The sequence below is a fragment of the Mobula birostris genome, chromosome 7, assembly GCF_030028105.1.
Source record: "Mobula birostris isolate sMobBir1 chromosome 7, sMobBir1.hap1, whole genome shotgun sequence".
Taxonomy (NCBI): Eukaryota; Metazoa; Chordata; class Chondrichthyes; order Myliobatiformes; family Myliobatidae; genus Mobula; species Mobula birostris.
In genome coordinates, this window is record NC_092376.1 from 59,926,302 (window position 1) to 60,170,094 (window position 243,793).

Consider the following 243,793-nt stretch of genomic DNA (forward strand, 5'->3'; position numbering starts at 1 on the left):
ATTTTGGATCTATATTTTCAGATCCTTTTGTTCTACTGCACTCCTCGGTGCACAACCCTTCACTATGTAAGACCTACCCTGGTTGGTCCTAACGAAGTGCAACATCTTGCACTTGTCTGCATTAAATTCCATCTGTCATTTTTCACCCATTTTTCCAGCTGGTCCAGATCCCGCTGCAAGCTCAGATAATCGTCCCTCCTGACCAGTGCACCCCAATCTTGGTGTCATCCACAAAGATGAACTATGTAAACCAAAGGCATTAAGCAAATAGCATGTCAGGTCACAGAGCAGTCCTAGTTTGCATATATTTTTTACAACATAGACGATAACCATTCAGCCCATCAAGTCTAACCTGCTTTTCAAAGCATCAGTCTCTTTGCCCCACTTAAAGCAGCAAAGATCTTTTTAAGTGCAAATAGCAATTTTGTTTATTTTTGCTTAATTATGTTCCTACCAGCTGGGGTTTTATAAATAGCTTGAGTTAAAACTCCTGTGTAGTTTACTGTATTTTGAGAGGATGATGGCATTTTGAGAATTATAAAAGACCATATGAAATTGTGAAGAAGCAAAATTGGTATCATACTTACTTTAAAAATGTATTTGTTCCTTTCTGGTTTCCTTGCATATTTTCATTTTGCTGGCAGTTGTGCACCTGTGTCCTCTATTTCTCCACCAGTAAGGGGAGTGAGATTGTTAGGTTCTACCTTGACATCGTCCAACAGCAAATCAAAAATGGAATTCAAGAAACGGACAGCAGATTTCCTCTCTGTGTTAAGCGCTATCGAGACTGATATGCTAATTTTCTCATTCCTTTGTGAGATTTTTGTTGCTGCTGATTCACAGCGGCCAGTGATCTTGCTGGTGCACTCTGTTTTATCCCTTGTGGGGTGTCACTGACAATTATGTTATGTGGATAATGCATGGTGTTCATTTTTTGAGTGGTGTTTGATCTGGTTTCTGCTTTACCCCAGAGATCTCTTCCTGCTGAAATCATGCCAGATGTGTACCTGGATCTGACACTTCCATATGCTATTCACATTAGTGCTCCTGGGATTTTCCCAGTCTCACGCGCATGCCAAACAATGTCATTATTCAATCAACAACAAAAAACATAAATAAGAAAAAAAGTAGGCGGCCCAACACTTGGAGGCTGCTCCATTGTCATTAAGATCACAGTTGATCATCTGCCTTAGTGCCATTTTCCAGACATTCCCTCATCTCTCGATGCCTCTGATATCCTAAAACCTACAACTTTCTCTTTTGAATCCACACAATGACCAAGCCTCTGAGATAGAGAATTCAGAAGGTTCACCACCCTCTGAGTGAAGAGATTTCATCTCATCACAGTCCTTAGTAGCCTGACCCCATGTTCTGGACTTTTGTCCTGTTGTTCTCCATGTCTCTGGAGGGGAAACATGTTCCCTGCATCTTGCCCACCAAGCTCTTTCATCTGTTTAAATGAGACTGCATCTTATCTTTTATACTTAGTCTCAATCTATGCAATCTGTCATGATGGCAAATACATCAAACAAATAAATTTTCACTGCACTCTCTTTATGGCATCTTCCTTGGGTAAGGAGACCAAAATTGTACACAATACTCTTGACATGGTCTCATGCAGGCCTATATTGTTGCATTAAGATATCCTCTTCCTTGTATTCAAATTCTCTCATAATAATTTCAGCAACTTGTGACACTTTGAACATCAGCACTACCAAATCTACACTGATTAACACACAGTTCACTTTTCTTTCATGTGTGCCAGTGTAGATAATCTTCTAGTTTTCCACATTATATTCAATCTGTCATGTTCTCCACCACTCAGGCAGCTTGCCCATGACTCTGCGTACTCATTATTCTACCTAGATTAGCATCTTAAGTAAATTCTGAAATATGACATTTGGTCCCCTCAATCAAAGGTGCTTGACTCCCTGAGATTCTGAAGCAAACTGTTTGATACACCAGATTCCAGTATCTGCAGTCCCTTGTGTCTCCATACCACCACTCCAAGACAAAATCTCTCTGTGGCGAGCAAACTTTGAAGAAGTTTTCCTCCTTTCTTTGGCAGGAATTATGTAAGAGCCTCCCTCATCAATCCGCCTCCGTAGTTTCTACCATTCTACTGCTATCTTCCTCGCTGACACCATTCTTGCGAAGACTGACTACTACAGCCTTGTATTCTTTCTCAGACGATGCAGTCCTGATGCAGATTTTCAACCTGAAATGTCAAGATTCCTCCCACCCTCCCACAGGTACTAGCCAACCCGCTGAGTTCCTACAGCAGATTGTTTGCTGCTCCAGATTTTAACAACTGCATAAGAACATAAGAAATGGGAGCAGGAGTAAGCCATCTGGCCCATCGTGCCTGCTCTGCCATTCAATAAGATCATGTCTGATCTGGCCTGCAGTGTCTTTTGCACTCCGTAGATTGTGAATACCTGGGACTTAAGCCTGGATTCTTGCCGTGCCCTACCAGTCACAACCTGTCAGCCTGAGAACTATTATTTAAGTCCCACTGTTTACTTACTGTCAGTTTCCATTTCTCGATTCCTTCTCAACATCAATATATATCCCCATCTCCATATGTTCCAATCTTGTTAATATGCTTCCAACTACGTCCACTGCTTCCCCAATATCTATTCTACTAATCACATCCAAATTCAAATGTTGGTTCCATTATTACTTCTTTCATTATTGCTTCCAGAATTTTCCCTTCCACAGATGTCAGGTTGTTTTTTCTCCATTTACTCTCTTCCACCTTTCTTAACTAATGCAGTCACATTTGCTACCCTCCAGTCAGTAAAACTTTGCAAGACAATAACACCATCTCCAAAAGCAAGTCCTTCAAAATTCTGGAAGGTAAGTCATCAGGTCCTTGGAATTATTCAGCTTTCAACCTCATTAACTTCAGTAAGACTATTTTTTGATTCATTCTCACTTTTGTTTTTCAGTCCCTCATTCTCAGTAGGTAGTTGATCTTCTGATAGATCTGGCAGGCTTTGTATGACATCTTCCCTTTCCTCCCACATTAACAAAAATTGGAGGAAAGCACCACATATAATTGCCATGCATCAGTCTCAGTAGAACTAGGAGCACATTGTAGTTTTTGTGGTTTTTTTAAAAGGACAGTCTGCTGACATTGGGAGTCTGGCTGCTGACTACTCAAACATGTTCCAAAATCCGCAGAGTGTTCTGCAATGAACAGAAAGTGTATTTTTTTAGCACTTTCTTGTGAAGCTTCTTTTTCATTAGCTATCTTAGTGATGATAAGTTTTCAGCACTTAATTAACAGAGGTGTAGCATTGCCCATGCATAGCCACTCGGGATGAGTTGGGAACCTCGGTGAAGGAGGTCAAGGCCTGTCCATTGGTAAAGAGCCTACTCCCTTAGGATGTTCCCACCACATCCTCTCTGGAATTCTGTCCTCAGGACACATTGCTTTCACTGGTGGATAGGGTCATAAAGAGACCGTTAAGCATATTGGCCTGCTGAGTGCAGCAGTTGGGATGTTATGTTGAAGTTGTATAAGACTTTGGTGAGGCTTAACTTGTAGTATTGTGTGCAGTTCTGGTCACCGGCCTACAGGAAAGTTATCAATAAGATTAAAAAAGTGCAGAGAAAATTTACAAGGATGTTGCTGCAACTTGTGGACCTGAGTTACTGGGAAAAGTTGAACAGGTTAGGATTTTATTCCTTAGAGTGTAGGAGAATGAGGGGATACTTGATAGAGGCAGACTAAATGATGAGGGGCATAGATAGGATAAATGCAAACAGGCATTCTGAGGTTGGGTGTTTCTTAATTTACTGCTCGCTGCTACATCATAAGAATAATTATACTAGACCCAGATCTCGAAATTTCCTTAACAGCTGAAAATCTAACAAAAACTCTCACACTAGACCCGTAAATCGAGATTTCCATAATAGCTGAAAAAACTCTTACACTAGACCCGTAAATCAAGATTTCCTTAATAGCTGAAACGTACTCATCGACTGAGTTTCTACGGTCCTCTTGAGCAGAGAATTCCAACTATCTTCTCATCTTAGTCCTGAATGGTTTATTCTTTATTTTAAGGTGGTAACCAGTGATTCTAGGCACCCATCCAGGGGAATCATTATTGCAACAAGCCCCTTAAGAATTATGCATGTTTCACATAAAACTCTTCTAAGATTAGCCTCTTCTTGTGTGAGAAACCACCTTTCAGAGGATCAATCTGCAAAATCTTTCTTGGAATTCCTCTATTGCACGTGCATATGACCAGACCTGTGAATAAAATTCCAGATGGAATCTCCCCTGTATTTTACAAAGTTTGTAGACTATGTTTTTACTCTTGTACTCAAATTCTCATGCAATAAATCTCTTCCTAATTGCTTGCTGTACTGCCCATTTATGTTAAGTGATCTGTATATGAGGACCCCCGAGTCATTTTGAACTTAGTCTTTTCAACTTTCTACATTTTTTTTTCTACCAAAGTGAATGACCTCAAATCTATACACATTATGTAGCTTTGGTCATGTCCTTGTCTGTTCACTCTGCATGACACTAACCCCCTGAAGCCGCTCTGTGTCTTCCCCACAAACTACATTGCCACCTGGCTTAAAGATCAACTCATACCTTGCCATTTTAGGTCACTATCTGCAGTTATTAAATATAAGATGATATAATAAAAGCTAAATACTTAAACCCAAATTCTAAAAAGCTAGAGAATTACAGTAATTTTTGGATAACGTGGGCGGTCAGAGTAATAAATGGCTTGACTGTTTGTTCTATAAATAATATGCATGCAAAGGAAAACACTTTATCCACTGTAAGGAAAAGATCATACAGATCTAAGCAATAAGTCATGGTAACTTCTGAGCCCTCCGTTGGTCAGAGTTGACCATGGATATTGCATCCTAGCTGTCTAGATACGCAAGCCTGGGCAGTACGATATGGAGAGCAAGCTGTTGCCCATGTAGCAAGCTCCCCCTCTCCACGCATCTGATGAACCCAAAGGAACAGCAGAGACCGAAACATTTTGATACCAGCGGCTTTGCAGGAGTTGCCAGTCAGCATTGAACTTAACGTAGGGCTGCCTGAGGGACTCCAGCTTTGGATTTTTCTCTCAGGATTTACTCCTGAATCCTTCCCCATGAGTGGGTATAGTCACAAGGCAGTGGAGGTTAGAGATGAGAGTTTTCCATCTCTGAGATGAGCTGGCAACCATGGCTGATGAGCCCCATCTGCCCGAAGTGACTGGTTTTAAGGCACCAGTAACCCACCTTTTCCCCTTCTCCTGTCAGTAGAGACGGTTCCGCTGGGCTTAGTAGCTAAGCCACACGTGAAGACCAGGAGCTCATGGTAATCAGTCATGGTTAGATTCATAAACATGGTTAAATTAAATTGTGTAAAAGATCACATATCCAAAGTGTAGCCACATATCTACATGGGGCGAAAAATAAAATTATTTTATCACAGAATATCAAACCAATTCAAAAGTGTTCTGACAGAAGAAAAGATTGGTTAAAATATGGTAACAAAATGAAAGAGTAATCTGAGAAAATGGTTTATTTTGTGGAAGAGATTTAGTCTGGATATTTTATTAAAAATGTAACAAAACTCAAGATAAAAGATAGCACAAGAGGCATCAACATTGAATTAGAATAGTCAATTTACTGTATTTAAAGACAGAATTTATCAACTGACCAAAGATAGCAATGTATTCTGGATGCAGCATCAAGTCAATAGGAAAATATGATACAGTTCTTGGCAACTAAAATAAAAGTCAAACCACATTTCAAATTCTGTAAAATCATTTAACATGAGAGACAAGTACTGATGCAAATATTAACAATAAGCACAGTGAGGAGAAATTAGCCATTATACGTAATGGTTTGTTGTTCATTGCAGCAAAGGGCAACATACAATTAGAGATTTTCAAAGAAAAGGTCAACTGCATTTTTGTGATTAAAGACAGAAAAATAGTTCTTAAGAAGAAGGAGATACCCGAGGTGATAAAGAACCAAACCTTCAGATTAATTGTATGTCATGATTGGTTAAATTGATCAATGATAAAAAGGAGTTCAACCCTAAGATTTAATATGACTACAGAGGAAATCCTTATCTTATGCCGAGCAGCAGAGGAAATGGTGCAGTTGGTATCAATGCTGAAATCTTTAAATTTTACTGACAAGACAGAACAATTTAATCAAAATTCTTTTTAGATTATGAAGACACGTAGTCCTCTTTTACTGTCATTTAGTAATGCATGAATTAAGAAATGACGCAATATTTCCTCTGGTGTGATATCACAAAACACAGGACAGACCAAGACTGAAAAGACTGACAAAACCACATAATTATAACATATAGTTACAATAGTGTAACAATACCATAACTTGATGAAGAAGTCCATGAGCACAGTAAAAGTTCAAAGTCTCTCAAATGTCCCACATCTCACGCAGACGGGAGAAGGAAGAAAAACTCTCCCTGCCATGCCGACCACGGTCCGACTCTGAGTCATCCAAAAACTTCGAGCTCTGATCAGCTCTCCGACACTGAGTACTGAGCGCCATCTCTGTCCAAACGATTCGACCTCAACCTCGGTCACCAACAGCAGGCAAAGCCGGGGATTTTGAGGCCTACCCTCCGAAAGATTCCCCACCATGCAGTAACGACAGCAGCAAACGAGCGTTTCAATAATTTCTCCAGATGTTCCTCTGTGCTTTCATGTCCATTCTCCATCAAATCAGAATTGTCCACAGCCCCTATTTAATAGATACGATATCATTTTTCACCAGAGGGCTGTACATGCGCAGGCGCGCTGCTCTCTCTCTTCCCGCCGCTTTAAAGTTCTAGATGTTTAATGGTGGCTTTAGTGGTTACAGTATATGTTAACGGGTGGTCTTTTTGTATGATTTCAACACTATCAATGTTACAACTTAAATGTCACATGTTCTGGATAGTAAGCAGAAGCACACTTTCTACTTATCCTCATTTAGGAGACAGCAACTAAGAATTTAGGCAAAGGCTGTGAAAAATATAATGCATAGGTGAAGATATACATTACGAAGCTGACTGTGAATAGTTGCAAATTCAAATATAACTGGCCAGGAGTACATCAAACATATTCATTGCAGAAGGATTAAATTGAAATTACGTTCTTGAAATGAATGGCAAAAATGTTCAAGGTTTTCCATGTTGTTTCCTGAGGTTACAAGCCAGAATTTGTCAATTGGTAAACCAAACTATGAAAGACCTTTCCTTAAAAAAAGTAGAAAACCCTGGTGTTTCGAGGATTCTTAAAACTGATTCTGAGATACATAAACATTGAGATTTCATGTATTAGCAAAAGAGAGACTACATGGTTTCCAGATCCTTATACTTCCTTTTCCATTGCATATGCTAAATCAATGTTAATCGCTACCAAGATTAATTGACCAGGAATCGCTTCACATTGTTTCATGGTACTAAAATAACATAATGGGTTACATTAATGTTGGATGTGAGCATTGCAAAAAGAATGAGAACACCTATTGGCAGTTTCACAAAAATGACACACTGCACAATACATGCGACAGAGAAATGTTGCTTCTGGCTGAATTACTGGTGCACCGATGACAGGGTCAAATGAGCTAGGACTGCTGGTGAAGAAAGTGCCCAAAGAGGGCATATTCTTTGTACCCACATTGGAGTCATGGAGACCTTCCGGGCAGCTGCCAGGGCAGTCTCTATAATAAAATAGAGTGCAGTCTCTGAACCATGGGATAGCCTGCAAAACACTAAAATCCCCATGCATACTCTGCCTTCAGTGGCTGATGGAAAGTAGGTGAAGTCTCATCTGCTTTTACTATTGAATTTAGGTGATTTCACTAATGCAGCAGTGTAAAATATGCCAGAGGTCAGAAACAGCAACTGGGAATGATCCTAAAGTCAGTTACAGACTTGACCCCCAGGGACAAAACTTCCAAGGCTCTCTTGTAAGATTGCATTCATGGTTGTAAGAAGTCGGAGACCTCGGTGAGGACAAAGAGTGCAAACTGAACGATAGTCTTTTGGATCTTATGGTTTCGTATGCAACAAGGTTAATAAAATCTGGTTGTTTCATGAATAATAAGAACTATCATGTCCAGACCCATGAGCTTGAAAATTCTGCTGCAGAAGGATTTTGCATGTTGCACTTATGTTGCACTCAGAAATATGCATAAAATTATTGCACTCATTTTACTTGTAGTTTTGGAGTTGTATGAACAGGTTTCTAGCATATCACATAGTAATAGATATGAGTAAAGCATTTTAAATAATTATTTACATTACTAAATGGTTATCATCCCATTTTAGACAAAGAATTTATGTCATCCACATGGTGCAGGTTAGAGTCATTTCAAGGAATCCATTAAGTATTTGCAACACAGCAATGGACTACCTTTGCAATTTATTGAATTTCGGAAGTGTGTGAGCGGTGCACATGCACCTGTTTACATCAAAATCCTGAGGTCAAGAGGATTGAGAGATTCAGTGCTTTAGAAGTGAACATCCTTGTGCAACCACAATGAAGCTGTGGCCTTAGAAAGTGCACGGTTGCCTCTACTTCTTCAGGAGGTTAAAGAATTCCGGCATGCCCCTTCAGGCTCAACATACTTTTAGAGATGCAGCGCAGGGAGCATCCTATCCAGATGCATCTTGGCTTGGTATGGCAACTGCCCTGCCTGTGACTACAAGGAACTACAGAGAGCTGTGAACGCAGCTCAGCTCGTTATGTAGACTCGTCTCCCCTCCAAAGACTCTGTCTACATTTTTTTGTTGCTTCATAAAAACAGACAACATAATCAAAAACCCCACCCACCCTTAATGTCCTTTCTTCTACCCCCTCCCTTTCATTAGGCAGATGATACAAAAGCATGAAAGTACATACCATCAGGCTCATGCATAGCTTCTACTCCTCTGTTATAAGACAGAGGAACGGTCTCCTAGTATGAGAAGATGGAATTTAACCTCACAATCTTCCTTGTTATAATCTTGCAACACAGTGCCTTTCTTTGCTGCACTTTGTAACTGTAACACTGTATTCTGTTATTATTTTCCCCTATACTATCTCAATGTATTGATATAATGAACTTATTTGTATGGACGGAATGCAAAACAAAGACTTTCACTGTACCTTACTAGATGTGTCACTAATACACTGATTTACAAATTTTCCTAATCTAATGGAGTAAAGCTGAGCACAGAGAGGGACATGTAAGCTGGAGTTTGAAGCTGTGAACGTGCCTGTTACAATGACCTCAATAGGTATTATTTATTTTTTATTTGCACAGTTTGTCTCTTTTGCACATTGGTTGTTTGTCAGTCTTTGTTTACGTGTAGGTTTCACCTGTCACCTTATTTCTTCCTCCCTTCCCCTCACCTTCTTACTCTGACTCCTCATTTTTTTCTCTCCAGTCTTGATGAAGGGTCTGGGCCCAAGATATCGACTGCACTCTTTTCCATAGATGCTGCCTGGCCTACTGAGTTCCTCCAGCACTTTGTGTGTGTTGCCCAGGCTTCCAACGTCTGCAGATTATTTCTTTGTTCGTCTATGTATAGCTTTTCATAAATTCTATTGTTTCTTTATTTTCCTGTAAATGCCTGCAAGAAAATGAATCTCAAAATAGTACATGGTAACATGTATGTACTTTGACAATAAATTTACTTTAGCTACTGACTTTGGTAGTTCATATTTCTTTCTGTGGTTTCCCAACTGTTCAATTTTGGACATGACTCCAGGGCTGCCTCACTCTCCTCTGGGAGGAAGACGTAGGTGTTGCTCATTTCCTTTGGATTCCTGCTCTTCTGTTTTATTTCCATAAGCCTTCACAACAGAAATACTTTCAACTATTTCCTTACTTTTGAGACCTGAAGTTGATTGCATCTTGAGGACATATTTTAGGTATGTTGTTGTACACAATTAAGGAAGAGGACAATAGATCTCAAGAAAATATTTGAAAGCCTGTGAACCAATAAAAAAATTAAAGCAATGCAACGACAAACTAAATTGGAGATTTGGAAGAGAAATCCAAGCAAGGTCAGAAAGCCACCTGACTTTGTCTATTTTAGTAATATAAACACTGATAGTAAACACACCACCTCCAGATTTTATTTTGAATTTTCAATTTAGTAGTTTCAAGAAAAAGGAGATTTGTGATGTTTGCCTAGAAATTCTAGTGTACCCTAAAGGTGTGATAATTGGACACATAACGTAACACTCAGAAATGTTTTATGGATGTTAATACCTTGGCAATTCTTTATTAAGCTTTATATTGCCATCTAGAGGTCACACAAAGAGCAACTTTTAGGATTTTCTGCATATTATTTAAATGCAAACAGTGAGAGCAGATAAGGAAATAGCACATCTTTGCCCCACTGAAAAAGCATAGAAAGAATGGAAAAACAGGCTGGGGTGCAATTTCCTGAGAGTGTTCAGTAAAATTATATCTTATAACTTTAAAGAGGAAAGCAGGTATTTTGACACCATGTTGCAGACAATCTTCTCTGGACAGGTGTTAAATTAATTTCACCGAAGTTTAACAATAAATTGCCAGTTTCATCTATACAACAGTATTGTTGTCCCACAAATTATGTCAGCAATGCTTAACATTGTGCTAATTCATATTCACTCAATCAAGAGTGCCGCAATTGTTAAAGATATACGCGTGTGCATGATGTAGTGGGGGTACAAATGTCCCAAGAGCTTCCTTACAAATGTACAGCATATGTGTGTTGAGGCCATTTGTCCAAAGTGCTACTGAACAAATAAGATCTTGAAAATCCATGCAAGTTTTAATCAGCTGATTAACATTAGTTAAAGTGTTTGTCACCAGTTGTTAGCAGGCTCAGTGAAATAAATTTCACTTCCAGTCGGTAAGTAGCTGCTTTAACCTTTAGTGTTTAGAGATCTTTTCCCACCCACCCACTTCCTATTGCTCCAGATGCCTCCTTTCCTCCAGCATCTGCCCACATTCCACCCAACTCAGATCATACCCTCAAAAGCCCACCCCCTGAAACTGATTACTCAGTCTTCTTTCCGACTCTTCGCCAGGGCTTAATCCTTTCCCCAGTCTCCACTGAATAAAATTAAAAGTCACAATGAGTCAATACATAATTAAAACCTCACAAATTCACTTTACACAGCCTACACAAGCTTAACAAATGCACATGTATACTTACCATATTTGGAAGTTTTGCAAGTGTCAAAACAAAGCACTTTAATTTATACATTTATACATTTGTTAAATATATTTATTTTGACAGCCAACCAATAAAATATAAGTCATCTTTAATAGAGGTTTTGTTTAAAGTATAAGACTGAAAATTCATGCATTCAAGCAGGGAACCAAAAAATGGCCCAGTGTGGAATTGCATGAAAGTAGTTAAATCTCTTTTCACAAAGACTTCTGTTATTAAATGACAACATCCTTCAATAGCTACTTTGGTACTGGTCTGCAAAATATTTCTATCACATAGGAAATGACTTAAGAATATTTTGTATCTTACATCTAACTACACATTTATAAATATTTAATTTTAAAAATCAAATCAGCCTGTTTATGGCTGTAAATTGGCTAAAGGTGCATTAAGGGGACATTAGCTAACCATAGAGTGATGATATATAAGCTGATTTCAAAGCTTCTTCCCTCTACATAATGTTTTTGTGTTGCCCTTAAGGTATTTGCTTGACTTTGTTGGGTCTATGCTTTAGATGATTTGTTTGTAACTATTTTCTAGTTAAAGTTAAAGGTTGATAATTAAATTACAGTATAACGAACGTAAATTCATTGTCTATGGTCTATGATGACATCGCCTCCGGTTTCGTCGCGTCTTGTGTGTAACCTCCGGTTCGGAGAAGGTGTGAAGGTGGGTGCCATGCGTACAGCATGATCGTGAAGAGCTCCGTTTCTACCCACAAAGAAACGTTATAGAAGCAACACTGTAAGTTCCTATGAAAGTATTTGAAGTGAAAATATTAACGCGGTTTCTGTTAAGGAAGCAGCGGTTTGGGTGGTGCATGTATCGGCTTTTCATTTTCAAACGCGGGGTGGGCTTGGGCCTGGCGGTGGTTTGATGGGACCTCCCCTCGCTCGCTACTCAGGACGGCTGGAGACACTTGCTAAAAGAAGAGAGCACGCGTGGTCTCCAGAATGAAACAGACTCTGTATATATTTGTATTTTTTTATCAACAGTTTTCACCATACGATATTAATGTGGAAGAGTGAACAGTAAATGGTTAACCTTACTACGACTCTGTCTTCATTGGCTCCGGTTTATCTTGGTGTTTGTCGGAGTTTCAACATACTGCACGAGAACACTACAGTTTTCATTTTCGCTGAATGCCACTATGATTGAGCAGAAACCACAAGGTAAAAATAGAGAGAAGTAAAACTAGAGAACAACTAAAGCCCCGTCAACTTTCAAGAACAGCTGTGACAAAGATTCAGGAGCAGTTCCCATTGTTTCACAAGTACAAAATGTAGGAGCTCAAAACGTAACAAAAATAGGAGCAAAGGTTTGGCAATTCCTCCCTGTGACCTTGTGTTTCCATTCAATAAGATCATCACTGACCTTGAGGTGACATTTGTTATCCTACAATATGGGAAGATGATATTCAGAGTATCCTTTCCTCTGCTACTTTTTATATATCTCTGGGATATAAATCCTCAGCTTTATGGGATGGATCAGGTCTCAGGCAAATTAACATCCCCAGTAGTTTTCTTCCAGCAATGATTGCTACCTTGATTTTTTCATTGGAATCTTAGTTCACCATGTTCCTAAGAGGATTATTTTGTATCTTCATTGACAAAGACGGAAATAAAGTCTTTGCTTAATTGATAAAAACAAGAAAGGGAAACAAATATAACGATTAAGGCATTTTTCCTACAATGATTAATGAATCATTATCCAAAACCTAAATAAATATATTTTGAATTGACGTTCATTAACAAATTATTTCCACTAGAGCAAGTTTAATCATACACCCATATTCCACATTTACAAGTGGAAAGTAAAAATTCAGATATTGAGTCATGAGGCTGTACTGAGATAACATGTTGGCAGAAATTACTAGTTGAAACTAGATAAATATCCTGTGCAAAATATAGGAATTTTAAAGATCTAGATGTTAGCTGTATACTAAGAACATCCCAACATGCAGAAGTGGTAGCTAGCAAAATTTAAGGAAAAAATTTACAAAGTGGAATAAGTATTCATATCAATTTGACCCTTTATCATATTTTCTCCCACTTGATTTTTGTGATGGTTGGAATACATTACATTTTATTTCTTTCTGTTTCAAAAGTACTGGTTGCCTCTGGTAAATGTGTTTCTTTATAGCATTCAGCAGTGAACCAGTGGAGTTTAACATCCAATAATACACCTGTGACTTGAATTGAAGATGATATGTTTCCCTAATCCTTTGTCTACACTCCAACAATGCTTCACTCAGCAAAATCACATAGCAGGTGAAAGCACTGAGTGACAGTCATAATCTGCGTTTTAATTTATTTGAACCCTACGCTAGCATAAAGTAACCCATATTAGTGCACCAATTAAAATTTCCTTGGTTGTTTTCTTGTCCTGACACAGTGAAATTTTTCACTAGACATTTTCCTCTTAAAAGATGTAACTGATTGCCCCTGTTCATTTTCTTTCTTTCATTGTTGTTACTCTGAATAAAGATTAGGCAATCTCTTCAATTTCAAAGTTCAAAATAAATTTTATTATTGAAGTTCGTATACGTCACCATATACAACCCTGGGGTTTATTTTCTCGTGGGCATACTCAGCAAATCTATAGAATTGTGACTATAACAGGATCAATGAATGATCAACGAGAGTGCAGAAGACAACAAACTGTGCAAATACAAAGATAAATAACTAGGAATAAATAACAAAAACATGAGAAAATGAGATAAGAAGTCCTTGAAAGTAAGACCATTGGTTGTCGGAACCCTGTTCTATGCTTCTTGTCAAAAAGGTAAACAAAAATGCTTCTTTCCATAATGTCTGCCCAACCTTAGTGCCCCAACCACATGTGCAAAAGATTGCAATCTTGGCATGTATGTGCTAAATTGACACCAATTGGTTTTCATAGGAGATATATCAATCAATGTGGAAACTAACAGTTCATGAGTGCAAAAATTAGCTCCATCTTAGTGGCTGCAGCACATTGCAATGAGCAGATTACTAAATCTGAGTGAATCTGCTTTTATTTAAAACTTTGGACTTGTATGTGATTTATTTTCAAATCCTTTCTATTTGATTTGATTGGGAGAAGTGTGCAGATGCAGTAGCTCGATGAGAGGACTTTAGAAGAGAGGAGATTCTTTTTAGTGGGAGACTTGATTGGGAGAAGTGCACAGACTCAGTAGCTCGTCATCGCACAAGACCGCAGAGAAAATTTAAAAGGCTAGGGGTTCCTTTCAGCAGGCGATTCAATTGGGAGATGTGTGCAGACACAGTAGCTTGTCATCGTGCAAGGTCGCTGAGAAGGTTCCAGAATAAAAGGGAGACATTGCCAAGCGGAGTGGTCGTCAAAGTAGCGTGAGTCAGAGGAGCAGGGCTTCGGCTCATTGTAATTTCAGCGAGGATGGGCCTCAGCGAGGTAAGGAGGTAATTTATTTTCATATCTCTTTTTTTCTCTAACATAAGAATAGTGGATATGACTGCAAGGCCAGATTTCTGCTTTGGCTATCAGATGTGGAATATCCAGGAGACTTCCAGCCTCCTGATGGCCACATCTGCGCCAGGTGCATCAAGCTGCAGCTCCTTAGAGACCGAGTTAGGGAACTGGAGCAGCAGCACGATGACCTTCGGTCTACTAGGGAAAGTGAGGAAGTGATCGATAGGAGCTACAGGCAGATAGTCACAGGAGACAGACAAGTGAGTGACTATCAGGAGAGGGCAGGGAGAGCATCAGGTAGTGGAGAGCACCCCTGTGGCCGTCCCCCTTAACAATAAGTACTCCATTTTGAGCACTGCTGTGGGGGACAACCTAACTGGAGAAAGCAACAGTGGCCATGCCTCTGACACTGAGTCTGGCCCTGTGACTCAGAAGGGTTGGGAACTGAAGGGAATAGCAGCAGTAATAGGGGACTCTATAGTGCGGGGGACAGATAGGCAATTCTGTGGGTGCAAAAAAGAAACACAGATGGTAGTTTGCCTCCCATGTGCCAGGGTCCGTGATGTTTCTGAACACATCCACAATGCCCTGAAATGGGAGGGTGAGCAGCCAGAGGTTGTGGTATATATTGGTGTCAACGATATAGGTAGACAAAGGGAGGAGGTCCAGAAAGCAGAATACAGGGAGTTACAAAGGAAGCTGAGAAGCAGGACCTCAAAGGTAGTAATCTCGGGATTGCTGCCTGTGCTACACGACAGTGAGGATTGGAATAGAATGAGCTGGCAGATAAATGTGTGGTTGAGGGATTGGAGCAGGGGGCAGGAATTCAGATTTCTGGATCATTGGGACCTCTTCTGGGGCAGGTGTGGCCTGTACAAAAAGGACAGGTCGCACTTGAATCCAAGGGGGACCAATATCCTGGCAGGGAGGTTTGCTAATGCTAATTGGGAGGGCTTAGACTAGATTTGCAGGGGCATTGGAACCAAAGTGAAGAGGCAGAGGATGGGAAGGTTGGAGCACAAGTAGAGACAGCTTGTAGGGAGTTTGCAAGGAAGGATAATCAGATGATAGAGCAAAGATGCACTCAGTCTGATGGTTTGAGATGTGTCTATTTTAATGCAAGGAGTATCATAAACAAAGCAGATGAACTTAGAGTGTGGATCAATATATGGAACTATGACGTTGTGAGCATTACTGAGACTTGGATATCTCCGGGGCAGGAATGGCTGCTGAGTGTGCCTGGCTTTAGATGTTCGAAAAAGGACAAGGACGGAGACAAAAGAGGTGGGGGCATGGCATTGCTAATCAGGGATAATGTCATGGCTGCAGAAAAGGAGGAAGTCATGGAGCAATTATCTACTGAGTCAGTGTGGGTGGAGGTCAGAAACAGGAAGGGGGCAATAACTCTATGGTGTAGACCCCACCCCCCAATAGCAACAAGGACATTGAGGAGTAGATAAGGAGGCAAATTTTGGAATGGTGCAATAATAATAGGGTTGTTGTGATGGGAGATTTTAACTTTCGTAATATTTACTGGGATCTCTTTAGACCAAGGGATTTAGATGGGGTGGAGTTTGGTAGGTGCGTTCAGGAAGGTTTCCTGGCACAATATATAGATAAGCCAACCAGAGGAGAGGCTGTACTTGATCTGGTATTGGGAAATAAACCTGCTTAGGTGTCAGATCTCCCGGTGGAGAACATTTTGGAGGCAGTGATCACAACTCTCTGTCCTTTACCATAGCGCTGGAGAGGGATAGGAGCAGACAATTTGGGAAAACATTTAATTGGGGTAGGGGGAAATATGATGCTATTAGGCAGGAACTTGGGAACATAAACTGGGAGCAGATGTTCTCAGGGAAATGCATAGCAGAAATATGGCAAATGTTCAGGGAGCATTTGCATGGTGCTCTGCATAGGTATGTTCCATTGAGGCAGGGAAAGGATGGTAGTGTTAAAGAACCAGGGTGTACAGAAGATTCAGTATTCACCAGGGAAAAGGACCTTGGCAATTGTGGGGATGACTTACAGCATTCTGAAACACTTGAGCATATAGACATTAAGGAAGAGAATGTGCTGGAGCTTTTGAAAAAGCATTAAATTAGATAAGTTGCTGGGACCAGACGAGATATACCCCAGGCTGCTGTGGTAAGTGAGGGAGGAGATTGCTGAGCCTCTGCTGATGAGTTTGCATTATCAATGGGGACTAAAGAAGTACCGGAGGATTGGAGGTTTACAAATGTTGTTCCCTTGTTTAAGAAGGGGAGTGGAGATAATTCAGGAAAACATAGACCAGTGAGTCATACTTCAGTGGTGGGCAAGTTGTTGGAGAAGATCCTGAGAGGCAGGATTTATGAGCATTTGGAGAGACATAATTTGATTCGGGATAGTTAACATGGCTTTGTTAAAGGCAGGTTGTGCCTTACGAGCCTGATTGAATTCTTTGAGGATGTAACAAAGCTCATTGATGAAGATAGAGTAGTGGATGTAGTGTATATGGATTTCAGTAAGGCATTTGATAATGTTCCCCATGCAAGGCTCCTTCAGAGAGTAATGAGGCATCGGGTCCATAGAGACCTTTACTTTGTGGATTCAGAAATGGCTTGACCTCAGAAGGCAAAGTGTAGTTGTAGATGGTTCATATTCTGCATGAAGGTCGGTGATGGTTGTAGATGGTTCATATCCTGCATGGAGGTCAGGTGCTTGAGGAGTATAAGAAGTGCAAGAAAATACTTAAGAAAGAAATCAGGAGTGCTAAAAGAAGACATGAGATTGCATTAGCAGTCAAAGTGAAGGATAATCCAAAGAGCTCTTACAGGTATATTAAGAGCAAAAGGATTGTAAGGGATAAAACTGGTCCTCTTGAAGATCAGAGTGGTCACCTATGTGCGGAACCAAAGGAAATGGGGGAGATCTTAAATAGGTTTTTTGCATCTGTATTTACTAAGGAAACTGGCATGAAGTCTATGGAATTAGGGGAAACAAGTAGTGAGATCATGGAAACTGAACAGATCGATTGCTGTCTTGAGGAAAATTAAAGTGGATAAATCCCCGGGACCTGACAGGATGTTCCCTCGGACCTTGAAGGAGACTGGTGTTGAAATTGCAGGGGCCCTGGCAGAAATATTTAAAATGTCGCTGTCTACAGATGAGGTGCCGGAGGATTGGAGAGTGGCTCATGTTGTTCTGTTTAAAAAAGGATCGAAAAGTAATCCGGGAAATTATAGGCCGGTAAATTTAACGTCGGTAGTAGGTAAGTTATTGGAGGGAGTACTAAGAGACAGAATCTACAAGCATTTGGATAGACAGAGACTTATTAGGGAGAGTCAACGTGGCTTTGTGCGTGGCAGGTCATGTTAGACCAATCTATTGGAGTTTTTCGAGGAGGTTACCAGGAAAGTGGATGAAGGGAAGGCAGTGGATATTCTCTACATGGACTTCAGTAAGGCCTTTGACAAGGTCCCGCATGGGAGGTTAGTTAGGAAAATTCAGTCGCTAGGTATACATGGAGAGGTGGTAAATTGGATTAGGCATTGGCTCGATGGAAGAAGCCAGAGAGTGGTAGTAGAGAATTGCTTCTCTGAGTGGAGGCCTGTGACTAGTGGTGTGCTGCAGGGATCAGTGCTGGGTCCATTGCTATTTGTCATCTATATCAATGATCTGGGTGATAATGTGGTAAATTGGATCAGCAAATTTGCTGATGATACAAAGATTGGAGGTGTAGTAGACAGCGAGGAAGGTTTTCAGAGCCTACAGAGGGACTTGGACCAGCTGGAAAAATGGGCTGAAAAATGGTAGATGGAGCTTAATGCAGACAAGTGTGAGGTATTGCACGTTGGAAGGACAAACCAAAGTAGAACATACAGGGTTAATGGTAAGGCACTGAGGAGTGCAGTGGAACAGAGGGATCTGGGAATACAGATACAAAATTCCCTAAAAGTGACGTCACAGGTAGATAGGGTCATAAAGAGAGCTTTTGGTACATTGGCCTTTATTAATCAAAGTATTGAGTATAAGAGCTGGAATGTTATGATGAGGTTGTATAAGGCATTGGTGAGGCCGAATCTGGAGTATTGTGTTCAGTTTTGGTCACCAAATTACAGGAAGGATATAAATAAGGCTGAAAGAGTGCAGAGAAGGTTTACAAGGTTGTTGCCGGGACTTGAGAAACTCAGTTACCGAGGAAGGTTGAATAAGTTAGGACTTTATTCCCTGGAGCGTAGAAAAATGAGGGGAGATTTGATAGAGGTATATAAAATTATGACGGGTATAGATAGAGTGAATGCAAGCAGGCTTTTTCCACTGAGGCAAGGGGAGAAAAAAACCAGAGGACATGGGTTAAGGGTGAGGGGGGAAAAGTTTAAAGGGAACATTAGGGGGGGCTTCTTCACACAGAGAGTGGTGGGAGTATGGAATGAGCTGCCAGATGAGGTGGTAAATGCGGGTTCTTTTTTAACATTTAAGAATAAATTGGACAGTTACATGGATGGGAGGTGTATGGAGGGATATGGTCCATGTGCAGGTCAGTGGGACTAGGCAGAAAATGGTTCGGCACAGCCAAGAAGGGCCAAAAGGCCTGTTTCTGTGCTGTAGTTTCTATGGTTCTATGGTTCCACAGGGATCTGTTCTGGGACCCCTCCTCTTTGTGATTTTTATACATGACCTGGATGAAGAGGTAGAAGGGTGGGTTAGTAAGTTTGCTGATGACACAAAAGGTTCGGGGTGTTGTGGATATTCTGGAGGATTGTCAGAGGTTACCATGGGACATCGATAGGATGCAGAACTGGGCTGAGAAGTGGCAGATGGAGTTCAACCCAGACAGGTGTGAAGTGGTTGATTTTGGTAGGTCAAATTTGAAGACAGAATATAGAATTCATGGTAAGACTCTAGGCAGTGTGGATGATCAGAGAGATCTTGGGGTCTGTTCCATAGGACACTCAAAGCTGCTGCACAAGTTGAAAGTGTTGTTAAGAAGGCCTATGGTGTGTTGGCATTCATCAACCATAGGATTGAGTTCAAGAGCTGTTAGGTAATGTTACAGCTATATAAGACCTGGTCAGACCCCACTTGGAGTACTGTGTTGGGTTCTGGCCACCTCACAATAGGAAGGATGTGGATACTATAGAAAGAGTGCAGGGGAGATTTACAAGGAAGTTGCTGGGATTGGAGAGTGTGTCTTAAGAGAATAGGCTGAGTGAACTTGGCCTTTTCTCCTTGGAGCGACGGAGGATGAGAGGTGACCTGATATTGGTCTATAAGATAATGAGAGGCATTGATCGTGTGGATAGCCAGAAGCTTTTTCCCAGGGCTGAAATGACTAACATGAGGGGGCATAGTTTTAAAGTGCTTGGAAGTAAGTACAGAGGAGATGTCAGGGGTAGGTTTTTCACACAGAGAGTGGTGGGTGCGTGGAATGCACTGCCAGCGATGGTGATGGAAGCAGATACAATAGGGTCTTTAAGAGACTCTTACCTGGGTACATGGAGCTTAGAAAAATAGAGGGATATGCGCTAGGGAAATTCTAGGCAGTTTCTAGAGTAGGTTACATTGTCAGCACAACATTGTGGGCCAAAGGGCCAGTAATGTGCTTTAGGTTTCTATGTTCTATGTTTCTATGGAAATGGCCATAATAATACAACTGTACAATTATGTACTATATAATCTTTTCTTTTTAAATTGTGTTTATAATGGGCTTTGTGAAAGCAGAGGTAACATTAATCCTGATCTTACCCTTGACATCAAATAAAAACCTTTTCACTTTCATCAGTTGACCAGAGACTTTTCATAGGGTCATCAACATAAGATCATTTGGTGAAGTGTGGTACTGTATATAGCATCATATACAGGCAAACACCTTCAAGCCTCTTCAAACCATTGCATTCCAGATTTGCCGGCTGTAAATCAAGAAGAGAACATCAAAAGCATAAATTCATATTTAAATCATTGCAAAAATAGCAAAATTAAGAATACCTGTCAGAGATGGGACAAAAAGTAGAGATATACAGTAAAAGGAGCAAACATTGTTCGATTGTTTTTATAAAGTAGCGTAAACTTTCTTATAAGGTAGTGATATAGTTAGACAACTGTGAATATCATCTTGTAACATAGGCCTGCCTGTAAATCTCAGCAAAGTTTTTGACATGTTTTGTTTTTCCCTTTACAGTTACAGATGCATGACTCTCCTTCACTGGAGGATGTTCAGACTTAAGAGGGAAAATGCTATTAACTATTCTACACCCCATCCAACTATTTGACAAATTTTCTGGATCTCCAGCTAAAAATCCATTGTGAGAAAATAATAGGTGTTATTGGGCCAGTGGTAAGTTCCTCAGCCAACCGCCTTCATACGTGCGATATGGAAAAACAGTCTTTCCATTCTGAAATGTCAGGACTGTTCACGGTTGGGGAGCTTTGTTTGATGCAATACTGCCCTGGGCCAGAACAAGTCGTGCCTATGAAAAGGCTGAAAAGTACTTTGACATTTCATTAAACTTGTCAACTACTTTTAATCCTTCTGAATGTACTTAACATTTAGAAACAATCAAAAACTTTCCAAACTCAATGAAATGATTGAAAATGTCTTAAAAATGATACCATTTAAATTTAAATGATCACCTAAACACATTCAAAACTAGTTTTGAAAAATTTAAAACCTTACATCTACCTTTGTATCCCTGCGCCATTCTACTCTTTCCACTGAATGAACTGCTCCTGCCTCAGATCCAGTCTGGTACAGGTGCAGTGGGAAAATTTCCTTGTACTGTAACTTTTGGGGAATTGCAGCAAGATCATACTCCATCTCCAGATCCAGAACTTTGGGAAATTCTGCAATTTCAGGAGAAGACCAACATGGAAGCACTTACTATGAATCCCTGACCCAATGAATATTGGTTTCAAAGGATTTTTATAAAAAAAATAGTTACTTATTTTTTGCTACAGTTCAAATCTGGCATTTTCTAATGAAGCATTCCCTAGTACATTGTCGCTAATAATTCTTTGTTCTTAATAAGGGAACTATTCAGAGTGAAACACAAATATGTTTTAAGTTTTGTGCAAACATGGGCATGTATCTAAAGCTGTCAAAAGACTTCACAGACAATACTACTACATTCCCATTACTCTGTTGAAGATAAGTAATGGTTTTGTATTGATGAAGCAAATAAAATAGAACCTTCCAGTAAAGAAGTTATCATTTGGTAGAGAAAAATGAACAATGTATCATTACAGATTAGCTTTATAAAAAAATGAAAAAAATCAGTAATGCTGATTTCCTTCAAAAGCTAGCTTTGAGCTTCTGCTTATAGCAATAAATATTAAGAAAGTGGATGTTGCCAATAATGAAAGCACTTATTTTCTATATTAACCTCATGTTCTTCCATTCAATCATTAATAGGGTACTTTGATAACAAATAAATTATTTTCCTATGCTCTTTAAGCTCAGCTCAGTGCAACAAAAATGAAGTGAAAAAGAATGGCCTTGCATATTGCAGCAGTTTAGAAAGACTTCTGCATCCAACATCCGTACTGTAATCAACCAGTCAAGATCAAAACACAGTCATTCCAATTTCTGCAGTTTTAGACAAAGAAAGATATTGATCAGTTAAAATATTATTTTGGCAGATGTTCAGTAAAACTATTTTCCATAGCAAATAGAATTTTCAAGGAGATTATGAGGCACCATAGCACTTTATGCCAAAGAATGTGCTTTGATGGGCTTCCATTTGAATAAAGTCATAAATTGTTATAGATGATAATTGATAAATTCATAATTTCATGTGCACAACTATACAGTTTATTTCTGATTTTAGCTTTGTAAGATTAGATCCAAGACTGCAAAGATTAAAGGAATATTCACAACTAAATATTGTTGTTACTTTCAGGAAAAGTACATATTTTTGAAAAGTCAGAAATTTTGTAAAGTTACTATTTTGATTTCTTCTTTGTTTTCAATCTAAAGTGGTACTAAAACTTGATTTTGTTGACTTTGATGCGAGGGGGCCTCTCAGAACCAGAGGCACCATTTGCAACTAAGCACCAACTACCACTGGGAAGTTGACCAACTGTGCCTCATTCACTTCCAGTTTAGTCATCTGACTGCTGAATCACCCAAGGCATTTTAAATGGATCAATGATACTCTGGCTGAATACCTTATGCCATGTTTCAAAATTTTCCATCGTGAAAAGCAAAACTCTCAAAAGTTAACAAAAAACAAAGGAACCCAAAAAGCAATTTAAAAAAACTCTCAGAACTGCTTCTATGTATTTTTTATTTCATATTTATGGTATCTGCCAAATGGAAATCAGACATGGAAAATAATTGTTTCTTTGAAGCTGTAACCTCTTTAAAGATCGTTTCATCAGACAAACTGCTTTTAGTTGTAGCAACAGAGTTAAATTTCTAGAAGGAGGCTGTTGGAAAGCTATTAGGATCCAGCTAACTCTATAGGTAATTGAAAGTCAGTGAGTTAAACTGGCTTTGTTGATGGTTTGAGTTACTGAATGCATCTGGGATAATGGAGAATAAATAAGAGAGATGCTGAAACATTGAATGGAAGATATTTCTCCTATTTGATTTTAAGATAATACTTTTGTAGTGTAGCTTCAAATTGCCTAAGGACACATCGGGTCACAGTGGGGAGGCAGGGGAGAGATGTAACTGATTTCCCAAGCATGAGGATGAATCCATCTCATTGACCAAATAAAGATGGAAATATCTGCCGGTGGCACACAGGGAGATTGGCTGTGTCCAGCATCAAAAAGCATCAGGCATTTGGCAGGAGGCCTTCAGAAGAAGCTCTAAGAGGGATGTGCACTGGAGCACATTTCTTGGTCAGCCCAGCCACCAGAACTGAAGAAGTCCTTGGGCCAGTTTAAGGTAGCATAGTTTGGCCAAACCTTCGCTACAAGTTGAAGGACAGTAACATTTTCTCAGGGAGGAGATTGAGGAAGTGGGGAAGGGAAGCAACAAGGGCAGATTAGAAAAGGAGCAAAACACAGACGGAAGGATTGGAGAAGGAGAAGGTTGTGGGATACTGGAGGACAGAGAGAAGGACAAATGCCTGGAGAAAAGAAGGAAGGGAGAATGATAGGAGGAGGCTGCTTGAAAGAGTTTTGAGGACAGGATATGGAGAGTACGATTAGGAGAGTAGAAGGACTGTAGGAGATCGGAAAAGAACTGAAGAGGGATGAAGAAGATTGAGAGAAAGGAGACTAGGAGAGGAAGAGCAAGGAGGCATGAACAGAGAAGAAGGCACTGAGCAAAAGCCTTTTTGTGAATTTAGAGGGAGTGCCGGAATGAGCTTTTGGTAAGTTTAAATGGAGCATGGGGAAGAGAAACAGGTGAGATAGGAACCAACGTACTGGGTTTTCTAAAAAATCCAATAGCAAATTATCAAAGTTCTTTGGTAGATTCATTTAGTTATGGACAGGAATCAGAAATCATAATTATGATGAATGAGTTGAAGTCTAGAGTTCATGTGTGAGAGCTAATAAGATTAATAACTACTATCATCATCTCAGTCACCTCACAATAGTAAGTTGCTATGCTAAGCTAAATCAGAACACAAATTAAATTGAGATAATGAACTAGAGCTTATTAACTTTTGAAGAAGTTTTATTTGTTTGAAAGAGTTGAACATGGAACAAGGAGAGAACTAGCTGGGACCTAACAGGAAATGTTGAGAATTGCCCAAATGACTGCCTATATTAGTAACTGTTGCATTCCATCATGCAGAGTAGTGAGAAAGTCTTAAGCCAGTTCTGCATGGACGTGAACCAATGTGTATCCCCATTGATAGGAAGGAGACATATCAGACATAAGTGATGAAGATAAATTTAAATAAGTTTAGATATTTTTTATGTTTTTAAAAAATTCTTCATAACCTGTAAAAATGAAAGTTATTTATCCTTTTTGGGTTGATTTCGAAGTTTAGAAACAGAGCTAAATTTCATCTCCAATTGATAGCACTGAATTAGCTTTAAAGTAACCTTCTTCTCCTCCTATGTAATTCATACCACACACAGTCCTCATTTTTCACAAGGGAAAGGAGAATGGCTTTCCTGCAGATAAAAACATACTGCAAATACATCTGTGGCCTCTGGCAATGACAGTAAGGTTGCAGAGACCTACAGCAGTCAGCTCCTTTATAGAAGTAACAACTTCTATGCCAGTTTCAGTTTTTAAGTTTTAGCTTGTGTTTACCCAATCCCATCCTACCACACAAGCCATCTCATGCTAATCTGGATTCACCAGACTTACAGGAAAAGACTCTAGAGGAATACATTATATTTACCAACAGTCCCAGTAATATTTGCCTGACCTGGAAAGTATCTGGATCATAAATCAGCAGATAACAAGGACTTAATCTATGTACATGAACACTGCCAGTTCAGCAACCATGGAACTTGGTGTCCATTCTGTCCCATTGTCAGACTCTGTAGTTCATTGCACAACACACAATGATTTTACCACCTCTTCTACTATTGCTCTATAATGAAAATATTGACAATAAATAGACAATCTACACTTACGTCATTTAATTTTCACACCCATATAAGCAACTGATTTCTTATGCTCAATAATGGACAAGTAGATTTTTTTCATGGATCTATTAATTTCAGCTGTAAAATATATACCATATAGAGGAGGTATATATCTGAATATATATATACCATATAACTAATATATAACTGACTATATAACCATATAACTTTGATACAACATAAATTTCAATGGGTTCTTTCAGATTTTACAGGGAAGATTTATAGTTTAAGATCAAGTTTGATCACGATAATCTAAGCTGAATCTAAGTATACTTTTCCACTCCATGGCAACACTGATTAAAGAAATCAAACACAGCTTTGTATTTTTCCTGTCATGGATTTTTAATGAAAGATTTTGTTCAAACTAAATAGATGTTTCCGTGCTACTGCAGATAACAGCTCTATTGATTGTCGAGAGCATCCAATCCATTTACATTACTGCTTCTCATGGTTTTTTTTATTCATTGTTCCATCACAATAAAAATTGACTTTTGTTTCGACTCTTTCAAGACTTCTGTATGGAACCTATAAGACTGCAGAGCAGTTTGACACATCTTGTTTGATATAGTAAGGAAGAACAGTTTTGGATATGTACTAGTACGAGGGGTGATTGATAAGTTCGTGGCCTAAGGTAGAAGGAGTCAATTTTAGAAAACCTAACACATTTATTTTTCAACATAGTCCCCTCCTACATTTACACACTTAGTCCAGCAGTCGTGGAGCATACGGATCTTGGACCTCCAGAATGTGTCCACAGCAGGGGTGATTGATAAGGTCATGGCCTAAGGCAGAAGGAGATGAGTTATACAGCTCTCATTACATGCACATGCAGTTCAACTCTTTGAGTGATTATGCAGAAAGTTTGAAGTTAATAACTCATTTCCTTCTACCTTAGGCCACAAACTTATCAATCACCCCTGCTGTGGACACTTTCTGGAGGTCCAAGATCCGTATATTCCACAACCGCTGGACTAAGTATGTACATGTAGGAGGGGACTATGTTGAAAAATAAATGTGCTAGGTTTTTTAAAATTGACTCCTTCTATCTTAGGCCACGAACTTATCAATCACCCCTCATAATTGCATGTTATACTCAGATTTTCCATTTCAGTTTTAAAGTTCTGAACTAATCTCCTCATAATGGCTTTTGAGCACATCAAAAGAAAACTTTGCATTGCTTTTGAACCTCAAGTCTTATACGTAGTTTATTTTCCTTGACATCATGGAGGATTAGGCTTCAGAATAGTAAGGAAAGATGAAACTTCAATTTCTGAATGTCAAGAAATCGAAGAACCAATGGAACATTTGAGCAATACAAAAATACTGTAGTACTCAACTGGCCAAACAGTCTTTCTCCCCCTCTTTTGGTTTCTTCTGGCAAACTGCCTTGCCTTTGAGCCCCTTGCTCATGGTTATGCTGCAGATCAGCAAGGGAAGTAACCACAGCAGAGAGAGGATAAGTGTAAAACACTTGCAAGAGTACTCACCAACACTACAGAAAGCGGGAGCATCACCCCTCTTGCTGCCCCAATAAAGAATCTGAGGTGATCACAGCATTTTCTTTGCATTAATAATCTGCAGATAGGAATGATTTTAAAACCTCATTTTTTAAGAATCCCAATTCATTTTTAAAATCGGGAAATGTACAGGTAAGCATTTGTGTTTCACATGCTCCGTATGCTACAGAACCATTGGGATGGATATGTTAGAAAATATCTTCAGGATCCACAATACTGTACAGTATTTTGCCACATTGCACTATGTAACTCTTCAGCTCTAATGAAGGGCAAATATTACATGATGGTCAATTTTAGCTCATCTAATATTCCCACAAAGTTTTATACCTACATTTTCTATTTTACTGCTGTATATTTTAAATTATACGTTAAAGATGAGAATAATAAATATATAATAAAATCAGATAATATATTGTCATCATCAGAGTGTTCAGCAAACTATGAATAGTATAGAGAGCTTATATTAATTGGATCAAATATTTAAAACTTTCAGGGGCAAAACAATATTGTTGACACCAATTCATCTGAAGATATTCTCTATATTTCATAATGATAACTCTTAATATTTGGTAGCTTTTACCAACAGTATTTTGGAGGATTAATTTCTTTTGTATTCTGTAACAGCAAAATATAGTGATTTACTGAGCCTTGCATCTGCTCTATCTCCAACTGTTTGTATTTCTGATGTTGGAAATAATGAATATTGTGTAAAATGTTTTACTTAATTATTAATAGTCCAAATGAACAGCATCTGTTTATCTCTTTGTTAAATATCTTTCACATAGTCCTGCTTGAAGTAATTCAGTTTTTACTTCTTCAACTTGCCAAGTTGGCTACTTATAACTCATGTCTTTCTGCTTATCACCATATTGCAGCTTTACATCATAGGTTGCAGAGCGCGCATTGATACCTTAGCACAGCCAGTTTGTAGAAAGCAGTATCCAAGCAGCTGAAAACGCAAGAAAATTGTAACAATAATTGTAACAAAATTGTAACATGATAGAAATGATCCCCTGCATGATGGGAATCCCAAATGAATCCATCAGAAAGACTTAGACCTAGTTTCTGATTGACAGAAAACCAATGCTAACTTTCTGATACGAGTTGTCAAGTTGGTGAGGTGTTCTGATTTGTAAGGAAATAGGTGCAACAGCTGTTCGCACAAGTGCATTTTGTGCTATACTTTACAGATGTAAAGAGGATTCAGGGGATACAGATAAACAAGCTAGGCAGGCAACAGATGGAGTATGACGTAAAAAAATGTGAAATTATCCATTTCAGAATCAAAAAATGGAAATATTGAGTATTCTAAAAAAGTGCAATATTGGGAAGTGGCTCTGAAAACTAATGTGCAGCTGAACAGGCAGTTAAGAAGGCAGATGGCATGTTGACCTTCACTCGAGTTCAAGAGTAATGATATCTGATGATTATTATGTCTGTCTGACTAGGTACATATCCGATGCGGACTTTGATGACCATGGTTTTCCATATAGATCTATCCTTCGTTTTTTGGATGACTTCCATTTCCTTGATGTGTAGCCACCTGGCTATGCTTTTGATGTACATAAGTCGAGGTCTTCCTCTAGGTTTACTCCCCTCAATCTTCCCAGAGAGTATGAGTTTTTCCAGTTCATCTTTCTGCATGATGTGTCTGAGGAATCTGAGTTGTCTTTCTCTTATTGTTGGTATGAGTGATCGAACTGCTTGAGCTCTTCTGAGAACTTCTTCATTTGATGTGTGTGTGGTCCATGATATTTTTAACATTCTCCTGTAGAACCATAATTCAGCTGCTTCTAGTCTCTTTTCCATTGCTGGAGAAATGGTCCAGCATTCACTTCCATAAATCAAGACAGAATAAATGTAGCACTGCAGTATTCTGTTTTTAGTGTACATGCTCATCTTTCTGTCTGTTAATATGGTCTTCATTTTTTGGAAAGCTTCTTTCGCCATTTTTATTCTGTATTTGATATCTGTGTCGCACCTGCCATTACTTGTTATTAGACTGCCAAGATATCTGAATTTGTTGACTTGTTTGATGTTTGTATTTCCGATCTTGATCACACATTGTGGGATATTTGTCTTTCTGGAGATGACCATGCTTTCTGTCTTCTTGGTGTTGATTGAGAGGCTTCTGCGATTACTTTCTGCTGCCACTATAGTGAGTAGTTCTTGAAGTTTTGCTTCTGAGTCAGCTATTAGTACGATGTTATCAGCATATCTGATATTATTTATATTATGGCCTCCAACTGTGAATCCTTTGATGTCTTTGATGATTATTATAAAGAGGCATAACAAGACCACACATAATTTTCATCCCTCTTACTTAGGAAGGATATACTGTACTAACTGCAGGGAGAATGCAGCAAAGATTTTGGCTCATGAATGGCAGACCTGCTATCTGATGAGTAGGCAAGGCCTCTGTCTCTAGAATTTGGAAGAATGAGAAGGCACCTCGTTGAAATAAGTAGCCATTCTTTAAGTTTTATAATTGATAAAACCCCACATCCAAGCCCTCGCTGCCAATGTCCTCAAAACCAATCATCTTTCTAGCTACCATTTAATCATGCAGACTCCTCTAATCCAGGGGTTTCCAACCTGGGGTCCACAGATCCCTTGCTTGGGGAGGGACGTCGACTCAGACCATGAGAGGCCTGTGTCGGGCATTTTCATGTCTTACAAGGTGCAGATTGGAAGTCTGTGTGGGGCACCACTCCTCGCACAGACACGAGAGCCATGTGTGGTTAAGTGCCTTGCTCAAGGACAGAAACACGCTGCCACAGCTGAGGTTCGAACTAGCGACCTTTGGATCACTAGACGAACACCTTAACCACTTGGCCACGTGCTTAATGACATGAGAAGTCAAGTCGAGTCAAGTCAAGTCAAGTTTATTGTCATTTTGACCATAAGCTGCTGGTACAGTACACAGTAAAAATGAAACAATGTTCCTCCAGGACCCTGATGCTACATGAAACAACACAAAACTACACTAGACCATGTGAGACAGCACAAGGCTACACTAGACTACATAAAACAAACATAAAAACTGCACTAGACTACAGGCCTGCACAGGACTACATAAAGTGCACAAAACAGTTCAGGGCAGTACAATAATTAATAAACAAGACAATAGGCACAGTGGAGGACAAATTACAATGTAATAATAAATGATGTAGATGTCAGTCTAGACTCTGAGTATCGAGGAGTTTGATGGCTTGGGAGAAGAAGCTGTCGCACAGTCTGGTCGTGAGAGCCCGAATGCTTCGGTACCTTTTGCCAGAAGGCAGGAGGGAGAAGAGTTTGTATGAGGGGTGCGTGGGGTCCTTCACAATGCTGTTAGCTTTGCGAGTGCAGTGTGTGGTGTAAATGTCTGTAATAGCAGGAAGAGAGACCCCGATGATCTTCTCAGCTGATCTCACTATCCGCTGCAGGGTCTTGCGATATGAGATGGTGCAATTCCCGAACCAGGCAGTGATGCAGCTGCTCAGGATGCTCTCGATACATCCTCTGTAGAATGTGGTGAGGATGGGGGGTGGGAGATGGAATTTTCTCTGCCTTTGCAGAAAGTAGAGACGCTGCTGGGCTTTCTTGGCTATGGAGCTGGTGCTGAGGGAACAGGTGAGATTCTCCACCAAGTGAACACCAAGAAAGTTGGTGCTCTTAATGATCTCAACAGAGAAGCCATCAATGTTCGGTGGAGATTGGTCGTTCCGTGCTCTCCTGAAGTCAACAACCATCTCTTTTGTTTTCTTCACATTCAGAGACAGGTTGTTGGCTCTGCACCAGTCTGTTAGCCGCTGCACCTCCTCTCTGTATGCTGACTGGTCATTCTTACTGATGAGACCCACCACGGTCGTGTCATCGGCAAACTTGATGATGTGATCCGAGCTGTGCACACAGCCCTGGGGGCACCCCCCCCCGTGCTCAGTGTGATGGTGTTGGAGATGCTGCTCCCAATCCGGACTAACTGAGGTCTCCCAGTCAGGAAGTCTAGGATCCAGTTGCAGAGGGAGGTGTTCAGGCCCAGCAGTTTCAGCTTTCCAATCAGGTGCTGAGGAATGATTGTGTTGAATGCTGAACTGAAATCTATGAACAGCATTCGAACGTATGTGTCTTTTTTGTCCAGGTGGGTGAGGGCCAGGTGGAGGGTGGTGGCGATGGCGTTGTCTGTTGAGCGGTTGGGAGGATATGTGAACTGCAGGGGGTCCAGTGAGGGAGGCAGCAGGGTCTTGATGTTCCTCATGACAAGCCTCTCCAAACACTTCATGATGATGGATTTGAGAGCAACGCGACGGTAGTCATTGAGGCAGGACACTGAAGACTTCTTCAGCATGGGGGCGATGGTGGCAGCCTTGAAGCACATTGGAATGGCAGCGCTGCCCAGGGAGATGTTGAAGATGTCAGTGAGAACATTTGCCAGCTGGTCTGCACATCCTCTGAGAACTCTGCCAGGAATATTGTCCGGTCCAGCAGCCTTCCGTGGGTTGACCTTGCACAGGGTTCTCCTCACATCGGCCACGGTAAGACACAGCACCTGGTCATTGGGAGGAGGAGTGGTCTTCCTTGCCACCACGTCACTTTCTGCCTTGAAACGGGCATAGAAGTTGTTGAACGCATCTGGGAGGGAGACATCACCAGCACAGGCAGGTGATTTTGTCCTGTAGTTGGTGATGTCCTGAATGCCCTTCCACATGCACCGTGTGTCACCGCTGTCCTCGAAGTGGCTGTGGATTCGCTGGGCATGTGCACGCTTTGTCTCTCTGATGGCCCAGGACAGTTTGGCCTTCGCTGTTGTTAGGGCTACCTTGTCGCCTGCTCTGAAGGTGGAGTCACGAGTCCTCAGCAGCGCACGCACCTCCGTGGTCATCTATGGCTTCTGGTTAGAGCATGTAGTGATAGTCTTGGCCACAGTGACGTCATCAATGCACTTGCTGATGTAGCTAGTCACTGATGCCGTGTACTGCTCTAAGTTGGCAGAGTCGCCATCGGTTGCAGCCTCCCTGAACATGTGTCTGTCAGTGTGCTCAAAGCAGTCTTGGAGAGCAGAGATGACTCCTGCTGGCCAGGTTGAGAAAAGGGTTGAGAACCCCTGCTGTAATTATTGGTTGTTTATCCTCAGACATTTTTGACCTGATTGGAAGATGAGATCATCATTTTCCAACCTCCCCACTCCCCTAGTCAAGTCTGAAGTTGTGCAACCTCTCCAACAGTCTCACAGCAAACACCCTCACACCCATGTTTCCTCTATAACCAAACACTCCATTGCCCAAATCATCTCCACATCTGCAAACAATTCCACCCCACTGGTCCATCAACATCTGGATCAGCTTTCTTCAGCACCAGCGTGGTACCCAAACCACATCCCCTGTGATAGTCACTGACCACGATGTTCACAGTCAAAGGGCATTGGGGAAGATCAGAGAAAGAAATATCCTTGTTGCATTAAAATCTTGAGCCTTGTGTTTAACATATAACATAGAATAGAATAATACAGCACAGTACAGGCCCTTCGGCCCACAATGTTGTGCCGACCCTTAAACCCTGCCTCCCATATAACCCCCCACCTTAAATTCCTCCATATACCTGTCTAGTAGTCTCTTAAATTTTACTAGTGTATCTGCCTCCACCACTGACTCAGGCAGAGCATTCCACGCACCAACCACTCTCTGAGTAAAAAACCTTCCTGTGGTAAACCATGTATATAGGTTGTAACCGGGTTACCTGTCTGGACATGTCTGGACACGCCCCTCTGCTGACTGCTCCTGTGGCTCCTCCCACAGACACCTGAATAAAGGCGATTGTATCACTGCTCCTCCCTCAGTCCAGGACAGACATACAGAATGGACGTGGATCCATTTTACTGTTAATAAAAGCCTTTCAGTACTTACTCTACTTCCAGTCTTCTGGAGTAATTGATAGTGCATCAATTTTATTAACAGTAATTTAAGGCATGGAACACGTCCTGAGACCCGACAAGTTAGACATCAACCTGCAAACACCTGAAGCCGGACGCTTTTGAACTCTGGCTAGCCTGCTTCGAATCATACCTGGAGGAGATTGAAGTGACCAAGTCCGCCATGAAGCACAGAGTTCTCTTCTCCAGGGTCAGTCCACGGGTCTTCTCAATGATTAGAGACCAGCCGAGCTACGACGGCATGATGAGCGCCCTCTGAAGACAATACCTGTGACCGGTAAACACCGTCTATGCGCAACATCGCTTAGCGATGCAGCAGCGGCCCAGAGAGTCGAGTGCTGAGTTCGTCCGGGCTCTACAGACACTCGTGCGGACCTGCGATTGCCAGGGGCTGATGGCCGAACAGCATGCGGAGCTCCTAGTAAGAGACACCTTCATCACGGGGACCAGGTCAGTGCACGTGCGCCAGCGGCTGCTGGAACACACCAATCTTACCTTACACTCGGCGATTGAGCTGGCTGACACGCTGGAGGCGGCTCTGCACAACTCTGGTGCTCTCCAGGCACCTGATCTCCCGACGGCCTCGTGGATGCCGCAGACCCCGAAACCCACCGGCGAATCGACCACGGCTGCTGCCAGTCACGAGTCCACAAAGTGCTACTTCTGCGGACTCGAGAAGCACCCCAGGAAATGCTGCCTGGCCCAAGAAGCTACCTGCTCCAGCTGCGGAAAGAAGGGCCACTTTGCCAAGGCCTGTAAGTCCAAACCGCGAGCGGGATTGAGCAGCACCACGTGCAAGGCATGGGGGTCGCCATCTTGTCTGCACGCCGCCACCATGTGCGAGACATGGGGATGGCCATCTTGGTCGGCGCCACCTCGCACTGCGTACGACCCATGTGTGCTCACCAGGCAACCCATCGCGCCGGACCAAGACCGCAACTCAACTCTGGCCTCCATGACCCTCGACCAAAGTGCTCCCCACCAGCTCGCAAGGTCAATGACGGACATCCTGGTGGAGGGGCACAGGACAAGCTGCCTGTTTGACACAGGCAGCACGGAGAGTTTTATCCACCCAGACACGGTGCAGCATTGCGGACTTGCGACACGGCCAGTAAGCCAGAGGGTCGCCATGGCTTCCAGGTTGCACACAACAGACATCCGGGGGAGTTGTGTAGTGACGCTAGTGGTGCACGGCACAGAATATCGAGACTTTACATTACTGGTCATGCCTCAACTTGTGTGTCCCTGTGCTATTGGGGCTCGACTTCCAGAGTCATCTGAAAAGCGCGACAATGGGGTATGACGGACCTCTTCCACCAATCACTGTCGGAAATCCTCAGTTTTGTAGGAATATGTCACACACCCCGCTACTGACCACACACACACACCGACCCGCACATCCCACCCAACATCATGCCAACAGCCGCATGACGGACACCACTGACTCCACCCTCAGGATCCCTCCCCCACCGCTGTTCGCCAACCTGACCCCCGACTGTAAACCTGTGGCAACTAAAAGCAGGAGGTACAGCGCGGGGGACAGAGCTTTCATTAAGTCGGAGGTGCAGCGGCTGCTCAGGGAGGGGGTCACTGAGGCAAGCACAAGTCCTTGGAGGGCCCAGGTGGTCATTGTTCAGAACGGGGAGAAAAATAGGATGGTCGTGGACTATAGCCAGACCATCAATAGGTTCACACAGCTCGACGCGTACCCTCTACCCCGCATCGCGGATATGGTCAATCAGAGAGCACAGCATAAGGTGTACTCAACCATAGACCTAAAATCCGCTTACCATCAGCTCCCCATCCACCGGGAGGACCGCCCTTACACTGTCTTCAAGGCAGATGGCAGGTTTTATCAATTCCTGCGCGTCCCCTTCGGTGTCACAAATGGTGTATCTGTCTTCCAGAGGGCATTGGACCGAATGGTGGACCAGTGCCAACTGAAGGCAACGTTCCCATATCTGGATAACATCACCATCTGCGGTCACAACCAGCAGGATCACGACAACAACCTCCAAAAATTTCTCCAAGCGGCCAAAGCTTTCAATCTCACCTTTAACAAGGACAAGTGTGTGTTCAGAACCACCCGACTTGCTATCCTTGGGTGTGTTGTGGAGAACGGAGTCATTGGCCCTGACCCCAACCGTATGTATCCCCTGTTGGAACTCCTCTTCCCAACACCCTCAGAGCCCTCAAAAGATGCCTGGGCTTCTTTTCATATTACGCCCAATGGGTCTCTAACTATGCAGACAAGGCCCACCCCCTGGTCAAGTCCACCACATTCCCCCTCCCAGCCGAGGTCCACGCGGCCTTCAGCTGTATAAAAGTGGACATTGCCAAAGCAGCAATGCATGCGGTGGATGAGGCCATTCCCTTCCAAGTAGGGAGTGACGCCTCCGACTTCGCGCTGGCTGCTACCCTCAACCAGGCAGGAAGACCAGTGGCGTTCTTCTCCCTTACCCTTCAAGGCCCTGAAATTCGGCCTCCGCGGTGGAGAAAGAGGCCCAGGCCATAGTGGAAGCTATTAGGCACTGGAGGCACTATCTCACTGGAAAAAAGTTCACCCTGCTGACTGACCAGTGCTCAGTCGCATTCATGTTTAATAATCAACAGCGGGGCAAAATCAAAAATGATAAAATTCTGAGGTGGAGAATTGAACTCTCCACCTACAACTATGACATCATGTACAGGCCTGGGAAGCTCAACGAGCCCTCCGATGCCCTATCCCGGGGAACGTGCGCTAGCGCGCAGATCGACCGGCTATACGCCCTACATGTAGATCTTTGCCACCCGGGGGTCACCCCGCTTTTCCACTTCGTGAAAGCCCGGAACCTGCCTTACTCCCTTGAGGAGATCAGGGTGCTGATCAGGGACTGCCAAGTCTGTGCAGAGTGCAAATCGCACTTCTACCGACCCGAAAAGGCACAACTCATCAAGGCCATCCGCCCCTTTGAGCGACTGAGTGTTGACTTTAAGGGCCCCCTTCCCTCCACCGACTGCAATGTGTACTTTCTTAACGTAATTGACGAGTACTCACGGTTCCCCTTCGCCATCCCCTGCCCCGATACCACCACCACGTCAGTCATAAAAGCCCTGCACAAGCTCTTCACTCTGTTCGGATACCCATGCTATATCCACAGTGACAGAGGGTCCTCGTTTATGAGTGTCGAGCTGCGCCAATACCTACTGGCTAGGGGTATTGCAACTAGTAGGACCACGAGCTATAATCCCTGGGGGAATGGACAGGTGGAGAAGGAGAATGGCACGGTGTGGAAAGCCACACTCTTAGCCCTCAGGTCAAAGGGACTGCCGGTTTCCTGCTGGCAGGAGGTCCTTCCCGAGGCACTCCACTCCATCCGCTCCCTGTTATGCACGTCCACCAATGCCACCCCTCATGAGCGACTCTTTTCTTTTCCCAGAAAGTTGACCACTGGGACCACCCTACCAACTTGGCTGACGTCCCCGGGGCCAGTGCTGCACCGGAAACATGTGAGGAACAATAAATACTCCCCAATGGTCGAGAGGGTTCACTTACTTCATGCGAACCCCCAGTATGCCTACGTGGTTTTACCTGCTGGGCGGGAGGTCACGGTCTCCATCCGCGACCTGGCGCCCACAAGAGTACCGGGCCCCTACCCTGAACACTCCGTGGTGACTATTAACCCCCTACCCACCGATATATATACCCACGAGACACTGCGCACTCCAAGCCCTACACAGACACCCCACGACACTCCCATACCGGGTGTGATGCACACGCACGAGGGATTACCGACGCCTAACGTGCTGGCATCTCAAGTCAGGCCGGAGCCAGCACAACCACCGTCACCGGTGCAATCACCGTCGCCAGTGCAATTACCACCGGTGCTACGTAGATCACAGCAACGGACTCGACCGCGTGATAAACTTGACCTGTAAATATACTTGTTTTAAATATTGTCAGTCACTTCACCCCGCAGGACTCTCTTTAAAAAGGAGGAGTGAATGTGGTAAACCATATATATATGTTATAACTGGGTTACCTGTCTGGACATGCCCCTCTGCTGACTGCTCCTGTGGCTCCTCCCACAGACCCCTGAATAAAGGCGATTGTGTCACTGCTCCTCCCTCAGTCCAAGACAGACATACAGCATGGACATGGATCCATTTTACTGTTAATAAAGGCCTTTCAGTATTCACCCTACTTCCAGTCTTTTGGAGTAATTGATAGTGCATCACTTCCTCAAATATCCCCCTTGAACTTCCCACCCCTTACCTTAAAGCCATGTCTTCTTGTACTGAGCAGTGTTGCCCTGGGGAAGAGACACTGGCTGTCCACTCTATCTATTCCTCTTAATATAGAATATCTGAGTATGGATTTTGCCCCGTCATATAGCTGATAAGAGTTCCATCTTTAAATGATGTTTTAAATGATATTACAGTCTCTACACCATCATCAGTGCCTCTTGGCGACAGGTTAGCCTACCAATGCTCTCCATGCAGTGATTTGCAAAAAAAAGGCCCAAGACAATAAGAGTAAGATCAGGATGAAATTTGCATATCATGACATAACCAGATTCAGATTTTTTATTCCTGACATATGTGACAAGAAGTTTGTTATTTTGAGGCAGTGCTACAAACCCTATTCAGTTTGGACTGGCAGCAACGCCTCCTCCACGATCTCCATCAGTACAGGTGCAACACAAAGCTGTGTGATTAGCCCCCGGCTAAATCTATAAATTTCAAAAAATAAATAAATAGTGCAGGAATGGATTAACGAGGTGGAGATTATAGGTTCACGGACCATTCAGAAATCTGGTGGCAGAGAGGAAGAGGTTGATCCTATGTTGTTGAGTGTGGGCCTTCAGGCTGCTGTACCACCTCCCTGATGGTGGTGATGAGAAGATAGCGTATCCTGGATGGTGAAGGTCCGTCATGATATAGGCCATATTCCCAAGGCACCATCTCCTAAAGGTGTCCTTGATCGTTGGCGAGGGTCATGGCCATGATACAGCTGTTGGAGTCTGTAATCTTCTGTAGCCAAATGTGATTCTGAAGCCTCCATACCAGGCTGTGAAGAAACCAGTCAGAATACACTCCAATGTACATTTGTTAACCTTTGGTGACATATTGAATCCCCTGAAACTCCTAACAAAGGAGCCACTGTCCTACCTTCCTTGTGATTGCATTGCTCTGTTGGGCCCAGGAACTTGAAGCTGTTCTCCTTTTCCATCGCTGACCCCTCAATAACAATTGCTGTGTGTTACATAAGAACATAAGAAATAGGAGCAGGAGCCGGCCATCTGGCCCATCAAGTCTGCTCCCCCATTCAATAAGATCATGGCTGATCTGGCCATGGACGCATCTCCACCTACCTGCCTTTTCCCCATAACCTTTAATTCCCCTACTATGCAAAAATCTATCCAACCTTGTCTTAAATATATTTACTGAGGTCACCTCCACTGTTTCTTTGGGCAGAGAATTCCACAGATTCACCACTCTCTGGGAAAAGCAATTCCTCCTCATCTTCGTCCTAAATCTACTCCCCCAAATCTTGAAGCTATGTCCCCTAGTTTTAGTCTCACCTACCAGTGGAACCAGCTTTCCTGCCTCTATCATATCTATCCCTTATATGATTTTACATGTTTCTATAAGATCTCCTCTCATTCTTCTGAATTCCAGTGAGTACAGTCCCAGGTGACCCAATCTCTCCTCATAGTCTAATACCCTCATCTCTGGAATCAACTCGGTGAACCTCCTCTGCACCGCTTCCAAAGTCAGTATATCCTTCTTCAAATAAGGAGACCAGAACTGCATGTAGTACTCCAGGTGTGGCCTCACCATTACCTTGTGCAGTTGCAGCATAACCTCTCTGCTCTTAAATTCGATCCCTCTAGCAATGAAGGCCAACATTTCATTTTGCCTTCTTGATAGCCTGCTGCACCTGCAAACCAACCTTTTGTGATTCACGCACAAGACCTCCCAAGTCCCTCTGCACAGCAGCATGCTGCAGTTTTTTGCCACTTAAATGATAATCTGCTCTTTCATTTTACCTTCTAAAGTGGATGACCTCACATTTACCAACATTGTACTCCATCTGCCAGACCCTTGCCCACTCACTTAACCTATCTATATCTCACTGCATACTCTCCGTATCTTCTGCACAATTTGCTTTTCCACTCAATTTAGTAACGTCAGCAAACTTAGATACAGTATACTCAGTCCCCTCTTCCAGATCGTTAATGTATATTATGAACAGTTGCAGGCCCAGCACCGACTTCTGCGGCACACGATTCACCACTGATTGCCAACCAGAGTAACACCCATGTATCCCCACTCTCCACTTTCTAGTAGTTAACCAATCCTCTATCCATGCTAATATATCACCCCAACTCTAAGTATCCTTATCTTATGGATAAGTCTTTTATGTGGCACCTTATCGAATGCCTTCTGGAAATCCAAGTAAATAATGTCCATTTGTTCCCCTTTATCCACTGTGCTCCTTATATCCTCAAAGAACTCCAGTAAGTTTGCTGCATCCATGTTGCATCTGCTTGATGGATCCATTTCTTTCCAGATGCCTCACTATTTCTTCTTTAATGATAGTTTCAGGTATTTTCCCAACTACAGATGTTAAACTAACTGGCCTATAGTTACCTGCCTTTTGCTTATGTCCTTTTTTGAACAGTGGCGTGACAATCACCATCTTCCAATCTGCTGGGACCTGTCCAGAGTCCAGAGAATTTTGGTAACTCATCACCAAAGCCTCTACTATAACTTCTGCCATTGCTTTCAGTACCCTGGGATGCATTCTATCAGGACCAGGGGACCTGTCTATCTTCAGGACCACAAGTTTGCTCAGCACCACCTCTTTAGTGATAGCTATTGTATCGAGGTCCTCACCTCCCATCACATCCATAACATTTCCCTTTGGCATGTTAGATGTGTCCTCCACCGTGAAGACCGACACAAAATAGTCGTTCAGAGCTTTGGCCATTTCCTCATTACCCAATATCAATTTCCCCTTCTTGTCCTCCAAGGGACCTGCGTTCACTTTAGCCACCCTTTTCTGCTTTATATAATTATAAAAACTTTTACTATCCATTTTTATATTATGTGCCAGTTTATTTTCATCATTTAGATTCCCTTTCTTTATTGCTCGCTTAATGGTACTTTGTTACTTTGTAAAGTTTTCCCAGTCTTCCAGTTTCCTACTACTCTTGGCAACTTTGTGTGCACAAGCTTTTAGTTTGATGCCTTCTTTTATTTCTTTAGCTATCCAAGGCTGGCTCTCCCCACCCTTAATGTCCTTGCTTTTAACTGGAATATAGTTATGTTGAGCACCGTGAAAAATCTCTTTGAAAGTCTTCCACTGTTCCTCAACTGTCCCACCATATAGCCTGTGTTCCCAGTCTACACTAGCCAAATCCTCCCTCATGCCATTGTAGTCTCCATTGTTTAGGCATAATACATTGGTTTTAGATTGAACTCTAGCACCCTCCATTTGTATGAGAAATTCAATCATACTGTGATTACTCTTTCCAAGAGGATCCCTAACTGCAAGATCACTAATTTTACCTGTCTCATTGCACAGGACCAGATCTAAGATAACACATTCCCTTGTAGGTTCAGTAACATGCTGTTCAAGAAAGCCATCACAGATGTACTCTATGAAGTCCTCCTCAACTCTATGAAGTCCGCCTTGATCAACTTAGTTCACCCAATCTACGTGCAAGTTAAAGTCCCCATGATAACTGCTGTTCCATTCTTACATGCCTCAGATATTTCTCTGCTTATTGCCTGTGCCAGTGTAATGTTATTATTCAGTGGCCAATAGACAACTCCCAGCAGTGATTTTTTCCCTTTGCTATTCCCAATTTCTATCCAGATGGATTCAACATTCTGCTCCTTAGATCTTACATTGTCTCTCACTATCACCCTGATCTCATCTTTAATTAAGAACACTACCCCACCTCTCTTATCTTCCTGCCTATCCTCCCAAAATACCTGCTATCCTTGGATATTTAATTCTCAATCCTCTCCACCCTGCAACCACGTCTCTGTAATGGCCACTAAATCATACCTCTTTGTACTGATTTGAGCCACAATTTCGCTGACCTTGGTTCGAATATTACGGGCATTCAAATAAAGTACCTTTACAATCATTGTGCTTTAAAATCTTGTAATCTTTTACTCTTTTGCAATTGACTTTTCTTCAATTCACTCTTACTTTTCTCTTTTTTATCTTTTGTCACTTTATCTTTATCCACACTTTTCTTTTTTACTTTGTCCGTACTTCTCTAATCTGTTTAAACCCACCCCCCCACTACGAGGGGTGATTGATAAGTTCGTGGCCTAAGGTAGAAGGAGATAAATTATTAACTTCAAACTCTCTGCATAATCACTCAAAGAGTTGAACTGCATGTGCATGTAACAAAAGCTGTATAACTCATCTCCTTCTACCTTAGGCCACAAACTTATCAATCACCCCCACTGTGGACCACTTTCTGGAGGTCCAAGACACAGATTTCTACAAAGAAGAGATCCGTATGCTCCACGACCACTGGACTAAGTGTGTAAATGTAGGAGGGGACTATGATGAAAACTAAATGTGCTAGGTTTTCTAAAATTGACTCCTTCTACCTTAGGCCACGAACTTATCAATCACCCCTCATATTTAGTTTAAAGCCCTATCCACAGCCCTAGTTATGCGATTTGCTAGGATCCAGGTCCCATCCTTGTTCAGGTGGAGCCCATCCCATTGGTACAGCACCCTCCTTCCCCAATACTGGTGCCAATTTCCCATGAATTCAAACCTACTTTTCCCATACCAGTCCTTAAGCCATGCATCTCTAGTCCTCTTGACCCTATGCCAATTTGCACGTAGTGATCCAGAGATTACTACCTTTTTGGTTCTGCTTTTTAATTTAGTCCCTAGCAACTCAAATTCCCTCAGCAGAACCTCCTTCCTCATTCTACCTATGCCGTTGGTGCCTACATGGACCACGACAACTGGATCTTTTCTCTTCCTCTGCAGGTCAGTTAAGATATCCCGAACCCGGGCGCCAGGCAGGCAACACAGTCTTCGGGACACTCTATCCTCACGACAGAGAACTCTGTCTATTCCTCTGACAATACAATCCCCAATTACCACTACATTTCTCTTCTCTCTCCCCTCTTGAATGGCTCCCTGAACCATAGTTAGGTTGCCCATCGTTCCTATAGCCCCCACTCTCATCCACACAAGGAGCAAGAATCTCAGACCTGTTGGACAGCCTCAAGGGCTGAGGCTCCTCCAGCACTGACTCTTGGATCCCATTACCCACCTCACTCGCAGTCACACCCTCTTGTTCCTGAACACAGACTGAATTTGAGGCAGCTAATCTAACGGGTGTGACTACCTCCTGAAACAGAGAATCCAGGTAACTCTCCCCCTTCCTGATGTGCCGAAGTGTTTGAAACTCAGATTTCAGGCCATCAACTTTGAGCTTGAGTTCCTTAAGCAGCCAACACTTGCTGCAGGTGTGGTCACTAGGGACCACAATGGGGTCGACCAGCTCCCATATCATGCAGCTACAGCACATCACCTGATCCTGTATCATCCCTTTATTTAATTAGCTGTAATTTAGTGACCCTTTTATTCAACCACTACAAAAGTCTTACTTGCTACTTACCTGTGCCTCCTTGCCAAAGCCTCAAGTTCCCTCTCCTACACTACTCCCCTCCCACAATGGCCACTCTGCTTTGACCCTGATTTACTTTTATTTGCTCCTGCTAATAAATTGCAAATCGATTGGTCTGACACGAATGCGCCAATCCCCCTGAAGCGCTCCTTTTTTAAACTCTTCTTCCCAACATGTGCGAAGCTCTCTCTCTCTTCAGATCGATTGGTCTGCTGCTGGTGCTCTCCAGACTTCCCTTTCCTGAAGTCCACAATGAGTTCATTGGTCTTGCTAATGTGGAGTACAAGGTTTTTTTTGCAACACCACTCAACCTGTCAATCTATCTCACTCCTGCATGCCTCCTCATCAACATCTGAGATTCCACCGGCAACAGTGGAATCATCAACAAATTTACAAATCAGTGGTTCCAAAAGTGGGTGGGGACGGTGGGAGTTTCTAAGGGGGTGACAAATATAAAGGGAGCAGTGAGGGGTCACTCAATAGCAAGAGGGGCGTCTGAGGGATTACAGGCTTAATTTAATAAATGAATTATTTATTATAATCATTTGGTCCTGAGTGCTTCATAATTGATTACAGTGATTGTGTAATCGCCTCATCTCTTGCTAATTCACCATTCTCTTAGACTTTGCTCAAAGCATCTTAGAGTTGTTGAAAAGCGATGTGACACTTTTGGCATATCATGAGAAATCTGGACTGCAGAAATCATGTTATTATTGCTGTTCAATGCTGTAGTGCAGTGTTAGCTAGTACAATTCCCATACTCTAAAGATGCAATGATACAGTTCCTGTGAATTAGGGTATGGTGTTCAGTGGGGTAAAGTTCAGAAATTACCCTTTTGAATGATCTTGACCGCATTTCTCGAGTTCAGAATCGACCCTTTCAAATAGTTTTGAATGCACTTCTCTAGCCCATAGCACAGCTGAGATATCATTGCCCCACTTTATGCACCTTTAGGCACAGGTTTCACTCAGCCAGATTTTCAATCTCCCTCCAATATGCTGATTCATCACCACCTTTGACTTAGCATACGACAGTGGTGTTATTAGCAAACCTGAATGTGGCATTAGAGCTGTTCTTAGCCACACAGTCATAAATGTGAAGCGAGTAGAGTAGGGGGCCAGCACACAGCCCTGTGGTGCACCTGAGCTGATGGAGGTCCTGGAGGAGATTTTGCTGCCAATCCAAACTGAACGGGGTATGTAAGTCAGGAAATCGAGGAACCAATTGTACAGGGAGGTATTGAGGCCAAGGTCTTGGAGCTTATTGATTAGTCTTGAGGGGATGATGCTGAGCTATAGTCTATAAAGAGCATCCTGATGTATGCATCTTTGCTGTCCAGATGTTCCTGGGTTGAGTGTAGAGCCAATGTGATGGCATCTGCTGTGGACCTGTTGCTTCAGGAGGCAAATTGGGGCGGATCCAAGTAATTTCTCTGACAGGAGCTGTTATGTTTCATCATCAACCTCTCAAAAGTCTAAGTACTTCTGGGCCATAATCACTGAGGCAGGTCACTGCGCTCTTCTTGGGTACTGGTATAATAGAAGCCTGCCTGAAGCAGGTGGGTACATCAGACTGACAAAATGAGAGGTTAAAGATCTCAGTGAACTCTCCACCCAGTTGGTCAGCACAGGACTTTAGGACTTGGCCAGGCATCCCATCTGGGCTGAATGCTTTTTGGGAGTTCACCTTCCTGAATGCTGCTCGCATGTCACCCTCAGAGACTGAAATCATAGGATCATCGTGGGGATACGTGTGTTTGTGATGTTGACTGTCCTCCATGTTTTGACAGTCAAAGCGAACATAGAAGGCATTGAGCTCATCTGAAAGTGAAGCCCTGCTGTTGCCTGTGTAACTTGATCGAACTTAATAACAGGTGATAGTATTCAAGCCCTGCCACAATTGTCAAGCCTCCTTCATTAATTCATGTTTAGTTTGGAATTGCCATGGCACCTTTGGCTTTCCAGAGGTTGTACCTGGACCTCATGTAACTTTCCAGAGGTTGTACCAGGACCTCATGTAACTTTCCAGAGGTTGTACCTGGACTTCATGTAACTTTCCAGAGGTTGTACCAGGACCTCATGTAACTTTCCAGAGGTTGTACCAGCCCCCCATGTAACTTTCCAGAGGTTGTACCTGGACTTCATGCAACTTTCCAGAGGTTGTACCAGGACCTCATGTAACTTTCCAGAGGTTGTACCAGCCCCTCATGTAACTTTCCAGAGGTTGTACCTGGACTTCATGTAACTTTCCAGAGGTTGTACCAGGACCTCATGTAACTTTCTAGAGGTTGTACCTGGACTTCATGTAACTTTCCAGAGGTTGTACCAGGACCTCATGTAACTTTCCAGAGGTTGTACCAGCCCCCCATGTAACTTTCCAGAGGTTGTACCTGGACTTCATGTAACTTTCCAGAGGTTGTACCTGGACTTCATGTAACTTTCCAGAGGTTGTACCAGGACCTCATGTAACTTTCCAGAGGTTGTACCAGCCCCCCATGTAACTTTCCAGAGGTTGTACCTGGACTTCATGTAACTTTCCAGAGGTTGTACCTGGACCTCATGTAACTTTCCAGAGGTTGTACCAGGACCTCATGTATCACCAGACTTGAATGCCTCTGATCAGGCTCTCAGTAGATGGTGTTCATCAAGAGCATTCACCCTGATGTCACTGCACCAAGCCCGTCCATCCCATTGAAAGGTGAAAAAGCAATGAAGTGGTGAAAAGTTGGATGACTAATGTATGCTCTAAGATTGTTGATGAAAATTGTTTTTACTGTAACTAAATAATAATTTTATTTGTGCCTTTAAATAGATCTGAATAATTTTTGCAATTATTCGTCACTGCTTTGAATTTGCAGTTCCTACTTCTTTCACTGTGCATCGTAAATCAAAAAATTATTTCTTGTTTTTATGTAATGGCTGGAAAGAGAGGGGGGCACTGGGGATGTGGTCTGGACACCAAGGTGGTGGTAACCCAAATAAGGTTTGGGAACCACTGTGTAATGCCCTGGTTCATATTTTTTTTACTGTTATGCTGTTCTGTATTTCATTTGTGCTGTTCTGTCCAAGCTGCTTGTTTGGGTTACTGTTGAAGATAAGTGATAGGAGATTGTGTGCCATCCAATCAGGATGACTGGATTAAGGGGAGGTTTCTCTGGTGAGGGACACTAAGGTTGGGCTTGGGGCTTTTGTTAAGGAGAGATGAAGAGAGAAGATGCAGGAGAGAAGAGGTCATAGGATTCGACCCGGAGCGGGGCTGTGATTTGACAAAGCCCGGGGTGATCGAAGGAAGATCGGAGAAGGGGAAATCATGAGCTCCAACTTGCGCACATTAGACTGTTTCACTAAAATGGGCCCTTTTCTTGTTTTGTTCTTTCTTTACTAACCCTTTGGTCAAATTAAGAATTATAAAGCTAAATCTTTTAATCATACGTGGTGTACTGTCTGCTGTTTTGTGGCACTTATTTGTAACAGGGTAACGAATGACACAGCATCCACTCAAGGGGGGTTTTGGGGTGGGCTCGTGCCTCAATCTCACATGTTTGGCAGAGCTGGAGATTGACTTCCCTAGACTTACGCAGCCAACGGGACCGGAGTGTTTCAACTGTTCTAGACGATGTTTGAGTTGTGCTTATTCACACAGTCATGAGTGTAGGGAGTAGAGCAGTGTGCTGAGCATGCATGCTTGAGTTGTGTCATTGATAGTGAGGGAGGAGGAGATATTATTAGCTATCCGGACAGAATGTGGTTTTCCAATAAGGACATTTGAGGATCCAGTTGCAGACGGAGGTACAGTGGCCAAGACTTTGAAGCTTGATTATTAGTTATGAGGAAATAATGGTGTTAAACACCAAGCTGTAATCAATAGACAGTATTCTGACATAAGTTTTGCAATTGTCTAGGTGCTCCAAAGTAGAATGGAAAGCCATTCAGATTGCATCCACTGTAGACACGTCGTGATGGTAGGTGGATTACACTGGGTCCAGATCCTTACTTAGTCCTTGCCCATGAGTTAATTCTAGTCATAACAAACTTTTTGAAGCACGTCATTACGATAGATGTGAGTGCTACTGGGCAATAGTCATTGAAGCAGTTCTCACTGTTCTTTTCTAACACAATGCTAGAGGCCTGACAAATAATTACTTTTAATTGTTGTTCAATGACATTGCAAAGTCATGGTCCCCATACAGTATAATCTTCTCAAAACTTTATATTTCACCTATTCTATCTATGTGGTGAAACAAATACAGCCAAGGGGAATATGGTTTATTGAAGTCATCTATCAGTTTCGTTCTGACTAAACCTACCTCTCAGGAGTTGCATTTTTTTTTACTCAAAGATATTCACTATTTATTATCAAATTGTTCCTAATCTTTTGTGACCACCTACTGACAGACAAGGAACTGACGTATTTTCATTTATTAAATATTCCTAAATAAAACGCAAATACCAGTGGGATAAGTTCAAAGCTAATTTTCTTTCTCAGTCAAGTACCACTTATAATGGCTAGGCTTATATATATAAGTTATGCTTAATATTCACTTCTAGCTTCAACTTAGAAATCATGACAAATTCATAAAACAGAGTGTGAATTTCCTGCTGTTGAGGTTTACTGTCACCAATTGCAAATGAAGGTAATTTCAGTTATTCCCAAATGTGCGGGCTTTAATATTTTTGTTTTGGTTTCTTCCCTACAGGAATGCTAAATAGCATTGCATTGCTTTAATTATGGATTTGCTCATTGACTCTCCCCCACCCTATCTCATCACAGGAGTAAACTCATAAATGTTTTCGGAAATTGATATGATAAAGAAGGGAGTGATGTTGTAAAAAAATGAAAAGGATGTTACAAAGCAGCCAAAATGTTCCATCTGCAAGTCCTCTGATGCTGATGCTACTCTAATTGCTTCCATTTTCATTCACCTCAAATATACCAAATAGCAAGGCCTAAAAATTGTTTTATAACAATTAATGTTTCACCCATAAACAGCAAGATCTTAATTTGTAAGATAGTACAGAACAGAATTAGTGGATTTTGCTGTATAAAGCAATTGTGTTTTAGTTTCACAGTTGCACCTCATTCTTGACTGTCAAAACTGCAAACAAGAGAAAATCTGAAGATGTTGGAAATCCGAACAACACACACAAGATGCTTGGAGGAACTCGGCAGGCCAAGCAGTATCTATGGAAAAAAGTACCGTCGGCGGAAATGTCGACTGTATTTTTTTTCCATAGATGTTGCCTGGCCTGCTGAGTTCCTCCAGCACTTTGCGTGTGTTGTCACAACTGCAAGTTTGGCAGCAATCCTAAAAGAACATATGACAAAGCAAGCCGCACACTTTCAGCCAATGGGGAGTATTGTTGCACAAAGAATGGTTGCTGTCGTAATGAGAGAGGATGGAAAAGTGCACATGGGGGTCAGGGACTTGGACAGGACAATGAAGAATAGCTTTCACAAGGAGATTTGTTCTTTTTGCAAAGGGGCTACAGGGACCCTCTTGCATCTCTGGCTGGATTTGCAAGTGATGAAGAGCAAACTACATGAGTACAGCACGGAGAAGCCTGCAACTCCACCAAATCTAGGAACCTGCTCTCGTTTGTCTCCTTGAGTTACAGTTTGTTGACCTCTGCATTGCATCAAACTGTGAGGTGTGACAGGAGCAGACTGGGATTAATGTGAGGCTGCATTTTCTGGCAAAGCAGACTTGACACATACAAGCCTGCTGTTAGAGGTTGCAGAAGGTCCCAGAGCAGAAAAGGGAAATAATAGTAGAGCATCATCTAGGTAATAATGATTATAATGCAATGTGCTTTATGATTATTATAGAGATGAATATAAATCTGATACAAATACAATTGTTGAAAAGTTGACTGTGGGATTGAGGAAAGAATTATGGAAGATAAAGTGGGGAATAGAATTGCCAAGCAACAATGGAGAGCAATAATGGAAAAGAGGACAGGAAGATATATTCTCCTGAAACAGAATATAAACCAACTAAACAATCATGAAACTCTGTGGATGATCATGGACAGAACACAATAGTTGAGTGTAAGGAAAGAGGCATATGTAGAGTACCCTAGAAAGCAAAAAAAAAGTGCAGGATTGGAGGGAATACAAAGAGATTAGGAAAGAACTCACACAGGTAATCAGAAAAACAAAGAGCCGCTGTGAAATTAAGTTATCGAGGAACATAAAATAGTAAAATGTTGAATGGAAATATCAATAAAAACATGGAATTTGAATCAGGCAAATAAAATATATTAACATAAGAAATTCTGCAGATGCTAGAAATCCAAAGACCATAAGATAGAGGAGCAAAATTTAGCCATTTGGCCCATCGAGTCTGTTCTGCCATTTCATCATGTTGATCCAATCTTCCTCTCAGCCCCAGTCTCCTGCCTTCTCCCTGTATCCCTTCATGCCCTGACCAATCAAAAATGTATCAAACTCTGCCTTAAATATACATAAAGTCAGCCTCCACAGCTGCCTGTGGCAAAGAATTTCATAGATTCACCACTCTCTGGATAAAGAAATTCCTCCTCATTTCTAAGGCTGTGTTCTCTGATCCTGCACTTTCCCATCATAGGAATCAACCTCTCCACATCCACTCCATCAAGTCCTTTCACCATTTGATAGGATTCAATGGGGTCACCCCTCATACTTCTGAAATCCAGTGAATACAGGCCCAGAGCCATCTAATGCTCTTCATAGGACAAGCCATTCATATGACAAGCAACATACGCAAAAGGCTGGAGGAACTCAGGAGGTCAGGCAGCATCTATGGAAATGAACAAAGAGTTGACATTTCGGCCGAGACCATGTGACAGGATGGCATATTATGAAATAAAGAAGTATCAAGTCATTGTCTACCAGGGAGATGGAACAGAATATGCAATGAAGAGGCGAAAAATAAGATAAGCACCTTTAAAATAATAAATGGGAAAAGATAAAAATAAGGTTGGAGAATGGAGCATCGGGGAACAAGTATCAGTTCCTGCTGAAAGGTCCCCAATCAGAGAGAATTTCTCTTGTTCTCTCCACAGATGCAGCCTGAACTGAGTATTTCCAGTACTCACTGCTTTTATTCTTCATCTCAAAAGTACTGCACACTTTAAAGCAACGGTCACTTATTTTAATACATATATGTTAGCCTGTGTATATTCTCAGTTTGATATTACTGTGTTTTATTTATTTACTTATTCAAAGATGCAGCCCACAAGGGGTGTCTGTTAAGTTCATGGCCTAAGGTAGAAGGAGACAATTTTAGAAAACCTAGCACATTTATTTTTCCTACATTTACACACTTAGTCCAGCGATCGTGGAGCATACCAATCCCTTCTTTGTAGAAGTCAGCATCTTGGACCTCTAGAAAGTGGTCCACAGCAGGGGTGATTGATAAGTTCGTGGCCTAAGGTAGAAGGAGATGAGCTATTAACTTCAAACTTTCTGCATTTTCAATCAAAGAGTTGAACTGCGCATGCATGTAAGGATAACTCATCTCTTTCCACCTTAGGCCACGAACTTATCAATCACTCCTGCTGTGGACCACCTGGAGGTCCAAGACGCTCTCGTTACATGCACGTGCAGTTCAACTCTTTGAGTGATAATGCAGAAAGTTTGAAGTTAAAGACTCATCTCCTACCTTAGGCCACGAACTTATCAATGACACCTGCTGTGGACCACTTCTACAAAGAAGGGATCCGTATGCTCCACGACCGCTGGACTAAGTGTGTACATGTAGGAGGGGACTATGTTGAAAAATAAATGTGCTAGGTTTTCTAAAATTGACTCCTTCTACCTTAGACCACGAACTGATCAATCACCCCTCGTATAACAGGTCCTTCCAGTACTTTCAGCCACACTGCCTAGCAATCCCCGATTTACCCTAATCTAATCACAGGACAATTAACAATGACTAACTGATTTACTGTTGTGTATTTAATATTTCAGTAATATTTAAGTAATTTTGTAAATATAGTGTTTGATCAAACGTTCTTTGTTGTTGTATAATTCGTAACGGGTTACATGTAAAAGTACATGAATGGCATGCGGCATTATGCCATCACGTTATGAGTGTGCACCTCACTAAAGTAAAAACGAAGAGTACACGTTTATCTTGGTCTCCTGTGTTTTCTTCCGGTTAGTTCATGGAGTCACAAAGCATAACAGTATTGTAAGAGATACTTTCAAGAAAGAGATGGATAGAGCTCTTAAAGATAGCGGAATCAAAGGTTATGGGGATAAGGCAGGAACTGGATACTGATTGTGAATGATCAGCCATGATCACAGTGAATGGCGGTGCTGGCTCGAAGGGCCGAATGGCCTACTCCTGCACCTATTATCTATTGTAATATGTATTGCACTGTACTGCTGCCGCAGGAAGAAAAACAAATTTCGTGGCATTGGTGATTGATGATAAATCTGACTCTGAGATGGGTCTCTTGTGGACTGAGAGTGAGGGGTCTCTGCAACACATAAACAAGATGGAAGAGTGGAGATCGCTGCTTCATTCCAGACTTGACGGGGCAAAGTATCTATTTCCCTACCCACTGATCTAGACTGTACTACTGTACAGACTAGTTAGATCCAAATTCTTATTTCCTTCAAAACCCATATTGGAGAACTAGTCCAATATGTATGTGTATGGCATCGTGTTGAAGGCTTCTCCTTGTCCAAGCAGACCAGGTAGGCATCTCTCCCTCTGTCCTGCACATAGGTGACAGTATCCCTAAGTCATGCAAGTCTGTAGAGCTACCCCTGCCTAGGACAGCGCAGGTTTGGTCCAAGTGCATCACCTGTCCCAGGCTGGTAATGGCTTTGGAAACAATCTTGTATTCCACATTCAACAGTGAAATTCCATCTCTAATTCATGATGTCCTCCCTCCACCCCCCCTCAACTTGTTGATGAGGAGAATGATGCCTTTCCTCATGAAGTCTTACATGTTGCAAGCCAGAGGCATAGTGTAACACACTTCCAGCGAGTCTGGGCCTATCCAGCCCCACCCAGCTGAGTATAACCTCCGGGAATTATACTCATGTCAAGGGAATGTGTAGAGCCAGTCAGCTCCTCCTGGGACAGTGACTGATTTAGTCTCTCCTATTTGCTATAGTCTATGATAAAGGACAGGAAGTTCTGAGTTGTCTGTGGCCTTTCTGTCATCTAGAGCAGCATTGCAGATCCTCAATATGTCAGCCTTTGAGGATATTACTGAACCATCCTGTTCCTTGAGGCTGCGGATCACAAAGCTCTACCCGTGAATCTTCTGGAAGAAGAAGTGTGAGGATGTCTCATCCTGCTCCACAAAGTGGAGTCCGGATTTGAAAATGATCTGGGAAGATTCTGAGGCAGAGGGTGCGGCTTGCTGGCTCTTCACATCGTAGAGTTCCTCTCTCGCATCCAAACCCCCACTTCCTTTTCTGCAGAAGAAGCTGCTGCAAGTCTGTCTGGAGCTGGCACAATTCTCTCTGACTCCCTCTCGCTTTATGAACCCCTTTGAGGATGAAGAGCCTCTTGATATTCTTCCTGGTTGTTCACAACAATAAATCAGAGAGTCAAAGAGGTGCCTCATGGTTCTTCAATCTGCGTAATCTATCTTTAGTTCCTCGACGTTCTCTTCCATGTTTCACTGCCTGCATTCTGGTCCTTCTGCAGATGACAGGAGGCTTGAAGTGGTCAGAAAACAACGCTGCCATGACATCAATGGATCTGACTCTAGATGAGGTCCATCTAGAACTGTCCTGAGCTGCCTGTTCCAGATCAAGCATGTTGCGGCTGTGTTCTGCCTGTGGGGATGCCGAAAGTGTTGAACAACTTTGCATCCCTAACTATTACTATACCATGGACGATATGGAAGTACAGTGGTTAGTAAAATGCTATAACAGTGCTCAGTGACCCAGGATCTGAGTTTGCACATTTTTCCCGTGATCCCGCGAGCTTCGTCTGGGTGATCTGGTTTTCTCCAACAGTCTGGAGAATTGTAACATTAATTGGTCATGTGAGTGTAATTGCGCAGGTTCACTGGGCTGTTGGGCCTGTTACTGTACTGTATATCTAGATAAATAATAAATAAACTTCCAACAGGAGCCTGTCTGGTCTCCTGACGGCATGGCCAGGGTGTCCAGCCACTGGCCAGAACGACTGGAAGAGATGTCACCAGCAGCGGAGGGATCTGCTGAAAGACAGCCAGGCACTTGCCTGGCATGGGCGAGGTGCACACGTTGATTAGTAGAGAGGGTGTCAATGTACGTTACGTCTGCGACAAGGAACGCCTACCCACCACCTCTTTGACTTTAGTGGCACCCTGCAGCAGCATCTCCAGGACAAACGTACGATTATCATTCACCCGCCCCCCTCCCCACCAACACCCCCATGGCCATGTGGACAATCCCTGGGACCACCACTTTGATTATCTGTGAAAGTTGTGAAGGTCTAGCAGCCCACGCTCCTGCAGCAACTGTTTACATTTTCAAAACCAGACAAACTATACACAGCCCAAGGTGCAGGAACACATGCTGAGGGATGCACTGAAGCTGGGTGCAGCCAAGGCTCTGTGTGGAAAGACCACAGTATAGGCTTCCTTCGCAGCATATATTTTTTATTTCAAAAATAGACTTTATTCATAATAAAACATATTTACAAAGGAATAAAAAGTACAAAAAAACTTACATTCATGGTTATTACATTCAGTGTTATAGACCAATAACAAATACCTATAACCTATAGAAAAGCAAACAGGTTTAAGCAGCTCCCTGGGGGTAGAGGTGGTACAGTAGCGTAGTGGTTAGCACAACGCTTTACAGTACAGGCAACCCGTGTTCAATTCCTACCACTGCCTGTAAGGATTTATACATTCTCCCCGTGACTGTCTGGTACCCTTGTTTTCTCCCACAGTCCAAAGACGTCCCTGGTAATTGGTCATTGTAGTTTGTCCCGTGATTAGTCCAGGATTAAATCAGGGGATTGCCTGGCAGCGCAGCTGGAAGGCCCTATTCTATGCTGTATCTCAATAAATAAATAAATAAGCCCCATTCATTGTTTCGGCTCTGCCTCCATGTGCAGCAGTGGTAGTAGCCTAGAATGTGGTCTTTGCATTGGCTGCACTGAGTTTCAGCACTTCCCTCAGACTTTGCTCAGTCTGTGGCATTCCGTAACAGACATTTCACAGTGCAGGAAGACCAACAAGATTCAGGCCGACCAAAGGGCATCTTTAACCAAGTTAATGACCTTCGAACTGCACTAGGTATCTGTCTCAGAGTGCCTGCAGATCAGTGAGACCTCTTGTACACACCTGCTGGATATGGACCCTGGAATCTGTCTCCAAAATCCAAGATCTGCAAAGAGGTGGCCCACTGTCCCTTCCCAACCACGGCCATTTCGAGTGCAGTGTACGGTACATTGGGGAATGCAACTCTTCCACAAAGGACCTAACATGCAGCAATGTCTACTTGACTCTGGCATTAAGCAGGTACAGGGCCAGGCCTACCTTTCCCAACACCAGGGACGGGTAAAACCTCAGCACATGGTGATCCTTGGTGCCCATGTGCTTGAGGCCACACACCGCTAGATACAGAACCACCCAGAGGTGGTCATCAGGATGAGAGCGATGTTGCGTACATTCTTGCTCCCATCCTCTGGGGACTTGTGCATCATGGCCCATTAGTATTAGGAGATGCCCAGGTGATTACCGAGGCAAAGGAGCAAGGACAGACTGCACCCATGGCGACTACAATAGCCCTGAGAATACATCGCTCTTGATGACCAAGTTCTTCCCAGTTATTGACAGAGAATACCATTTCCACAGGCCCTATCTTTGTTTTACCTTCCCAATCCATTCCGGCCGATTCTTGTTCTACACCTGAGCCCCACTGAACCAGAGCCCCAGAAACTTCAGGAAGTCAGACCTGATGGCGAAGGGGAAGTTGGATCGATCAGGCCAGTTGGCGAAGAACATGGTCTTGCTCTTCCTGCAGTTGACTCTGGCCCCCGATTGTAGATGCTGATGTAAATCCGTACATCATCTACGTAGAGGAAAGTTTTAACTTGTGTGCTTCCACTGCCTGGCAATATCACCCCTCTTAGACTTAAACAACAGGAATTCTGCAGATGCTGGAAATTCAAGCAACACACATCAAAGTTGCTGGTGAACGCAGCAGGCCAGGCAGCATCTGTAGGAAGAGGTGCAGTCGACGTTTCAGGCCGAGACCCTTCGTCAGGACTAACTGAAGGAAGAGCGAGTAAGGGATTTGAAAGTTGGAGGGGGAGGGGGAGATCCAAAATGATAGGAGAAGACAGGAGGGGGAGAGATGGAGCCAAGAGCTGGACAGGTGATAGGCAAAAGGGGATACGAGACGATCATGGGACAGGAGGTCCGGGAAGAAAGACAAGGGGGGGGGGGACCCAGAGGATGGGCAAGAGGTATATTCAGAGGGACAGAGGGAGAAAAAGGAGAGTGAGAGAAAGAATGTGTGTATAAAAATAAGTAACAGATGGGGTACGAGGGGGAGGTGGGGCCTTAGCGGAAGTTAGAGAAGTCGATGTTCATGCCATCAGGTTGGAGGCTACCCAGACGGAATATAAGGTGTTGTTCCTCCAACCTGAGTGTGGCTTCATCTTTACAGTAGAGGAGGCCGTGGATAGACATGTCAGAATGGGAATGGGATGTGAAATTAAAATGTGTGGCCACTGGGAGATCCTGCTTTCTCTAGTGGACAGAGTGTAGATGTTCAGCAAAGCGGTCTCCCAGTCTGCGTCAGGTCTCGCCAATATATAAAAGGCCACATCGGGAGCACCGGACGCAGTATATCACCCCAGTCGACTCACAGGTGAAGTGTTGCCTCACCTGGAAGGACCTCTTAGACTTAACTTGGTTGTATTTATTATTTCCAGCTGCCACCTGAGATTACAAACACACATTGCCAGAATTGTGACAGGTAAAACAATGTAGTTCCTGGAACCTATAGCTCAGAGTTCCACCAGTATGGTTTCCATCCACTGCCTCCATTTGCTTACACCATCTACAAAGAGATGAATTGCTGTTTACAAGTTTCAACAGTCTCCCCTGAGCAAAACCAACTTGAGTCACTAACCCTATGGTAGATATTCCTTTTTGATCTCTCCACCCCACTTTCTTCTCTACATGTTTTTTTAAAAAAGTCTGTGTTCAAAAATTTTCAAGTTCTGAAGAAAACTGAACAACCTGAAATAGTAGCACTGTTTTTTTTCTCCACAGATGCTGACTGCTATCCTTGGTATTTCTAGCATCTTCTGTTTTTATTTCAGATTTCCAGAACCTGCAGGTTTTTTTCTGCTTGTCTCTCTCCAAAGATGTTGGCTGACCTGTTTAATATCTCCATTTTCTGAGTTAAATGGAAATCATGCCAGTGGTTGCTGGATTTTACTTCCTGGATCAACTTTGGTGGACGCAAATGAGGATTTTGCCTGAGGAGTTGGAGGAATAGCCCAAACAGGCAATACCTCGTTGTTGTGAGGGTGTAGGGAAAAACACTTTTGGAAAACATTATAAATGCAGCAAAACTCTGATAATCTGTTGTCCAATCATTCAGAAATCCCAATGGTTTGGTAACTGGCTCACCGGGTGATTTTTGTAATTTTCACTTACGTGGGAGGGTTCATTTGCTCCCTCCCACTGAGACCTAATCCTGTGTTCCCTTGCCCGTATGGGACCCCAGTTCCCATGCATCCTGACCACTTATTGTGCTCCCTTTGAACTAACCTGGTTCTGCTGGCAGTATTCCTTTTTATCTTGTCTGGTTCCGTTTCCTCTGCTCCCTTTAAACTTACTGAGTTCAAAGTGAATAAAACTGTATTAGAAAATTTGCTAATCTGGCACCGCTTGCCCTAATCATGCGGGGTTGTTGTTAAGTGCCATCAGCCGTCGTCGACTCATGGCGACCCTATGGATAGCTGCCATAAATGAGTTTCAATCCTCACAAAGGCAGTTCATTGTTGATAACATTGCATTCATAGCTGTCCTTGTTGTGTACATTCATCTGATTGGTGGCCTTCCTCTTGAGCATTGTCCTTTTACCTTGCAGAGCATGATGTCCTTTTCTAGAGAGCTGTTTCTTCATATGATGTGCCCAACAGGCGGAGTCTTGTCATTGAGCCTCCAGAGAGAGACTTGGTTTGGTCTCATAGAGAACTGATTTGTTTGTTCTGTGAGAGGTCCACAAGGTGTATAGTATTTTTCTCCAGCACCACAGTTTAAAGGTTTCCTATCCTTCCTCTTTACTGTCCAGCTTTTGCATCCATATAATGTCGCAGAGAACACCATCACCTGCACCAGTCGAATCTTAGTATGTAGAGCTAGATTCCTGTTCTGGAGCATCTTCTCTAAATCCTTCATGTGCAGGATTCCTTTTAACAGGTTCCTTTTAAATTTTGTGGGAATCATAGACTGTTTAGGTGCAGTGGCTGCATTTTGCCACCAGGCGGCACTGCGGGGAGATGCAGCCTGCTGAGTTCCTCCAGCATTTTGTGTGTGTTGCTCGGATTTCTCATGTTTGGGTAATTTCCAGGTACAGCCGCCGGGTGGCGCTGCGGCGGGTGCAGTTGCGGGGTGTGGCCACGGGCGGCGCTGCGGCGGGCTGCGCGCGGAGCCGTGGAGACGAGCCGGCGGGTGGAGCGAGCGCCGGAGCCGGGAATAGAGAAAGCGCAGCGTTGGGGATCGAATTGAGAGGCAGGGCCGGGCGACAGTGGGAGCGAACGAGTGCCGGCGGCAGTGGCATCAACGAGTGGACCGTTGGGAGGGCCGCCGGTAGCCAGGACAGGGGATGAGTGCGGAGCCGTGAGGTGAGTGTTCGCCGGTTACGTGACAGAGACTGGTCGGTGCTTCGGCTGAGAGGGACCGCGGGCGCTCGCTCCCCGTCTGCCTGGCCCGGCAATCGGCTTCCGCCAGCCCCTGCGTCGCGCCCTGGCTCTGGGTTGACAGGCCTTGGCTGTCATCGGGAGCTCGGACGCAGACACAACAGAGCGGCGCCTCCCCCGTGGGATCTCCCGGGGGCGGGGGAGGGCAAGCCTGAGCTCGGCTCCCGCCATTCGCAGCCTTCACACCGGCCAGAGGACCGCCGTTGCTAAGCTGTGCAGAGGAGCCTGGCTGCTGGCGCCGAGGTCCCGCCTCCCGCCTGCGTCTGGCTGCTCGGGCGGATCTGTGAGGTGGCGAGACAGCCGGGTAAGGGGCGGGGATCTCAGGTCACAGCCCGGCCTGAAGCGGCGCCGACTGCACCTTCCCGCTCGATCACATCCATCAACCCGGCCACAAACTTTCTCCCGAGTTTCTCTTCCATCACCTAGTAATTTTACCTTCTCGCCAATGTAAATCTCCTTCATTAAGGTGAGAATAATGTATACATTTGTGAAGCGCTTTTATTGATGCCACGGCTGGAGAAATGCCTTCAATTCTGGTCACATCACTTTAAGGAGGTGGGTGCAGAAGAAATTTCCGAGGACTGTACCAGCAGCAGTTGGTTTCATTTATAACATTGGAGCCGAGAAGCTGTGGCGTTTGTTCCTGGGACAGAGAGATTAGATTGACGGGTGATTTTGTGTATGGTCCTGGTCACCACATTGCAGGAGAGACGTGATTGTACTGGAGACAGCGCAGAGGAAATTATAGATTTGCTAAAATTGCAACTCTGGGGTAAGATTGGATGTTCGGTGTGTTCATTTTGAAACAGAGGAAGCTCAGAGACGACATAATTAAGATGTATAAAATTATGAGGGGCTGAATTGCTGTAAATGGGAAACATCGTTTCCCTTAGCAAAGGGGTCAGAAACAAGAAGCATTAATTTTGATTGAGGGATTAGCAATGAGATAGAGCACATTTTTCATCCCGATATTGAGAGGAGACCTGTACTTGATGTCTGAAAGGACAATGAAAGCATTAATCCTCATTTTTTAATCTTTGGATGTGTTGGTGAAAAGCCATAAATTGTAGCGGTGTAAACCTGGTGCTACAAAGTTGGTTTGGATGAACCTAGGCTCTAATTGTAGGAGACTGCAATAGACACTATGGCTTACTGTGGTGTTAATATTCCATGATAGAATTTCAGAGTGGGTTTAGGTTGTGAAGCAGAAAGAAGACGGCGCTATTAAGTTCAAAGGGAAAACATTCTAAGTGAGTGAAAGGTAACGGGATGGGAGGAAATATATGGAGAATAGATATGATGTAGAATTCACTATGTTTTCACTGCTCCTGCAGACTCAGTTAAGTCTTTCTAAAGGGAATTAGAGAAGCATTTGAAAGGAAACTATTTGCAGGCCCAGTGGCAAATAGTGGGGAAATGGATCAAAGTGGGTGGCTGCTCAAAGAACCAGTGCAGGCTTGAAGACTTGAACCCTCATGTGCCAAAACAATTCTGAGATCATTTTAATTCCATTGTAAGTGTGATTTCTTGTTAATTAGTGAATCTCATCTGGCATCTTTTGGCATAAGAGTTCTACTCTTTAGTGCAAGCCCCAACGTATCCAAATCTTGCTGCATGCAAGCACAAATTATTTCATAATCTGATGAGTTGCGAATGGAACTGAGCAATTCACATTTATATGCCAAAGTACCTACTTGTTATTTTATGGAAGTAGGAATCAGAATCAGGTTTATTATCACCGGCATGTGATGTGAAATTTGTTAACTTAGCAGCAGCAGTTCAATTGAATACATAATCTAGCGAGAGAGAAAAAATAAGTAAAATAAAACATAATATATGAATTACATATATTGAATAGATTAAAAAATGTGCAAAAAGAGATGTATATTAATGTGTATATTAAAAAAAAGTGAGGTAGTGTCCAAAGCTTCAATGTCCATTTAGGAACCGGATGGCAGAGGGGAAGAAGCTGTTCCTGAATCGCTGAGTGTGTGCCTTCAGGCTTCTGTACCTCATACCTGATGATAACAGTGAGAAAAGGGCATGCCCTGGGTGCTGGAGGTCCTATATAAAGGACACTGTCTTTTTGAGACACCGCTCCCTAAGGATGTCCTGGGTGCTTTGTAGGCTAGTACCCAAGATGGAGCTGACTAGATGTACAACCCTCTGCAGCTTCTTTCAGTCCTGTGCAGTAGGACTGATATACTTGTGGGCTGATATACTTGCGTATTCATTTCCCCCATTGACCAGCTTTGTTTCTTATTTTGACAAATATTACCTCAATGTTATCTCACTCAGCCTCTGGAATTCAGCTTTTTTTGTGAGGCTGCATTGGGTCTGATTAGTTTTGTCTGAACCCAAACCAAGGTTATGGTGAGTGGATGCTGCTTGACAGCTCTTGGTGACAACTTCCATAAATCTCCCAATGATTGAGTGGGCTGATTGGATGGCAACTGGCCAGATATTTGTAAACATGACCTACTTGGGTAATTTATCATATTGTCAGGTAGATGCTGTTGTATCTGTACAGTTTGATTACAGGGTTGGTGAATTCTGCATTATACCATAGATTGAGCAGAATTGACTAAAAATGGGATTCATTGACAATGCTGACAACCAGTATTCACCCCCAAGTGTCCTATCATTTGCATCTTTGTGAAGCTGTCTTCTCTTCCTCCTAGTAACTGTTGAATTTAATGCTTGTGGCTGGGGTGTCAAGGTTTGTTCTGAATGGGCATATAGGAGGGAGATTGAACATTTCAGGAGGCGGAAACGGAAACCAGAGGTCAATGAGCCAGTCCACATTAGAGAATCAGAGGTGGAGAAGATCAGCTTTTTTAAACTCGTAGTGTTATTATTTTGGAGGACCTGTTCTGGGCCCTACTTCCTTTGGAATTTGCAGAGGTTTGCCATGACATCTAAAACTTTGACAAGCTTCTGTAGATGTGTAGTGGAGAATACACAGCCTGGTATAGAAACATCAGTGCCATTGAATGGATACAGCCTAGTTCATCATGGGTAAAGCCCTCCCAACCGTTGAGCACATCTACATGAAACATTGTCACAGGAAAGCAGCATCTGTCATCTGGGACCCCCGTCATCCAGAGCATGCTCTCTTCTTGCAGGTGCCATCATGAAGAAGGTGCAGGAGACTCAGGACTCATACGACCAAGTTCAGGAACAGTTATTACCCCTCAACCAACAGAGGGGATAACTTCACCCACCCCATCACTGAACTGTTCCCACAACCTATGGACTTATTTTCAAGGGCTCATCATCTCATTTTCTAGATAGTTATAGTTTATTATTGTTATTATTTCTTTCATTTTGTATTTGCGCAGTTTGTTGTCTTTTCACACTGAGTGGATACCCAAGTTGTTGTTGTCTTTCATTCAGTCTATTATGGTTATTATTCTATAGATTTATTGAGTATGCCCACAAAAATGTATCTCAGTATTGTATATGGTAATATATATGTACTTTGATAATAAGTTTACTCTGAATGTTGTTATACTGAAGGATGTACACTCAGTGGCCAGTTTATAAGGTACGGTCACCCTGTTTCTATTAATGTAGCCACTGAGTGTATGTTCATGGTCTTCTGCCCTTCCACTTCAAGGTTTGATATGTTGTGCATTCAGGGATGCTCTTCTGCACACCGCTGTTGTAACACATGGTTATTTGAGTTACTGTCATTTTCCTGTCAGCTTGAACCTGTCTGGCCATTCTCTTCTGTTTTCTCTCATTAACAAGACATTCTGCCCATAGAACTGCCATTCACTGGATTTTTTTTTGTGCTTTTCACACTATTCTGTGTGAACTCTGGACTATTGTGTATAAAAATCCCAGGAGGTCAGCAGTTTCTGAGATACTCAAACCACCTTGTCTGGCACCAACAATCATTCCATGGCCAAGGTTACTTGAATCACATTTCTTACCCTTACTGATGTTTGGTCTGAACAACAACTGAATCTCTTGACCATATCTGATGCTTTTATGCATTGAGTGTCAGACACATAATTGGCTGATTAGTTATTTGTATTAATGAGCAGGTGTACCTTATAAAGTAGCCACTGAGTTTATTATTCTATTGGGTTACAGATTGCATGGAGTAAAAGCCTGCTGTTGGTTTATGAGTAATAGTCTTGCAGCATGAAAACAGGTCCGTTGGTCCAACTTGCCCAGCAAGCTAATCTCATTCGCCTACGTTTGGCCCATGGTCCTCTAGAGTAGTGGTCCCCAACCTTTGGGCCACGGACCGATACCAGGCCGCAAAGCATGCAGCGGTAACCAGAACGCACCCAGCACACCTTTAAGAAAAAAGCCGAAATAAACAAGCTAATTAATTAGGTAAATACTAGGAAATCTGCAGATGCTGGAAATTCAAGCAACACACACAAAAAATACTGGTGAATGCAGCAGGCCAGGCAACATCTATAGGAAGAGGTTCAGTCGACATTACGGGTCGAGACCCTTTGTCCTGATGCAATCAGCAATCGCCTCTGATCTGGGCCAACATTTACGTGCCGGGCGGCACCTAATTAATTAGCTTGTTTATTTTGGCTTTTTTCTTAAAGATGTGCTGGGTGTGTCCTGGCTACCGCTGCACCCCTGCATGCTTCGTGGCCTGGAGGTTGGGGACCACTGCTCTAGACCTCTCCTATCCATGTACTTAGCTAGATGACTTTTAAACTTTGCTAATGTGCAACTCTCAACCACTCTAGCAATTCATTTCAAATACACAACACTCTTTATTGTGAAGAAGTTGCCCCTGATGCGCAAATCTCTACACAATATTCCAAGTGAGGCCTCACCAGTACCTTATATAACTGAAACGGAACCTCACAATTTCTAAACACAGTACCTTAACTGATGAAGGCCAGTGTGCCAAATGCCTTCTTCACCACCCTGTCTACCTAAGACACTGCTTTCAGTAAACTGTGCTCTTGCACTCCTAGATCCCTCTGTTCCTAAATACTAACTAGGAAATGCAATACCTCACATTTATCTGGGCTGAAAGTCATTTGCCAATCCTTAGCCTACTTCCACAGCTGATCAAGATTCCCCTGTAATTTTTATACCCTTCTATACTCTGTATAAAACTTATTTTAGTATCATCCACAAACTTACTAAGCATGGAACGTATATTCACATACCTAATCCAAGAGATTTACAGACGCAAAGCTGAACGTGACCCTCCCAAATGTGACCCTGTCACTCCTAATGTTGGTAAATCCTGTCCCTCAAAGTCCCCTTCAGCAATTTATCCACCACTGATATCAGACTCACCAGCACTTTAAGGCCTCCAGGACCACCTCCTTGCTCATCCATAAGTGGTGGTTCAAGACATGCCCACTCATTACCCTCATTTACTTTGCTTCCATTTTCTTCACAGTAAAAAGAGAGCAGAAATATTCATTAAAACACTCTCCCATTTCATTGGGTTCCTCATACAGCTACGTGGACCTACTCTTTCCTTAGCCAACTTTTTGCTCCTAATATACCTATACAATCTCTTGGGATTTTGCCTCATCTTACCTGCCAGATCCTTTTTGTATCCATTTTACTCTCCTGACTTCTCGCAAATGCATTCCTCCTCTACTTGTAGTCATCAAGAGATACTAGTTCCTAATTGCTTATGTGTAGTGTATGCTTCTCTCTTTTTGTTTCCTAACCAGTGCCACAACATCTCTTGTCAACCAATGTTCCTGAAACCTGCCAACTGTGCCCTTCACCCTAATGGGAATATACCAACTCTTTACTCTTGATGTCACAGTTTAAAAACCTCCCATTTCACAAATGCATCTTTTCCTGCTAACAATCTCAATCAATCAATGTATGATTGATCATGGATGCCATTTTTCAGCTGCTTGATATTATGTGAACTTATGCCACTTTGTGATGGAGGATATCCCCAGTAAGAAGATAGAGCTTTGTCTCCATGTTAATTATCACTCCTGCTGTTCACTGTTATGGTCCGAGACTACTTCACCTGAAGGAATGCAGTGCTTTAAGAAGGTCACGTGCTATCACATTCTCAAAGGCAATTGGGAATAGGCGCAAAGGCTCATCTCAATGATGCAGTCAATGTGATTTCACTGAATGTGATCGTCTACTTCTTGATGACGTGCAAGGTGTGATTCTAATCAGTGGATCTCCATGGGTCCGATCTTTGTGCAGGCAAAGGAATGCCATGTCATCAGTCCTCTTCTTAGTCTTTCTTATGGCAATGTTGCACCTTGCATTCCACAGTCTTCCCTTTGAGATAGAGTTAAACTTCAAAACTAAAAGGAATCTGTAGAACCTCAATGACTTGCAGTTCTGAACCAAGGTCACTATAACCTTGATCATTGAGTTGCTTACAGTTGATGCCAGTTTACTTGCTCATTCAAATAATGAGTTCCGGATCTTTGACTTTTTTATTGAAACAAATATGAAAATGGGTCTTGTACCAACCATCTGCAAAACAAATATACTGAGTTCCTTCAGCATTTTGTTTGTGTTACTTCAGGTTTCCAGTGTTTGGTGTCTCTTGTGTCCCTAAAAGAGTAATTGGTTCCATTATCATGAGGCCAGCACTTAATGAAGATGGTCATCGGTTATCAAATTAACTATTGTCGGTAGAGTGCCAGTGCAATCTTTGGCCTTCTGAAGAAGAGTGCTCAGAGATCAAGATGCAAACTCAAGCCCAGGGTCCACCAATCAGCATTTCTCCCTCTTGTATACCAAACATAGGCTACCAATATCAGGTGCCTCAAGACTACCAATATTACCTGCAAAAGATCCACCAAATCCAGTGATAGGATTATTATCCCAAAATTAGTGTTCCCTCCTAAGCCAGTCTCCCCAATATCAAGCCATGTTTTTGTTTTTCCAGCTCTGAAGGGTAAGCCACACCATTCACATGCTTGCCAGAGATTCCCAAGACAGGTAGTCAACATTGAGCTCTATTAGGGCAAGAAGGACAGTGCAAATGCTACAAAGATGCTGTCAAAGCCTTGAAAAGATTAAGCGTCCTTAAAGATTCACGGGAATTTCTGGCCTGCAACCAAATCAAAAATGAGAAAAATCAACCAGGATGACAGTGAGAATCTCTTTGTTGGGAGCATGCAGAAGCTTACTTGTCCCATTAAACACCTGCAGTAGAGCTTGTGGTTTTCAGTGGGTCTCATCAGCCGCTTCAGAACTAATGTGCAGAGGCAAGAAATCCTCATCTCTAAAGAGCATGTTTATGAAGAAATTTTTTTTTTGAAGGAAAATCTCTGCTACCCAATTAAACTCCCTTGATTCAAATCTTGTTTTAAAAAAAAAATTTATTTTTCACCATTTTAAAATAAGGTCAGGAAAAGTCTGTATGCAAGGATGTAGTGACGTGCATCAGCTTGAAGTAATTGGATCATCCACACAACCTGTGTAAGGTTGTTATAGCCAGCGGGGGTGGGGGTAGTGGTAATGGGGATAAGCTCCCAGTACCTAGTAAATGCTCCCAGTGACGTGCATCTCAAATAGCTTCTGACAACCGAATCGAGCTTCTGGCCTTCACATGTGGCTTAGCTACTAAGCCCACAGAACTTTCTATTGACAGGAGAAAGGGCAAAAGCGGGTTACTGGTGCCGTAAAACCAGTCACTTCATGCAGATGCGGCTCATCGGCCATGGTTGGCAGCTCATCTAGAAGGAAAACTCTCAAAACTCTCCTGCCTTGTGGCTATACCCACTCATGGGGAAACTTTGAGAGTAATCCCTGAGGAAAAATCTGGAGCACATGTCCCTAAGGCAGTCCTTTGTTGAGTTCAATGTTACTTGCAACTCCTGAGGCTCCACTGAGGTCAAACTGTCTCTGTCTCTGCCGTTCCTTTGGATTCATCAGCTGCATGGAGAGGGGAGCCTACCTCATGGGCAAAAGCCTGCTCTCCAGACTGCATTGCTGTGGCTTGCCTACTGGCTCGTGTATCATGTAGACAGCTGGGTTGCAACATTCATGGTCGACCCCAAATGATGGAGGGCCTAACTCAACCTGCTCACCCCTGCAAAGTGAAAGACTGATGGTTCTTAAGACATCTCTGATAATCTCTAGGATTCTGTATTTTAGTTAATTTAAACTAAGCACCAAATTAATACAATAAGGTAGTCATGCCTTTATTAATTTTAGTTTCCAAACCTTAGTCTTAAAATTGGTGCGATAGGCAAATTGATGGGGGTTCAGGGTAGTGGGCAGACAGGATTCCAGATGTGATAGAACCAATCTCTCAAAGCAATTTGCAATGATGGGGGTGAGTGCAACTGGGCGGAAGTCACTCAGGCCCGTGGCAGTAGAATGCTTCGGCACTGGCATGATGGTGGCGATCTTGAAGCTTGTGGGGAGAACTGCCTGGGCCAGGGACAGATTAAAAATGTCCATGAAGACCCCGGCCAACTGCCCTGCACAGGCTCTGAGCACACGGCCAGGTATTCCATCCGGATCAGCTGCCTTCTGTACATTCACCCTGCTCAGGGTGGCGCAAACATCGGAGGTGGAAAGTGAAGGAGGCAGTTCATCAGGTGGGAGATCTGCTTTGAGGGTGACCTCCTTGTTCTCTCGGTCAAAACAAGCGTAGAAGTAATTGAGCTTATCAAGGAGGGAAGCGGAGCTGGAAGGGGGCACAGTACTAGATGGTTTGAAGTCTGTAATGACCTGTACGCCATGCCACATGCACTGGGGGTCCTCGATTCTCTGTTTGTATATGTGTCTAGCCTGAGAGATCCCCCTCCTCAGGTTGGCCCTGGCTGAGCTGTAAGTCTCCCAGTCTCCAGACCTGAAGGCCGAATCTCTGGCTTTGAGCAGGAGGCGAACTTCTAAACTTCGAAAATTTGAAACTGATTACAAGATCTGGAAAGATCAGGCTCATGAACTGGCTTGAATAACTCACTCACTACAATCCATAGATTCACTTTCAACAACTCTACAACTGTTGTTCTCATTATTTATTGTTTAATTGCACAATTTGTCTTGCACATTGGTTGTTTGACAGTCTTTGACATATAGTTTTTATAAGTTCTATTGTATTTGTTTCTTGTAAATGCTTGCAAGAGAATGAATCTCAATGTAGTATATGGTAATATATTTTGATAATAAATTTATTTTGACTTAGATTTTTGAAAAACATGGTCATTCCAACTTCCCCTAAACTTCTGTGTTCATAGTTAAAGTGCTGACATTATTGGATGTTAACATTTGAAGGGAAATTATTTTTTTAAAAATTAATCCAGGCATTAATCTTGTCAGGAATGTATGTATAACTGCACCATTTTGATTTGCTTTAGATGCAGGTCCATGTTATTTTGAAAGTTGTTTTTTCGTGAAGGATACAAGTATTAGAGTAGGGAGGGGAAGTGTATTGGTGGGTTGATAGTGAGGGCAATGAAGAACAAGCCTTGTTACTTTATAGCAAAGTATTTGTATGTGCTAAAACTTGTTTTATCGCATAAGGTTGTATTTAACTTTTGAAGTATTTAGTGAAGCGTTGCTAGTTGTATGGGAGAAAGGAATCACCTGCAAAACTAAATGCTAAGGTTCATATACACGCAAACACGAGGAAATCTGCAGATGCTGGAATTTCAAGCAATGCAGTTAAAAGTTGCTGGTGAACGCAGCAGGCCAGGCAGCATCTCTAGGAAGAGGTACTGTCAGCGTTTCGGGCCGAGACCCTTCGTCAGGACTAACTGAAAGAAGAGAATTTTACTAGCTCTTCTTTCAGTTAGTCCTGACGAAGGGTCTTGGCCCGAAATGTCAACTGTACCTCTTCCTAGAGATGCTGCCCGGCCTGCTGCGTTCACTAGCAACTTTTATGTGTGTTGCTCGTATACACGTGCAGGTTTACCCTGTTTAGGGGTTGATTAATCATATCCATTCTGGCCAAATGTGAAGAACTAAGTGTACATTTAAGTGTAACTTTTAGCAAGTAAACATTTCTTGGAATAAATCTGTGTTTTATCTGCAAGCTTGTAAATGCACACAACATTGTGTTTTAAGAGAAAGATGCAAAAAAAATCAGAAATCTATGTAACAACTTCATTATGTTGCACACCATAAAAGGAAATAGCCTTCCCTGAATTCAGAGGTCCTTGCAAACATCAGTAAGAGGCAGTGCGAGTTAGCAGTCTTAGAATGAGTGGTAAAACTCTTTATCCAGCCTGAACTCTTAATATCTTGCATATGCATGAAATGTCTGTTGTAATTTTTCAGTAAAAGCTAGAAACTTGTGGTTCTGCTGTCTGGCTGAGAGATGGGATAATATGGATGGTAATGATAAGTCAGTGCAGCTTGAAGAGGAGGATTAGGAGAAAGGGGATATTACAGAGCTGTGATGTACATTGGCTGGCCCTGGAACTGGATCCAATCCAGGAGACAGTCTTTGACACGCACTTACCACTCCCCTAACAGCAGAGTTACATATTATAATTTGAATTCTGCCACAATTACACATTTGAAAGTGACAGTAAGGCCAATTATTTTGTTGTTGCATTGCTGGCTTTCTTTATCACTGGATTTCGGCGCATGGTAGGTTAAGCCTCCCAAATTTTGCCAGCAAGCAGATGCATGTCTCAGATGAAATTAATTGGGTTTCAGAAGTAATCTGTTAATTTGCTGCTTCCTATTACTATTTCTTTAATTGCTATGGGTTATGGAAGGTGTAGTATGATCCAATAACATGTTTCTGTAGACTCTGCACTCATGACAGCTCAAACACCATCTATAAATTCACGGACAACACAGCTGCTGTTGGCAGAATCTTGTTAGGAGTTTGAGGAAATTTATGTCACCAAATACTAGCAAATATCTACATGTGCATCATGGAGAGGATTCTGGCTGGTTGCGTCATTGTCTGGTATGGAGGCACCAATGCACAATGCACTGGATCAGAAAAAGCTGCAGATGGTTATAAACTCAGCCAGTTCCATGGGCATTAGCCTCCTCAAGAAGGTGGCATCTGTCATTAAGGACTCTCACCATCCAGGACTTGCCCTCTTCTCATTACTACCATCAGAGAAAAGATACAAGAGCCTGATGTTTTAGGAACAGCTTCTTCTTTGTTATCATTTTCTGAATGGACCATGAACAGTACCTCACTTTTTATTCTCTTTTGTACTACTTAAATGTTTTTTTCCAATATATTTCTTCTTGTAGCCTATAGTAATTTTTTATATATTGCACTATACTGCTGCCACTAAACAAGATTTCATGAGCTATGTCAATGATAATAAACCTGATTCTGATTCTAGATCAAAGATTGGTCTAAGGAAAGAATAAAGGCTGGTAACTTCCCTTTCACCCATTGGTTTGTTGTCCTTTCTTTCCCCTGCATAATTGCATAGGTAGACCCTGCCCAACTTCGAAAGCAAGTTCAAGATCCCTCCATGCGTTTTAGCAAGGAAAGTGCTCCATCTCTGGTCTCCATGAGGGTATCCAGTGTCAGGGTGCAATTAACAGTCATCAGGACATTCCAATAAATAAGAAATTTCCTGAATTTGTGTGAGTGGCCCTCTAGAGTGTCTCAAATTATTTGAGTAGCTCAGTTGACAAAGAAGAGTTGTACATCTCTCTATTAGTCATTTATGTGTACTAGGTTGTTGAAATATCTGTGAGGCACATAAAACACTACATGTATTCAGATGGTCAGCCCTGATTAAAAAGAACATAGAACTTGTGTCTTCTGGCAGGTGAGTCAATAACGGGAGTGTTCTTAAGTGGGTTGAATTGAATTGAATTGACTTTATTACTTACATCCTTCATATACATGAGGAGTAAAAAATCTTTATGTTATGTCTCTGTCTAAATGTGCAATTTATAATAAATAGTATGTACAACAGGACAGTCAATATAACATAGAAATACAGTTGCATCAACATGAATTAAGCATTATGATAGCCTGGTGGAAGAAGCTATCCCGGAACCTGTTGGTCCTGGCTTTTATGCTGTGGTACCATTTCCCAGATGGTAGCAGCTGGAACAGTTTGTGGTTGGGGTGATGCGGGTCCCTAGTGATCCTTAGGGCCCCTTTTACACACCTGTTTTTGTAAATGTCCTGAATAGTGGGAACTTCACATCTACAGATGTGCTGGGCTGTCTGCACCACTTCCTGCAGAATCCTGTGATTGAGGGAAGTACAGTTCCCATACCAGGCAGTGATGCAGCCAGTCAAGAATTGTGCCCCTATAGAAAGTTCTTAGGATTTGGGGGCCCATACCAAACTTATTCAACTGTCTGAGGTGAAAGAGGCACTGTAGTGCCTTTTTCAACGCACAGCTGGTTTGTACAGACCACGTGAGATTTTCGGTGATGTTTATGCTGAGGAACTTAAATCTGTTCACCCTCTCAACCCCACATCCATTAATGTTGATAGGGGCTAGCCTGTCTCCATTCCTCCTGTAGTCCACAGCTAGCTCCTTTGTTCTTGCAACATTGAGGGAGAGGTTGTTTTCTTGACATCACTGTGTCAGGGTGATGACTTCTTCTCTGTAGGCTGCCTTATTAGTATTTGAGATCAGGCCAATCAGTGTAGTGTCGTCAGCAAATTTAATTAGCAGATTGGAAATGTGGGTGATGACCCTCTTATGGGTATACAGAGAGTAAAGGAGGGGGCTTAGGACACAGCCCTGAGGGACACCTGTGTTGAGGGTCAAAGGGGCAGAGGTGAGGGAGCCCACTCTTACCACCTGCCGGCGATCTGACAGGAAGACCAGGATCCAGTTACACAAGGCAGGGTGAAGGCAGAGGCTTCTGAGCTTGTTGAGCCTAGAGGGAATTATGGTGTTGTATGCTGAACTGTAGTCGGAGAACAGCATTCTCACATAAGCAACCTTCTTTTCCAGATGTGTAAGGGCGGTGTGTAGAGCTAAGGCTATTATGTCATTTGTCGATTGGGGTTGTCTTGGCAAATTGGGGTCCAATATGGGTGGCAGCGTACTGCAGATGTAGTCCTTGACCAGCCTCTCAAAGCATTTGCTTATTATTGAGGTGAGTGTGACAGGACACCAGTCATTCAGACATGTTACCTTGGTCTTTTTAGGTACAGGAACAATGGTGGATGTTTTGAAGCAGGAGGGCACCCTACACTGGGAGAGGGAGTGATTAAAAATGTCTGTAAACACACCTGCGAGTTGTGCCTCACACACTCTGAGTACCCGCCCTGGGATGATGTCTGGTCCCACAGCCTTGCGGCTGTCCACTCATTGGAAACATCTGCGTACTTCAGCCTCAGAGATGACCAAGATGCAGGTCTCTTCGGCGGCTCTCTTCACGGGCTCAGTGTTGGCAACATTGAATCGAGCATAAAAATGATTTAGCTCATCTGGGAGAGAGGCAGCCATATTGGAAACACCACTGCGTTTAGCTCTGATGTCTGCAATGGTGTGCCATAAGCTGTGTATGTTGTTGGTGAAGAATTGTGTCTGGATCTTGTCCCTGAATTGTCGTTCTGCTGCCTTGATGACCTTGCACAGATCATAGCTGTATTTCTTGAGTTCCTGTTGGTTATCGGCAAAGTACAACTTTTCATGATCTAGACCCAGTGCTGTCTGCATGGAGTTTGCGCACTCTCCCTGTGACACAGACATTTCCTTCTGGTCCTCTGGTTTTGTTCCACACTATAGATTGGTTAATTGGCAGTTTTAAATTCTCCTATTGTTGGTAAATGGGTAGAATTTTAAGGGAGCGGATTAGATTTTGGGGAGAACAAAATTTGAATAGTATAGATTGGTTCTTCATTGGTAAGCATTAATATAGTGGGCTGAAGGACTCTGTTTCCATATTGATTCCACGCTGCTGTTCTCAAATTTTGCAGTTATCTGACTGGAAATATTGATGTTGTTGTATAGCGGCTCCCCTTCTCTCTTCCCTACTTAGCTAGACCTCTACTAAAGAACACAATGCTCTTCTGTTAGCATTGCAGGACCATCTACTTTAATTAATTTGGAGTTTAGAAGAATTGCTAAGATTGTGTTGACTCACATTTTGCTAATATGCTAATAAATGGAATCTGTATTTCCCTATTTAAATGCATGTCTGGACTTCCATATATGCACAGTCAAATATTGTAATCCTGAACTTAATAGAAAAGAGTGTCATATTAGTCAGGATGTGATATGCAGAGATATTTGGGTAACCTGCTCTATGATTTGCAAAAGGTTGATTTATAAGTACAGCAAGTAATTTGGAAAGCTACAAGAATGTCGTTTATCCTTGATACTTAAAGACAGGAGCATTGTGTTCAGCTTTGGTATTTTTATTCAGGGAGGATGTTAATTATTGGAAGTAGGTCAGATAAATTTATTATGGCTGGTGTTGTCTTGTGAGGAAAGATTAGACAGACTAGAACAGGAGTCCCCAACCTTTTTTGCACCGCGGACTGGTTTATTATTGGCAGGTTCTTGCGGACCTGCCGACCAGCGGGGCGGGGGGGGGAGGGGTTGCCAACGGACAAGAGTAGCAATCAAATACCCCAAGAAAGACTACCATGACCATGAAGACTTGCGCAAGCACCTGTCTGTGCATGTGTGTACGTGCCGATTTTTTTCTACAAATCATTTTTGGCGATTCAGTTCAGGGGGAGTGTTAATCATGACTGGAATATAGGTGATAAGTGGCTAATACACTCAGTTTCGTTTCTAAGAGGGTTTATCTATCGAATTTAATATTAAGCACGCAGCGCATATTTTCCTCGCATGAGTATAGTGATAAGTCAATTATCAGGGGAGGACAGGGGAGCTTGAAGTAAGTGTTGAATGAACTTCCAGTAGAAGTGGTAGAGGCAGGTTCGATATTATCATTTAAAGAAAAATTGGATAGGTATATGGACGGGAAAGGAATGGAGGGTTATGGGCTGAGTGCAGGTTGGTGGGACTAGGTAAGAGTAGCATTCAGCACGGACTAGAAAGGCCGAGATTGCCTGTTTATGTGCTGTACTTTTCATATGGTTATATAATCACTTATAATTCAATAGCATCATAACATTTTAAGTAATGTTTGGTTATTAAACACACAGCACATATTTTCCAAGTATGAACATAAAATCATTGCAACACACCAATATTGCTGAATCAGTGGGAGCCCTGAGCTTGTTTCCCTGCAACAAGACGGTGCCATCGAGGGGTGATGGGAGACAGTGATACTCGAAGGGGTTCCTTATGCCCAGTCTATTCCGCAATTTAGTTTTCGTTGTGTTCATTGCAGAGATATGTTGGAAATGGAAGCAACGTTTTCAGTGTTTTCATGGCTAACTCAGGATACTTAGCCTTGACTTTGATCCAGAATGCCGGCAGAGATGTTATATTAAACATGCTTTTCAGCCCGCTGTCATTTGCAAGCTCGAGGAGTTGATCTCCTTCCTGCGCTGACATGGATATCGCACAGATAATGACCTCGCATGCGTAATGTCCTCGCGTGCGTTCAAGCTCAACAGTGCGTGACAGGGAATGAGGAAAGGTGCAGCTGACTCATATTGCCAAATCATATCGTTTCCTCATGGCCCGGTAGCACATGCTTTGCAGCCTGGTGGTTGAGGACCGCTGGACTAGAAGACTGAGAGGAACTTGGTAGAAACATAAAATCCTGAGACTTCTTGATAGGCTGGTCGTAGAGAGTATACTTCTTCTTATGGAAAATTCTGGCACTGGGGCTCACCTAAAATTAAGAGGTCATTCATTTAAGGCAGTGAGGGTTTTTTTTTCTCTGAAGATCGTGAGTCATTGGAATGCTTTGCCTCCAACGTAGGTGAAACTTGAGCTTTTGATCAATATCTTATTAAACAAGAGAAAGTTTAACGGGTAGGCAGGAATATGGTATGGGATTAAATCCAATCAGCAATTACTTTACTAGATTACTGAATGGGCATTGCAGTAGGGATTGTAAGACTAAAGAAAAGTAGAAGGTATATTCCCTTTGCATTTATTTAATTTTGCTTAATATCTGTTTGTTTTTAAGTGTAGTATTTACTTTTATTTATTTAATTTTAAAACTATTTTTAGGCTTTTATGAAGATCAGAGTTATGTAAAAACACATTATTTTGCAGTCGGCAAAGCCAGTATGGAGCTTTACCATCACGGGAGATTTTGGGTCAGGGCTTTGGGCCATATTACTAGAATCTAGAATGTTACAAAGTAAAAAAAAAAATCACCCTTTATATTCTGACCAGGCATGTTGTAGTGAAGTGTGTCTGCTGGTGACAATTTTGCAAACAGAATTGTGCCAGTAAGGACTGGTTCATGTGTGCAGAAGTGGAAAAAAAATTGTGGCAGCAGTTAGGCTGGGTATGTGTATGCATTGTTGCAAAGGAAAGACTAAGTGATCTTGGGGGATAAATAATGAGATATCTTATAAAACCTTTAATAAAAACCTTTCCCCTCCTTCTGTCATATGCCTTCTTTGTTCCTCTTTCTTAAGCCTCAATATTATTTTGATGGTTTCAGTTGTTAATTATTTCTGCAAAACAGTTCTCCAAATTTGTCCTGTGACATTGTCGATAATATTTAGTTTTGGTATGCTTCTAATTGTTGGAAGAATAGGTATGTTTATTAAATTAGATGACTCGGATAGAACCTTTGCTATACTAAGCTGATCTGCATGCAATAAAATATGCAGCCTCTCAATTTTCTTTTGGTGTTGTTGGAACAATTTTTCTTTGGCACGTCCTTTATTTTCTACTTGAATGACTGTAGCTTTTACCATTCAACAAGTGTAAATACAGCTCACAAATAAAGCCTTGTACAGAAGATTGAAAGCACATCCTGATGTTCCACTCTAGACAAAGGTTTCTTATTTGCAGAGTTGAATGAAAGTACAGAATCTGGAAAATACAAAATTTTCAATTGCAACATTGTTAATTTAATAACAAATCCACCTACTGTGCTGATGTGATGAATGCTGTAAAAGCGTTCTTAATGAGGTTTACATGCAACAGAGCACTGGAATTGACTGCAAAATACAGCACCACCACTGATAGGGTCCATGAAGCAGAGCATGTAGCGGTGAGGAACACTGTGGAATCGGATGTTTCTGTGGGAAGGATAATGTTAAGCGCAGGATTATTAAAATTCTGCAAAGGAGTGCTTTGCTATCAGTAAAGCCTCTCATCTTTTTTCCTGATCCTAATGTATTACCGTACTATTACAGAAATACTTCACTATTGTTGTGTGGCTGAGCAGTTATAATAATGGCGATAACAAAAATGGAGCCTTTTGCATTCCCTAAAAGGTAAATTAAGAGAGGGTAAATATCACAATTATTTGCATTTTGAGAAATAGATACGAGTACTTTCAAAGCTGAATCATACTTTTGAAGTTCCATTTCTAAATTGTTGCTTCCTGTTTAATTCATTGACCAAATCCTTGGAGTATTCCTGCCTGCCACACAATTCTTGCAGATATATTGCTCCCTGCAGAGCCTGCTGATTAATTCTGCTTACTGTGTATTGTATAGGTACTATTCGGAGCTGAAAATGATTTATACTAAATAAAAGTCTCTCGAAATTTGAACTGATTATGTCTCAAGAATGTGTTCACAGTTGTAATATATTTCTGGCACTGGGAGAGGAGGTTATTGCCAAAACAACTGTTTTTTTCCACCTTGGATGTTGATATTTTGATGCAAATTTTGAAGATTTCTATTTTCAGTAGAAATTTTTATTTACTTTTAGGGAATAACTTCTTGCCATGATTGTGCAATGAATGCTGGAATTATCTTTTAGAATTAATTAATGTTTTTTTATTTGTGTGAATTAACAACTTCACAGCTTGGACCGGTTATTTGTTACTTTAGTTATCGCTTTTTAATCAGAATAAATCTGTTTGCTCTTCCATTAAAGTTTGTCACAACGTTCTAAAGCTAGCAATTTGAATTTAATCTCAGAGAACCTACTATGAGCCGTGCAGGATGGAGGAAACGTGTCAGTGAAGATGATGGCTGGAGAGATTGGGTATGTTCAGCACAAATTGCCAGTAATGTTCTGAACTTCTGTTTGTAAATTTATTTGAATACTAATCATTAATCAAACAAGTATTGTAGTTCAACTGGCAGATTTGTTCAGATCCACTTTAGGACTTTATACTTAAACATAAAAGGAATGAGGTAGCGGTGAAGATTTCATCTTCTGAACGAGATTCTAATACAATCCTTCATTACTCCTAACGAAGGGATGGAGATTTAAAAACCCAATCATGATGCTCAAAGAATGTCAAGATTTCAAGAATACGTTCTTTCCTCAGCTGGTGCAAAAGAAGTTTATTTCATTGCTGTGTATAGGATCTTACAAGGCATCTTCGCTTTCCTTTTTAGTGATCTCATTGTGTAAGACGCTTCAAAGTATTCTTAAATTTGTAAGACCTGTTTGCCAATTAACCCTACATTCTGAAATAATTGACTGTTGACTTTAAGATCATGCCTTAATCTTACAAGACTTGATACATTTGATGTAAGTAGTAATTTTCAGAACAGCCAAGAGATTTGTATTATCATGTTATGATTTTAGTAGGGGTATCTGTGATGTCTAGCTCTTGCTTTTTGTTTTTCTGGTTCATCTGTGCAACCTTGCTGTCATCCCTTTTTATGTACTCACTATCAACTAAATTCTAAGGAATTCTGCTAAATCAAATATGCATAATCTTTGGTTAACTAATTTAATGAGGCAAGCCTTTACTAGCTCAGACTGTAACTTTGTAATTCCTTAACCTGTATCATTTGTTTCCTTTTAACTCATGAACTATTACTAAATGTTAATATCATCATATATTGAAATCCTAACTGACAAATGAATTGTTGCCTCATAGCTCTGGGGACTCAGGTTCAACCATGACTTTGAGCTGTCTCTTAATGGAGCTTGCACGTTCTCCCTGACATTGGGAGGATGTTCTAAAATTGTACTGGTATGTTAGTTGGCTATTGTAAATTTACCTTTATTGTAGGTAAATGGCAGAAAAATCAGAGGGGAGTTAATGGGCATATAAGAGAAAATAAATTTTATAGGCAAAAGGGAAATGAGAAGAGAAAGGAGACTTATGCTTACAGGGAATGGGCGTAACTCAATGGGTCATATGGCCTTCTGTGTCAAAATAACTAAATTTTCTAAGCAAATACATTGTTCTCGAGATTTAATAATTCACATAAGAAGGACATGCTCTGTACAAGCACCATCTCCCCGTTCCTGTTTATATGCTGCAGGTGAGCTGGAATTGCTTTGGTTCTCTTGTATTGGTTTTCCTTTTTACATAAGATAAGTAAGTTGAGAAAGTAAGAATTAAGATTGGATTTAAACTGTACTGTTACTTCCTCTTCATATCTGTCCTCCAGCATTTCAACATGATGATAACCTTTCTAAAGTTTGCAAGCGCAGAAGTAAGCAAAGTGTTGAAAATAGTATATCACAAAAATATATGTATAATTTTATGAAGCATTTTTTCTACGTAATAGAAAATTGGAACAACAGAATAATAAAGCATTTTCAGGACCTTGCAAATTAAAAATATTTTGATATTAATTCATGTTTTAATTACAGTGTCAATTAAAATTATTGCCAGTAAAGGTTTATAAAATCTCCTAAATTGCTCCTAGGGTGATTACATGGCAGCAAAGATTGACAAGCTGGAAAGGCAATTCAAATCAGATTCTTCACTTCAACAACAAAATGAAGGGACAGCATCTTGCATTTTCAAAGGTGTTGCAATTTATGTCAATGGTTACACAGGTATGTGTGATTTTGAAAATGAGACTTAAGCAATTGTTAGATCTTCAAAAAACTGGAAGCAACCTGAACATAGCATGTTATGTTAGAGAGCTTGCAAGTTGATTGATAATCATTTAAATAAAAGAAGTTTAAATACATTTCAACCAAATATTTGTGACAAAAAATGTAAGTATAAGAAATTACATCATTAGAAATTCCACAGATGTCAAGACACAGTGGGCCCTGATTTTCTCCATCTTTTTTCTCCATGTTTTGTTTTAGAGCCAACAGCTGATGAGCTGAGAAAGCTTATGATGCTGCATGGAGGCCAGTATCATATGTACTACTCAAGGTCTAAAACTACACACATTATCGCCACTAACTTGCCAAATTCAAAAATAAAAGAACTAAAGGAAGAAAAAGTTGTTGGACCTAATTGGATTACAGACAGGTCAGTAAATATACAAATTATTACTATTACATTTTGAATGAGAAGGAAATGGTACTGAATGCACTAAACTCCTACTACTGATTATTCTCTCCAGGATATTTTTTGTGAAATTGGCTGCATTATAACTCCAATCTAAGTATATTCAAGTTCCCAATCTTAAGTGTTAAAATTCAATGCAAAAGTTTTTAATGCAAAGAAATTGAAATTCAACAAGTACTTCTCAACCTGTGATCAAATCCCCTTCCAAATTTTATGTATCTTATGAGTCTCATATTACAGGTGTCCCTCGCTTTTCGAACGTTCGCTTTACGAAACCTCACTGTTACGAAAGACCTACATTAGTACCCTGTTTTCGCTAACAGGAGGTGTTTTCACTGTTAAGAAAAAAACAGCACACAAAAAAAGCAGTGCGCGCCCCAAGCAGCCGCTCTCCCCGGGATTCGGAACTGCAATCTCGCCGGCATTGCTTAAACACGTGCCTGTGAGCAGCCGTTTGCAAGATGAGTTCTATGGTATCGGAAGAGCCTGAAAGAGCTCGTAAGGGTGTTAGACTTAGCGTAAAACTAGACATAATTAAGTGTTTTGATCGTGGTGAACGAAGTAAGGACTAAGTGAGTTTGGCTTGTGGAAGCTGACGAAGATGATGTTGAAGAGGTTTTGGCATCCCGTGACCAAGAACTGATAGATGAAGAGCTGATGCAATTGGAGAGGAAAGGATAACAATGGAAACTGAATGAGTAATGATAAAGTATGACTTTAATTTTGAAAGGGTACGTCTGTTTAGGGGATATTTGCAGGATGGTTTGAGTGCTTACAAAGAACTGTATGATAGAAAAATGTGCGAGGCTCAACAGTCAAGCAAGCCTTCCACATCAGCCACAGCAGACGACGAACCTCGACCTTCGACATCGAGGCGGGCAGTCATAGGAGAAGATGAGCTGCCTGCTCTAATGGAAACAGACCACGAGGTGACACCCCAGTGTCCCACCACCCCAACACCCAGGCTGCGGACAGATACCGATTCGTGGAGAATGCAGCAGTAGCCAGGAGACGCACAGCACATCTTTAAGAAAAAAGCCGAAATAAACATGCTAATTAATTAGGTGCCGCCCGACATGTAATTGCCGGCCCAGATCAGAGGCGATGCAATCAGCACTGATCTGGACTGACAATACGTGCCGGGTGGCACCTAATTAATTAGCATGTTTATTTCGGTTTTTTTCTAAAAGATGTACTGGATGCCTCCTGGCTACCGCTGTACCCCTGCATGCTTCGCGGATCGGTATCTGTTCACTGCCTGGAGGGTGGGGGCTACTGCACCACCCAAACTCCGACGACTCACCCTAACACACCACCATCAGTGTGCTCCGCGCCTTCCCAATTCCGGTAAGTGATACTACACTGTACATACATTATTTCTACTTTATATCGGCTGTGTATTTTTACGTGTTATTTGGTATGATTTGGCAGCTTCATAGCTTAAAGGTTACTGGAGAGCGCTTGCGCCGTGTTTCTGCTGAGAGCGCTTGTGTGAGATTTTCGCTATGGAGAACAGTGCAGGCAATCGCTGTAGCGAAGTATTTCTAATTTATATAGGCTGTGTATTTATCATATCATTCCTGCTTTTACTATATGTTACTGTTATTTTAGGTTTTATGTGTTATTTGGCATGATTTGGTAGGTTATTTTTGGGTCTGCGAATGCTCACAAAATTTTCCCATATAAATGATAATTGCTTCTTCGCTTTACTACATTCCAGCTTACGAACCATTTCATAGGAATGCTCTACCTTCGGATGGCGGGGGAAATCTGTATTATTATTGCACTATATTTTTGTTGTTTTATCCATAATTTTTGTTGTCTGTGTATTTTAGAATTTATGGTAGGATGTTTTGGTGATATTTAGGTTTTGGTGGCACAAGTACCAAATTGTGTATTAAGATATTTTGATTATCATTTTGAAAATTCAGCATTAATTTGTGACCACAATCTAATATCCCAGTTAAAAAACATTGATATTTCTGTGAATTATGAAACATTTGTATTATTTTCATCTGTACTAAATGGGTTTGTATTGAAATTGCATTAGAAACAAAATAATTTAAGCTTGTTTTAAGGCTTTTTGGCATCAGTGACATTTCAGAACAGTTCCTTTTGTTTTGGTGCTGTAATAATGAATGTATTGGCTACTTTTCCAGTGCAATAGTTCTCACAGCAATTTTTGTTCATCTTGGCTTAATTTGTTTTATACAGGTCCATCCCAGATTACTTGTGGATAGCCCATACCCTGTACATGGAAACAGGCATTTGGGAGACCAGCAGCATGGATTTGCAGGTTGTTGCGGGGCTGCAGGTATCTTCTGCCGCCTCGTAACTCAGTTCACTGCTGCATTTCCAACTGACAAACTGTTTCTCTCCTTTCACAAAATGTTTGTCTAGTCAGATATTTGCTCACAAGTTAAATATAAGGGATAAAGAGAGCCATAGAAGTATTAAGTAAAGTTATGACTGAATGCAGGAACTGTTTTAATTGGATAGCTGGGTTCTCTAGTCCTTAGTTTGTATATTACTGCTGAAATAAAATGTAGTTAACAAATGTCAGATGAAATTTTAATTGTTAATTTAACAAACACAGGATTGAAATTAAGAGATATCAGTGAAAGAGAACAAACGGAATGGGAGCTAGCACCTAGAGTGAGCATGATGGAGGCCAGAGACCCTGGGAATAGGTTTAAGCAATCCCAGCCTATTGCAGCTGATGTTGGTTAAAGCAGACAGTACCATTTCTACAGTGTCCCTGTTTAAGTAGGATTTTTCAAATTGGTTACAATTGACAATGTTAAATGTCAATTGCGAGTCAGACTGGTTCAAGTGATAGATGCCTTATGTTCATCATCAATATTTTCCTATTCTATACCTTTGTCAGTTTTACTCAGTCTACTTTATAACTTGTTATGATAGATTTTGAAAATGATCCTTGCATTGCTGGTTTGATGTTGTAACCTCTATTACTCGATGGGCCTGGTCTTTCTGGCTTAGTCTCGTTCACAAAATCACCAGGCGCAGTCGTCCAGCCCACAGTCAGTCCTTGTTCATAGCTGGAGGTCAAACCACTCTCCTTCATGATGTCCAGTAAGAAGGCCTTGGCAATACAGGAAATTCAAAGACATTTTAAAATCTACCAAAATTAAAATACACTGTAAGCTTAAAAATTCTTTAAACTTTAAAAGTTAACTTATGCATAAAACCTAGAAAGATAAAATTAAAAACAACCTTTTTAAAATACTTGCCTCTTCCTTTACTCAGTCATTAGGATATGCCCTCTTCTCAATGCTACCGTCGAGGAGATTCTCAACATTTTAGCAACTCAATTTCTTCCCCCTCCACCATCAGATTTCTGAATGGACAGTGAACCAACCCGTGAATACTATTTCAGTAATTGTTCTAATTTTTTTTTGCTCTCTTTTTGCACTATTCATTTAGTTTAATTTAAAAAATAATTCATATTGTAATTTATAGTTTTAAAATTATGTATTGCAATGTACTGCTGCTGCAAAACAACAGATTTCACAACATTTGCCAGTAATATTAAATCTGATTCTGAGCTTTGAAATCAATAGGATCTTGTATCTACAAGCTGCATAATCCTAGAGAATCTGAAGAAGACTAGTGTTTGCTGCTCTCCTATGTCTGCATGTAAATCCTGGGCTTCCACATTTGGCATCTTGTTGTGGAACTTCTAGATTACTGTAGTTTATACAACCCAACTTTGATCCGATTTTGAGCCACCAGTAATACTTCTAATGATTTTCTAAAGTATCGGAAATTATGGTGACCAATATGCTAGCTTAGTTTTTGGATATCCTCGATATACCAAGGACGTGGCCTAGAAGACTAGCACACCTTTAAGGTTCTGCAATTTCGTGGCTCTGGAGGCGGGTGGACTCGAGGTCGGTGCCTCCGCAGGAAATCGGTGTGTCGTGGGAGAAGGAAGATTGAAAGTAGCAAGCTGGCTACTGGCTGTGTGCCCAGAGTCCCGAGTTCTTTCGGCAGAAAGCTCAGAAAAAGCAACACAATAGACTTTTAACATAGGAAATCAGCGATTTGTTTGTTATGCCTCCCCTCTCGCTGTGAAACAGGGACACCTCTTTTTCCCTTATTAGGGGGAGAGAGAGAGAGGGAGCCTGTGGTATGTTGAATTACAGGGTGAACAAGTAGTCTTTGGGGTACTGCAAGTCTGTGTCTTTATTGATGCTTTGCTACACACTTGAGTGCTCGGTAGGGTTGCTGATGCATTTTTGCTGGTGGGGGAGGGGGATCTTTGCTGCTGCTTATGTGTGGGCCGGGGAGCTGGGGGGGGGGTGCTTTGGGGTTCTAACATTTCTCTGACATTAAATGTACCCTTGAAACCTTTGAAATTTAAAAAGTTATAAGAGTGACTTTCTTTAGTAATTCTGTTCATTGAAACTACCGTAATGTAGTGTTAGTTTGAAGAATCCCTTATTATTATGTGGGATAAGTTTGTTTTAGTTTTATTTTAAAGTTCGCATCCATTAACCTAACTTATCAAGTAGCATTGAGGTTCTTAAAAGTTCAATTTAATCACAAACTTCCAGATGGGGCACAAATTGCTTTTTAATGAGCCTTATCTTATGTTTGTTCATTCAGTCGTTCACCTACCTAATGGTTAATGTTCATTGCGTCCCAAGGTGCTGTTGTTAATAGACCAGTTTCCTATTCAGTAATCCTTGCTCTTTAATATTAGAGTTACAAGTGATTAAAATAAACTTTTGTAAAAATCAACATCAAGCTAATAAATATTGTTATTGCCTGCACAACAATCTTTAGTAATAGCTAATGGTTCCCATACCTCAAGCACCGTATGTTTGATTAAACTTGTAAAGCAAGGACAAGTTATATTTCCGTATTAATCTTGCATTTGTATCTTGATTTTTTTTACACAAAAAATACTGTCATGTGATCTCACTTCCTAATGCTCTTTTCATTGATACTGATTCATTCATCTCAAAAATAAAAATTTGAGGTATTATTCTTAATCCTTGTTCCTCTAAACAGCCTCAATGGTGTTCCTGAATTTTTTTTTTGGCGTGTGCCTGCATGCGTGCGAGTCTGTGCGTCTGTGTGTGTGCACGTGTCCGTGATGATGTCTTTTTCATGGCTTTTACAGGGTGCAGAGCGAGAGAGAGACTGTGTGGCGTGCCACTCCTCACACAGACATTTTTGCAGTATTTTTTCCCTTTTATTTCACGAGGTCGAGTTGTGATCTCGACACTCAACCCAGCATGGATGGAAAGCTTACTCGGGAGTGGACCCGACTGGTTTCGAACCCGAGAACCTCCGCTCCCGGGTCCGGTGCCGATGTCATTGCGCCACCAGCTGGCCCAAGGTGTTCCTGAATTCTGATTAAAAAGATAATATCCTGTCACAGCAGAGGAGTATTGTATTTCCTGTATCTACTAGTCTCATGAAAATAAAAAAAATGAACTTAAATCCTCCTGAAATTGATTTTAGTCACTCCAGAATTCTTTCATCATTCAAATTTATGGCCTTACCATTAATATATTAACTATGAACTGTATTCTACATTTTGTACAAGTGTTATAAACTGTTACCTACTATTTTAATGAAATAAAATCAGAAGTTAACCATTTGTAAGGATATAAAGATTCAGAGTAAAAAGTCCATTTTTGTGTATGAAATTAAATTCTTATTATAACATTTTAAATGATTGGTTGGTTTTCTTTGCAGCATAAAAGCTGGGTGCCTCCTTTCTTACATTCCTTATCAGCTCTATACCAAGCAGTCAAGTGTCCAGAAAGAATTGAACTTCACTGTGAACAAACCTGAAGAACCAATACCAGGCCCCAGCAATATTTACAAATTTAATAGAAATGTGTGAGTAATTTTGACATTTTAGATGCTTGAATCTTATTACTTAACCTGTAATTTTGCTTTTGTCTGGTTTGGCATTAAAGCTGAAGTTGTTTTGGTCTTTATGCTTGTTGAATTAAATACAAACTGAAAATTAATTATGTTGATTAATGGTTTTCAGAAAGGTTCTGGCACTTCTATGAAGTAGTTTCTGTCGCAGTATTATATAGGTAAAGAAAAACCGCAGGTTACAGTCGCAATGCTTAATAGGTTACTTATCCAGTCTTCAATTTGATTTGGTGATTTAATTGAAATATTTAGATCAGTTATATATAAATAATCTCAATATGTAAACTGCAAATTTATTCAGCTGATAATAGAAGTATTGAACAAGAGGTAGTTCTATCAGCTCTTATTAAGTTACTAATAATCTCCTATGTGATTATGACAGAAGTAATCTATCTCTTGTCCTCTCAATCAGTGTACAACAGTTGATTATAATGTCCTTCTTCAATGCCTCTTCACTATTCACCAGCTTGAAAATGCTGTACTCACCTGGTCCATGGTCAGTTATAACAAGGGAATCAACAGTAATGGTTTATCTCCCCAAACTATTAGGAATGGTGTACACTGACAATCTATCCATTACTGCCTTTTATTTTTCATTGACATGAATCATCATTTATTTTTAATATTTTCTGATATTATTGCTACTTTTAAGTACCTTGGTCAACCCTCTTTGACAAAAATATGGGGCCCTCTGTTTATGGAGAAATGTTTATGCAGAATTAAGGGTAGAAATGATTTGTGATCCTTTTTATTTAGAAAAAGTATAACCAACAACCAAGAGAATGTGAAACACAAGGGAAAGGGGAACCAGACCAACAGCGGAATAAATGGATGGGACAAGAACAATGAAGATTTTGAATTATTGGAATTGGAGCCTGCTTATCCCAGTCTAAATCACAATGGAGTTCATAGTTGTAGAGACCAATTTTCTGTGTATAACACCAGTGAGCCCAATTCTAATAGTGCCTTAAAAACACAAGATTATTTAAAACCTTGCAGCGAAACGATCTGGGAAAAAGAACCTGGAACCCTTGAAGCATCAGAAGAGGAAAATGATGACTGTGAAACAGATTTCAAAAACTGTGAAAGGCAATTAGCAGAAGGTAGTACTTTGCTGTCTAACTGCACAAGGACTCCTTCAAATTCTTCATTAAATGAATGCTTTAAAATAAATGGGGCTAACCAACCTGCAATTCAGGGGATTCCAAGAATGAAACGCACTTCGGAGCCTTCGCCTACTAAAGAATCTTCCCACTGGTCATCTAAACCTGCAGATGCAAATTTTATATCTGAGTTTTATGCCCATTCAAGACTGCATCACATTGCAATGTGGAAATGTGAATTTACAGAATATGTAAACAGACTTCAAAAACAAAATAATGGTGTCTACCCAGGCAGAGAGAAACTAAAAAAAATTAATATGGAAAAATTTCAGAGGAATCCTAGAGACACTAACCATTTGGGTAAGATTCTACTGACTTGTTCTATTTAGTAAGTGTTTTATGTTTTTACAACTTGTTCTTCATTTGCTTGAATTACCCCTTCAGAGATCTTTTTTCAAGAAATAGTACTCTCTCATTCACTTCAACGATTTAAAGGAAAGACTTCAGTAAATAAAATAGATTTGATAATGCACTTACTTAGAAAAGTGTAAAATACTTGCCTTCTCTGTTATTGAAAGATGTTACAGAGTATTAGGCCTAGAAAATTTTGTACTCTATGATGGGTATAGAGTACAATTTTTCCATCAGATTGGTGAGGCTCAAGATAAGTTGATTCTGGACCAAATTTCTAAGAAACTGATGAAGGTGGCGGATCAAGAGACATATTGTATGAATACATTTCAACTTAGGGGTAAGTGAGATCGCAAAGATGACTGTAGTGGGAAAGATTGATAGCTGGATTGAATTTTTTTGGTATTAATCAGTAAATTGGCCAGGCTCTGTTCCTAGTAACCAAAGGGAGGCAAGATGTCTTTGGTTCACATTTGTTTACAGTAAGATCAGAAAGGGCACCCTTCCTATCTCTATATTCAACCAAGTACGGTTTTGACATTTGCCTTGTTGTTTGTGTTTTTTGAGTTCAGTCTCATTAAATAAAATAGTAGATAGTTTATATGTAGGTTTGGTTTCCCAGCTCAGTTTAACCCTTCACGAGCTCCCTCTAGGTAAGACATTCTTGCATTGTGGGCCTCAAGCAGATGATAGACCCCCTTCTTTACATATAAAGGGACTAAAGCAATGTCGATAATTGGCCTTCTCAAATAGGAGTGTAACTCCTATTTACTCAATTGTGACTCAAAATTTCAGTTATAGTGACTAGATGCTTACTTGTTGAATGCTTCGGCGGCCATTTAGCACCTGAACATCATCTCAGTTTACCGTTTATCTCCACAGGCACACCAGACCTACCAAGACATAAGAACTGTATAATGCATATTGATATGGACTGTTTCTTTGTATCAGTGGGCATTCGTGATCGCCCGGAACTGAAGGGTTTGTAAATATTAAAATTTATTTTTATTGACTGTTCAGCCAACAGGGTACAATGCTTATGATGTGTAGCTTCAAATTGAGCATGGAGATATAATCTGATTAAGGCTTTGTGTGGGATTTTGAAAGCATGTTAACTTGCAAAATAAATTGTCTGTTGAAGATAATTGTTTGATTCTTGTTCTAGGAGATTAGAGTGCAGTTGTGAGTCTGAACTAAATGTGTTGAGTACAGTTTCTGAAAAGAAGTAATTCCATTTGCACTAATTAATGGAACATTTTAACAGTCATCACTCTCATGGAAAGAATTGAATTGATTTTATTTCTAACATCCTTCACATACATGAGGAGTAAAATTCTTTGTTACATCTCTGTCTAAATGTGCAATGTGCAATTTGTTGTAATTTGTAATAAATAGTATGTACACGTTTGTATATCAGGACAGTCAATATAGCATAGAAATACAATTGTATCAGTGTGGATTGATCATTCTAATGACCTGGTGGAAGAAGCTGTCCCGGAGCCTGGCTTTTATGCTGTGGTACTGTTTTTCGCATGGTAGCAGCTGGAACAGTTTATGAATGGGGTGACTCGGGTCCCCAATGATCCTTCAGGCCCTTTTTACATTTACATCTCTGTAAATGCCCTGAATAGTGGGAAGTTCACATCTACAGATGTGCTGGACTGTCTGTACCACTCTCTGCAGAGTCCTGCGATTGAGGGAAGTACAGTTCCCATACCAGGCAGTGATGCAGCCAGTCAAGATGCTTTTAGTTGTGTCCCCTTAGGATTCGGGGACTCATACCAAACTTCTTCAGCCATCTGAGGTGAAAGAGGAGCTGTAGTGCCTTTTTCAGCACACAGCCACTATGTACAGACCACGTGAGATCCTCAGTTATGTGTATGAAACATAGACATAGAAAACCTACAGTACACTACAGGCCCTTTGGCCCAAAGAGTTGTGCCGAACATGTCCCTACCTTAGAAATTACTAGGCTTACTTATAGCCCTCTATTTTACTACCTTAAGCTCCATGTACCTATCTAAAAGTCTCTTAAAAGACCCTATCGTATCCTCCTCCACCACTGTTGCTGGCACTCACCACTCCCTGAGTAAAAAACTTACCCCTGACATCTCCTCTGTACCTACTCCCCAGCACCTTAAACCTGTGTCCTCTTGTGGCAACCATTTCAGCCCTGGGAAAAAGCCTCTGACTATCCACACAATCAGTGCCTCTCATCATCTTATACACCTCTATTAGGTCACCTCTCATCTTCCATTGCTCCAAGGAGAAAAGGCTGAGTTCACTCAACCTATTCTCATAAGGCATGCTCCCCAATCCAGGCAACATCCTTGTAAAACTCCTCTGCACACTTTCTATAGCTTCCACATCCTTCCTGTAGTGAGGCGACCAGAACTGAGCACAGTACTCCAAGTGTGGTCTGACCAGGGTCCTATATAGCTGCAACATTACCTCTCGGCTCCTAAATTCAATTCCACGATTGATGAAAGCCAATACACCGTACGCCTTCTTAACCTTCTAATGCTGAGGAACTTGAAGCTGTTCACCCTCTCAACCCCAGATCCACTGATGTCAATAGGAGTTAGCCTGTCTCCATTCCTCCTGTAGTCCACAACCAGCTCCTTTGTTTTTGTGACATTGAGGGAGAGGTTGTTTTCTTGACACCACTGTGTCAGGGTGATGACTTCTCTGTAGGCTGCCTCATTATTATTTGATATTAGGCTAATCAATGTAGTATCGTCAACAACTCTAATTAGCAGATTAGAGCTGTGGGTAGCGATTCTGTCATGGGTATACAGAGGGTAAAGGAGGGGGCTTAGGACACAGCCCTGAGCCTGTGTTGAGGGTCTGAGAGGCAGAGGTGAGGGAGCCCACTCTTACCATCTGCTGCCAATCTAACAGGAAGTCCAGGGTCCAGCTGCACAAGGCAGGGTGAAGGGCGAGGTCTCTGAGCTTCTTGTTGAGTCTGGAGGGAATTATTGTGTTGAACACTGAACCGTAGTCCAAGAACAGCATTCTCACATAAGCATCCTTCTCCAGGTGTGTAAGGACAGTGTGCAGAGCTGTGGCTATTGCATCATCTGTTGTTCGGTTGTGTCAGTAGGTGAATTGTAGGGGGTCCAGTGTGGGTGGTAGCAAGCTGCAGATGTAGTCCTTGACCAGCCTCTCAAAGCATTTGCCTATTACTGAGGTGAGTGTGACAGGACGCTAGTCATTCAGGCATGTTACCTTCATCTTTATAGGTACAGGGACAGTGGTGGATGTATTGAAGCGGGGGTCACTCTACGCTGGGAGAGGGAGAGATTAAAACTGTCTATAAACGCAGCTACCACACCTACTGGTAGGCAACATTCTCCCTGAGTACCCGCCCTGGGATGATGTCCAGTCCTGCAGCCTTGCAACGGTCCGCTCGTTGGAAACACCTGCGTACTTCAGCCTCAGAGATGGCTAAGGTGCAGGTCTCTTTGGTGGCTGTCCTCAGGGGCTCAGTGTTGGCAACATCAAATCGAGCATAAAAAAAGATACAGCTCATTTGGGAGAGAGGCAGTGATGTTGGCAGCACCACTGCACTTAGCTTTGAAGTCTGTGATGGTGTGCAGACTTTGCAATAAGCTGCGTGTGTTATTGGTGAAAAGTTGTGTCTGGATCTCAAAGGTTTCAAAGGTACATTTAATGTCAGAAATGTATAGAATACACATCCTGAAATTCTTTTTCTTCACAACCATCCACAAAAACAGAGGAATGCCTCAAAGAATGAATGACAGTTGAATGTTAGAACCCCAAAGCCCCCCCAGCTCCCCCTTCAAACGGGTAAGCAGCAGCAAAGCAATGATCCCCCTCCCCCACCAGAAAAAAAAAGCTTCAGCGCCCTCCACCAAGCACTCAAGCGTGCAGCAAGCATCAATAAAGACACAGACATGGAGCACTCCACTACTCGTTCACCCAGTAATTCAACATACCGCAGGCTCTCCCTCTCCCTAATAAGGGAAAAAGGGGTGTCCCCATTTCACAGTGAGAGGGGAGACATAACGAACAACTTGGTGATTTACAGGATCTTATCCCTGTATTGTCGTTTCACTGCCTTGATGACTTTGCACAGATTGTAGCTGCATTTCTTGAGCTCCTGCTGATTACCGGCAATGTAAACTCTGTCTCACAAGTGCTGCTCGCAAGGAACTGTTGATCCAGGGTTACTGATTTGGGTAGTTCTTGACTGATCTCTGGGGGACGACATCTTCGTTACACTTCCAGATGAAGCTCGTGACCCCATCTGTGAACTCAGAGACATTCTTGTCATGAAAGACATTCTATTTGATGTCATCAAAGCAGTTCTGTAGCAAGGAGACCGATTGGTCCGGACCTTCAGTGGACGGTTTTAACTATGGCCGCCTCAAAACGGCGGGCAGAGGAGTGCTTTGTAAGCATTGCAGAATTAAGAGTAGCAGTGGTATGCTATCTCCCCATGTGCTCACCTGGATGTGTTGACAAAACTTCGCAGAGACTTTAGACAGTGACACTCTATTAAAGTCACCAGTGACAATGAACGCAGCCTCTGGGTGTGTAGTCTCCAGGGTGGTCTCGTATAGTTCCTTAAGAGCCAGGTCAGTATCAGCCTTTGACGGAATATACACAGCTGTCATAATAAAGCTGTGAACTCCCTAAGCAGCCAGAAAGGTCTACAGAGCAGCACAAGGTACTCTGGGGAACAAAAGATTTGAGGGCATGCACATTCCGAGGGCACACCAAGCATTATTGACCATGAAGCATACCCCACCTCCTTTACTCTTCCCAGAGGGTTTTTTTGACCTGTCTGCCTAGAACAGGGAGAACCCAGAGGACTCAATGACGTGATCCAGTATCCTCCATTAGCCAGTCTCCATGAAGCACAAAACGTTGCATTCCTTTGTTTCCTGCTGGTAGGAGATTCTGGCTCTCAGTTCACACAACTTGTTCTCCAGGAACTGAACGTTAGCCAGGAGTATGCTAGGGAGCAGTGGCCGATTAGCACGTTACCTCAACCTCACCAGGACTCCGGCCCTTCTCCCTCTCCTCCGATGCCACTTCTGAGGTGGTGGTGGTGTAACAAGTGAGCCTCCAGTGGACTGCATAACAGGAAAGGTGTAGGAAAGGTGGCACGCTGTGGGTTAATGCTGTATTCCGGATGTTCAGTAGTCAGTCTGTCATATCTGATGTGACTATCGGCTACTTGAATAAGAAATGAGAAGGAAATTGCAGAAATTAGCAGTATACTGTAAAGTTGGTACGGAGCTCGCAACATGGCCGCCGTACGCAACGCCATCTTGGGAAACATTAAAGATGCTTGAATGGCAGTGGAAATGGAACAGGAAATGGAATCTATTACAAAGATCAATGTAAAGTTTGGTGGAAAACAATAGTGTTTGAAAATTATTTGAGTTGAGAATGGCTATAGTTCATCTAAAAGAAACTCCAACCTGGGATGGTGACAAGAGGTTGGCTGCAGAATCACATTAATTGGGCGGGACAAAAGACAGGATATTTCCTGACAGAAAGAAGCTGGAGTTTATAAAAGTCTGTTGATATAGAAAAATATTTCGAGCATACTTTACAGGAACATATTCAAATTAAGTTTAATACTGAAATGCACTAAGAATTATTAGGGCAGTTGACTAAAATTTGATCAAGTATAAAGTTTTAAGGAGCATCTGTAGGATGCTATGTATGGAGGAGATAGAGAGTCAGAGATTTGTTTAAGGGATTTGAGAATTCAGGTTACTGGCAGCAGAAGGCTACTAGTGGTACAGAGATTAATATCAATGTTAGCAAAAATAATGGTGACTAGTGTTTGCGATTGGAGAATCCAGTGTTTATGTGGAAGATTATAGACTGAAGAAAATTTTAATTTCTATTTTTTTAGTGCCTTTCATGATCTTGGGGCAAACAGAAAACATAGGTCTGTGAGGCAACAAAGACTTTGAAAAGGATGAAAGCAAAGACCATGCATCCTTTACTAGATGCTATAAAAGTGCAAAAAAAATTTACAGCAATTTAAGCACTTTTGAAGTCTAGGCTCAGCTATAATGTAGAAAAAGAATGAAAAATTGTTAACGGATCCATACTTGAACACAATATCTCCTGTAGTATCTAAGAAAGTGAGCCAAATAAGGACTGACTTGGTGCTGCAAAGTAGGGGAAAAGTAGGTAGAAAGGATTGCATAGCAGTTAACTTGAAGCTTTTTAAAATGCAGGATTATACAAATGCCAGATGAAATAACTGGTTCAAATCAGGTACAGTAAAATGTGACTCAGCCTATAGATTTTGCATGGGTTATGATGATCTATATATCTGGGCAATGTTTTGAACCTAAATGTCACCTTATTAAGGGAAGTAGATGGGTCCACAGTGAGTTGGAATTAGTATCTGGAAGAGTTAAAAGTAAAAATCAGAGGGGGATGCAATAGGACAACAGGGTACATCAAGGGAATAAAGCCTACAAGTCAAGTATGCAAAACAAATTGTCAAAATTATTTTAAAAATAAAACTGTTGTGAAAAAGTAATTCAGGAAGAATTGAATTTTTGAATTTGTACCTTGAGTCAAACCGATTGCTCTAGGCCAGTGCTATAATGACCATCTTAGGGTAAGTCTTTGAAACTGTGAAGTAATGGTCATAGCTTACCATGAGTAAATTGGGAATATCTGTTTGAATGAATTAGAATTAATTAATGCTATTAATTTGCATTCAGTGCTTCCTCTTATCCCTACCTTAAGGGGAAGAATGAGTATACTTTTATTATTTGAATAAAAGTAAATAAGATGTTTTCCATTTCTGCCTTCTAGGAAAGCCAGTAGCTGTTACCCACAACAGAGGTCATGGCCGTGTATCTGTCCGACCTAATGCTAATCCAGAATTTGAAATGCAGTACTACCAGAAGAAGATGGTAAATGACAAGATGGGTAAGGATTTATAATTGATCATCAGAATCAGGTTTAATACCACTGACATATGTTGTGAAATTTGATAACTTTGCAGCAGCAGTACAGTGCAATACATGATAAATATAGAAAATTGCCCTAATATATACTTTATGAAGTCCATAGCTTTCAGTTTGAATGCCTGTCGCATTCTGGGATTTTTCAGTGCTGTCGTTTTTCATGGAAGGAATTGTAGAACCAAATGACTCTTAAGGATTAATACCAAAATGGAACTGTTCAGAAGCTCTTAAAATAAAACAAAGACACAAGAGACAAATAACTAATGAGTTAGGCACTAAAGTAATTTCCTTTAAGGCAATAATGAATTCATTAGACCACCTTCTTAATTAATAAACAGCTCTCATCCATTTGGAGAAGTTTTTATGTTTACTTAAGGGCAAAATGAAAATAGTATGTCTGGTGCATGTTCTACAACTTGCCTGATTTCTGTCAAAGAAAATCAGTTCAGGTATACAGTACCTTGTAAAAGCATTCAGCCCCCAACCCCTTGTTCACATAAATTAATATTATAAACAACGATTTTGATCAATTTATCTGGTTTATATGTGAATCATATACTTTTTTTCATAGTAGAGCCCAAAAAACATGGAAAATTGTAAAGCAAGAAAAATTAAAAATTCAAAAACTGAAGTATCAGTAGTTCAGAAATATTCATCCCTCTTTGCTCAGTTCTTAGTTGAACCATCTCTTGCAGCTACTACAGCTAGTAATCTTTTTAGGTAAGTCTCTATTAACTTTGCGCAATGTGATGGAGCAAGGTTTGCCCATTCCTCCTTGCAAAATTGTTTAAGTTGTGCCAGCTTAGTTAGGGAGTTGTAGTGGATAGCAATCTTGAGGTCTTGCCAGAGATGTTTGATTGGGTTATGGTCAGGACTCTGACTGGGCTACTCAAGGACATCAATTTTCTTTGTTTGAAGCCACTCCATGGTTGGTCTGGCATTGTGCTATGGGTCATTGTTCTGCTGAAAATCGAACTTCCTCCTCAGTTTAAACTCTCTGGCAGTGGCTAGCACATTTTTATCCAGGATCTCTGTGTATTTAGCAATATTCATCTTCCCATCAATAGCCATAGTCATATTTTATTGATCCCAAGGGAAATTGGTTTTCACTACAGTTGCACCATAAATAATTAAATAGTAATAAAACCATAATAATTAAATAGTAATATGTAAATTATGCTAGGACCAGCCTATTGGCTTAGGGTGTCTGACCCTGCAGATCAGAAATCCTGATCAGATTTCCAGTCCCTGCTGCTGAAAAGCATCCCCATTGCATTGATGCTACCTCCACTATAGGTTACAGTATGAATGGTGTTATCTGGCTGATGCGCAGTATTAGAAGATATTGCTAAAAGGTACTGTGGTTGGATGAGACTAAAGTGGAAGTTTCTGACATCATCACTAATGTACACTAAGCAGTACATGTGGTGTAAATCTAAATGATGCTTTGCAAAGTTTTTATAGGCAAAGAAGTGCTTTTTTCAAGCCAGGGATTCTTCCTTGCCACTCTTAGTCCGTGAGCCAGTAGGGTTGGTCGGTACCATCTGAGGGGAATAATGCTCATAGTGATTTTTGGCAAGGTATACATCTCTAGAGTTAGAAAATATGTGATACCAGTGGTAGCTTTATTACTTCAAATAAGTAATCACTTTTTGTATATATTCCATATTAACATCGGTACAGCAGAAAATGTTACCCTACCCTGCAAAAGGTAAAAAAACCTCATTTGGAGAGATTTCTGGAGTTTTATCAATGTCATGATATTTTCCATATTGTTGTATCAAATCAAAACAATCTTAAGCTTTTGTCATAGCATACAGAATTACAGTACAATAATTCAAATGTGGGGTTCCCTATTGGGCCCTATTTGGTTGTAAAATGAATATATTTAATCAAAGACTGCTTTCCATACTTTGTTTTCCATACTTTCATAACCTATTAATAATCATAATTTTCCAAGTCTTCCACATCTTCATCTGAACTTTCCACACTCTCTGAGGTAGATGCCTGGTCCTCACAGTCTGCCAGTCTACACATGTCAGTACACCTCAGTCCATTTGCATTGCACATACGTCTTGGGAGTGAACATTTTTTTTGGACAGTTACAGACCATTAGATCCAGGATGGCATCGGGTGCTGGCTGGCCTTCCATCCAGTGCACCACCAACTGTTCAGCTTCCTCTTCTCTCTCTCTATCTTCTATCCTCTGCCAACAGGGCTTGGCACTTATGGGTCCTTTTCCAAATATCTTCTCCGTGTACCAGCCTGGTAGTTGGCTCACTGTGCATGTTTTGTTAAGCAGTCCTTGCATGGTGGGAGTTGATGACTTTCGATTTCACCTTTTTTGGCACAAAAATGGTGATACCTGAGCTCATTGACCTCGGTGGTCGATGCTTTAGGGGCATACAGAAGACATGTAAGTGCCTCCAGTTTGTCCATCAGTTCTGGGGAGAGGTCCCATTCCTGACCCAACTCTAAGAATGTGTCCTGAGTTTCCCTGTTGCTGGTCAGAAGTTTTAGAGCACTTGTCTTCCCTTTGCCTGCAAAAGCGCTTACAGTATCACATCCTGTGTATGCGTGCAACCGGATGAGAGCCCTACAAACCTCTATGCCAACAGTGGCAGCAACCTTCCTGATGCCTACAAGCCTTGTACGGGTTCTAGTGCCACACTTCTGGAATAATGGGGCCTTAATCTTGTCACAAAATGCTAAAGACATGATAAAGACAATTGTATCTTCTGAGCAGATCACTACAGATTCGTATCCCTCCCTTGTGGCATGGGCAACATGGAGAAGTAAGCGGCCATCTGCTTCTTCTTGTTGACACTGAAGAGCTGACACTTCCTCACTGTCTTGAGATGTGATTCTGTAACATTTGTCATTCACAGTTGCATACAGAATCTTCTCCAGTAGCTTTGCTCTGTACTCTGCCTTCCACCATTCATGGACTATGAAGCTAAAGAGACTATTTTTGTGACTGACTTTGGTCAGGAAGCTCCTCCACTGCCTCACCATCTCTGTGCCTGTGATACCTTGCAACTCATGACCAGTCTCTTCACCCCATAGAGATCTTCCGCTATTTTTGATAGAGTTCTCCTTGTATGTGTTGATCACAATATCTATTCTGCTACTCTGACTGCCTTCCCTCAGAGCCATACCCAGAATTATTGTGGCAACATCTCTGAAAGTAACTTGATCACCTTTCACTCCTTGGACCAAGTTCATTCCATCAACCACTGTAGCAGAGTTTCCTGGGAGTTTCTCTTCTACTGCTATATTTTTCTGCAAGGTTGTTGCTAAAGTAGCTTTATTTGTCTTTCTCAGCAATGTTGGTGTGGACAGGGCCCAGGGCAATGGTCCAAGAGGATGAGAAAGTATATCCTCCATACGTAGACTGCGCCCTTGTGCCATCACTATGATGCATCCAAACAAAGACCTGTCTGCTTTCAAGATGATCGCCCTCCCATTTGATTTCACTTCTGTCTTCCCACACATATCACTGAATGTTTTCAGCTTGTTGGTTTTCATTGGGTCATGGAATTTCTTTGCTGGTGGGTCTTCCTCTAGTCTCTCATCCTTGAAGGTTGCATAGCATTGCTCACCAATCTCATATGCCTTCATCAGGTTGGAGGCAATGTCCTTGGGGACTGCCTTTGCCATAGAGATGCTAATGAGGTCCCACTTCTCTGCAAAAGGATTGACCCATTCATGTATGAGGCTAACCACTGCTGAAACTGCTTCCTCATCTTCCTGGATTCTTGGCCACTGTAGCTCCGCGTGACAAAGCTCTGATTTGTTGCCTTGCACCATCTCCCTTAACTGTCCCAGGAATGCACTGTGGTGCTTAGCTGTTATGTGGTAACGCTTGATAGCTTCAGCGTTCAGGCTGAACCGTGATGTGCCTCCAGGAGTTTGTGTGTCTTTGTTCACTGTGGCTTCAATAGCCTGGTCCACAGGGATCCGCCCAAAGGGGTTGTTACTTGACAGCTGCACTGAGAATTGGCCTGTCTTGAAGGCCTCATACACAGAAGGATTCTTCTCTGGGAGGTTCATCATCTGAGCAAAGTAAGGGGACAGGTACCTAGCATAATTCATAATTCATCTTATTATAGGCAAAGCACTATGAGATCATGGTTCTTATAGCATGGAGGTTATCGTGTAAGCTACCGCCACTGCAATGCTATCACATATTTTCTAGCATTAGGGGTGTATACCTTGCCAAAAATCACTATAAGAATTATTCCCCCCAGATGGTACCGGTGGCCCAAATTTGGGGTCCTGGCTCACGGACTATCTTCCATAAATGCCCTTTTTGTGCAATGCCTTCAGGATTGTGGAGACATAACCTTCATCTCCAGTTGCAGTGATGGACTTCTGCTTTAGAGGGACTACTGGCATCAGAGTAGCCTCTTGTACAAGTACCATTCTTCTCTGGCGACTAAGTTTAGAGAGGTGGTCTGACCTAGGCAGTGTGGCTGTGGTTTCATATTTTTTCCACCTTTTCATGGTGGACTCCACTGTGCTCCGAGATATGTTCAGCACCTTTGAGATGGTCTTATACCCTTCCCTGGGTCTGTTATCAATTCCCTGACATGCCTTCAATGCCCTTTTGTCTTCATTTTGGTCTGTTGAAATTCTACCATATTGTCGGACCTTATAGAGAGAGGGGCTATTTATTCAGATGTTTCTCCAGTTTTCTACTTCAACAAATTGGATGAGTTAGTAAGGTGAAATAAGTATAGTATTTCACTTGAGGCGAGTTAGTGTAGTAATTACAAAGGGAATGAATACTTTTTCAGCTTCACAATTTTGTTTTTTAATCTTTAGTAAGTTGTTAAGTTTTGGAGTTTTTCTGATTTGACATAGAAACATAGAAAATAGGTGCAGGAGTAGGCCATTCGGCCCTTCAAGCCTGCACTGCCATTCAGTATGATCATGGCTGATCATCCAACTCAGAACCCTGTACCAGCCTTCCCTCCATACCCCCGATCCCTTTAGCCACAAGGGCCATATCTAACTCCCTCTTAAATATAGCCAATGAACTGGCCTCAACTGTTTCCTGTGGCAGAGAATTCCACAGATTCACCACTCTCTACGTGAAGAAGTTTTTCCTAATCTCGGTCCTAAAAGGCTTCCCCTTTATCCTCAAACTGTGACCCCTCGTTCTGGACTTCCCCAACATCGGGAACAATCTTCCTGCATCTAGCCTGTCCAATCCCTTTAAGATTTTATACGTTTCAGTAAGATTCCCCCTCAATCTTCTAAATTCCAGAGAGTATAAGCCTAGTCGATCCAGTCTTTCATCATATGAAAGTCCTGCCATCCCAGGGATCAATCTGGTGAACCTTCTTTGTACTCCCTCTATGGTAAGAGTGTCTTTCCTCAGATTAAGGGACCAAAACTGCACACAATACTCCAGGTGTGGTCTCACCAAGGCCTTGTACAACTGCAGTGGTACCTCCCTGCTCCTGTACTCGAATCCTTTTGCTATGAATGCCAGCATACCATTCACCTTTTTCACCGCCTGCTGTACCTGCATGCCCACTTTCAATGACTGGTGTATAATGACACCCAGGTCTTGTTGCTCCTCCCCTTTTCCTAATCAGCCACCATTCAGATAATAATCTGTTTTCCTGTTTTTGCCACCAAAGTGGATAACCTCACATTTATTCACATTAAATTGCATCTGCCATGAATTTGCTCACTCACCTAACCTATCCAAGTCACCCTGCATCCTCTTAGCATCCTCCTCACAGCTAACACTGCCACCCAGCTTCGTGTCATCCGCAAACTTGGAGATGCTGCATTTAATTCCCTCGTCTAAGTCATTAATATATATTGTAAACAACTGGGGTCCCAGCACTGAGCCTTGCGGTACCCCACTAGTCACTGCCTGCCATTCTGAAAAGGTCCCGTTTATTCCCACTCTTTGCTTCCTGTCTGCCAACCATTTCTCTATCCACATCAATACCTTACCCCCAATACCGTGTGCTTTAAGTTTGCACACTAATCTCCTGTGTGGGACCTTGTCAAAAGCCTTTTGAATATCCAAATATACCACATCCACTAGTTCTTCCCTATCCATTCTACTAGTTACATCCTCAAAAAATTCTATGAAATCCATGCTGACTTTGTCCGATGATTTCACCGCTTTCCAAATGTGCTGTTATCACATCTTTGATAACTGACTCTAGCATTTTCCCCACCACCAATGTTAGGCTAACCGGTCTATAATTCTCCGGTTTCTCTCTCCCTCCTTTTTTAAAAAGTGGGGTTATATTAGCCACCCTCCAATCCTCAGGAACTAGTCCAGAATCTAAAGAGTTTTGAAAACTTATCACTAATGCATCCACTATTTCTTGGGCTACTTCCTTAGGCACTGGGATGCAGGCCATCTGGCCCTAGGGATTTATCTGCCTTTAATCTCTTCAATTTACCTAACACCACTTACCTACTAACATGTATTTCCCTCAGTTCCTCCATCTCATTCAACCCTCTGTCCCCTACTATTTCCGGAAGATTATTTATGTCCTCTTTAGTGAAGATAGAACCAAAGTAGTTATTCAATTGGTCTGCCATGTCCTTGCTCCCCATAATCAATTCACCTGTTTCTGTCTGTAGGGGACCTACATTTGTCTTAACCAATCTTTTTCTTTTCACATATCTATAAAAGCTTTCACAGTCAGTTTTTATGTTCCCTATCAGTTTTCTCTCATAATCTTTTTTTCCCTTTCCTAATTAAGCCCTTTGTCCTCCTCTGCTGGACTCTGAATTTCTCCCAGTCCTCAGGTGAGCCGCTTTTTCTGGCTAATTTGTGTGCTTCTTTTTTGGAATTGATACTATCCCTAATTTCCCTTGTCAGCCACGGGTGCACTACCTTCCTTGATTTATCCTTTTGCCAAACTGGGATGAACAATTGTTGTAGTTCATCCATGCGATCTTTAAATGCTTGCCATTGCATATCCACCATCAACCCTTTAAGTATCATTTGCCAGTCTATCTTAGCTAATTCACGTCTCATACCTTCAAAGTTACCCTCCTTTAAGTTCAGAACCTTTGTTTCTGAATTAGCTATGTCACTCTCCATCTTAATGAAGAATTCCACCCTATTATGGTCACTCTTACCCAAGGGGCCTCTCACGACAATATTTTGTAGATACCAATATATTTTAAATTTAGAAAAAGAGACAGGAAATAAAAGTAGTTATGGGGCTGAATACTTTTTCAAGTCACTGTATGGGGGTGGCACAGTAGCGTGGTGGTTAGCACAGTGCTTTACAGTACACGCGATCCAGGTTCACTTCTGCTACTTGTAACGTTCTCCCCATGACCACAAGGGTTTCCTCTGGGTGTTCTGGTTTCTTCCCACAGTCCAAAATCATACCATTTCGTAGGTTAGTTGGTCATTGTAAATTGTCCCATGATTAGACTAGGATTAAATCGGGGGATTTCTGGGTGGCGTGGCTCAACGAGTCAGAAGAGCCTATTCCACGCTATATCTCAATAAATAAGTAAGTGGGAGATTCACCGTTACCTTTATCAGCTACTGTAGAAATTTAATTTAAATACTACTACTGCTACGTCGACTCAGGCCTAGGGGGCCGGCGTTGAACACGATGACGGACTCTCCACTTCTCCCTCTCCCTCATCAGTGTGTTCAGTTCATCTAAGTTAGCCACACCACTGTCTTCTAGGAGCATGTTGACCATAGTCTTGGGAGGGTGCCCAGGGTTCATCCTCCCTTGGGCTCCCATATGATGACTAGGCTGGCAGGTAGCTCGGGGTGGCGTAGACAATGCCCTGCTAGTTGCAGTCTTCTCGCCTCGATTTTAGTGGTGAGCATCAGATCGATATTTGTCATGTACTGTTGCCAATTCACATCAAGAGCCATCCAGAGCATTTGTGTATAGTAACTATCTAGAGACTTCCGCATAGTCTTGGTGAATGTTCACGTCTTGCATCCGTATGTGAGAATGGACTCTATGACTGCTATGAAGATCCTCTTTTTAAGCCTTCTGGTCATTTAAATAATAGTTTCATAAAATATTCCCAGAGGTGTCCCCAATGTGTGAGAAATGCAAGTCCTCGGAGGCAAATTTGTTACATAGTTATGCTTTATGTCCCAGGATACAAGAGTATTGGAAGCAAATGTTTGAGGTCCTATGGAAGGTACTAAAGGTTCAGATAATACCAGACCCCATTTTAATAATTTTTGGTACTTCTGTGAGGTCAATTAAATTCCAGGCAACCCAACAACAACTTCTGACCTATGGCATACTTAATGGAAAGAAACTCATACTGATGTTCTAGAAAAAGGAGGAAACTCCACTACTCAGACAATGGCTGGCTGCATTAATGGATACTCTGCATCTAGAGAGGATAAGATACGTTATCAAGGACAGACTCAAGGAATTTTTAAAAATCTGGCAACCATTACTGTTGTATTTAGAAGAGACCGACAGCTGAACTAAATGTGGGGTGTGGTAGGACCTAAACAGCACATACGGGAGGGGTGAGGGGAAGGTAGGACAGGGAAGGGGAAAGGAGACGGGGTGGTAGGGTTTCCTTTGCTTTTTGGTTGTTTACTATACATACATTCATTTGACTTTCATTATGTTGTTATAAGAAAGAGAAGAAAAAAGAAGCATTGTACTTTAGGACTTTGTCGGTTATGGTTAAGCTGATGTTGCTTCACAATAAAAAATCTGAAAACAATAAATAATGGTTTCATGTTACTGTGGGTTTTCTGATGCACTTTGAACAGGAGTGTTTTTGCATTGACATTGTCTCTCTTTCACTCTCTCTTTCCAAAAATGAGTTATGAATAATAGGAGGTAATGCCTAATGTTGATGTAAAATGCTTATTTGCGTTACTACTTTTGCATTTAATTATGGGGATTTAATGTACTATAAAAGAGAGAAATTGAATAAAAAACAACAGTGCTAGATTTACAGAGCTGATTTCATTGCTTCCATAGAGAAAAAAGTGCCTGACAAAGTGGATAGCAACACCTTGGAGAATCCAACACCTGCCTCTGTGAATGGCATTAACATGGATCTGATGGCCTTATCAATGGCAGAAATTGCATCATGCAGTTATGAAGCTAGGTAAATAAAGGATATGTAATTTTCAAGTTAATTCTATAATGGAATATAGCAAGAGGAATTGCGAATTTCATATGAAATTTGTTGCAACTGATTGATTTATGTTGTTTATTGTCAGTATAGATACATTATAAATGTGATTAATTCGGGAGCTATTTATAGAAAACCCATCTGCTAACATTAAATCTAAGACTGTGGTAGCAGCTTGATGATAATCCAGTGGGATATCCTGAGAACGATCAAAAACATGTAATCAGCTAGTCAGTCATTTAAGAAAAAGAAGCTGTTCTGCTTAAGGCTGAATGGACCAGCTGTTTATTTGGCTGTCTGTAATGACTGTCATCCACTTGGACTCTCCAGTTTTGGCTTTAAATATTGTATTTAGTTTGACCAATTAGATGTACTATGGATTTTGAATGTGATTGGTTTTATTGTCGTTCCTCGGCAGACAGACTGGTATTAAGAATGGCATGTTTTTTGGACAAGCAAAGAAGTTGTGCCCTGATCTTCAAGCCGTCAGCTACAACTTCAAAGCTTACAAAGAAGTAGCATCAATTATGTATGAAACGCTGGCAAGGTAATTTATTGCATGTAAGATTAACACAATTAATAAGTGAACTCATTGTTATATTTAATGTTATCTAAATATATGATTAAAGCAAGAAACAATAAATGTGCTGTTTACTGCTGTTAATCACTTAGTTGCACTTCTATAAAAGTAGATGGTTCTGAGCTAGTTTATTTTAAGCATCATGGAAGGAGATGGTGGCAGGGATGGCAGCAGAGCAACAGTGGTGTGAGTTTCTGGGAGAAATGAGGAAGGCGCAGGATAGATTTATTCCAAAATTAAAGAAATACTCAAATGGCAAAATAGTACAATCGTGACTGGCAGTGGAAATCAAAGCTATTGTAAAAGTGAAAAGGAGGGCACACAACAAAGCAAAATTAGTGGGAAGACAGAGTATTGGGAAGGTTTTAAAACCCTACAGAGACCACCTAAAAGAATCATTAGGAGGGAAAAGATGAAATATGAAAGCAAGCTAGCAAACAATATCAAAGTGGATAGTAAAAGTTTTTTCAAGTATAATAATAACAGGTGCCGGAGAAATAACAACGGGGGTCAAGGAGATGGCAGATGAACTAAATGTTTTGCATCAGTCTTCACTGTGGAAGACACTAGCAGTGTGCCAGATGTTGAAGGGTGTGAGGGAAGAGAAATGAGTGCAGTTAACTATTACAAGAGAGAAGGTGCTCAAAGCTGAAAGACCTAAGGATACATAAGTCACTTGGACCAGATGAACTGCATCCTAGGGTTTTGAAAGAGGTAGCGGTGGAGACTGTGGAGACATTAGTAATGATCTTACAAAAGTCATTGGACTCTGGCATGGTGCCAGAGGACTAGAAATTGAAAATGTCACTCCACTCTTTGAGAAAGGAGGAAGGCAGCAGAAAGGAATTATAGACCAGTTAGCCTGACCTTAGTGCTTGAGAAGATATTGGAGTCAATTGTTAAGTATGAGGTTATGGAGTACTTGGAGACAGAGGACAAGATAGGACAAAGTCAGCATGTGTTCCTTAAGGAACAGTCTTGGCTGACAAACCTGTTGAAATTCTTTGAAGAGATTACACGTAGGATAGATAAAGGGGATGCAGTAGATATTGAATATTTGGACTTTCAGAAGGCCCTTGACAAGGTGCCACACATGAGGCTGCTTGACAAATTAAGAACCATGGTATTACAGGAAAGATACTGGCCTGGTGAGAGCATTGGCTGTTTGGTAGGAGACAGCAAGTGGGAATAAAACGATCCTTTTCTGATTGGCTGTCAGTGACTAGTGGTGTTTTGCAGGGGTCAGTGTTGGGACAGCTTTTTATGCTGTGTATCAATGATTTAGATGTTGGATAGATGGCTTTGTTACCAAGTTTGCAGATGATACGAAGATTGGTGGAGGGGCAGGTAGTATTGAGAAAACAGGTAGGCTCCAGAAGGACTTAGACAGATTGGGAGAACAGGCAAATGAAATACAATCTTGGAAAATACATGGTCATGTACTTTGGTAGTAGAAGTAAATCTGCAGACTCTTTTCTAAACGGGAAGAAAATCCAAAAATCTGAGATTGTCATGTACCCCGTGACGGGAATTAAGAACCAGCAGAGATGGAAAACACTTTGGAGTCCAGTATTGCTATAAACTAATAATATTTATTAGTAACTACACAATAAAGTAATATAAATGAAGATAAATCAAACAGGTTAGCAATGATTACATAAAAGTAAGTAAATCAGTAAATGTGGAAATATATCTATGAAAAACCAAGCTTCTTTAAGTTTAGAGGTAAAAAGATACAGTCTTACGATGAGTAAAGTTCAGTTCGTGGTATTTAGTTGAGTAGTGATGGAGAGAGAGAGAGAGAGAGAGAGAGAGATTTGAGTCTTCAGGTGAGCTGATGCAGTCGATCTTCTCGTCGTCCTCCGAAATCCTTTAAAAGTCACCGACTGTGACCTTAACAAAGGGGACCAGTTTTCTGTGGTGGGGCTATCCCCCAGGCGAGGGTGGACACATGGACAACTCCCCACCAGTCAACCGTTTTTCCTCCTTCCACTGCAAGAGCGATTGGATCGATCCGCCTGATCGATCCTCCAAAACCCACTTTTCCTGCAGGCACAACAATGCTCATTGTGTCCATATCATGTGTTTGAGGTCTGTATCATCTGACCTCCTATTTATCTTACCGTACTGAGCATCAACTGTCATTCAAATAATCCCTCCTTCCTTTGTCTGTGAAGAAATGCACAAGCAGGCCAACTGTCCTTGAACAAGTAATATCAACAACCTGCCTTCGGTCACCATAGCAACTTTCGAGCTGCTCGGTGCTGTCTCCAAACCCAGTTCAGTAGAAATCCAAAGTTACTTCCAATGCCTTAAAGTGACAGTCCAACCGTTAATCTTCGTCTCTCTCTCTCTTCTACAAACAAGCCATCGGTGGTAAATAACTCTCTCTTTCTTTTCAAAAGCAAAGTTAATAGGGGTACTTCAGGATCCCCTCACAGAGATGCAAAGGGATTTGGGAGTTCTTGTGCAGAACAATGGTTTACTTGCAAGTAGAGTCGGTGATGAGGAAGACAAATGCAATGTTAGCATTCATTTCAAGAGGTCTAGAATACAAGAGTAGGGATGTGATGCTGAGGCTTTATAATGCACTGTTGAGCCCTCACCTTGAATATTGTGAACAGTCTTAGGCTCCTCATCTAAGAAAAGATGTGCTGGCATTGGATAGGGTTTGGAGGAGGGTCACAAAATTGATTCCAGGAATGAAAGAGTTATCATACGAGGAATATTTGCTAGCTTTGAGTCTGTACTCACTGGAATTTAGAAGGATGTCAGGGGAATATCATTGAAACCTTTCGAATGTTGAAAGGCCTAGACAGAGTAGACGTGGAAAGGATGTTTTCCATGGTGGGGGAAGTCTAAGACATGATGGCACAGCCTCAGGATAGAGGGGTATCCATTTAAAACAGAGTTGCGGAGAAATTTCTTTAGCCGGGGCTGGTGAATTTGTGGAATTTATTACCACAGGCAATTGTGGAGGCCAGGTCGTTGGGTGTATTTAAGGCAGAGCTTGATAGGCTCTTGATTGGCCATGGCATCAAAGGTCATGGGGAGAAGCCCAGGGAATGGGGCTGAAGAGGAGGGAAAAGGATCAGCCATGATTGAATGGTGGAGCAGACTCGACAGGCCAAATGGCCTAATTCTGCTCCTATGTCTTATGGTCTTATATTTGCTTATATGAGTAATACGGATACAAAGATACAAAATTTTAGCCTCCCATTTGTCTGAATAATAAAGGGAAACAGCACTCTCCCATTGAGAATGTTTCACACTCGGAATTGTAAAATCAGTTCATGTTTGATGAATGTAGTCTTTAGAAAACATGAATAATGGGATTAAGTCGTAGTATGTGTACAATATTTCAAAAGCTTCAGTTCCTTGGTTCATGAGGAAATACAATCGAATTATTAAAATATCGGTTAATGAATATGAAACGGTAAGTGGATTAGAATTTCAGAAGAGGATTAAGCTTTCAGTCCTGTGAATCTTTTATCAGTCAATTAGATTATGGCTAGATTGAAGATCCCAGTGATGATGAGGAAGGAGACATTGGGGTTCATAGTTTTGTGCTATTAATACAGAGCGGACATCTGCCTGAGACAGGATATGGAGTGCAGTTAGCATGACAGTAGATAACTGCCTTGGTAGGTAGAAAGGTTGACACTTAAGTATTAGATATTCTGGGTCAGGGGAACAGGAATGGAGCAAGGCTATCAAGTTTGAGCATAACAGTGCCACTCCTTTCTTTGAATATGCTGCTATCCAGCCCATACGATGGAGAAACATTCTGGCTGGAACACCATATCTGGAGAGTTGGCAGTGAACCATCTCTCTGTGAAGCAGAGTACTGGGCAGTCCCTTGTATCCCTCCGATAGAGCAGTCTTGCTGTTAAGTCTTCTGTCCTGTTCTCCAGCAATAGTACATTCTACATTGGCTAGAAGGATGCTTTGGGGTTGTCTCAGTGCTCTTCAGTCTTACCTGAAAGCCTCCCCAACATCCTTGCTTTCTTGCACAGTGCTTCCAGATGCTACTTATATTCAGGTCTGTAGAGTCCATTTGGTGATCGTAAGATCACTAATGCATTTAAATGGCTTACAAGCCTGTTTGTTACTGCTGTATTTTTGGCTGCAGATTTGAGCTTTAAAAGATCAGGACATGAATACAAATGTGTTTTACTGCCGGCTGACTGCAAAGCATTACCTCTGGGACCATTTTTGAAGAGGAGTCTCCAGAATTTATTGCTGAAAGGGTGATTTCTCATAATCGGATTTATTATCGCTGAGAGATTATATGAAATGTGTTGTTTGTGTCAGCAATACAGTGCAAAAACAAAAAAACTATAAATTATAAAAACTAAATAGTATAAAAAAAAGCAATAATGAGAGAGTACTCATGGACTGTTCAGACACACTATCTATACAGTGCCTTGGAAAAAGTATTCAGTCCACACAACTATTTTCATATTTTACTGTCTCATTTTCTAAACTTAAAATATATTGAAGTAGGATTTTTTGAGCGAATCTACAAAACGTTGTGCGTTGTGTCAAATCAAAAGAAATTTCCCAGAACATGTCAACAAATTAACTGACATAGCTTGAGCAATTTTGCAAGGAGGAATGGGCAAATTTTGCTCCATCATATTTTGCAAAGTTATAGAGACTTATCTAAAAAGACTACTGGCTGTAATAGCCGTGAGAAATAGTTCAACTAAGTACTGAGCAAAGGGGGATGAATACTTCTGAACTGACATTTCAGTTTCTGAATTTTTAGTTTTTCATGCTTAAGTCACCTTTGTTTAAAAAGGCTTTGAAGTTAGATATCTAAGTGCGAGTGTTGAATCCACTTTAGTCTGACGGACATTGACATTGACAACACAAAAATGGTGTAATTTTGAAATCAGTGCAAACTAATTTTGTTTGGCCACAATCAGTGTCCTGGAATGGGCAAAGAAGTGGCAGGTGGAATATAGTGTAGGGAAGTGTATGGTCATGCAGTTTGGTAGAAGGAATAAGGTGTAGACTATTTTCTAAAGAGGGCAAAAGTTTGAAAACAAAAGGTACAAAGAGACTTGGGAGTCCTTGTGCAGAACTCCCTGAAAGTTGACTTGCAGGTTGAGTCGGTGATAAGGAAGGCAAATGCCATATTAGCATTCATTTCAAGAGAATTAGAAAATAAGAGTAAGGATGTGATGCTGAGGTTTTATAAGGTACTGGTCAGACTGCCCTTGGAGTACTGTGAGCAGTTTTGAGCTCCTTATCTAAGAAAAAAATGTGCTGGCATTGGAGAGGGTCCAGAGAAGGTTCACGAGAATGATTCCGAGAATGAAAGGGTTAACATATGAGGACCATTTGATGGATCTGGGCCTGTATTCGCTGGAGTTTAGAAAAATGAAGTAGGATCTCATTGCAACCTATGGAATATTGAAGGGCTTAGACAAAGTGAATGTGAAAAGGCTGTTTTCCTCCAGTGCATGAGTCTAGGATTAGAGGGAAGAGCCTAAGAATAGAGAGAGACATCTGTTTAGAACAGAGATGAGGAATTCCTCTAGCCAGAGGTTGGTGAATCTGTAGAATTGATTTGCTATGTACGGCTGTGGCTGCCAAATCATTCAGTATATTTAAAGCAGAGGTTGATAGGTTTTTGGGTATTCAGTGTGTCAAAGGTTACAGGGAGAAGGCAGGAGAATGGGGTTGAGAGGGATAATAAATTGGCCATGATGTAACGGTGGAGCAGACTTGATGGGCCAAATGGTCTAATTCTGCTCCTATGTCTTATGGTCTTATGGCTGTGCATGAAATTTAGAATACCTGATTATGATCTTTGTATCTTAATGAGTGCATTCAATATATGAGAAACTGTCACAAATTCTCCAACTACAGGAAACAGTTTTTTTTCTTTACTCTATGGAATGCCATGATAATTATAAGAACTTCTGTTAATTATTATTTTAGCTATTAAGCCTTTACATAGTGTTTCAGAAATACATAAATATATACAATCCAGTGTGCAACAGAACAGACTTGAGTCTCCTGTATATGATTCCTTTTGCCTAACTTCCTTGTATTTTCAAGGTATTCTTGGTAACCTCCTCCAATATTATGATACCACCCCCTAACTCTGCCCAACAGTGCACTTAGATTTCAACATTTGACAGTCAAAGGAAACTTGCGTTCTGAATTATGATCTTGATTATAACTATATTCCAGCATTAAAAAATAAGTACAACCAGTATTTTAAAAATTACCACTGCATTATATGTACTAATTAATTTCCCTTGTACATTTAGCTATACTTATGATATTGAAGCTGTCAGCTGTGATGAAGCTCTTGTAGACATAACAGCAATTTGTACAGAAACTGGTTTGACACCTGATGAGATAGCAACTGTTATTCGCTCTGAGATTAAGGAAAAAACACAATGTACTGCATCAGTTGGAATGGGTATGTATATAGCAACTACAAAAAGACCTTTAAATTCTTCAGTGTCATACTTTTATAATTTCTCAGTTTAAATAGAAAAAGGCACATGCATACTTCCTGCTCAAAGAGAAATGCAGCCGTTCCTCTAGTGCTCACAGATCTGCATTTGACCAGTGTTGCATATTTAAAATGCTCATCTTTATGTTTAAACGTCATCTTCCTTAATACGTAAATTTTTCAAGCTCTAGCATTCATCAAGAACTCTTCACAATTTAACATTTCTGGTCCTTGGTGCATCCATGCATCATTAAAATTATAGCTAACAGCCATATCTTCATCCATTTAGATCACAAACTTTCCTCTTTAAATCATATTTTTCTATTGTAAGTGGTATTTTTGATCATTAGGTTTTGTCAGATCTCATGGTCCTAATATGGAGTAAAGAATTACGTTTTGGAGGTGAAGAAAGAGTGGTTGGCTTTGACATAAAGGCAGTGGTGCTAGGAAAGTAACTGCCTCACAATGATCAGGGTTCAATCCTAACCTCATACCATCTGTATTTTCCCCCTGTGACCATGGGGGTTTCTCCTGGTTGTTCCAGTTCCTTCCCATATCCCAGGTGCTAGGAGAGCAGTTGCCTCACTATGCCTGTAACTAGGGTTCAATCCTAACCTCGTACCATCTGTATGTTCCCCATGTGACTGTGGGGGTTTCTCCTGGGTGCTCCAGTTTCCCAAGGATGTGGGTTGGTAAGTTAATTACCATGGAAAATTGCTCCTGGTGTGTAAGGACAATCTGGAAGAGTTGACCAAATGTAAGGTAAATGGGATTAATTTAGGATGTGTAGATGGGCAGATGATTCATGTGGAGGGCCTGCTATCGTGATGTCTCTCTGTAATACGCTAATTGACCAGTCATCTTCACTCACTTTATCAATGACCTTCATACCTGCCTTCCATCATAAAATTAGAAGAGGGGATATTTGTAGCTGATTGCACGTTTTTCAATAGCATCTGCAATCCTGAGCAAATGAAGTAGTCCACATGCTCATTTAGACAGTATTCAGGCTCGGGCTGATGAGTGGCAAGTAATATTCACAGCAAGGATAATCTTCAACAAAAAGAATGCAACTGCCTGTCTTTAACATTCATTTTCATTACTGTGGTTGAGTCTTCTGTCATTGAATAAAACACAACTTGGTCAGCCACTAGGTACTGAGGCTACAAGAGCATGTCAGAATTTGTATATCCTACTATGTGACTCACTTCCTAATCTACCTTGTAAGTTTTTCTGCCATATATAAAATGCAACTGCAAGGACATTCAAGAAGCTAGTTATCATCAGCACAAAGCAGCTTCTAGATATGATGTACACCACTCAGAAAAAAATCATTCCCTGTACACCTGCAGTGTGTTCTATCTGTAAAATGCATTGTTGTTCCTTACTTTATTTGCTCCATCACACCAAACCCACAACCTCAATCATCTAAGACAGAGTATAGTACAATACAGATACAGGCCCTTCTGCCCACAGTGTTGTTGCAAACCAGCTAAAAACAAATCAGAAATGCCCAAAACCTCCTACTACACAATGTCCATATTCCTCTGTCTTCCTAGCATTCATATGCCTATCCAAACATCTCTTAAAAGCCTCTAATGTATTTGCTCCTACCGCCATAACAGGCTGTGCATTCCAGGCATCCATCACTCTGAATAAAGAAAAAACTTGCCTCTCACATCCCCTTTGAACCTATCCCCTCTCACCTTCAATGCATGCCCTCTGAGTGAACCCTCTGTCGGTCAGGGTTGACCATGGATGTTGCATCCTAGCTGTGTAGATACACAAGTCTGGCTAGTACAATGTGGAGAGCAAGTTGTTGCCCTTGTAACAAGCTCTCCCTCTCCACACATCTGATGAACCCAAAGGAACAGCAGAGACTGATACAGTTTGGTATCAGCAGCATCGCAGGAGTTAACGTTCGGCGTTGAACTCAATGCCTTATGGACTCCAGCTCCGGATTTTTCCGTCAGGATTTACTTCCAAAGCCTGCCCCATGAATGGGTATAGCTGCAAGGCACTGGAGGTTAGAGATGAGAGTTTTCCTTCTCCTAGATGAGCTACCAACCACAGCTTATGAGCCCCATCTATCCAAAGCAACTGGTTTTAAGGTGCCAGTAACCCACCTTTGCCCCTTCTCCTATCAGTAGAAACAGATTTGCCGGGCTTATTCTATCTATGCCTCTCATAATCTTAGAAACCTCCATTCGATCTCCTCTCAGCCTCCGCTGCTCCAGAGGAAACAGCCCAAGTTTATCCAGCCTCTCATGATAGCACATGTCCCTTAAACCAGGCAGCACCTTTTCTGCACCCTCTCCAAAGCTTCGATGTCCTTCCTGTAGTAGGGCAACAAGAATGTAGTAGGGCAACAATACTCCAGATGTGGCCTAACCATAGTTTTATAAAATTGTGTCATAACCTCTTAACTTTTGAACTCCATGCCTTGACTAATAAAAGCAAGCATTCCTAAGCCTTCTTAACCACTCACTTTCAAGGAGCTATGAACTTGGACCCCAAGGTCTCTCTGCTCGGCAACATCATTACGGGCCTTGCCGTTAACAGTGTACTCTCTCCTTGCATTCACCCTACCAACACCTCACATTTATCTGGGCTAAACACCATCTGTCATTCTATATCTCACTGTATTCTGCCTGTGTTCTACACTATCCATGACTCCACCAATCGTGGTATCTTCCGCAAACTTAATAACCCACCCATCTACGTTTTCATCCAGGTCAGTTATATACATCACAAACAGCAGAGGTCCCAGCCCAGATTCCTGCAGAACACCACTAATTTCAGACCTTCAACTCGAATAAGTCCCTTCAACCTCTACCCTCTGTCTTCTATGGACAAGCCAGTTCTGAATCCAAACAGCCAATTGGCCTCGGATCCCATGCATCTTAATCTTTTGGATTAGTCTTCCTTGAGAGACTTTGTCAAACTCCTTACTAAAATCCATGTAGAGAACATTCACAGCCCTACCCTCATCATTCTCTCTCGTCACCTTGTCAAAATACTCATTTGAGTTGTTACAACACAACATGCCCTGCACAAACCCATGCAACTCTCTCTAATAGGCCATGAATATCCTAATGCTCATATATCCTATCCCTAAGAATTTTCTCTAGCAATTTCCCTACAACTGACATGAATCTCACCGGTCTATAGTTCCCTGGATTTTCCCTTGTTCTCTTCTGAAACAGAAGTACACTAGCCACTTGCCATTTCTTTGGGACCTTGCCTGTGCCTAGAGAGGACATGAAGATACTGGTCAAGGCTCCAGCGATCTCATCTCATGCCTGCTTCAATAACCTAGGGTAAATCTCATCAGGCCCTGGGGACTTACCCACCTTGGTACTCATTAGGAGGCCCAACACTTCCTCCTCCTCAATCTCCAAACACCCTAATATATTTATACACTCAGCACTGATCTCCTGGTCCTCCAGATCCTTTTCCTTGGTAAGTACTGAGGCAAATTATCATTAGGTACTTCAGTCATATTCTCTGCATCCAAACAAATGTTCTTCCCTTTATCCTTGAGTGGCCCCACCCTCTCCTAGTTATTCTGTTGCTCTTGATGTATGTATTGAATGCCTTGGGATTCACCTTAATCCTACTTGCCAAGAACACTTCATAGCCCTTCCTGGCTTTCCTAGTTTCGTTCTTTAGTTCTTTAATGGCTTCTTTATACTCCTCATGTGCTTCGTTTGATCCTAACTTCCGAAGCTTTACATACTTTTCCTTCTTGAATAAATTCATCACCTCTCTGGTCATCCAAGTTCTCTTATCTTTCCATCCCTGTCCGTCCTTCTAACAGGAACATACTTTACCTGTACTTTGTGCAATTTATCTTTAATACTCTCCACATGTCTGATGTGGACTTGCCAGAAAAAAAGGTGCTCCCAATTGACTCTTCTTAGTTCCTGCGTCGTAATTTGCCGTACTCCAATTTAAAACTCTCCCGCAAGGACCATACCTACCCTTATCTATAGCTATCTTGAAAGTTAAGGAGTTATGGTCACTGTTCCCTAACTGCTCACCTACTGAAAGATCAGTCACCTGGCCAGGATCATTGCCCAATACCAGGTCCTGTACAGCCCTTCCTCTCATTGAACTGTCCACATACTGATTTAAGAAACCTTCCTGGATATACTTAACAACTTCTGCCCCATCTGAACTCCTTACACTAAGAAGGTCCCTGTTTATATTAGGGAAGTTGAAATTCCCTATGACAACAACCCAATTATTTTCACACGTTTCCTTAATCTAATTACATATCTGTTCCTCAATGTCCCGGTGGCTGTCGAGTGATTGCACCCTACCTATTCCTGAGTTCTACCCACATGGACTCAGTGTCTGATCCCTCCATTATGTCACCCCAGACTGCAGCTGTGATTAGTAGTGCAACTCCCAACTCTTCTCCCCCATCCCCACCTCCTTCTCTATCTTTTCTAAAACTTTGAAAACCTGGTGCATTAATCATTCATTCTTGCCCTCTCTCAACCAAGGTTCTGTAATGGCCCCAACATTGTAGTTCCATGTACTGATCCATACTCTTAAGTTCATCACCCTTACCCATAATACTCCTAGTATTAAAATATACACACTTCAAACTATCCGACCCATCCTACCTGTTACGATTCTGCCTTTCAGTACTTTCTCTGACATCTACCTTCCGGTCAGATCCTTCCTTTACTGACCTGGTGTTCCAGTTCCCACCCCTGTAAAACTAGTTTAAACTTTCCTGAGTAGCATTAGCAAACCTCTCAGCCAGGATATTCGTTCCCCTCCAGTTCAGGTGCAACCTGTTCCTCTTGTACAGATTACCCCTTCCCAGAAAAAGTTCCAGTGGTTCAAGAACTTGAAGCCCAGTCCCCTGCACCATCTCCTCAGATGTTCATTCATCCATCCATCCTATCGCCTCATTCCTACCTGTACTAGTCCATGGCACCAGCAGTAATCCAATGGAACATCACCATCTTCAGGTTCCCCTACAAGTTGTACACCATCCCAATTTGGAAATTTATTGACACATCTTCATCATAAAGAGTGCAATGATTCAAAAACTTAGTTCACCATCAGCTTTTAAGGACAATTAGACATGCACAATGAATGCTGGCTTTGATAGTGATGCTGAGATCAAGAAAAAGGAATAAACTGAGAAATTCCAACCAGAGTTACATAGTTTATTTACCAAACATTTATTTCTTATGCATTGTTTTTCTCCAGAAGTCGTAATTATAGTTGAATAATTTTGATTCAGTGCAATTTTACAACAAATCCCACCATTGATGACATTCATGGTTAAAACAGGTGTATTGGTTACACTGATACATAAGATTTGTGAAGGATTTTTTAACTTTAGGACAATAGCCTTTATTGTTTATTGGCCTAAGCTGGAAAGTACACAAGATCTCTAAATTGCTGCTATGACCTGTGCAGAGAATTTCTTGCTGCCCAAGCTTATGCATGAAGTATGCCTATTTGGATGACATGCCAGAAAATAATCAGAGCCTGCAAAGTCATTCTAGCTGGAAGTATTAACGTCTTTCATAGATAAGCAAATGCTGAGAACATATACCAAAATGTAACATTCTAAGGGCCTGTATTGTGCTGTAGGTTTTCCATGTTTCTATTTACAGATGTACTAATGCTACTATTTTGCATTCAATAGGATCGAACATTCTGCTGGCCAGAATGGCCACTCGTAAGGCCAAGCCGAATGGACAATATTATTTAAAACCAGAGGAAGTGGATGATTTTATCAAAGATCAACTTGTAAGCAGTCTACCAGGCAAGTCAGATTAATTCATATAGATAATATTGGCAATTGACATTACGTGGAAATGAAGTGAAGCTGAATGCATTTTTATGTAATGACAAGAATTATCCCATCACATTTCACAACAAATATAGTACTTTGGAAGGTGCAGCAGTTAATTTACAGATGACAGCTTGCATTTATATGAATTTAAATGCATTGGATTGTATGAACTGGAATAAAGCAAATTGCTAGGATTGCTCAGTAAGTTAGGCAGTGCCAGTGCAGAAAGAATCATTGATCTTAAGCAATTAACTATTTCTATCTCCACGGATGCTGCTTGACCTGCTATATCGTTCCAGCAGTTTGTGTTATTGCATTTATGTTATCATTTAAAGTAGTAAAACATCCCAAGGCATTCCACAAGAGTATCTTCTAACAAAACTTAGCTCCTTAATAGTAAAGGATCATTAGGACAGATGAACCAAAGTTTAGTCATTCATGTGAATTCTGAAGAGTAACCTTTAAAAACTGAGGAAATTATCCATGGAATCCTAGAACTTTAAACCTGAGGCAGCTAATGATAAAAGTCATAAGTGTGCAATAATTAAAATTATGGATGTACGAAGGCCAGAATTCAAGGCTTAAAGATAGCAGGTATCCACAGATGAGTAAGGGAGATGGAGAAGCCAAAGCAAGCCACGGTAATTTTTCTAAACGTGTTAAGGATTTTCAAATTAAATCAATGTTGTACTGACAACCTTTGTAAGTCAGAAAACTTTGTGGGCAGCAAAGTTCTGGATAGGTTTGTGAATAAGAGGCTGTACAGAAGAGTTGAGCCGTGGTCAGTGTTGAATAACAGTTGTGCAAGTAGTTGTTCTTAGTGATGGTGTGTAATGTGGTTAGGAGCTGACCTTGGATCAATAGTGGCACCATTTGAAAATTGGTTCAGTTTCATACAGTTTGCCACAGATTTGTAGTTTGTGGCAACGGAATGGCACATAGTGTTGAAATAGCATAATGTTAGTAATCTAAATTATGCACTTTTTAATATGGTGTTCAATAGCATCAAACCAACTGAATAAGATTTAGAATTGTGAGTTTAAGAAGTAAAAATTGTAAATTGGTGCACTTGAATTAAAAAACTTAAATCAGGATACACATGATAATTCTACAATATACTTGTAGAGTTATAACACTGTACATTGTAGAAACTGGTTATTTACCCAGCAGGTTGCCATCAACATCTCTCACCTTATAAAACACCTTGCTCACTATGCCATTCTCTATTCTGTCTTTGCTATCCAATTAATTTTATTTTCTGCTCATAATTTTCTAATAAAAAATGCTGTTGATTTAAAATAAATTAGTGTATTTTAAGCAGTCATATATTGGGACAGGAAATATGCAAGTAATTATTTAAATGATTGACTTAATTTAAATATAATGAGACGACATTTATTCTGAGTAATTTGATAATTATATAAAACTGAATATTGCAATTGCCTTCTAATTTGTCTAAAAGGAACTGTAGCAACAATGCAACATTTGTTGAAGCCTTATTTAGTAGTCTGGATATTTTTCTTTGAAGGATAAATCTCAATTTAGAAGTTATTTTCTAATTTGTTAAAGAATGTCGAATGTATTTTTGTATTTTTGGCACAACTAAATAGGAGGAGTAAAATAAACCAAGTGCAAACATGAAACCCTTAAAGGAGAAATTAGCAGCTGAGTTTAATATTTATTTCCAGTTTCCTTCACCATTATTTCCTTTCCTTTTCTTGCATTATATTTATATAATTTTGGTGTTATATTTAGGAGTTGGAAGGGCTCTAGAATACAAAATGGCATCATTTGGTGTTAAAACATGTGGAGAACTGCAGCAGATTTTGATGCCAAGACTTCAAAAGGAATTTGGGCCAAAAACAGGCCAAATGCTTTACAGATTCTGCCGAGGTCTAGATGATAGACCAGTCCGAACAGAAAAAGAGCGAAAATCTGTATCTGCAGAAATTAACTATGGAATTCGGTTTAGTCAGGTAAGTTATTCATTAATATTTTTGAGAACGTGCAATCCATAATTCATGTAAATCACAAGTTATTTCTGTATCTGAGCTTTATTCAAATCAAATGATTAGAATCACTTTCAGTCTCTGAAAAGTACATCTAAATTGAAATCATTGCCAATAACAGCAAGTCTGTAATTCAAAGTCATTAAAATTTATCATCGTAAACCATTGTTATACCATTGACCAGAATATCCCATGAACAATCAGGATTGGTGAGTCCTTATGTACATATTTTAAATCAGACCAGCATTCTTAAAGGAAAATGAATAAAAATCTAAATACTGTATAAATGACATAATTGCTTATGTAGAATAAAATGGGTCTTCATGGAATGTAGGCTGGAATTGGAAATGTAATATTACTTATCATTGACATGTATACTCAGTGGCCACTTTATTAGGTACATCTTTCCGGTACTGGGTAGGTCTTCTGCTGCTGCTGTCCATCCACTTCAAGGTTTGACGTGTGGTCAGAGATGCTGTTTGCACACCGCTGTTGTAACACATGCTTATTTGAGTTGCTTTAGCCTTCCTGTCATCTTGAACGAACCTGGCAATTTTCTTCTGACCTGTCTCATTGACAGGGCATTTTTGTCCATAGAACTGTCACTCACTGGATTTTTGCTTCTGGTTTTTCACACCTATTTCTGTAAAACTCCAGAGACTGTTGTATGTGAAAACCCCAGGAGATTAGCAATTTCTGAGACACTCAAACTACACCGTCTGGCACCAATAATCATTCCATGGTTAAAGTCACTTTAATTACATTTTTCCCCATTTTGATGTTTGGTCTGAGCAACTACGGAACCTTTTGGCCATGTGTACAAGATGTTATGCATTGAGTTGCTGCCATATGATTGGCTGATTAGATATTTGCACTAATGAGCAGGTGTACCAAATAAAGTGGTCACTGAGTGTATATAGGATATATACTCGATACCATGTCAATGAAAAGCTACACTTGTGTTTTCTGGTTTCAGTCCCCTTCATTTCCAGTCCCAATGAATGGTCTCAGCCAAAGCATCAACTCTATCTATCCCTCCATAGATGCTATCTGACTTGTTGAGTTCCACCAGCATTTTGTATGTTGCTCAAGATTTTCAGCAACTGCAGTACCTCTCGTTATTTTTGAGACACATGTGAACAGCATTTATTTGATTAATAGAAGTGCTTGTTCACATTAGAGCTGATCTTTTGGGACAGCACTGGAGGGTTTTAGAGGAATATTTCTGGTATTGTTGGGCTAAGGAGATGTGTAAAGGGTATGAAGCTGATTTCCTCAAATACTGACAACTTATAAAAGACAGTGGTGTCTGAAAGGAAAGCTGTTGAAAGATGCAGCACACAAAATGCTGGTGGAACGCGGCAGGCCAGGCAGCATCTATAGGAAGAAGTACAGTCGATGTTTTGGGTCGAGACCCTTCGTCAGGACTAATGGAAAAAAGAGAAAGTAACAGATTTGAAAGGGGGAGGGGGAGATCTGAAATGATGGGAGAAGACAGGAAGGGGAGGGATGAAGCCAAGAGCTGGGAAGTTGATTGGCAAAAGGGATACAAGGCTGGAAAAGGGGGAGTGACATAGGACGGAAGGCCTTGGAAGAAAGAAAGAGGGAGGTGAGCACCAGAGGAAGATGGAGAACAGGCAAGAAGTTATGGTGAGAGGGAAAAAGAGGGAAAAAAATTAGGGATGGGGTAAGAAGGGGAGGAGGGGCATTAACAGAAGTTAGAGAAATCAATGTTCATGCCATCAGGTTGGAGGCTACCCAGACGGAATATAAAGTGTTGTTCCTCCAACCTAAGTGTGGCAAGAATCTGAATTGAAAATCACATTAGTCTTTGAGCAGAGTAACTTGGGTATTGAGCAAACAACATAAACTCAGATAAATCAGCTTGGTTGAACAGGCCAACTCTGATTTGAATGCTAATGGAAGATTTTTTTAGTCTTTGTTTTTGTAGTGAAGATTTGTCGGCCAAGAGGCAAAGTAACTTGCATTCATGTTTTGAATTTATTTAATAGGCTTCTTTGATAACATAGACCAAATTCATGATTTCTACCCCTCGAAGGAAGTGCAGTGCGATCATCACATCATGCAGTATCTTCTGCAAGTCACACACCATCTTGATTTAGACATACATCAGCCTTTCGTTGTGTTTGGATCAAAATCCAGGCTCCCTCTCTAACAGCACAATGAGGCTATCTTCATTGCATAGATAGCAAAGATCCTTGAATATTTCATTTTTGTGAATCTCCTCTCCAGCAACTCCCTGTTTGAATTTTTCAAATCCACTGCCATACTTTGCACAGCACTAAAGTAGCCCTCATCAAAAACACCAATTATATTCCTTATTCTATAAGAATAGAAAGTGTTAGGAACACTCTGCAGGCTACATGCCATTTTTGGAGATGCACCGCATTAAAATTGAAGGCAATTGACCTGAAATGATGGTCTCTTTCTCTTCCCAGGGGGACTTATTAACTTGTTGACAGCTGGAGGCAATAACGAAAGTTGTGCACTTAAGGCCAGAAGGTTAACATAACAGGAAAGTCAGAAACGGAGAGGGGAAATCCTACACAAATTCTTATTATAACCCCTTTTTATTATGTCTGCCTGCAACTCTGCTTCTAGGTTCTCCCTTAAAGTAATCACATTTTGATGCAAAGAATCTGATTTTACTTAAGCCTGTAATTTACAAAAAATAAGAACAGGTACTTATATCTGTTGCTATGATTGCCAACCTTTGTTGAGATATTTAGCAATTTAGGTAGAAAATCATGAACAAGTTTGAGAGTGTTGTATATATTGTTTCATCTTAATTATTCCTCTGCCTTATGGTCTTACTGTGTACAATTTTATTGCTTAGATTTTGAAGTGATGGTTTTCTTGTCTTTCCCTCTCAGACAAAAGAGGCAGAGCTATTTCTTCTCAGTCTTGTGCGGGAAATACAACGGCGACTGGAAATGTCTGGAATGCAAGGAAAGCGACTAACTCTTAAAGTGATGGTGAGAAAACCTGGTGCACCTATAGAACCAGCTAAATTTGGTGGGCACGGACTCTGTGACAATGTTACTAGGTAGGTTGAATTGTTAATGGGTGTTCGTAAACGTGAAAATGCGATTAATTCCCGCAAGAAATAATCTGAGACAGAGGTTAGCTAAACAAGATAATTATTTTTCTCCTTCACTGCACAAATTTAAAAATATAGTGGTTTATTTAAAATAATGAAAATATCTCCAACATGATTTTTTTAACTTACTGGTTATTATATTTCTGCATTTGTCACTAGCTGCATAAGTCTTATTTGTATTGTTTCATTGTATTAGTTATCATTTCAAACTCTCCCCTCCTTTGGTGATGTAACAATTAAAGCCATAATACACATCGTAATAGTGGACACAGAATGTTAAATTGTAACTAAGGGCAGTGTAGCGGCCAAACCAAACCTTAACAATTGCCACTGCTGGCGACCGTACGGATTTGGTATACTTGCACTCCATAATTATTGCTCCAAAAGTCAATATGTATTTGATCCTTCATTAGCAATTAGCAAGCATACAATCTTGAAACGATAAAACTTAAGTGTACAAAGAATACGTAACTTATTCCCCTCACTTTTACCACGCCCCACTGATGGTACTAGTTATAATAAACTTCATAAACACACAACACAGTATGCAATGCAGACAGATGCATGACTCCTACAGGCAAAATTTCAGTAAAACATGTTAGAGCAATAGCCTGTTTGCAACTTGTGAATATTTAAATAAAATTTGGTTAATACTTTTTCGATCGTACAATTCCTTATGTTACTGGTTTGTTTCATTGTGTATTGTGATAGTAATCTGAAGACTTATTACCATGTCAAACAGGGTAAGTAAAATATGAAGGAGCAGTTAGTGTGTTTCCTACAAAATTTCACAAACAATGGCTCATAGGTGGATTTTGTGGTTTGGGGAAAAAAAGAGTGGTTTAATAAAATATGCAAATTTTCCAAATGTGTGCATTCTTCTGGATATTCCCAGTTGAAATAGATTATGTCTCTTGAGGCTAGTGGTTTGATTTTTAACAAAAATTTACAAGAATATTCTTTATTCAGCCAGTATTTGGAGGGATTTTGTTCCTATTATGTCTTTATATCCTATCTTTTAATAGTTTGATAAACTGGATGGACTTAAGAACTTTGAAGGTAGTTTTGCTATTTCTGTTTACTGAAATTATATTTTTAGATACAGTATGTTTAAAAGATAATCAAATTTGGTCATTGCTATGTAGAGAACTAAAAAGGCTGGTTGTATGCCATAATATATAGTAGCTGTACAATATCCTGGTTAAATCTCCTCTAAGATCCAGTGATCAGATCTCAATGGACTGAGTAGGGTACTTAATTGAGTTGCTCAATATTTTAGCTAATTTAGAGTGATAAAGCAAGGCTCATCACAGGATCTATATACGACTGGTCTATCCACTACTTTGGATAAACTGCACTTTAAATACAGTGTTTAATTGTAATCAAGTAGGAAATCGAGCAATTAGTTATCTGGAATTCCAAAAGGAAGTTGGCATTGTCAACCAGAGGTTGAAACTCATGGACCTGAGAACAAATTATTGACCTAGTCAGGAATTATGGTAAAGGGACAGTAGGTGCTTCAAATGGCAGTCCTGGGTTAAATCCTGAGCTTCGTGCTATCTGTGTGGGGATTGCATGTTGTCTCTTTGACCAGATGGATTTCCTTCAGCTGCATCATCTTGATCCTATGTGTAGTTACCAGGGTTAATTGACCACTGTAAATTGCTGTAAACTGTAAAATGTGTAGCTGAGTGGTAAAATCTAGAGTAAGTTGATGACACTGGAGAAAATAATGAACAGGATTAATATCAGGTTAGCATAAATATGTGTTTTTGGTCAGTGTGGACTTGATGGTCCAAAGGACCTGTTTACATGCTCTATTCTCCCAACCACCTGAACTACTAGCCCTGTTTTTTTTAAACAACTTGGGTGATGGTATTGAAAGCCACATGTGCAAGCTTGCTAATAATGGAATGATAGGGCACCAATGAGTATAAATTGAAGCATTTAATTGCCAATAAATATTAATAGATCATGAATGGGGTAAAGAGCTGGGAAGTAGTTTTTTTTAAGGTAGGTGTATGTGACATCTTCCACTTTAAATAGAATGGAGTACATCCTAAATTTTGAAAAGCTAGAAATATTGGAAATCCAGAGATGGGTAGGTTTCCAATTGCTTTATTAATTAGAATATATTGTATACATGAACCTTAGTGAGTTTTCAACAACATCCCTCATGGTAAGCTGATCCAGAAGATTAAAACACATAAAGACTTGGTAGATTAGAGTCAAAATCAGCTTGAACATAGAACTCAAATGGTGGTGATAGAGGGACGTTACTGTAACCGGAGGTCTGTGAGCTGTGGCATTCTACAAGAATCAATGATGGGATCGCGGGTGTGATATATGTAAATAACTTAGGTGAAAATGCTCGCTAGTAGGTTAGCATATAAAACAGCAGTATGTTTCATTAAGAGGTCACATTTGGAGTATTGTGTGCAGTTCTGGCTGTTGCATTACAGGAATGATGAGGAGGGTTTGGAGGGGCTGCCAAAGATTCTCACCATGATGTTGCCTGGATACGAACGTATTAGCTGCAGAGGGAGGTTATGTTCTGAGGAATGTTCCTGACCAGTTCAACCTTTTCCTAAGACTCTTGTCCTCAAGTTCTTGTTACATCCTTTTAAGTTATCTCCGCACTCTTTTGATCTTATTTACTGTATCATCTTTTCTGTAGCTAGGTGACCAAAAGTGCACACAATACTCATAATTAGACACCACCAATATCCAATACCACTTCCAATGTCCCAGCTCCTCAGTATTTTGATTTATGAAGGCCAATGTGTCTAAAGCTTTATCTGCGACCCTATCTACCTCTCAGGGCTCTGCTAAAGTCGAGTATGTAGACAACATCCACTGCCTTGCCTTCATCAACTATCCTCATACCTTTTTTGAAAAATTCTTTAAGATTGGTTAGACACAGCCTACGATGCACAATGCCATGTTGACTGTCCCTTATCAATCCCTGACTATCCAAATGCTTATATATCCAGTCCCTTAGAATACCTTCCAATAACTTGCTGACTACTGATGTCAAGCTCACCAGCCTATAATTTCCTGGCTTATTCTTAGAGCCTTTCTTATACAAAGGAATAACATTAGCTATCCTCCAATCCTCCAGCATCTCACCAGTGGCTAAAGACATTTTAAATATCTGTTCTAGGGCCCCTGCAATTTCTGCCCCACCCTCCCAGTGAGTCTGAGGGAATATCTGGTCAGGCCCTGAGGACTTACCCACCTTAATTTTCTTCAAGGCAGCAAAACACCACCTCCTCTGTAATCTATGTACAGTCAATTACCTCACTGCTGCATTTCCTCACACCTGTACATTGTGTCCGTCTCCTGAGTAAATACAGCTGCAAAAAGAAAAACATCCATGTAAGATTTCCCCCATCTCTTTTGGCTGCATGCATAAGGTGGCCATTCTGATCTTACAGAGAACCAATTTTGTCCCTTGCTATGCTTTTGCTCTTAGTATATCTGTAGAAGCCCTTGGGCCTTGTCTGCTAGCACAACCTTATGCCCTCTTATAACTCACCTGATTTCCTTCTTAAATGTCCTCTTGCATTTCTTGTACTCCTCAAGTATCTCCTTCATGCCTATACCTGCTGTGCACTTCATTCTTTTTCTTAACCAGGGCCTCAGTATTGTTGACAGAATGTCAGATGGTGATGAGGAGGCAGCGAGGAACGAGGTAGATCAGCTGGTTGAGTGGTATTGTAACAACAACCTTGCACAATGTCAATCAAAAGAAAGAAGTTGATTATGGACTTCAGGAAGGGGAGGTTGAGGAAACACAGTGCTTATCAAGGGATGAGCAGTTGCAAGTTCCTGGGTATCAACATCTCTGAAGATCTGTCCTGGGCCAGCAAATTGATGCAAATACAAAGAAGGCACGATGGCAGCTATATTTCATTTGGAGTTTGAGGAGACTTGGTATGTCACCAAAGATGCTCGCAAATTTCTACAGATGTATACCACAGAGAGCATTCCAAATGGTTGCATCACCATCTGGTATGGAGGAACCAATGCACAGGATTGGAAAAAGCTGCAGAAAGTTGTCAACACAGCTAGCTCCATCATGGGAACTAGCCTCCCCAGCATCAAGGGCACATTTACAAGCCAATGCCTCAAAAATACAATATCCATCATTAAGGACCCCCATCACCAAGAACATGTCCTCTTCTCATTGCTACCATCAAAGAGGAGGTACAGGACCTTGAGGAGACACACTCGGATGTTTCAGGAACAGCTTCTTCCCTTCCACCATCATATTTCTCAGTGGACAATGAATCCATGAACACTGCCTCACTATTTTTCCCTCTCTTTTTGCACTACTTATTTAATTTAATTTTAATATATACTAATTGTAATTTATAGTGTTTAAATTATTATTATGTATTGCAATGTACTGCTACCACGTAACAGCCAATTTCACAACATTTGCCAGTGATATTAAATCTGATTCTGATTGATTCTAATTTTGATTCTAAACCTGTTGTCCTTTTTTATTCTACAGGAACATACAAACTGTATACTCTCAATTTCATTTTTTAATGCCTCCCACTTACCAAGTACACCTTTGCCAGAAAACAGCCTGCCCCAATCCATGCTTGCCAGATCAGGCCTGCCCTTTTCCATAATTATTTTGAAACTAAAGGTATTATGATCATTAGATGCAAAGTGTACCCCTCTACAAACTTCTGTTTCCTTCCCTGATTCATTCCCTAATAGGTGATCTGGTATCTTATTGTTATTACAAAAATAAACTTTATTCATAAATAAAATGTTATTTACAAGAATAAACTGTTCAATGCCTTTTTATTCTTTACATTCATAGTCAACGCTTTCCATACTGTTCTGTTGCTTTCATGTACTGCTGCCACTTGTGTAGCACTCTGGGTGGTATACTGCTACAATAATAATTGAGGGGCTTCCTTCCTCAGCCCAGCCCCTCATTCTCCAGAAGGAGAAGAACTGAACACTGTGGTGCTTCCCCACCGAGCCCTTGAAGCTTCAGTGCGTCCCTCAGCAGATACTGGCAGTCAGCAGCATTCCTTTATGAGCACCTCAATGTGCTGGCAGACCAACTAGTTTTGCATAGAACAAAAAATGTCTTTTACCAAGTTGATCATCTGCCAGTAGCACTTGATGTTTGTCCCTGGAAAGGACAAAGCTTTGTGTGTGTCCCTGGGAATGGCCTATAGATCAGAGAGACCCGTTCCACGCAGCTGCTCGGGATGAACTGTGACACAGCCCTCTTATCTTTCTGCCACCCCTTTTCAAATCCACAGTCCACAAAGAAGTGAGCTACTGTCCCTTCACCACTACAGTTATCCCACAGGTGGTGTGCTGTGGGAGTGATGCTTGGGGCGTGCAAGAAGAATCTGAGTAGGAGGGCTCTCCTTCCTGCACTATCCCCTTAGCCATTATTAAACTGTATTATCTTCCTATTTATGGCCTCACTAGCGTGTGGCATGGGTAGCAATCCTGAGATCGCAACCCTGAACTTTAACTTAGCACCTAACTCCCTGAACACATTTTGTAATATCTTGTCACCCTTCCTACCCATGTCATTGGTACAGATGTGGACTCATGACTGTTCTGACTGCTCATCCTTCCTCTTAGGAATGCTGTGGGCTTGATCCAGGAAGTATATGACCCTGGCACTCAGGAGGCAACTTACCATTTGGGAAACTCGTTCTTCTCCGAGCTTCCCATCTGTTGTCTTAACCACTGAATCTCCTGTCACTACTGTTCACCTCTTCTCTCCCTTCCCTTCTGAGTACAAAGCCAGATTCAGTGCCAGAGACCTGACCGCTGTGGCTTTCCTCTGCTAGGTCTTTCCCTCAACAGTATCCAAAGCCATATACCTGTTGTGAGGAGAATGGCCACAAGGGTACTCTGCATTGGCTGGCTTTTCCCTCTCTCAGTTACTCAGTTACCTGTGTGCTGCACCTTGGATGTAACTACCTCCCTGTTGATCAACTCCTCCGCCTCCTGAATGATACGGAGTTCATCCAGCTCCAATTCCTTAACACAGTTTGAAAGAAGCTACAGCTAAATGTATTCTTGCAGGTGTAGTCATTATGGATACTGGAGGTCTCCCTGCCTTACCACCTCCCACAAGAGGAGCATTCCATTATCCTGCCTGGCATTCCCATAGCTCAAACTGTGCAATAGGAAAGAAAGAAAGAAAAAAATAAACCAAAAAGATATCTACCTATAGCCTCTGTCTCTTCTTACCAAAGCTTTAACTGCTTAAGCCTAATTTTTTTTTAGTGACCCTTGCCAAGTGCTTAGTTATGCACAATTCAGACTCCTCTTGGGAATTGTGACATGTAGAATGTCCTGACTGCCCCGATTGCTTCTTTTGAAGTCTCTTTCCTGCTATGGAATCCAATATCTCCACGGGAACTGTACTTCTCTGAAAGATAAGCACATGACCAGGCAGGGAATGGAGGGTACAGACCATGTACAGGCAGATGGGGTTAGTTTAAATTGGCATCATGGTTGGCAAGGGAATCCTGGACCATAGGAATTGTTCCTTTGCTGTAGTGTTCTCCATTCTAATATTATAGATGTAGAAAATAATTCAGAGGACTATATAAAGCCATGCAAAAGTCTAAGGCACATGTATAGCTAGGGTGCCTAAGACTTGTGCACAATATTATATTTGTCAATGTCGAGAGGAGATCGAGTTTGTAAATTTGGCGGGAGCAAAGGAAGTTGGGAATGGTGAGGGTGGAGCACTACGTGAGTGGTGTGGGACAGATGGCAGAGGAGGCATGCCAGGGTGGGTGGGTGGTGTGGATGTTGACATGCCCAATCCTGAGACAACAAACAAGGTCACTTGATTTCAAGCAATTGATTTATTGATCGTTATGAAATGTCTCTCTGGTGCTTCCCACTCCCTCTCCTCTCCCTTCCCCTTTTCCCAATTGTGATTCCTCTCCCTGCCCCCTTCCCACTCTCAGTCCACAATAGAGACCCATATCAGAGTCAAGTTTATTATCACTCACATATTACATGAAATTTATTTATTTTGTGGCGGCAGTACAGTGTAAAACATAAAATTATTACCGTACTGTGCAAAGGTCTTAGGTGGTTGTTGTTCAGCTGTTAAGTCAAATCTGACTCTTCGTGACCTCATAGACTCCTGCACACCAAGCCTTCTTGTTGGAAATTGCCTCTCTAAGATCCCCCAAGGTCATATGCATCGTCTGAGTAATATTATCTATCCATCGTAGCCTCTGTCATCCTTCCTTTACCTTCTGCTTTACCTAACGTGAACAGTGGACACATGAACAGAGACTTTAGCAAGTTCTAGAGATCTCTGCAGGTTTTTGCTGTTACCTTTGGGTCCTCTTTCACCTCCTTCAACATTGCGCTGTTGGTATGATCTTTGTAGGTTGCCCATTCCTAGGAAGAGTAGCAACAGTACTGAGCTTCCTCAATTTGCAGATGATTTCTCTTACTGTGGACTGAAGAACGCTTTAGAAATGCTTTTGTAGCCTTTTGCTTTTTCATGCATCTCCACAATTTTTCTTCTAAGGTCCTCTGAAAGTTGTTTTGATTGAGGCATGGTGCACATAAAGAGATCTCGAGAGAGAGATGAGTAGACTCTTGTCAGTAATCTGACTTTGTGTGTCTTTTTTTGTATAGGGTAGGGCGCCTGTACAACCCACACCTCCAATCTCATCTCGTTGATGGGAACACCTGACTCCAAAAAGCTTTTGTAGAAGACATTGCCCCAGAAATTCATATTTCTTGAACCTAGACTGTGATTGTGTAAATGTACTCAATGTAGACAAGAAGAAGTACAATTGTTGGTAATTGTTAATAATTTAGGCAGATTGTGTTTGTCTATTATTATCTGTTATTCACCTTGGATAAAGATCAGACCACATTTTATGAGTAATGCAGAAAACCACGTAATTGCGAGGAGTTCACAAACTTTTCTTTGCAACTGTATTTTCTCTAGTACTTGACATTTCTACCCTAGGAAAAAGATGTCATATATTCTCTCTGTGCCTCTCAATATTCTATATGAGGTAATCCCTCATCCTCCAATGCTCTAGCAAAAAGTTCAGAAACTTAACATAGTGATTTGTATTAAAATTTATCTCTCCAGCAGTACTTTGTTTGCTATTGGATACTGAAATGTTACGGGTTGTGCTATTCCTTGAAGTGTTTTATCATGTTTTTCAGTAAGATATGGATTTTGAATACACTATTACATATCCCTTTAATCTCAAAATTTGCTTAAATTTGTGTAACATTAAATTGCTTAAATTTAACTTTTTAAATGCATTTTATTTTGTATATAATAAAAGAAGATAATTGAAATATAATAAATATGGTAACAGGAGCTGAACAGCATTTCTCTTATTTTTGTACTACCTATAATATTTTATATGCTACTGATGTCAGTAAGCTTGCATTTATTGGCTATTCTTGGTGGTTGCTTTAGGAATGTTGTCCTGGGCTGCATCCTGACAATTGCTAAAGAAAGGGTCAACTTCCAGGCTCTACATGAAACAGCAGGTTTTCTTTTACATAAAAGCTAAAGGGACCAGTTTAATATTTATAGCAGAGACTTTGGTTATTCATCCAGTGGCATTATGATATGGGACAAATAACCAAAATTTACACTAACAGACTTCTATTGGCCGACATCACTCATTAGCACTCTGTTTTGTCTTGTTCATGTCTTTATTTTGTTGAACCCTCTGGTTTTTCATTTTCTGTATTTACCAGTGCCAGCTAAAGAAATCAATTTTTATTTCTGTCATCTGTCTATAGCACTACAGTCAGCTCAAAAAATGTTGAAAAAGATTTTAAAGTATTTGCTGTATTTTTGATGTTAGTTTCTTCTATGTTTCTTCACTTTCAAAACACGTTGAACTTAAAAATTGTTTGATGCTCCATGAACACGACATAACATCCCAATTTTAAGGCTCCTTGTGTTTGCATTATTGAGGATCTTTCTTGTTTGTGAACTAATAACTGAAATGTGAAAGAGAATAAGGAGAAATAATCAATTATATTTCATCAGATACCCTCATCTAATTCTGTGCATTTGTTTAGAATCTGCTTTAGTGGTTTATGCAATCAGATCAAATTCAAGCAAGTTCATTTTTGCATAAAGCACTTTGCAGTTTTTTAACATTTCTTTCCTACTTTCATTGTTGTCAGCTTAACTGTCTCCAAATTTTGATTCTGCAGAAGTGTGACTTTAGATCATGCAACTTGCAGTGCAAAAATAATTAGCAGAGAAGTACTGAACATGTTCCATATGATGAAGCTGAATGTGACAGATATGAGAGGGGTAAGTTAAAAATTAATGATTAAAATTGATCGCTGCAAGTTACGAACTTGAATGCCACCATGAAAAATTAAAAACAAACTATTTTGATATTCTTCAGTTGAATCTGTGTGATGTAGGTCCCACACCACCAGGTTTAAAGTTATTACCCCTTAACCATCAGGCTCCTGAACCAGAGTGGATAACTTCACTCACTGGCTGATTCCACAACCCATGGACTCACTTTCAAGGACCCCACAGCTAATGTTCTCAATGCTATTTATTTATTTATGTATTTATTATTTTGTTTTTCTATTTGCTCAATTTGTTGTCTTTTGCACTGGTCTTTTGTCTACTCTCTTGTGTAGTTTTCCATTGATTCAGTTGTGATTCTTTGTATCTACTGTGAATGTCCACAAGAAAATGGATTTCAGAGTAGTATATGGTGACATGTATGTTCTTTGATAATAAATTTACTTTGAACTCTGAATGCAGAAAAGTGATGAAACGACCAACAATTGGCAGTCAGTTACCAGGTTCCCAGGCTTCAAGCAAGATGAAATTGTGTTAAAATAGCATATTTTAAAAGGAAATGTGTCTATTTCATGTACCATTTTTAGTTCTTGGTATCACATTGGAAGCAATTTCAAAGTCTTTGAGAGAAGGCAAAATAGATTTTCTGAAATAAGTTCCATGATTAGACACTTTAGTTATATGGTGAAATTGGAGATGCAATGATTATTCTCAGTGCAGAGAAGGCTAAGAGGAAATTTAGTTGAGGTGTTCAAAATCATGAAATATAAGTGACACAAAGATAGGTTGGAAAATAAGTCGTGAAGAGGACACAGAATATGCATAGATTATGTGAGTGGGCAAAAATTTGGCAAGTGCAGTATAATGTGGAAAAGTGTGAAATTGTCCTTTCTGGCAAAAAAACTGAAAATTACATAAGGTACTTTCCTGAAATGTTAAGGCATTCTTTTGTTGCAGTTAGGTAGAGTATTATATTGAAGGTGAAAGAATTATAAGATATTTCCAACTCAGAGTATTAAGGGAACCAAGCAATGTCACAGTCCTGTTAGTATTTAACTTTGCTTTGTAAATAGTAGAGTTGATGTGTTAATGTAATATAATAATTGTTCAGTGTTTTAATGTACCTTTAAATTTTTTTTGTCTGTTTATCATTTATTTTTGCTCAAAAAGCATAACTCTAAGAAATCCATTTAATTACATGCCTTGTTACAGCAGCAAAAGTTAAATTAGGGGTAGAAGCTGTGAGGTTAGACTTGGCGGAGACTCAATGGGCCAAATGGCCTACTTCTGCTCTTATAGTTTATGGTCTAATACAAACAGGCAGCTCAAAGGTGAATCTTAAAGTGAGTGAAAGTAGCAGGCTGAAGTATTAGTTTTGGGATTTAAAAATTTAGAGATTAAATTGAACCAACTTGGAAGTAATGGTATCAAAATGTATAATGTGTTAACACAGCAAATGCTGGGAAATACTGTCAGTCAGCTGTTGGAAAAAAGAACAAAATGGTTAATATTCTGACACCTTTTACACTGTCAGTCCTGATATAGAATCTCGACCTGTAACGTCGATTGGTTGAGTCTGCCTGACCAGCTGAGTTCATGCAGCTATTTATATTTTGCTTCAGACCCTAGCATCTGTTACTCTTATGTTTCAGATCAGTGAACTTCAATCAAATTTTTGATGAGAGTTCTTTAATAATAGGTGGTACAACAATTCTATCTAATTTAAATGTGGCACCCTTTCTCTAAGCCATCTCTTTCTGTTTTGGTGGTTCAAGTTTAATGTTTAATGCTAAGGAGTGACTTTTCTAATTTCATTTGGAAAGTTGTAATCTTTTGAAGAAAAATAACTTATTTATAACTTAATTAAATTGAAAGTAACAGTTGTATTTGCGTTTTAAAGATTATTGACAATAAACTGCATCATGAAAAAAGGAGCAGCAAGCCAGGAAAGAAAAAAATAACTTAGCCGACAGCTTGAATTTTGATATTACTAAGGGAAATCATTGATATTAATTACTGAAAAATTATTAAAATACATATACCACTGTGCAAAAGTTGTGTACATATTTATAGCTAGGGTACCTCAGTCTTTTGCACTGTGTTGTATTTGTCAATGTGCAGCAGAGAGCAAGTCTGTACATCTGGTGGGAATAAAAGATGTTGGGAATGGTAAGGGTGGAGTGCCATGGGAGGGGTGTGGGACAGGTGGCAGAGAAGGAGTGCCAGAGATGTGTGGTGGTGAGATGCAGTCACACCCAGTCCTAAGACACCAAGGTACGTCATTTGGTTCCAGACAATTGGTTTATTGATCATTACAGAACACCTCTTTGGTGCTTTTCACTCCCTCCCTTCTCCCTTCTCCTTTTCCCAGCTACAATTCCCTCTCCCTGCCTCTCAGTCCACAATAGAGAGCCATATTAAAATCAGATTTATTATCACTCACACGTCTTGACTTTTTTGCAGCAGCAGCAGTACAGAGCATTACATAAAATTTACTACGATACTATGCATAAGTCTTGGGTTACTTAGCTATATATATGTGCCTAAGACTTTGGACAGTACTGTAACTTTGGTATATAATAACGACAGGACATTAGAATGTGAGTGCAGAGGTTTTTAAACACGTTCTAATAAGTAATGTCTCAGATTCTAAGTATTAAATGTAAATTGCTTCTTTATCTAGAACAAATGGAGCTACATTATATTCAAGCTTTCAGATAATTCAATATGACACAGCTTGGACAGCTCTGTATAAAACACTTTATTTTATTCATGCAATTTGTGGCATTATTTGGTATGCTATTCCCCCAGTTATAAGTTGCACTGCTGTATGAAGCTCCAATATTTGAGTACATTGAATAATTGTGAAATATTCTTGGAACTGCACAATAAATGTGATGCAGTTAAACTAAAGTGTGAATAAAAATATAACATTATTATAATCATATAAAGATGTATTTGAATGAAGTCTAATTTTTTTTTCACTTTTCTTTAGGTTGGAATTCAGATGAATCAGTTAATCCCGGATACCAAAGCTTCACTTAATTCCTTCTCTTCATTTATACGAAGTAACTCTGCTGGTGGGTTATCGTGTCCAAAGACAGATCTGTTTCAGAAATCAAGATCAAAGAAAGCTGTGGAACCCAGGCTTTCAGAAGGTTAGCAAATTGAAACTTGGTGACTCCCACCATAGAAAAAGTTGAGAGAAGAGGAAGGAGGGTCATTTGAATAACAGAAAATGTTAGTGATGAGATGGATTGGAGGAAAAGGGGATAGGGTGAAGAAAGCTTGTGTTGCAAAATTGCAGTGAATGTTAACATTGAGCAAATATGGGGAGAAAATATAATGTGTGAAAGACCACATGGAAGTAGGCAGAGAGCCTTCCAACTGCCATTCTTTTGCCTGTTTGTTCTACAATTCAGCTTTTCTGAAGTGTGATTTCTGTATGACAATTGCATACTGAAGACTTGTGTAAAATGTTATTCTGCTACTCCTTGACAAAGTGGCAAATCTGCAAGTATTTAAAAAAATGATTATGCCTAAGGCCATACTTACCACGCAGGTTATCAAAACTATCAAATATGTTATCAGTATACAAATCCTTAATGCGCATAACACCGTTCAAACCCCATTGTCTGAAAGCTGAATCGAATGTGGAGGGAGGAAATAAATGGTTTTTATGAATGGGGCCCAAAACTGAAGCTGATATGAATTTATAGTGGCAGCGAAATTGATTAAAAATTTTGAGGGTGGAGAGCACGACCGGGTTAGATGTGAATTGAGAGGATTTCAATGGTAAGGAAGAATACACCAAAGCTGGGAGAGATGAGGAGTGGCAAGACCGTGACTCAAGCAGGCACCAGATTATATCTGGCTGGTGGAGCCAAAATAATACTTTTTGAATGTTCGATGCCCAGTAATAATGAATAAAGCTGGGAAGACCCATTCCACCTACGTCACGACCTCTTTGGAGAGTGTGCTTATTAACCCTTGGGACCTTATTTTCCCAAATAAAGGAGGTTATAGCTTGGTCGACTGATTTAAAAAATAACTTAGATAAGAAAACTGGCAAACACTGAAACAAATAAAGAAATCTAGGAAGTGTACTCATTTTCACTGACTGAATTCTCCCAGCTATAGTAAGGGGTAAACTGCGCCATCTCTCGAAATTAGCCTTCATTTGGCTAACTTGAGGCCTGTAGTTAGCTTCAAAAAGAGATGTAAAAGAGCGAGTAATATGTATTCCTAGGTATACAAAACCATCTTGAGATAAAGGAAAAGGCAAAGATTCCTGTCGGATCTGTAGGGCCAAGTTATAATGGGAAAGCATTTGCTTTTTTGAAAGTTCAGTTTATAGCCAAGGAAGGCTCCAAAATGACCTAATAATGACACAATAGCAGGACTACTACCTGCAGGGTCGCTAACATAAAGTAAGAGGTCATCAGCATATAGGGAAACACAGTGTTCCATGTCCCCTTTTCTAACACCTTGAAATAATGTAGTTGACTTAAGTGCAATAGAAAGAGGCTCAATTGCAATTGCAAAAAGAAGAGGGGACAATGGGCAGCCTTGGCGAGTGCCACATGTTAATGGGAAATAGTCAGATCGAAAATAATTTGTCTGTATACATGCTAAAGGCGAGTGGTATAATAGCTTAACCCAAGCTATAAATATTTTGCCAAATCCAAATTTCTCCAAAACACTAAACAAGTATACCCACTCCACTCTATCAAACGCCTTCTCCGCGTCCAAGGAGATAACAACTTCTGGACTTGGAGAATCACTGGGTGAATAAACCACATCAGCCAGTCAATGGATATTAAAAAAAGAATTGCGATTTTTAATAAAACCTGTTTGATCATCTGAAATTATCTTGGGAAGGGGACGTTCTAAATGACATGCAAGCACTTTAGCCAAAATTTTCACATCTACATTCAAAAGTGAGATGGGGCGATATGATCCACATTGAGTCGGGTCCTTGTCCTTTTTAAGAAGTAGTGAAATAGCTGCTTGTGAAAGAGAAGGGGGTAAGGAGCCATTCTCCAAAGATTCCTAGAAGGACCGGTATGAGCTTATCCTTAAATTTCTTATAAAATTCTATTGAATAACCATCAGGACCTGGGGACTTACCACTCTGCATAGCCATAATGGCATTATTAATCTCTTCCTGCCCAAGAGCCCAATCTAGGTTCTCCATCTCCTCTGGTTCAAGAGTTGGTATTTCCAAATTATCTAAAAAACATTCCTTATTTGTTTTATCTGAGGGGAACTCTGAGGCATACAGAGAGGAATAAAAAGTTGCAAAGATGTTATTAATCTCTTTTGGATTGCTTGTCAAGTTCTGGTGCGTGTCTGTTATCTGGGGAGTAAGTCATGGTGCAGCTTGACGTTTCAACCGATGAGCCATAAGCCGGCTCGCCTTGTCACCATATTCATAATAGAGGCCACGTGTCTTAAGAATTAATTGTTCTGATAGGTTTGTAGATAGAAGATTAAACTTTGCTTGCAAATCAACCCGGCTTTTATATAATTCCGCAGTGGGTGCCTCAGAGTATTTTCTCTCCAGGTCCAAAATAGATTGCAATAACACTTGCATTTCCTTCCTACGCTCTTTATTGGCATGTGAAGTATAGGATATTATTTGACCCCTCAAGTAAGCTTTTAAAGTTTCCCAAAGTAAAGAGTACAATACCGACTCAGTTTTGTTAGTCTCGAATCTTGTGAGCATATCTAATTCTTAAATTATGTTTCTTTGTCTTACACTTTCCTTACGGCATTAACTTTATTTAATTGAAGCCAAAATATATCATATTTCTGTTGTTTTTCCTAACTACAAAATGTTGTGACTTTGAAAAAGGTAAGATGAGATGATTTCAATTCCAATGAAAGTAAAATTCTCAACATTATATGTCGTCTGTTGAGTGAATGTGTGGCACTCACTGGACAAGTCAGGTTTCAAAATTGGCATTTGAAAGGCTGCTGTATTGAAACAATGTTAGTACTTCAAACACAAACAGTACAGGCTGTTCAGCCCCCAATGTTGTACCAACCCATTAACTTGTTTGAACACCAATCTTACCCTCCGTCCCACATAGCCTTCCATTTTTCCTTAATCCGTGTGCCTATCTAAGAGTCTTTTAAATGTCCCTAATGTATCTAGCTCTACCACAACCCCTGGGAAGCGCATTCCATGCACTACCACTCTCTTTTTAAAAAAAAACAACTACCTCTAACATCCCCCTGTACTCCCTAGCAAATGCATTAAAGTTATGCCTCCTTATATTAACCACTTCCACCCTGGGAAAAAGTCTCTGGCTGTCCACTCTATCAATGCCTCTTACTATCTTGTGAACCTTTATGAAGTCACCTCTCATCCTCTCCAAAGAGAAAAGTCCTAGCTCGCTCAATCTATTCTCATAAGACATGCCCTCTAATCCCAGTAGCATCTTGGTAAATCTCCTTTGCACCCTCTCTAAAACTTCCATGTCCTTCCTATAATGAGATGACCAGATCTGAACACAATAAACTGAACTGAGCTAACCAGAGTTTTATACAACTGCAATATTACCTTGCGGCTCTTGAACTCAATCCCCCAATAATGAAGGCCAACACACCACATACCTTCTTAATCGCCCTATCAACTTGGCTGTATTTTTGTGGGATCTGTGGATTTGAACACCAAAAACGCTGCGTTCCTCCACACTACTGAGAATCCTGCTGTTAACCTTGTATTCTGCCCTTAAGTTCAACCTCCCAAAGTGAATCATTTCGAACATTTCTGGATTGAGCTCCATCTGCCATTTCTCAGCCCATGTCTGTATTTTATCAATCTCCCATTGTAACCTACAACAATTTTCTACACTATCCACAACACCCCCAGCCTCATGTCATCTGGAAATTTACTAATCCCAGCTTTCCATTTCCTCATCCAAGTCATTTATAAGAAATCTCAAAGAGCAGGAGTCCCAGAACAGATTGCTTTGGAACACCAATGGTCACCAACCTTCAGGCAGAATGAACTCCATTTACAATCACTCTCTGTTTTCTGTGGGCAAGCCAATTCTAAATCCACACAGCTAGGTTTCCTTGGATCCCACACCTGGATTTTTGAATGAGGTATGGGAAACCTTGTCAAATGCCTTAATATACACTATATATATATATATATATATATATATATATATATATATACACACTCACACACACACACCCTTCATTAATATGTTTTGTCACTTCCTCAAAAAATTAAATCAGGTTCGTGATACAACCTGCCCCTCTCAAAGCCATGTTGACTATCTCTAATCAGATTGTGTTTCTCCAAATGCTCATAAATCCTGTATCTAAGAGTCCTCTCTAATAGTTTGCCCATCATTGACATAAGACTCGATGGTCTATAATTCCCAGGGTTACCCCATTACGTTCTTTGAACAAAGGAATAACATTTGCCACCCTCCAACCCTCTGGCACTACTCCTGTGACCAGTGAGGACACAAAGATCATTGACATAGGCACAGTAGTCTCTTCCTTTGCTTCCCTTAGTAGCCTTGGGTATATCCTGTCTGGCCCTGGGGACTAACCTGTCTTTATGGTTTTCAAAAGTTCTAGCACATCCTGTTACTTAATGTTAACATGTTCCATCATATTAGCCTGTTCTACAATGACCTCATGTTTGTCAATGTCCCTTATACATTAAGGACCTCCTCTATCTCCTCTGACTCCAGGCACATGTATCCTCTTTCATCTCTGATCATTCCTACCCTGACTCTTGTCATCCTCCTGTTCTTCTCATACATATAGAGCACCTTGGGGTTTTTCTTAATGCTACTCATCAATCCTTCTCATGTTCCCTTCTACCTCTCCTGTCCACTTTTAAGCTCCTTCCTCGCTAACTTCTAATTCTCAAAATCCCTGTCTGGTCCTTGCTTTCTAAACTAAGAGTGCTTCTTTCTTCTTTTGACTAGATATTGCACATCTCTTGTCAACCAAACATTTCCATTGGGCATCTCCCTGAGTACATTCATTCATTCCCAATTAACATTTCTACGTTCCTGCCTATTTGCATCATCATTCACTCTCCCCACTTAAATGCTGTCCCATACTGTCTATTCCTAGTTTTACACCGTAAAACTGAAAATGAAGTATCTTTGAATAGAGAGTAATTCTATTCTGTAGTTCTTTTGATTTACGTTTTATATTTGTGGTAGAAATGTAATATATTTATGGATTTTCATTTCTATCTCACTGGGCTTTATAAGAAAAATGTTTGCAGATAATATAAACAAAAGTAGTTTATTCTGTTTAACCTTCCATTTTACTTAACAGAAGGTAGGAACATCTTCTTGAGGCCATTGTGCAACCATCTGTAGAAACTATAAGGTATTAAATGCTGTTGCTTTTCACACTTGTCAGTTGTACATAACTATCATGTACAATATTTATTTATTTCACACTCACTTTGCTGTATTTTGTTACATGTATTTACAGACTCTGATTCCTTGAGAAAAAAGACACCAACAAGTGGACACTCTCCATTGCTTTCATCTAGTACAAATATCAGTAAATCAGAAACTTTGTTAAAATCTGATGGAATACGTACCTCTGAGAACACACCCATCCATAGGAATGTAGCTGATGTTAATATTGAAGTGCCATCTCCTTCTCAGGTAATGTGTAGATATTTGTTATTTCGGCATCTTCAACAACAACATAATGGCTTATTGAATAAGCTGGTCTCAGGTTTTAATTTATGTCTGTGTAAGGGGGTTTCGACTTTTATGTTACTGTGGAGGCTAATTAAAATGGCATCTTTGTTACGTTAATCTGGGGAATGAGGCTTTGTTGTGTTAAACGCTGAGAAAGTTTGCGCTAGCAGCTTGTTTTGTTTTAGAGTGTGAAAAGAGGGTGCTATTAACCAATTGGGATAGTTGTTGTGGTTTTGGTGTATTTGAAGATACTGTATGTGCGGGGTTTTGGGGCAGAAGGCGGGAGAGCGAGACAAAGGATGGAGAAGGTGCTGTGATGTCCGCTAACGGGGTCGGACCCCGAGGAGGGCGTTTGGCGAGGAGACGGAGATGGACTAGGGTGGAGCGTCTGGTCGACCACCGTTGTTGGTCCCAGGCGGCCGGTCGAGGTGGTCCGAGCGGTCGCAGGGTGAAGAAGAAGATCCTTGAGCTCCAACTGTTTTGTGCACGAAGAGATTGAACTTTGATAAGTGTGGCGCCTTTTATTTTCCTTTTATATTTTATTCTCTCTTAATTACATAGTTCCAGTAATATCTATAAACTGTAAATCGTTTAACTGCATCTGGTGTATTGTCTGTTACTTGGGCGGGGTGGGGTACCTCACACAGCATCCACACAAACTATTACCCAGTTTGGCGGGGCCGAGGGCTGTTTTCCTAGACGACAGTGAGCCGAGTGACCCTGTGGGTGGCCAGCCGGGGCGGGGGGGGGGGGGGGCTACATCTGTATTTGAAATATTGTTTCAAAAAGTTATCAATATCTGCTCCCAGCAGTCTTAATACAGCTTAATCGTTATCTCAACCTTTCCCTGGACAATAACTTCAGAGAAGAACAGGTCTGTTGTTTGTGATATATTAGTAACTTAAGAATTGATGCTGTGGTATAAATGGCATACATTGCTGAATTTATTGTAATGTAAGATTTTCACCTCCTATTTAAACTTCTATAATTCTTGAGGAACACTGGGATCCATGCAGATCAATTCCACAGATGGATTCTTCAATGCACAGATATAATATTTATTAAAATGTTTAGTAAGGTAACATTTTTGGTTCTCCCAACTTTTTGAACTTTGAGAAGAGTTCAGGAACCTCATTGATAATTTATTGGTTAAAACACTAATACTTTTTCAGAGACTGGAATTGACCATATTTTTTTCTCTCAGTTTCAGTACTTTTAATTTAACACGTGAACCTGAAGTGATGAAGTGTAGATGGTAATAAAGATATCCATTCAGGAAAGATTCAAGCAGTAGATTTTTTTATGTAATGGTTTCATCTTTTGTTTCTTGAGAGTTCATTGTTCTGGAAAAATGCATTGTAATTCTAATTTTTGGTACTTTACCTACTGAAAAATGGATTGAAGCTAAGTTCCAACTCATTTTTGTAGTGTTTGTCAAAAATACTTTTTCCTTTTTCTAAATTTCACTATCTTTTTTTTCTCTTTCTTGTCTGAAACAGACTAGTTTCCATTAAAACCTCCTCTAGTACCTTGCCCAAGTGACTACTGCTCATCTGTGAACCTTGAAAAAAAGCACAGCAAAATATTAAACTCTCATTTATTATTATCATTTTTCTTCTTCTATATTAACAAATTTCATGACATGTGCTGGTGTTAATAAACCTGATTCTGATTCTTACCTATTTCCATATCTGACACCCTCTTTCACACACTTTCAACGTGGGTTACCAGAGAGTTATGCGAGGGAGGAACCTTCCCTGACATTCTGAGAGATACTGAGGCAAAATGTACTAGCCTACTTTGAAACCAGATTAGTGAATCTCTCAGCAAATTGATATGGTCATTCAGTTTCTTGTATAAGTTAACCCTTCTACTTAAGGAATTACCTTTTCAGTATTCTGTATGTACCTGTATACCTTTTACACTGGAAGTCAGATGGAATTTCAACTATATATACATACACAATATCAAAATATTGTATTTTGAAGAATGGTAAATTATTAATATAGTTTTTTATATTTGGACATTAAATTATGTAGTCAGTGTCAATGTAATGACAATTTTAAAAGAGAAGTGCATATTTTTCTGTTTGAGTACTTAAAGTAAGTGCTTTATTCTTGACATACTGTAAAGCTTTGAGAAATTTGTAGAATTTACACAGTACAGGCCCTTCAGTACACAATGTTGTGCTGACCCTTTAAGCTATTCCAAGATGAATCTAACTCATCCCTCCCACATAGCCTTCCATTTTTCTTTCACAAACTCATTTATGTCTGGTTTATCATTGCTTTTAGATTTTATCCATGTACACTGGTATCACAGCTACTAGGTAGTTGATGTATCAATAATGTGAAAACTAAACCTTTCAGAGAATGAGCTCATACAAACATTTTTAAGAGAATAATATGATGGTTTTCCTTTTTTTAGATAGATCCTACCGTTTTGGCAGCACTTCCTCCAGATATAAGAGAGCAGGTGGAGCAGGCGTTCTCTGCTCGACAGCAGCCCAGTTTTACTGACATCCGTATCAAAGAGTCAATGAGAGGCATTGCCACAGGACATGTGCCTGCAACAATGGGGACACTGATCCTTGAGTTACCAGGAGCTCAGGAAACAAGCAATGCTGCTGGAATGATAGTAGCCCTCCCAGCTTTTTCACAGGTAAAATGCCTGTTGTTATTGTACTTCATTTCTGTGTAAATCTTAAGAAAAGTTTACACAAAATGACCAAATCATCTTCTTGTAAATAGGATTTAGTATTCAGGATATTTTGTTTTTAGGTTGATCCTGAGGTTTTCGCTGCTCTTCCCCTTGATGTACAAGAAGAACTAAAAACTGCTTATGATCAAAAACATCGACAAGGTGAGAATACTAATAAAACCAGATTCTTTGATAATATCAATCCTAATACAATCTCTTAATATTCAGATTTCTTTTTTTTCAATGCTGCCAGGCTAAGATGTAATTTTACATAAATGTAATTTGAGGCATCATGGTAGCAGAGCTGTTAGTGCAACGCTATTACAGCTCGGGGCGTCGGAATTAAATTCCAACATCATCTGTAAGGAGTGTTTATGTACTCTATGGAATGCGTTTTTTCTCCCGAGTGCTCTGGTTTCCTCTCACAGTCCAAAAACTTTCCAGTTAGTAGGTTAATTGGTCATTATAATTTGTCCCATGATTAGGTTAGGGTTAAATTGGGAGTTGCTGGGCGGCGTAGCTCAAAAGGCCAGAAGGGCCTTTTTCGCACTGTCGCTAAATAAATAAATATGTAGATAGATAGATAACATTTTTACCTTCATTGAATAGAATCTATAAATGGGTAAACACAAGGGAGAAATCAATGACATTTCAAATGAAGTAAGGTGCAAGGAGATTATAAAGTGACATTTGTCATCTCTGTTACCAAACATAAATGTATGTGTACATTCATTCATATAATCTAATTTAATAAAGTTTATGTGGTCTGTGAATGTATATACAGAAACTTGAAATATTATTGGCTATGTAAGGGAACATGTGATGGGTAGATTACCACTTCCCACTTTGGCTTGCTGTTGACCCAGGTCCAAGTCTAAGGAGCATGCATTCAAAAAGATATGAACACATTTGTATTAATTTTATTTTTGAAACATTACAATCTACTATTCACAGATAATCGAACTACCTATCATTCGCAGGAGAAAGAACCAAATCAATATAATTTGCAGATTGGAACAACTTGTCAGTAGTTATGAAAGCTACTTTATTACTCTTCTACATCTTTAAACAACTACCTAACAATTGAAGAAAACATGCCAGGAATGCATTAACCTAAATATCCATGTGTATTGCTAGCATTTTGTTTAGTTGAGATCTAACAATGAAATAGTTAGCATCTGAAGTTTACCTCCTTTTTATCTTTTTTTAACTAGTTGTCATTTGAGTGACATTTCATAGTATAAGCAGCTTACTATATTTCTTTCTATATTTTTCTTGCTATATGGCTGTATCTTTATATTTTTACTTATAGTTAATAAAACTGGTTATGATTACGGGAAAAATTATTGAATTGTATGTGACAGTTTAAGCAGTATTAAATATTTCTGATAGCTGTGTTGACGGTATTTACACGTGGGGCCATCCCTTCTTCTATTTAGGTTTCCTGATCCAAGCTATGAAGCTGCAAAGAGATTCAGAGGTGCCTCTGGGGCACATTGGAAGGGAGATTTTTTTTTCTTTGGGTCATCTTCTTGGTATACAGTTCCAGATGGCAGTCACAATCCATTGCTTTACTCAAGGGACATCCTTGTATATGAGAGCCTACACAGAGAATGTAATTTGGTTATTCAACCCACCTTTCATTTAGTTTCATAACTGAAGGATGTGGTAGATGATGGTCTAGAAAATGATAAGGAAGCAAAATAATTATTCATTGTTGTGATTTGCTTAGATGGTAGGGCATGTCAGGAATTTTAGATGGTAGGGTATGTTAGGCAGTAGGAAGAAATTGAATGGAACTTGAAGCTTTTGGTGTGACTTGAGTGGTACTTAAAGATATAAAATACAATTTCTTACTGTTTTAGGCCTGAAAAGTCAGTTACTACAGTTGAAGAATCCTCTTCCTGAAAAATCAAAGAAACGGTTTAAAAAGAAGAATCATACCAGTCCTATTAAAGCTCTAAGTCCTCTTAAAAATAAGTTAATGGTCAGTCCACTTAAAGTACTGCCTGACTTGATTCGACATGAACACCAAGGCAAAGAAAAAAATCAGGTAATATTGTGCTGTACACTAACTCTGGTTCAGTAGTAAATTGTGTTTAGTTTTGAACTTGCTGAATATTTTATTTTAACATAGATAATTTGCACATAAAACTGCTAAAATCTGTTCTATTCCTTTATCTTCATGATAGTCTGACTGGCAGTTTTGTCTATATTTTCAAGAAGTATTCATGTATCCTGTCTGGCCCCAGAAATTTATCTACACTAATGCTTTTCAAAATTTCCAGTATATCCTCTTTCTTAACCAACATGTTCCAGCACGTTTACGCTGTTCTATTCGACCTTACAGTCATCAAAGTCCGTCTCAGGTAAATGCTGAAGAACGTACTCATTAAGGACCTCTCCCCTGACTCAAATTGCATTTCATCCTTTATCCCTGATTGGTCCTACCCTTGCTCTAGTCATCCTGTTCTTCAGCCAACATTCTGTCTTAGAATGTATCAATTGCTTAACTTAATCAAATTGACAAATTTTTATTTGCTTACAGAGTGATCCTGTGGCTTCCACATCTGATCATCAGGCTATCGCATCCCCACAGCATGATACCTGTGCTGACTCAGTGTACCTGAGGGCTAACCTTGCCGGAGCCTACGAACTGAAAGATGTAAAATCACTTCTAAAAGAATGGGTTACAACAATTGGAGGTATGTCTAAAATAATAGTAGTACCTTGACATAATCCTTTTTATGTTTGACATCATAACTTGATTCATGAGATGTAAATTGTTACTGAATAAGAATGTGGTAGCTCCTAGAACACAAACTTGTGAGGAGTGGGATTAGGCCAATCAGTCCTTCCAGTCTGCTTCACCATTTAATGATATCAGGGCTGATCTAATTGCAACTTTCGTTCTGCAATCCTGACTAGCCATGGTAACATCTGGCTCCTTTGCTTATTGCAAATCTGTTTAACTTTACCAGTGTTGGCGCGTGGCCAAGTGCTTAAGGCGTTCGTCTAGTGATTTGAAGGTCGCTAGTTGGAGGCTTGGCTGAGGCAGCGTGTGTGTCCTTGAGCAAGGCACTTAACCACACATTGCTCTGTGACGACACCGGTGCCAAGCTGTATGGGTCCCAATGCCCTTCCCTTGGACAACATTGGTGGCGTGGAGAGGGGAGACTTGCAGCATGGGCAACTGCCAGTCTTCCATACAACCTTGCCCAGGCTTGCGCCCTGGAAACCTACCAAGGCGCAAATCTATTGTCTCATGAGACTAACAGATGCCTATTATTAACTTTACCTTGAAAGTATTGAATAGTTCTGGTACCACAGGCTTTGAGGAAAAGAACGCCAAAGTTTCTCAATTCTCGAGGGAAAAAGTCTACCTTTTCATCACCACTGAAGTCCCAGTGATGTCAGATTATCAGAGTTGTACTCCACTCCAATGTTCAAAGTTCACTTCAAAGTTTGATGTGTTACGTATTCAGAGATGCTCTTCTGCACACTGCTCTCGTAACAGGTGTTTACGTGAGTTACTGTCGCCTTCCTGTCAGTTTGAACCTGCCTGGTCATTCTCCTCTGACCTCTCTCCTTAACAGGGTGTTCTCACTCACAGAACTACCACTCACTGGATATATATTTTTTGCACCATTCTCTGTAAACCCTAGAGACTTGTGCGTGAAGATCCCAGATTAGCCATTTCTGAGAGACTTAACACCTCATCTAGCACGAGCAATCATTCCACGACAATCACTTAAATTATATTTCTTCCCCATTCTGATGTTTGATATGAACAACAACAGAATTGCATGCTTTTATGCATTGAATTGCTGCCACATGATTGGCTGATTAGTTATGTGTATTAACAAGCAGGTACACATGTGTACCGAATAAAGTGGCCATGATGTATACTGTGGAGAGCATTCTAACTGGTTGCATCACCATCTGGTATGGTGGAGCAACTGCACAGTATCAGAAAAGGCTGCAGTAAGTTACAAGCTTAGCCATCTCCATCATGGGCATTAGCATCCCCAGCATCCAGGACATCTTCAAAAGGCGATGCTTCAGAAAGGCGGCATCTGTAATTAAGGACCCAAGGCATGCCCCCTTCTCACTGCTACCATCAAGAAGGAGGTACAGGAGCCCAAAGACACACACTTAACACTTTAGCTACAGCTTTGTCCCCTCTGAATTCTGAATGGACAATGAACCCATATACACTTCCTCAGTGTTCTTTTGCTCTCATTTTACACAACTTATTTAATTTTTAAATTTTTTTATTGTAAGTTGTATTTTTTTTATTATGTATTACAATGCATTGCTGCCACAAAACAGATTGCATGACTTATGCCAGTGATATTAAACCTGATTATAATTCTGAAGGAAGCATATAACCAAGGAGTTAATATATATAACTAATGATGGAGGAGACCTGTCAAGAATATAAGAAGTGCAGGGAGATACTTAAAAAGAAAATTAGGAATGGAAGGAAGGATCACAAGAAATCCCTTGTAGATGGGATTAAAGTGAATCCAGAGGCTTATTAAATGAAAATGAAAACAAGGTAGGGCCCATCAGGACAAGGGGGGGTGATCTGTGCTAGAGCTAGAAGGTATACATAAGGTTCTGAATTAATACTGTACACTGGTGTTCACAAAGGAAACAGATTTTGTAGCTGAATGATTCAGTGAAGGGGGGTCAGTGAAAGTCAAAAGCAGATCTCCATAAATAAAGGGGAGGTTCTTTAATGCCTAGACAGGCCTAAAGATGAATAAGTCCCCAGGACTGATGAGATTTAGCCCAGGCTGCTGCAGAATGCAAGGAAATAGCTTGCTGGGGCTCTGGCTAAGGTTTTAAAATGTTTACTGGATGAAAATAAGGTAAAATGACTGTAGAACAGACATGATCCCTCTTTTCAAGAAAGGCAGCAGGGAAAAGCCAAGTAACTCTTGAACTATGAGCCTAACAGCAGTGGTAAGGAAAATGCAGAACACAATATTTGAGAGAGAGCATTAATGATTATCTGGAAAAGCAAGGCCTAATCACAGGCAGTCCAACGAAGTTTTATTAAAGGCAGATTCTGTTTGACCAATTTGATTGAATTGAATTCTTTGAAGACATAACCGAATTTATTGATTCTGGAAGTATGTGTGGTTTACATGGAATTCAGTAAAGCCTTTGAATCAGTTTCTCATTGTGGGACCCTGTCAAAGTTGTAGATTCCAGGGCAAGTTGGTAAACTGGATCCAGATTGGCTTGGTAATGGGAGACAGAGGATGGTGATAGAGGGTAGCTTTTATGATTGGATGCCATAAGACTAATGGTATCACACATAGATCAATGCTGGGAACTTGCTTGATTGTAATATGCATGAATGAGCGTTTGAATAACAGCCAGCCAGAGATCAGGAGTATGAGGAGGAGTAGCCCAATCAGGTCAGCGAGTGTGTATTAAAAAGTAGCGCTTAGCAGGAGTTTCAGCGTTTGAACAGTGATCAATCAGAGATCAGAATTCATTAGCAAGTGCAAGTTAAAAGACGTGGCAAGCGGAGCAGCCTTTGTTAGAGTGGACAGTGTTAGAGTGGGGATTTTGAGGCTGTAGCTTTTTGAGGCTTCAGTGAGAGAAGGGGAAAGCTCTAGGTAGACTTTTTTTGAGTTTATTTATTGTTTCTTTCTTTATAATTGCACAGTTAGAGCAGCTGGATAGTTGAATGTTTCTCTTTTGGGATGTGCAAGGCAGGGAGACCTCCAGTATCCCTGACGACTTCACCTACAAGAAGTGCATCTGCATTAAAGAATTAGAATTGGAGCTGGAGCTGGATGAACTCCGGATCATTCATGAGGCTGAGGGGGTGTAAGATAGGACATATAGAGAGGTAGTTACACCCGAGGTGCAGGAAACTGGGTGACAATCAAGAAGGTGAAAGGGGTTAAACAGCCTGTGCGGAGTACCCCCATGGCCATCCCCCTAAACAACAAGTACACCACATTGGACCTAGCAGACGAAAGTCAGTCAGGTTTCTGGCACAGAATCTGGCTCTGTAGCTCAGAAGGAAAGGGAGGAGAAGAGCTGCGCTGTGCTGAAAGGGGATTTGTTAGTTTGGGGAACAGAAAGGAGTTCCGTGGTTGAGAGCGAGATTCCCAGATGGTATACTGCCTCCTGGCTGCCAGGGTCCGGGATATCTCAAATCGAGTCCTTAGCATTCTTAAGTGGGAGGGTGAGCAGCTCCTGCTTATGGTCATGCTCCATATAGGTACCAGTGACATAGGTAGGAAGAGGGACGAGGTTCTGCAGAGTGATTGCAGGGAATTAGGTGCTAAGTTAACTCCATCCAGGCTTGTGATCTCAGAACTGCTACCCATGTCATGTGCTATTGAGACCAGAAATAGGAAGATCATACAGTTTAACACGTGACTAAGGAGTTGGTGTAGGTGGTGGGGGGTGTGGGGCTTCAGACTTTTTGATCATTGGGCTCTCTTCCAGGGCTGGCGGGACCTGCATAGAAGAGACAGTTTGTACCCACATTGGAGGGGGAGTAATATTCTGGTAGGGATGCTTACTAGTACTGCATGGTTGGGGAGGAGATTACGGGGAGACAGGAACCAGAGTGCCAGAACAGAGAATGAAGTGGTTGTGGAAACAGATGTTAAGACCTCATACAAAGTCAGGAATCAAAAGGTTGTGTATATTTCAAGAAGTATTATAGGAACGACAGGTGAGCTCAGGGCATGGATGAACACATGGAATTACGATATTGTAGCTATTAGTGAGACTTGGTTTCTGGAGGGGCAGGACTGGCAGCTCAATATTCTGGGGCAACACACACATCTCCTATTCTGGGGTTCTGTTGATTTAGACATGATAGAGCAGGAGGGATTAAAGGGGGACAGTGGCATTACTAGTCAAGGAAAATGTCACAGCAGTGCTCAGTCAGGACAGATTGCTTGTTTAGTGATGCCTCATGGGTAGAACTAAAGAATAAGAAAAGTATGACCATGTTACTGGGGCAGTGTTACAGACCACCTAAATCCATGGGATTTAGAGAAATTTGTAGAGAGATCACAGACTATTGAAAGAATCAAAGAACATTTATTATCAAAGTATGTATGCAGTATCAGTATACAGCCCTGAGATTCATAAAACAAAAAAAAACATGGAACCCATTCAAAGATAAACATCAACCCCCCCCCCCGTGTGCAAGAAGAAACAAATCGCGCAAATGGCAATCAAAAACAAACAAGCGAAAAACACAAAATCAAAAGAGTCCAGGCATATTCAGTTCAGCTCAGTGTTCATTATCTGCAGTCTGCCCTGATTCAAAATCGCCCAAAATAGCAACAAAATAAAGGAGCGCCCAGAAACACGTTGTAACATGAGCTACAGAGTCAAAACATAAATCACGTCAATTAAACCTTGCCTAAATCCCAAAACTCTGGCACCATCCTCTGGCAGCATTGAGAGAATGATCATCTGAATGCAGAGACCTTCCTCTGGGAACAACAAGCAAGAGGGGGAGAGATAGTGCTGTACACTCCCTCGCCTTGATGATTTTAATCTTTATTGGTGCTTTGATCATCAAGAAATGGAATCAATCATGGCCTCACACCCTGTCTCTAGGCTTCTTAGCCTCGAGGCTACATGCCTCACAGAACACCCTCAGAGACAGTAAAGCTTAATCAGCCCAAGAACACACCACCAAAATGTAGATCACAGGCTCCAACAGTAACAGATCCATATTTGAAAGAAAAGAAGTGAACCATCTGGAGGACATCGCCCTTGGTCGTGTTGTTTGCTGGCACCATTTTTTATCCACCTTTCAGCTCCTGCACAACCGCTCACTGACTGTAACCCAACTGGGAGAAATACAAGATTGTGATAGCAGGTGTTTTTAACTTTCTACCTATTGACTGGGACTGCCATACTGCAAAAGGACTAGATGGGATAGGTTTATCAAATGAGTTCAGGAACTTTTCGTTAATCGGTACATAGACATCCCAACAGGAGAGTGTACAATACTTGATTTCTTGTTAGGGACTGAGACAGGGCGAGTGACAGAAGTTTGTATAGGGAAACACGTTGTGTTTACTGATCATAATGCCAATAGTTTCAAGGTAATTATGGAAAAGGATCTGTCTGGTTCTTGAGCTGAGATTCTAAATTGGAGAAAGGCCAGTTTTGCTGGTATCAGAATGGATCTGGCACATGTGGATTGGGACAGACTGTTTCCTGGCAAAGGTATACTTGATAAGTGGGAGGCATTCAAAAGTAAAATTTTGAGAGTACAAAGCTTGTACTAAAGCAGAATCAAAGGCCAGGTTTACAGTTTTAGGGAGCCTTAGTTCTCGAGAGAGATATTGAGGCCCTGGTTAAGGAAAAAAAAAGGTGCATAGCAGGTATAGGCAGATAGGAACAAATGAGGTACTTGAGTATAAGAAATGCAAGAGAACATAAAGAAATTGGGAGGGTTAAAAGACGGTATGAGGTTGCTCTTGTAGACAAGGTGAGGAGAATCCTAAGGAATTCTACAGTTATGTTAAGAGCAAGAGGATTGCAAAGGACAAAATTGGTCCCCTGGAAGATCAGAATGGTGATCTATGCATGGAGACAAAAGAGATGAGGGAGATGTGAAATTGATTTTTTGGCATCTGTATTTACTCGGTGTGGCGCGTGGCCAAGTGGTTAAGGCGTTGGACTAGCGATCTGAAGGTCGCGAGTTCGAGCCCCAGGCGAGGCACCGTGTTGTGTCCTTGAGCAAGACACTTAACCACACACTGCTCCAGTCCACCCAGCTGAAAATGGATACCGGCAAAATGCTGGGGTTAACCTCACGATAGACTGGTGTCCTATCCGGGCGGGGTGGGGGGGGGGGTGGGAGAGTCTCGTACTCTCAGTCGCTTCACGCCACGGAAACCGGCATAAGCACCCGCCTGATGAATCTATAAGGCTCGGGACAGACTTTAACTTCAACTTAACGTATTTACTCGGGGGACAGATACAGTCTATAGAAGTGAGACAAAGCAGCAGCAAGGTCATCAACCCGATACAGAGGAGGTGTTTGCTGTCTTGAAGCCAATCAGGGTGGACAAATCCCCAGGACCTGACAAGATGTTCCCTTGGATGCTATGGGAAGTAAGAACAGAAATTACAGATGTCCTATCAGATATTTAAATCATCCTTAGCAACAAGTGAGGTAGTGGAGCATTGGAGGATAGCTAATATTGTTCTGCTGTTTAAGAAAGGCTCCAAGAATAAGCCAGGCAATTATAGTCCATAAGTCTGACATCAGTAGTGGGAAAGTTTATGCGAAAGTTTATTGGAAGGTATTCGAAGAGACCGGATATATGAGTATTTGGATGGACAGGGATTGATTAGGGTTAGTCAGCATGGCATTGTGCTTGGTAGGTTGTGTCTAACCAATCTTAGAGTTTTTTTGAGGATGATACCAGGAAAGTTGATGAAGGCAAGGTAGTGGATGTTGTCTACATGGACTTCAGCAAGGCATTTGACAAGGTCCCACATGGGAGATAGGTCAAGAAGGTTCAGTCACTTGGCATTCAATATGAGATATTATATTGGATTAGACATTGGCTTTGCTGGAGAAGCTAAAGAGTGGTAGTAGATGGTTGCCTCTCTGACTGGAGGCCTGTGACAAGTGGAGTGCCACAGGGATTGGTGCTGGGTCCGTTGTTGTTTGTCATCTTTATCAGCGATCTGGATGATAATATGGTAAACTGGATCGGCAAATATGCAGGTGATACCAGGACTGGGCATGTAGTGAACAGCGAGGAAGACTAGTAGAGCTTGCAGCAGAATCCGGACCAGCTGGAAAAATGGATTAAAAAATGGCAGATGGAATTTAACGCAGACAATTGCGAGGACCAACCAGGGTAGGTTTTACATATCGAGTGTTAGGACACTGAGGTGTGCGGTACAACAAAGGGATATGGGAATACAGGTCCATAATTCCTTGAAAGTGGCATCACTGGTAGATAGGGTCATAAAGACAGCTTTTGGCACCTTAGCCTCCATAGGTCAAAGTAATGAATACAGGAGTTAGGGTGTTATGTTGAAGTTGTACAATGCCTATAAAAAGTAGTCCGTCTCCCCCCCCCCCCCCCGGAAGTTTTCATGTTTTATTGTTTTACAACATTAAATCACTTGGCTTATTTTAACACTGATCAACAGAAGAAGACTCATTCATGTCAAAGGGAAAATGGATCTCTACAAAGTGATCTAAATTAATTATAAATATAAAACACAAAATAATTGATTGCATAAGTATTCAGCTCTAATATGACACACCAAATCATCACTGATGCAGCCAATTGGTTTTAAAGTCACATAATTAGTTAAATGGAGATCGCCATGTGCAGTCAAGGTGTTTCAATGACTGTAGTAAAAATACACCTGTATCTAGAAGGTCCAACTGCTAGTGAGTCAGTATCCTGGCAAAGATTATACCTTGAAGACAAGAACACACCAAGCAACTACATGAAAAGGTTATTGAAAAGCACAAGTCAGGAGATGGGTACAAGAAGATTTGCAAGTCACTGAATATCCCTTGGAGTACAGTTAAGTCAATCATCAAGAAATGGAAAGAATATGGCACAATTGTAAATCTGCCTAGAGCAGGTCATCTTCAAAAACTGAGTGACCATGCAAGAAGAGGACTAGTGAGAGAGGCCACCAAGAGATCTATGACAACTCGAGGAGTTACAAGCTTCAGTGGCTGTGCCTGGATGCTTTACCAGTTGCAGCTTTATGGGAGAGTGGCAAAGGGAAAGACACTGTTGAAAATAACTCACATGAAATCTCAGCCAGAGATTGCCAGAAGGCATGTGGGAGACTCTGAAGTCAGCTGGAAGAAGGTTCTATCATCTGATGAAACCAAAACTGAGCTTTTTGGCCATCAGACTGAATGCTATGTTTGGCATAAGCCAAACATCGCATGTCATCAAAAACACACCATCCCTACAGTGAAGTATGGTGGTAGCTGCGTCATGCTGTGGGGATACTTCACTGCAGCAGGCCCTGAAAGGCTTGTGAAGGTAGAGGGTAAAATGAATGCATGAATACAGGGAAATCCTGGAGGAAAACTTGATGCTGTCTGCAAGAGAACTGCAACTTGGGAGATTTGTTTTCTAGCAAGACAAAGACCCCAAGCATAAAGCCAAAGCTACACAAGAATGGCTTAAAAACAACGAAGTTAATGTCCTGGAATGGCCAAGTCAGAGCCCAGACCTCAATTCAATTGAGGATATGTGGCTGGACTTGAAAAGGGCTGTTCACTCTTGATCCCCAGGCAATCTGACAGAGCCTGAGCAGTTTGTAAAGAATGGGAAAAAATTGCAGTGTCCAAATGTGCAAAACTGATAGAAACCTATTCACACACACTCAAGGCTGTAATTGCTCCCCAAGATGTATTTACTAAATACTGACTTAAAGGAGCTGAATACTTATGCAATCAATTATTTTGTGCTTTATATTTGTACAGTAATTAATTTAGGTCACTTTGTAGAAATCTGTTTTCACTTTGACAGTCTTTTTCTGTTGACCAGTGTCAAAAAAAACAAATTAAATCCACTATGATTCAATGTTGTAAAACAATAAAATATGAAACTTCCAAGGAGGGGTAAATACTTTTTATAGGCGCTATATAAGACATTAGTGCGGCCTAATTTAGAGTGTTGTATGCCGTTTTAGTCACCTACCTACAGGAAAGATATAAATAAGATTGAAAGTGCAGAGAGACTTTACAAGGATGTTGCTGGAACTGGGGGACCTGAGTTATTAAGGAAAGATTAAATTGGTTAGAACTTTATTCCCTAGAACGTAAAAAATGGAGGAGAAATTTGTTTGGATGGAGGTATACAAAATTATGAGGGGTATTGATAGGGTAAATGTAAAGAGAGAGTAAATGTTTTCCAGGAGGTTGGGTGAGACCACAACTAGAGGTCATGTGTTAAGAGTAAAATGTGCAATGTTTAAGGGGAAACATGAATAGAAACTTCTTCACTCAGAGGGTGGTGAGATTATGGAACAAGCTGCCAGTGCAAGTGGTGGATGTGATTTCAATTTCAACATGTAAGAGAAGTTTGGATAGGTATATGGATGGAGGGCTATGGTCTGTTTCTATGCTGTAGTTTTCTATGACTTGCATGTTGATTTGGGAGGCAAAGTAATTCCATGGCTGACATAAAGACTGGTGGGGTTTTTGATTGTGTGTACGGTATTCGTTGGCTGCAGAGATACATATATTGATGTGTTGGTGAAATGGGCTGAAAAATGGCCAAGTTTAATCCAGACAAATGTAAGGTGATGCATCTTGGGAGAACAAATGAAAGGCAGTTAGAAAGTATTGATGAATGGAGAGACATTGGAGGACAAATTCATAGAATCCTGAAAGCGGCAATGTTGGTAGATAATGTGAGGAAGACAGATGGGATACTAGCCCTCAATGAAATCAGTAGTAGGGAGTTGTATTCCAATTTTATGAAACCTTGCTCAGACCTCAGCTGGGCTACTGCAAACAGTTAAGGTCACCAAGTTACAGGAAGGATGTAATTGACCTGGTGAGAGTTCAGGAGAGATTCACCAGGAATGCATGAGACGGCGTAGTTAATTGATGAGGAGTGACTGGAAAAGCTTGATCTGTTCTCTCCAGAGCAGAGCTGGTTCAGAGGGAACATGTTTGGAATGTATAGTTAGGATAGATTGCAGAAAAAAAATTCCCATATCAACACTAGATAAATTAAAGTAGAGGACATTGGTTTTGAGTAAGAAAGAAGTGAATTGTAGGGGATATGAGGGCCTCTTCACCCAGAGAGTGTTAAGTGCCTGGAGTGCTGTTCAAGAGTGTGGCTAGCAATGGGTTATTGACAGCACTCAAGAAGTGTCTCGAACATTTGAATTGCTTAGGCATAGAGGGCCACAGACCAAGTTCTGGGCAACAGGATTAATAGATGTCATACTCATAGCAGCTCAGTGATACATTTTGGAAGTTTATATGTAGCTCTTAGGCTCTTCAGAGCTTAGAGTACAATTTCAGTAGGTCGGATAATGCATGAAATTCCTGGTTTAATAAAACTCAGATGACCCGATTTCTATTCAATATATGATGCTGAAGTTTACTCTACAACTCAGAATGTGGTTGACTACAGCTTGGCAGTGTCACAGATGAACTGGAATGCTAGGGTTGATTGAAGTTTGCTACATGGCACAGCAGTGAATTATTTAGTTGTTAAAATGGGGGAAGTGGTGCAGGCTGTTCCAGTTGTTAAATTTCTGCTTCAAATCGTAGCCACAGAGGTTTCAGAGAATTAGTAAGAGATTTGGACAGGTATTAAGTACTTTAGAGAAAATTATATTGCACAGGGTGCATTGTCCTTGACAAACAAAGTAACGGATTTGAATGTGGATTTCTATTAATGCTCTAATTTTTTTTTACTTATTTGTATAGAACCTGTGGAAGAGGATATTTTGCAGGTTGTTAAGTATTGTACTGACCTCATTGAAGAAAAAGATCTAGAAAAGTTGGACCTCGTTATTAAGTACATGAAAAGGTAATAAGTACATTTGTGTCAAGATATATTGTGTTTACTGTAATATCCAACTCAGGTATACTTTGTAGAATTATGTCCTACTTTTAGTTGATCTTATTTGTTTGCTGAACTGTGGCTAATTATAAAATAGTTTAGAGTTTTGAGTCATGATTTTTGTATGTTGTCTTAACAGTTTAAATCTTCATTGTTAGTGGGATGTAAGTTTAGATTCCATAAATCATGATGTCCCCAGGTTGGAGTTGCTTCTGGCTATGCATGGTTAAATTTACTCTAATGTAAAATTATTTTTCATAAATTATGAATCACTTTTGTTCTTGTTCATATCCTCTATGCACCACAGGATTGTACATCAGAAATTTTCAATAATCTGCATTCCTCATGCAGTTCTTTATTCTTTCTTGTCTATGCTGTAGAGATTGCAAGATGAGCAAAGGAGGGCCTTTCCCCCAATTTAGGCAACTCATTGGTTTGTATTTGCTAATTAAAATTAGATGCAGATTCCAACTTTTTATGTCTTCAAGAAAATAGACTGGGTTCAATCTGAGAAGCCATTGTAATGTAAGAAAAAAAGGAAGGGGCATGAATTGGCCATATGCATCTTGACCCTATACTTACTTTTACCATTTTCCCAAAGTAATCATCCTGTGATCTTTGAGTAACATTGCAAGTTAGAAACAGATGGGTCTTATATGATCTATGAAAAATGCTTTGCAAGTTATGTAGAAGAGATTAGTTGTGACAATATTGTGAGGTTCATTCTAAATCAATTGATATTTTTGTGCTCCTGATCACTGTATCAGTGCCAGGGAAGTGATGGATATTCTAATTGCAGTGATTGATTTCGTAACTTACTGTTTTGTTGAGGTCAAATATAAATTTGGTCTCAGTGACAAACTTATTTCACTATGAACATAGTGGAAAAAAAAAGTAGTTTTCTCTCCCCGTCGCCCAAACATGGGCAGGGTACAAATGCAGGTCTGAGATTTTAAAATCCACTCTGCTACGCAACTGTCTTACACATCACATTTTAAAGATGTTCTTGACATTTCTGATCTACTAATAACTAACTTGTTGTTCCTTTTGTTACCAAGATATTGGGAATTACTCTTGTTCAAGGCCCTAGATGATGTTCTGTATTGTTGTTTGGACTGACACATTTAAATTGTCACCTATCATACACAGCAAGACTGTTTCAAGCTTCTCCTTTAAACTATGCATCATTATGCCATCCCTTTAAAAATCCCTTTGTGCCAAATCCATCTAAAGTAACTTATGATAAATCTGAATTGTTATATTATTTTGTTGTTGATGCTGCATAGCTAAGATTTTTGTTAAAATAAATCGACGCTGCCCATCTGCTGAGATTACCATTCCTAATAACTTCTGTGATTACTGTTGGCAGTCATCAGGGCTGAATAAAATTCAGTCTTTTGGTCTGATAAATAACTGATCATCTTGATCATACCTGATTCACATGAATAGACCTTTCCCTCACATTCAATTCCAATTCTTTACATGTATTTATCTCCTCACATATAGACTTTTCTGCCTTCAATCAGCTGTATCTTGTAGGATATTCCATATAATACTTAACAGTTCTCTTGTTAATGTAATTTTTCCCAGTTCAATAATCAGTCATTTGCCTATTCTGCTTGAATACATTTCATGACCATTTTTTCCCCGTATCACATCCAGTAGCTTCTTGGTTCAGTACTGTTGCTAGACTGATCTGTTTTATATACTTTATATTGGATTTAGTACATGAACAGACAGCATTACTCTACATACAGTTGTAAATCCATAATAGTTCTAAATGTAATTGTGCTTAAGTATTTTTACTGCTGTCTTGCAGCATTTTCAGCAGTTGACTATTCTTGTTCCTTTGCATATCTGATTTCTGCAAATGCTCTTTCCCACTGTTCCTTCATTGCTGTTACATCTGCTAACTCCTTTAAGGAAAAGTAGATTCCCTTGCCACATTTTTCTGTGATCTCAGTCACAATGATTATAGTGAAAAAAAAATCTCCCCTTTGTGTTTCCTTATTATGGCCAACATAAACATTTATTATTGCAAGTTCTGTCCAATTTCATGGTGCTGACTGTATTACATTTGTTATTCTCAAGGTAGTGCCTTCAAACTTACTCTTGTCGTACGCCATTAATCTTCAATGGGCTTGCATTTACTGAAAGCTTGTGCCATAGTAATGGTGCATCTACAGCGTACACCATTATTATCATTTTGCAGAAATTCCAGGAACTTGTGCGTAAGTGACTCCTGCCATTATATATGCCACATGATAATTTTGCTGCCACTGTTGTGCTGCCCCAGAGGGATTTTTGCCTAAATAGTTAAACAACAAATTATAGTACTGCCCCTCCCCCAACCAACATTAAAATTAGTGCCAGGTTGCAGTTTGATTTTTGGTCCATAATAGAAAGGCACTGGAGCATAAGAATATTTCTAGTTAGGATTTACTGAGGATTGAAGTTTGTTTTACCAAGTCAACTAGGTTCTAAATAGTTGCCTTGGAATTCTCCAAATCATTTGATGTACATTTCTAAATAAAGTTACCATTTCCCACCTCCCCATCGAGCAACTTTTAACTTTCAAATTGTTCTAGTGATAGTACATTCCATGACTCCATCATAAATCCGAGTGTTTCTATCTTATACACTTTCTCCTTTTGTTCATTCATCCATCCATTTATTAATGACAACCTCCACCACTCACCTAACCCCATTGTGACAATTCCACACTTTAATATCTGAAATACTCTTTCAAAGAAAATGCTCTTGACTTGCACAATATTTTGTCCTTTTGCCAATGCCTAAATCAGATTGAGGCCATCTTTACCCTGTGGAGCAGTGGACTTTTTCTGTTCTTCAGGAATGCTTTTCCTCATCATATAATCAGCAACTATCACCATTACCTATGGTAATTCCTTCCTTTTGTTCTTTCCTATCAGTAGTTTTTGCATTTCTCCTACCCTTGACTTCAAATTGAAGCACATTATTTAAACTTCAGGTTCCTTGGTTTTCTTTTTCATACCAAAGGACTCCTGCTCTCCTCCCCCACCCCCTTACTAACCATTCAGTTACACGTTTGTATAAAATCTAAGTCTTTGAATTTTGCTGACATTTCTGGAAAGGCTGCTGAACTTAGCACTTGCTGGGCAAGGAAAATCATACATGATTCTTCTCTTGCTTGTAATTGGTACTCTTGAGTTTTTCATTCCTTTTGAAATAACTTTAATTCCGGAGCTCTCATTTTTATTCTTATAGTTTAAAACCTTGCTGGTACTCTAAGGCTTGGAACCTCATGCTTTAAGTATACAACAACTTATTGCACATAAAATAAACAATAGTAATACATAAGATTTTACCACTGTTAAGAAAATTAACTTAGCTACACAGTCTGTAAGGTAGGTGGCCACAGTAATCATCGGTGTTACAAGTTTGGCTGATCTTCAAATCTGTCACGACACCAGTGCAAATATTATCTGTTTTTATTTAGTACCTACCATTGAAATATAAAATACCTGTTAGCATTTCATATTTGAATGCCATTAATTAAATGACATCAGAAAGATCAGTACAATGCATGATGTTAACCATTAGTGCAATTCAGAAGTGGCAGTGGATCATGCTACTTTGGCAATAGAGTTTGATCTTGCATAGTTTAAGTGACAAATTGATAGTACCTGTCACTCTTAAGTGGGGAGGTGGGGATATGAATCTATACTAATGTGGTTTTGGCAGAAAGTCTTGAATTGTCATTTAACATATCTAGAAATCTACAGACAAATTAAGAATTAATATTTTGGATATAGGCTTACAACCAAATCATTAATAATTTTTCTTCAGATCAGAATTTCACTGAAGTTTTAGTTTGTTATAGTTTAGCTTGTTTGTTTTTTCATCTTTTATAATTTGATGCAGACACTTTTGATGTATTTTTGCTCCAGGCTGCTGCATAATTGTTATAATAAGTCACTGTTTACCAGAATCCAAGGAAAATTATACTTTCTATATTTACTATTTTTTAACAGGCTAATCCAACAATCTGCTGACTCCCTGTGGAACATGGCTTTTGATTTCATTCTTGACAATGTTCAGGTTGTAATGCAACAAATCTATGGAAGCATGTTAAAATTTACATGAAAAGACACTGCTGGTGATATTTTTAAAAACTGTAAAACACTGGAGCCTGGAGCTCTCATCTTGTGCCATAAAACCTTTGTGAAGCTCTTAAAATTTGCATGGTAGAAACGCATTGTGTTTTTATGAAACATTTCTGATAAACAACATTTTGTAGGTTTTTTCCCCCTTGGCAAATATTGTGTGCCAAATTCTTGTTGAAGTTGCATGTAAATAACTGTGTTGTATAAAGTATGTATGTAGAATACATTGTGTTTACAGAATTGTTGTTTATAAGTTTGTTTTTTAGTGGTTTACTTCTATTTAATAAAAAAGTTTGTTGTGAATTCATAACATTTTGTCTACTGTCATATTTAAAAAAAATCAGAAGACGTTGTATATTGGCATTTCAAACAATTTACCAAAACTTAGTTTTTATGATCAATGAAGTTAGTTATTTTTGTATAAATTTTACATTTGATATTGGGGAATACTTGTTTCTTATGAGTACCTATAATTTATCTTTAACCAACTCTAAACAGGTACAAATGAAGCAGAAAACTTTAAGCAATTAACAGGTTTGAAAACTACTGCATGTTTTCAATTTTAGTTTAAAGTGCTGCTCACCTCCAGAATTGTGTACTGCATAATGTTAATATTAACCAATTTGTGAGACAAGACCTGCTTCAATTTACATTGTAAACCACCTTTGCTAGAAATGTTTCAATGAATAGGTGCCTAGTCTGTCATGTCATGCAGCCAGTTTATACCACTTTTCCAGGTTCAAAGCTTGTTGGAGACTAGAGCACAAATCTCAGCTGAAGTCAAACCCTGTCATTCCTCTTACTATACTATCTCTTCTTTCAGTTAGTCCTGACGAAGGGTCTCGGCCCGAAACATCGACTGTACCTCTTCCTAGAGATGCTGCCTGGCCTGCTGCGTTCACCAGCAACTTTTGTGTGTTGCTTGAAATTCCAGCATCTGCAGATTTCCTCGTGTTTGCATTCCTCCATAACCTAGCCAATATTTATTATTTATGTGACAACATGAAAATTGTTTTTGCAGTAGGTTACCGTGCAGAAGTTGGTTGCTGGGCTTCCTATATTCTAACAGCAAGCCTAAGATATTTGTGACTGTAGAATGCTAGCATCTTTTGCATATTTTTCTGGGTGTCCAAGAATGATTTTTTTCACCTAATTTCAGGTAATAAAATTATTTTTAATAGCCTCAGTAAACCACTATCTTGTCTCCCTCCTGATGAAAACTATCCTTTCCTATCTTTCTCACTGTAATACTGTATGTCACCAACAACTTTCTATGGGTTAGGTATCCATCTTCAGAACTAATGGGAAACTCTTCAAATTAGAGTCATAGTCGTACAGCATAAAAACAGGGCCTTCAGCCTAACTGATCCATTCCAATCATCCTTCTGCTGGTCCAACTGTATGCATTCAGCACACAACCCTCCAAATGTCTCCTCTCCATGTACCTAAGAAAAGGAAAGGTACGTCACATCCGGAGTTTCTCCAGTTAGCGGGCGATTTCCCTCCACGCCTCTGACATAGTGGGGAATTGCGTCCGAGGCAAGTTACAGCAGTGGTTTGCTATTGCCTTCTGCTGGGTAAGTTTCCAAAGAGATCACCAGCACCGATGGAAAGTGTGCAGGGGAGCTGACTGGCTGGATTCGAACCCGGGACCTTTCGTCCCGAAGTCCAACACTGATGCCACTATGCCACCAGCTGGGTCTGTATCTAAGAAAATACCTCTAAAATGTGGCACTTATACCCACCTCAACTACTTCCTTTGGCAGCCCATTGCAGATACCCACTACAATGTGTAAAGTTACCATTCATGTCTCTTAAATCTCTTAACTGTATGTTCTAGTTCTGAACTACCATCCCCGGGAAAAGTCTACAGCTATTCACCTTATCTATAATACTCATGATTTTATAAAAGTCTGAGGTCACACTCATGCTTCTCCAGTCCAAGGAATAAAGATACAGGGTTACTAATCTCTCCCTATAGTCCAGGAACCATCTTGTAAAACTGCTCCAGATTGACAATGACTTTCCTATAAAAGCAGGACCAAAACTGTGCATAATGCTCTCCAAGTGCAGTCCCATCAACATCTCGTAAAACTGCAACATAATGGAACATTTCAGAAACAGCTTCTTCCCCTCCACCATCTGATTTCTTAATGGACTATTAACCTATGTAAACTATCTCACTTTTTTTAAAACTTTTTTTTTGCACTATATTTATTTTTGATATATACAGTGAATTCCAGTTAAATGGGCAATCAGTTAATCAGGCATCTCTAAGAACAAAAAAATTTAATTGAGAAAATTGCCATTATTCCCTTTGCTTATTTGGGACACTGCTGCTTAATTGGGGCAGGAGACGTGCCGAACAGATTCTAACTAGCATCAGTCACTACACTTGTATGGCCATTAGATGCTACACCATACCTAGAATAATCAGTTTTTAAATGGTGTCAGATGCATGTTTGTGTTCAAAAAGCAGTGATTTTTGTCACTGGTAGTTGGTGAGGAATAAGCAGCAAGACAATTCAGAACTGTTTTGCTCACTATGATTTCAAGCATTGAGGCTTGGAGATGTCAGAAACAGCTGGGAGTGAAAATGAAACAATTTCACCACTTCAATTTAGGAACTATGGAGAATTTCGAGGTAACGGCAATCACCTTGAATGTTACAATGAAAAAAGATTTGGAGGATGCAATCATCGATAGCATTGTATGAAGGCAGTCCTTTATCTGCATGTGGTGTTTTTTGCTGATGGTGTAAATTGTGTATGAAGTCCTCTGTCAATTACTACTAGCTTTATAGAACTGTTGGTAGTGTTCAAATTTCTTCTGTATTTCATTTAAATATATCATTTGCTACTCAGTTTCTTTTTTAATAACCTAATGTACTACTGCCTCAGAACAGCAAATTTCACAAGATATCCTAGTGATATTAAATCTGATTCTGACCAGTACCAAAGTGGGGGGGTAAATTAGGATTATTCAGAGCCCTGCATCAGGACCACACAGAAGCTCTACAAAAGCAGAAGGAGCACATCACAAACCATTTTCCCCATCAGAGAAAAGATCTGTGAATCACACACTAGACACCTCAAACTATAAAACCATCCCCACAATCCCGAGGGGCTGCCTAACCCTATCTACCATAGCAGTTACAAAAATCAAAACAAATTCCAAATAAGTGAGCAATAATGCATATAGTGCACCACAAAGGCCAGGAGTTCTTGGCCTCTGGTGCCGCACTTCAGAAAGGAGAAACAAGGCAAAGAGATATCCAAATGCCAAAGACTAGCAAATGCAGTCTCCACATACTGAACTGGGTGATAGTACGTGCTGATCAACACGTGGTCAAGCACACTCAGAGTTAGAACACTCCATTGGAGTTGATGTTGCTAACACCTTCCTGCCCAATTGTGCTTTTCCAGAAGTCGCTGTCCCTGCCAACTCTAGCATTGAAGTTGCCAAGAAGAATGACCTTATCTTACTTAGGAATATCGAATAGTATGCAGTCTAGGCTAGTGTAGAAGTTCTCTTTACATTGTCTGGTGAGTCTAGGGTTGGAGCAGAGGCACTTGTGATTTCCCCTTCCAGAAAAAGGTGTATCCACTCTTCTTCAATTGTCCTTCCTCAGCCAATTGCATTTCAGAGAGGACGGCAAGGTCAATTTGGAATCTTCTCAGCTCTCTTGAGATGATGGCAGTATGTCTTTCAGGCCAATTACTGGTTTCACTGTCCATAAATATCCACACATTCCAGGCTCCAAAATTCATATGCTTTTGTTTCAGACAGCAGTTTGGTGACCCCACTGGATGCGGTAATCCAGTTAGGAGTGAGCAGGCAGTATATTTAGGTGATGGACGGAGGGGGCCCTAGATATCACTAGAGTCAGCAAGCTGCTGTATATCAGGGGCTTCTTTATTGCCACCAGGGTAGTGTATAGCCAACACCATTGTGACCTAAACTCTCGTTGCTCCAAAGATGGACAAAGGCTGCTAAAGGACAATAATGCCATCAATACTTGATGGAAGGAACACATTCAGAAACTACTCAATTGTAACACCACTGTTGACATTGATTTCATCAACCAGATCCCACAATGACCCATGAAGGAGGACATGAGTAAGCCTCCCAGTATTAAAGAGAGGCAGACAACTTGCAAGAAATTAACAAGGCCACTGGGTCTGATGGAATTCCAGCAGAAATCCTAAAGGAAGGCTATAGAGGCATCTCCCTCCTCTCTACACCAGGAAAGGTACTCACCTGAATTTTGTGACCAGCTTTCACCTCTGGCAGAGGATCTTCTGCCTGAGTCTCAGTGTGGCTTCTGTCCAGCCAGAGGAACATCTGACATGATTTTTACAGTGGGTTTTACAGGAGAAAGCCTGGGAACAAATTTTTCCATTTCATAAGCAAAAGCATTTGACTCCATAAATTGTCCTGCCCTTTGGCAGGTACTGTCTAAAATCAGGTGCATGGAGAAATACTTCAAGGTCCTGCAGCTCTTATACCATGATATGAGTGCAACAGCGGCTCTGAAACAGCATCTTTTAAAGTTGATATAGGGGTCAAACAGGGATGCATCATTGCGATGGATTAGCCACATTATCTGTATGCCTGACTCCCTCCTCCCTAAAACAACTCCTGTTTGGCCAACCAAGGATGCAAAGCTCACTCCCATAGGGCAGAAAAGGTGGTTCAAGGATAATATCAAGGCCCACATCAATCTGAATGGATGGGAGAAATTAGCACAGGACAGGAAAAGCTAGAGAAGTACTGTCTATGAGGGGACTGCACAGCTCAAAGAATACCTCCACCATGCTGCTGAGACTAAGCAGCTTCAATGCAAGGAGAGACTGGGAAAAGCCCAACCAGTTACATCCACCACCACTTCAATGACCTACACCTGCCAACACTGCAATAGGACTTGTGAATCATGGATCCGCCTCTTCAGTCATCTCAAGACCCACAAGTGACTAGATCAACCACCAGAAGAATCATACTCGGCTACGAGTGATCACTGATGATGATGACGGTCCACACTTTCAGCATAGCCTGTACTGACTTCCAGAAGGCCACACTGACGATGCAGATGAGTTGCACACATTGAAGGAGCTGCCATAACACATCAATCACATAACATATCAAACATGTACTAAGAGGATTCATTGGCCATCAACATCAATATTCTTTAAGAGCAAGAAAAACAAAAGTTCTCAAAGATAAATAAAGCTTGTAGTTTGGAGGAATGGAAATAAATCATAAGATTAAAAACAACTGAAGTCACAGATAATGAAAACAGAAATAATATAAACCATCCACTTTGCAGAGACACAACATCCCAAAGCACTTTACAGCTAATGATGTATATTTGAAGCCAAGTCACTACTGTTGGAAACAGCAGTCAGATTAAACAAGACCTGACAAACATAAATATGATCATGGCAAAATATCCTGTTTTAGTGATTTAATTAGGGTAAAACAATTGAAACCTAAGCACTATGTTAGCTCAACCATACTACACATCAACTGCAATCAATTATTACTTCTCAATAGCTTTAAAGCACTTTACTTCTAAATTTCCAAAATAATAAAAATGGTATTCCTGGTCTGGAAAAGATAACACATAGCATGTTAAAGACTGCTACTGAATTTGAAAATTCTTCAGTCTACAAATCTGAATTCCGATCAAAATAAAAATAAATCTTTGGACAGAAATACATAAAGGAGAGACAAACTGAGGACAGAAAGCACGGGAGAAACTAAGATAAAACAGTGAAAACTGGCAGTCAAAAAGAATGGAAAATAGTCAACCTTTTCTCACTTAAAAATTAAAAATCAGCACTGTAATCCATTTATGTTTCAAAAGTCAACCTGCTTCTCATTTTATAATGGTTCATCACAGAAAATCCCAGGATCATGAAAATGTTAGTGAAATCTTTGAGTAACTATCATTTTTGCTTGTTTTTTTTTTAAAATAAGAAAGCTTAATGTGAGAATAGAGAAGACAAATACATACATTCAAATTTGAAAAAGCACAAAGACAAATCTAAATCCATGGTATGCAAGTCATAGTGATGGCAAAGGGAATCTACACCCATATGTTTCATCTAACAATTCACCAGGTCTGGCCTAAGTCAATGATTTGAGGGATATTCAAATAGTAAAATTTGGTTTCGGTTTCTTTTAAGTCAGTCGGTCAGAACCTGCCCATGTTACCACTGCCTTTGCATCGGGAATTCAGTTCCATTGACACAAAAGATAGAATTACACTTCACTGTGACTAATTGAAGAGAGAATACACATTGCTGAAACAAAAAGAATGGCCATTGGGAGAAGTACTAGAAGATGACTGACGCTCAATGAACAATAAAATAATTGGATTATGGAGTATGGTGTATGGTGGAATTTGTGCAATGAAGCCTTTCAAACAGTGGCAACACAACCAGCCATTATTTTGGTCCCCTTTGAAACATTGTACTGTGTTTTTCCCTGTACACATTTTTGGTGAGTCATCAGGGCTTTACTTAGTCAAGAATTACCCTCCACCTATCAATTATATTTGATTTTAGAATGATACATTGCCAGAAATACAAATGTCATCATCTTCAGCTTTATTTGTGATTTCAGCTTTGAAAGTTTACAGTATGGGTCACACAACCATCAATTGTACAAACAATAAAAGGCTGCTCTATATTTTTTTCCCCACAATGCAGGTGGAATTCTCCTCTTACCTAATTCCCTATAAAATTTCATAGGCACAAAAGCAGAGTATGTGAAATGAAATAACTGAGAAAGAGTTCCTGGATGAGAGAAAAATTCGCTATGTCCAAAATTACTTGTCAAAAAGGCTGTACACTGCTTCTGCACTGTAGTTCACAGGATTCAAACACTTTATTCATTATTTCACACAGTTAAAACGATTAGGGAGCACTACTTTCAAGTTCCAAGTAATGAAAGGAAAGATTTAAAAATACCAACTGGTACTGAAGATAAGGGAGGAGCAGGAAAAATAACCAGGCACACTGAGAATTGTAATAATATGTAAAACTGATCACTGTCAAACCAGTGCAAGTGTTTTGGTTTGTCATGGAAAACGTTTACTAGCTATAACCACTTTTTACTCTGGATTCTGGCTCTCAGCACTCCAGCGTGGCTTATTATTAAAGTCTTGTTTAAGCACAGACCTTAAATCACACTCAATTCTCCCTTTGCTGAAGTTTTGAAATGAAAACAAACTGCATTAGTTAGATAATTTCAAATACTTTCTTCAGTTCCATGATAAGCTGCCAATCAGACTTCTGCATCTCATCTCTGAACCAGTCTTTCAAGGCATCAATGGATTGTCGGCTGATCTGCAATACAAAATATTATAATTCAACAGGCAAAGCTACAAAAGATGACTATTGTACGTACTTTTTGGACAAAGACAAATCACTTTGAACTTCTAAGAATGATCAACACTTTCGTAGTCTTCACTTTGATATGTTGTTCTTCCCTCTACTGCTTCATTTTCTTTGTATAATGGGCTTCAATATTTGCTATCAGTCTTAGGAGTTTCAGCAACATGCTCCTCTAATATTTACATTTGACATCTGTTTAATGTACACAAAGCTGCTATCACTTGTAGTACTGTAGAAAGGAAAGGCACAAAACTAGATAGCTACTTTTAAAAATTTTTATGCACAGTGGCAGATCTTCAAACTCATTTTTTATGGATTTTGTTGCCTTAAGGATTCGGGACTGTTTGTTTAAGGTAGATTAGATTCCTAGAGTCAGTTTCTCTCATTTCATTTTTATTAGGTATAAAAGTGATATACAACAGTTCTAATGAAATGTCAACCAAAGCAGTAATGCTTTTCAATGCTGACTGAACCTGCTATGCTTTCTAGAATCCTTGCTTGGAGTTCAATTAATTAAACTAGGAAGTGAAAAAATGATCAGTTATAGCCACAGTTTATCATGAGTTAAACACTAGGTTGTTTTATCATTTTTAGACACAGTTGAATTGCACTTATTAATACTAGAAAAACATATTATGCATTAAACTACTCTTCTTTATGTCATTTGAAAGTAGATCTAAATTCAGACTGAAGTTAAAACCATGCTTGGGATTTCCAACATCTGCAGAACCTCTTGGTTAAGAGTGAAAGAAACATATATCCTCTGATTCAAGTAAGGTTTTCAGCTTTTTGCTGTCCTCATGTAAGCATAAATACCACTATTAAACAGAATATATTTAATATCGCAACATATTTCAAATGCATCCCAAGGCTAAAACAGGTAGTCTTGAAATAATGAACTGCCGCTAAGCAATATCAAATAATTTCATTGATCTTACTAATAACATTTGTATTAATAAGTTATAACAATTAATTTACCATAAAATGCGGAGCTAAAGTTTAATTACACAAAAAAAAATTTGAGAACATACAGAACATGTAATTTGAATATAGATTTCATAGGACCAATTACAATATACAATTCCTATTTAACATAGAAGCCAAACTACCATTTACCAGTGTAATTACTAAATTAATCCAGTTTCATTAATTTCTTCAGTGATATTTTGTTCATCACCATCAAAAGAGAACGGATGTGAACAAATTGTAAAATGGAAGTTTTAAATAAAGATTAAGTTGGGTGTAAACAATCCAAAGACCAATAGGTATTTTGCAGTTTAGGTTCAGAATCAATACAGTGAAAGAAATAGATCCAGGACCTGTAATAGGAGCAGAGTGCCAGTTTGGGGACAATTAAAGTGATTCTATTGTTACATTATCCACGAGCAGGGTTTAGCAGTGGACCAGCACAGGAAATGCAGTCAAAAACAAGTCAAAAAAATCCTCAAGTCTGTAAAGAATGAGTGTTTTTCTGTGAACTAAGCACCTAAGTGAACTTTAGGTTACAGAGGACGGTAAACAGACAGCTGCAGGACCAACCTGGAAAGAACCCTATGCATTAAAATTTGATAGCCTTTGAACTATTTGCAACAACTCTCTCTCCAAGGTTGAGTTGTGGCTATAACAGATGGCAGATTTCAGTGCCATTATCCTTAAAGCAGAGCTGTTGCAAACATTTGTCAGCACTGCCATTCAGGCTGACAAACTGCTCTCCAAATGAATATAGTTTTCTTGTAAGTGTTCTCTACAACCTCTTCCATCTTCTAGCAAAGTAGTATTCTTTGTGTATTCATCACTCATTATCCTAGTCAAGCTGGATCCCAAAAGGAAGACCTGCCAGCATAACCAGGTCTAGATGTAACAGATTTGTTCAGAAGAGATACAGCTGGGGAACAGGACCTTTGGCTCAATGAGCCCACATTGACCAACCACCTAATTGCACCAATTCTAAATTAATCTCATTTTTTCCTCCCCACATTTTTATCAACTCTCCTTCCCTCCACATTCTAAACATTAGGAACAATTTACAGTAGTCTGTAGAAGCCATGTTTCTATTTTCTGTTTCTCTGTAGTATTTTGTGTTGCACATTTATTATGTTAATTTGTCATGTGGCTGGGGGTGTGGCAGAGATGAATGAGTATAGTTATGTATTCACACTTTGTCTAAGTACAGTTTAATCTGGTTACAGCCAGGGAGTGAGCCGGTGGGTGATTTTTTTTTGTTGATTGCTAAAGTCACTTGCATACATTAATTTTTATATTATGTTAATTGGAACATTAATCTTGCTTTATTGCTAGTTTTAGTTTAGTTAGTTTTTTTTAAAATGCTATAAGATTGCTCGTACATTTTTTGATTTGGAACTGTTATTTTGGAAGCTCATCACCCAGTGTCATCCCCTGAACACAGTCTCTCAGCGGTTTTGGTTTCTTTCCAAGTAACCGCTAACTTTTGTCAATAAAAAAAAGTGATACCAAATGAACACTGGTCTCCGGCAAGGGACTGCCTCAGATGTGTTGACGAGTTCGTAATCACAACCCCAGCAGCTCGTGGCAAGTGAACAACCTTTTGCTGATTCACACTGTGTATTTGTGCTTTGAACAGTTTTGTTTGGGAGGCACTGCCTGGGCATTGAGGACCATTGCTCAGTTATGTTGTGTTTGTCCGAGGGTTCGTCACTTTGTTTTATTGAAGTGCCGATGTTTGAATTTGAAGACTGTTTGTTCAGTCTGGTTTAAGCGCTGTGGATGTGCGGACGGTTTGCTTGTTGCCTACATTTATTGAATCGAATACCGCCAGTGCGTTTTGCGAACAAGGTTCATTGTGAGTGGCGCAATAAGGAGAAAGTAACATGAGTGAATTGAGGCATTAAACTGACAACAGTGACCCTCATATCAGGGCTGTACCATTTCCCAGATGGTAGCAGCTGGAATAGATTGTGGTTGGGGTGACTTGGGTCCCCAAAGATCCTTTGGGCCCTTTTTACACACCTGTCTTTGTAAATGTCCTGAATCATGGGAAGTTCACAACTACAGATGCACTAGGCTGTCCACACCACTCTCTGCAGAATCCTGCAATTAAGGGAGGTACAGTTCCCATACCAGGCAGTGATGCAGCCAGTCAGGATGCTCTCAATTTTGCCCCGGTAGAAAGTTCTTAGGATTTGGTGCCCATACCAAACTTCCTCAACCATCTGAGGTGAAAGAGGTGCTGTTGGGCCTTTTTCCACCACACAGCTGGTGTGTACAGACCATCTAAGGTCCTCTGTGATGTGGATGCCAAGGAACTTAAAGCTGTTTACCCTCTCAACTCCAGATCCATCGATGTCAATAGGGGTTAACCCGTCTCCATTCCTCCTGTAATCCACAACCAGCTCCTTTCTTTTTGCGACGTTGAGGGAGAGGTTATTTTCTTGAAACCACTGTGTCAGAGAGATGACTTCTTCCCTGTAGGCCACCTCGTTATTGTTTGAGATTAGGCCAATCAATGTAGTGTCATCGGCAAATTTAATTAGCAGATTCGAGCTGTGGGTGGCGACACAATCCTGGGTATACAGGGAGTAAAGGAGGGGACTTAGTACACAGCCCTGAGGGGCTCCTGTGTTGAGAGTCAGAGGGGTGGAGGTGAGGGAGCCCATTCTTACCACCAGCCGGCAATCTGTCAGGAAGTCCAGGATCCAGCTGCAAAAGGCAGGGTCAAGACCGAGGTCTCTGAGCTTCCTGTCGAGCCAGGATGGAAATATGGTGTCGAATGCTGAACTGTAGTCGAAGGACAGCATTCTCACATAAGCATTAGATATACGTCTCACTTTCCATCAGACAATGTTTCTCAAACTCCAAGCCATGTTTTGACTATGCATACAGCAGAGGGCCTACAGGATGATGTAGACCTGAGTGACAGTGTGTCAAATGTCAGTGCTCAAAGTTCTGCTGCAGGCAGAGCATCTTCTGTATCTACCATCTCCTCTGTATGCATTAAAATTGAGGCTGATTTAGCAGCATTAATCACACAGCAACAATGATTGAAGGACAAATGTGCTCTGGAAGAGCAAGAGGAAAAGCTACAGAAAAGGAAGCAGCTACTTAAGTTGAAGGAAGGAAGTGCCACATAGGCGGCCAAAGTTAATGTGCTAAGGGCTTCAAGTGTGGCAAGTGCTAAAAGTGATCCAGCAGGACAGTCCTATGGTGTGAGTTCGCAAATTGAAATGGCACAAAGAAAAACAACAATCAATGTTGATTCATTTGTTCCTCAAGTGTCTGTGAAACATGAACATAACCCCCAGGAGGTAGTTCAGGATGCTCATGCTCAGCCTGCACTAAGAACGTACTCTAAAGCTACTTCATATCCCACAGATTGAAGGGCTCATGAGGCCATTCACTTACAGCATGGAAACACTCTTATTTCAGTATTACTGATATTATGAGGAAGCAAAATGAAATAGCAACCTTATTGGCACAACAATGCATTTCATCTTTGCCTTGAAGAGAGATTCAAGTCTTCGATGGTGTTCCATTGCAGTATCATGCATTCATGAGGGCTTTTGAAAATAGCGTTGAAAGCAAAACTGACAGCTATGGTGACTATTTCCTTGAACAGTACACCAGAGGTTGCCCTAGCGAACTTGTCAGAAGTTGCCAGCATGTTGACCCTAAGAAAAGATATGTAAAGGCTAAGGATTTGCTACAGGAAGATTTTGGTAATGAACAGAAAAATGCATCCCCATACATGCAAAAGGTGCTTTCTTGGGTATCTATCAAATATGAAGGTGTGAAAGATCTTCAAGACTACCATCTTTTTCTGTTGTAATGTCATAGAAGTGCAGTATATGCTCAAGCTGGACATGCCTGCTAATATGTCAATTGCCATAAAGAAACTGCCTTATGTGCTCAGGGACATATGGAGAATGGTGGAGTGCAAACTGCAAGAAAGGCACAACTATAAGATTACTTTCACCAACATTGCTCATTTTATTGAAAGGCAAGTAAAGATTGCTACAGACTCACTATTTAGGAATATACAGGATGCTACATCATGTGCAGTAAGCAAAGGTGTGAACAAAATTCACCCACAACTTCGTTCTAAGGCTGAAGGAAGCAGCTTTGCCACAACTGTGTCCACTGTGAGAAGTAAAGCTAATACTGAACCTGGAACTAATGGAATGGAAATGGTGTAGCTGGCCAAAGGTGTTTTGTCTGCTCTGTGAGGGTGAACACACTTTCGATTCGTGCCCTCAGCTGAAGAAAAGGACTCCGTGAGAAGATTGCCTTCCTTTTAAAAAAAAATGGTGTCTGCTTTGGTTGTTTGTGTTCAAGGCACATCAGCAGCATTTCAGGAAGCATCTTTCATGCAAAGTATGCAGAGGCAAACATCCCATTCACTGATGAAAAGGGTGCAGAATCAAAACAGGCTATGAAAGAATCAGATACAGCAGTGAGTAGTGCACTGATACTTAATGGCCTCACAGAGACTGGCTATCACAATTGCAAACCTCCCACAACTCCAGTAAAAGGCAATGATTATTCACGCTTTCCTATATCGAGGAAGTACAGTAGTGTTCTACACATTGGGCCTCATGAACAAGCTGAAGCTCACAGGAAAAAGGACACACATTCTCTTATGCACCATGGGGCAAGAGAAGATCATGAGTAGCTACATTGTTTCAGTATTAGAAGTGTTTAGATGGTGAAAATTATTGTGAACTACTTAACATGTAGGAAAGCACACCTGTCCACAAAGGGAACTTTCCACGACAGAGTGATCTCCAGGGATCGTCTCACCTGAAATGTGTCCATTTGCAATAGATTGATTCAGAAATTGAGCTGCTCACAGGGACAAATGTGCCTAAAGCATTGGAGCCGTGGCAGTGTTAATGATGGACCTTGTGCAATTGGAACAATGTTGGGTTGGATTGTGAATGGACCACTGAAAAGAGGCAATGGTGATGGGAGAAACAGTGCAAAGCCAGAGCTGACAGTTTTTTTTTTAAAACTTGGATGAGCTTTGGCAGCAGCAGCTGAAGACAGACTTCCCTGAATGCGATCAGTATGAACAACCTGGTTTGTCAAGAGAAGACCACAAGTTTATGGAGCTGGTTACAAATTATGCAAAACTGGTGGATGCCACTGCCAGATTATTTTACCTTTGAGAAAGAATGGAGGTTAACATGCCAAATATAGGAAGATTGCTGAATGGTGTGCGCTAAATCTAAGGAAAACATTTGAGGATTTGTCATTTCACACTGACTACACAGCTTTCATGAAGGATGTCATCTCCAAAGGTTATGACCAAAGAGTGCCAGCAGAGGATCTGGAACACAGTGATGGCAAAGTCTGGTATATTCCATATCATGGTGTTTATCACCCCAGAAAAGGGAAACTTTTGTGTTGTGTTTGACTGTGGAACGACTTCTCAGGGAATATCACTATGTTCAGCTTTTACAAGACCAGATCTTACTAGCTCACTGATTGGAGTCATAACCAGATTCATAAAAGAACCAATGGTGATCATGGCAGATATTTAATCAGTGTTTCATTAGTTTAAAGTACTACTGAAGCTTCTTTGATGGCCTGATGGTGACCTGAGCCAAAATATGGTGGACTATAGAATGGTGGTACATCTCTTTGGAGCAACTACATTACCAAGTAGTGCCAACTTCACTCTTAAGAAATATGCAGAAAACAATGGAGAACAGTTCAGCCACAAGGCTGTGGTTAAGGCTCTGTATTGCTTCTATGTTGATGGCTGCCTTGTGTCAGTGTCCTCTCAGAAAGAATTTGTGTCGCTATCATGACCTTGTATCCATTTGTGCTCAAGGCAGCTTTCGACTCTGAAAGTGGATAAGCAACAGAGTGCTTGCTACGATACCAGAAGAGTAAAGAGCGAAAGACATGAAGGATTTAGATCAGGATATATCTTCAATTGAGAGTGTGCTGGGTGTGCAATGCAGATATCCCACCTCTCCCGGGAGTTCCGGGAGTCTCTCACATATCGATAGCAGCTCCCTGATGCCCACAAGTTATAAACAATATCCCAGAAATCGAATTTTTAAGAGAGGGAGAGGGAGAGGGAAAAAAAGAAAGGAAGAAAATGAATGAATCCTGCTTGATCTCTTTGTGCTAAGTAGACCTATCAGTTTTCTCTGTGGGCGGGCTTTACAGTCAACAGCTCTCTCTCTCTTCCATATTCCATCATTTCAGTTACTGCCATCTGTAATGATGCTGAAATCATCCGGACAACTGTCGGTGATGAAGTACAAAAGACGGGCGAAGAATTTGCCAAGGCTGGTGGTAGCAACCTGACTACACGAGGCTGTCCTATACGGGTGGGGTGCATTGGTGTCTTAAAGGGGATTAGAGTTGGGTTTAAATTGGAGCGAAATTCCAAAATCGTCCCCAAGGCATCTTTAAAAACGCGCTCACAGCAAGCAAATTCTTTGTGGTTTTTTCCTGAAACACTTCCACTTACAGGTACATCGAAGCCCACGGTGGGCTGGGTTTAAGCATAGCCGTTTTCAGAAGAAAAACCGATTTTAATAAATACCCAGCCCCCACCGAGGTCTCATCATTAGGACAGCAAACTGTTTACCTGTGCTGCGCACTTTATATGCATTTTGAATTACACTTTATTAGATAATATGATAATATATTGTTTTATATGGTGTGCATGATATATGTATTGTGGCTACACCGTGGTCCGGACAGAGGTTGTTTCGTTTGTGGACAATCAGCCAGATGACAGTAAACTTGAACTTGAAGATACAGAACTTCTAAACCACTCATTTAAAATCCCCCATTTTGATGTAAAAATGTTCTGAAAATGCAGTGACCACAAAGGCAGACAATATCAAGTCCAATTTCAAGTCTACTTTCTTCCATATGCAGAATAGCAAGGAGCTATTCCCAGTGAAGAACAGAGGAAAATAGTTATAGGAGTAAACTGGATTTTTGTACAGCCTGGGAGCTGCTGCCAAATTTCCCAGATAGATATTGGGCACCATTGTTGTCTGAACATTAAACAGTTAAATGCATTCATATGTGGATTTGTTCAGAATAACTGCAGTGATTTAATTGCAAAGTTATTATTTCTTATGCAATCGAGTATTTCTTCTCCTGGTAATGAAGCACAAATAACAACAGTCAAGTTTATCCATCCCTTTGGGTCTTTTAAAGAAGTAATCTTGCACCACAACAATTCAAGTGCCAACTTCCATGGGCAGGGAGAAAGATAAAACAACTTCAAGAAATATAGGCATACAAAACAAACATACCTTGCTGACAAGAAAGTCTGAAGCTTCAAAGTGCCGTCCATACATTTTTGGAGACTCTCCAGGTATAGGTTCTATTTTAACACAGACCTCCTGACCTTTCCGGGCAACATCAACTTGTTTATGATTCACTTCTATACTGGTAACAATTCCAATATCAATAAACTAGAAGAAATAAGTTGCCATTAGGTCCACTGCAGACAGGATAATAACAGAAGGGTCAAATCATAAGAGGCAGGACCCATTAAACGAAGTGCCTCTAGTTGTATTAAATAATCTGACATTAATTCACACTCAGTTTCCCTGGTATTTAGTTATGTATGTTTCTACAAACATAAACTAAAAAGCCACAGACAAGTTGATAAATGTGACAAAATTAAAATTTAGAGAGTGTGTTCTTTTGCTGTTAAATGGAAGTATGAAGATGTGAAACCAGTGAAAACTCACATTTTTTGAAGGAACACATATTGGAGTGCCTTGCTTCAGAAGGCCAGCTTCCACTGCAACTCCTATTACAATTGGATCTCGAGAATTAAAAATGAACTGAGGAATAATTCGTAGTTTTGAAGGAAAAACAGCTATATGCCTATAAAGCAAAATTCAGATATCAAAAAAAAAGAGCAAGGATCAAGCTTACAAAAATCTGATTTGAAAATTCATATGCACATATTCAAGACAATCATCACCCTGCTAAAAGAACGTGGACCATATTTTGCAGTCATCAGTCTCCCTGTCGTGGCTCTTAAAGGAACAAAGCCTTCATGATAAAGATGACATCATAAAATCTAAATTATATGAAAGGAAAAACTGGTTACATAATACCTTTCAGTATGTTTAGCTGCCCTGAACTTACTTGAATTCTTCCTGTTTTTGTTTTTTGTAATCCTGTCTGTATTTTGTGAAAGCATCAAATAAATGGTAAATAATTTCTGCACTGAAGATCCTTACTCCAAGTGAATCAGCAAGCTCCTGGGAATCACGTTCAACCTTCACGTCAAAAGCAAGAATGACTGAGTACCTGCAAAGATATTGAAGTTAAGAACAGATCAATTCATTATACAAGACTGAACCTCAGCAGATTACAGAGTACAAACGTTATAATTTTCTTAGGAAAGAAAACTCACACCATTGAACCATATCCACCAATTTGTTGGCCAAAGCTTTTCTAATTCCTGCTGTCTGTTCCCATTCATCCACAATTCTCCATATTTAATCTTCTCTATATTTTGTTCCATAATCTTAAAGTTGTATGCAAACCAATTTCTTTTTAAATCTAGGATTATGTTCCTATACGTCTCCCACTAAAGAGAACAAACTTTTCTTACTTATTTCACTTAATCAGATTTAGAGATTTCCCAAGTTTACCTAGTTTTTCAACAACGCTAATTTATTTTCTTTCAGATGTCACCATGATGAAATATCAAAGTGAACACTTTTCTATGATGCACACTTCAAATTCTAATTCAAAGCCTCCAAATGAAGTCTTCCCAATTGTCTATACAGATACAATTGTACTTTATTCTGTTTAAGTCATAGCAATGGTAACATAAATAACATGCAAAGATCAGTTTTTTTAAGCCTTTTTCCTCTCCACCTCCACCTCCTCCAGACAGATCAGTGTGATTAACAAAATTTTACTGTCCTGTCTCAGGTATTGGAACCCATGTTCTAAGGGCTAACTAGTGAAAAGGACAAGGCCATGTAGTTGATAAGATTCCAATACAGGGAGATGAGGCTGAGTACAGGACTATGGTAGGAAACTTTGTCACATGGTGTGAGCAGAATTATCTGCAGCTTAATGTGAAAAAGACTAAGGAGCTGGTGGTAGACCTGAGGAGAGCTAAGGTATCGGTGACCCCTGTTTCCATCCAGGGGGTCAGTGTGGACATGGTGGAGGATTACAAATGCCCGGGGATACGAATTGACAATAAACTGGACTGGTCAAAGAACGCTGAGGCTGTCTACAAGAAGGGTCAGAGCCGTCTCTATTTCCTGAGGAGACTGAGGTCCTTTAACATCTGCCGGACAATACTGAGGATGTTCTACGAGTCTGTGGTGGCCAGTGCTATCATGTTTGCTGTTGTGTGCTGGGGCAGCAGGCTGAGGGTAGCAGACACCAACAGAATCAACAAACTCATCCGTAAGGCCAGTGATGTTGTGGGGATGCTGTGGGGACTCTCTCACGGTGGTGTCTGAAAAGAGGATGCTGTCTAAGTTGCATGCCATCTTGGTCAATGTCTCCCATCCACTACATAATGTACTGGGTGGGCACAGGAGTACATTCAGCCAGAGACTCATTCCTCCGAGATGCAGCACAGAGCATCATAGGAAGTCATTCCTGCCTGTGGCCATCAAACTTTACAACTCCTTCCTTGGAGGGTCAGACACCCTGAGCCAATAGGCTGGTCCTGGACTTATTTCATAATTTACTGGCATAACTTACATACTACTATTTAACTATTTATGGTTCTATTACTATTTATTATTTATGGTGCAACTGTAACAAAAACCAATTTTCCCCGGGATCAATAAAGTATGACTACTACTATGACTACAAACAATGAACTATATCAACCATTCAACAGCCTCATGCATTCAACTAATGCTGCAGAATATCGATATTTTGTCATAAAGATAGTTATGCATGGGTTTGTTAAATGACCACATAAGACAGTTTCAATAATTTAGCAAACTGAAAAGGAAAAAAGTATTCAATATTCATCTAATATATCTGCTTCACATCTATGCTTAGTTTTCTGGGGGATGCAATAAATGTTTAGAACACAAGAATAGTCTCATCACTTAAAAATTACATTTAACCTAATTCCTGAGCAGCCTTTAGGAGATTAATCAGGAGAGAATTCAGAACTCCAGGGTTGAGGCCATAATGAAGAAGCAGCAGAGCTCTGGACCCTACTGAAACATGAACAATTCTGACTGGGCTTAGCAAGGCAGATACCAGAGAGAAAATTGTCAAAAAAAAAATCACAGGGGTCACACATACCAAAAAAGAATGCAATATTCCAAATCTTCGAGGCTTAGTGAAGGCTTAGTCATTGAAGTCAGAATTTGGTAAATTTTTTGTTAGATATTAAGGAAATAAAGAGATATGGCACTAGTGCAGAAAGTTGTACTAAGGTAAAATATTAGCCAATGATCTTATCATACGATGGGGCAGATGTCAAAGGCCAAATGGCCATCTGATTCTATTTCTTTATGTTCTAACTTGCATAAATAAAATACTGATCAGGCCACAAGTAGGACACTGCATCTATTTGGGAACTAAGTGAAATAAGATAATGAGATAATCAGAATGATGAATTTTAGCGGGGTTAGGCTAGAGATATTTTCTTTGGTGCAAAGAAGATTGAGAAGATTTGGTAATAGCTGGGTCAGATGCCGTAAATAAAAGGGAAGTTCCCAGCAACTAGCTGGATGAAAGGTACAAGGTGAGGAATGCAAGGGAAAAAGAAAACGTTTTTTAAAACTCTGAGTTATGATCTGAAATTCAATGCCTGATTGGAGACAGGAAATAAATTCATCAAAACCTTCAAGAAGGTTAGGACTCAGAGAGAATAACTGGAGGACTACATGGATAAGTTGGAGAGAACAAATATATCATTGGAATTACAATATTACAATTTGACAGAAACTCAAACCTCAGCCTTGGGTCTCAAACAATTCCAGGATTTCATCAGTTTTCTCTTCATTATCCTGGATATATTACAGAAAGTTGATCTACAAAGCATTGCTAAGAGAACCTCTTTTGAAGTTATTAGATGTGAAATAGCAAAAGGCTTAATTTTGCTCTATTTTCAATGTTCTGCACAAAATATTGAACTTTTTAAACACCTTGTTTGACACTTACTGAGGATCATGTTCAAGCATTGCTGAAGATTTCATTACGTCTTTTTTATGGACAGGTCCAATGTTAATTCCAGCATACTGAAAAAAAAAATAAACTTAAATTTATTACTGAAGTCAAATCAAAGGAGAAACTGAACACTGATTAATTCACTGGATAAGAATTATTGTTCTGGGCACAAAAGTATGAAACCTGGTAATGGCAACAGGGGATTTTAAATTTAATTAAGTGGCTAAAACAATCTGATTCGTTCATGTCTTTACTGGAAGATCATCCTAATCTGGTTTGGTTTTTAATCCAACCTCTAACCAAATGCAATTTTTGCACATAACATAAAAAAGTAGATTTTTGAAAAATAAATTTAAATTTTTAATACATACTGGCACATTTGACTGTCGAAGGAATTCTAAGAGTGCCTCCAAAGAGCCCAGTGTCGAAGCTTGTACATAAACACCTTTCTCCTCTAGTTTAATGGAACTCAGCGTTTGTTTCAGTTCATGCTCCAGCTCATCCTGTTGATGACAGCATAATGCTAGTCATTTTTTAAAGCAATTAATTTTTTTTAAAGATTAAAAACTACTGAAGTTACAGAAGTACAAATATTTCCAAAGTGTGTGTGTGTCTATCTATATATATACATACACACACACACATACACATTATATCCCTCTAATTTCTTTGAAAACATCACCACAATAGGCATGCAAGCTTTTAATCTACAAACGTTTGTATATACCAGTTTCTGTACAGAACAAAGTGCCCTCAAATAGCTCTCGATATTAAATGCCAATTATAAGGTAAAACCTGAATATGTGGTCCTAAGAAAAAGTAAATAGTACTAGCCAATTTAAATCTTGCTCGGAGAGAAAATAATTATTAAATTATGTTACTGGACATCATGAAGTGGATTCTTGATAAGAGGCCAGATGGTACTACAGTGAAATTTGCCAGCTATCTACCGTATCATTTCAATTCAAATGTGCTATGAAATATGGAAGTCAGAAGAGTACAAGTCTGATACCAATCTGCCTGTGCTGCCACTCTATCTGGATTCACTATCCTAGCTAGAAGTGAGAGATGCTGAATGCATTCAGGCTCACAACCCTACACCAACCAAGTCTAACACAAGTATGATCACATTCATTTGAATGAATGTGACATTCATTAGACATAATTAGACATAGATTAGACACAATTAGAATTAGACATAATAAAGAAAGTGCAGGATATTTCTCCCCCACCCCCCCAAAGAACTTTCGAGTAATTACCATGATGAATTTAATTTCTCAATACTCAACATGTCCTGAATTGTTTTCGAATAATTATAATAACTTAAAATTTTTAGTCCACTTGAAAGTTTTTAAATATGATCGACCATCAGATAAGGGACCAGATCTTGTATCTTTAGCATGTTAGCTTAGGCCGACAGAGTAACAAAAAAACTCCAATTTACCTTTTTTTTCCACTTAAACATCTTGACAGTAAGTTACCAAAAAAAAGTGGCGGGGTGGGGGCAGAATCGATAAGTAAGGCAAACAAACCAGATACTTAACTAAGTACTTAATCACATTACAGGAAAGCAGCCAATTTCCAAGCACAAATACCAGGATGTGTCTGATATTTCTAACACAAGAAAGTATTTGGGTACAATTACCATTGTTTTTTTAAGTTAATATTTGTTACAAAAAAAATTGAAGTTTTATAATATGCTGATTGTGATCAGCTATTATGACAATAATAAACACATTGTGCAAGATTCTTAAGAGATTTCAGTAAGTTCTTAAAACATAAGCAGAATGATTTTTTAAAATATCTGCTATAAAAAGAACAATACTGCAAATACCCAGCAGGTAAGGCAACATTTGTGAAGAGAGAAATAGTCTCAGCACTTCAGATTAATAACCTCTCATCAGAACTACAAAATGTCAGAAGTTAAAGATTTAGAAAGGAAGAGTTGAAAGAAACTTCAGATATGTCCAGCATTTTCCAATTTTTTAAATTTCTAGCATATGCAGTTACAGTGTACTCACATGTTACAACAGCTCAATCTTACAAAATTCACAAATCGCTACCAAAAATAATTGAGTCACTGAAAAAAATTTCACTCTTTTGGAATTAATGTGGAAAAAACACAAATAAATCAAACGTATGTAAAAAAAAATTGAACTAGTTTATACGTGGAGACAAATAAAGACATTTGCTTTGGAAATTGACAAGCTAATCTTTTCCATTGATATGGCTATTACATATTGTTTGGTTACTTCTCTTCGACCTACTATACAATCAGCAGTCCCATGCTTGTAGATTGCATACCCATGAGACTACTACTATTGAGAAAAATTTCTAATAAGAAAGCAACTTCACATATCAAGTGGGATTGGACAGTTAAAAAGGGTTCTAAGAACACAACCCCTCTGTATCATAAGCCTGCACTGTATTTTCTTTTCAAAGTCACACATTTATCAAGAAGTCACAATTCAGACCTTTAGAACAGCAATTTCATCATCCTTGTGAGCTATTAGTAGTGGTAAACCTGCAAGAGATTTCTCCAGATCTTTAGCAAGAACTTTTACACCTTGTGCTGCCCAGACTTCCTTCAACTTCACATATTGATTCTAAGGGGGAAAGAGAAAACAAATATGAACAAAATCATCAGGACAAAAAAAAACAATTATATTTAATAATCCCATATTTCCTTCTGGTAAATTCGGGTGCATAGAAGGCTACAGGGAAAAAAAAACACAACTGTAATTACATAGTATATTCTCTTTAGCCCATTTCAGCTTAACTGTCGTTATTCTTAAAAATGAAAATCAGAATACAAGAACATTACATATTCACTTCCAGATTGGTATCCTAGAACACAGGCAGTCAGGAACAGTGATGTGGTTTGATTTTCTCCCCTTCACCCCCCCCCCCACAAGTTTTGAATACCAATATGATCCAGACTGAACTCTCAAGAAAGCTCCATTTCTACTCTGTAATGAAATACGGAAGAAATATTCCTCTTATAAAATATTGATGATATTTACAATTCATAACATTTTTCAATACTATATAAAGTCAAGCATCTAATGTTTAATGCTGTGAATCAGCATAAAAATACTTTAATCTACATCTCTAATAGTGAGTCAATTTAACACTACACAGTTTTAGCATATTGATGTTAAACATTATGGATTTTGGCTACTTGTAGTACACATCCCTCCAAACAATCAACTATTCTCTAAACAGGGAGCAAATTCAGAAATCAGAAAGGGACTTGGGAGTCCTCGTGCAGGATGCCTAAATGTTAACTTGTAGGTTGAGTCGCTGGCAAGGAAGGTAAATGCAATGCTAGCTTTCGTTTTGAGAGGACTAAAATATCAGAACTGGTCTTAACATCACTAACCAGTACATCTTGGCCCAATTAAGTGGCTGCCCCAATGAGCTGAAGTTTCATGGAAATAGTTATAGGGCATAATAAAGCCAACTAGCATTTAACTGAGTAAAAAACTATACACTTAAATGAACAAAATCAGCGCTGACATCTAGTGCAGATAATGGCCTACCTTCATTGCCTTCCTGTATAAAGTCTAAACAAAAAACAAAATGATCAAAAAAATCACTGATTTTTTTTTTTAAATCGGCACCCATCTGCCCAAATGTATAACACAACACAAGCACACGCAACTGACGCTACTTAAAAACTATTTGCTTCTTAATGTCTAACAGTCATTTCTAGCATCCCCAAGCCTGAATGCTTGAAACTAGAGTGACCAAAACAGTTACGAATGATCTTACTGCTTATTTCTTGACAACTATCCGTGACAAAAATTGTTGTTTTTTTGAACACAAGCACACACAAAAATAGATCATTCTAAACATGGTGTAGTGTTTAATGACAGACAAGTGCAGATGTCTGATATTAGTTAGAAACTGTTTGGCAGCAGTGTCCTGTCTCAACTAAGCAGTAGTGTCCCAAATAAGCAGCTGCCCCAATTAACTGATGGCAAAGGGGGAAAAAGCTGCTCCTGAGTATGTGTATTCAGGCTCCAGTACCTCCTTGATGGTAGCAATAAGAGGATATATCCTGGGTGAAGGGGGTGACATTGAGTGCAAGGATGTTGCTATGACATCACTCAACCAGCTGACCTATCTTGCTCTTGTACACCACCTTGTCATCATCTGAAATTCTGTCAATAGCTCTGTCGTTGGCAAATGTACAGATGAGCTGTGCCTAACCGCACAGTTGTGGGTGTAGAGAGAGTAGAGCAGTGGGCTAAGCACACATCCTTGAGGTGTGCTAGCGTTGAGTGGCCTACCCCATCTCAATCCGTTATCACTGAAGTCCTGTTGAGCCAAAGCCCTCCTACTCTGTCTCCCTCTACTCCATCACCCACTCTATAAAGCAGTCTCCTTTAAACTCTTCTCGCTGTTCTGATGTCCACGCGCTTGCACAGTTGTACCTCGATCAAACCACTGAAGAAATAACCGTCTCCTTTTAAACTCTTCTCGCAGTTCTAACTGGCTGATGTCCATGCGCTTGCACAGTCATGCCTCGATCAAACTTAACTTTTAATTCAATGGATTCTGGAGATTAAAATCTACTATTTCTTCACAGTTCATCCTTATCTAGCCACTTGTCGCCCCATTATGACAAATGCAGGTGCATTTCTTTTCCGGTTAGGGGCAGATAACAAAACTACATGCAATTTTTCTTCATTATGCTAATTGCATATGAAAACAATTAGCAGTTCAACTTTTTTTAATTAGACATTTATTAAGAGAAAATCTGCTTATTTAACAGAAGTTTAAAATTCATTCACACAGAAGTTAAAAGCAATAAGCAAAGACAGGTGAATTAAAACTGTGATGTGAAATTTGGTATATTGTTGGAATTTTGCTTTAGAGACATTTTTACCATTATTTTGCATGGGATAGTACGACCATAAAGCTATATAACTAAATGTTGCAATACTACCACTCAAATCTAGCAAGATAAATACCAGCATTAGCTTTAAAAATCTGCATTATTTTCCATACCTTCACTCTCAATTCTTTGAGAGGTGGTGGTAACAGAAGGCCTCTAATCTGCGTCACTATAGGCCCTTCAACACCAGGAACAATAATTGTATCTCCTTCCTTCATATACCCATTGATGAGAATGACATCAATTGTCGTCCCCATTCCAGGAAGAGCTTTTACCTAGAGGGAGAAAAAAAAAGGCATTAAGTGTACTGTTTATTATATGTATTTCTTAGTTTTGTACTCATTAAGTTCTGCATTAGATAGATGCCACAGCTTTTATTGCAGTATTTTGAATAAGAACAGGTGGCTCTCTCGGTCCTAGCTTATATTTATCCTTCAACCAACATAATGTTGACAGATCATTTGGTAGCATCACAATATTATTTGTGGTAGCTTACTTATGTGTAAATCATCAGCTTTGTTTCAGCATTAGATCAGTGACAACATTTCACTGGCTGGAAAATTCTTGAGATTCTCTGAAAGCTGTTCTTTAAATGCAAGTCTCTCCTAACTTTTCATGTTACTGGGCTCCCCCTTTCAAAAACCTATTCATACACCATGCAGCACTAGCTTTATATTTGTACGCAGTCATCTGATACTCAACTACTTTCTCAAATCACCTTAGATATACTGGAATAATCATTGGAGGTTCACCCAGATATCTGGCATGGGTCTTAATTGGCTCCTAATGTATGATGGATTATTTCCTTTCTCTGAGCAAACCATGTGCTGAAATTTAATTTGGCCTTGAATTATAGTCTTCTTTGAAACTAAAACTAAATATGATCTCCTTTTAACTTATCCAATTGAAACCCGACTCCTAAAAGATAAAAGTCAATTTTATATTCATGAAGATAAAACAGATAAATTATTGGCTGATCAAATTAAAACCTTTATAGCTAAACAGCAGATTAAAGAAATATGCAAAGCTAATGGTGATAGACAACTGATTATTTAGAAATAAATGATACTTTTAGAGAATTTTACTCTAAACTCCATAGTTCTGAATCTTCTAAGGATAACACTGTAACAAACAATTTTTTAGATCAAATAAACATTCCTACAATTTCTGCCGACAACAGAAAGTTGTTGGAACAACCCATTTCTTTTGAGGAAATTGTTGAGGCTGTGCGCTCATTACGTTTGAGGAAAGCTCCGGGGCCAGATGGATTTTCTGGAAAATTTTACAAGACCTTTTCCTCACTGCTTATACCTCACTTATGTTCAGTTTTTTCGGATTCATTTAAGTTGGGCAGACTCCCTCAATCTTTTTATGAGGCTTCCATTTCGCTTATTCTTAAAAAGAATAAGGATCCAACTGAATGCTCTTCTTATAGACCAATTTCTTTACTTAATGTTAACACTAAGATTCTATCTAAAGTTTTGGCACATAGGACTGAAAATATTTTACCATCTATCATTTCCGATAACCAAACTGGATTTATCAAAAATCGATATTCTCACTTTAATATTCGTCGGTTATTAAATGTTATTTACTCTTCTTCTAACATGATATCAGAATGTGTGGTATCCCTAGATGCTAAGAAAGCTTTCGACAGAGTTGAATGGAATTATTTATTTAAAACTTTAGAAAAATTCAATTTTGGACCCGTTTTCATTCAATGGATTAAATTACTTTATTTAGCTCCTTCCGCTAGGGTTATCACTCATAATTCCAAACCATTTAAGCTTCGACATGGCACTAGACAAGGCTGTCTGCTGAGCCCTTTGCTTTTTGATCTGGCCTTAGAACCCATAGTCATTGCCTTTCGAGAATCTAATGATATCACCAGTATTTTAAGGAGATACACTATTCACAAAGTCTCGCTGTACACTGATGACCTGCTGCTATTTATTTCTAATGTAGAGACTTCATTACCCCATGCGCTTTCTTTACTCTCCTGTTTTAGCCAATTCTCAGGTTATAAATAAAACCTACATAAAAGTTAACTTTTCCCTTTGAACAATTTGATACCAACAAATTCTAACCTTCCTTTTAAAATTGTAAGAAACCAATTTACCTACTTAGGTGTAACAATCACTAAAAATTATAAGTATCTATTTAAAGAAAATTTTCTTACCCTATTGAATCACGTAAAAAGGATACTATTAACTTGGTCGCCTCTTTCGTTATCGCTGATTGGTTGAATTAACTCTATCAAAGTGAATATATTATCTAAATTTATACTTCTTTTTCCAGGCACTGCCGGTTTTTATTCCTAAATCTTTTTTTGATTCTCTTGACTCGATTATATCTTCTTATATATGGAAGAATAAGCGTTCTAGATGAAATAAAATTCATCTTCAGAAAGATAAAAAGAATGGAGGATTAGCCTTACCAAACTTTAGATTTTATTATTGGGCAGTTAATATAAGAAATCTTACATTCTGGTTATATTACACAAATTGTGAGGATTGCCCGAGGTGGGTTTTTTTAGAAGCTAACTCTGCTAATAAATTTTCTATTATTTCTCTTCTTGGATCCTCACTTCTTTTGTCTCTGAGTAAGTTAACTGATAATCTGGTAGTTAACCACACTGAGAATTTGGATACAATTTTGAAAATACTTTGGCTTATTGAGATTTTCTCTTTCGAGTCCCATTTTTTCTAATTCTTTTTTAAACCCTCTATGATTGATATGGCTTTTAAAGAATGGGATAGATTAGGTACTAAATGCTTTCAGGACTTGTGTGTAGAGGGAAGTCTCTTTTCGTTTGAACAACTGTCAACTAAATATAGTTTACCCAAAACTCAATTTTTTCGATACCTACAAATAAGAGATTTTTTTTACAGTCTCAAATAAGTACATTTCCTAAAAGTCCTGATAAGAATTAACTAGATGTAATTTTTAATTTGAAACCTTTTTATAATGGATCTATATCTAATATTTATAATATGCTGCTGAGAATGAAAAGTGTTCCTTTAGATCAACGATCCCCAACCGCCGGCATGTGCTACCACATGCTATCGTAAGGAAACGATATAAGTCAGCTGCACCTTTCTTCATTCCCTGTCACGCACTGTTGAACTTGAACATAGAGTTGCCAACTGTCCCGTATTTGCCAGGACATCCCGTATATTGGGTTAAATTGGTTTGTCCCATACAGGACCACCCTTGCCCCATATTTCTCCCGTTAAGGTAGGGTGTTCCTATGAAACCTTACGTGCCAAAATGGCGTAAAGCGAAAAAGCAATTACCATTAATTTATATGGGAAAAATTTTTTGAGCGTTCCCAGACCCAAAAAATAACCTACCAAATCATACCAAATAACACATAAAACCTAAAATAACACTAACATATAGTAAAAGCAAGAATGATATGATAAATGCACAGCCTATGTAAAGTAGAAATAATGTATGTACAGTGTAGTCTGGAAGATTAAGCCAAAACCGATTTGTGGAGGAAAATCGGCACGTACGCGCATTCGCACGTCACATATGCGAACGTCTCATTTACGCACATCACGCATGCGCACACAGGTGCCCGTGCAAGGCTTCAAGGTCATGGTAGTCTTTCCTGGGGTAAATGCAAATGTCCCGGGATTTGACTGCTAAATTTGTCCTTTATTTGGGAGTGAGAAAGTTTGCAACCCTAACTGTATAAGACGTGTTGAGGTGAGTTTAACCTTACTTGAACATCCCCCCACCAATCCCTCGGTCGGCCGGTCCGCAAGAATATTGTCAATATTAAACCAGTCCGCAGTGCAAAAAAGATGGGGACCCCTGCTTTAGATAAAATTAAAAATCTTTGGGAACAAGATATACAGACTTCAATTTCTGAGGATAACTTGGAATCAAATTTTTAAATTGGTTAACACTTCATTGTTATGTGCCCGCCACTCTCTCCTACAATTTAAAGTGGTCCATAGGGCCCATATGACCTAGGATATGTTGTCTCATTTTTATTTAGATATATCTCCGTATTGTGATAAATGTAATAATGGAGAAGCTTCACTCATTCATATGTTTTGGTCATGCCCGAGTCTTGCAAATTATTGGAAAAAAGCATTTCAAACTTTCTCAATACTTTTTAAAGTAAGCTTTAAGCCTAATCCTTTGACCACTTTATTTGGTATTGTTGGAGGAAAGGATATTATTTTGGAGTCATCTGACTTGCACATTTATCCTTTTATTTCTCTTATGGCCAGAGGGACGCTCTTGCTTAAATGGAAAGATGCGGCCCCCCCATTTACGTCCAATGGTTACGTGATATGATGTCATGTTTAAATTTAGAGAAGATTTGATGTTCAATCTCTGAATCTAGTCAAGACTTTCAAACATCGTGGGGACCTTTTCTGAATTATTTTCAAAACCTTTGATTTGTTGTTAAAGCACAGATGATGCTGTTTTCTTTACTAATCAGCTTTGGTCTTGGTAGTGGGTTAGATTTTTTTACTATAATAAAATTACTATATTTCAATGTTACAAATTGATTATCCTGTATGAATATAGGGTAAGGAGTCTTTACATGTATTGATATATATTTTTTTCCTGTGCTCTCTATTCTTATATGTAAATTAATAAAAATATTGGAAAAGAATTATAGTCTTCTGGGGAGAAGGCTTTACTGTCTAATTCAGCAATGACATGCCTCCTTCAAACATCAAAGTCAATTGTGAATTATTCCTTATTTCATTGAAACCTCTTGCTCTAATAGTTTGCTTATATAAGTTTATGATACATCTTGAAACCTTACCTCCATAACTTGAGCTCTCAGCTCCTGAGAATACGCTAGACGCTTTGCAAGCATAGTCTGAGTTAGTTCCACCAACAGTGCAATAAGATTTCCCATCCCATCTCCAGTGTGAGCTGATGTTGGTATTAATGACAGAAACGTACGTGGATCCTTGTTCTCAAAGAATAGCGAGGCATTCAGACCCTATCAGACAAATTTTACATTTTAACTAGTTTAGACATTAGGACCAACTAAAATGGCATATAGATGAAAACTAAAGCACTTTAAATGAGGTGGAACTCCAGCAGCATTACTCACTAAACTGTAACATTTGCTGATTCTTTAAATAAATTCCTCATATTTCAAGTTGTGTCACTTTCTTTTAAATTTTTCTTGACCTTGATGGCAGTGATGATCTTGGTTAACCTCTGCATTCTCAGCATGGATAATAGGAGAAGCTGCAGGACATTCTGAAAGGGGAGGGTGTAGAGATTGTGGCACACATTGGTACTATTGACATAGGTAAGAGAAGAAGTGAGTTTAGGGAGCAAGGTGGCTGTTAAAAGAGCAGGACCTCAAAGATTATAGTCTCCAGGTTGGTTCCAGTGCCGTGCGCTAGTGAGTATTGGAATGTGCACACTAGCTCAGCAGATAAATGCTTAGCTTAAGGGATGCTGTAGGAGGATGGTCTTTAATGTCTTCATCATGGGACTTTTGGGGAAAGCAAGAGCTATAAAACAGAAAAGTTTGCACCTTAACCAGAGTGGAACCAACATCCTTGGTGGAAGGTTTGCTAATGCCACTGAAGATGGCTTACACTGAGCTTGCAAGGAAAGGGGCTCAGAGCAGTTGTTTGGATGGAGAGTTGCAATTAACCTTGAGTAAAAATAGGCAGCAAGTCCAGTAGGCAGAACAAGTGGGTCAAAAGTTCAAAGTTCAAATTAAATTTACTATCAAAGTACGTATATGTTACCATATACTACAATCTTAAGATTCATTTTCTTCCAGGCAGTGCAAGGAAACAAGAAATATAATAGAATTTATGAAAAACTGTTCATAAACAAAGAATGACAAACAACTAATGTGTGAAAGACAAACTGCAAATAAAAAATAATACTGAGAACATAAATTGTAAAGAGTCTGTGACTACAGAGAGTGGTGGACACAGTGCAGTCCATCACAGGCAAAGTCCTTCCCATCACTGAACATACTTACATGGAGCACTCTCACAAGAAAGCAGCATCCAGCAAAGAACCTCCCCCACCCTCTATTCCAGGCCATTCCCTTTTCTCAATACTACCACCAGGCAGGAGGTACAGAAGGCCTCGGTCCCACACCAACAGGCTCAGGAACAGTTATCACTCTTCTACCATCAGGCTCCTTAACAGGTGTGGATAACTTCAATTACCATTAAACCCTTAATGATTTTCATTATTAAGGAATACAGAGGTTAATGAAGATCATCTGGAATCCTTAGTTTTAGGAATAGAGAACAAAAACAAGGAAATCAATAAATTGTTTTAAGGCACTGATTGTGTCTCCACTGGAGTGTCATTCAAATCTCGAGGTCAGCTTCAGGAAAAAGAGGGATCCACAATAATTTACCAATATAGCACAAGAGATAAGATTCTGGTAAAACAGACTTAAATACAGTAAAACAGGGGAAAGCAGTTTCCAAAAACACAATGATTAAACATTCAGGTACCACAGAAGGGACTGGAAAAAGTACCAAAATTCTTAGTACGACTTTATAAAAATAAACAATGTGTTCTAGAATGCAGTGCCTCTAACAGATGCTGAAAGTTGACTTAATGGGAACATTCAAAGAGAAAGTTGATGAAGATTAGTGGAAAAAAAATTATGGAGGCCTATAAGGCAAGAGCAGGAGAGTTAGGATAATTTAACAGCATCAGCTGGGTGCACAGAATAATCTCTTTCTGTACTGCAGCATTATCTGATTCTACAAATAAGTGTTATGCTCAGACAAGCAAAGCCTCTGAATAGCAAAAAAGAATTATTTCCTGCACTATCACCCCACAAAGTTTAAAATTATTCAAATTCAAAATAAATAACAAACCTGTTGTGCAAATTCCACAATAGTAGATTTGGCCCTCTCGTCAAATTCATCTTTCGTATTCTTTTTCTGCTTCTTCAATGTGGCAACTACATCTGTATCTGGACTCTTCTTCCAATCATACAATCTGTCAATCTTTTTTTATTTAAAAAGAAAGACATTTTCAGATATCAAGTATTTCTTCAATTGCAAATATGTCATACCTGCTCACATTTAGTAGTATTAGTGATGGAAAGAAACTTCTCCACTAGCCAAAAAATCTTTCTCTTTAACTTCAGACGCAGCTTAATCTTGCAAAAGTTAGATATTAAATATCATTATTTGAATGTACAGAGTTGCCGGACATTTACAAGCTGGCTTCTCAGCTAACACAAAATTTAGTGCAGTCATTTCTACTCCTTGATAATTTTTGAAAGTACTAATGTGGTAGGTGATGAGTAAATTCTAAAGCCATCTAAATGAGGATAGTGCTGCTTTCTCAAATTAAATATTTATAAAACAGTATTCATTTTACAGTTAAAATGACAAATCTCAAAGGGCTGCAAAAGTGGAGAACACTAGAGAACTGGGTGGGCAGAACATAAATGAGTTTGAAAACACATAACTAAACCACATTAAAAGTAGAATGATAAAAAATTGCCTTCTTTGCTAATTTCATCTTTCCATTCTTTGAACAGAAGGAACTCGACTAGAAGGAACTGAACTAAAATCAGAGAAGAAACAATATTTAAATTACAAACAATTTCACCACAAAAATAAGAAGGGAGGGAGGGAGGAGGAGGGAACGTCCACTCAGACCATAACAGGCCTGCATCGGGCATTTTCATGCCTTACAAGGCACAGATTGGAAGTCTGTGTGGGGCGCCACCCCTCGCACAGACACTAGAGCAACGTGTGGTTAAGTGCCTTGCTCAAGGACACAAACATGCTGCCACAGCTGTGCTCAAACTAGCAACCTTCAGATTACTAGACAAATGCCTTAACCATTTGGCCACGGGCCCAACACAAAAATAAGAGCTGGGCTTAAACTCTAATTTATTACAGTCATCACTCACCTTATTAAGAGCAACAATAAAAGGACATTTCTTTTCTTTTAGCAGATTAATAGATTCTATGGTCTGGGGCTCCAATCCATGCATGATATCAACCACGAGGATAGCAATATCACAAAGAGAACTTCCTCTATTTCTTAAGTTACTACAAGTAGGGAGAAAACAATAGTGACTTAATATAGAGAATGTATAATTTAAGAGCATGAAACTGATAAGCTTCCAAGGTAGCACACTGTGCAGTTCATACAGCTAGTCGTCTCACAGCTTCAATGAGCCAGATGCAATTCTGGTCTCCGCCACTGGCTGTGTGGAGTTTGAATGCTCTCCCAGAAACTACACGGGTTTCCCTTCTGTGCTATGGTTTCCTACCTCATTCTAACGATGTATAGGTTCATAGGTTAATAAGCCATTTTAAATTTTAATTATCGCTAGATGTAATGGATGGTAGAATCTGAGAGGAAGTTTTGGGAATGAAAAGACAGCAAATAGATTTTAGGAATGAATAGTGGGGAATGGGGCTGTTCTGTGAGGTGGAATTGAATTAATAAATCATGTGGCCTATTGCATCAGGAAATATGAACAAATATGAAATACAGTCGCAATCATGAATTACATGAACATGCAAGGAATTAACATATGGTACATGCAATATTACGTGAGATAAATCATTGCTGCACCAATTCAATCATTCGGCGCTGAAGGTGTTAATCAGAAGTACTGGCAGTGAAATTAGGAAAGAACAATAAAAATGACTCCGATGGCAAAGAAAAAGAAACCTACTGTACTTAATCTATGCGTCAACAGATACACAGTTATGGAAAATTTCCACGAGTGCTTATTACATCATCTGAATTATAACTTTTCTGCAATCATGGAAGACAAACAGTAAAACGAAAGTGAATATTCAGAATGAACATGCTACAGATAAAAGCCAACATTTTTTCATTAAAGGTAGAAAAGTAATTTTATCAGACATAACAAAAGACTTCAGGTTTATTGGGCTGTTAATCTGCTGCAATATGGATCCAATTCTTAGCTATTTTAGATTGCAATTATGATTTCAACTAATATTGATTGAATGACTGTACATTTGTTAATAGATCAGAAAAATATTAAGGGACATCAAAATATTTTTGATGTTCATTTTCCTTATGAAAGGCGCATCCACTCTAACCTCAAACACCAATGCTACAGTTTTACAAATGGATGCGCCTTTGGTCATAATAATCATGCCTTTTATTGTTATTCTTCTAAAAGAGCAAACATTTACCTGAAAGATTCGTGGCCTGGTGTATCAATGATCAGCATTCCTGGTATTTTAATGTTATCTCTGTCAAACTGTAAGAGTTACCAAAGATTGGTTATTTAAATATTTAATTAACACCTACTGCAGATAAATTGGAAATTTCACATGTTTTTAAGTATCACAGAGGAAATCTATTCTTATTCTCAATTTTCACACTTACATTTTTCACCATCTTAGTTTGCTCCTTAATTGTTTCAAGAGGAACATTGGTTGCACCAATTTGCTGAGTTATACCACCCGCTTCACCATCCTGGACATGAGTATGACGAAGCTAAGGATGGGGAAAAAAAAAGAGCATAATATACATAAAAAGACTGTCTCATTAAAAAATATTCAGATAAATACATTTCTTTTCAATGAACTTTATTTTCTCCACCAGTAGCTACCATGGAAATATCCAAGTGAACATTTCACCCATTTCCATTGATGAAACAACTGAGACTGAAAATACAGTTACACACACAAAATGCTGAAGAAACTCACAAGTCGAGCAGCATCTATGCAGGGAAATGAACAGATGGTGTTTCAGGCTGAGACGCTTCATCATGACTGCAAAGAAAGAGCGCAAAAGCCAAAATAAAAGGGTGGAGAATGGGATGCACATGGTTGAAGAGCCAGAGAGCAGCAGAGATCAAAGTAGGGAAGCAGTGTGAGAGGATGTCACAGCTCCTGTCAAAGACTGGAGGAAAACCTTTTCAGGGTAGGGATACTTCAAAGAGACCTTAAAGTGGAGCAACAAAATGCAGATACAAGACAGACTGCAGATGCTGGAAATCTGAAGCAATATACACAAAATGCTGGGGGAACTCAGAAGCTTTTTTTTAAAAAGTTTTCATTCAGCATTTCTACTCATATTAATGGCCATTTTTAGTGTCAAAATAAAACTAAATGGATAAAATTCCAAGGTTACTTCTTTCACAATTACATTTAAATCTACCAACTTCCCATCCTTCAGCAAGCTCACTACATTTTTGATGACATTCGACACTGTAGATACTAGAATCTGGAGCAACCATCTGCTGAAAGAATTCAACCAAAATGTCAACAGTTCCTTTCCTCCCACAGCTGCTGCTTGATCCACTGAGTTCTTCCAGCAGTTTGTTGCTTCATTACATTTTTGTTTTAACCTGAGCACCTAGTCTTTCTTTTGCTTATGTGTAATCTGATAGTTCCAAACTCCACAGTGGACGAAAGCAGCATGCACCATTTTTCTGAATGCATCATTAGCATTCAACTTACTGAATAACATTAATGAAGACAGAAGCACATTAATAAAATCTATTGAATTGTTTTATAAAAACTACAAGTTTCAAATGGCTTTAGGTAAAATCCATAGAAACATAAAGAGAAACATAGAAATCTACAGCACATTACAGGCCCTTTGGCCCAATGTCGTGCCGACCATGTAACCTACTCTAGAAGCTGCCTAGAAATTCCCTACCGCATAGCCATCTAGTTTTCTAAGTTCCATGTACTTACCTAAGAGTCTCTTAAAAGACCCTATTGTATCGACCTCTACCACCTTCGCTGGCAGTGCATTCCACACTCTGTGTGAAAAACTTAACTCTGACATCCCCTTTGTACCTACTTCCAAGCACCATAAAACTATGCCCCCTAGTGTTAGGCATTTCAGCCCTGGGAAAAAGCCTCTGACTATCCATATGATCAATGCTTCTCATCATCTAAAATACCTCTATCAGGTCACCTCTCATCCTCCGTCGCTCCAAGGAGAAAAGGCCAAGTTCACTTAACCTATTCTCATAAGGCATGCTCTCCAATCCAGGCAACATCCTTGTAAATCTCCTCTGCACTCTCTCTATAGTATCCACATCCTTCCTGTAATGAGGTAACCAGAACTGAATACAGTACCCCAAGTGAGGTCTAACTAAGTCTCATATAGCTGTAACATTACCTCATAGCTCTTGAACTCTTTGTGGAATATTTATTTTAGAGAGGTGTTTGCTTCATAAATCTACATACATGTAATTTTCATTTAAAAGATCAGTAGCTGTTGGTGTGCAACAAGTGCATTAGCACTTGCAAGGTTTACCAGACACTGATGACAAGAGCAGTAAGACATGGCACACCAGCATGAGCACCAGTGAGGGGCACTGTAAAACTAACTTGTTGATGTTCATAGTGATTTCAGCTAATTCCAGTTTCCTGGTTCCACCTCTGCTTTTTATACTTAAAACTGGTCGCAACCTCAAATTTTCTGATGACGCGTGGTGCACCATTTGGTACTTCTGAATATAAGTGTACCTTAAAGATTAATCAACCTAGGCATTTGACTCGTTTGTTTCAATGACCTGGGCTCAATTTCACCACTGTCTTTATGGAGTTGGGACATTCTCCCATGACCATGCTGGTTTCCTCCAACATTCCAAAGACAGACAGTAGGTTAATTGGTCACAAGGGTGTAATTGTGTGGTAAATGTTTGTTGGCCTGAAGAGCTTGTTACCATGTTGTATCGCTAAAGAATAAAATAAAATGTATTTCGTCCCTTCCCCGACAATGTTTTCTCAAACCCTCATTTCCTTCTTTTTAAATTCTCTGCAGTGTATTCCCTCCACTTTCTATTGTTGTATACATTTATTTTTATCATATATTTTTATTTCCTGCTTTGTCTTAATTCCAAGGTCCTTAATCATCTAGGGTGCTTTAGTTAGGAATACTTTCTAACTTCTCTAAACAACACTGTGAGCACCACGACTCGCCAAAACAACTGAACCTTCACTTGTGCATGCCGATGGCAGCTGTGAGCTCCTCACTGAGTTGCAGTACATTGTAATTCTGCAAATGCAGGTTCCATTTTACACACCTTATCCAAAATTTTGGTTTTTCCAGTGTCTACATGTCCAAGAACACAAATAACTGGTGCTCGCAGTTTTTCAGTATTTGCATTCATGGCATTTTCTGCTCTGCGTTTCTGAGAAAGCAAAAAAAAAAACACTTTCAAATTTGAAATCAAAGAACACAACTGAAAAATCTGGAACATGCACATACAAATACAATTTATTATTCAAATTGCAGAAATACAGGCAACAAGTCACTCTGCAGATGAACTAAAATCATGGCTAACGCACCATAACTATTGCATTTAGCCCATACACGAGGCTATTGACAAGGCCAGAGTTTAATGCCCTTTCCAATCACTCCTGAAGATATGCCATCTTGTAACACAACATCCTGTACTTTGAAGATAATCCCTATGTAGCATTATGGGTGTATGAATGGAACGATCAGCATGACATATGAGTGGAGAGATCCCAAGATATTCACATAGTTACAGTCTTTATGCAGCTGGATCAAATAAGTTTCAGATCAATAGTGACCCTCAGGGCATTAAGAATGTAGAAATTGGCAGTGGTGAAGTTGATGAATGTCAAAGGTAGTGGCAAAATTCTTATTGATGGTCATGGTATGGAATAAAGAGCATTGGCCATTTACTAAACCATACTTAAAAGCTGTCCAGTACTAACTGCATGCAGACATGGACTTGAATAATGTATTCATCGGCCTTTACTCAATGAATTCAGAACTCTAACACAAAACGTTAGAACCTGTCTTGAACATTTCAACTGATCCAATATCCATGCCTCATAAGTGGAAGAAATTACAAATTCCCATGACTACTATTGTGATAAGTTAATCCTGATATTTCTAAAAATGTGACCATTAATTTAATGGATTAAAACAAAATACTGACAGAATTACAAAATAATGGAAAATGGTCAGTTAGTATCTGTGGAAGGGAAAACAGGTACATTTCAGTTCAATAATCTTGTACCAAAACTGTTTCAGACTTATTAGTTTTATTAAATTTAATGAAAACATTAAAAATTCTTAAGAAACTTATACACTAAAATTGTTTAAAACTTCCAGGGAAACAGAAGCCCAAAGCTCAGTTTGATCTAGTGTGACTAATATAAATTCCACATTTGAGGAATTTGAATTCGAGAAATACAACTGGAATAGAAAACTAGTTTGAGTGATGATGATGATTAAAACATCTGGTTCACCAATACCCTTTAGAAAACGTGTCATTCTTATACAATCTAATAAATGCGATAAGAGACTCACTAATGAAATCCATTTCATATTCTGAAATGTCCTGGGGAGCCTCTTAGCTCAGGGACCGAAAAATGAAGAATGAATGATCACCTTTCCAGAAGTGTGCTCATCTCATCAAACATAAAACTTCCATGTAGCAATGCTTTATTATCCTTACCTGTTCAGGAATGCTTTGATTTAAATATTAAGCAGAAATGTTACCTCAATACGTCGCTTTGCTTCATCATATATTCTTTCTTCCTTTGTCCGGCCATCGTCTGAATCAGATTCAAGTTCAGAATCTGAGCTAATCTCTTTTGTCAGTTTTGGTTTATCATTCTTTACCATTTCAGATTCTTTACCCACTTTCTGAGATACTGTCCTAGTTTCATCAAAACTCTTCTCTTCCTCTTCAGCCTCACTCTCCTCACTTGCACCATCGTCTTCACTCTCTTCTTCCTCTTCATCATCCTCCTCCTCTTCATCCTCTTCATATTCCTCCGCCTCAGCATCTTCTTTTACTTCAATGTGGACTGTTTTCACTTCTAATCAAAAATTTTTCAAAAGTATTAATTAAATCAATAGTATTAACCAAGGAAACCACTTAAGTTATAAACATGATACCAGACAGATAACCAATTGGTGGAAAAAAATCTCTAAGTTATTGTCAAACACCAGGTATACTTTAAATATACGGTTTAAGGTTTTTTTAAGGGAGAAAAAGTATCTACAGCAAAAGATCCAATTGCACTCTGAATCCATTTAAAAACTTTTGGGATGGGAAGAAATGGAGTGGATACATACCTTTTTCATGTTCATGATCACTTGCCATAGCTTCCCAATCATCAAGATCAGCATCATCTTCTTTTTCATTGGGTGCTTTGAAAAGAATTTCAAATAGCAATGTGAAAATATTCAACTTCATAACATTAAGCTTTGCTAAGTAGAATCCACTAGAAATAAAAATAATGATTTTCACTGTAGGTAAAGGCTGTCATATTAAATCAGTGAAAGTAAAAAGTAATTAGTTTATGAACATTCCAAATTCTGCAAGGAATTACATACAATATTTTCTGTAAATGGTAATGGACAAACTGCACTTGATGTGTGAAGTCCAACATACAAAATGTTGGAGAAGCTCAGCAAGTCAGGGAATATCTATGGAAAGGAGTAACAAGTCAGTACTTCAGGCCAGCCCATTCATCAGGATTGGAAAGGAAGGGAGAAGCAGCTGGAATAAGGAAGTGTGGGGATGGCAAGTAGAACAAACGAGAAGGTGATGGACTTTCAACTGGTTTTCTGTGAAATTTAAGTGACCACATTTTAAAACTTAATTTTCACTTCCATTCATAGATTCTCAAAATAATATATTTATTAACAGACAAATTAGCAAAAGGGTTACACTATTCATTCAGCAAATGGTTTTATTTTCTCTGATTTTCTGTCCTTTACATCTATTCCAATCATGCCAAAGTTCCAGTAAGTCTTCCTTTTCACTCAACTAACTTATTATATATAGAGTTAAACTCACCACTATTCTGTCCTGTGTTAATTTAATCCAATAAAGATATATATAAAGGGTGTGTTATTTCTACTGTAACCATTTGTTCTTCACTTGACTACAAATTGGTATGAAGCAAAACAAGACACTCATGAGTTCAACATATTCATAGCAGAAATAAACACAAGAGTCTGCAGCATTTTGCACAGAAGTAATAAATAAAACTACTAACCTATTACAGCTTCTGAAGCTATTTCTGGTGTCTCCGTCACATCTAATTCTTCAACTTCAAGTAGTTGGGTTGGACTGACCTTCAAAGCTTCTGTAATAAGGTGAATATTATATTCTTATCATGTATTAGGGCCAGATATGTTGCACATATGAAGACAGACAAATGCAAACGCAGCTGTACCTAACTACTTCTCTAGAGCTAGAACTTTTCTGTCAGTCATCTGATTTAAAGTAACAATGAAGATATCAAAAAATGAAATATAATTAAAAAGTAGCTAAAATGACTCATTCTAAATTGCAGCTATATTTTCATGACAACTACTAAAAGGTTTTAAATACAAGTACATAGAAATATTTATGGAAATAGGAACTAACAATAGACTTGACTTAAATAAAAGTAAAAGACAGACGTCACTTCACTGCTACAAGCCTGAATACTCAAATATCATAAACATCCATACCATAGACCACAAGACCACAAAACATAGGAACAGAATTAGGCCATTCAGCCCATTGAGTCTGCTCCACCATTCCTTCATGGCTGATTTATTATCCCTCTCAACCCCATTCTCCTGCCTTCCTCCCATAACCTTAGATTCTTGATTCATCAGGGCATCAATCAACCTTCTATTTAAATATTCTCAATTACTTGGCCTCCTCAGTCACCCGTGGCAATGAGTTCCACAGATTCACCACCCTCTGGCTAAAGAAACTCCACTTCATCTGAGCTCTTAAGGAACATCCTTCTATTCTGAGGCTGTGCCTTCTGGCTTTAAACTCCCCCCAGTATATGAAACATCCTACTCGCATCCATTTATCTAGGCCAGAGGGTTCCCAACCTGTGGTCCATGGATCCCTTGCTTAACGATACTGGTCCATGGCACAAAAAAGGTTGGGAGCCCCTGATCTAGGCAGAAATGACATGACCACAATTTAACCTCAGTCAAGCAAATTCAAACTCAAAACCAAAGCCTCTGTCTCCCTCCGCAACAGGAAACTCAACTTCCTCACTAGACGACCACAAGCAGTATGGATCTTCTCCTTGCTGACAATTAACACCAGCACATCTCCGGGATCTTCCTTAAGGCTCTGCTCTACACTCTTGACTCTGTGGCCAAGGACTGATGACACCACTGTTGTTGGCAGAATCTCAGGTGGTGAGGAGGAGGTGCACAGAGTGAGATAGATGGTTGGTTGAGTGGTGTCTCAACAACCTAGCACTCAATGTCAATAAGGCCAAGGAATTTATTGGCGACTTAAGCAAAGGAGAAGACAGGAGAACACGTGCTCATTGAGGGGTCAGCATTAGAAAGGGTGAGCAGCTTCAAGTTCCTGGGCCCAACACATAGTTGTAATCCAGTAGTTTTACTTTGTTCAGATTTTGCAAAGATTCAATATGTTACTGAGGACTTACAGATTTCTACAATTATGGTGGAGAGCATTATGAGTGATTCCATCACAGCCTGGTATGGTTGCTCCAATGCACAGAAACGCAAGCGACTACAGAGGGTTGTAGACTCAGTCATCTTCATCAGAGGCATAACCTTACCCATCATTGAGGGCATCAGTAATACATTACTGAGGACGCTCACCATCCAGGATGTGTCCTGTACTTGCATTAAGACCCACACTCAATGATTCTGATACTGCTTCTTCCCTTTCACCATCAAGTTTCTGAAAGGTCCGCCAATTCTACTTTTTTTTTTATTTAATTTTTGTAATTTAGAGTAATTCTTACTCTTTGGACTGTACTGCTGCCATAAAACAACATACTTAATGTCACCTAAATCAGTAATAATAAATCTGATTTTGATCACTCACCCTACTATTCCAATTTAGCTAAAGTACCAATCCTGACTCAACAAAGAATGCAAAGCAAGCTTACCCAAAATGAAATGCTAACACAGAACTACATGGGATGTGAAACAGCAAATACAACATGCTACAGAAAGAACCCAACATGCCACAACCCTAGATCAGATCTAATGAAAGGTGATGAACAAAAACACCCCCAATGTTAGTTGGGGCTCCAAGAACAGTACCATCCTTGGTGATGGTAGTAGAGTCAAGCTATGCCCTCAGCCCAACCTTGCTTAATAATTTGCAAACAAGTTCAGCCAGAATTGCAGAGTAGATGATCTACCTGAGCTTCATCTTGAAATTCCCACCGGCACCAATACAATTCGTTCAACATGATATCTAGTTTAAAAAAGGATCGAAAAGTAATCCGGGAAATTATAGGCCGGTGAGTTTAACGTCAGTAGTAGGTAAGTTATTGGAGGGAGTACTAAGAGACAGAATCTACAAGCATTTGGATAGACAGGGGCTTATTAGGGAGAGTCAACATGGCTTTGTGCGTGGTAGGTCATGTTTGACCAACCTGTTGGAGTTTTTCGAGGTGGTTACCAGGAAAGTGGATGAAGGGAAGGCAGTGGATATTGTCTACATGGACTTCAGTAAGGCCTTTGACAAGGTCCCGCATGGGAGGTTAGTTAGGAAAGTTCAGTAGCTAGGTATACATGGAGAGGTGGTAAATTGGATTAGACATTGGCTCGATGGAAGAAGCCAGAGAGTGGTGGTAGAGAATTGCTTCTCTGAGTGGAGGGCTGTGACTAGTGATGTGCCACAGGGATCAGTGCTGGCTCCATTGTTATTTGTCATCTATATCAATGATCTGGATGATAATGTGGTAAATTGGATCAGCAAGTTTGCTGATGATACAAAGATTGGAGGTGTAGTAGACAGTGAGGAAGGTTTTCAGAGCCTGCAGAGGGACTTGGACCAGCTGGAAAAATGGGCTGAAAAATGGCAGATGGAGTTTAATACTGACAAGTGTGAGGTATTGCACGTTGGAAGGACAAACCAACGTAGAACATACAGGGTTAATGGTAAGGCACTGAGGAGTGCAGTGGAACAGAGGGATCTGGGAATACAGATACAAAATTCCCTAGAAGTGTCGTCACAGGTAGATAGGGTCGTAAAGAGAGCTTTTGGTACATTGGCCTTTATTAATCAAAGTATTGAGTATAAGAGCTGGAATGTTATGATGAGGTTGTATAAGGCATTGGTGAGGCCGAATCTGGAGTACTGTGATCAGTTTTGGTCACCAAATTACAGGAAGGATATAAATAAGGTTGAAAGAGTGCAGAGAAGGTTTACAAGGATGTTGCCGGGACTTGAGAAACTCAGTTACAGAGAAAGGTTGAATAGGTTAGGACTTTATTCCCTAGAGCGTAGAAGAATGAGGGGAGATTTGATAGAAGTATATAAAATTATGATGGGTATAGATAGAGTGAATGCAAGCAGGCTTTTTCCACTGAGGCAAGGGGAGAAAAAAAAAAGAGGACATGGGTTAAGGGTGAGGGGGGAAAAGTTTAATGGGAACATTGGAGGGGCTTCTTCACACAGAGAGTGGTGGGAATATGGAATGAGCTGCCAGACGAGGTGGTAAATGCAGGTTCTTTTTTAACATTTAAGAATAAATTGGACAGATACATGGATGGGAGGTGTATGGACGGATATGGTCCATGTGCAGGTCAGTGGGACTAGGCAGAAAATGGTTCGGCACAGCCAAGAAGGGCCAAAGGGCCTGTTTCTGTGCTGTAGTTTCTATGGTTCTATGGTTCTCTCAGCCATTCCTTCTGACTCGAGAAAGGATATGAAATGAAACACCACCTAGATGTAACATTGTAGACATGCACTCCAGAATCAGCCATCCATCGAGTCAGGTTGCTCTAGTAAAATTACAAAAACTGAAATGTACCTAACACTGTAAACCATTATCCAGGAAAGTTCTATTCACAAAAAACAGCAAAATCAATTTAGCTAATTCCTGCCCAGTCTACTGTCCACCTGTTGAAGTGAACAGAAGATGCGGTCCATAGTGCTATCAAATCAGACTTTTGGATAATTTACATATTGCCAGAGCAATTCTTCTCCAAACCTCACTACAGATTTGGACAAGACAAAAGTGAACAGCTGAGTTCCAGAGCTGAGGTGACAGTGAATGTCTTCAATGTTATTTGATGAAATGTAGTGTCAAGGAACTCTACTTGCAGCAACTCGGCAAATGAAATCATTCCTGCCAGCACATGGCAAGACCTAAACAATGCTAAGGCATGGACTGAGAAGTGGCAGGTCACAATCACTCTACAAGGTGCTGTGCAACAATCATCTCAAACAATAGAATCTAACTAGCGTGTAACCACTTAACCTTGATATTCACAGGTATTAGCATCATTAATCTTTCCATGATTAACAAGAAACTGAACCAGAATAGTCACATAATTACCCATACCAAAAATTTAGTTCAAAAGCTGGGGATCTCACAGCAAGCAACTAGGTCATTATTATGTCTGTCTCATGATTGCTGTTAACATGTCCACCTTTATGTACTCAAAGTTGAGTTTGTCATATGCACAAGTACATGTGTGCTCAGGTGCAATGAAAAACTTACTTGCAGCAGACTCAGTATTACAGGCTTCTGCCATCATTGAGGATAAGGATCTTACTGAAGCTTTTTCAACCAATTAGTAGTCTAAAGGCCCATGATTATTCACAACTGGAAGTTGCATATCTGCAGAATCCTTATCCTGAGTTGGGGAATGTTTTGCTTGATCTACCGTATGCTGCATATGCCCACCTTCTTAAAAAAAACTTAGCCAAGAAAGAAATACAATGAAATTTCTCACTGAATACTCCAACTGCAACCTCCCACCACCATTCCTCTTCACCACCTATCGAGTAAGCCCTTATGAGACAGCAGCAACTAATATAAAATTACTATTCCTCATTTATATACCTTAACTTAAGATATCTCTGACTTTCGAGAGTAACTGCTGTATGTTATGTGAAGTGTTAGTGACAACCATGTATCCTTAATGCATGCTTACCAAATACATGGTGTTAGGACCCACAGCAAAACAAACTGAGTACTTCTAATTGCATACCTTTATAGAAGTGGCTAAACTCATCTAAAAACATTAATAATTTAGGATGCTTCATCTAACTATACACAAAACACATACCTTTATCTTCCTCCTTACTTTCTTCTTTGTTTTCTTCTTTGTTCTCCTGCTGTCTTTTCTTTTTCCGTGTATCATAGACTGGCCGTTTTTTTGGCACTGAATCTTTGGATGGCACATCCACACCTACAAATCAAGGTAAATATTTGATTTACAGTTGTAAATTTTCAAGTTAGTTTTTCTCTGAAAATGTCATTCCAATGGAAGCCAGCTTTTGGTAATGCACAATAATCAGCAGCCACTATTTTTTAAATGACATTTTTAAAGGATATTTGTAAGAATAGGAAAAATTACCCTTCAGGGAGTAAGGTAGTTGTCAAAAATCCTTTAAGCAACATTTGGCAGTTATAGGTGAGAATTTGGAACATACAAATTCCTCTGTTCAGTGAAATGCCACAATTCACCTCTTAAATACTTTTGAGGGCTTTCCTCTCACTAATTCATTTGAATGCCTATTCTGTACATCATTCAATTCAGGTAAAAATGTATTGGTCATCTTTTCATTAGTTCTATAATCTTGCAATTACAAGTAAAATCTGAATTTGCCTTTTCATTCCTTTATAATAGCTTGTGGATCTCCACAAGATCACCTCACAGGTTTCTTTCTAGACTGAAAGCACAACTTTGCTATTCTTTCTTGCTAAATGAGACAACTAGTATTAGACAAGAATCTCATGGTTCTTTCCAACTTTGCTGACCTTAAATTTTATATAGCTTCTAATGATTGCCTTTCATAATAATGTGCAACTCCGTTTGTGTTACATAATAAGCAGGTTTAGCTCTGATATTAGCATGAAGTGCACTGTTTTCACTTGGGTAGTAAGGTGGAGATATGTCTCTACCGAAGGAGGTATAAGGCACTCCTTCCCTCCACTAGCCTGCAGGTTACCCTTAGGCAAGGTGTAGCACCTGCTTAGCCCACCCCCTACCACCCCCCCCAACTGGTTAGGGTCACATGAAGCCATGGGAGCAGAAAGTGGATGGTCATTTGAGCAGCTGTTACATATCACAAATCCTGGTCACACAACCACAGACACAAGGCAGAGAAGTTCTGAAGAGTATTGATATAATGGCTGGAGTCACCCATCTTGTAAAGATAATGCGCAGAAGACAATGGCAAATCACTTCTGTAGAAAAATTTGCCAAGAACAATCACAGTCAGAGATACAAATAGCTCAGGTTCCTTATCACTATATGATATATTTAAACGTAGCATTTTTCTACTTTATACATACCCTGAGCACGAAGTAGCTCTAGTGTGGCCTCAGCTCTTGCCTTGGCATCCTTCTGGGATCTTGACAACAGTTTGCCCTCCTTTTTTAAACGTTCCCTCCTTTCTTTTTCTTTCTGTTTCTTTTTTTCTCTTCGTTCTTGTTCTAGTTTCTCCTGAAAATCCAAAAATGTTAGCACATTTAACAAAGTATTTGCTGGCAACCTTAGTCATGCAACAAAGAACTTGCAAGGGTTTTCAGATAGATCAACAAATGAACTTGACCACAGGGAAATTCTAAAAATTCAACCAAGACAATTCAAGCATCTTTCCTACCTCAAAAAGGTTATTAGTAAACCTGTGTGAAAAGGTAACATTGTTTAGCAAAGTGTATTTTGGGCAGTGAAAATATTTTAAGTTTTTAACTAGTATACATTAGATAATACATTGCAGAATTTCTTTATTTTAATACAATTTTGTTTTGTCACCTTCAACATTTCACTTCATTATTCAGTCATCCTCTCTACAACACACTTATATATCCACATTACATTAATCCCAAAAGCAAAATATTGCAGATGTTAAAAGATATTAAAAAAAATGCTATAAATACTCAGCAGGTCAGACAGCCTTGAGCGTATTTCACCTGATTAACACAAGCAACACACATCAAAGTTGCTGGTGAATGCAGCAGGCCAGGCAGCATCTCTAGGAAGAGGTACAGTCGACGTTTCAGGCCGAGACCCTTCGTCAGGACTAACTGAAGGAAGAGTTAGTAAGAGATTTGAAAGTGGGAGGGGGAGGGGGAGATCCCAAATGATAGGAGAAGACAGCAGCAGGAGGGATGGAGCCAAGAGCTGGACAGGTGATTGGCAAAGGGGATATGAGAGGATCATGGGGCAGGAGGTCCGGGAAGAAAGACAAGGGGGGGGGGGGAAACCCAGAGGATGGGCAAGGGGTATAGTCAGAGGGACAGAGGGAGAAAAAAAGGAGAGTGAGAGAAAGAATGTGTGTATAAAAATAAATAAAAGATGGGGTACGAGGGGGAGGTGGGGCATTAGCGGACTTTAGAGAAGTCGATGTTCATGCCATCAGGTTGGAAGCTACCCAGACGGAATATAAGGTGTTGTTCCTCCAACCTGAGTGTGGCTTCATCTTTACAGTAGAGGAGGCCGTGGATAGACATGTCAGAATGGGAATGGGATGTGGAATTAAAATGTGTGGCCACTGGGAGAAGCTGCTTTCTCTGGCGGACAGAGCGTAGGTGTTCAGCAAAGCGGTCTCCCAGTCTGCGTCGGGTCTCGCCAATATATAGAAGGCCACATCAGGAGCACTGGACGCAGTATATCACCCCAGCCGACTCACAGGTGAAGTGTCGCCTCACCTGGAAAGACTGTTTGGGGCCCTGAATGGTGGTAAGGGAGGAAGTGTAAGGGCATTTGTAGCACTTGTTCCACTTACAAGGATAAGTGCCAGGAGGGAGACCAGTGGGGAGGGATGGGGGGGACGAATGGACAAGGGTGTCGCCTAGAGAGCGATCCCTGCAGAAAGCAGAGGGGGGGGGGGGGAGGGAAAGATGTGCTTAGTGGTGGGATCCCGTTGCAGGTGGCGGAAGTTACGGAGAATAATATGTTGGACCCGGAGGCTGGTGGGGTGGTAGGTGAGGACCAGGGGAACCCTATTTCTAGTGGGGTGGCGGGAGGATGGTGTGAGAGCAGATGTACGTGAAATGGGGGAGATGCGTTTGAGAGCAGAGTTGATAGTGGAGGAAGGGAAGCCCCTTTCTTTAAAAAACGAGGACATCTCCCTCGTCCTAGAATGAAAAGCCTCATCCTGAGAGTAGATGTGGCGGAGACGGAGGAATTGCGAGAAGGGGATGGCGTTTTTGCAAGAGACAGGGTGAGAAAAGGAATAGTCCAGATAGCTGTGAGAGTCAGTAGGCTTATAGTAGACATCAGTGGATAAGCTGTCTCCAGAGACAGAGACAGAAAGATCTAGAAAGGGGAGGGAGGTGTCAGAAATGGACCAGGTAAACTTGAGGGCAGGGTGAAAGTTGGAGGCAAAGTTAATAAAGTCAACGAGCTCAGCATGCGTACAGGAAGCAGTGCCAATGCAGTCGTCAATGTAGCGAAGAAAAAGTGGGGGGCAGATACCAGAATAGGCACGGAACATAGATTGTTCCACAAAGCCAACAAAAAGGCAGGCATAGCTAGGACCCATGCGGGTGCCCATAGCTACACCTTTAGTTTGGAGGAAGTGGGAGGAGCCAAAGGAGAAATGTCCCTATGTACTTCCATTCCCCATCAGGAAGGTCTCAAAGGTCACAAAGCTCTCCGCTTCTTTTTGGATTCCAGACCTAATCAGTTCCCCTCTACCACCACTCTCTTCCGTCCAGCGGAATTAGTCCTTACTCTTAATAATTTCTCCTTTGGCTCCTCCCACTTCCTCTAAACTAAAGGCGTAGCTATAGGCACCCGCATGGGTCCTAGCTATGCCTGCCTTTTTGTTGGCTTTGTGGAACAATCTATGTTCCGTGCCTATTCTGGTATATGTCCCCCACTTTTCCTTCGTTACATCGACGACTGCATTGGCGCTGCCTCCTGCACGCATGCAGAACTCATTGACTTTATTAACTTTGCCTCCAACTTTCACCCTGTCCTCAAGTTTACCTGGTCCATTTCCGACACCTCCCTCCCCTTTCTAGGTCTTTCTGTCTCTGTCTCTGGAGACAGCTTATCCACTGATGTCTACTATAAGCCTACTGACTCTCACAGCTATCTGGACTATTCCTCTTCTCACCCTGTCTCTTGCAAAAACGCCATCCCCTTCTCGCAATTCCTCCGTCTCTGCCGCATCTGCTCTCAGGATGAGGCTTTTCATTCTAGGACAAGGGAGATGTCTTCGTTTTTTAAAGAAAGGGGCTTCCCTTCCTCCACTATCAACTCTGCTCTCAAACGCATCTCCCCATTTCACGTACATCTGCTCTCACACCATCCTCACGCCACCCCACTAGAAATAGGGTTCCCCTGGTCCTCACCTACCACCCCACCAGCCTCCGGGTCCAACGTATTATTCTCCGTAACTTCCGCCACCTGCAACGGGATCCCACCACTAAGCACATCTTTCCCTCTCCCCCCCCCCACTTTCTGCAGGGATCGCTCCCTACGTGACTCCCTTGCCCATTCGTCCCCCCCATCCCTCCCCACTGATCTCCCTCCTGGCACTTATCCTTGTAAGCAGAACAAGTGCTACACATGCCCTTCCTTACACTTCCTCCCTTACCACCATTCAGGGCCCCAAACAGTCCTTCCAGGTGAGGCGACACTTCACCTGTGAGTCGGCTGGGGTGATATACTGTGTCTGGTGCTCCTGATGTGGCCTTCTATATATTGGCGAGACCCGACGCAGACTGGGAGACTGCTTTGCTGAATACCTACGCTCTATCCACCAGAGAAAGCAGGATCTCCCAGTGGCCACACATTTTAATTCCACATCCCATTCCCATTCTGACATGTCTATCCACAGCCTCCTCTACTGTAAAGATGAAGCTACACTCAGGTTGGAGGAACAACATCTTATATTCCATCTGGGTACCCTTCAACCTGATGGCATGAACATCGACTTCTCTAACTTCCGCTAATGCCCCACCTCCCCCTCGTACTCCATCTGTTATTTATTTTTATACACACATTCTTTCTCTCACTCTCCTTTTTCTCCCTCTGTCCCTCTGACTATACCCCTTGCCCATCCTCTGGGTTCCCCCCTGCCCCGTCTTTCTTCCCGGACCTCCTGCCCCATGATCCTCTCATATCCCCTTTGCCAATCACCTGTCTAGCTCTTGGCTCCATCCCTCCCCCTCCTGTCTTCTCCTATCATTTTGGATCTCTCCCTCCCCCTCTCAAATCTCTTACTAACTCTTCCTTCAGTTAGTCCTGACGAAGGGTCTCGGCCTGAAACATCGACTGTACCTCTTCCTAGAGATGCTGCCTGGCCTGCTGCATTCACCAGCAACTTTGATGTGTGTTGCTTGAATTCCCAGCATCTGCAGAACTCCTGTTGTTTGCGTGATTAACACAAGCCTTGGATTGTCCGATTACATCTTATATACAACAAGCCATCACATCCAACACCTTTAAGTTGATGTCACCACCAGCCACATTTTGCTCTCACGGCATTCTGATGAGATTGTCAGCCAGAAGACACTCCGGCTCACTGTCACCAATACCCAATTTATTTCACATGGCAGATTAGTTTGCAAACGCAGCAAATAAAACAACCGGCCATTATCCTCATCACTCAAATCGCAACCACTTTTTTAAAAAAAGGTGAAGCGCAGATTTACTTGTACTTCTTCCAATTTGATATTCTTCATTCAGTGCTCAGAAAGTAGTGACCTCTACATTAGGGGAATGAAATACATACTGGATGCCTGCATTGCAGAACACCTCTTTGGTTAGAAAGAGTGACTCCCTCCGATTAATTGTCCATTCCACTCCCACCCCAACCTTTGCTACAGTGGTGCTATAAAGTTTGTGAACCTTGTAGAATTTTTTCTATTTCTGCATAAATATGACCTAAAATGTGATCAGATCTTTATGCAAGTCCTAAAACGAGATAAAGAGAGCCAAATTAAATAAATACCACAAAAAAATTTACACTTGTTCATTTATTTATTTATTGAGAAAAAAGATCCAATAATACAGGTATTTGTTGGAAAAGGTATGTGAACCTCTAGGATTATTAGTTCATTTACAGGGGAAATTAGAGTCAGGTGTTTCAATCAATGGGATGACAATCAGGTGTGAGTGGGGGAGGCCCTGCCCTATTTAAAGAACATAAACCTGGGTCTTCGCTATCAAAGGTTGATATTCACCACACAGGTTTTAGGAACTGTGCCATGCCTTGATCAAAGGAGATTTCTGAGGGCCTCAGAAAAAAAGCTGTTGATGCTAACCGGGCAGGAAAAGGATACAAAACCATTTCTAAAGAGTTTGGGCTCCACCAACCCACAGTCAGGCAGATGGTGTACAAATGGAGGAAATTCAACACCGTTGTTACTCTCACCAGGAGTGGTTGACCAACAAAAGGCCATCCAAGAGCAGCAGGTGCAATATTCCAAGAGATCACAAAGAACTCCAGGGTAACATCTAAGGAACTGCAGACTTCTCTTGCATTGACTAATGTCGGTGTTCATGAGTCTACCATCAGGCAAACACTGAACAACAGAGGTGTGCATGGCAGGATTGCAAGAAGAAAGCCACATGGATAAGTCAGAAGGCTATTGGAAGAATGCTCTGTGGATGTACGTCCAAAATGGAACTTTTTGGCTTAAAGAGAAGTGTTATGTTTGGCAAAAAGCAAACACAGCATTCCAACGTAAGAACATCATCCCATCTGTGAAACATGGTGGTGGCAGTGTCATGGTTTGGGCCTGCTTTGCTGCCTTGGGACCAGGACGGCATGCCATCATTGATGGAACTATGAATTCTGAATTGTACCAGCAAATTCTACAGGAAAATGTCAGTGTATCTATTTGCGAACTGAAGCTCAAGAGAAAGTGGGTCATGCAGCAACAGAACGACCCTGAACTCACAAATCAGACTACCAAAGAATGGTTAAAGCAGAAGAAATTTCATGTTTTGGAATGGCCGAGGCAAAGTTCTGAACTTAACCCTAAAGAAATGCTGTAGAAGGACCTGAAGCAAGCAGTTCATTCAAGGAAGCCCACCAACATCCCAGAATTGAAGCAGTTTTGTAAGGAGGAATGGCCTGAAATTCCTCCAAGCTGATGTGCAGGACTGATCAACAGTTGCCAGACTCGTCTGGATTAAGTTATTGCTGACAAGGGGATCACACCAGTTACTGAAAGCCAAGGTTCACATACTTTTTCCAACAAATACATGTGATATTGGATCATTTTTCGCAATAAATAAACGAAAAAGTATAACTTTTTTATGCTTTGTTTAATTGGGTTCTCTATCTAGTTTTAAGACTTGTGAAGATCATATTTATGCAGAAACATACAAAAACAATGTATTTACATTAGTTTTTTAATATTGTATTCTTCATCTTATGTACTTTTGTGCTGCATCAGATCCAGAGTAACAATTATTTTGTTCTCCTTTATAGATGACATTAAACAATCTTGAATTTAGATTGAAAATTAACTAACTATTCACTGCCTTTTCACAAAAAAATGTCAACATAGCTAGTTAATTTGAAAGAACATACTTGTTCCAAACGCTTGGCTTCCAATTCTTCCAACCGTTTTAAACGTTCTTCCTCCTCTCTTTTTTGTCTTTCTTCCTCTTCTTTTAACCTTGCAAGTGCTTCTTGCATTGCTTTTACTGTAGCTTTACTAGGACCTGCTTTCTTCTTTTCTTTTTCATCCTTTTCCTTCTTTTTCTTTTTGTCTTTTTTCTTTTTCTCCCCTTCATTTTCTTCACCTGCAAATTATAACCAAAGCTGTTACTCTGAACTCAATCTTTCAGTTCACATGATTTAACATTTGATTTCATATTTTCCAGACATCATGGCCATTATGGTAACACAGGATCAGTACTCTCACACCACAATGTCTCTTTAGGACACCTATGGGATACAGGGATACAGCTGGGGATGTAATGGGGGAAGTAAGTGGTCTGACACATTCCTTTTTTCATTTTTTCTTTCAATCTTTTTATTGATTTTAAAGAAAAATTGTGTATACAAACAGGAGGAGAATATCTCTGGTATATATGTCAATAACAGTACATACAGAAGGCAAAATAAAAAATATCAGAATCACACAGTGCTGATCTACTAAGTATAAATTTGAAATAGAATGTATAATACAGGAAAAAAAGAATGTAATTCATTCTCCTCATCAATTTATGAAGAAAGGAAGGACTATTAGAAATATTTATATTAAAAAAAGCAAAAAAACCTCACTGCTCTGAACACAGAGAAAAAAAGGACTGGGCAGTCCATCCTGAGAGAAAAACCAAGAGAAGAGAGACTCTCTGATCAAATCCAAGGTTCTGAAAAAATAGCTGGAAGAGAACCAGTACAACAATCAGATCAGTGGAAATATTGAATAAAAAAGGTTGCCAGATCTCTTCAAATTTAAAGGATGTATCCAATGTTCGACTTCTTATTTTCTCTAGACTTAAACAGGACATGATAGAGGAAAGCCAATAAAAGGCGGTAGGAGGGTTAGGGTTGTTCCATTTGAGTAAAATGGCTTTCCTAGCCAATAAGGTTGAAGAGGCTATCATCCACTGAGCAGAAGCAGGAGTATATTCTGTTTCCGATGGAATAATCCCAAAAATAGCTGTAAATAAGTTTGGTTGTAAATCCAGATCCAGCACTTTTGATAAGGTTTTAAAAATATCTTTCCAAAAATTCTCCAACTTTATGCAAGACCAAAACATGTGTGTTAAAGTGGCCACCTGAGTAATACATCTATCACAAATAGGATTAATATTTGGAAAAATACCAGCTAATTTATCCTATGACATATGTGTCCGATGCACTACCCTGAACTGTATCAAGGAATGACAGGCACAAATAGATGAAGTATTTACCAGATGAAAAATTTTACTCCATTGATTATCTGAAAGTAACTCCTGAAATTCCAATTCCCAGGCAGCTTTAATTTTATCGTTAGATATCATTTATAAATTCAATAACCATTTATAAATTGTAGCTATTAATCCTGTTTGGAGTGGTTTAACCTGGAAGAGGGTATCTGTTATATTAGATGGATAAGCGGAGGGATAACTTGAAAGCAAAGTACGTAAAAAATTCCTAATTTGTAAATACCTAAAAAAATGTGCATTGAATAAATCAAATTTATCCGCTAGCTGAGTAAAAGACATTAAACAATTCCCTATAAACAAACCCAAAAAAGTTATTATTCCTTTGGTTTTCCAAATTAAAAAAGCCTGATCTAAAATTGATAGTTTAAAAAAAAGTTATATTTTACTAGAAAGGACAAAATTATTTAATTCAAAAAATCTGCGAAACTGAAACCAAATTCTTACTGTATCTTTAATAATGGGATTAAGGTCTTGTCTACCTATCTTAGAGAGCAGAAAAGGAGGAAGAGCTCCCAGTAAAGAGGCCAAGGAATACCCTTTCACCGAGTTTTTCTCCAAATCCACCCATAAAGGAGTCATATATGTCTGAATAATGAATCCAACAGGTAAACACATTCCTATACTCAGCAACCCTGATCTTGCTTCAAAGATATTTCCTTTTTTCTAACACTTCGCACCTACAGTTTCTGCCACTTCCATTCAAGTTTCTGCAATATCTGTTTTTACTGAATCTTTCCCAAACTCTCTCTTCATATCCTCTTTAATATATACTCCTTTGAGACAACTGTCTTAATATTATTTGGTTTTATATTATTTTTATTTAAAATCAGAAAATTGTTATGAATGCAATCTACGCTGCACATTTTAAGAGCTCAATTTTCTAGTTAATGTATCATCAAAAGGTGGAGGAACTGGTATGGGGGCGGGGGGAGGTAAACACCATATAAATCACACATCATGCATAACCACCCTCTCAGATTCATCCAGCTTCCTTTCTGAATCACTTCATGGAACTCAATTGTTATCAGTTTTCTCTCTCCATAGATTTTTATAGTATCTACTCAGAATTTCCAAAATTTTTGTTACTTTAGTGTTCCAGCTACTGAACTATTTTGTTTTTGGAACCTATTCATCAATCAAATGGGAAAAATAATACCTTCAGCGCCTCCTGTGTCATCAATTCCTTTAACTTCAGTGTTTGGAGTAACACTTGATTTTTCACTCTCTTTTTTAGAAGCAAGATCAACTGCATCTTTTTGAGGTTTAGATTCCAGTTCAGTTTCCCTTCTCTGGCGTTCAGCATCTTCTTTTTCTTTCTGCTTTCGAAGCTTTGCTTTTTCCTCCTCACGTTTCTTGCGTTCCCTTTCTTTCTTTTCGGCTTTCTTTTGAGCAGCTGTTTTCAATTTAAATGAAGCGTCTTCTGCATCCTCTTCATCGCTTTCACCTTTCTTGGGGCGATTACCTTTTTGATTTTTCTTTTCCTTCTTATTTTGAGGAAACTCATCAAGTTCCTCATCACTGTCTTTGACAGACTTTTGATGATTCTTAGTTTCAAGTTCCTCATTTTCTGAAAGTTCCAGACTTTGCTGAAGTCGCTGATTCTTCCTATTAACTTTTACACCCAATTCATCATCATCAGATTGATCGGATTTCTGCTTCTGACCCTTGGCTTTTGGTAGTTCCACCTCTTGTTCCACTTCATCATCATCAAAACTAGATTTTTGGCTTTTCAGAGTCTTTTTCTTCTTATCTTTTTTATTCGCTGGTTTAAGCTCATTACTTTTTTCCTCTTTCTGTCAAGATAAAAGATTATTGAATGAAATCAATAAAAATAGTACCTTATACCAGAAAGGAAATGAAAAACTACACTCAGCACTACCTGACATAGCTCATAAGATCAAATTGCTGGAAGGTTGTACAGAGGGATGTGGTGTGGAGATGAGGGAAGGGTGTGCAAGCAATTCTGGAACAGCATGAGCTCCGAATCACTTTCTGTTAAACTAGTCTTAGCTTGATTACTTCACCCAGAATCAAATAAAAATGCAGGTGCCAGAATACAGAAATAAAAAAATAATGGAAACACTCAGTATGTTGAGTAGCAGAGGATGAGTTAATGCTTCCAAGTCAAAGATCCTTCATCACAATTGCAAAAGAGAAAACACATTAGCTTTAAGGTACAGAAAGGGTGGGGAAAGGGATAGCTAATAGATTGAGGCCAAGGCCATCCAAGGATAATTGGTAGATGTGTACAAATGCTAAAACAAGATAGAAAACCTTGTTAATCAGCTCCTTCAAAATTACAAATCATGCTGCAAGGACGATGGTGGATTATCTGTAACCAGTTTATCCCCAAAAGTATTACATTTCACCATAGCATGGACCACAATAGTTAACTATTTCCAGGTGGTTATGTTTCCAGTCTTATGGTTTGATTAGAAGTGACCTTCATGAAGAAAATGGATAAAAATATGGTTAAGAAGAATTTGCAAGGCAAGGGAGGGAAGGCATTAGAACAAATGGAGAAGGGTTTAAGCATTAATGAGTAGCTCTTTTCGAGAGTTGGTGTGACTCTGTCCTTGCTATGACCACCAATTATTCAACAATTCTATGCTGTTCTCTGCTCAAAGGACTTTTCTATAACATATGCCACACGGATGGAGTTACCTGGAAAAACAAACAAGCAGCAAGAAAATCTTATTTTAGGGTCAATGCAAGGTAGGTCGGTAATCAGTATGAACAAAGCCAGTAGTTACTACTGACCTTGAAATGCCTTTGACTATCTGGTAAAATATTATAATTACTTTTCCAATGAGGTTCATCTTAGATAGCAACTTGAATGTGGGGGAACTTCCCACTGATTCAATGATTCAAAGTGCATTTATTATCAATGAATGTATAAATTATACAACCTTGAGATTTGTTTGCTTACAGGCAATCGCAAAGCAAGGAACCCGAAAGAAGTCAATTCAAAAAAAATTTAAAAATAAAAACAAGACCAACCCCCAATGCCCACAGAGAAAGAAAAAAGAAACAAAACATGCAAACAACCGAAGGGAGTAACAGCAGCAGCATTCCGAACCAAACTGAGTTCTGAGATCCAAAACCCTGGAGCTGCTCAAAGTAGGCCCAAAGCCTCAGTATTCAGTTCATCATATTAGCGAAGTAAATCACTGCAAAGTTCACAGCCACGAAGCACAGCAGCCAAAGGTCAACAGGTCAGTAGGTTTCAAAAGCTTTAAATGGTAACTGAAGACTTGGCAGGCCACTGCTGTTCATCTTATTCATGGGATAAACTGCAAACACAGTGCACTGGTTGTGGTAACAAAGCAACTGTTTTGTCCTGAATGGTTTTGAAATTTTGAGCTGTTCTTACTAACATGCAGAAATCTTCGTGGTAGAAACTGTGTAGTTTAAAGAGACAGATTTTTATAGAGACTTTGTACTCCAGAAAATAAACTCTACAAATAACGAAAATCAAAAAGCTAAGCATTTACTTTTCCTGAAGATTTAGCAGTTTCATCATCATCCTTTTTCCCTTGGCTCTCTAGAGACAACTCTTCAAGTTCTTTCAGTATATCATCTTCCCTGGAATTTGATAACAAGGAAAACCAAGTTTTTTTTATTAATGAAAACAAAAATTATAAAAAAATGACCAAATACAAAACAAATTCATATTTACTCAAATTCCTTCTTCTTCTTCTTTTTGCCTCCAGCTTTAGGTTTGGGAGCTCCTGCTCCTTCAATCTCTGCTGCCAAAGTATCAATGTCAATTTCAATGTCATCTTTAGCACTAGGAATAAAAACATACAAATTAAAAATATTTGCAAATTTCTTGGAGTACTGCGTAGAATTCCTAAATTGATACTAGCCTAAGAAAGCAAAAATATCAGAACTACTCCATGGTTTAAGATTAGTTTTAGAGTACTTCAAACTGGGAAGAATTTTATAAAAAGCAAAAAGAGTAATATACTAGCTTCTAGGCAAGCAGTATTACAAGAGTCAATAATTTAAAAATCCTCAGATGTTGAAAACCCACCCCTGCATCTCTACAATTAAAATTTTGCCCTAATGAAAAAAGACTGACTCCCTTTATCACTTTCTTTTATGGCAAAACTGAATCAAACATATTTCAGTATTCAAAAATGCTGTTGGTGATAAGACAGCATGCTCACCATTGAATTTTTTTTTAATTACAGCTAAGCAAAAGGAACTCAGGAATGGAAGCAGGTCAATCAAATAATCCTTCCATCAGTGATTCAACTGTATCATTGCTGATGTGTATTTCAACTCCATATACCCTTTTTTATACCGTAATATTGAAAACCCCATCAAATAAAAATTTTTCCAACTTGGCTTGTGAAATTGACTGGCCTCCATTGATTTTTGTAAAAGTATTAAGAAAATAGGATTAACAAAACCCAGGGACATTCCAGATGTATGTGAAGAATAGGAGGATAATTAGGGTGATGGTAGGAATAATCCGGAATAAAAAAGGAAACATATGTCACGAACAGGAGCTAGGGAAGTCCTTAATAGATACTTGCTTCAGTATTCACCAGTGAGAGGGACCTTGAAGAAATGTGAGGTCAATGTAGAACAGCTACACTGTGTTGAAACTTTCGAAAAATATTAGGATAAGTAAGTTCCCAGGCAAGACGAGTTATATCCCAGATTACTATGGGAAGCATTTGCACCTCACTGGCCACAGGAGCAATACCAGAAGATTGGAGGTTGGCAAAAGTTATTCCTTAGTTCAAGATTGATAAAAGGGATAATCCTAGGAGTTATAGACCAGTGAATCTTACATCAGTGGAGGGCAAATTATTTAAGAGGGCTCTTAGAGAAAAGATTTGTAAGCATTTAAAGAAGCATAGTCTGATTAGGGATAGTAGGCATGGCTTTATGAGGGGCAGGGCATGCTCACAAACCCTTAATGAATTCTTCGAGGAAGTAATGATGAAAGTCGAGCAGTGGATGAAGTATATTTGGATTTTAGGAAGGCATGTGACAATGTTCACCATGGTGGGCTCATTCAGAAAGTCAGGAGGCATGATATCCAGGAGAATCTAGCTGAACGAATTCGGAATAGATTTGCACACAGAAGGCAAAGGGTGATAGTACATGCAGCATATTCTGCCTGGAGGTGTGTGACCAGTGGTGTTCTGCAGGGATTTGTTCTAGGACCCCGGCTCTTTATTACATAAATACTTGGATGAGGAAGTGGAGGGGTAGGTTAGTAAGCTTCCAGATGACACAAAGGTTAGTGGTGTTGTGGATCGTCATAGGTTACATCAGGACATTGTATTTAGTTCTGGAAGGACATGGAAGCTTTATAGAGGGTGCACAGGAGATTTACAAGATGCTGCCTAGATTAGAAAGCATGTCTTGTGAGGAAATTTTGAGCAGAGTTAGGCTAAGTAGCAATAGGAGCTTAATCTGGAGAAGTATAAAGTGATACACTTTGGTAGATCAAACTTGAAGACAAAGTACAAGATTAATTCCAAAAATCTTAGCAGAGTAGAGGAATCTATAGATGGGGTCCCCATCCATAGATTCCTCAAAGTTGTTGCACAAGTTGATAAAGTGTGTAAGAAGGCCTCTGGAATGTTGGACTTCATTAGTTGGGAGGTTCAAGAGCATGAGGTAATGTTGCAGCTCTATAAAACTTTAGTTAGATCAACTTGGAATATTGTGTTCCATTCCGGTCAACTCATTATATGAAGGACATGGAAGCTTTATAGAGAGTGCAGAGATTTACCAAGATGCTGCCTGGATTAGGGAGCATGTTTTAGGAGCAAATATTAAGCAAGCTAGGGATTTTCTCGTTGGAGCAAAGGAGAATGAAAAGTGACTTGACAGAGGTGTACAAGATGATAAGAGGCAAAGAATGGACAGCCAGCGTCTTTTTACCAGGGAGGCAATGGTTAATATAAAAAGGTATAATTTTAAGGTGATTTGAGGAAAGTATAAGTAGTTTAATTTTATAGAGTGTTAAGTGGAAAGCACTATCAGGGATGGTGGTAGTAGCAGATACTTTTGGACATTTAATTAACTATTGAATGGGGAAAAATGAATGGCTATGAGGTAGATAAGGGTAAGATTGACTGTGGAGTAGGTTAAGAGGTCAGCACAATATCATGGACCAAAGGGCATGCATTGTGCTGTACTGTTTTACGTTTTAATTTCATAGAACCATGTAGCACTGAAATAGTCTCAGCACACAATTTCTGTGCCAACTGTGATGCCAATTTAAACTAATCCCCTTTGCCTGCATTGATAGATATGCTTCCTTTCCGCATCTGTTCACATAGACTTAAATGTCTCAAACATTGATACCATATCTGCTTCCACCACATCCCTTGACAGAGTGTAACGTTCACCTACGGGGGGGGGGGGGGGGGGTAAAAAATCTTACACAATACTTGCGTAAAACCTGTATTTAAAAAAAACTTCGCCCACACCTCATCGACCTCAGCTTAAATTTATGCCTTCCATTATTTGATATTTGCACCCTAGGGAAAAAGACGATTTATATGTCGCTCATAATTTTATGCACTTCCATCAGTTTGCTTCAGAGAAAATAATGCAAACCTGCCCAACCTCTCCTTATGATTAACATTCTCTAATCTACGCAACTCTACCCCGTGTGAAAAACCTCAAATCCTCTTTAATTATTTCCCCTCTCATCTTAAACCTATTGCCTCTAGTTTTAGACTACCCTACCCTGGGAAAAAGACTGATTTTCTACCCTATCCTAGGCTCATCATAATTCAGTAACACTATTCCTTGGCCTCTTTGCTTCAGGGAAAGCAGTATCAGCCCATCTGATCTTTTCTTATAACTCAAGCCCTCTAGTTCAGGCAACATCCTTGTGAATTTTTTCTGCATCTTTCCTTGCTTAATCAAATCCCTCCTGTAGCGTGGCAACCAGAACTGCACACGATACTGCAAGTGTAATCTAAACAATGTTTCGTACAACTATAACAAGTTGCCCCTAACTCTTCTACTCAATGCCACGTCCACTACGGCAAATATTCCATATGCCATCTTCACTACCCCAATTATTCTGCCACATTTAGGGAACTATTTACTTGTACCCCAAGACTTCTCCATTTAATAACACTAACTCAGGATCTGGTCATTTGCTGTGCATGTCCTGTCCTGATTTAACTTTATAAAATGCATCACTTTGCTCTTGTCCAAATTCCACCTGTCATTTTCTTACTCACTTTCATAGTTGATCAATATCCTGTTGTAACCTTCGATAACCTTCCACAATGTCCACCATCTAATCTGCAAACTTAACAGTGCTACCAACATTCTCATCCAAATCATTAATTTCTCCTAGCAAATAATAGGGGACCCTGAAGCATACCACTTTCACAACTCAGTCTTAAAAACAACCCTCCACCTCCAACCACCAAGCCAATTTTGTGTCCTATTGGCTAGTTCATCCAGGATCCTATGTTCTAGTCTTCTAGATCAGCCTACCATGTAAACCAAGTTAATAGCTTTATTAAGCTGTTATTGTTTACCTTATTCAAGCTCAATGCACTATGTAATGATTTGATCTGTACAAACAGTATGCAAGGCATGCATTTCACTGTATCTTGGCACATGTGACAATAATAAACCAATGCTCAAAATCCATGTAGACAATGCCTACTGCCTGCTCTCATTAAATCACTTGCTCACCTTCAAAAAGTTCAATTAGGAGACATGATTTCCCATGCAAACCCTGATCAAATGCAAACAAAAGCTGCTTCTCAGAAACTATCCTGTAATTTTCCCACCACTAATGCAAAACTCACCTACTTGTGGGTTTATCCTTGGAGCCCTACTTAAATAAAGGCACATCATTAGGTACCCTCCAGTCTTTCATTAGCTCACCTATGGCTAAGGAAGATGCAAATATTTCTTCTCTGGCTTCCCACAGGTTACACTTAGGCAGGCCCCAGTAATTTATTCACCTTTATGCACCTTAAGACCAAAAACATCCTCTTTTTGTGACAATAGTAGGTTTCAGAATATCACTTTTTCTTCCCTGAATTCATTAGCTTCCATGTCCTTCACAGTAAGTACAGAAAAGTCATCATTTCAGTACTTGCCCATCTCCCTTGTCACAATACACAAATTACCACACAGATTCTTAAGGGGGTCTATCCTCTCCCTTGCTACTTTATTGTTTTTTTAATATAGTTACAGAATCTTTTAGGATTGTCCTTTATATTATCTACCATTAATATAGAACATAAAACAAATCTACAGCACATTATAGGCCCTTCGGCCCACAATATTGTGCCGACCATGTAACCTACTCTAGAAACTGCCTAGAATTTCCCTACCACATAGCCCTCTATTTTTCTAAGCTCCATGTACCTATCTAAGAGTCTCCTAAAAGACCCTATTGTATCTGCCTCTACCACCGTTGCTGGCAGTGCATACCACACAGCCACCACTCTCTATATGAAAAACTTACCTCTGACTTCCCTCTGAAGCTACTTCCAAGCACCTTAAAACTTTGCCCCCTTGTTTTAGCTATTTCAGCCCTGGGAACAAGCCTCTGGCTATCCATACAATCGATGCCTCTCATCATTTTATACACCCCTACAAAATCACCTCTCATCCTCCATCGCTCCAAGGAGAAAAAAGGTCAACCTTTTCCCATAAGGCACACTCTCCAAACCAGGCAATATCCTTGTAAATCTCTCTACACTCTCTCTATCCACATCCTTCCTGCAGTGAGGTGACCAGAACTGAACACATTACTCCAAGTGGGGTCTAATTAAGGTCTTATATAACTGTAACATTACCTCACAGCTCTTGAACTCAATCTCACGATTGATGAAGGCCAGCACACCATACGCCTTCTTAACAACACTGTCAATCTGCACAGCAGCTTTGAATGTCCTATAGACATGGACTCCAAGATCTCCCTGATCCTCCACACTGCCAAGAGTCTTACCATTATTATATTCTGTCTTCAAATTTGACCAACCTAATGAACCACTTCTCGCTTATCTGGGTTGAATTCTATCTGCCACTTCTCAAACCAGTTTTGCATCCTATCAATGTCCCACTGTAACCTCTCACAGCCCTCCACACTATCCACAACACGTCCAACCTTTGTGTCATCAGCAAACTTACTAACCCATCTTTCCACTTCCTCATCCAGGTCATTTATAAAAATCACGAAGAGTAAGGGTCCCAGAACGGATCGCTGAGGCACACCACTGGTCACCGACCTCCATGCAAAATATGACCCATCTACAACCACTCTTTGCCTTCTGTGGGCAAGCCAATTCTGGATCCACAATACAAGGTCTCCTTGGAACCCATGCCTCCTTACTTTCTAAATGAGCCTTGCATGGGGAACCTTATCAAAAGTCTTACTGAAATCCATATACACTACATCCACTGCTCTAACTTCAATGTGTTTTGTTACATCCTCAAAGAATTCAATCAGGCTCGTAAGACATGACCTGGCCTTGACAAAGCCATGCTGACCATCCCTAATCAGATTACGTCTCTCCAAAAGCTCATAAATCCTGCCTGTAAGGATCTTCTCCAACAGTTTGCCCACCACTGAAGTTAGTCTCACTAGGCTACAATTTCCTGGGTTATATCTGCTCCCTTTCTTGAACAAGGGAAGGACACTTGCAACCCTCCAATCCTCTGGTACCTTTCCTATCCCTATTGATGATGCAAAGATCAGTGCCAGAGGCTCAACAATCTCCTCCCTCACTTCCCACAGTAGCCTGGGTATATCTCGTCCGGACCCAGAGACTTATCTTACTTAATGCTTTTCAAAAGCTCCAGCACATCCTCTTTCTTAATGTGTATATGTTGTGTTATATATTTATAAATATCTCATGTAATCTATTTTCCTTCCTAATCTCCTTCTTAAATGTCCTTCTTCATCTTATCATTTCTTTTATCAATTTATGGAACATAAACTGAGCTCAAAGTTCAAAATAAATTTATTACCAAAGTACATATTTGTCAGCATATACAACCCTAAGATCCATTTCCTTGCGGGCATACTAAATTAATTCACAACAGAATAATAACCAGAATAGAATAAATAAAAGACTGCACAAACTGAGTGTTCACCAGTGTGCAAAAGACAACAAAGTGTGCAAATACAAAAAGGATGAAGTAATAATAAATAAATAAATAAGCAATAAATATCAAGAGCATGAGTTGAAGAGCCCTCGAAAGTGAATCCACAAGTTGTTGGAACATTTCGGCGATGGAGCAACTGAAGTTGAGCGAAGTTACCCCTTTGGTTGAAGAGCCTGATGGTTGAGGGGTAATAACAAGAGAAAATCTGCAGATGTTGGAAATCCGAGCAATACACACTGGAAGAACTGAGCATGCCAGGCAGCATCTATCTTTTTCCAAAGATGCTGCTTGGCCTGCTGAGTTTCTCCAGCTTTTTGTGTGTGTTGAGGGGTAATAACTGTTCCTGAACCTGGTGGAATGAGCCCTGAAGCTCTTGTACCTTCTTCCTGATGACAGCAGCAAGAAGAGAGCATGATCTGGGTTTTAGGGGTTCCTGATGGTGGATGCTGTTTTCCTTCATACTCCAACACTCCACACAGATGTGCTCAATAGTGGGGAGGGCTTTATCCATGAGGGACTGGGCAGTATTGACTACATTTTGTAGGATTTTCTGTTCAAGGGCAATGGTGTTTCCATACCAGGCTGTGATGCAGCCCGTCAGAACACTCTCCACTACACATCCATGGAAGTTTGTCAAAGTTTTAGATGTCATGCTGAATTTTCACAAACTCCTAAGGAAGTAGAGGCGCTGCAGTACTTTCTTCACAATTACGCTTACGTGCTGGGCCCAGGACAGGTCCTCTGAAATAACACCGAGGAATTTAAAGTTGTTAACCCTCTCCACCTCTAAGGACTGGCTCATGGACCTCTGGTTTTATCCTCCTGAAGCACTTTGGTTTTAATGACATTGAGTAGGAGGTTGTTGTTAAGGCACCATTCAGTCTGGTTATCAATCTCCCTCCTATATGCTGATTCATCGCCACCTTTGATTCAGCCTATGAAAGTGGTGACCTCAGCAAACTTGAATATGGCTTTGGAGCTGTGCTTCGCTACACAGTCTTGGGTAGAAAGTGAGCACAGCAGGGGGCTACGCACTTGAGGTGCACTTGTGCTGATGAAGGTTGTGTACATGTTGTTGCCAATCCAAACTGACTGGGGTCTGCAAGTGAAGAAATAGAGGCTCCAATTGCGCAAGAAGATACTGAGGCCAAGACCTTGAAGCTTATTGATTAGTTATGAGGGGATCATAGTATTGAATGCCAAGTTGTCACCAGTAAAGAGTATGCTGATGTATGCATCTTTGCTGACCTGATGCTCCAAGGTTGAGTGAAGAACCTTTCAGGGTTGAGTGAGTACCCTGATAGATCATTTCAGATGGCAGATTAGTGAACCATGTTCATGAGTTTATTGTTGCATACAGGCCAAAATGTATGACAAATTTCTATCCATAGAGGCAGGTGAACTGCAACAGATTTTATAACAATTCAATAAAATTTACTCAACAACTTTCAGGATTGAAACAATACTGATATTTCTGCCCCATGTTTTTAAAATAATGTACAAGGGGAAGTCATTCATTCCCTTGTCAACCAAAAGCACAGCAACTTAGTTTATCCTCCCTTCCTTGCTCTCAACCACAACTTCCACAACCGCTTGCCTAGAAACTTTTTAAATATGTTGTGTTTCTACCTTCCCACTATGTCACCTATGTCACGAAAGTTGCAGATGACTACCACACACACACATATACATATTCACAGACATACACACACACACACACACCTCATACTCAAGACGTGGACAATCTAATGCTTTATATACACTTCTGCATAACCTGCCTTTATTCCTCTACTTCATGTCTGGTCCAACAAATGTAAGTATGTTGCATGCCTTTTTATTCTCTACCTATCCTGTTACCTTCAAGGACTAGAGAACATACACTACAAGCTCTCTCTGTTCTTGTTATCCTAACATTCATCACACATTCTCTTGATTGGTCATTTCCTCCCCCCAAATATTGCCTAAAAAATCTGAATGTTGAATTGCATTTGCCACTTTTATACCTAGCCAACAAGTGGTATATTCCTACATCTCAGAACTTCTTTCAACAGTGCCGCTGTTGGATCAACAACAAGCATCTTAATTATGCAAAACACTATACAGTGCCAGTGACCTGGGTTCAATTCCCCTCACTGTCTGTAAGGAGTTTGTACGTTCTCCCCATGGCTGCGTGGCTTTCCTCCTGGTGCTCCAGTTTCCTCCCACATTCCAAGTTAATAGGTCATATGGGTGTAATTGGCTGCCATGGGATCGTTGGGCCAGAAAGATCTGTTACCACACTATCTCCAAATTTAAAAAAATATAATTGCAAAAAGCACATATTTACATATTTACCCAGAGGGTTGCAAACTTTTGGAGTTCTCTCTGTGGAGGCTGAGTACATTCAAAACATAATAGCTTTTTTGGATAAATGGGAATCAAGAAATTTGAGGCAGTACGGTAGTATAGTGGTAAGCACAACGCTTTACAGTACAGGGGACCTGTGTTGAAAAGCAACTCAGCCTGTGAGGAGTTTGTATGTTCTCCCCGCGACTGCATGAGTTTCTTCCAGGTTTCTTCCCACAGTTCAAAGACGTACTGATTGATAGGTTAATTTGATATTGTAAATTGTGCAGTGGTTCTACTCAAATTAAAATCCAAGGGATTGCTGGACAGCATAGCTCAAAGGGCCAGAAGGCCTATTCTGCACTGTATTTCAATAAAATAAGAACTTAAAAAAACAGGGGTGGGGTGCAGCAATGAGCCCTATGAAATTCTGTTTTCCAGTTTAAAAAATTCCTTATGATTAGTCTGACAATTGTTCTTTGTTTTATGCCAATAAGCATTTCTAAATCCAACGTGTCATTTTCTTTTGAAACCTTTCTTCATACCTTTTAAATTTCTCAAAGAATTTTGTCCAATGCCTTGACAAAAGCACTATCTACAATAGCACTCCTTGTTAGCACCTCAGAAAAAAAAATCAGTGTAATCAGATACAATCGTCCCTTATTAAATCTTTCATTAACTAAAGGTTTAGTTTCAGGTTAGAATTTACAAATCATGGCTGATAAAATTAATAGGGGAATTACTTACTGAACTCAATTCTGTGACTGCTAGTTCACTGGAATTTTCACCTCAAACGTTGGCATCAAAGAAAACACAAAGGCAATATTTAATCGTATGATTTATGATCCCTGGCATGGGGCAGGGGTGGAAAAGGAGTAAAATAACTATATTACGCCCAGCTCTAGAATTATCAATATGCTGCATAGATGTCATCAATGGAAACTAAGTGTCGATTAAAAAATCGTCAGGGCTATTAAGATGGTGAGAGGGAAAGGGGTGAGAAACGGGTCTCTAACTCTGGCATTTCCACAGAATGACAGAACAGTAACTAGAATCGGAAAGATGCCGGTCAGCCTGCCTGCAGCGCCTGCGTCACTTTGGAGTGAAGAACAGGGACTCGCTCGTCCGTTCTCGAGTACCGAGCACCCAGGCAGTGGCCTAGACGGCCAGGTCAGCTTTCTTTCCATGCCTACGTTCTTCAGACAGCCTGCCTTTTCTACTCTGAATCAACAAGGCTGTTGGCGCCTAAACACTCACTTGTCCTCGCTCTTGTTTTTCTGTTTCTTTCCCATCTTCTTCGCAGTTTTCTTCTGTCACTTCTTAAAATCTCTTTCAGACATATGGTAAGGTGCGCGGGTCTGCGCATGCGCGGCACTCGTTGACGCACATCAGACTCCGAGTTCTGATTGGCTCGTTTAGCAACCTCCACCTGTAGGTTCAAGGGTCAACAATTCGAGCGGAAGTAGAAAGAAGTGAGCGTTGTGAATGAGGCGAAATTGAGGTTAGATTACGATATTACACAGATTGGGATATTGTTCTCGTTATTATATTGAATGCTAATTTACTTAAAATACAAACTAATATCTTAGTAATATAAAATAATATAGTCAAACTGTGAGGTAGGAAATATATATTTATTTTCAGGAACAAAAACAATCTTGATGTAAGACCTTGATCGAAACGTCCACCATTGTTTTGCCTTCACAGATACTGTTTGACCAGCCGTGTTCATCCAGCACCCTTTTTTTTGCTACAGATTCCATCACCTGAAAGTCTTTTGACACTTTTATTTGTTTTTAATTGTTTTTTTCTCAGTGATAAGCAAGTTTTGTCTTAAGTTTCCCAGCCATTATTGCTAACAGAACTTCTCGAGTCAAGAATTACCAGTAAGACTTACTCACTGCTTAAATTTCATTTTAGTTTGGAGATTATTTATCCTATCAAAAGGTTAAAATCAAAGTATTAGCTGTTAATTTAAATTCATTGTGAGACACAAATTTACACAGGATATAAATTCTATGAAAATTTGCTTTTGAGGCAGCAAGATGAGGACAGACATTAATTAACTTAAAATTAATTTAACATAAGTTATACATAACTTACACATTTGCAAAGTAAACATAACACTTACCCAAGATTAAGACTAAAGAAAAGTGTATGTAGTTCAAGGTTGTGTTAAGGTTTTGCGAGTTGGTTCATGAACCTGATGGCAGTGGGAAAACGTAAAAAATAAAAGAATAATGAGGTAGTTTTCATGGACCATTCAGACACCTGATGACATGGGGGAGAAGCTATTCCTGAATTGTTGAGTGTGTGAGTTCATAGTTAGTACCTTCTCTCTGACTAGTAATGAGAAAAGGAAATATCCCAGATGGTGTTGGATGCCACCTCATTGAGGCATTGCCTTTTGAAGATGCCCTCAATGGTGAGAGGTCTGTGCTCCTGATGAAGCTGGCTGAGTTTATAATTCTTTGCAGGCTGTTGCAATCCTTGTCATTGGAAACTCCATATAAAGCTATGGTGCAACCAGTTGGAATGGTCTCCACCATACCTCTACAGAAAATTGTGAGAGTCTTTGATGAAATGCCAAATCTCTTCAAATTCCTAATGAAGTAGAGCTGTTGGCATGCCTTCTTCATGATTGTTTCAATGTGTTGGGCCAAGGACATATCTTCCGAGATGTCGACAACCAGGATCTTAAAATGCTCACCCTTTCCACCGCTGATCAATCAATAAAGAGTGATGCGTGTTCTCCCAAATTCCTCTTCCTGAAGTCTACAATCAATTCCTTGGTTTTTCTGACATTGAATACAAAGTTGTTGTTGCAACACCGCTCAACCAGCCTTTCGCATTCTTGTACAACTTCTCACTGCTACCTGAGATTTTACCAACAACAGTGATGTCATCTGAATTTATAGATGGTGCTTGAGTTATGCTTAGCTATGCAGTCATGTTTGTAGAGAGAAAAGAGCACGAGCCTAAGTATGCATCCCTGAGGTGTGGCTGTGTTGATTGTCAACAAGGAGAAGATGGAGCAAAGTTCAAAATAAATTTATTATCGAAGTATGTATATGCCACCATGTACTGACTTGAGATTAATTTTCTTGCAGGCATTCATAGTAGAACAAAGAAATGCAATAGAATCAATGAAAAACTACACACAAATACTGGCAAAACAAACAATGTGCAAAAGACAACTATACAAATATTTTTTAAAAATAAGTAAGTAACTCATTAATACTGAGAATATGAAAGTGAGTCCATGGGTTGCGGAAACAGTTCAGTGTTAAGTTGAGTGAAGTTATCCATGCTGGTTCAGGAGCAAGAACAAGTTGAAGGTACCGTAGCTTTAGGACAAGAACTGTTCGGATGGACAAGAACAGCTTCTTCCCCCAAGCCGTAAGACGACTGAACTCGCTCCCACCACCCAGGTTTCCTCATGCATGAGTTTCACTAGTTGCATTATACTGTTTACTTTTTACCCTGTAAATCTACATTATTACTTGTTAATTTATTTGTGGTAATATTACTTTATGTATGTGACTTATATGCACTGTGTTGTGCACCTTAGTCCAAAGGAACGTTGTTTTGTTTGGCGGTATATCAAAGGCCTTGCTAAAGTCCATGTAGAAAATATCCACTGTCTTGCCTTCATCAACTTTCCTGGTAACATCGTTGAAAAACTCTATAAGATTGGTTGGACATGACCTACCATGCACAAAGCCTGCTGACTATCCCTAATCGATTCCTGTCTATCCAAATATTCACATATCCAGTCTTTTAGAATGCCTTCCATTAACTTTCCCACTACTGATGTCAGGTTCACCAGCCTAAAATTTCCTGGTTTATCCTTAAGGCTGATCTATACTTCTGCATCAACTCGACGCCATAACCTGCGCAAGTGGCCTACGCGTGTTGTAAGCATTATACTTGTGCGTTGGTGTGTCTGCGTCGCTCTGCAATTCGGGCATGATGCACATGCGCACACACCTGCCCGCGCAAGGCTTTCTCGGGGTAAACAAGTTTAAAGTGAGCGTCTTTTTTTGTAAAAGTGAAATGTGTCCTCCATAATTTCGGAGGTCTGTGAAGTTTTATGGAAAGCATTGCAGCCAGAGTTCCCTCCCTGCCCTTCAGTTGCCCAATGGGAAGCTATTGCAGTGTAGGAGGAAATATGATGCTCCCAGGCGGACCAATCACAGTTGTTGTGTTCTGCGTTGCCGCAACACGTAGTTACATTTTGGGAGAGGTGCACGTCAGGCTATGGCATAGGGATCCGCGTAGGCTCTGCGTAGGGTTTGCAGCGACGACGCAGAAGTATAAATCAGCCTTTAGAGTCTTTCTTAAACAGCACACCAAGATTAGCTATTCTCCAATCCTCCAGTACCTCACTTGTCACTAAGGGTGATTTAAATACCTCTGCTAAGGCCCCTGCAATTTCTGCTCTTACCTCCCACAGGTTAGGAGGGAACACTTTGTCAGGTCCTGGGGATTTGTCCACCCTGATTTGCCTTAAGACTGTAAACCTCCTCTGTAATCTGTATATGGTCCATGTACTGGCTGCTGCGTTGCCTCACTTCTATAGACCAGGGGTCCCCAACCTTTTTCGCACCGCGGACTGGTTTAATATTGACAATATTCTTGTGGACCGGCCGACCGGGTGGGGGGGGGGGGGGTGTGGAGGGAGGGGAGAGTTGCCAACGTACAAGAGTAGCAGTCAAATACGTTGTGTTTACCCCAAGAAAGACTACCATGACCATGAAGCCTCGCGCGGGCACCTATGTGCGCATGCGTGTACATGCCGATTTTTTTTTCTACAGATGGTTTTTGGTGATTCTGTTCAGTGAAACTACACTGTACATACATTATTTCTACTTTATATAGGCTGTGTATTTATCATATCATTCCTGCTTTTACTATATGTTAGTGTTATTTTAGGTTTTATGTAACACAGCGCATGAATATAGTGATAAGTCAATTATAAGTCACTTATAAGTCAATAGCATCATAACATTTTAAGTAACGTTTGGATATTAAACACAGCACATATTTTCCTCGTATGAACATATAAAATCATTGCAACACACCAATATTGCTGAATCAGTGGGAGCCCTGGGCTTGTTTTCCTGCAACAAGACGGTCCCATCGAGCGGTGATAGGAGACAGCGATACTCAAAGGGAGTTCCTTATGTCCAGTCTATTCCGCAATTTAGTTTTCGTTGCATTCATTGCAGAAAAGCCCACTTCGCAGATATGTTGGAAATAATGTTTTCAGTGCTTTCGTGGCTATCTCAGGATATTTAGCCTTGACTTTGATCCAGAATGCCGGCAGAGATGTTATGTCAAACATACTTTTCAGTCCGCTGTCAGTTGCAAGCTCGAGGACTTGATCTTCTGCCCGCGCTGACATGGGTGATGCGTGCGTTCAAGTTCAACAGTGCGTGACAGAGAATGAGGAAAGGTGTAGCTGACTCATATCGCCAAATTATATTGTTTCCTCGCGGCCCGGTAGCACATGCTTTGTGGCCCGGTGGTTGGGGACCACTGCTATAGACTCTATGTCCATCTCCTGAGTAAATACAGATGCAAAAAATTCATTCAGGATCTCCCCCATCTCTTTTGGCTCCACATATAGCTTACCATTCTGATCACTCAGAGGACCAATTTTGTTCCACGGAATCCTTTTGTTCTAAACATATCTGTAGATACCCTTCTCAGCAGGCCAGGCAGCATCTCTAGGAAGAGGTACAGTCGATGTTTCAGGCCGAGACCCTTCGTCAGGACTAACTGAAGGAAGAGTTAGTAAGAGATTTGAAAGTGGGAGGGGGAGGGGGAGATCCAAAATGATAGGAGAAGACAGGAGGGGGAGGAATGGAGCCAAGAGCTGGACAGGTGATTGGCAAAGGGGATATGAGAGGATCATGGGACAGGAGGTCCAGGGAGAAAGATGGGGGGGGGGGGGACCCAGAGGATGGGCAAGGGGTATAGTCGGAGGGACAGAGGGAGAAAAAGGAGAGTGAGAGAGAAAATGTGTGTATAAAAATAAATAACGGATGGGGTACGAAGGGGAGGTGGGGCATTAGCGGAAGTTAGAGAAGTCGATGTTCATGCCATCAGGTTGGAGGCTACCCAGACGGAATATAAGATGTTGTTCCTCCAATACTGTAAAGACAAGGGATCCCACCACTAAGTACATCTTTCCCTCCCCCCTCTCTCTGCTTTCGGCAGGGATCGCTCCCTACGCAACTCCCTTGTCCATTTGTCCCCCCCATCCCTCCCCACTGGTCTCCCTCCTGGCACTTACCCTTGTAAGCAGAACAAGTGCTACACATGCCCTTCCTTACACTTCCTCCCTTACCACCATTCAGGGCCCCAGACAGTCCTTCCAGGTGAGGCGACACTTCACCTGTGAGTCGGCTGAGGTGATATATTGCGTCCAGTGCTCCCGATGTGGCCTTTTATATATTGGCGAGACCCGACGCAGACTGGGAGACCTCTTTGCTGAACACCTACGCTCTGTCCGCCAGAGAAAGCAGGATCTCCCAGTGGCCACACATTTTAATTCCACATCCCATTCCCATTCTGACATGTCTATCCACGGCCTCCTCTACTGTAAAGATGAAGCCATGCTCAGGTTGGAGGAACAACACCTTATATTCCGTCTGGGTAGCCTCCAACCTGATGGCATGAACATCGACTTCTCTAACTTCCGCTAATGCCCCACCTCCCCCTCATACTCCATTCATTATTTATTTTTATACATACATTCTTTCTCTCACTCTCCTTTTTCTCCCTCTGTCCCTCTGAATATATCCCTTGCCCATCCTCTGGGTCCCATCCCCCCGTCTTTCTCCCCGGACCTCCTGTCCCATGATCCTCTCGTATCCCCTTTTGCCAATCACCTGTCCAGCTCTTGGCTCCATCCCTCCCCCTCCTGTCTTTTCCTATCATTTTGGATCTCCCCCTCCCCCTCCCACTTTCAAATCTCTTACTAACTCTTCCTTCAGTTAGTCCTGACGAAGGGTCTCGGCCTGAAACATCGACTGTACCTCTTCCTATAGATGCTGCCTGGCCTGCTGCGTTCACCAGCAACTTTGATGTGTGTTGCTTGAATTTCCAGCATCTGCAGAATTCCTGTTGTTTTTGTAGATACCCTTAGTATTCTCTTTGATCTTGTCTGCTGGAACAACCTCATACCGTCTTCTAGCCCTCCTGGTTTCTTAAGTGTTCATGTGCATTTTTTATACTCCTCAAGTACCTCATTTGTTCCTACCTGCCTATAGCTGCTCTGCACCTCCTTTTTTCCTTCATGACTTTAACATCTCCCAGAAAAGAAAGGTTTCCCAAGCCTATTGTTTGCCTTATATTTTGACAGGCACATACAAGCTTTGGATTCTCAAAATTTTGTTTTTGAAGGCCTCCCACTTTCCAATTACTGTATAACCTTGGCAGAAAACAGCTCGTCTCAATTGACACTTGCCAGATCCTTTCTGATTCCACCAAAATTGGCCTTTCTCCAATTTAGAATCTCAGCCTGAGGACCAAGCCTATCTTTTCCATAATTACCTTGAAACTCATGGCATTATGATCACTAGTTGCAAAGTGTTCCTACACATATTTCTGTCACCTGCACTGTCTCCTTAAAATGACCTCAAGTATTGCACACTCTCCCATTAGGATTGCTATGTGCTGATTAAGGAACCTTCGAGAACACATTTGACAAACTCAATGCCATCTAGTCCTTTTAAAGTATGGGAATCCCAGTCAATATGTGGAAAGCTATAATCACTAACCTTGCATTTCTTGGAACAGTGTGCAATCTCTGTATCAAGTAGCAGCTGAAGTGTTCGAAAACCCACACGAGAGCCGGCGTCTCCTATTTGATTTGGGGACAACTCTGTTCTTTAGGACTCGGTGCTCCTGATGCACTTGCTACCTGTTTCTATACAGCACTTCAGTTTCACATGGGTACACCCCCTAGACCAAAAGAAGAGGCATCTGCTGAGACCTTGGTTGATTTGTTCAAATCACAGAAGGCCAATGTTGGCAGAGAGATAAGCTCTACTTTAAGTAATAAGAATTACTTCTGTGGTGCATCTCAGGTCCAAACGTTTTCTGAGACAGGAGGTCTCATATCGATTTTGTTTTCTCCGCCAAATCTGGAATGAACTTTCCCAGCTGTTTAGCATGCCAAAGAAACTGCAGATCTCTGATACATTCATAGATTGTTCCATGTGCCAAACTCCTGCCAGTTTATCTGAATTTGGTTGCATTCCCTCTGAGGGCAGTTAGTGGCCTAAGAACTTCAACACCAACTTTACAAATTCGCATTTCTTTTTATTCAGGGTGATTCTAGCTTGTTTCAGTTTTTCTAAGACAGATTCTACTCTTTTGTCATGTTTCTCACTTGAGCCTCTGAAGTTCAATATATTGTCCATGTGGCAGACTACTCCTTCCAGTCTTCCAAAATCTGGTTCATCCTGATCTGAAAGAGCTCAGGGATTGATGAGATGCCAAAAGGGAGTCTCTTGAAGGCATAGTGTCAATATGGTGTGATAAAGTTTGTGAGCTTCTGTGACTCAGGAGGTAAACGGATCCCTGAGTTTGCATCTAGTATGGTGAAGAACTTTGCTCCACCAAGTATACCCAAATGGGTGCTCAACAGAGGGCAGAATAAACTTCCCCCACCTCACTGCATTATTAAATTTTGTTAGATCAACACAGATCCTCACTGTGCCATCTAGGTAGGGGTCAGGAATAATGCCCGTGTACGCAGTGAGTAGTCCATTCATGCTAGATGTGATGTCAAGCACCTCCATTCTCTCAAGTTCAGCTTTGACTTTGTTCATTAATGGGATGGGTAGACACCTCACTGTGGTCAGAGAGAATGGCCTCAGCTGGATAGGATACTCTTCTTTCCATACCCCCAGGCCTGTGAACAACTCCAGGTACTTCTTCTGCCACTGAACATCATTTAGCAAATCCAGTCTTGCAACAAGGTTCAGCTTCTCAATGGCATGTCGTCCCAGTAGTGGTGAGAAAAGATTCTGAACAACATTGGCATCTTCTTTCAACTGTTTCTCATTTTTATGGGTGGAAGTAGTAAACATCCTTTTCACACTGAGCTTATGCTTCCCTGGCCCCGTGAGCACTTTCTTTGTTGGGTTTAGTGCAATGCTTGTTTTCTTCAACAGTTTTGTGAACAGACATTCGACGATATCTGTGACATCTGCCCCAGTGTCCATTTTGAATGACACGGCCTCACTTAGCAACTGAACCATAGCAACACCAGCCTTGTCTATTTGAGTCTAGAGTCCCAAGCAAATCTTTCTCTTCATCTGAATCATGGTTTTCTTTGACTTCCTGAAGAACTGCTTTTGAGTGACGTTTCTATAATGGCCAACTCTATTGCTTTGGTGGCATTTCATCTTTTTTTGCTGGACAGAGCTCTTTGACATGGAATGGAGAATTGCTGCATCTCCTGCAGTTGGGCATTTTACCTGCTCTTTGCTTGTCTGTTTTGTTTGAGCTGAGCTCTACTGTCACCTTTTACTGTAGTCTTTTTGACTACACTTGTTTGTACTCTTCTCTTTGTACAGCTTCGTGCCTGCGTTCTGCGTGTTGCTGACAAACGTTCTCACGCTGTCTGCCTATAATAATAGCTTTCTCTAGTGTGAGATTTGCCTGCAACTGAAGTCACTGAAAGTTTGGTGTCTAGTAGCCTAACAACAATCTTGCCTCTAATGAGCGCATCTCTCTGATTTCTATGTGCACAGTTGCCTGACAGGGCATACAATGCTGTGATGAAGTTATTTACACTTTCTGTACTCTACTGAATACTGCTGAAGGGTCTAGGCCCAAAGCGTCGACTGTAGATTTTTCCGTAGATGCTGCCTGGCCTGCTGAGTTCCTCCAGCATTTTGTGGGGGCTGCTTGAATTTCCAGCATCTGCAGATTTTCTCTTGTTTGTGTTTGATATTGCCTGCAAGTCTGATTAGCATACAAAGGTACCTTATGCCCAGCACCGATACCATAGGCTAGTTCTATGCTGCGTGATTGAACAACACAATAAAATTTGTTCACAGGCATGGCATGTAAAAATAAAACATTACTGGTAATTTTAACGCAAACAACAGGAATTCTGCAGATGCTGGAAATTCAAGCAACACACATCAAAGTTGCTGGTGAACGCAGCAGGCCAGGCAGCATCTGTAGGAAGAGGTGCAGTCAACGTTTCAGGCCGAGACCCTTCGTCAGGACTAACTGAAGGAAGAGCGAGTAAGGGATTTGAAAGTTGGAGGGGGAGGGGGAGATCCAAAATGATAGGAGAAGACAGGAGGGGGAGGGATGGAGCCAAGAGCTGGACAGGTGATAGGCAAAAGGGGGTACGAGACGATCATGGGACAGGAGGTCCGGGAAGAAAGACGGGGGGGGGGGGGGAACCCAGAGGATGGGCAAGAGGTATATTCAGAGGGACAGAGGGAGAAAAAGGAGAGTGAGAGAAAGAATGTGTACATAAAAATAAGTAACAGATGGGGTACGAGGGGGAGGTGGGCAGTAGCGGAAGTTAGAGAAGTGGATGTTCATGCCATCAGGTTGGAGGCTACCCAGACGGAATATAAGGTGTTGTTCCTCCAACCTGAGTGTGGCTTCATCTTTACAGTAGAGGAGGCCATGGATAGACATATCAGAATGGGAATGGGATGTGGAATTAAAATATGTGGCCACTGGGAGATCCTGCTTTCTCTGGCGGACAGAGCGTAGATGTTCAGCAAAGCAGTCTCCCAGTCTGCGTCGGGTCTCGCCAATATATAAAAGGCCACATCGGGAGCACCGGATGCAGTATATCACCCCAGTCGACTCACAGGTGAAGTGTTGCCTCACCTGGAAGGACTGTTTGGGGCCCTGAATGGTGGTAAGGGAGGAAGTGTAAGGGCATGTGTAGCACTTGTTCCACTTACAAGGATAAGTGCCAGGAGGGAGATCAGTGGGGAGGGATGGGGGGGACGAATGGACAAGGGAGTTGCGTAGGGAGCGATCCCTGCGGAATGCAGAGAGGGGGGGGGAGGGAAAGATGTGCTTAGTGGTGGGATCCCGTTGGAGGTGGCGGAAGTTATGGAGAATAATACGTTGGACCTGGAGGCTGGTGGGGTGGTAGGTGAGGACCAGGGGAACCCTATTCCTAGTGGGGTGGCGGGAGGATGGAGTGAGAGCAGATGTACGTGAAATGGGGGAGATGCATTTAAGAGCAGAGTTGATAGTGGAGGAAGGGAAGCCCCTTTCTTTAAAAAATGAAGACATCTCCCTCGTCCTAGAATGAAAAGCCTCATCCTGAGAGCAGATGCGGCGTAAACTGGTAATTTCATTGTATTAGAGTATGCCATTTGAGGGCAGCATGTCAAATTGGTGGCCCGATTTTTGCAGTTAAAACGGTGATTAACATTAAAGAGAGACGGTGATTTTGGCTATATTTCAACCGCCCTATTATTGGGAGGATAATTAAATGTACAGCGGTACTGATTCCAGCACAAACAAAAAAACAAGGCTGGTTCATCTGCCCGTCTGCAGCGCGGCGTCGGGGTACGAACCACGTGCTTTCTTTCCTTTGCTCCAATTGGACAGCTGTTGCCAGGGAAGCAAAAGCCGTGACACATAACCCCGGACGCGACTTAGGGAGAAGCGGAAGCGGGCGGTTGTGCGGGTGGAATAAAGCTGCGTAAGTAGGGGAGCTGAGGCTTCCTGAGTCGGCGAGAACGAGAGTGGTTGCTGTATTTATGTGTAGGGAGTGACGCTGGAGTCTTCTGTTCCTTGTCAAGTTTTATTTGCTGATCTGATATGGTTTGAAACAGAACATGTGGGAGGCGAGAGCTGCACCTAGACCGAACGGAGGGAGATTGGGCCTGAGGTTTTTCAGTTCACGGGGTCTGTGGCAGCTCACACTTGCAACCCCGCTTATTTTTTTTACACATGTCCGTACGACACAAAAGAGCCCATTTCAGCCGACTGGTTCACAAAGCAATTCATCTCCCCACTATTCTTCTTGCATTTTTATCAACTCCCTGTAGATTCCACAACACTACTTGGGATAATTTACTGTGGCCAATTAACTTTTCCATCTCCACATCTGGGATATGGGAAGAAAGCGGATCATCTGGGAGAAACCTACACCGGCTCATTTTAACTGCGTTAACACCATTAGGTAGGGGTGGCGGAACAATACGAGACAAAGAGTGGGAATGATAGTCAAATAGCAGGAATTGACGAGAGAACTTTACAACAATTTCGCGTGTTGAGAATGATTCGGATAATCTGTCAAATTATATATAAAACAGCTATTGTAAGAAGTGTGAATGGCGTGTTAAATATATTTTTTTTAGATTGAGTGAATAGAGAAAACACTCAAAATAGTGCTAAATTCTAATTGACACATTGTAAGGAATTTGGTTTGTATACATTAGCATGTCATGAACTACTATAGAAAATTACCCAACAGTTCTTCAGGATGCTGGCGTTTATCGTTATGGTAAAAGACGGGAGAAGCTCACGGACTAGGCTAATATACCATTTTGCCTGTGAATGTGTAAGCTTTATACTGAACCACGCTCCCTGCCAGTAGGAGAGCCCGGAGAGATTTTGATTCTTCCTTGAGTAAAAGTCAAACCAATTCCCCTCTCGACCCCTTCGCTGTTCTGTGTAGTTGAATCTACTTTCACATGAAATAGTTTCTCCTTAAAATAAATAAAAAGTGTTGCTGTGGGAATCTGGATGGACTTAGTCACATCTTTATAATATGTATGTTCATACGTTGCTCAATCCACTTAGGAGTCCGTCCGGAGTTCGAAATTTCATCATCATTGTTAATGGCTCAGTTTAACCTCATCTCCTGTCATCTTGCTTGTATAGAGTCCACTCTCATAGTTTCTCCATGTTTGTTGTATTTGTGCAGTTAATGACACTTGCCATACTGATTCTTCACGGGCAGTGATTTTTTTTTTGGGCCGGAGGAGGAATTCTATACCCGAGCTGGCTATTGAGGCTAGGTCACTGAGTATAGTCAATAAAGATTTTTCTGATATTAAGGGGTACACGGTTAGCGCAGATTTGTGTGCAAAACATATTTAATCAGCTTTTAAAACTCCAATTGTTTTCTGTATAATGTGGAAATTGATTATTTTGTTTTTTTAACTAGACAATAAATTTAACAGTATTACATTAATGCTATGTATATTTATTTTGAAAAGCCTATTGTTTTTCTTGAGTTTTGTGAAGCATATTCAGATTGGCAAAGATGGCAAGTAATCCCTCGGTGGCTATGCTCAATAAAGTCATTGAACAGCAGATGCTGCAAACAACAGAAATTGTTGAACAGCATTTAGATGCTGAGATTGAAAAATATGAAAAGATGGATGGAGATGAACTGGAGAAACTCCGAGAAAGAAGACTTGAATCATTGAAGAAAGCACAACATCAGAAACAGGTGAAAACTTGAAAACAGATTTTGATCATTTTTGTACTGACTAGAACTGCTAGTGCCAATTATACAGTAATTAGTGCTAACAAAAATTGCATGAATTTTATTGATAGTTGAAATTTTAATTCTAGTGCTTAAATGTACATTTATACTGTATGGTGCAGAGATGATATTAAAATTTTATTCTTGATGGTAAAGTACAGTTTTTTACATTGATTTATTAAAGTACAATTTTTTTCAAGTGGATCAGAATCCAGTTTAATATCACCGGTATATGCTGTGAAATTTGTTAATTCTGTACTGCGGCAGCAGTACAGTGCACTACATGATCAATATAGAAAAAAGATAAATGAATTACAGTAGGTATATAAATGTATATTAAATAGTTACATTAAGATTAGTAGTGCAAAAATAGAAATAATAAAAAAAAGTGAGGTAGTGTTCATGGGTTCAATGTCCATATATAAATCAGTTGACAGAGGGTAAGAAGCTCTTCCTGAATCACTAAGTGTGTGCCTTCAGGATTCTGTACCTTCCTGATGGTAACAATGAGAAGAAGGTATGTGCTGGGTAATGGGCATCCTTAATAATGCACACCGCCTAACATGAGAGCTTAACAGCCTAAGATTTGATTTAATGGAGATATGCTTTCTTATTTTGATAAAAAGAAACATAAACATTTTCTCATGTTACTTTCCATTTGTCTACAGGAATGGCTATCAAAAGGCCATGGTGAATACAGGGAGATTCCCAGTGAAAAAGATTTTTTTCAGGAGGTTAAGGAGAGTAAAAATGTGGTTTGCCACTTTTATAGAGATACCACATTTAGGTGAGAAGTTGTATTTTGAATAAGAAATTACATTTTGAATAAAAGAATGTATTGTCATTTTTTAACTTGGGATGGAGGGGGGTGTAAGAAGATAATTCTAGATATAAATTAAGTTGCATTACTTCTATTTCCTTTAATCATAAATGAATCCCAAATTAAAATACAATGCAAATTTATTATCTCTAAAATATATAGAGTGAATACGCTTTCTATCAACCATTTAATGATTTGCTGATTCGGCGCCAATCAAAATTAGTGCACAATGCTGAAAATCTGTTAGTGTTAATCTTTGTTGCATTGTTGATTTTCTAACTCATGACATGGTTTCAGCTGCCAGTCCAGATAAATCTTCCAAAAATCCACAGCCTTCAACTGTGGTTTAAATTCACCCTGTACAAACTGCAATGTCTGCTTGGTACACTAGCTGTTCTGATGAAAGAACTGAGTAGTCTCTGCAGCAGGAGGTTGTAAAAGAAAACTCAAGCTGTATGATCAACTAATGCAGTACCAGAGTAACATGAGCCAGTTAAAAAGAAAAGCTGGGTGCCTTAACACTACATCCCCCCATTATATATTTGCGGATCATTTATAACTTCGTGCCTTAGGGATTAAAGCACTATGAAGCTGGTCTCCTGGAGAAATTCATGCAGCAAATGACATCTTCACACAAGCTCTTCTGTTCAAATTATCTATTAATTTTCTTCGAACAATTGCTTTAGCATCAGTCATTTTGGGACAATGCATTTAAGTTATTTCCATGCTTTTCATATACAGTTTGTTTGCTTTGAGATAATACCTATATTTTGATGTCTTTTACTGGGTGTAATAGGTGGACAAAATCTTAGTGATTTTTTTTGTTTTCCACTTGTCATCTTGTACGTTCTTGTCCCTACATGGCATTTTAGCTTCCCATTGAATCATGATTTTTCATTGACTGATTGTCATTTGTGTTATTTCCCTGCTCATACTAAATATTTCTGTATTTTAAAAAGACCAACAATGCATGTTGAAACTATATAAAGTTAATTTATTCTTTCACATACAGATGCAAGATAGTAGACAAGCATTTGACTATTCTGGCTAAAAAACATATTGAAACCAAGTTCATCAAATTAAATGCAGAAAAAGCTCCTTTCCTTTCTGAGAAATTACGAATCAAAATAATTCCAACAATGGTCTTGGTGAAAGATGGGAAAGCAAAAGATTACATTGTTGGGTTTGATGACCTTGGTTGCACAGATAATTTCACTACAGAAACTTTGGAATGGAGATTGGGATGTGCTGCCATCATTAACTACAGGTAGGCTCCTTATTTTATGATGTGGATATATTGGTACATTTCATTTTTAGTTTTCTAGAAGTATGTTTTTTTTAATCTTGAGTGATATGGCTGTAAATCCAACTGAATGTGTGATTTCCAAAGAAAATATTCTTGACATTTTTCAACATACACAACTTTAAGCTGTACTTTCCGTACGCTGGATGAATTCAGCAGGTCGGGCAGCATCAGTTAGAAACGATGAGTCGATGTTTCGGGCTGGAACCCTTCGTTAGGACTGAAGAATGAAAGATGGGGAAGGATTTGAAGAATGCTCGTAGCTTCAGTTGAAAGACCAGTAATTTGAAAGACAAAGGGGTGGGGGAGGGGAAGTATTGACGTTATAGCCCTGAAAACAATGGGTGGTAGAAGAAGGAGGCGGAACCATGAGGGAGCTGGTGGAGGGGGTAGAGTGAAATAGGGATAGAGGAAGGGAGAGAATTACCGGAAGTTGGAGAATTCTATGTTCATACCAAGGGGCTGGAGACTACCTAGAAGGTATATGAGGTGTTGCTGCTCCAACCTTAGTTTAGCTTCATCATGGCAGTAGAGGAGGCCATGTATGGACATGTTTGAATGGGAAGCAGAGTTGAAGTGGGTGGCTACCGGGAGATCCTGTCTGTTATGGCGGACGGAGGGGAGGTGCTCGACGAAGCGGTCCCCCAATCTGCGTCGGGTTTCACCAATGTAGAGGAGGCCGCTCTGGGAGCACCGGATGCAATAGATGACCCCAACAGGCTCACAAGTGAAGTGTTGTCTCACCTGGAAGGACTGTTTAGGGCCCTGAATGGTTGCAAGAGATGAGGTGTAGGGACAGGTGTAGCACTTATGCTTACAGGGATAAGTGCCGGGTGGGAGATCAGTGGGGATGGACGTGCAGATAAGGGAGTCGCGGAGGGACCAATCCCTGCAGAAAGCAGAGAGGGGTGGAGAGGGAAAGGTGTGCTTAGTGGTGGGGTCCTGTTGAAGGTGGCAAAAGTTGCGGAGGATAATGTGCTGGATCCAGAGGCTAGTGGGGTGGTAGGTAAGGACAAGGCGAACTCTGTCCCTGTTGTGGTTGCAGGAGGACGGGGTGAGGGCCGAAGTGCGAGAAATGGAGGAGATGCAGGTGAGGGCATTATTGATGACGGTAGAAGGGAAGCCACGATCCTTAAAGATTCTACTGTATAATCATTTTAAAAATGCTGCTTGGGGGAAGAAACTTGATAGCATTCTGTTTTGTCAGAACCCATCCCCTTTCCAATTTAATCACTTTACACCAAATACATTATTCTGAAACTGGGCCACTGTTGTAAAAGGTTAGAAAATACTGTAGCCGTTTTTCACATGTACGGGTCTCAGAAACATCAACAAGATGATTACTGAGTAATCTAGTTAATGTTGCAGACTGAGGGATAAATAAATGTTAGGTCAGACAAGGAAAATCCCTTTAACTTTTTCAAAAACTGCCATAGGATGTTTATGTAAGTTTGCAAAGAGAACTGAAGCTATGATTTAAAATTTCCATTGCCCTCCTGTTTAAATGTTGTGCTTATAGCACATTTGACATATGAAAGCACTATCCTTAAGCCAAAGTTACTCGGCATCCACATCACTGGGGACCTCACGTGGTCTGTACACACCAGCTCTGTGGTGAAAAAGGCACAACAGCGCCTCTTTCACCTCAGACGGTTGAGGAAGTTTGGTATGGGCCCCCAAATCCTAAGAATTTTCTACAGGGGCACAATTGAGAGCATCCTGACTGGTTGCATCACTGCCTGGTATGGGAATTGTACCTCCCTTAATCGTAGGACTCTGCAGAGAGTGGTGTGGACAGCCCGGCGCATCTGTAGTTGTGAACTTTCCATGATTCAGGACGTTTACAAGGACAGGTGTATAAAAAGGGCCTGTGGATCATTGGGGACCCAAGCTATCCCAACCACAATCTATTCCAGCTGTTACCATCCAGAAGTGGTACTGCAGCATAAAAGCCTGGACCAACAGGCTCTGGGACAGCTGCTTCCACCAAGCCATCAGAATTACATTGACTGTTCTATTTATTATGAATTACTATGATTGCACATTACACATTTAGATGGAGACATAACGTAAAGATTTTTACTCCACATGTATGAGGAATGTAAGAAATAAAGTCAATTCAATAATTGGCAGATTGTACAAACAAATACTCCCAACAAATGACCGGATATCCTATTATTGACCTGCTATTTTCTCACCAAAATCTGCAGTAATTTTACACTCCAGACTTCTTCCTTTGCTGCTTGCCTGTGGCTACCCAACTTATTTAAGATGTTGAGCACCACACAGTGCTGGAGGAATTCAGCAGGTCAGGCAGCATCCATGGAGGGAAATGAACAGTTGACATGTCAGGCTGAGATCTTTGATAAGCACTGTAAAGAAATAAGCAGGGCCAAAATTCAAAGGTGGGAGAGTGCAAGGAGCATGAGCTGGCAGATGGTAAGCAAACCCAGGTGCAAGGGGGAAGATGGGATGTGGGGTTGGAAGGAACAATGTTCGAAACTGGGAGGTAATAGGTGAAAGAGGCAAAGGATTGAAGATGAAGAAGGAATATGATGGGAGAGGACACTAGACTATGGAATAAAGGGAAGAAGGTGGGTGACTTGAAGTAAGGTGTAGGTGATGAACAAGTTGTGAAGGTGGGGAGGGGAAAGAGGAATGGAGTAGGGATAGAAGGGAAAACATGGGGGAGGTGGGGGAACACTGAGGTGTGGTTACTGGAAATCAAATTGATATTGATGCCATCAGGTCAGAGACAACCAAGGTGAAATATGTAGTGTTATTCATTCAATCTGTGTTTGGGCTTAAAGGGACAGTATGGGAACGGGTAGTGGAATTGAAATGACTGACCACTGGGAAATCTTGGCCAATCTGCATCAGGTCTCACAGATGTAGCTGGCTGCACCGGGAGAACAGGATACAAGAAATTGACTCCGATGGATTTGCACGTGAAGTGCTACCTCACCTGGAAGGACTATTTAAGACTGCATGGTGGTGAAGGAGGAGCTGTAGGTGCAGGTGTAAAAACCTAGCACAATTGTAGGGATGAGTACTTAGACGGGATTGATGGAGAGGAATGAGTGGACAAGAAGAGAGTGATCCTAGGGGGGAGGAAAAGATGTGCGTGGTGTTGGCATCTCGTTGGAGATGGCAGAAGTTGTGGATAATGATGGGTTTGATGCAGAGGCTCGTGCAATGGTAGGTGAGAGAATGGGGAACTGTATTGCTGTTACTGGGCAGAGTGGGAATGGGGAGAGGGCAGATGGGCAGTAAATGGAGAAGATGTGTGTGAGGGCTGTTTTGATAGATGGAGGGGAAACACCATTTTCTGGGGGGCGGGGGAGTGGAGAAATCCTCATCAAGAAAACAGATATGCAGAGACAGAAGAACTGACAAGGGAATAGCATCCTTGCAAGTGACAGCACGGGAAGAGGTGTGGTCAACGTAACTGAGAGTCAGTAGTTTTTTTATAAAAGACGGTAGAGACAGATCAAGAAAGGGGAGAGGGGTGTCAAACATGGAATAGTAAATTTGAGGGTGGAGTAGAAGCTGGTGAAATTGACAAGCTCTGCATGGGTGCCAGAAGCAGCACTAATGCAGCCATCAGTGTAGCAAAGAGTTAGGGAGCATTACCTGTTTAGGTTTCTAAGATAGATTGTTCTATGTAACCAATGAAAAGACACAGAATTGGGACCCATGCAGGTGTGGAGGCTACACCTTTGATCTGGAGAAAGTGGGAGGTGGCAAAAAGAAGTGGTTCAGGGCAAGTACCAGTTCTGCCAAATGAAGGAAGGTGGAGGGGAACTGTAATAATAAAAAAGCAGAGACCCTTGAGGCCTTCCTGCTGGAGGATAGAAGTGTTCAGGGACTGGATATCTGTGGTGAAAATGAGGCAAACAGCTCTAGGGAACTGAAAGTTGTTGAAGTACAGGAGAGCATGCGAAGTGTCATGGATGTAAGTGGGAAGGGACTGAGCTAAGACGGGACAAAATGGAGAAATGAAGTCGCCATACAAGGATGCAAGTTAGGTGGGGCAGGAGCAGTGGGCCTACTGGGGCAGTTGGGTTTGTAGATCTTGGGTAGGAAATAGAAATGGGCAGTGTGAGGTAGGGAAACTGAGGCCAGGTCATGAAGTCAGTGCCAGTGTGGGAGACAGTGTTCTGATGCTTCTCAATGGAGTCCTGATTCAGGGATAAGTAAGAGAAGGTATCTGAGAGCTGTCATCTGGTTTCAGCAAGGTAGAGGTCAGTCTGTCAGACTGCAACAGCAGTGTCTTTATCTGCAAATTTGATAAGTTTGGGATTAGTAAGGAGAGAGTGGAGAGCAGTGCATTCACAGGGTGAGAGATTATTGTTGTAGGTGAGTGGAATTGTGACGAGATCTCAGCAGTTTGAGATGAAAAGTCTTTTTCCACCAAACACAGGCAATTCTTTCCAATAGTATATAACTTCCAAGCAGAATTTGTCATCGAACTTTAAAAGGACACATTAAAATCAACTAAAGTCTGACTCTTTTCTTCTTAGCGGAAATTTGATGGACCCACCTTTCCAGATGCAAAAAAAATGTGGAAGCGTCACAAAGATGGAGAAAAGGACAATTAGAGGAAAGAACAATGATTCTGATTCAGATGATGATTAGATTGCTAAGCATATTTCTTAATCCACACAATCTTTTATTCTTATGTATTGTTAGATTTTAATTTCATTAATTAATTTTCATAGCCCAATAAAAAATTATTGCAATGCAAATTAGTGACTTGGAGAATGTTACCTGTTAGAGGGTTAGAATATTAGTTCCATGAATGAAACTTTAAATTAATCTATCTGTTTTGCTGTAGTAGCATTCTTTTGAGGATGGTTTATTCAGAACATTTGTAGACATTGAAGGGAATCAGCAACCTGTACAGGTGGAGGTATACAGGGTTGCTGGGAGTAGTGATTGTGCTTCTCAATGCTCTTTTGACTCTGATAATTGGCCTTTTGGCCTCCATATCATCCTGCAGACACTCAAATCCATGTTACGTTCTCAGATGCGTTCCTGCCACTTTGTGTAATTTCGGATTAGGGAATCAAGAAGGTTTTGAGGTAGGGAAGT

The 243,793-nt window shown here is 40.4% G+C and overlaps 3 protein-coding genes across 7 annotated transcripts; 2 read left to right on the forward strand and 1 right to left on the reverse strand.

Moving 5' to 3' along the window:
* The first annotated feature begins 56,876 nt into the window (after positions 1–56,876).
* On the forward strand, positions 56,877–157,682 carry rev1 (REV1 DNA directed polymerase). 3 transcript variants are annotated; one of them, XR_011886582.1, is made up of 24 exons: positions 56,877–57,071; positions 75,031–75,097; positions 76,729–76,861; positions 77,123–77,291; positions 83,061–83,207; positions 84,009–84,715; positions 85,649–85,747; positions 91,586–91,702; positions 100,719–100,848; positions 101,294–101,422; positions 107,743–107,897; positions 113,611–113,730; positions 115,516–115,736; positions 118,664–118,836; positions 128,119–128,221; positions 131,226–131,388; positions 136,715–136,893; positions 139,360–139,593; positions 139,713–139,794; positions 141,498–141,685; positions 142,181–142,337; positions 153,089–153,191; positions 155,316–155,455; positions 157,241–157,329. XR_011886582.1 is itself a non-coding variant. In XM_072263274.1 (23 exons), the coding sequence occupies exons 2-23, from the start codon at positions 75,041–75,043 to the stop codon at positions 157,350–157,352; spliced, it is 3,678 nt and encodes a 1,225-aa protein (XP_072119375.1). In that variant the 5' UTR covers positions 56,877–57,071; positions 75,031–75,040; the 3' UTR covers positions 157,353–157,682. The 3 variants fall into 3 exon arrangements, 2 of the variants coding, with proteins under 2 accessions (XP_072119375.1, XP_072119376.1); XM_072263274.1 differs by lacking the exon at positions 155,316–155,455 and having other exon boundaries at positions 157,241–157,682; XM_072263275.1 differs by lacking the exons at positions 56,877–57,071; positions 155,316–155,455 and adding an exon at positions 57,532–57,612 and having other exon boundaries at positions 157,241–157,682.
* Positions 157,683–163,966: 6,284 nt separating this feature from the next.
* eif5b (eukaryotic translation initiation factor 5B) lies at positions 163,967–224,446 on the reverse strand. Its single transcript, XM_072263277.1, has 24 exons — positions 224,324–224,446; positions 214,296–214,406; positions 214,111–214,201; positions 211,773–212,409; positions 209,268–209,482; positions 203,062–203,212; positions 201,830–201,952; positions 196,804–196,893; positions 195,875–195,949; positions 195,293–195,615; positions 193,839–193,946; positions 191,177–191,287; positions 190,981–191,048; positions 189,714–189,855; positions 188,662–188,793; positions 186,606–186,788; positions 181,924–182,085; positions 179,382–179,513; positions 177,279–177,410; positions 176,902–176,978; positions 173,887–174,051; positions 173,481–173,619; positions 173,037–173,198; positions 163,967–164,724 (listed from the first exon to the last, which is right to left on the reverse strand). Exons 1-24 carry the CDS (start codon positions 224,356–224,358, stop codon positions 164,617–164,619), a joined length of 3,672 nt encoding a protein of 1,223 aa, XP_072119378.1. The 5' UTR covers positions 224,359–224,446; the 3' UTR covers positions 163,967–164,616.
* Positions 224,447–224,529: 83 nt separating this feature from the next.
* Positions 224,530–243,447, forward strand: txndc9 (thioredoxin domain containing 9). 3 transcript variants are annotated; one of them, XM_072263279.1, is made up of 6 exons: positions 224,530–224,567; positions 226,177–226,288; positions 236,323–236,540; positions 237,245–237,363; positions 238,409–238,663; positions 243,223–243,447. In XM_072263279.1, the coding sequence occupies exons 3-6, from the start codon at positions 236,352–236,354 to the stop codon at positions 243,335–243,337; spliced, it is 678 nt and encodes a 225-aa protein (XP_072119380.1). In that variant the 5' UTR covers positions 224,530–224,567; positions 226,177–226,288; positions 236,323–236,351; the 3' UTR covers positions 243,338–243,447. The 3 variants fall into 3 exon arrangements, with proteins under 3 accessions (XP_072119380.1, XP_072119379.1, XP_072119381.1); XM_072263278.1 differs by lacking the exons at positions 224,530–224,567; positions 226,177–226,288 and adding an exon at positions 234,690–234,779; XM_072263280.1 differs by lacking the exons at positions 224,530–224,567; positions 226,177–226,288 and having other exon boundaries at positions 236,306–236,540.
* Positions 243,448–243,793: the final 346 nt, after the last annotated feature.

Bases quoted from the DNA above. Each gene is read 5' to 3' on its own strand.
- rev1 (XM_072263274.1), top strand. From the start codon at position 75,041: ATGAGCCGTGCAGGATGGAGGAAACGTGTCAGTGAAGATGATGGCTGG. The intron at 100,849-101,293 runs GTAAATAAAGGA...GTTCCTCGGCAG, and splicing joins TCATGCAGTTATGAAGCTAG to ACAGACTGGTATTAAGAATG. The intron at 141,686-142,180 runs GTAATATTGTGC...ATTTGCTTACAG, and splicing joins AAGGCAAAGAAAAAAATCAG to AGTGATCCTGTGGCTTCCAC.
- txndc9 (XM_072263279.1), top strand. From the start codon at position 236,352: ATGGCAAGTAATCCCTCGGTGGCTATGCTCAATAAAGTCATTGAACAG. The intron at 236,541-237,244 runs GTGAAAACTTGA...ATTTGTCTACAG, and splicing joins AAGCACAACATCAGAAACAG to GAATGGCTATCAAAAGGCCA. The intron at 237,364-238,408 runs GTGAGAAGTTGT...TTTCACATACAG, and splicing joins TATAGAGATACCACATTTAG to ATGCAAGATAGTAGACAAGC.
- eif5b (XM_072263277.1), bottom strand. From the start codon at position 224,358: ATGGGAAAGAAACAGAAAAACAAGAGCGAGGACAA. The intron at 201,953-203,061 runs GTATGTATAAAG...CTTGATTTGTAG, and splicing joins AGAGCTACTTCGTGCTCAGG to GTGTGGATGTGCCATCCAAA. The intron at 186,789-188,661 runs GTTTGTTATTTA...TTTGTCTGATAG, and splicing joins TTGTGGAATTTGCACAACAG to GGTCTGAATGCCTCGCTATT.